General features: G+C 38.4%; 1 protein-coding gene across 3 annotated transcripts; it reads left to right on the top strand.

Annotated features, from left to right (window-relative positions):
- The first annotated feature begins 127,218 nt into the window (after positions 1-127,218).
- Lcch3 (Ligand-gated chloride channel homolog 3) lies at positions 127,219-286,324 on the top strand. Of its 3 annotated transcripts, XR_011702829.1 has the most exons (9): positions 127,219-128,114; positions 159,908-160,011; positions 206,429-206,496; positions 262,176-262,321; positions 268,480-268,637; positions 276,101-276,216; positions 280,193-280,361; positions 284,019-285,034; positions 285,944-286,324. XR_011702829.1 is itself a non-coding variant. In XM_071596730.1 (8 exons), exons 1-8 carry the CDS (start codon positions 128,026-128,028, stop codon positions 284,807-284,809), a joined length of 1,638 nt encoding a protein of 545 aa, XP_071452831.1. In that variant the 5' UTR covers positions 127,219-128,025; the 3' UTR covers positions 284,810-286,324. The 3 variants fall into 3 exon arrangements, 2 of the variants coding, with proteins under 2 accessions (XP_071452831.1, XP_071452830.1); XM_071596730.1 differs by having other exon boundaries at positions 159,911-160,011; positions 284,019-286,324; XM_071596729.1 differs by having other exon boundaries at positions 284,019-286,324.
- The last annotated feature ends 2,034 nt before the right edge of the window (positions 286,325-288,358 follow it).

The raw sequence follows: 288,358 nt of genomic DNA, 5'->3' as shown, positions 1-288,358 counted from the left end.
ATTTGGCAAATGATCGTTTGGTAAGCTAAAGTAAAATGAATCAATATTTAAACATTACTGTTTGAACAAAAATCAAACTTGAAATAACAAAATATGCAGTCAATTCAAACAATAATTAGAAGCAACTCAGGTAATTGCTAGATCGGAACATAGGACGAAAAACGCAATTCAGTCTAGGCCATCCCCTTTCTTGAAGCGCCTGTCATTTACTGGAAAAGGTTCATAAACATCCTCAGGTAATCTGTTTCAATCACTTAGGCCCTTATTTAGGGAGGAATACTTACTTACTGTATCCACTGTAAAAGTAAAGCGCATTTTCAGGGAAAAATATGTTAATTGATCGCACTTGTAAAAATGTTTTTATAATTCTTCTAAATACTCTCCCCCTGCATCAATACACTTGCGAAGGTGTCTGCCACGTCTGGAAGAAACCCTGAAACTCTTCGACGGGAATGTCTCTCACGTTGTAACATGCTATTGAATATTGTTCACGGTCTCCTAATGCTTTCCTTTAAACTCTCTCTTCAGTCGGGGAAACCAAAAAAGTCGCGCGGAGCCATTTGGGACTGGGGAACCACCGGGGTGGTGCTCCGGGCCAGGATGTTGATTACGATGAAGGACGTGTGACTGGGGGCATTGTCATGGTGAAACTTGACCGTGTCTTTGATGTCGGTCCTCACGTGCGCGACCAGGCGTTTCAATCTCTTGAGCACCTCCGGCACAAACTCAAAATGGACGTTTCCTCGGACGTCAAAGAAGACAATGAGAATCATTTTGATACCAGAATTGCCCATTCGCTCTTTTTTTGGGTGGGGAGATGAATTTGAGTGCCACTCACGCTTCTGCATTTTCGATTCAGAGCCGTACTCGAACAACCAGGATTCGTCTCCAGTTGCGACAGAGTTAAAAAAAGTCCGGCCCATTTTGCATCAAATCCAACAATTCTTGACAGCGCGAAATTTAGAGTTCCAACTGGTCAGCCTTCCGTGATTCCGCAGCCACCCTACTCTCAAGGCATGGCTCCATCAGACTTTTTTTTATTTCCAAAGTTAAAATCAACCTTCAAAAGGCGCCGATTCGACTCTATTGCGGACATTAAAATTGATTGTACGGCGGACCTGAAGACATTCCCTATGGCGGCTTACCAGGCAGGGTTCGAGAGCTGGAAGAAACGTTGGCAAAGATGTGTCGTCAGCCAAGGCACGCACTTTGAGAGCGATAATTTCATTTGAGCTGTATCCATCGAAATATACAAGCTACAAAATCAGTCCGGTCTTATTTTGATCACACTTTATACATATATTATAAGGTAATGTACCGGTTGAGGTAGGTTTTTGGATGGACACAGCTACGAAATAAAACATTTTGTGAATCCTAAAAAAACACAAAATCCAGCATCCTATTCTATATAAGGTCCCTCTTCATCTCTGAGTACTTTCTTCATCCCGTCCAACATCCCTATCCTGTTACTTCCCTTTCCTCGTTTGCCTAACCTTATGGTTAAGGTAGGTTTTTGGATGGATACAACTACCAAACAAATATTTTATTACTCCTAGCAAAAAACAAAATCCATCATCCTACTCTATATCAGGTCCCTCTTCATCTCTGAGTACTTTCTTCCTCCCTTAATCCCGTCCAGCATTCCTGGACGGGATTAAGGGAGGAAGAAAGTACTGAGACTGAAAGGGAAGAACCTGCTCCTTCCCTTTCCTCGTTTGCCTAACATTCTCCCCTCTATTACAGTCTTCAACATCCCACTCCCGGTCAATACACCCTTCATCCACTTTTCCTGCCTCCATTGGATTTCTCCCAACAAACCCCTCTCTTCGCCCACCATACCAAGTACTTCCTCGTTTGTTTTCTTCTCTGTCCATTTCACCTTCTCCATTCTTCTCCACACCACATTTCAAAACCCTCCAGTCTACGTCTATCCTCCTGCTTCAATGACCACGTTTCCGCGCCGGACATAGCTACGCTCCATATCAAGGTTTTTACGAGTCCTTTCTTAACATCCTTACTCAACGTCCCCGTCATCCACTCCTTCCTCCTTGTGAAAGCCTTTTTGCCTAGCGCAATTCTTCTCCTTACGTCCCTAGTACTTTGACCCTGTTGGTCCAAAACACTTTCGAGATACGTAAACTGTTCTACCTGCTCTAGTTTTTGCCCTCATATTTTAATATTATATATATATATATATATATATATATATATATATTTATTTATTTATTTATTTATATTTATATATCAGAGTGTGTGTGCGTGCGCGCGCGTGTGCGTGTGTACGTGTGTGTGTACATATACATAAATATATTTCTATACATAAATTAATGGTTTATGTATATATGTGGGTACATACGTATGACCTATACCTTGGTATACAATAAAATCGACTAAAAGCAATAAAACATATGACCTAAAAAGTAGATTAAACTCCACAATAATCCTGCTGTGCTTCTGGTAATTTTTTTGCCCTCATCCATTGCTATTACATCAGCCCAGTCATATACCGGGTTGGCCAAAGAGTACTCATGCGTGTTGGCCGGCTCTGGATGTGCTCCCATCAACTTTGCTCCTGGGAAAAATTCTGGGAACGGGAGTGTCGGGGATCGAGTTGGTGCGGGGGTTAACGTACTTGCTTTCCACCCAGAGGGCATGGGTTCAAATCCCAGCGGTGTTGAATATTTTTCAGAGGTATCTCGATCCCTACTTGAGGTGCTTTGTGGAGGGCACTTCGAGTGAGTAGGCTGTCTGTCGGATGGGACGTTGAACTGAGGACCCCTTGGCGGCTTTCGTAAAGAGTAGGCTAATGCCGACGCCGGGTTTCTCTCCACCCTTCATCCTTGCCTGCCCATCCCCTATGGCGCAAATGACCTCAGTTGTCGGTCGCCTCCCCTCAAAACTACTACTACGGGAGTGTCAGGTAGATAATGGGGTCATTGGTTCAAAGAGTGGTTCAGCAATGTTTTAGAGGAGAGGGTCGCTTGGGACAGTTTTTATTTCAGAAGACCAAAAATAAATTGAGGGGAATGGGAGAGGAGGAAAAGGAAGGGGAGAAGAGTTTTGAGGGGAGTTTTCGTAATATTTTTTTAATTTCCTTAAGGAAGGGATTTGGAAAGGAAATTTGGATCCCTCCGGACGCCATCCCAACGGTTGTGTTCTATATTCGGTAGAATTCGGCACGGTGACTAATTCCCTATAGCTGAAAAACCTCGCGGAGCGGAAGTAGCGTGTGTGGGGCTTCTATTGCGGGAACACCCTCTCCCCTGTTGGTAGGGATTCAGGGAGGAAGGCGGAAAAAAATTAGGGTGGCGCCCAAGGTAGTTGATTGCATAGCTGGAAATTCTTCAAACCTTACTACTAAGACGGTGAGAGGGAACGTTCGTAGATTATGAGTATGAGCAGAACATTATGGAATTTGATGTAACCGTATGAATAGACTATTCAAGAGGGGAACTGGAGAGACCACGACTTTTGAAATGATACAGGACAACCGAATTTTCCTACGGCACCGAGGGAATTATTATAGCACCAAATTTCATCGGCAAATTCTGGCACCAAGGCAAAATAAGAGAGAAGGAACCACTGTAACCGACAAATTCAAATAATCCTACTTTCCTTGCACTATACACCGTCGTTACAAACATTGAAACCAAACACGCGACTTTATTCACGTCAAGACAAGTACTCAAATATTTTAGCAGTTATTTAATAATCCATCTATAAGTTCACGTGAGTATATGAACAATAGCTGATGCATTTTCAAATTCATGCAAAAACAAATAGTTAGGTACTTGGGGCTAGTGCCCAAACCCTCCCTATCACACGACCTTGCGACATATTTGGGGGTACTGTGCAACTAGTTTAATCAGTTGAATTAAGTGGTTTCTTTTTTATAAACGCATATTCTTACTTTTAAATAAAATCTGTACATTTTGCAACTGTCGAGCAATATTCTGGTCATCAGTCATGTATGATATACCAGATCATTGAAGTCAATATCAACTCATTACAATAGCAAACAACTTAATGCTATTCCTTGTCGTTATCAGTTTTCTAAATTTCCAATCATTGATTACCAAGTATGGCTTTCGAATCAACAAAATTTGAAGTTTTTGATGAAGTTCCTCAATTCGCTGGATGGTATCAGAAATCAATACGAGCAAATTTATTTTCGAATGAAAGAAGAATACTAGGTATTTTCGAAAAAACGTTTTATCTGGCACAACTAGTTTGAACGCATAGGTACCCTCAGATTCTATACCTTTTAAACCTGAGAATGCTTCCTATGCGTTGAAACTAGATTCAAAAAGGGTAATGACTATTTTTATAGATAGTGGACGCTCCAAGTCCTGCTTCATTACGATCCCTTTGATAAACCCTCGATGGCACACGCATCATGAGAATAATACTCTAACTAATCATAGTAATCTTATTTTTCATAAATATACACACGAATGCAAATTCAACAATGGAATAATTAGCAAAAACAGGGAATACATATATTTGAAGAACCCTGAGATAACTAGGGTTACCAAAATCTATTTAGCAGTATCATGAACTTCACGAATAGTAAGCATTTTAAAATGTACTCTTAAAATTAGCGATTTGAAAGGGAATGTCTTTGAATGGTTTACATATGGATAACGTCAATTAGGATTGATTTTGCCTTAAAAATGCTTGGAAGATTATTCCATTTCTACTAATTTTCCTGCACTTGCCTGATCGGAGAGCGAGTGATCGAATATACTTTTTAATTTCTCTAAACTCGGTGTCCCGAGCCCTTGAAGCGCATAAAGAACGCAAAGGAAATTTTTCCATACTATAAATGCGCTTGCTGGTCTCATCTAAGCGTTACCAAAATACAAAAATGATTACCTCATAACGTGCGACAGAATGGATTAGCATTAAAACGAGTTGATGTTTGGAAGTACAATAGATAGCATTTCGTCTCCTTATTCAGCGAGAATTATTTCCTTTTTTTTTTCAAATTTTATAATATAATCAACGCGTTTCTTTGAGGCTCTCTCTCATGTGACCTTAACCCTTTGGGGAGGAAAACACGCCCAAGAACATGCGTGTGATTTACGGCGCTGAGCGTTGTTTTTTTCTAATAAGTGCCATTTCCTGACAAAGATAATTCTGTGAAAATTATGTGTTGTAATAACGCAAAAAATAACTGACCTATCATTTCCGCAACTATAATTTTGACACAGCAGAATTGCACTGAGTGATATTATTAAGACGCACGAATTTTACACGTGTGGGTTAACCAGCAAAAACCTTTCGTTTAGCATTAAGCTCGGTAATATGTGGCGTCGATGATTATTATTAGCGGTCCAGTAATACCGCAGATCTTTTATGTTTTTTTATGTAAACTGTAAGCACTGAAAATTAAGTAGCGGTTATGACATTTCAGCAAATTTAATTTATTCATCAATTTTTATACGCATTCAAAACTCCTAACTCGTCGTTAACTTAAATTTATGTATTTCATCAACCACATTATTTCGGTGACATGGATTTTTGATTAAAAATTGATTAAAAAGTGCTCAAATGAAAATTTATCATGCATTTTGGAATGAAAACCTAATATCTCGAGTCTTCGCATATCTTAAGGTTACTCCTCCCGACCTTGTAATAAATGTTTGATGCTTTGTTTTCAGTCTTCCGAATTTATCTTCTCTGTACCTTGTTTAATTCTTCAATCAATGTTTTATGAGATGATGTATGTTATACTGTAATACCCCGCATCACCGCATGGTTTTTGCGGGATATACTTAAGATAAATAGTTTCTTCTTAACTTATTCAGGTTTTTTTTCTTAATTACGGGTGGTGCCCGAACAACCCCCGCCACACGCCCTTGCGGCGGCTTGGAGGGTATTAAGTAGATGTAGATTCATCGCTACATTTTCCTGCCCTGAATGTGATGAATGCAGCCGTTTTTAGGGCTTACCCGCAAATAATGCATATGTGTTTTACCCATGGAAGAACGCATAAAATGGTGACGTCCAAGTACTTTTTCAGCTCATCCAAGTTCTTTACAGATTGCGGGTTACTATAGAGACTTACGCAAAAGGGTTTGGTGCAAGGAATGGGGTTTAGTTCTTAAGATAAGCAAATGGGCAGTTTTGAAATGCTAGTGCAACCGAAGTAATAAGCAGGGCATACATTATTAAAATAGGGTTCAGTGATAACTACGGCAGATAAAATTAAATATTTGGGGGTAGTTCAAACACAACACCTTTCATGGGCAATACATAACAAGAGAATATACCGGCGCGCGTTAAAGAACCTCGGCCTCAATTGACGGTTCGTGGGAAAATATAATTCTATATTTATAGAGAATTGTTATTTTGCTTCAGTTAGGCCACATTTGGAATACGCTACAAGCATTTGGGATCTTTGGGAGAAATTGTTGCTAAAATAATCAGATAAAGTTTATAGAATATCCACCAAATTCGTCAAAAATTGTTATGATCTGAAGATGAATGTGCTAGGCCTGTTAGAGTAAATAGGCTGGGAGCCTCTTGAAATACGAACAGAACAAGCGGGGCTTAGACTTTTGGCAAGGTTGAGAACACACGTGTTTAATTATGACACCAAGGGAATTATTGTGGCCATATGGCTATTTGGATAGGTCGTACCACAAATATGAGATAAGGGAGATATACTCCAGTACAGATTAATACAAATATTTGTTCTTTCCTCGGACGATTAAGAATAACAACAGTAAGAAATCAAAGTCATAGGAGTTTATGTTTATGTTATGAGTTATGTTTATGTTATCCGCTAGTGTATATAATTGCATGTTTGTAAGTTTTGGATAAACATACATGAATACGACTCTGTGGGTGTGAATTAGCATAATTTCCTTCTTTTACGTGTGGTATTTATGCCGTTTTACGGTTGATGATCAAACACCCCCCGCCACACACCCTTGCGGTGCATTTTGTAAGATGTAGATGTACTTTGCGTGATCCTCAAAGTTCATCCGAACACCTCAAAATGTGTGAGTGTATTTTTAGGATTTAAATCCAAAACCCACTCTATACACCATTTTTCAATCATTTTGAAGTCATTGCTCAGTATTACACGATTTTTATCAGTAGCTATTTCTCTGCAGATTACAGTTTTGCTGGTCTAGCCTTATGTCGCTTATTTTGATGGCTGATATCATGAAGGAAAATAAGAAAGAATAATGTTATATGTAAATTAACAATGGTCTCCGAGAAATTTGTTTATTAAATATTTAGACGCAAATATATGTAATCCAACTTACATGAAAAACAACAACAAATCTTTAGTTTTAGTGATGGATGTGACTTAAGATCTCGAAGGATTGACTTGGCGGTGAATTTGCACGTAACAAAACAGGAGCTACCGAGTATAAGAATTGGAAATGGTTAGTAGTCCCATTCACTAAGAACACTTAATCTCACAATAGACTTACCCGTACGGGCCAATAAAAGGGTTAAAATCTTAGGTAAGAACAATTCAACTATCAGCCTTCATCAAAATTGGGTAACAAAAGTGAGTCCCTTTGTATATAGGAAGAGAATGTAGCCGCAGGCCGCAGATGAAGGTGGTGTGTGACGATGAACTTCCTGCTGCGGTCAAACACCCCTTATCAGCGACGAGAAATCCCCACTCTTTTGCTGTCAACAGCGACGTATCGTGCGCGTGCTTATGACTGTGCCACCTGATCAAGCCTTATTGTTCATCATCCTTTGAGTGGTCATAGTTGCTGAATCACGGCAACTAAGTCGGAAACCAGTAGCTAGTATCCGGCCATGATCTATGAAAACCAGTCCTTAAAGTAGACAGCCTTCCAATACTAATTCAATTAAATGGTTGAATACTGATTCGGTTTCTTCTAATGAAATAATTAGACAAATTTCAGAGAACATCCACCAGATTCGTCAAAAATCGTCATGATAAATAGACGAGTGTGACGGGGTGTTTTAGAGGAATTGGGCCGGGAACCGCTTGGGATGCGAAGAGAACAAGCGAGACTTTAGGCTTTTAGCAAGTTTATATAGAACATACGGGTTTAATTATGGCACAAAGGGGATTCATCATGCCCTCAAACCATATGATCAGAGAAGGCCACAAAGAGAGATTAATAAAAGAAAGATAAATTCTAGTTGAGATTTTTTCCTCAAACGATCAGGAATGAGAACAGTAACACAGTCGAAGTCAATGTTGTTCCAAGTGGGAACCAGGTTAAACGCTGCATAGACATCTAGTGTATTCCTTGGTTCATGTTCTTGCGCATATTACTTGCTTGTACGTATATTTGCATGTGTTTAAGTTTAATAATATGCTAAATGACTATATAAGGAGGCATGTGTGTGAATTGGCATATTTGTTTCTGTTGGTATCGCATATAAGTTAGTTGCTTCATATTTTTACAGGTGGTAACATTGCACCCCCTGCCAAACGCTCTTGCGATGACTAACGTTGTATTGTATCCATTTTGATTATTATGCAGCGTCGAGATGCTTTTTTATTTGTTTTATTACCCTGCAAGCCACCGCCAGGGTGTGTGGCAGGGGGTGAATGCACACCCGAATAATTTTGACCCGCATACAAGGTCACTTGTATGACCCTACCGCGGTCGGACAATTGTATTACGACCCCTTATCGTAGGCATAAAAGGCATGAATATGTGAAAGTGTACGCATTTTTGTGTGCGTGCGATATGTATTAGCAAATATATTTACATTAATGAATAGGCTAATATTTTAGTTTGAATGGCTGGTACCATACCACTCCCTGCCGTACAGCCCTATGTTATGTATATTAGGGTAACATTTAGATGTGCGCATGTGCATATCTATCGCTAAACGGAAGAGCCTAAACGAATTTATTTTACTGCTATCCGAAAGAATGCTATAATTCGTGAAGGTGGAATAATAAAGTTCACGGTCTACGGTCTTACCTGGCCAAATTTGTACGTTCTAGCTGAGAAATCACGAGTTGAACAAATTAATTAAGTATTACAGAAGTATTACAGAGGGTTCGCCCTTTACGGAATCACCAGGTACGTGTCAATTGCTTTTTTGAGGACCGAGAAGGATTTTAATCGAGGGTCTTCGAGTGAAATTTGCGTCACCGCGCTTTGTTCTGAAAAATATGGCGTAATCTTAGGACAAATGGAGATGCTCCCCCACGGTAAGTATTTTCACCTTGCTAAAGAATGCCTTCTTATTCCCCTCTCTCCCATTTTAAATATCGTCGCACGTCCCTTCCCTCCCATTTTCCGTTGCTTACTTTCTTCCACCTCTCTCCTCTGCCCCCTCCCGAAAATCAAGGAACAACAGGCACATGGCTTCACATAATCAAGCATCCCCTTCCTATACAGTCTTTCTACAACCCCATAGGTCCCCCCTCTTTGGTGTAGCATCGTTAAAATCATCAGTTTTCAATCCTAAGATTCGTTTACTCAAGCCCTCAATTCTTTTCTATGTAATGTTACGTAAATGTCCCTCACCCCACGATAGTTTCTTTGTTTTCTGATCTTCTTAATTTGTCCTTCGTACGTATTTCTTAGTCTTCCATTGAGGGATATTCCCTTTAATGTTCCCTTATATTTTGTAACGAGCTGAACCATTATGGCTCAAGGTGTGTTCATTCTACTTGGTTCTTCTTTGACGTAGAGTTGTGCTCTTATACTCTTCTGCTCTCTCCTTCTTCATTCCTCACTTTCTCTATCAATATAATCTTCTGCATTCTCCTCCAACAACATAATTCGTAGGCTTCCATTTTTCGCAGGTCCACTTTTCCAATGTTTCATGACTCTGATCCGTAGTGCCAAGGACTTTTTGACGCACTTCTTCCGGGTTTGCAACCTTAGGATCTTTGAACATTGTAGCTGCCTCTCCTTCGTGAATACCTTCTTAGTTTGAGCTATTCTTCGGTTAATTTCGCTATCGAACATCTTCCATCGCAAGTTATATTGCTGCTCAGGTATATGTAGGATTCCACTTATCCTAGTATTACCGTTCGAATTTCGAAATACGCCTTAACTTATCTCTTCCACGCAAAAGTATGTCAACTTTTCTTCCTGTTGATAATAATAATATTTTATTTTTTACGTTTCCCTCAATCTAGCTATGTTATATAAAGACCTTGTTGGCAATTGTTAAAAAATCAATGTGCCTGATGATGGCGTGGGGGAAAACCGGTTGTAAAAGATATTAAGTACCGTGTAAATCGCAAAGTATTTTCTTTCTTAAGAGGTAGAATGAACTCACGTTGGCACTAGGACCAGGCATTCGCAACGCAGGCCTAGTAAATATAGTCATTTATCCTGAGTTCTGAAATAATAGTTTAAGTTCTAGAGTGTGCCAAAACAAACGGCGAAGATGGTGGAAATAAACCACACTCAGCATGTGTAGCAATCGTGTTGAATGCGGTTTTTCCTCGGCATTCTTATAATCATCGCGCTAAATTACGGCCAACTGGAATTATTCGCACCGCGTGAATAATTCAAAATCAATTCACAATTAGAATTTTTTGAAATGTAAAATTAGGGTCTCCCAAGCTTTTTTAAAATCTCTTCGTGGTCAAACAACGGATAAAAATACGGTTTCTCTGCACTTATTTTTAAGCAAATACAATTATTTTGGAAGGAGCTTTCAGACTTCAAGCAATAAGTTCTCGTGTAATTAATAATTATAAGTTTTGTATTAAAATAGTCATAATTTTGCTTTTGTCCTTAAAATTTAGAAAATTAATTCATGATTTGGAAAAAAGTATCGAAAGCATTTTTTTCCTGACGTGACTGTGCGTCGCAGCGCCTGACCTTCAACACGCGCCAAGCGCCAATCGTCTGCTAGAGTTCGTTCAGGCTAGATCGTATTTTTAGTGGACCCCTGTCGAGTGACTGGGGGCAAGTTCAAAATACAACGAACGATTGAACAGCGGTACGCCATCGAATTTTTGTGTCGGACTGGGAAAATCGGGTACGAGATTGGATATGACTTGCCAAGTGTACAAGGATGAAAGTAAGTCACAAAATCCAGTATTTAAGTGGAATAAGCTTTGTAAAAATGTCCGAGAGGGTGTGGAGGACGAATCCCGCGGTGGACGGCCGTCGACGTCATTCTTTACGTCGACCACAACATGCAACGTGTGCATGAAGTTCTAAATTCAGACCGTCGTTAAGCGTGTGCATGATCTCAGATGGCATTAGCATGGATAAGATGGCAGTGTACACCATTATCACTGAAAAATTGGCGATGCGAATGATCTGCATTACACTCGTCCCGAGGGTCTTGACGGACGAGCAACATCAGAGTGCTTGCTTGGGAAGACCTGCAACGCGACGATTCCCCAACCCTCTTACGGTTCCGCCTTGGTACCAGCAGACAATTTCCTGTTCCCAAAAGTGAAAGGTCACCACCATGGGACCCAATGCACCCTCAAAGAAGCTTGCTCGCGTGCCTTTAAGGACCATCCGCAATCAGCCTACCAGGAAGCCTTCGAGTCATGGAAATGCCGCTGGAAAAAGACGCCTAAGGGATGTAATATGAAGAATTTTCAGGCATTGTAGCAATATCTGAAATAAATCTATTTTTCCGAAACTTTTAATACAATCCTTCAATCGCCTCACATTTCAGTGCCTCTTGAGGACTGAACCGTTCCATCTGGTCAGTATGATATTGAGAAATGGAAATTCTGCGGAAGGGAGGAGACTAGGGGTTCAAGGGGCTCCTAGATGGCTTTCCAGACAATATGTTTCTTTGATATATTTTTGTCTCCAATAAATTGTTTTAAGTTACCAATACCAAAACACCGAATGAATTCGATTATTGCAAAACTCTATAATTTCAATTATTACTGAGTTATCTTTTCCCTACACCATGCTTGATTATGAGATCAGAAAAATTAAAGTACTTAAATTATTGGTAATGAACATTTAGTAAGTTTTGCGTTTATAAAATTAATTCGACTTTTTGCTGTGGCAATTTTATTAAAATATTTTGGAAACATATAAAAGAAACATTATGAAATAATAGCCATTTTGGATCTTGGTGGGGGATGCATGGACCCCTTGTCGATTCTCCCTTCTTCTAGATCCACCCTTGGCATGTGGGTCTACGTCACAGGTCTGTGGGATATACTATGCACACCAGGGTCCCCGTCACGCTGATGAGAATGCATAGACGTTACTGTTTCAATTCAGCCGAGTAATCCTGAGAACTAACTTTGAGTGACTAAACAAGTGTAATACGTGTACCATTAAGTGAGTGTATGAATAGTTAAAGCTGTGGAAATTAAGCAACATAATCTTCATTGGTGCATGCTTGTTTTTTGCAAGGGTTCTTATTCTTATATTCTCAGACTTAGAGATAATTGTTTGATATTTTGTGCAAGAGAATAAAAGACAGCACGCCTATTTCCTGGTTAAAATGCTGTACATTTTTTGACTACTATCCCACGCTGAGGAATTTTTGTTCCCCGGATAGTGATATGCTGTAATCACTACAGATCATTAGTTTAGTAAACAAATTACTGAACCCTTTTTTGGCAGAAATCACCAATTGTCAGAATTATAGTTTCGAATAATCGCACGACTCGTACTTACGGCCAATATAAAGTCAATTGTGTTCGGAAAAAATTTATAGAAGCTGTATCATATTGAATGAAAATTACCCCTTAGTTTCTTTGTGTACAATTAATTATGCCTACATTTTGTTGCTGAGCAACATTATTCGAGTGCAGGCTCGATAAAGTCTATGTGGAAAAAATTACTTGCTCATTTTGTTAAAGTAACCTTATGCGTATTTATGTGAATATATAGGTAAATAAAGGTTAATACTTTTTTGGGGGAATTTTGAAAATAATGCTGCCAGTAATTATTTCCAAAACATACTTTACATTATTAATTAACACATAATCGTATGGATAATTCTATTGGACAAGATATCACTTAAAAATCTCTAAAGATTAAATCAGGAACATTCCTTTAACGTCTTCATAATAGTAATATGAATTAGAATATTGATTTGTCCCATTAAAATACCGACAAACATCTGCATATTCCAAAATTTCTTTCCATTCTCATGTCAGAAAATTTGTTTTTATTTGTACCGGAAAGTCTGCGGATTACATAAGATGGTTGTGTGCTTATAGTCTGTAATGGCAAAGAGTCAGTCTCAGGAAATAATATCGGACATGGCCTTACTCTGAATCTTTTTAAAGATACTTCCGCTGCCCTCATTGCAGATGCCCCAGTAAACGCATTTCCGAAGAGTTAAGCAATTTGAAGTATACTCCCCACGACGTTTAACCACAACCGACTAGTGGTCTCACAATAACTCCTTAAAAGCTTCATGAAGGCCATGACCAGAGGTTGGTCTGAAGCAGAGACAATTAAGAAAATAATCCTAATTCGTAATCCATTTACTTCCATAAAAATTTGAATTTCTCTACCAAATCTTCACTAAAAAATTAAAGAACCCAGTGTAGTTTCAGAAAAATCCGATTTTTTAAGTTAAAAAATGAAACTAGTGTTTGCAATGTGAAATTAGATCCACGGAATATTACGTCTTCCAAAAAATTGGGGAAAACTTTACTTTCGGAATAAATTTGGAACAATTTTTAGCCAAGAGTTTACAAATGTTCACAAGCCCTTGGCTGCTGACAAGCTAAAGTTTGGACATCAGCGTACCTAACTGATTTTATGAATTCTCCAAAGATTTTCATTCCTACCTCCAGTTATTCCTATGCCTCTTTAACCATTTCCTCCACACATAAGCTGAACAGCACAGGTGATAATGACACGCCTCTGCATTACTCCTCTTCTTTACACTGCCCACCTGAATTCTTTTTTCCCATTCGCACCTGAGAAGTCTGGTACATGTAAAAGTTATGGATTAACCTCCTATCCTCCCAATTTATTCCTATTTTCTCCAATATACTCAAGAGTTTTTCTCAATCCGCTCCATCGAACGCCTATTCGAAATCTACGAAATAGGCAAATACGTCCTGACTGTATTTTATATTCCTCTCGGTAGGTGATCTCATTACTGCAATAGCATCGCACGTAGCCTCTCCCCCAACTGCTCAAAACTTCACTCATTAATTCTTCCCAATTAAATCAAATGCTTTCTTGAAATCTACGAAATAGACAAACATTTTGGTTGTACGATATTCATTATTCTCTCTGTTATTGACCTCACTTCTCCAACGGAATCACGCGTACCTCTCCCCTTCCTAAACCCAAACTGATCATTCCCTAAGTAAATATTTGCCGTACCCTCTATCCTCTGGTTGATGATCCTGAGAACCACTTTAGCTACGTGCGGAATCAAAATTACTGTTCTATAGTCCTCACATGATGTAGCCTTTACCTTTTGCGGAATAGGAACTAACACATCCCATGAAGTCTTCGGGCCAGAGTCCTTCCTAAGAATTAGTTCATATAGACTCTTCTCCCATATCTTCTTCAGCCTTTAAGTGGTTCCGGCAGAATGTTGTTTATCCCCACGGCTTTATTTGAACTCATCTCTCTTAATGCAATTTTCATCTAATCGTCGAGTATGACTGGACCTAAGCTATCTTCATCTACGTCATATTCTCTACCTATATCTAAACTTCCTGACCTAAGTTCTTTACCATACATTCTTTCCATATATTCCTTCCATCTGCCTTGGATCTTTTCTGCTTCAACTATTATTTTTTTCTGACATATTGCTCTTATGTGTTATTATATTTCTATTTTTATTAGCCCACCAATATCACCCTTCCTCTGCAAACTTGTCATATCCTCGCACTTCGTCTTCCACCACGCTTCGTTTTCTCTATATGTTTCCCGCCTCAGTGTTTTACTATTTATACATATATCTACCAATTTTTGTGTTTACAGTCTTTTATTTCCTTCTTTCGTCCATCTTTTTAAGAATATTGTCTCTAACTCATGGTTTCCTTGTCCTTTTTCTATAATTTAGTTTGTTACTTTCGAAATCCATCTTCTGATTTTTTATATTTTTTTCCTTCGTTCGATACACAGTGCCCTGTCCTCACTTATGATTTTATCTACATCCTGTTGATACTGCACCCTTGTCTTTCCGTGTTTTGCTTGCGAATACAATTTTCTCAGCCGTCTTCACTTTTTTATGCTTTTGGACCTGGCGCTAGACATCATTATTACTACATTATGATCTGATGAAACGGCAATCAGGAGTTTGTGTGAATCAATCGCGCTGCTCCTAAAAACTGTGCCTAAGGTATCTTCCTGAATCTTTTGGCATTTTCTGTACCTGCCGACTCCTGTTGTAGTGTCAAAGCCAAGTGTTTATAATAATTTAGCCGTCTCCTGCACAACTCCATTGCTTTTTCCCTGCATTTAAATAATATTATGAATGAAAATAAATTGTTTGAACTTACCGCAAATAATAAGTTTTACTCGCGTAAGCGATCCGTATTTTGACTCACAAAGTCATCTTTAGTCACAATGGGTCAAGTTTAAATTCTCTTTAAATTTTTAAATAAAATATTTCTTTTAAATATTAATTCACTTTCCCAAATCAAGCTGGAAAATGCGAATATTACGACCGTAATACTCTAACTATATCAGGTTCTATTTATATCACTGGCGACTGCTATGTGCCTCATATGTATACAGTAGGAACGAGTTCACGAATATACTGATTGCGCATACAACCGATTAATATTATTTACGAATTGGATTAGAGAATAATCATTGCTCTTCTTTAAATTTTCAAATGCTAAACCAAACTCAAATTCATTCCTAGTGCCAATTGAATCCTTGAATTCGATAGTGAAGATTAAAAATTGCTCTAGAATTAAATCGGGGTGTGGATTTAATGGAGAAAACACATTCGAAAAAAGTATTTCCATAAATGCATTATTTAATGTAAAGATTACAGAAATAATACGTTAGACGAACGGGTTATACATATATAACGGTCATCGTGAGGTTATTGTAAATAGAGATTGCACTGAAAATATTCAACAATCGTTTCTTCTTAAGGATTCCATTGAACTAACCGAAATTATGAAAATATTATGAACGAGATCATTCTAAGTAGATGAAATTATCTACTTTGAATACAAGTCAACAACAAAAATAAGCGAAGAAAAGAAATTAAAAAATATATATATATAATTACCTCCAGAATAAATATAACTCTAAGCTTAAAGTACGAAAAACCAAGTGTAAAATCTAAACCAAAATAAGACCACAAGTCAACACCTGAGGAGAAGATGATAGAAGGAGAAGATTTTGCATTTTATCGGTGCAGTTTATGGATATCTGTACTATACGAACGATCAGTCATCATACAAATTCTATTCCCTTTGGCTAGAATTTTGTGAAAGTAATCTCCTTTAACTGTAGTTAGCTTAATACTGGAATTTAAAGCCATGTTGGCCTTGTGCGCGTGAGTACTCAAATGTTACGCCACTTTCCGAGTCCTTCGTGGTATTCCCTCCATGAATGCCGCGCGCGTAATCTGCAAAATGACGCTGACTGACATTCAGGCTTCCCAGATTCGCCAGTGGAGAGATAGTGCGTGCTTTTCGGTGACTCAAATGCCTTCGTAACTTGTTCCCGCGCAACGAGAGCCGACCGACAAGAGAGATGACCTTCGTCGGGCTCTCTCGGTCGGGATGGCCTGGGGATGCCGGAGAGAGAGTATGTGTTGGGAAGGTGCGGGGAGGAGTGGGAGAGGAAGGAAGTGGCGTGCCCCATCCTTGGGGATAGACGTCATCGACGGGCTCCCCCCATCCTCCCCCCCGGGGCGGGCGATGTTTACTTCTCCCGGTGGGAGAGGGAGACGCAGCCCGGCCTCAAGCCAGTCACCCGCGACCGATAGGGATATAACGGGCGGCTTGCCCTCCTCCGACAGTGATTCTAACTCTCGCTTCCGAACAGGACAGTCGCATCTCCTCACTAGCTAATCGTAGTGACCACACAATGGACCTCCTCATCGTCTTCCTCTTCTCCTTCTTCGCGGCCGACTCGCTCCGCGGTGTGGCGTCGAAGTCCCTCATCCACCAGGCCGCGGTCATCCACCTCGACTTCGGACACCATGAAACCGCTGCCCGCGCCCCAGCCAGCTCCTGGGTCTACCCCCGCTCCCTCCTCGAGCCCCCTAAAGAGAGGGCCGTCTTCTGCACCAACACCCACTTCCCTGAGGACACCTTCTGCGAGGTGGGCGTGGTGATCGAGAGAGATTTCCCCGACCAGTTCATCACCGAAATGAACATGACCTTCCCGCATCCAACCGTCCCAGAGACGTCTTGCTCCGTGAGACTGGTGCTAGACGAGGAGAACCATTCGAAGGCCAGGCTCAAGTACGAGGCCTTCAACTGCGAACCGAAGGTCGAAGGGGTCAACGACGTGCCGCCCTTCAAAGTATCCGACGTGGAACATATGACGATCAGATCCCGCAAGTACGATAATGTCAACTACGTTTGCTGGCACGAGTTCAAGAATGTGCGTCCCGGCGGCGGTGAAGACAGCGAAGGGATTGGCGAAACGTACGAGGAACCGAACGTGAAGTTTATCCATGATGGGATTAGCTGCATATCCGCCATATCTTTCACGCCGAACATGTGAGCGTAAGCGGGCATAGAGACGGAATTCCGGTGGTCGGGGAAGACTTTTTAGGAGCGAGGCTCTTGTCTGTGACGCACTCCTGTTGCGTAGCAATCCGCCCAGCATAACAACGGATAGGAAACAATATCTCGTGACGTTTTATAAATGTGCTAAATATGTTTGACACTCTCATCCGAAAGTACAATATTATTTCATATGATCTTTCGCACAATCATTAGGTCACAAAGGTCTTCGTATTTCGTCATTGGTCTTTTTAAAAATTAAATGAAAAATAATAGATATTTTGTTTAAGAAAGTCTGACCTAGCAAACTGTCATATCCATGTCATGTCATGTCCATATGCCATTACGATCAGTTTTTGTGCGTAAGATGAAAAACATTGGATTCAACCAGATGAAGTGAAATCCATATAGTAAATAGAACATTATTCATATTTGTGGAAAATTGGTGAACTATAATTCTGTCAAAACCAGTATTTCATTTGAAATGCTTATGTTACCTTCCCAGAGGGATTAACGTGAACGACAACATGATTCATATTAATACACCGGAGAGTAATCGCAACAAGTTTGTCGGTGAAGAACTTTATATTTCAGGAGGTATTCATATTTTTATATACGAATAAGCGAATATTGGACGCAAGGATAATATGTACAATCCAACTATCATCCATCAACATCACCGAATAAGTGAATTAAAATGTCGCCCACATATACTGTACGTTAAAATACTGTAGCCCCAATTCAGAGGCGTATTACCCCTTTCAGCGGATCACGGATGATCCATCTCTCCTAAATGAGCCACAGTTAACATAGTGCTCAGCTTTCACCAGTTCAACGCCTGGTACATCAATAACTTGTATAAGTTAAAATCGCCTTTGAATACGTTGGTTCCTCGAAAATAAACAAGCTACCTTTTCAAAAGAGAGGTAAAAGCTTTTTCAAAAGGTCTGATTTCATACACTGGTTGTACTAGTCAAGCCAAAATGCAATGGACAAATACTAGTGTATGGATCAATATTCTCTAGGCCGTTATGAAAAGTGTGTAAAATTTTAACCGATTCCAATTTTAATAAAAACAAAAATTGTGACTCTGACCTACTTAAGTTTTTTTGTGCATTTAATCACTCCAAACTAATCACTCCCAACTCCAAAGGTCTGAAGAAGTGCCATTCACACATCAGGGTATGTAGGGGGGCAATATCCTTTTCCTGAGCCGCCTATGGCTTCTCGTGGAGTCCAGGTATCCAAAAAATCTTACAGCTCGGGTGAAGTTGAGGGATAGGCGTGCCCGAATCGAACTCGCACCCTCCGATCAGCAGTCCAACACTCTACCCCTGGATTGTCACGCCGTATATATATATATATATATATATATATATATATATATATATATATCATTATTTTATTAGGTAATCTACCGGTTAAGGTAGGTTTTTGGATGGACATAATTAATAATTAAATAGTTTGTGACTCCTAGCAAAACACAACGTTGTGTTCTTCAGCTCTGAGTACTTTCTACATCTACATCTACATAATACCCCGCAAGCCGCCGCAAGGGCGTGTGGCAGGGGGTGTTAGGTCACCAACCATAAAAAGGAAAAATACCACATGCAAAAAAACAACACGGAAAATTACACCCATAGCAGCGCACACACTCATGCAAAAATCCCTTCATCCAAAACTCATGCAAACACATACTATATACCGCAAAACAACTAAAAACTGCACCCCATGATGCAGCACTTTCTTCCTCCCTTCAACCCGTCCAACCTCCCTATCCTGTTCCTTCCCTTTCCTCGTTTGCCTAACATTCTCCCCTCAATTACAGATATATATATATATATATATATATATATATATATATATATATATATATAAACATATATATATACATATATATATATACATATATACATATATATATATATAGATGATTTCGTCGAAGTAAGATGGAAGTGTTCAATAACAAACAATACAAGAACACATAAAAAGATCACTCACATGCTATTTCTTGATCATATATAAAAATATATACATATATATATATATATATATATATATATATATATATATATATATATGTATATAAATATATACGCATATATATACATATATATACATCTATATATACATCTATATTTACATACATATATATATGCATAAATACATACATATGTATATGCGTTTATAGTTACAGAATGCACAAGAATGACCTTTCACAGTCCAAGCGTATTGCGAAAGCTTCCAAATAAAATCCGCTTGGAATACCAAGGTGATTAGGCAGACTGACTATTCTCCAAAAATTAAACTGTAATCGTTATAAATACATTCATGACGGAATGATGGCCTCTTACAGCTCCCACCTACGAAATAAGTTGTTTAGGCTCATTCTCGAACTTGTCACCTGGTTGTTTACTACAAGCTGCGTGAGAGCACCGAAATTACACATCCTATCACCTCTCGAGGTGTCCAGTAATGACGTGGGCACGGATTAGAAAGGACGTCATTCGTCACGCACGAAGGTCATTGAGCCGTGACCGCACTCGACAGGGACGTCAGTCCTAGGATGAGATCACGTATATTTATATTCACGCAATCACTATTTTTAGCACCGGGATTTTACCGGTGAAAGTAGATTTTGTATGGATAGAGACCGAAAATGATATAATAGGACACATTACCGTTAAAAAAGTATTAGAAGACGTTACATTTCTATCATAACCAAAGACACTCTACATATCCGACATTACATAAAATAATCCTCTATCAAATTACGCATATTTTTTTACTCTTTTCATTTCATTCAACATGCCTATCCTATTCCTCCTCCTATCTTGCCCTCCTAACATTTTCCCTTCTATATCGCTGCCCTCAATATTACCATGTCAATCAATAATGCACTGCATTCACCTTTCCTGCCACCTTTGGATTTCTCCCAACTTTCCCCTCCACTCCACGCCCAGCACTTCCTCGTTTCTTCTCCTTTCTGTCAATTTTTCCTTTTCCCTCTTTCTCCACAGCCCCTTTTTAAAAGACCACAATCTACGCCTATTATCTTGCTTTAATGGCCATGCAACTTTTGTATTTTCCAACTCCCAATCGGCTTATAACAAAATGTAATTCATTATAATATTTTAATTTATAACAGTAGGTGTTATGATATCACTAATAACGGATTTATCGATAATTAGTGTGGGCATTTGTAGAAGTCACACATTTTATTTTTAAAACGTTGACAGTATTACAAATAATAATAATATTAAAACTAATATGTAGCTTCCTAAATATTTTCTGAACCAAATGGTGAAAAATGATTCACAGTACCGAAGAAGTTTCCAAGTTACAAAATATGTAACTTTAAATTATAAAAAAAACGCAGAAATCAACCCGAAGATCTATTTGGTTGGTGATGGTAGAGTTAATTCAGTACCAAGCCTACATCGTGTGACATTCACACATCATGGTAGGGAGACTAGTTTCTTTCCCTGTGCCGGTTATGGTTTCCTAGGAAGGTCTACTACCCGAAAAATGACACAGCTTGGGTGGAGCTCAGGGTGCCCAGAGATGTTAGAATGCAAGCAACAAAATATTTTCCACATTTTCACTGTACTTTACGCTTGCGACGTTTACCGTACGCTTACGCTTATGACGTACCACTATAGAAAAAATATGCTGAGCCAAATTGCGATAGAATGGCAATTCTGTAAATAATATATAATATCGAAAACGATTCTCAAGCTGGTGAGCTAGGAAGATTCTGCTTGACACGAGTAAGAACACTCCATTCCCAAAAAGAGAACCGGGTAGCCAGTATTTTCTGGAAAATATACGGAATTTAATTTTCCTTTCTTCAAGGATTTCCACAACAGTCACCCGTCATAAGTCTGCCTAAGAGTCAACTTCGATTTCGACCAACACCACCCGATGAAGTTTACGGTAAACATGATTTAGGCAGTCTATGGGCCCTCCCATTATAACTCTCCATGTAATAATCATTTTTACTTTCTAGTCATCCATCCTTCCTAATTTCGCTTCTTGCCACAAAGGTATTATTACCTAAGGTGTCGTCTTATCGTGTCTGAATTATGGTAGAACGAAATTTCCACACGACCTGATCTCAATTCAACAATCCATTGATGCTCGCAAAAACTCGACACTGGGATTGGGGACGATACGTTACATGGCCATGGATTAATGAAATATTCCCCTTATTACTTACAAGTTCTGTTGACCTGTTTTGATTTGGTATAGGTAAATCGTATAAGTTTTTGTTAATTTTTATTTCCTTATTTTTCGCACAAAAAAGAATTTTTACAGCGGGTAAAATTAACGCTTGTTTGAAAATTAAGTTTTCCCCAGCATTCAAATAGATTTGCACGACTTTTTTAATGAATGCTTTTTCCCTTTACTGAACCCTTTAACCAGCCTTCTTCTCTCTAATACCTTGCCCATCAAAAACTTCATGATTGTGCCCCCTGCCACACTCCTTTTTGGTGGATAGCGGGGTATTAATGTAGATGCCAAAAAAAAATCGTTCGATAAAAAATCAACAGCCAATCGCATTTTATTTTCCAAGTCGTATATCTTTATTGCCCAAAGATCATTTCCCTGAAGCAAACAAAAGAGACTCTCTCCCTCTTCCTCTCTCCAGATATTTCTGAGAGCAAATTGAAAAAATGTAGAAGATGGTATCTCTTGTGAAAAAATATATCGTGGCCTCGTTAGAGTTGTTGGTTGAGATTCCAGAGGGAGGAGGGGGCGGAGAGAGAAGGGGTGGAGTGAAGAAGTGGGAAGGGTTGGAAAGGAAAGGGTACGCAATTATTCTCACAATTCATTCCGTTTCCCTCCAATTCCACCCCTTTCACTCGTCACTTTCCTCCTCCCCCAATCACTACAAGATCACTCCCGTTTTCGCGACTTCAAATTTCCTGTCTCGCCGCCCGCTACTTCTTGAACCGTTCTCGACTAGAAACACGGAGTAAATCTTTGTTTGAAGCCTCCCAACCCTCCTCCGTGTGTCTCTCCTACGTCCCTTCCTAACTCGAAAGAACCTCCTCTACGCAAGCGGATTCCAATGAAATCCCTCTTTCCCACCGCATTTCTCAACCCCCTCCCCAATCACATGCTGCTAAACTCAAATCGCGAATCTTTCGTCTCCCCCACGATATCGAACCGCACGGCACGCTATGATCATGAGGACGCGCGGTTTGTTATATTTTCTTCTCCGCAGATCTCTTTCGATCGAATTATTTGTCTTTTCAAAGGTCCGCGTATCTTCCTGATGAAAAACTTCGACTAACTTTCATCCTTTGATACCTTTTTCTTAGTAAAGAAAGGAACGGAAACAAAACATTTCGGAAACCAAAAAAATTAATATCTTTACAGTAGTTATTTCTACCCACCTTGGTTTTTCCTACTTTTTATAAACAGCTGGTTCCATCTGCGTAAGACTGTATATCAAACTCTTTTACCGTCGTTCGTGTGCCTGCATATATTCCCGGCCCACAGTATTTGAATTATTTAGCATGCTCACTATGACTAAAAATTAAGAAAAGATTGATTTTCTGTGTTGTCTGTCTGGTGTTAAATCATCCCCTGCCTCACACCCTAGCGGTAGCTTGCAGCTTACTATATACAAGCAGCAGTAGACGAAGTATTTGAATTATTTTAAATGCTCATTGTAATTAAAAATTAAGAAAAACAATTTTTCGTGGTTGTACGCCTTGTCTTGAACTTGCCACACATCCTAGTGGAACCTTCTAGGGTACAATGTTAAATATTTCCTTGCAAATACATGTCAGAGACGAGCTGTTGGTAACAAGTACGGCAATAAACTAATGTTAGGTGAAATTATTCTACATATTGGGCTACTTACAGTGAAAACAGAAAAACATTCCATCTCACTGGCGCGGTTAGTAACTAGCTAGTGCTGTTATTCTGAAACCTTATCGTTCTTGTGAAAAATAAGATCTTAAATCAATCTGTTCTATACTTCATCGGTATAATATTACTGTCATGGTATCTCCCACATTTTCAGATTGCGCTAGTAATAAATTTCCATTGCTATTTCAATTCTTTATTTAAATGCTACGCTGTATCGATTACGCTCCATATTCATTGTAAACATTGTACATCTAGAAAACAGTGTACCTTATTTCCATCGAATGTCATAAATTTGTCTCGCAAAATCGAACGGGAGATAGGTATTTTTATAACATCAATCTTCGATCGCTTAATTCAAAATTCAACCGTCGTTTAGTTGCCTCATTAATGGTACCCTAATTGAATATGGCCCCTGCAAACTTTCGTCACGCCAAACCAAACAATTACCACCGCGGTCCGCAGCCTCATCGGGTCGTGAAAGTTTCATAATGAATTTTAATACGCTGGTTAGCTGTTTAATGGAATAATATAGCTCCTCATCGCCACCTACCTGGGCCTAGTTTGGTCCAAACATTTGTCCGTGGGGGGTGGAAAAGTGACTAATATCGCCCCTAGAGCACTATCGCTAAAATAAACAATATTTCGTACTCAAACATTTTCAACTGTGGATGAAAGTTTTGAGAACATGTATCAGTTTCTCATTTGTGATGACTATTTTTTTTAGAATAAAAATATCTCACTCGTAACACTTAATTGATGAATTAAACTAAATTTAACATTAATGTAAATTAGCAAATGTGAAGGTTTTTTTCCTTGATTTATCGTAAAAACATAAGTCATCGCAAATTTTCAGCCCAGACAGGTTACAAGTGTTCCTCTAAATTTCCGGACTGTAAGCCCATGGCAATATTTCTCAACCTCACCACGGCAAGCAATGCAATCTTACAAGAGTGTTAACTCTTGTTAGGTTACATTGCGAGTTGATAAACACTAGCTTTCTTCGCATATGATCATCACACGCACGTAAGTTCTAACGCTGCAAACTTTATGAACGTGCGTGAATTCCATTTCGAAGAGGCAACTGTTTTCTCCGTGTTGCAGGCCTGGGAGTTGTGGTCGGTCTACTACCGACCCACACGAACCACCAATCCGTGACCATTTAGCTCTCATGCACGACTACTAAGAAGAGCAAAACCCCCGCGGAAACGTGAACATACCACTGCTCCCTCCCCTCCCCTGAAAAAAAATTCTTCGCCCCCTCAGACAACACACTGCAGGGCAGCAACATTTTTTGGCACTTCATTAGGAGGTTGTGGTGAAGGGGGTTTTGATGTAGAAGGAAGAAGTAGTTTTCCCCCTTCGCTCCTTCAATCTCTATCTCTCTCCCCCCCTCACCTCCCACTTCCTCCTTTCCGACGAGCAAAACTGGGTTCTGCCATTAGCGAGAAGTCAGTGCTGCCCTCTGGTGAGCTAATGTGCGAAACATTGCGAAAGCTGTTTTTAACTTTCACAGTAGAATGGGAAGTAAGTGATGGAATGACAATTGGATCGGACCGACGGCATTCTACACGGCTCACGACGTACGATCATTACTAAACGTACCATAATTGTCACACGTGAGGACGTGAATTCTTTATCTAATCAATAATCTCGATTTAAAGAAAACTCATTGCTTCAAATTGTATAATATATAATTAGATTTTGCCATTTGATTAGAATGTGCAATGAAAAAATCTATTTTTTTGTGAAACTAATTTGCGAAAAAAAACGCTTTTGCCTTGATATTTTGGTAGTGCCAGTCATCTTCGTTAGAAAATGATTTTCATTGAATACGTACTTCTGTATGAGCTTGCATACATATGATATTGTAAACTTAACAAAGGGAACACGAATATTAATGTATAATATGCAAATATTTTCTCTTCCAAAAATCTTCACTCCGTCCGAATAATTTTGAATGAAATAGTTTCGCCGAAGAAAAAAACAACGAGTTGAGGGAAAATGGAGGCGAGCGCTCAAGTGGTGGGAGGAGGAGGAGGAGGTAGGATGGGAGTTGGGGGGTGGTAACGGGAAGAAAAGAGAGAGAGAGGGCTTGACATCTTAATTGTACGAGACAAGGCGAGGGGAGGGCGTGCGGAGATTTCAGTGACCCAGATGCATACGTTCTCGGCGTGAACGTGCGCTTGTTTTCTTAAAAGGCAGACACTAAAGGCTATGAGTGCGGTGGTAAGTAAATGTATCCCATGGAGAAGTGTTTCGTGGCGAGCAATTAACAGCCCGGCGAAATGGGGTAGCAAATAGGTACGCCGCAAACTTAAAACCAAGTGGGAGGAAACTGAATGCGAGAAACGTCTTGCACCGAAATGTTTCTCCAAGTCAGCCTCCATTCTGAAATTCAATGAACCGAATGCGACACACATTTAACCGTATGGATTTAAAACTAAAAAAAATGAACGGTAATGTTCTCCGTAAAGGCTAGAGATGAACAAACTTTAGGCTTACAAACCAAAAATATTTCAACTGCACGAAGCGGATATATAGTAAATCGTAAAATATCCATGTCGTCACCATCACATTGAGTTTAACTTGGGTAAAACACCAACGGACTTAGCAAACACAGTGTCGCACTAGATTTATGAAATAATGGAGAACAGTGCGGTGAAATGGTGAAAGTCCTAATAAGAATCTATTTGAGATATTTTACCTAGTCCATTCTTTTTGTAGGAGCATTTGAACACCTTCTTTCCTCATGTTACGTAATTATCGGCGCTATAATGTATTCACAAAATAGGCACATTTACCTAAAAAATAAAAAAGCTCTTTTTAGCTTTGATAAAAACATTTTTGCTACGCTTACCTGCTGACCATTTCAATTACTTCTTTGTACTAAAACATTTAATAATGACACTACGTCCGCAATTAATTTTGAAATCACAGCCGAATCATAGAAAAAAAATTGAAATGGAATTAATTATGCATACGCATTAAATTCATTAACTATTATAATAGCCTAATACTAGCTTCAATCTGTAACGACAGTTTCGTCTAAGAAAAACTGCAGAACGTGTTCCTTGTTGACCAAGGATTATTAAACTTTCTTAGTGAACAACTGCTAAAATAATTGAATAGTGAGACTCATGCAAAATTCCTCCAAAACCTTCCCTACATATCGTAAGGAAATGGAATGAAATTTAAAAATACACTTACTTCCAAAAGACGCGCAAAGTTTAAAGACAGCCTGTGACTTTTAAATCGATAGGGTGGACTACGAGCATTTGTCATATCCCAGAATGTATTTGCTCAAGAATGCAGAAAAGTTAAAGAAGCGGTACAGCTCCTTAGGAAAAATAATGCCGCGTAATAAGGAAGATGTCCATCTAAATATTGAGGAATATTCCTGATTACTGCATACTTTCTAGCAACCGCTACTGGCAGATAGTTCATACTTCATACCTCATGTTTGCAGAAGACCAGATACCATATCTAATTATGAACGACATACTGAATTTGAAATAACTCTTGGACATTTCGTTATGATTACAAATGATAATTAGAATTTGCAAGCGTTAGCTTTAGCGGTAATGGATGATTAAAAAAATACTCATGTGTTCTCACAAGGAAGAGTAGGTCAAACCATAAGCCTGCGTACACGTAAGAGCACTTTTGTATTCGAGGTAATGACATGAACAAATGGTTACCAAACAGACGTCAAAATTATGTTTGTCCCCCTTCTTATCATATCTCGTGTACAGTGCCTTTATTTTAACCTAAATTCAAATTGAAGGACAAAAATCAACCTTGACCTCAGGTATGGAGTGTGCATATAGCCATATTTACTTCGAGTAATCTACAGGGTTGGAGTAGGTTTTTGGCGGACCCTTGAACTACCCATTACTTATCTCTCAAGCACTAACTAAAATGACACAAAATACTCTTAAACCCCATGCTAAATATAACAATAGCACATCCTTTATTTCTGCACTTTCTACCATAATTCCATCTAAAATGTCTGTTCCCTTCCTTCCGCTGCCTCACATTCGCAATATTTCAACCTCTATTTTTGTGTTCAGAATTCCATTACCTCTCAATACCTCCTATATCCGCATATCCTACCATGTCCTGAATTCAACCCAACAGCCGTCTCTCTTTCCCTGCTGTGTCTATAGCTTCATCGATGGTTTTCCTTCACATACATTTTATTATTTATCATCTAAGAAAAGATTCTCAACGCGATGAATGAAATATAACAGTAAGGAACAATGTTTTCAAAATTAGACGGATATAGTTTCATTACGTTTTGCGTTGAGCCAACTTTGAAATGAATGGTAGATATATCTCCGCAATGATTTCGGAGAGATCGCGAAGGATTAAAGAGGAGCCATCATTTAAGGTTTGACTTGTGACCAACCCTGATTTGAATGTAAAATATTGAGCATGTTTTAAGTTAACAAATACTGTAATAATATTGTAGGGCAACCGACGTTTTGTGTAGAAAGAATATATATATATATATATATATATATATATATATATATTTCTTTCTACATATACTCATTTATATAGAAACGGATTTAAGGAAAAGGGATTGGAACACACATAAAGGACGAACACAGGAGAGGTGGGGAAAGTGGAATCCAACAGATCACGAATGTAAAAATATTTCCTACACCGGGATTCGAACTCCGGATCTTTCCTCTTGCCGGGCGAAAGCTCTTAACCACTTGAGCTATCCAGCAAACATAACTTAAACTGAGATCTGCGATGCTTTATACAACAAAGTACCCCGATTCTTTGGCCAAGAGATGGCGTTAGGGACCTGTTTCACCCACCAAAGGAGAAATAGACAAGACACACACAGAAATGGATAGTAGTAAAGGAATCATACATCATCATAAAAGATAAGAACGGTGCGTTTCGTGGCACGCATAGCCTGAAGAAGAGACGAGCCACATTGGCCTAATACACATTCAAACACGAAATCCCGCCAAACGGCGAACAAATACTCATTTATATAGAAACAGATATAAGGAAAAGGGATAGGAACACACATAAAGGACGAACACAGGAGAGGTGGGGAAGGCGGAATCAAGCAGATCACGAATGCAAAAATATTTCCTAGCTATATATATAAGCTCGCCAAATAAACCAGCCGAACCGAGTTACTCACCTCATGCCTGTCCTTAGGAATAGTTCTCAACGGTCTCGACATTTTTCTACCTTTATCTGCTCCTTTTCCAGATATCCACCTCAACCTTAATGCATTTTATTACCCAAAATCTTAAGAATATACCCATCATATCCTTACCCAATAAAAATGCATTCGTGAACAACCAAAATTATTTTCCGTCTTCAAAATAATCTCCTTTACTGCAGCTCACCTAATTTCACAACTCAACGCCGCAGTTTCATCCATCATACGTTCACTCCAAAAAAATGGCAACGCTGGTGCGACACTTGGCAATTAGAATTAAACTTAAAAAAATAAGCAGTGACAAACTTTTGGAAAAAGAGCAATTCCCTCCCGAACACCGAATTGGGAACACCGAAATGGAATATGTAGAATCAATTAAATACCTATGCGTTACCCTCACTCACGATCTCACCTGGGTGAAACACATACCGGGGATATGTGGACTCTACACGTCAGACTGGAAGGTAATGCAGGCGGTGAACATGGGAGTCTGGGGTAGGGGGAGGCGCAGATCGTGCTGGGAAGGGAATTAAAGATGGCGGTTAAGGTGTGGGGATTTTAAAATATCGGAAATTCAATATAAATGCGGATTAACGAGTTCTCACCTCTATACTGGTGGCTTAAACGGTAGGGATTCTAGGATGGTTAGGGAGAAACACTGGTCAAAGGAAAGGTTGCAGGAATTTGCGTGTGGAGGAATAGGAAGAGAAGAGAGTGAGGCAGAATTACAGGAGTAGCGTTGATTGGGGCAGTAAGGATGAGGTGGCATTATTGTCGCGTAAAATAGGAAACAGTTCTTTTAGAAAGGTTTTCAGTTTGTGTGGTCCGGAAAAATAGGTGGCAAAAAGTTGAGTCCTACGTCAGATGAGGGGGTTATTTTTCTGTGGTGTTTGAGGCCGGGTTGGAGGTGGTTTTTATTTTGTAAGAGCTTTTCTGGGTAACCGCGTTTTTGGAGTGCGTGGTATATATTGTAGAGGCATTTGTTAAGGGTGGCTACGGTGCAGCAAATTCGGTGTCTGCGGGTAGAGAGAGAGTTGGAAATTGAGTGTGAGAAAGGTGACAGCCGGTAAAGTCGCAAAGCAATAGGGCCGTACATAACTACGCTCAATATGAAAATTTTAACGAGCATTTTCTTAACATCCTAACTCAACGTTCCTGTCATCAAGCGTCTCCTTATGAAAAAATTTCGCCTAAAGAAATTATTTTTCTTATGTCCCAACTAATTTGATTATATTGGTCCAAAATACTTCCGAGATACGTGAACTGTTCCACAAGATCTAGTTTTTGCGTTCCTATTTTAACGTTTAACTTAGCCTTTCTCATTCTGGAACACCACATAACTTTTGCTCTATTCACCTTTATTTTAATTCAATATCTATCGTACTAAATTTTCAATGCACTCTCATCAATAGTATAATTATAATTATGGAAGTTGAATATCTTTTCGATGTGATTTAAACAGTAAAATATGTTTATCGGCACTTAATATTTAACATATTTCTCATTTCAACGACAGTTTTATTGGAATCGATATAGTTGCTACTTGGTGAAAAGTATCAAAACTTCTATTTAAGATACATTTTCATGAGCTACGTGCACTAACTAGTACAGCACTTGCAATGCATTAATTCATTTGAAAATGTAATAAAAATTTCAAATACACTGCCATCTAAATTATTATAGTTATGAATTCAGTACTTATGGAAGCCGGTTCTTCTTCCCCAAGGCGCCACTGATTCCGCGGATGCATTTGAATTTATGTCATCCAAGACCCATCCAAATTAGAAGTCCACGCCCTAAAATGTAATTGAGATTTAATCTTTACAGGTGCCTCGGATCCGTCCATATGCCTACCCATCGAGGAAATGAACCTGCCTCTCGACGAGGACGAAACGGACGGAACTCGCATAATATAGCAAGCGCTCTGATACTCTTCCAAATCTCCACGTTTCATTTCCGTCCTTTCCTCCTGCAGCGCACGTTGATGCCAAATAGGAAAACGGAATGGTTATAAAAAAATCAAGATCTGTAATTACTTCGACGGGTTGCCATAGAGACTCTCATTTACATAAAATCACAAAGAAACACGTTCAAGCAAAATATACCGGTCAGGAAAACAGAGCATGGTGAATACGAACAAATTTACCAAGTGAACTATCCTATAGAAACGAAATACCTACAAGTATGTAGAAGGTAACCGAGGAACATATCCTGAATTTAATTAAAATTGAATCTGTACTTGATCTCGATTTCTCTGTTAAAATGTCATTAAAATTCTTGAAGAAGTAAGATATGTATCCATGTAAGTTTTTGGTACCTTGGTTTGGTATGAACACGCATGTATAAAGTATTTATTTACACATACGTATGGCTATCTAAACTATATGTGGATGCTAGCTTTAAACCTATAGGTTGGCAATTATTTTAATCGATTTTTATTATCTGAAAAAAAATTAATCAGTGACAACCCTGTTGAAGTAATTCTCAGAATTAATCGTGGATTCGTTAATACTCTTATAAAATAAAAATAAAATAGTCATCAACCGATCGTGACTGTTACCTTTCCAAAAATATCGAATTTAATCATAACCAAGGAATTCATGCACACGTTGGTTGGCAGCTAGGGTGTGTGGCGGGGGTTGTGGTTGGACGTCAGTCCGGTGGGGAGGAAGAGAGGATTGTTGGGACAAATCCAAAGAAGGCAAGAAGTATGAATGGAGAGTCTTTTGATAGGGATACTGAAGACTGTAATATAGGGAAACACGTTAGGCAAGTGAGGAAGGGATAGAGGAATAGGATAGGGTAGCTGAATGGAATGAAGGGACGGAGGAGGTATGTGGAATTAAAGAAGAACCTACTGCAGTTTCCGATGTCAAGTTGTGTTTTTTGTTCGAAAAAGTGAGTAAATGCATTGTTGTACAATAGTATAGGAACTGTCCATTCAAAACCTTCCAGAAAAGCTATCAGGGTTAGCGGAATTTGCACAATAGTGAAGAATCCAAAACGGAATAAAACCAGTGGTAAAACTAAGTGGTTGTGAGTAGACTTCGGAGGAAAGGGATGATGTACAAAAACACTCATACATACATACATACCCATATATGCCTACGTCACGCAGAAAGTGACTAAATAATTAACTTCCCTGTTCAAGTACATATATTCCGGGGCTCACTTTCGATTTTTTTCTGTTTTCGTATCGTGTGCGGGGAAAGAGCGTTCGTCTGACAGGCAGGCATTCCAACAGATATCTGTCAATAACGGTGTCCATCCCTCTTATTTCACCTCGTTGGTTGAATGTGCCAATAAACATTGGATTAATATTCATTTTTTCAATTTTCGTGGTTAGTATAGTGTTTTTAGGTAGTCTGGAGAGTATTCTTTTGGCAAAACCATTTATACTCCTCTTAATTTAAATGTAACTTATTACTTTGAAACACAAAATACATTTTCTCCACTGAACTTAGCGCCATCTGTATTCTATTATTAAATGACAACCAGCCCTTTATAACCATTTTAAGACATAGGTTTAAAGAATATGCTAAAATGCCTAGCTCACGTTTTGAGAGGCAAGCAAAATGAAAGTGGAAAATGCTCTTTGAATTCTAAAACAATTAAGGAAAACTTGAATAATTTAAAATCTTAAATGCCAGAGTCACATTCCAAATTTGTCACTGTCATAAAACGGTCCAGGTGAAACTAATTTGGCAATTTAATTGATGTGGATGACATCTGTTAATCGTGGATTTAATGACAATTAATAGACCGTATATTTTCCGCGGATGAACTATATTATACGAGCATCAGTCATAGAGTATTTAGCATTAAATGTTTTTTTTAATCTTCACTATTTCAAAATCAAAAGGTTGGTTTGAAAGTTTCTCAAGTGTCTATTTTGATGACATTGGTCAAAAAGATACAAGTTTTCATTCAAAATTCTGCCAAGAGAAACATTTGCCAAAATTTGTGTGTCAAAATATTGAAAAATGTTGAATTGGTATTAAATGTCATTGACCTCGAACATTTTGGCAGTTAGTTACCCGGAGGGAGTAAATAACCAAATTTGCAACGAACGGTGTAGAAATTAAAAAAAGAAAAGACAACGATAACTTTTGCAAATTATGCATTTCCTTGAGTGATTTAGACGTCACGGACTCGAATAAGGTCAAAGCGGAGGGAAAACAGCTGCTCAGGGAGGGAATTCCCGCGTTATTCAAGTGCCTTAAAAAAAATAAGCATAGGGTTTTTTTTTCGGAGGGGAGGGTCCTTTCATAAAAAGAACAGACGACGAAAGCGATAGTGTCCTCGGTGAAGTATGGCACCCTCGTGAAGGAAGTACTCCGGAAGCATTCTCGTGATGCGTACCATTGCTCTTTAAAGGGTAATTATTATTCTTTTATTTTTATTTCGCTATACTTCCGCCTCATTAAGTACTGAAATGGTCGACTGGTGACGCCTCGCAAACCTTACCGGAAGCATGTCTTTACCAGTCGAAAAACCCACCACCCTCCCTCCCTCCCTCCCATTCATCCCACTCGATGGGATGGTTACGACACCAAAACCCTCTCCTACTCACCCCCGTAAACGGCACCCAAACACACTCCTTCGGCCCGCCAACTGGTATCCCCCCCTAATGAATATAAATCTTCTCACAACTCCGGAAGTGTCGGTACCTCATCACCCTTAGGGTGCCTAAAAATACCTCTCATTGTTTGCACGGTATCCACGGCTCGGAAATTAGCCTGGATGGGACGACCAATTAAAATATTCTCGGACTGTCGCTGAGGGCGTTTGCTCGATAAATCCCATGTGACTGCTAAAAAAAGAATAATCCTCGCATTCTCCTCTGCCCACTTACTAAAGGTTAAAGGCGAACGGATTGCGTCTCAATTGTATATTTCCGTGAACTCGAATGAACAACCAATTATAGTTACGTAAAATACGAATTCGAGACTGTGGAATAAGCATGGCACGAATTTTGAAGGTACTAACTGAAGTGATCCAAAATAATGCAATACAGTTTGATAGAAACGAATTGTTAAGTACATTAAAATTCATACATCAAAAGATGAATTCAGAAAAAAATGGAAGTTGAAGTTTAGTTCGCCCCGGTTTAAAGTTTATTCACGGAATGAGCATTTATTCATAGCATTGATTTTTATAGTATTGATCAGTTTAGTCTTCACGATGGAAGGATTAATAAAACGTGCAATCTATATCAAAACGTAGTTCTGCGGAATCTACCAGATGAAATCACAACTGGCTTCAGAAGTAAGTTGTGAAATATAGACAGAGAATCCGAACAGTATACGGCGTCGTAAGAGCGTTTCCATGTGAGGTAACCACTGATTGATACATTTACGAGTTAAAAATATTATCTCATAACATTTCATCTCCTATAAAATCTTCCTCCATTGATGCACTCAGTATCAAGTCGCTTAGTTGATCATTTCGGCCATTTCTTCAGCATCTCATTTCGCTTGGTCTTGCATTCAGTTGAGCATATTCATTCATATTTCACGCACACACACACACACACCCAGGTCCCTTTTATTTCATAGATACGTTCTCCGTCAATTATGCAGACTGAGAACTCGAGATGTTAATTCAATCGAGTTTTGTTGAGAGATGCGAAATGAAACAGTAACAGTGCCAGGTGACAGTTAATAAATCGTCGGGATGAATTTATTCCATTCAAGACAGTCTCGGCCAAAGCCCGTAAACAAATCTTCCCTTAGGTTTTAAAAATAGTATGCTAAGTATAATCTCCCGTGGAAGGGCCCATATTCCGGAGTGAGCTTGTTTACAATATATTTGGCCAGACACCGGAGGACCCTCGAAAATGTCCCGCTCCGTCCCACACCACACCGTCCCCTCTACCCCCCTCCCTTCTCTATCTCCATCTCTCTCACTCTCACACACACACACCATCGTTTCTTCACGACCCCTTTTTCCCAAACCAAACCTCTAACATCCCCCTTCCCAGGGGGTCCTTACACACGCACCGTCCGAAAAAAATCCCTTTTTTGTCTCTCTCCGAGGCAACTCATTCGTGTGTAACTCGGGGATTTCATCCAGGAAAATTAATTGAGGAGATGTAAAAAAATAAGATGTAAATGGTAGAATAGAGAGGAAATTCCTATTAACCAGGGGTATTAGAGAAAGGAAAGGGATGGACGGGTTTTTATGGTGAAGAGAATGGTAGGAGAGCAATATCGACCGGATGGCAGTTCTTCTGCAAATGGTGCGATTCCGACGCGAACGAATAAGGGAGTGTGGCAGTAGGTGGGGGGGCTAAGAGCGCGAAACAAGGCGTAGAACACATCTACATCAACATAGTACTACGCAAGCCGCCACAAGGGCGTTTTGCGGGGGGTGTTAGGTCACCAGTCGTAATTAAGTATAAAACTACATGCGAAAGCCGGGGAAAGGATGGAAAAGGTCAGCGCGAGGGGATATGAAGCTGGCTAAGAATGTGGAACGAAACCTTGAAGAGATTCGACAAACCGATCGGCAGATTGATAACCCATGACAATGAATTAATACAAGAGAGTGCTTTCCATGATACCAGCGTACTACTAGGTCAAGCTGAAAAACTACTACTTACACTTTTGATAAAATATGTTTGCGAATAATACAAGACCTCCCCGAACAGGATAGTAGTCTTTAAGGAAAAATTTATTTGTCATGCTCATTTTAAGGAAATAAATTGGTGCGTTACGTTTTGAATCTCCTTTTTGAACTGAATCCTATTATCTTACCGTAACATAACCCTGAATTCCACAAACATAGACTCCTAAGTTGTGCCCTCATGCTTTCAAACCCGGGAGTAAACGTTACCAATTAAAATTAACATTTCTAATGGAACCGTTTACAATGACCTTTTTCAATCAATTTTTGACACACACACACCCGTATATATATATATATATATATATATATATATATATATATATATATATATATATATATATTTATATATGTAATATATTATATATATGTATATATATATTTATATGCATATATATATATATGTATATATATATTTATATGCATATATATATATGTCAAAGACATATGGATCATGCATTGGGTACATTAATTACGCATACGCATAAATGTAGAGTAGTTTTTTGAAGAAACCTTGAAAAAGCTTTAAAAAGGGAAGGAACAACTTGTGGCATGATAGATGAAGATGTGCATTAGGTTGTAGAGTGGATAATATTCATTCATTGTTCCTTTGACGTATCGAACGACATCCTAAAGCTAATTATGAGAATTTTATAGGCCTATATTTAAGAGAAGAGCAATAATAAAACCCAGGCTACATTATGCAAAATATAGCTTATTCATCAATTGAAAATTATTAATTTTCTATCACGTAAACACTTTTTTTATGATGAAAAATATACTTCTAATCTCAACTTTCAGGTTCATTTTGATACATAATTAGTGTAATCCTTTTTAATTCTTCCATTCTTTGACTTTGCATAATCCAATCTCTCATTGATTGAATCTTAGGTATATTGACCATCGATTTCGTTCAATTTATATAACCACGAGAAGAATAACCTACGTAAGAGAGAAGTATAATTATTCGTATTTGTAAAAAAATACGCTTTCCCTGCTCCCGAGGGACGCTCTTATGGCGACAATTGTCGTCATAAGAATAATAAGAGCGGTAATTATTGTACCAAAAGAAGAAATGACTATGTTATCTCAAAAGGAGTCGATCGGTTCCAATGTAATGAGAGATGGCTAAGTCTAACTCGCCTTAGTGCTTAATGCACGAGATTTGTGACGTAGGACCGCTTTCGTGATCGTGGTAGGAAAAAGTACGGGGGTAAGTGAACCCTCCGACACTTTCGCTCGAGGCCGGCCCGCGACCCTTGTTCCACCAGGATCAATTCTGTGGCTCCCTTAAAACCTCCCCCGAGAACCCTAATCCAAATATTCACCACACTCTTCCCACCCCCCCCCCCCTTTCAATGCCCCACTCGCCATAATTGCCCGCAAACCCCAAATGGCGCAAGTGACCTCAGCGGTCGCAGGCGTGGTGCGCGCCCCCTTCCCCTCCCCCCACAATAGCCACCCTCCCCCCCACTCCCTTGCTTCCTTTCTACCTCCTCTCCTTTTCTTCCCACCCTCCTTCCGACCCACCCAGAAATCCACGCTCGCTCCCATACTCCTGCCCCGCCCACGTCTTCGCCCCACCTGTTCGTTCCAATTTTAAATACTTCCCTCCCGATTCGTCCACACTACGCCCTCTCTCTCCCGAAAGCATCCCGCTCCTACTCTAAAACCCCTTCCACTCTCCTCACCTCCAGCCTCACATCACCACACCTTCTTCTGCATGTGGGGACATAAGCAAGTTATACAGTCCCGTAGTCATACATCGAGATATAAAGTACATGCAAGGTTGATAAAATTTTCTGAAGTTGTAGTCATAAGTGCACTATATTAATTGGCGCTGAAAAAACAGGGTTTATATTCTCAAGTTAGTTTTCATGGAAATTGTCATCGTAAATTTAAGATTTTACGAATACTCTTTTGGCCATGTAATATTGATAATAATAGAATATGAATTGATGGTCCAGAAATAGAACAGAAATATCGTTCCATAAAAATCTCATGTCATCTACACAATTGTGTACATTTTATTAAATGATGTTAACATAGAAGCATCTACAGGCGTTTGCTAAAATGATATCAACTAATTTTGTGTGGTGAAAGCAGTTGAAATCGCACATTTAAAAAAAATTGGCGCATCAGAAGTGTTAATTTCAAAATAAGTCTTATAGACCACGTTTCAAAACTTAATCAGAAACTAAAAATCATTAAATGAAGAATACAATGTATCTTTCCTATTGTATTCTTCATTTATATAGTATGAATTCCCACAAGGTTGAGCTGGGAACCATTGAATACTAGAAATCATTTCTATTTGTGAGCTATGTGTCGTATTGCTTTCCATCACAATCCGACTTTCTTACGTCATAGTGACTTATCGTGCATAACAATTGGCATGAATGTATTTGGAGATATGATGGATACGTACATGAAACAGAAGAAAGAACCAGCACATTAAATTAAGCTATGCTCAAAATAATGCACTCATATCATGAGAAATTCTTCCCTATGTCGCATTCGCTACTATGTTCTGCAGGTCAAAATGAGCTGTTTTGATGAGGGTTTACATGAACTGAAGTACCAAACACTGCTCTATCTCTGAGCACCGCCCAGAACAACGTTAGCTACCATAAAATAAGTTACAATGATCTATTTTTCAACTACATATATTTTCTTCTTCCCCCCACCCACTCCGTTCGACGTACCTACATTTTTCCTTCCTTTATCTTGTTTATCCAACATTATCATCTATTAAAAGGTCCTCAATATACTACCCCTGCGACTCCTTCTCCTGCTCCCTTTAAATTCCTCTAAACAATCTCCTCCTTACCCCTGTCTTCACTATTTTTCTTTATTTATCTTTCGTTTAGTTCATTTCTTATTTTTTATTATTCACCTCCACACCTCAAAAACCATCTGCCGTAAAAACACAGTTTTTGATCAATCAATTATCGCCATCATGTCGGTTGAAAAACATGGTATAGGAGTGTCACAGCAAGCTTTTTAAGGTCAAAAGGGCGCCTGATGGTCCTATTTTATTTGATTACTACGCCCATGTGCAGAGCAGCACGCTTTCAACGCACCCCCCACCCTCCGCCGGAGTCATCCCTATGCGAAACACCAGGCCCGTCTTGGTGTGAGCGTTCGTCTCCTGCGCGGGCGCGTGTATTAAAATATAAACCGCGCGCCCGTCGGAACTCGCCTCACCTGACCCCAATTCTCACGGAAAGAGAAAGTGAGATAAAGAGAGGAAGAAAGCCCCTTTCATCCCCACTCTATAACCTCCCACCCTAAGAACAACCCCCCCTGCTAAGTAAGACGGTTAACTTCTCGTTATATCCTCTTTTCCTCCCATCTGCGTTGACAGAAATATTCTCCGCCGCATGGGTTCATTCCAGCATTGTGGTTTTCGTGCCCTGCCGTCATGAAAATGTTTCCGCTACCCATTTAATAGCTTGCGAGCAGACTAAAAATTATGACAATGATTGCGTAATGCGGAAAAATTATGATGTCTTGAAAACCGGGAAAAACTACAGATAGAAATATGGTCTTCGTGCCGAAAATATTTAGGTGGGTTGATTACTCTGCTTTCATTCTGTACCAGAAGCTTATAAAGCTGAGAAGATACATTAAATATTCATAAAATCGTGGTTTGAAAATGACAGTGAGTTTTAGATGGGTAGATAACTGTTGTAGCTACAATGTTTTTGAGCTAGGCTGGGAATCATTCACAGATCGAAGATTAAATTACAGATTAAATATCTTGCATTAATTGTAAGGATGCCCCTTTAGCAAACATTTTGAAAATGTATTATCAGTCTCATCGCACTAAGGTAGGTGAGATTATGTTAATTTAAGTATATACATTATAAGTGTTGAACACAAAGACTGAAAATCTGATTTTTCCCAAGTTATAAGAGATCTGAATAACGCTCTCTGACCGCGCTGTGGGGAAAAAGTATTCATTTAAAAATTATTCTGGTGAGTTTTCACGCCCTAGCAGTGGCTTTCGGGGTATTAAAATACTAAAAAATGTACTAATTTTTATTTAAAAAAGGGGCACAGAGAGGAATAGAGCTACATTGATACATTTGACGGTAATAAGACGGAACCACATTATGGTCAAATAATTTCACCCTTTCAAATTTTTAAATTTGACAGCAACCAAGTTGCCCACAAAATCATTGTGAAATGCGAATGAAACGTCTTCCTAAAATACAACTTCAACGCACAAGATTCCAACAACTATAGCTAGTAAACAGCATGCCAATAACAGCAACTTGGAAGAAAATACTTTTGACCAAAAAAAGTCGAATCTAACGGTAGCCAAGAAGCGGACCCGATGGTAATGAAGTGTCTTACACCCGTAATAGAGTAAGAAGGACATTAAAGAAAGACTTTTGCGTGTGATCAATGCATTAACATGGATGTACAGCAACGCCACTCACCAAAGTCTATACCGCCATGAAAGCCCAGTCAATAGCTCGATTTGGGTATGCATACCGATAAGTATTAACGGTACAAAGTCAATAGCAATTTCGCCCAATGGAGATAAACACTTTTAACATAATGGCATGAGAAATATGTCATTCCAATTACATACTTCTTTACGGCATTTTCTCCTCGTGATTTATTTAAGATTGGGCCTTTCGGGAAAAAAGACAGTTTCAACGAACATTCTGGTTTCACAGTCAACACGTTAGAAAACACGTCAAACATTTTTCACATCACGGCAGGCAATAATTTACTTTAACTTCCTATCCGAAGAAATAATTTATGTGACAAAAATTTGATTCAATCCAGAGCTTTACAATAAAATCAAGTCATTTGGAAAGGTACCCGTATAAGTCTTGTCTTTTATTTTTAATCTCGGAGAATAACCTTTAGCACAAGTGTACGTTATGCTTGAGAGATAATACAGATGAATATTGACAAACAAAAAATTTATCTGAAAAGAAATCTGTTGGTTCAGAATAAATGGTGATATGAGAAAAAAAGGAAATAATGGCAAGCGGCTGAAAGTTAAAAGGCTACATACATAAAAAAAGAGGGAAAACAATTTATTCAAGGGAGGAGCTTGGTGCTGGGGAAAACATAATTATTATCATTATAAAGGCATATCGATCTGAGAATTTGTTTGTAGGAACTCTGCAAAATAATCTCCTCCCTGCTATTCCACACCAATGATAAAAAATATTCGGCTTGCATAGTAGAAACAACGAAAAACGAGATGCTTTAAGGTTATAAAATTACTCAATTATTTTTCCCGAAAATGGGTTAGAGAGTTTTATTTAAGAATTAAACCATCTAGGTTAATTGGTGACAGCACTCGGCCGGAAATCAAGTGAACAAGGTTCGAATTCAGGTCAAGGTTAATGAGATTTACGCTGTGGATTTCCTGAGTTTTCACTCACTACTAGCGGATGACTCCTTTGACGTAACTGTCGTGACATCCCCCGCAGGTGTATGAATACATAGATGACAGGTCCGTACAGTGCATAAGTTTCGTATAACTGATCCTAGAATGAGTAGCGTTCTCATTACGTAAAATGGCGTCGCATTATGCTCAAGAATAAGGTATAATCATCCGTTTTACTCCACTTTCGTGATTTGGTATATCGATCGAAATTCAACACCGTCATTTGACTGAGAGACCTGTGGTGGCGGTGATTTGGTTACGGGCGTGAATTATAAATTTTGCGTTCGTACATTGCGACCGTTCGATGCAGGCCAAGCGTTGTAACGTGGAAACAAACCCCAGAATCCTAAGCCACGGACAGGCTGGTTTTAACAGTGGGAAAGAATAGACAAATTTTACAGTACCCAATTCTTGTCGGCCTAGAAAGCATGGCGTGGAAGATGAGAAAAATGTTTGCCCCTGCAGGGAAATCATTTTGATAAGTAGTAGGCTTTTCAAATTTCTGGTTAAAACTAGTAGTGTCAGAAAAAATAAGAAGATCTTAATGCTCGAACCAACCTAGAACAATCAAACCTTTCTTAATGACCACAAATCATTAACTCTTCACAAAATATAAGTCTCAAGATTAGAGAGAAATCTGAAACATTGCGTTATTATATGCGTATTGAATGCTTCCTGCAACTTCGGAAAATATGCGGCGGCAGTAATCAGGAGAAATGAGATGAGTTGAAGCTTTATAGAAGAGTGATCAAAGGGAAATGGACAGACTCAAGGGCTAATAGAGAGATTCTACAGGGATGGAAAAGATGGATGCCACAGGGAAATATTAAAAGGAGTTGTTATAAGCCTATCGGAAATATCGCACTCGTTCAGTTAGGCGTTTGTGGAAGACAAAGTTATAGAGATGAGTTACCTAGAAAGCATCTTCTTGAGACGCACGAAGCAAATTAGGACGAACATGAAAAGAAATAACGATGATTATGAAGATGGAGAATTTTTAACCACTTAAATACACGCCTTTCATCCTTCAATGTTTATTTTAAATTCCTTTGCTCAATTCGCTCCGAAAAATGAATGATCCATGGCCAGCAATAGAGTCTCTACAAATTTGAATATGGAGCAGGGGAAGAGAATTGTTGGTATCCTTTTGCCTTCTTAAGTGCATTAGATATGGAGCAGTCACAAAGAAATGTATGCTTCATTTTGACTTCTTCATGTCTCTCGTCGCGGAAACTTACCGCTGTTAATTAAGAAAAAAATTAATTATACGATGCCATTAAGTGATAAATATCATATCTCTTCTTTTGTAAGACATACTTTTCACTTAATACCGAATCCTTTGAAAGAAGGCATCTAAATTCTTCCGTTACAGAACTAAACAAATTTCTGCCCATAGTCAACACTGAAAATAAAAAAATAATCACCATAGGTAAGATTCATGCATTCATCTTTCTCTGCATCTTGAGAATAATGATCTGCAGAACAGGGAAAGTCCTTTACAATTCTTTCCTTACCGTGAAATCGAGCTTTTGCAATTGTTTAATATCGTTCCAACTCAGCGTTCTGGATCCACTAGATGATTAAACGAAATGAGGATAAGAATGAAAGATTTCCAAACGAAAAACATACAAAATAAAACCCGAAAGTCTCCATATATTTCATTCGACCATGTTACAGAAGTTAAAACCAAAGAAGCTATAACTTTAAATGTATTATTTCATTACTTGTTTCATCAGGGGTACTTAAATTCCAAGAAAATATCTCGATATTGGAGTCAGGATAAAGATTTTTAGTTCTTTCTTCTTAGTTTCTTCTCATTCTTCTTAGTTTCCCCAGTTTAGGCATTTCCCTCGAGCAGTATAATAATATAGAATTTACTTGTGGCAATGGTCCATTTTCCTTCCATTCACGTTCTTGCACATGACAAAACGTAAATATTCTAAACAATCAATTTAATACTATCACATGATATTTTGATGAGGGTTGCAAATAATGCAAGACTAAATGAATGTGAAAAATATACTATAAACTGAAAGAGTATCATATCATTTAAGTACTTTTTTAATATCACTTTTTCTGAGATAACTTTGATAGCTTTTATTTTTTCACCACGAGTGAAAATCCCGAAATTCGTAACCTAAAAATGCAACAAGCGATCGGATGAAGTCACGGTTAGCCTCAAGTTCAATTGAGCAAAAACTACCCCTTAACGTACATAAATATTTGTCAATGTTTTATGCCTTTACAATGAAACAGTTTCTGGCGTCACTTGGTGGAAATTCTTCATATTGAAATTAAATTTAAAATACTTCGCCTTTCCACATAAACCACTTTTATTACGACCTAGGTTTCGTTATGGTATGACATCATCAGGTCATGACCTGATGATGTTATACCATAACGAAACCTAGGTCGTAATAAAAGTGGTTTATGTGGAAAGGCGAAGTATTTTAAATTTAATTTCAATTTTATGCCTTTGACTACTAATTTCTACTTATAAATCCACAAAATCGACAAAATCTACAAGGATAAAATATTTTTGCGGAAATACTGAGTGACAAAATGTATCATATGCAATTAGGCTAAAACAGTACTTTATTTGGTTGAACTCCACTGTGTCACATCACCTAAAGTTGATCCTACCCATTAAAACCCCTTACTTAATATTATTGAGTAAAAATTACTATAGCATGAAAATAAATCATTCGCGCGACCTCAAAACTCAAAAGGAAGTTATCTGTTGTGCAACCCAATACAACACGTTTAAAATAAGCCACAGATCTACACAAAATTAGAGTTCATTGAGGAACGAAATTACATCCTATAAATCCTATTAAAACTCTAAGATGGAAATCGAGAGTTCGGAAGCATTTTTTAGACAAATATTTAACTGACAAACTTTTGCATACGCGTGCTTTGGCATCAAAATAAATATTTTGCAGGTTGCAATTGACATTTTAGATTCTGGCCTCAAAATTTAGGCTAAACCTGCAATGTACGACAATTCTATCAATGATTACAGCTCCACGTACTTAATCAAACTTTGAATCGCATTGTTAATCGATTAAAATTACATAAGGAAATGTAGCAAACAAATCATTAGGCCAGGTTAGTTAAATCAGTGACTAAACTAAAGACAAGCTTCAGCAAAAATAAAACAGACACATTTTCTTACAGACCAGGAACATTTCCTTTCCTTTACATAAATACGTATTCAAAGGATGACAAGAGTATCTAAGTGGGTGCAATGAATTAGGAATCTTCACAAGTAATCACAAAGACCTCTTTAAAATCAGACTGTTTCTAAAACGCTTCAAAAAGCTCTCCTTAACTAATCGGACGGCCTCATGAAACGAATAGTAATGACCCAAATGCATCAGCAAAAAAATTCGAAAATTACTAATTTAATACACTAATATAGCAATATACTATCTAATCTAAAATACTAATATATATATATATATATATATATATATATATATATATATATATATATATATATATATATATGTATCTTCGAAATGGAACGCTCTTCGGCGACGCACAAATATATAAAAACACAGATATGTAGATTTTTAGGATATAGAGACACAAAGAAAGGACACTCACTATTTGTTATTTGACGTTTCGATAGCTCGGCTGTCGTCTTCAGAATTAACAAATTGTGAGTGTACTTTCTTTGTGTCTCTATATTCTAAAAATCTACATCTGTGTTTATATATATATATATATATATATATATATATATATATATATATATATATATATATATATATATATATGTGGGTCGCGGTAGTCCTGGGGGTAGAGCGTTGGACTGTTGACCGGAGGGTCCCGGGCAAGGCACACTGGGCACCTCCAGCTCCACCCAAGCTATGTGATTTTTCGGGGACCAGATCTTCCTGGGAAACCATAACCGGCACAGGGAAAGGAACTGGCCCCCCTACCCTGATGTGTGAATTTCACGCGCCGTCGGGCTTCCTACTGGGTGAAGTTTACCATCACCTACCAAACCGACCTTCGGGTCGATTACTGTGTTTATGGTTTCGGCGACGACACAAATGTATAAAAATATTGATTATTTAAATACTTCTATTCCGAAATTCAATAAAAAAGTAATATCAGCGATTTGACTTACCACATTAGCCTGCATAGAAACCAACAAAGTAAAATGATATAGGGAGAGGGATATGTTTCATGATGTATTGTTAACAAATTATAATTTAATTCAATTTCAAATGGGTTTTGAAATCTTTGGAAAACCAAAACATTCTGATTTGATATCCCTACCAAATGTTGATGTTTTCACTTACCCTGGTTGACAGATATAGTTTTAATTTTTTTTTAAATATTCATGTTTCTGCAATAGAAACTACTCATGACGATTTTAGTCAACAGCGGTTAAGTAATGGTTGAAAATAGTTGGCTAATAATTTGATTTTCAAAAGAACTGTACGAAGTCTGTCCAGAGAGGAACCAGCCATGCAGTGTTTTGGAAAAAAATAGCCTCTCTGGAGCAATGAGGCATTAGTCCCTTCTAAGAACTCCCCTTGGAATCTTAAACGCTTAACCCAGTGTCTTTTACAGCTCAAAACAATCGGCATAGTAGTTTTTCGAGATTGTCATCAGCTGCCTCGCCACATTCTCTTTTATCTCATCAACCTCAAGAATTTCGTATTGCAGTTGCAGGGGTAGCCGCATACGTTCACCCGGGTTTTCTATAAAGGTTGTGACTGGAGGTGAGTCATGGGTCTACGGCTATGACCGTGACTGAAAAGCCCAGGAAAAATGACTTTTCTGAATGTTTTTAAAAGTGGAAGAGACGCCGTTATAAGTGTGTGAGGTCCCAAGGGGAGTACTTCGAATGGGGCTAAGGTGTTATTCTTCTAGGTAGACCATTTTTTTTAAATTTTGCATGGCTAGATCCTTTTAGGACAGGCCTCGTTTATGAATACCGTTTGTGATATTTCTCTGCCAATTGATGACTTTCTCGATGAATAAATTTCCATTAAAGTTTCCATTTTATTTATAACCCTTAGTTTTTCCAAAGCTTTCAAATCCCCACAATCTTTAGTTTATTGTATTCCATCGTTAACCCAGTAATACTGGTTAAATAAATTACCTATTGGAGCAATAATATTGGTTATTACTTTGCCAAATATTTGTTGACGGAAAAAACGTTTATACCATAATGAATCAAGTGTATTAGCAGGGACTTCTTTGACCCACTGTCCATTTCTCATTTATTTTCTACCATATAGTACTCACCTCGATTAAGTCGGAAAGTAAAAACATCGCATTCAAAACATCATTCAAATTCCAAGGAACCGCGGTAGAAGCCGCATCAGCAATGTCCATTGAATCAGTAACTTTTAACGGAGTCATTCGCAAATTGTGCACTATATTGCAACAATTTCAGAGTGTAAAACTCATTCGTCTTGATATTTCGGATACTAAGAGGACGCCTCGGTATTTTAACTGGCCAAAGCACTCGGACCGGATCGGGGGATCCGGATTTGAATCCCAGTCAAGACAAATTATTTTTGCACGCTGATATTGTTTCATTATCATCCAAAGCCATAACATTGGATTAATTACTATTTTGTTTCAGCGCCCTGGGTTAAGATTTCGCTTCGCCATACCCCTACACTATGTCCGGGCTATGAACTATATTGAAGTATATTGAGCCTAGAAGAATCGCTTTCAACAAAAAGTCGAACGCGACAATTTTAGCGCCAGTAAACTGATTAAACGGTGTTGGTAGCAATATTGTGATTCTATTTTTATTCTTCGGTAAAGTTTGGTAAATTTTTGTTCTTCGATTATTAGGTGCCCAATGCGAGTGTTTAATACAAACTGGCCACTTCAAAAGGTCACGCCAATTCTCGTGCCACGCCACTTCATGCCAATTAGGCGAGCACAGTCGCTCATTTTACGGACAATCTGCGAAGACCCCTAAGTCAAGTTTCTAGAAACGTACTTCCTTCGTATTTATAGTATCATTGCATTGCAAGGCGATTCCGTTTTCTTTGCTTAAAAGAATGCCGCGATCTCGTCCTAAACGCAGAACAGTTATCTTCTAGCATGTGGACAATATGTAAGATACCCGATACATTATGTCAGAGCCCAGGCAACTCCTGACTATAATAATATTTTCGAGTGTAGGGAAGGGGAGATTTGAAACCCTTCTGGAAATGCATGTAGCCGTATACGGGATGATGAAGTGCGTCGGTGATGTTTTCGTGTTAATTGACGTTGACCATAAATTAGTTTATCGTTCGAGACTATTTTGCCAAATATATTCGCCAAAATCATGATAAGGTAAAATGGAAAACTGCTCCAAGATAGCATGAATTCAGTTTTTATCTACATTATCTACCCATTCTGTATGTTATCGTTATGAAACCGCATTCTCTTTGCCAAGAAAATAAAGCATTAAAATTTGAATCGAAAGAAGAGATCAGAGAAGAAATGAGTAAAAATAATTATGAGTTATATCACGTTTAATTCCTATGTTTAGTTTCATGTAATACTACGTCGTCATTTAGAAATATATCTTACTCTTATTCGTCAACATATTCTTTTAAATATATAAAGAAATTTACCTTGAACTATTAAGTTTCCCTTGGGAATACTCAACTTAAAAAAGAGAAAACTACGAATATAATTCCCTTTATTCGGATTTATTCATCAATTGTAAAGTTTATTCGTAAAATGGTGATGACATTTTCTTTTCTTAAATTAAATAGAATAAAAGTACACATTTTTATTGCTACATATTACGTACCGTATAAATGTCAACTTTTTAAGCAAAAGTAAAATTTGTTAACGTTAAGGTCAAAACAAAAAGTATATTTAATTTTATAACAATTAAGGCAATACAATGAAAACGAAGCGCTAAAGAATAAGATACGGACAAAAGAGTTATATTGTATCACATTCATTACGTTTCTAAAAAGAGGATTTTTGTGTTCTCTTAAAAGAGTTATTTACATGGGAATTTTCTCCTGGATGATTGATACTTTCATGCAATTAATTTTTTCTAAAATGATAATTAACCCAATTAATAGATTTTAAAAATGAAACATTTCACATAGTTCCAATTACTGACAAAGAACCACATTGCCCATCCTTTTTCGAACAGGAAATAAATTAGCTAACTTCGCTTCATCTGTATGTACATTCTCATGCAGGTATTAATAGCTATCCATTACAAGTGTTATCCATAAAAATCCAAGTATTTTAAGAATATGTTCTCAATACAAAAATAAATTAATCGAGAGAATCAAGTCGAAAATATCATTTGGACCATCAACGAGGACCATTTGGAGTGTCAAATGCAAATTTTGAAGCGCATTTACAAAACGTTGCATGATTGCGACGGAAACGAAATGAATGTGTGCGAATGAATTGAGGCGATATGGAATAAATTTTGAAAAGGTGGTAGGATTCCCGAAATTTACTTAAATCAGGCCTATTTTTTTACTTTGTCTTCACTGTAAGGCGTAAAATATGGTAATTTATTATAACTTACTACAATATATAACATTTCTAGCAGGTACGCATGGCAAAATAAGTTACATGGACAAGCAGTTTTTTCCGATTTTTTTGTATTTTCTAGGTTCAATAAAAAAATTTACTAAAAGAACAATGAACTTCACAGAAAGTATGACAGTGTTCAAACGCAAGGTGTTTCCCAAATTACATAAAACCTCATAGGCATTATCTTGACGATCAATACGGTGTCGGATTCATATGTATTTACACCTATGCGTAAAACTATAGGGTAAATTCCAAACACTTAGCCACAAGGATTGTATTTCAGGATCCTAATTATGGAAACTTTTATTTGCCCCCTTTAAATTTCCTCACGGGAGACACAGTCATCACACCCACCACGAAAAAATATCCCGCCGATATCGAGTGAACGGAGAATATTATATTGAAGAGGAAAAGGAGTTTATTTTTTTATTTTTACGCTTTAAAAAATTCTTTCCCAACAAAAAATCGGATGCAGGCGGCTGGTGCCCCAGTCCTGATCCTCGACTCCCTCGGGAGGAGAGACAGCTGCTCACTAAAATTGAGACATCGATAAGGTTTTATTTTAAAATGACAAGCGTGCTTTTGGTCCCCCGACTGCAATTAAAAGAGCTGATCATTTGGCATCGAGGAAGAAGAGCATGGGAAACACATGGGGACGTAGGCGAGGCGACGCGTCCCTCGCGATGTAGGGAGTCGGTTGTCTCCAGACGTTGAGAGAGAAGGAGAGAGCGAGAAGGAAAGGGGGAAGGAGGAAGAGGGCGGGAATGAAAAAAGAATGAAAAAAATAAGCAAACGTTTTCGCGGCGGGAAAATGGGAAGAGCGCGGCTATAAATGCGCGCGGCGCCAGCTTGAAGTAGGTCACGGATGGTGTGTGTATGTGTGCGTGTGTGCGTGTATACATATATATATATATATATATGTATACACACATATATATATATATATATATATGTATACACATATATATATATATATATACATATATTTTTTTTTTTTAAGGTAATCTACCGGTTAAGGTAGGTATTTGGATGGACACAACTACCAAACAAACATTTTATTACTCCTATCAAAACACAAAATCGATCATCCTACTCTATATCAGGTCCCTCTTCATCTCTGATATATATATATATATATATATATATATATACATATATATATATACATATATATATATATACGCACACACACATACACACATCCGTATGTATATACATATATATATATATATATATATATATATATATATATATATATATATATATATTCGAGCTGCTTGTCCATGGAATAGCAGAATTTCCCCTTCTTACCCTTCAGTTCTGCGATACCTCTCTTGTTTTGGTGGAGATATGTCGTATGGTTGTGGTTCATTTTCATTCCTTTTTTAGCATAATAAAATAACTATTTCATTTGGTGAATTAACATTTGTTTTAAATTAAGTGTTCCTCCAGAATGCATACAAATCAGCACATTATTTTATCAATTTTACCGAATATTTTTTTCCCTTTTCACTTCCTCTCCCATATCCTCCCTTACCACTTACCCTTCCGATCTGGTGCTTGCACTCTCTGCCACACACCTTTTTGGTGGATCTATCTATGTAGAAGTGTACAATAATACACTTACTCACACACAGTTACCGACCCGAAGGTTTAATTAATAAATTCTTCTGAGATTCAAGATGAAAAATACTGAATTGCTAGAAACAATACTGATACCATTAACGATAAAGGTAAACGTCCACGCGGTTACATTCAGGACCACTATGAGGGGAATATTCTTCTCTCCTCGACTCGGTAGGAGAAAGAAAAAAATCACGAAGTCAGAAGCGGGTACCATTTTCATCCAACATTGGCGCGACAATGCGCGTATATTCACTCCTGAGCGACAGACAATGGGGTATCCTTGCGTTGGCAACACAGTCGGATCCTTTTCTCGGTCGCTCGAGGGAAAGGAAAGGTATATGCAGTAGTCAGTGCAAGCTGCAACCGACGCTTTGAATCCTCGACTCGTCTCCTCCACATTACGAGAAAGATAGCCCCGCTCCGAGGAGTTCTCCTGCTCCCCTGTATCCGTGGGTCTTTTTCAACCCATTCATTTTTTTATATCCACCGCAAATGAGGGGAGCGGCAAATACTATATATAAATGGGATAGCGGGAAGGAGTCGCTGGAGGTATACAGGGGAGTTGCGAAGAAAGGGACGGGGATCTTATTTATAGCGGGCGGGAAGAGTATTTGAGTGTGTTGGAAGATTATGGCAATAAGAGTGGGGGGTTAAGGGGGGATGGTTTGAGTCGAGTGGAGGGGGAGGAAGTCGCTGCTGGCTCCGAGGTGGGAGCAGCAGCGGACCTACAGAAGGTTTCGCGCACGCAGTAGGCATGGGCAGTGAGTGTGGCCAGCGGTAACTTTTGCAGGCATGGATAACATTTATATTTTCAGGAATCAATCTCCAGTACAGTTAGAACATTGGGAATTGGAATGGAAAAATATACGTTTTGATACTTTTCCATTTTGGTGTTGCATAAAATATTTTTGCTATTTATTCGTCGCTTATGCCAATGTGTCAAATATTAAATTAGGAATTTTTACTTATGTATTTCATACATACATGCGTAATAATCTACCTGACAGTTCATACTTGGATAAGGGTAGGCAGAGTGGTGGGGGAATCAAAAGAAGAATAGCGTTAGTTAAAGAAGCGTTTACGAATCGGTGGAAGTTGACGACAGGAAACTTAATGAAAGATGTAAACAAAAGACTATTGAAAACTTAAATTTGGAGAAGAATTTTGTATGGCTCATAGATTTGGTTGTTGAGATAAGAGGGTGAGAAAAGATTGTGGAGTCTTTCAATGGATGTGGAGTATTTTTGGATGTGGAGAATAAAGGTAAAAAGAAAATAGACGGTAAGGGGAACCAACGATCGAGTTCTAGGCATGGTGAGGGAACTGCGAAGGTTTCTACAAGAATTTCTAAGAAGGTAGGGCAAGTGGATGCAGACGATAGACACTATAGTTGAGCCGGGAACAATTAAATATGAGCACTTATGGTAATGGGATGTTGAAGACTGATATAGAGGGAAGAATACTGGGAAAGCAAAGCAGTTGAAGGTTAAGGATAGGCATTTTAGATTAAATTAATGGAAGTAGAACGTATGTAGTACTACAGAATGAGTCATTTTAGTATTTTTTATAGAGCCTGGGGTATATCTATCATGTTAGCAATAGGAGTAGAGGGCCTAGGAGTGTAGTAGCGTGGTATTCCCAGGGCCTATCAAAATTTACCCGAAATCGCTGCTAAGAGATCTTGACTACATTTTTTTAGTTGTGCGCTACCAGATTAAGATTTTTAAGCCCCGTAGTACTAACAATTAATGTGCTTCTTAGCCCTAACTGACAAGGTACAAAATATTCTTAAAATTATATTTAAAAAACTAATTCTGTAGCCCTGTATACTTCCGAATTCCCTTGATTTCATTCAAATAAAATTTAATCGTACATAAAATCACCCCATTACGTTTTCTTAGTCTTAGGATTAAAACGCACACTCTTCTAAATTCATTTAGATTCAAAACTAACACAGGGTTACGCTATATTCCTCTGCGCATACGCAATCAATTTAGTTGACACGAAGACTATTAGTCTCAGTAAGCTCCTAAAACCCATTGCTCCGTTGGTCTTCCCGCAAAATTTCTGAAACATGGATAATATGAATCTTTAAAGAAATAACGGTAACTCTAAAGATTTGGTTTGAAGGTCACGAAGAGGTAGACGCTTCACAAGATACGGCTATGACGAGTGCAGGTATCCTTGAAGAATATGGCTATGCCGTCATATATCCCTTAATGATACGACTATGTCATAAAGGGATGGGTTTACGGTATACACTATTCAATATGATACTAAATTGAATAATAATTGCAATTCTCCAAGGATTATTGCAATACTTTGGTTACACAACACAAGAGGCTAAATTTGATGAAAATATCATGTTCAAAAGCACATTGAGGAGTTTTTGTAAAATTTATCAGTAAAGTATGGCAGAGAAAATATGTCAAGAGAAAGAGAAATCAATAACCTTGAATTAAAAGGGGAAATATGTTAATAAGTTCATACTAATGGTGGTCTAACGGTTATTATAGGCTTTAAATGGACATACAGGATATTCGTTGCCGAGTATAGCATTGCCAAGACTAATCTATCATTGCACGTTTTACAGTGCAGTGCGCTATTTTCCTCGAGAGGCTTGCGGGATTCTGTCCCGTCCCGTTCATCCCGTCCTGCATGAAAACTCATTTCATCCCTCACCATCGCAGACCTTCATTGAATATCATCCCCTCAATACCAGATTCGTCAATATTCCATCGCTAACCAAAATACGCTGCATCTGCCTTTCTATCTGACGTCGAATTCTTTCCAACACTCCTCTCTCTTCAACGGCCATCCAGAATACTTCCTCCTTTGTTTTTCTCGTCCGTGTACTACATGTTTTCCATTTCTCACATAGAAAATATAGTCACGAATCGATGAATTACTTATTCCAGGAAATTATTTGAAGCATCACGATCCGGAGAATATATTTAAGATAAAAAATACAAATTCCATATTTTAATTTCACGAAAAAAAATTAGCTCACAGGATTATATTTGGAGCAAACTTTACTGTTTTATTCTATTCATTGTAAAAATAAAAGCATCATAGTTCATTGTTTTAATAGAAGTTGTAAGGAGATCCAATTATTTTCTATAAAGATCAGCTTTTTTAAGAATCATTCATTGAACAACTTTCAAACTTCACACACCACGAAAGTCCGCCTCTCTGCCGATAAAAGATGAATTATTATACACTAAAAGTTTTAAATTTGACTTCAAATTATTCACATCAAGTTCTATTAAGAAATTCATATATGGTATTCATATAGTTCGCTGAAATCGCTTATTTAAAACAAATCGAACTCCAAACTCTAGAGAAGTTTCATCAGAAAGTATATAAAAGAAAAAATCTCATTTTTATCATTTCATTTTCTTTTCACTTCAAAATTAAAAGAACTTTCATAAAGAATTCCAATATTTTCTTAAATAAGATGTCATTCAAAGAGCGTTCCATATACAACACATCCTATAGCCATCCGAAGGTGAGAATTGACGAACGATTTAATATCGGATTGGGTGCTCTATGCGGAAACAAGAGAGGAACTGCAAACGGGATGTTACGACTCAAACACGAGAAGGAGATAATTGGCATTGGTAGTGTACAAATTTACTCGATATCCTGCGTGCTTATTTTTGAAATATTCAACTTTTTAACATTCCTCCCGCAAGATTTAAACACACGCATCCCATTATTGAATATTTCTGCATGTGAGTGCCTCCTTCCTTGTGATTAACTTCGTTGCATTGCATGTACGAACTAATATTTGTGTCGAGGTGCCATGATTGGGATTTTGCATGCATGACTGGTGGCCTAACACCCCCGCCATACACCCTTGCGGTGGCTTACGGGGAATTGAATAGATGTAGATAAAACACGAGAATTTTGGGGATGGCCTTTGACAATACTGCCATAAGATTAGCGTCAAATTGGGATAAGTGCAGGATTCGGGACACTGTACTGGCTACTCGCTGCAAGTTTCGGGTCGTTCCAATTTTGGCTGTGGTATAATTTAATTACGTCAGCACTTGAATCCCAAATATCAGCGTAGTGAAGTGTAAATATGCCTAGAGTAAAGATTTGTTGGGTGAAAAGTTTATGTATACACCTTTGATGCCTTTAAAAACAGAATGGCATAGTTTTCTTGTTCCTCTTAACCTGTTCATTTATTTAGTAATACGTAAACCACCAAATTTCGACCTTTCACTTCAAATTTAGACATGAAATAACAATAAGTATTGCAGTTTAGTTCTCATTTGTATGCCTTCATTCCCGTGATTGGATTTAAACTCTTTCGATGAAGACTGGAAAAACGTGATATATCTTGGTAAAATGTAGTACCATTTTTAAAATCATAAATATTACTTGGCAAAAAAAATTGCTCAAGAACTGAAAATCTTAGGAAACTTCATATTAGCTCATCACTCACTAAAATTCTTCGCAAAAGAATTAAGAAAAATGCAGGTGTGGTATATCTATCTGCCATCCAACGCCAAATGTAAGCTAGCATTATGTATACGTATAATCTAGAGAAAATTTTAACTTATTTTTCTGTTGTATAAGAAAGGAAGATAATCAACATATAAGGAAGGATAAACATAAAAGGAAGATAACAAGAGGCTATTGTCAATTATTAAAGTCGCATGAGATAATCTACAAGTACTATAATTTAAACGTAAAACGAACGTACTTACGGCCATGAAGCAATGGAAAAATGAGATATTACGAATAATCCTTGTAAACCCCAAAAAGTACGAGTAAGTGTGATTCACAAAGGTCACTGTTACCGAACACATAGGAGTGATCGAGTGACCGTGATCCTGAACTTACGTCCTTTCTTTTTGAATTTTTCATTCATGTGTGAGATTGACGGGTTCATGGAATAGGAGAAATCCTTGCAAACCCTGAGAGTTAGTGTGAATCCCATTCACGAGAGTCCCTGTCAATCTTTAACGCACCGTAATGATCGAGTGGTTCTGAGTCAGCTTCCTTTCACTTATTTTTGCATTTTTTGTGCGTGATTGAGTTACACGAGGGTCACTGTTTCCCAATCACACCCAAGTAGGTGATTTTCAATTTTCCTGTAACTTGTCACCTGGTTTTTACCTCCCTTCTAAAAAAAACCAAGCACCAATCAAGTTTACGGCCTTGGCTATTCCGTTTTTCCAAGTACCACAATTGTTTTCGCAGATATGTTTTGAAAATTCAGGATGGTGAATTGCGAGGCTAGAACACGGTTTTTATTTCTTACATGTTTACATAATATAGGTCGCATAAGAGAATTATAAAAAAATAATCAACTTGAAATAAAATGTACCCATTGAACATTTAATTACTCACAGATATTACGCATAAAATGAAGCATATGCCGCTGCCAGAATTTTGAAGAACGATTGCAGCATTAAATTTGAATGAAACTTGGCTGTGAATGCAATTTTTTATGATGAATTCGTGTCCATTCTTTAGATAGAAATAAGGCGAACGAAACAAATTTTGAGAAACTGATATCTTGAAAAACTCAACGAAGAGAAATGCATCACATGGTCTAGAAACAGAATTTTTTTTGGGAATATAGCCATTTCGTGTAGGGTATTAATCTGTAATTATATCCGAGAGAATATCAGGCTCTGCCTCGATAACACATGAGGTAAAAATAACAATCCCGCAGAAATCAGCTCATAGATTGAATATAAAAATTAAAAGCGCCTGACATCCGCATTTGATTTGGCGAGCCAAGTGACGGGTGAAATTAAATTTATAAAAATTTCCACCTCAGATATTAATGACTTCCAGAGTGAATGCAACGCGGGCACATAACCTTCTCCAGTTTATAACTCTGAAAATTCACATCGTTTTCGCCAAAGGTTGGTGAAGTTTTTTTGTCATATTTCCCCAAAGCAGTTTACCTGCTGGGAAGCGGGAAAAAAAAGCAGGTCGCTGTATCTACTCTTAGTCTACATTCCCTTTGATGACTTTAGACAGACCTTCGCCATATACACGCCCTCGAAATTAGTGCAGTCACTAACTGCTTACTCACGAAATCACTAATAATGAGTTTGACCTTTGCCAGGTAGCAACCAAAAAGATTCCCTACCATGTGCATGTATTTTGCTAGAAATAATTACATTGATAAAAACCCTAGAAAAAAAGTAATTCGGAGCAAATACCTCTCACAAAATTCAGGAAAATATTTCCATGCTTTTCTTCATGGATATGTTCTAATTACCTAGTACATGAAATAAATATTGAGCTAAATATGAGCAACGAACGAAAAAAAAAGTACAGGTCATGATTTCGAATGAAACTAAGGTGCATGGGATGCATTTAATTAATAAATGTATTTGTGATAAATTTTCTCCATTTAAATTAAATCATTTTGCATAATTTTATTTCTACTTTCTTCCTATAAACAAGTGAAGTATGAGGCAAAATAAAGGAAGAGAGAAAGTTTTTGGGAGAAAATGAAAAGCGAACATAAAATTGGTAGCAGGACATTTCATTTGGCATGTTGTGTTGAAGAATGTGATAAGGTGCAGAATACTAGGCTTCCGCAATACCGAAATACTCATTGATTACCGGAACGGGCAAGTATGAACCGTCCCGATGAGTGAAGTCTTCACCGGTCATTGTATATAAGAAACGCATGGCATTGAAAGAAAGAATCATGGTTGAAGTGAAAGTAGAAGTGATGTGGATGGTTTGCGAGAGGAGGAAACTTTAAACTAGGAATAAAATATGAAATCTTAACCTAACACGAGAGAAAATCTGACAGGGAACGGCTTTTTACAGTACAAATAAGAACGTCAGCAACAGCACGAACTGCCCACCGGCGCCCTCTGAGCATGGAGCAATACAAAAAGGAAACGGATTCAAGGAGCGCCCATTTCCCATAGCGATTAATTACACTTGAGCAAGGGGAAGAGGGTGGTAGCAAGAACGTGAAGCGGATAAAACGATACCAAAATAATATAGAGGTCGGAGGAAGAGACCCAATCGGGCTGTGAATCGGCATATTGCTATGAGGAATTAAAATTAAAAGACATAAGAAAGACTCATAGGCGAGTAATATCTTTAGGCAGTGTATACGTATGTGTCACTCCGGGATCGTAATCCCAGATGGTTTATAACTGAGGATTTCCAGACGGGGCAAGGCGAGATTGAATTAACGCGACTAGCGAGCGAATAAACTCCGCGAAGGACAGGAGTTAATGCACCGCTAGTGCGTCAGCCATTCGAGTGAATCGACTCACCTGGAGTAGCGCACGAACTGACTTACTATGGATGGTCTCGAGGTGATTCCAGAGCGCTTTCAGTATCGCAAACCCGGGACAAGCGAACAGAAACTGTAGGCGAATGATCTACCTGTGAAGTCGCATCCAGTCGGCGTGACACAAAGATGAAATCACGGAGGAAAGGCAGCCAAGGCGGCTCCACGCTACCATTACCATCTGACGGCAAAAGTCAAGGTGCGGCTGGAAATTGAGCCGGTTGCCTAGAATGACACCAAAAAATCGGGTACTGCGATGAGGAAGACAACGGAAAAATACCAAATTATTCTGTCTAGAATATGCAGCCTTGCGTTCGGATATGACATCGAACAGAACAGAATGAAGGGCTGCAGAATTCCAATCCTAGAATTGACGATTACTGATGACGCGTTCAGATGAAAAGATATAAACTGGTAAATATTTGTGAGAGGCTATTTTGGACAAATATAAATCTTGAAAGAAATTTGAAAATTATAAATCGCTTATAATGTAAGGAAATCGACTATAAATAAAAAATGACAAATAAATAAAACGTCCCCCCTCGTCTTGCGATAGATTCTGCGGGGTTATCATTTAAATACTCAATAGTCTCCTACCACCATTTTAAACCATACTCCAACCAGTTACCGATTAATTAATTTAAAATATCATGCCAATGCCAGTTACTCAGCTACCATTAAATAACCTAAAGAATGAAAAGAGTATTGAAAAACGTATTTCACTTCAAGTTGCCATTTAAGAATTGTGATGCTTCGAAGGATTTTATCGAGTCCCTTCTAATGCATGACGACAGTGTTCCCGGAAAATATGTTTCACTTATCTCAAGATAACTTAGGGTACCAACTAGGGTACCATTCTCTGAAACTCTACAGCATTTTCATTTAATTCACACAATATAGGCAAATTCGTGAGTATAAGAGACGTTATAAGGGTGTAAGTTCGATTTACAGAGTCTGTGAGAGTTGTGTGATGAGACCTACTTGTCGGGTTGAAAGCATTCCGAATGAATGGTAAGTAAGTCTACTTTCAACCCCATAATTTGTCCATCTGTTGGAACTGAGTATTCCTCGTTGGGAAGAGCCAATTTTCGACGTAGAATTTATGAGAATTCTAGCTCCGACCATCATAAGTTCATCACAATAACGGCCACCATCAACGAAACATTCCTTTACACCCTCATCCCCTATACCCTCTCCTTCCTCTGAATTGCGGTTGGCAAATACGCCCCTCCCCAAACGTCCCCTGTACTGACTTCCTTTTAGAACTGTTTAATTTCATCACCAACCCATAACCTATTCCTTTCAACGACAGCAATTATATTCAGCTGAATGATTGCGCCATTGGGGAGAAAATTCATTCCCTCGTAAGTCAAAATTTATGTCGGCCCCCTCTTCGAAAATTACCTTATTTCCCAGTCTTTAAAACCCCATATACAGCTTAGGTTTATTGACAATATTTACCTCCTCTTGCGGCAGGATATAAGCATGACAATTTTAGGACTTCATTTCCTCCATAACTACCTCTACCTCTAATGCTTCTTTCTCTTTCCACGATGTCTAACACACAAATCACCATCCTAGGTGCAAATACCGCTCTAGTCATTCTAATGACTTGCCTTGGCAGCCACGGAAAATTCAAATTGATTGCATTGCTTTTTATTTTGTATTTCCAGGTTTAATGCCTACGTCCACCAACTAAGCTACTTTTTATCTTCTTACTTCAGTTTTGCCCATTCAAAAAGAGCTTTTAAATTTGCATGTTGACCCTGGTGTTTTCACCATCTTATCCTCCATAAAATTTCACATAAAATCATCTTTTATAGGAAATCGAGCATCTTCTACCTTCGTGTCATATGCATACTGTTTTTCATAAGTTGACTTATCGATTTTTCTCGTTATGGAATAGGCAAGAAAATAATTATTACGTAACTTTGTTAAAGTGACGAGTTAAAAACGTTTCAGACTATGTTAGATCAGGTTAAACCATACAAAAAAAACGTTCTAGCCATAGCAAATACATTCAGTCAAAAAAAATTAATAGGTAGGTTATTTAACATCAATTCTACTCCTATCCTAATTTATTATTTAGTTTTTTTCTTTTATTATGTCTTAAAAATTGGCTTAATACTTTGATGATTTTGCATAAATCAGCCGTTTCCTTTCAAAACAGACTGATTTAACCAATTCTAGGCTTAAGAAAAACATATATAAGTGACATGTTGGAAATTACTATGGGTAGTTACTTTTTAGTTGTGCTAATTAAATAAACTGAAAAAAGTTCAATGTTTTTTACTGTTCTGAGCATTATTTTGAAAATTAGAAAAACAATAGTAATGAGTGATTCAGTTACGATTTTTTCTAATCTATAAATATTTCGACGACAAATTTAATAAAAAAAATTTTATTTAAGATAGTCTCAATTCTTATTTTTCAGTGATGATTCTCAATTGTTGTCCAAATCGTCTTACGTTCTTGTTTTAAAAGAATTTAATGTATATTAAGCTCTTTCAATACAACATAAAAAACTTTTTTTAACACAGAAAATATTGCAAACTGACCAAGTTTAACGAAAATAGCTGGGACTTTCGGGCACTATTTCTTGAATTTTAATTTACTGAATGAATGCAAGGGAAATTCAAGCCTCGGTGAGTCAAGAAATTATTTTGCCAAATACGAGTTGACATCAAGGAGATTCCTACAGGTATTGAATTTTTGAATACATCGTACCTATGATTCAAATATACCTATAATTCGTTCGACAGCAAAAATTGTCGACGGAATTGACTTCGCTCTATTTTAATTGATTGTCTTAGAATATTTCCAAAATAGTCGTGGTTAAGTATATTGCCTACGCTACTGACTTCATATTCCCATCAGGGTGACGCTTACTATCAACCATTAATTAATACAGCAAAAGACAAATAATCCCCAGAGATTTTTTAACTTACCGAGTAAAATCATGAGGATAGTATAGATGTTTCAAAAATAAATTGAGGTGTGCAAGTACATTAAAAGTGAAAATACCGGAATATTTGGAGGTCATAATGTGGTCAAACAAGCGGAAAGAGTACAGCATAACATTTTCATGAATTTGATCCCAAAAAGTACATCTGCAAAGAAAATATCAAGGTGAACCAGCATTCTGTACTGCGGAGAGACTCCTTGGACTTGCGAGCAATCACGTGACCTGATTCGTTTAAGCATTTCGTGAAAAAATTAGGGAGAGAGAGAAAGAGAGAGAGAGACAAACTGGTTCAAATACCACATTCTAGGGAATTGAATGCTTTTTTTCGATCGTCGATACCCGCACGTTGACGACTCGTTCACTTATCCATAACACAAACCCATCTCTCGAAATTCGTCGTGCCTTTACAGAGACTCGACGTCGCGGCGAACGGGATTGAATGGAATGGGCATAAAAATGAGGCAATAGCGTCGAGAATGGGAAAGGAGGATGTGTGAAGGAAAAATGCTAACGGTGAAAATGGAAGGAAATTGAACGCGGATGGAAGAGAAAGGGAGTGGGACGGGAATTGGAATGAAAAGGGAGCAGATGGGGAGGAGGAAGAAGGAGGATAAGAGGCGGGAAACGGGAACGCGGAGGAGAAGGGTTGGGGGGGAGGGAAGGGGATGGGGGGTTTGGAGAGGAGGGGGAGGGCGAGTCTCGAAAGGAAGGAGTGACGCATATGCCAAGGAAGATTCAGAAGATAAAGAGGGCTTTTATTCATGGCGAGAGCGGGACGGAAGGCGGGCCAGGAATTAAATTTGAAAAAAAATTAGCCTCGCTTCACACAAAATCTCTTTAAGGGTTCCTCAAGGCTTTGGGAGTCCTCTTGCGGTCTCGTTATGGTCCACCACTAGAATGGAACGAAAGGTGAGTTTCCATTTGTTTCGTTCCCTGTGGCTTTTTTTTACTCGCGTCGTTCATATATGTACATACACACGCGCGCGCACACACGCACACACAGATATTGTATTATATATATATATATATATATATATATATATATATATATATATATATATATATAATATGTCCAAGTTATATATATATGTATTATACATATATATATATAACTTGGACAGCAACAAACAATATAAGAACACAAAAAAAGAACACTCACAGGTTATTTCTTGATAATTTCGATGGGATTATTTAGCTCCATCTTCATCGGAAGAAACAGAAATTCTAGTACTCCAGAGTACCTCTGTTTCTTCCGAGAAAGTCGGAGCTAAATTCCGTCGAAATTATCAAGAAATAACGTGTGAGTGTTCTTTTTATGTGTTCTTATATTGTTTGTTTCTGTCCAAGCTTTTTATTCAACACTTCCGTGTTACTTTGACGAAATCATCTATATATATATATATATATATATATATATATATATATATATATATATATATATATATATATATATATATATATATATATATATATATATATATGTGTGTGTGTGTATGGATGTATATATTTGTGACTCGTAGCCCATTTTTGGTACGAGTGAAGGAGATTGCATGGGAGAACAGGGAAATTCAACTTTCCTCTCCCCCTTTAAGGAGGTCGTTTCCGAGGTGTCAGGTATATGTCATTTCGATGAAATTTACCCAATTTTGCAGTCATCAGTGCACATTGCCAAATGATGATGGCAAAACAGAGCCCTACCAAGCTAGTTTTAATCAAAGTTGACATTGAAAAGTTTTTTATAAATGCTCTTAAGTCTGTGGAGATAAATACCACCAGACTTTTTATGGACTGTTTCTTGCTGCAGAAATAAATTTCGTTCTCGCCGAAAGCTGATATCATGTACGCCATTTTATTATAATATTAATAGAGTTGTTAACATAACAGCACCTACCCTCATCATTTTAAAATATATTAACTAATATGTGGTGAAAACAGTGGAAATCGCGTAGATTAAAAAATTCGGGCATGAGAACTATTCCAAAATAGGTTTTAGAGCACTTTTTTAACTTTAATACAAACCTCTTATGAGTGCTGGAAAAACTGTATTATTTATATATATATATATATATATATAATGGGATAGCACAGTATAACACAAATAGAAAAGAATAACAACATTTAAAAGCACTCACACGGTAAATTGTTCGAGCTTTTGGCCCTCTCAGAGGCCTTCTTCCTATATATATATATATAAATATATATATATATATATATATATATATATATATATATATATATATATATATATATACTATATATATATATATGTATATAGTGGGGATCGAGATGGTGCGGGGGCTAGCGTACTGGCTTCCCACCCAGAGGGCCCGGGTTCAAATCCCGGCGGTGTTGAATATTTTTCAGAGGTATCTCGATCCCTGCTTGAGGTGCTTTGTGGAGGGCACTTTGAGTGAGTACGCCGTCCGTCGGATGGGACGTTAAGCTGCGGACCCCTTGGCGCCTTTCGTTAAGAGTAGGCTAATGCCGACGCCGGGTTTCTCTCCACCCTTTATCCTTTCCTATCCATCCCCTATGGCGCAAATGACCTCAGCTGTCGGTCGCCTCCCCTCAAAACTACTACTACTACTATGTATATAGTATGTATAAATCTGATTCCCAAGTTCGCATGAATGGGTGTTGTATCACTCGTCATTAACTACTTGTCAGGTGAGAGATTTTGACTAGTTCAGTGTAGAACGAACCTCTTTAACGGTCTTGAGATTTTCTTTCGTCGGGAAGGAGGAAAGGGAGACGACAGAAAGGACGTCGGGCCCCATTTTCCGCTGCCAAGGCGGCCACATGATCCTTCAATGGATGAAACATTTTTTCCACAGCCCTCCATTCCTCTCCCTTCTTCTATGATTATTTACGTTCATTAATACATCGTCTCTTGATGGATATTAAATCGCATGAAAGAAAGGCAAGTGAAGATGATAAAATATCAGGTCAAGAGTGTAGAGGAATTATTGAGGTCACGATAAATGCGTAAGACAGAAATGAAGGCGTTGGCTGAGACTCACGAGGAAAGAGTCAATGAAAAGAGAGCGATAGACATCCAGTGGAATTCATCACAGCTATAAAGTGAGAGGAGTTTTCTCCTCCCTATAGATGAGCTATGAGAGAATATAAAAATATTGCAAGTAAGCCAAACAACAAAACCATTTTAAAATTAAATAAAACCGTCAAGAAATCGTCATAAAATAAAATTGAATAAAAGTTTTGCTAAGATACACTACTCAAGGAGATGTTTATGAGGAGTCGATGACTGTAATCTCTAATTTAATATTCTATTAAGATATTCATATTCCAGTCTTTTGAAATTTTGCGACTCACTTGTTTCCATGTTTTAGTTTACCAAGGCTTTGTTGAACCGTTTAATAACGATGCATGATCAAATGAAAATCTTTCACTACCAAGATTACTCATGGTGTATCAGTATGTCCTACAAAATAGTTTGACATCCCAGACATTAAAATTTTTTGGAAAATAAACAAAGATACGCCAGGCATGGTGGGGGAGGAGAGAGGGCTACTGTGATAAATCCAATGGAAGAAATAAAGATAGATGCAGGATCTTTTGGTGGTAAAATGTAATGTTAAAGTCTTTGATGGAGAGGAGAACGTTAGGTAGTCGACGTAGGGAGAGGAAAGAATCGAAATGTTGGAGGAAGTGAAATGAGTAAAAAATATGAGTATTTGAAGAAGGGTTTACTGTTGTGTAAGGTTACCACGCGGTGTCGCGTCAGATCAAGGCCAAAATTTAACTCCATGCCCATCCTAAACCTACATTAAACGCTAGAATATCATAAATTGAAAAAATATTTTAGTTTCTCTTGAGATCATTAGATGAACATAGAATTTTATGTTACAATCTTTCTGATCGATGATATAAGCCATAAGACACTCTTTCAATAAAATTTATTTAAAAAATAATTGATCAAATTCATCCCCATATTTTTCTTTATATGGTAGCTTATCGTGTTAGCTAGGTGTTAGATGGACACAGACTGAACAATAATACATTTCTTTGCCTCTACTAGCAAAATGCAAACTCACACTAAATGAATTAGGAGATAATATGAAAAAATACCAAATTATTCAAATAGCAAAAGGATTTAAAACAAAAGATAATTATCACCTATTTGTGATTAACTAAAATTTCTGTAAATTATTAAACAGTTTCTTCTATAACGATATATTTCCTAGCTTCCCAGTCCCAGTCGTATGAACCCTTCTTTAGTTTCGCACGATGTATACCTCCCTTCATTCACGTCCAAAGTCCCAATTCTTTTCTTCCCCTACCTCGCCGGTTTAGCGTTCTTTTTTTTATATCACAGTTTTAAACATTCCATAGCCACTCAAAATTCTCAGCATCCACTTTTTCTGATCCGTGATCTTGCGCACTATTTTTTTAAATGATACCCCGTAAGCCGTCGCAAGGCCTTGAGGCCGTGAGATTTTAGGTCGCCAGACACGTCGACAAAATCCCAATCATGACATCACCAAAATTAGTTAAATAATGCACTGCAACAATTTTAATCACACGAAAGACAGTACTTACATACAACAATATTCAATAACAAGTTACGTATATTCAAATCATGCAGGACTGTTAAAAATATGGATCTATTAAAAAATCACACGCATGATATCGACAAAATATATGTACTGCCTATGATAATTGTCTCCCACGAGATTGCTTTATATATCTATTTTGATCTCTCATGGTACGAGGAAAAAATGTTTTAAATCTATTCGTTCTCCATCTATCTCCATAATTTTACTTTGGTGATATGATCTATCACAATAAGTCGGGGCCCACAATATGTCTTTAACATCCTTGGATAAGTAACTTGCCTCAAATTACTGCAGTAAATTTAATCCTTATTCAAACATTTGGTCAAATAATCGCTTCCATTCTAATTCTTCGATTAGTGTCGTGACTACGTTGTTCACAAAACTAGATGCTCTACTCTGCACTCGATTTAGTTCCAAAATTAAGTCTACCTCGTGAGGATCCCATACACCCGAAGCATTTCCTAGGTAGGGCCTAACGAATCCAAGATGGCAAAGCTGCGTAGCCCTCTCATTACATTTCCCAAGTATTATTTTTATGTATCTTAACTTTTTATTTGCCATTTCGCAAATTTATCCTCAAATTTATATTTAATATTATCCCGTGGTATAGAGGTTTCCGGGCTACTATGACAATTTTTCAAATTTTTTATGTCTAAGAACCGCGGAAGAGTGCTCGTATCTATCCGAGTAAAATTGATTTAACTTACTCCTTCGATTTATTTTATAGATATATTACAGCACGGTTTAATTCAGATATTTGCCAGATGTCCGGAGGTCAGAAAGATTATATATGCCGGATGTCTAACGTTTGGGTGAAATTGTAGAGTTTATTTGTGTACAGGAAGAGAGAGGTGAGAATTATTCGTTATCCACTCAAAGCGAGTCTCCATAATTTATTTTACCAAGTTGTGAAGGGAATTTAGAATATGCCCATCGCCGAATATTAAACTGGAGAGTACATTACTTCGGAGAGATGAGAATTTTTTTATTCAGGTTCTGTCTGTCCATTGCAAAACAATTGGTTTCCAGCTAGATTCGGAATTTGAAATGAGTATTTTTAAATATGATTAATTGACACAGTTATGTTCAGCATCAATAAATATCATTAAAAGCAGACCCCTCTATTTAAAGATTCAGGTATCGTTTGACTGGACGAAATTGGAAATGTGTATCTTTTCTCATGTCCGTTTCAGTGTGACGTTTTCCTACATTTATGTCACGGGACTTCTCACAGAATAAATAATGGATTTTTTATGCAATTATTATAAAAATACACATAATAGACATTTTGGTCAATTCCACTTCGGCGGTCCTTGGTTATAATTCAGATTCCACAGTTCAGTACGTGTACTAGTATTCTTAGATAAAAAAAGAAGGAATTTTTTAATATTAAAATAAATTCCCGATGACGGTTTATGGATATGTAGACCTTCACAGACCGAATACTCGACCAACATTTCAAAGAGATCCCTTAAATAGTAAATCTAGCTGATATAAATCCTTATTTCTCATAAAATTAGAAAACTGACACAATACCTGGACTTTCTTGCGTGTTTCGCAAGATTTTTGATGTAGTTTGCAGAGCAATTGTCTGAAATAAATGTGGTTGACATATACCGCAGAATGTCTTGCATACGTAAAAACGAGTTTCACCTTGATGATATATTTTTGTGAGGGATTTCGGTTTAACAGACGCTCCTATTCCGTTGTGTGGCCTCAGGTGTCAAACCAAACTTTTTGTAACATACGTGGGTTTAGTTGTATAGAGGTGTAGTTACAAGGATTAAAGAGTAAGTTGTATGTACTTCTTAGGTATTTATGAAGCTGGATTGACAGCCGAATAAGACCCCATTAAGTATAGAAGAGATAAATTTGTAAAATACAGTTTAACATATACCTTAGTATCATATCTAGATCATTAGAGGAATTAGGTTGGGAATCACATATTGGAGTGAAGGTTATTTTACAAATTAAACCTCTTGCATGTATTGGAAGGATGTTAATTTAGCAATGACTCTGAAAATGTATTAATAGCCCCATCGTAGTACGGCAGGCGAGATCATGTCAATAAAATAAGATAGATCAAGTTAGAACAATTGTTTTAATATGTCATCTTTCCCACCAACCACATAAGGGATCAGAATACTAATAAACGACCGAGTTAAGCGGAAAAAGTATTTTTTTCTATTTTCAATCTAAGTACCCAAATGAGTTTTCACGAGTATTTCTGTAGATTATCTGACATTCGTACATGAACTAATATTTCTGCACATAAGGATGATATCCTAACACCATTCGTTATGCAGCGCTCTTCGTGGTATTGTATGGGTGTACATATATGCACATCTATGCATATAAATATTCCGTAATCCACCAAAAAAGGTGTGTGGCATGGGATACATGCACCAGGTGGGATGGGTAAAGGGATACGGGAAAGGAAGGGTGCTTAAAGGATTAGGACAATCGAAAAAACATACACTAAAAATACCCAAATATACGTGCAAATCCATATAAATAGTAGCGTAAAAGTTCATCCTAAAAAAACTTCACCCACAGTAGAATTTCTTGGGAATACGAAAATGAGGAATATAAATGAACTTATGACACATATATGATAGAGTATCACCATTCCAAGACCGATCATCCGGGAGTGTTAAGCAATAAGGGGAAAATTCCAATAATACATTTTCCTGCAACTTATGGTCCGTACCCCTAACGTCAAAGGTAGAAAATGCGGCACCCCACTGTTGACAATGGACCGCCTGGGGATCACCTTAACGGAAAGAGGCAAGGGTATGGATGCCTAAGAGTAAAAAAACAACTATACAGTGTAAGAAGTGCTGTAACATGAGCTACGTTAGCTGTATGCCAGTTCCACTCGGTCATGAGGAAAGGGAATCGCCGAAAAAACACACGAGATTAGTGTAACATACATGCGTTTAAGTAAAATTGATCATTCTCTGGACGCTGGGGATAGAAATTGGCATTATTATCGGCTCCAACAGTTACCACTCCGTATTTTCCGTGGAAATAACAATTAGGACTAGCTGGGGGAGGGTGCAATCCTTGGTGACAATTAATTGGTAAAACTCATTATTCCCTAGAAGCTGGGAATAGCAAGTAGCATTTTTGTTAGCTCCTACAATTACCACTCCATATTGTCCGTGTAAATAACAATTAGGACTAGCTGGGGGAGGGTGCAATTCTTGGTGACAATTAATTGACGGAACATCGAAGGGGGATCGAGATGGTGCAGGGGCTAACGTACTGGCTTCCCACCCTGAGGGCGCGGGTTCAAATCCCGGCGGTGTTGAATATTTTTCAGAGGTATCTCGATCCCTACTTGAGGTGCTGTGTGGAGGGCACTTTGAGTGAGTACGCCGTCCGTCGGATGGGACGTTAAACTGCGAACCCCTTGGCACCTTTCGTAAAGAGTAGGCTAATGCCGACGCCGGGTTTCTCTCCACTCTTCATCCTTTCCTGTCCATCCCCTATGGTGCAAACGACCTCAATTATCGGTCGCCTCCCCTAAATACTACTACTACCAACATATGAAATCAGCAAACCAAAGTGCGTCGCTTTAACAAGAAGGCGGGTTAAGAGGAGTGAGAAAATTGAATACCTCACCGATGGCCAATTAGCTGGGACGAGCAGGGCATCCAGCGAGACGATTCCTTCGAGCGGCGAGAACATAGTGGAGAGATACGTAAAATTGCACCTCCTATGAACCTCGTGGTCTCTTCTTATACGCCCCTATGTCCTCCTCCCATTTGATCATGATCCGCTGACTCCTTTAAACGCTCCACTCTCCGTGTACGTTGCATGAGATATATTGGCCGCTGCCCCTCCACCGATAAGGCCGACGACTCACCACCATCCACGCCTCCTCACACATTGCACAAGAAGCTGGACTCATGAGGAAGAAAATGTACCGTTTCTTTTTGCCATTCCCAGACGAACTTCGTCCGTCAAATGAGGGTATTTTACAGATAATTACGCAAACTGAAAGCCCCGTCAAATCTTAGACAAGAGAGTCAACGCATATACCGAAATTTTGAGGATATTTTTACATATACTCGTTTTTTCCTATTCGCAATTCGATTCCGTTGGGCACCTAAGAGACTACGGTATTAAACGGATCCAGGAAGAGCGTTATAGATATGCATATGTATCTGGATTGGTAGACATCCTCTAACGTAATGCCATAAATACCGAATTTAAATGCGGAAGTATATCGGAATTGAAAAAAGCAAACGGCATACGAGGTATGTATCACTTAATTTAGGTATTCTTTTCGTTTTTTAACCATTTGCAATTGAAAATGGTCAATTTTGTATTAGCTCTTTTGGAGAATCCAATTAAATATAATTTCAATATCTTCATTAATTGTCATATCCTCCATAGAGAACAGAATATCATGAATTAGGATTGAAAATATGCCGGACTACAAAAAGGTAATCGATCTAATTTTTTAACTTGACGCAAATATTACCAGAATATTTTTTAATTTAGGATTAGTTCAAACTAAATGGCGCTGTGCTCACTATATGAACTTTAAAACTTGCTAATACCCGCTTACCGTGTAAAGAAAGCGAATATTTTTAACTGATATAATTCCTTGATGGAATTTCTATTGTATTTACTTTCTCGTGTTAAGTGCTAACTTTGTGTCAATGCAATTCAGCAAATCGATGAAGAATTTGGTGCTAAGGAAATATGTTTTCCTTGCAGCGGAATGTAGGAATATTTTGAAAACTGCATCTCCATGAATGAAATATGATCACATAATGACGAAAAAACTTCCTGGAGTGTTATTTCGAGTTGGTTAGACCTTAATTTGAATACACATCGAGAGTTTGGTACCCTTTTTAACACGATTTCGGGATTAAACAGAGTACAAAAAAACACTTCACTTCATGAACGAACAGAAATCGTCACACTATTAGTGGCAGGCCTTGGTCGTGGGCATTGGGAACATCAATAGTACAATCGTATCTTAGGCTCAGGAAGTTACTAAGCAATCGTGTTTAACGCTGACACGGAAGGAGTAATCCTATCGCTGCAATACATTTATAGGCGAGACTACAGTTATGAGTAATAAGGCAAATTGATTGCAGGAGTGATAGACACATACAAAATCATTTTATCTCGCATAATCCGAGACCACAGTGGAAGGAAATATAATTAAGTCAAATCATTCAATTATTTTTCTAATTGCTGGGAATTTAACGAGCCCTGCCTCACGCCCTCGTGGTTGTTCGCAGATAAGGATGAAATATACTATAATAGAATAATAAATACTTGCTTTGAAATAAGTGATCTCACAGCATGTACTAGTATCAATTTGCATGTTATATGAAGATTTTAGCGAAGATTTTTCCCTTTTCCATTACTCTGCCTCTGACTCCTAGATGGCATTAAAAACCCCACCATCCACAAAAAACTTTCAGAGAGTACTTCACAAGTTAAATTTTTTCAGACGAAAATTAAACACAGGTCATTTTTTCTACCTTTCCCAGCTTTTTATTTGCCATCCCATGCTGTATGTTTTCGCATCATTATTTTTAGTTAATTCTATGATTCTCATTACTTTTCATGCGTGATAAATATAATTAATTTCTTCATTTCTAATTATGTGTCATGATATTTTTAATTCGTATATTAAATGAAAAAAAATCATTACAATGCACATGTATGTATCTTTCTACTGCTTCGTAGGGTTTTCGCAGGTTTTTCACGGCCCCCTCATGGGTATTTTTCTGCGCGGATTTTTGTTTGGTGAGCAACGCCACGCTCTCCGTAGCTTTTTCCACCAACCTCATTCTTTGCTGAGACTATTCCTATTTTATTGTTTTGTTTTCGCAAAGTAATTAATTTTGCGTATTTGTAGCTTATATTGATTAATACAAGTATAAAAATAACATAAATACAGTAATCAACCCGAAAGCCGGTTTGGTAGGTGATGGTAGAGATCACCCAGTACTAAGTCCTATACGGCGTGTGAAAATTCACACATCAGGGTAGGGGGGCCAGTTCCTTTCTCTGTGCCGGTTATAGTTTCCCAGAAAGACCTGGTACCCGAAAAATCACTTTAACTTGGTTGGAGCTGCAGGTGCCCAGAGTGCCTTGACCGGGAATCGAACCCAGGACCCTTTGGTCAGCTTGTCAACGCTCTACCCACTGGACTACCGCGACCCATTACAAGTATATGTATGTTTATATATGTATGTACATATGTATGTAAAGTTCCTTATGGAGAATAAAGTACCCCAGTTTTGTCACCCTTTTCTTGAAGAAACCTGGGAATGATCTTGTGAGACGTTCGACACTAATTTCACCGAAGGATATACAGATTGGGTCCCTCGTTATGAACATAACCTATTAAGGAATTGAAATTATTTAAAAATCATCCCTGCTTTAAAATTTCTCAAGTCTTTCCGTGGAAATTCATGAAAAATACATATTTGTTATGCCTACCATACATAATTTGCCAATAATTCTGAATTTGGATGTTTCGTAACAAATACTTTTATATCAATAAAACCACGAATTTGAAAATTTTAAATTCCTCCCGAGCATTTGTTTTAATATGTGTAATAATAGATTTCGTAGGTTTCAATTCTACTATTTACTTTTTGATGTCTATCAATAGTAAGAAATGCCTCAAGAAGTGGCGAATTCTATTTTCTCATTTCGAAACGTCTTTTTGGGATAGTTTCTCGGGGCTCAATAGGTGAAAATTTATTTTGCCATTGTCATTAAAAAAATAAACATAAGGAAATGTTTGCACTTATTTTAATTACCGACCATAGGTTCAGGACAGTGCTTCCTTGCCTTGATAATGTTGATACTAAATAACTATACTTGATAATATCGAAGTGTCTACGCCATGGTCGGTGAATCATTTTAAGTACAAAAATTGACTGGATTTATTATCGTATTACAATTTCAAATTCTTTTTAATGATTCATTCGTGGTAGAAATTAGTCAAGAATACCTGTTCTGATGTCCATAATTTGAAATAGACCTACGGTTTTCCAATCGAGCTTGATCTCAGGGTTCTATTAAAAAAGAAACCCGACTCAAGTCGTCTTATTATGCAATAAAGACTCGTTTCAGCGTCATGAGATGAAATAAAGAATTCCGGGTCGCCTAAAATTGCCCCGGACAGTTTACAACATGCTTGCAAAATGGGAATAAATGATATTTTCAGGGAACTAGTGCCGAGCTCTAAAGATTACAACCGAATGACTGGGACAGAGTTAACTATTTGGAATGAACCCAACTTCGGTCAAATGAGATAGAACTAACGACTAGAAGAGAAATTTTCCTCTTCGGATCTATCCATTCGATCCTCCTCCGTATTATGCAATTTTCATAATAGGCATGACGCAAAACTGGAAACGGAAGGAGTGGTGATTTTTGGATTCCTTTTTCTCCGGGAAAGCCGGAAGACTTTAAGGAGGGACACGACTTGGAAGAGAGGAGTGAAGGGGGGTGAGGGGGGTGGTGAAGAATCTTGAGATGGCTCCGGAAATTTTAATTGGTATTTTGGAATGGCACACTCCGGAGGATACCGCAGACGCAAGGGTCTGTTGAGATGAGGATGGGGAAAGACACGCGTAATGAGAAACTGAATGGGAGCGAAGGCAGAATGTGGGGGGGGGAAGAGCAGGGAGAGGAGTGAGGGTTGGAAGGGGTGAGGGATCCCGTTGAGAGATCCACGGTTGGGTGGGTGGGGGAACCGAAAATAATCCCTTTTCTTGCGGAATGTAAACAAGGATGGGATCCCCACGGCTTGCTTGTGCCCTCGTCCTAACCTAAGCGAAAGCCCACCCTTCCTCACTCTACAAAACCTCCCTTTTCCTCCCACCCACCCACCCCATGACGGGAGGTCACAAGGGCAGCGTTTTTTTGGGGTCGGTCCCACGCGACTTGGGGAGATGAGAACTTTTTTCCCTTTGAGGTCGAGGGGGCGGGAGGGGAGGAAGAGAGGGGACACGCCCACATGGGGTGCAGGTATTTAGTAAATAGGGTGACGCCGAAACTTTTCATAACGAGAAGGAGGAAACGGGGAGGGAGAGAGAGAGACAAACAGCCCCAATGCATCTACATTAATATGGTACTCTGCAAAGCCATCGCTTGGGTGTGCGGCAGGGAGTGACTGAACATCATGGCATGGTAAATTTAAGTTTCTCGTGATTATTTTTTGTAATATATAGTATACTTGTAAAATGATTCAAATAATGTATGTCATGATAGCTACATGTGCACACACTACTTTTTCACTATTAAGGTTACTATTTTCACTATTAAGATTATTACTTTTTTGTGAATACAATAGCTATGAGCGACAAGAACAGCTAAGATGACTAAGCAGCTTAAAATGAAAAAATAAAAATACTTTTCCCGCGCTAGTACGATCGGTTATTATTTTCTGATCTCTTATCTTTCGTGGGAAAAAAAACATCTTCAAGTCAATTTGTTTTACACTTCATCTATCTAATCTCATTGTCATTTTCACACCTATCGTAGTGCAATTGGATTAATAATACGTTTTAAACATCATCGCTAAAGAGACATTCTTCCAATTTAATCAAATGAATTAATCTATAATTAAAACTTCGCTCCGTGAGTGCTTCCCAACCTAGCTCCTATAATAATTTTGATACGTTACTCATTTTATCATAATAGCGTTCTACAAATCTAGCTGGGGATCGAGATGGTGCGGGGGCTAACGTACTGGCTTACCACCCTGAGGGCGCGGGTTCAAATCCCGGCGGTATCTCGATCCCCACTTGAGGTGCTTTGTGGAGGGCACTTCGAGTAAGTACGCTGTCCGTCAGATGGGACGTTAAACTGCGGGCCCCTTCGCGCCTTTCGTAAAGAGTAGGCTAATGCCGACACCGGGTTTCTCTCCACCCTTCATCCTTTCCTGTCAATCCCCTATGGCGCAAATGACCTTAGCTGTCGGTCGCCTCCCCTAAAAACTACTACTACTACAAATCTAGCTGCTCTACGCCGCTTTCGATCCAATTCGGCAATCAATCCAACTTCATGACGATGCCACATATATCATATTCTATGTACTGCGTGTGGGATGTGTGGGATGTAATAACTGCATATTCTGAATGGGGCATTATCAGGGAACTATAATATTTCTCTCTAACTTTATCACCACAAATACCCAGGAGTTTTCTAATAAATCCTAATGGAATAAAGGAGATAGAGTAACCTAGAATAAAAATATATTATTTCCATGAGAGTTGTCAGTGACAAATATTCTGATGCTTTTAAAATTACGGTAAAAATTGATATTTGAAATTTGTCAGCTCTACAGTTAAATCTCTAATTTGTTTTTACGATCTCTTCTACTGTTGCACGATAGGGTTGTAAATTCTTCGGCAATCGATCCAACTCCATTAGGATCCCATGCTCTAGCAGTATAATCAAAATGAGATATAATAAGCGAAATATAACATTTTCTTTTACCTTCTCATCACATCATTCACCCAATATTCTTAAAATAAATCCTAACTATTACTTAGCTTGTACATACTCGCGTATATATTTCATCCAGTAGATGTCATGAATAGGGCAATTTAACCTGTTTAATTGAGCCTACACTCTATTTTGGCACTTTATTGAATTAGGCTTCCGGATGGGAACTATTTTTCTGTCAAATTATCATCAATACACACTTTTTTAGTTTAGTTCTAATTAAAATTAATTGTAATTATTATTATTGCTATTGCGTTATGGTCATCTGCTAATGTTTTACCCTCAAGGCTACAGATATCTCTGTAAATTATTGTGTCTTCGATGATGAGGATGTATTTTCTATCTCAGTAATAATTTCGAAAGTTAAAAGTAGAAATTTTAGTTGGTTCTTTCTTGAAATTGTTTTATTTGCATTTTTTTGGAAAACTTGTGCATACGATTGTTGCGAAATCACCAGTAAAATTCCTATACTTCATACCATTGACTAACCATGACTTTGGCGCTTTGTGCCGTTAAAAAGGTGCCGAAATAGAGCCAAGTAAATTGTAAAACCATGATCGGTTTGATAAAAATATTGTTGTCACCAAAAAATGATTTAAAATTAATCATTAAAGCAGGCAATTGTCGAACAGACTTAGGAGTTGTTTTCAGATGGATCCATGCACTACACTTGACTACCCTTCTAAGTTCTGGCAAATATGATTCAAAGAATTCTTAAACTCAATACTGCCTATCTCAATAACTAATTCTTTATTTCTGCATAATTTACTGCTACCTTAATGCAATTTAAAATGCATATTGCTTTCCTCCCTCTGCGTCACTTTTCCATGGCGTAAATGTTGATTTTTCAAGTCAAAACTGAGAAAATCCTCATGATCTTTTCTTATGCCAACATTCGGTTTTCCTCGACATTGTCACAATATATCTCCCCGTTTGGATTTCAAATATCGTTGCCAAAAGTCAATAACCCAGGATTTGAACTCTTGGCAGAACCAGGATAATGGTCCCCGTTATTTACGGTGACCAATATCCCCGTTATTTAACTTATGTATACGCTGAGAAAATATTAAGGGTGGCATAGTAAAAAAGTCCTCAGTTGAGAACGAAATCGGTCAGGAAGGGGTTTCAGACATAATGTATGCAATGACGAGTCAGCCAGCAAAGACAAATGTTGAAAAATTGGATCAAAGAATAAAAAACTAACACTGCATGAAATGGAAATGTTTGAGGGTTAAAGATAATTATTCCTTTCACCCATGTTCTCCAAGACGATAAAGACGATCTTCTCGCCTTTTAGGGAATAACTTCTACTTACATAATTGAAAACATTTGAGGAAGCGTTTCTATCCAATCAACTATTACATGACCATGGTCACGTCTTTCTCAACAATACTTATTACACATGTGCAGTCAAAATTATACGACCATTATTACCTTTGCATCTAAAATGTATTACCTATAAGACGGGAAAACATGGGATGGTTCGGTGGCTAACATACTGGATTCCCACCCAGAGGTTCCGGATTCGAATCTCGGATGCGGAAGATATTTTTCAGTAATATCCCGATCCCTACTTGAGATGCGTTATGGAGGGTGTACTTTGAGTGAGTACGCCGTCCGTCGGATGGGACGTTAAGCTGCGGATCCCTTGGCGCCTTTCGTTAAGAGTAGGCTAAAGCCGACGCCGGGTTTCTCAACTTCTTCCTTTCCCATCCATCCCTAATGGCGCCAATGACCTCAGCTGTCGGTCGCCTTCCTAAAAAAACTACTATGTATTTGAACGTTACTTTATTATTGCTGGCAAATAGGATTTTACCATGTTTTAAATCCACATTGCATCGCTTGGCCCATTTAAATTCTCCGGGCATTCTTTCCGGGATGAATTCTTCCAAATGCGTAAGAATCCCGCTATCTCCAACCCAATAGCTATTCTTCGAGGTTACCAGGAAATGGCGAAAAACTTCCAGTTGACTGCAGTGCTTTTAGTTGAAGATATTATCGACAGTTATTTAGTTGACCACACCATGATGATATAATGACGTCTACCCGAGGGGAGAAGACGTGCTCGGCTGGTCCGAGCGAGCAGACCGCATCGACGACTGCCCGATACATCGGAGCAGAACGGGTAGGCGACGAAGTCGGCAAGTCCCACTCGATAGGACTCCCTCTGCCGCGGAGAGACGAGGCGTGGGACGGCGATGAAAATGGGACGAGTGACGGAAGAGAGAGTTGGGTCGGCGGCTCACACCCCCACGATCCCCGACGACGGGGGGGAGGGAAGAGTGGTGATGGCGGGCGAGTTTGCGAAATCTTCGAACGCGAGAATGGGAACGGAGGCATAGGAAGGGAGGCCAGGAAGACCTCGTGATAGAGAGGGAAAGAGAGAAAGAGATGGAGGAGGAATAAAAAATGAACAAGGACGCTTCCCTATGCCCTACTCTCCAATGTTATTTTTTTCCAAGTAACCTCCTCTCCCGTTATCCTCGCCCATGCCGCAGGTCGAGATCAAAGGGGAAACTAACGGCTGGTCTCTTCACGAGGGATGGAGTGACAAGGGGTGGAGTGAGAGTCCGCGGGATCTTGTGGAGGGTGCTGGAGGGGGGGGAGCGGTAGCTTTTGTGAGGAGGAGGGCGGCAGGATGGGGCAGAGAACACCGCGGAGAGGTCTACTTTCATTTGGGGTGGATACGTTCTGGTTAAGGGAAGATGGAAGGGGGATGTGTAGCGGATAAATCACTACGCAGGGGACCAGCGGGAGGGCTCTGTGGTCAAAATGCCCCAACGGAATCGTCCGAAATACATTAATTCCCAAAAGCTAAGGAACCCGCGGCAGAAGAAAAAGATGATGCCGATGATAAAAGAGTCCAAAAGGCATTATAATTTAAGTGAAAATCTCCTAAAATATGTCGAGAGATGATTTTCAGAATGCACTCAGGAGCCAGGAGCACATTACGATTCGGATTAGAGTTGCCCGTCTGTCAACATAATTCAAATAGTCCTCGGATGGATACCGTGTGGGGTTATACCCATTTATGTCACCACCACATGTGCTTCCCCGAATATGCTGAGTTCTTTAAATAACAATGAGTCAAAAAATGGTTGGAATTGTATTTTTCAATTTTTTGTGGAATCGTCTCCGCAGTTACCCATTATGGTTGGGACGACCGTCCAAACAACGAAAGGTAAATTGATAAATCCCGGGTAAAGAGGTTCTCTCTCTCTCTCTCTCTCTCTCTCTCCAGGGTAAAGGTGATCTCTCCCCCCCCCCTGGCGAAACAATTCTGTTTTTAATATAATCCAAAAGAGACTGGAGGAGAGCAGGTGCACCAACGCGCCTGGCTAAGAACAAAGCTCAAAGCTGTGGAATTAGACTGTCTAGACTTTGCAGATGATATGGCACTAATTGCCAAAGCAATCTCAGATGCTCAAAAACGACTATAAATAATACAAGAACAAGCAGCGAAAATAGGGGTTTAAATTTCATTCGTAAAAAACATAATTCGTTTCAGACATCATCATAACAGTACCGAATGCAATCAATGATGGCAAATAAATCAAAATTTACGCGTGAAATTATTTAAAAGCTGAGGTAATAACTGCAGGGAAATTTCTACGAAAAGAGTTCCATACAATCGAGTCTTCAAAACATGAAAACCGGCAGTCAGAGACAATAACTTTCCAAACACCTCCAATCTTTCCCAACACCAGGAGAGCAATTAGAATTTATATAAAACGTAAAGCAATTGCATAAATCTTAGGGTTTACTTACCCACGTAGGCACCTTCCTCAAAGCTCAGTGAATAAATCCTACAACAAATCTCTAAAATTACATATGCAATTAATTCAATTTTACATCTACATATACGGCCATGCACTACTCCGCAAGCTGTCGTAAGGATGTGTGGCATGGGGTGTTAGATCATCAGTCATTCCACTTGTACTGCACTGCTTCCTCAAAGGCAAAGAACCCAGCGATCGACCGAAAGAGTACGTAGAAGCAGGCGACCGTGCATAATACATGCAACATCCGTTACACTCATTAAATTTACTGCACTGCTAGTAACTACTCCACTGACTACACTATGAAGACAAATAAGGTAACCCTTTAAAAATGCCCAGCTCACGCGATGCAACACGATCTCTAATTACCAGTTCTATTCACGCGAGGCGGATAGGTCTCAATCGTACATAAGCTATGCATCTTTATCTCGACAAAACCTCGTCACTTGGCCAAAAGACTTTTGACTGGGGGCCTAAGAACAATAGCCATGAAGAAAATTGAGAGGGGTGTACCCTATATGTTCCAAAATATTTCAGCTAGTGTCATTTCCGTTTAAGTATTTTCTGTTGAGTTGTTAGTACTAAGATAAATGAAATTGGTACAAGTAAATAGGAAACTGCCTCAAAGGATCAATATACCCAATTCTATACACCCGAGAAGCCATTCGAAAAATTAAGAAACGCGCGGTTTAAAGGATAAAAAGAGTAGGACAAAACAACATCCACGACCCAAACAATGGATACGAACTCCCTCGATGGTTATGAAAGAATATTTAGCCAACAGAAGAGTTAAACAGTGATTCCACGTGGTTACATGTGTAAGCTATCCATTCGCGATGAGTGAGAATATTCAAAATTAATGCATATATTATGGCGGACATTGCTTTTAAATATTTGTTGATCGCAGATAGTAATATTTTCTACCGTATGGTTAATCTTAAATTAGTGTGACTATTTTTTTATATTTAGTATTTTTTAAGCTTTGAGTGTAAAAAAAGGGTAATGAAATTATATTTTTCCATATATGATACTGGCTTCCTTTTTTAGAGTTTTTCTAAATCCATTACAGGCCAGGTGATTACCAATAAAAATTCAGAGTGTCGGAAACTCCTGGAAAACCAAATGTGACGCGTAATATGGAATTGCCATCTCTCTCTGCAGTTGATGTAATTTTTCACGCCATAGGGCTTGGTTTGAGATGGACCTGATCACAATCCGGGTTCGTCAATTAGGTATAGAGTACAATTTATTGAACATTCTTGTTAATGATGTTCAAAATTCATGATATGAAAATATTTCAACAAATTATTCGAACCTTTTTCAATTCGGACAATTATTTTGAAACTTAATTTTCCTCTGCGCACGTATTACACCTTCGGACATTCTGACTCCGAAACGCGCCAACAGAGAGAGAGATCAGGTGTGTCTAAAAAAAATGGAGGTAAGCGGCGATGGAACAATTTCTCCATCTTTGACAAAGAACAAATGTACTCTCGCAGGGAGTCCTCTATCGTGGTAATGGCAATAATTGTAAAAACTCCGCTGTTTGAGATTAGAGGGATGGCAGGATTTACATTGGTGAAGAACCTTCATATAATGGTGGTCCAAATACTATGTAGGGAAGGTCTCTTGTGGCCGCGAACATTAAATGCAAAGAGCGGGCATCACAATTATTAAATTGGAAGATTTAATGATAAAAAGGAAACATTTGATGTCTTTTTCCATGGCTAATGAATCAATCAAGTTATGCTACCTATTTTTAAGGCAGTTTTTGACATGAAAATAAGCACTTTTATATTTCTTAGAATCATGGAAACTTCCAAATTCGTTCTTTATTTCTTAGTAGATCTCCGTGCGTCTCAACGCTGTCTTAAGAACTCCCTATCTTCATTCCTCTATGCCTCGATTTTTCCCATCGGCTCCCAAATCAGCGAAATTAAAATATATCCTTACCCTTCCTTTCCTGGTAGCGTTAGTTAGTATAGCACAGTATCATTAGGGGGATAAAAGACAGCTGAGTTTACTCGCGCAATTAGGGATAAGTGGATATTTTGGCAGACGGAGGATTTTTCAGGAGAAGGGGTAAAAATATGTGCAGAACGATTCATGGTGTCATTAGCCTGCTGTTAAAGAAAGACTTGATGTAATATTTTAGCATTTGCATTTATTTTTCGTCATAATGTGGTAAGATTGGAATGAGAAGGATAGATTGAAGACTGTGATAGAGGGGAGGACGCAGGAGAGGTAGGAGGGGGGAGATCCAAATAGCCATATTGAACATAGTGAAGGGAGGTGGAATATATGCGGAATTGAAAAAGGTTTCATTTCAGTATAATAAGTTGGAACCGTGGTCAGCTGATGTGCCTTCCCCTGGGTTTTTCCTCTGAAAAGGAAGAGGGTACCGTTTAGGGAGGCGCTTAAATTCCTTGAGAAACCACCGTAACAAAAAGAATAAAGCAATACCATCTTGACACGGAAAGGAGGCAATCGTTCTCATTCACAAAATCTTCTGCCTTGACCGGCGCTGCAGCACTGTGGAGTGTCAAACCACGTCTAAATATACATCTACATAATACCCCGAAAGCTGTTACAAGGGCATGTGGCGGGGGGTGTTTATCTACATCTACATAGTACCCCGCAAGCCGCCGCAAAGGCGTGTGGGAGGGGGTGTTACGTCACCACCCGTAAAAATGAACAATATCAAATGCAAAAACAACACATACATGCAAAACTATACTCACAGTGGCTAACATTCTCATGCAAAATCCCTTCATCCCACACGCATGCAAACACATACACCATTAACTAACAAACAATTGCACCCCAGGATGCAGCATCAAATCCATCCAACAACGCGCAGGCCAGAAAATGAAAAGTAAGAAGACGAAATTCCACTACCACATGAACATGCAACATAAAACGCTCCCCTCCCCAACGACACAGGTAGGGAATGTGAACCAACGCTGCAGTCTGCGGGAGCCCCCGCCCCCCCACGGAGAGGGACGCCTCGATCACCCTGTTCGGTCACCACCCGTAAAAGAGAATGAAACCACATGCAAAACCAAACGAATTCATGCAAATCTACATCCACACAGGCGTGTATATTCATGTAAAAAACCCTTTTAACATTCATGCATGTAAAAACATATTCTATCAACTAACATACACATGCACCTACGAATATAGCTTATGTTTACGCATCGTTTGATCTTGTCCTGACTGGTTAATCGAATTCCTTTACTGTTTCTCTAATGACTTTGATTTCTTGCTGCTATGATTCTTGTTTGCCCAATGAAAGATCGAATATTTGTATTTATCTGTACTGAAGTCTACAGTCTTCCTCATCTCATCTTTGTGGTCTGACCTACCTAAATAATGTGGGGTCATAATAATTCCTTTAGTGTCATTGCAAAACTCGTTTCTCCTGAGCATTGCTAAAAGTTCCCGTCTGGCTTGTTCTCTTCGAATCTCGGCTCCCAGCCGGATTCCTTTAAAAGGCCTGTCACACTCGTCTTCTTATCGTGACAATTTTTGGCGAATCTGGCGGATTTCCTCAGAACTTTATTTAATTCCTTTAGCCACACTTTCTCTCAAAGGATCTCAAATACTTGCAATGTATTCCAAATTTGTCCTAACTTGAGCAAACCAACACCTCTCTCTAACCTTCTCATAACATTTCCCCATCATCCGTTTAATGAAGCCGAGTTTATTCCAACGGATCAGCATATTGTCCTAATATGTATTCTCCATGATAAACATGAATATTATTTCGAGTGATTAACTTTGTTCGAGTGCATGATCAAACCAAAATTTGTGCAGTGGTGTCATGATTGGGATTATGCATGCATGTCTGGTGACCTGAAACCCCTGCCACACGCCCTTGCGGCGGATTACGGCTCGTCAGGCAAGGCAAAGAAATGTATGAGAGTTACGTTTGTGTCCATCCAAAACCTACCTTAAACGGTAGATATCCAAATGTTAATAATGGAAGACGCCAAAGGGTCACACATTTTAACGTCCCATCCGACGGGCAATGTACTCCACTTGAGGCTCTCCGCATATGGAATACCAAGTAGAGATAGGGATATCTCTGAAAAATTCAGTCACGGTCGGGATTCAAACCTGAGCCCTTGGGATGAGAAGCCAGATGACGAGCTATCCAATCACCTCCTTCATCTGCATATTAATAATATCTTGCAAGTCACCATAAGGGCGTGTGGCGGGGGGTGTTAGGTCACCAGCCATGCATGCACAATCCAATAGTGTGAAGTAGCGTGAACAACTTGTAAAGCACACAAGCTGTTGTGAATGGAATGTTGAGTAAGAAGTATGACACCGAAAAGATCATAGACTGCCCAAACGGTTCTTTACTAATGTATAAATTCAAATAGTACTTAGCTTTGGGTAGACTAAGGTAAGTAATTTTTAGAGCAATCGTATTTATTGTCATAAAAGGTGATGGCAACCTAATGGGCAGAGTTACTGACAAAAGATACGGGCTTGAATCATGAGCAGAGGACACGCGCGCTTAATTCCAGGCATAGGTATTATATGAATAGCAGAAATTATGCTGAAAACCGCATCAGAATACGGACAGAACCTGAACCCCTTTTCCTGCCATTTCCCAAAAATCACATGCATTTTCTAAATTTTATATACAAATTGCATCCGCGCAGGTCTTGGAAATTTCTTTCTCCTATTTCAATCAAGCTTCTTGTTGACTGCTAATCCTTAGGAAAGAGATTAATCGACAGAGTTATCGTTTAAACTAGTAGTAAACTTTGAAATTCTTAACTAATTCTGGGAATTAGCCTAAATATAGTTCATTCCGCCTTTTGGTTTGAGAATTCAATATTTTATCCAATAGAATCCCAGCCGTCTCAGCATCTTCATCGTGATTGGCAGTCGAGTGCTTCAGTAGCGATTCAAATGCCTTGATGACTTCTCGTGGCTACGCACGGAAAAAAATCGCTGAATATCAACATGGTCTGTGTATAGTCACAATCGAAAGTGACCTTAGCATCTTGGTCTTCATTTCCCTCCCTAGTTATTCGCAATTCTACCTGACTAATTTTCAAGGAGTGGAACCTAACGAACCGGGAATGGTCTAAAGCTTTCATCTTGGGCTAAAGCAGCTTTCATCAAAGACTGACCACTGACGATAAATCTCGAGTGCCCAAAATAAATTCTTCGAGTGGAATATTTACCAGAAACGCCTCATTTGGATGGCGGTGTTCTCGCGTTCCATAAATTTTGAGACTTCGAAAGGTAGAATGGATGGGAAATGATTTATTTTTCACCTCTCCTTTGCCTATTCTCTCATTAATTCCAGGAATAATCTCGTGAGAGGGGTCTCCGTCTCTCCCGCTTACCCCAGAGAGAGAGCTAATTAAAGAAGTGTTAAACTCATGATGCGTACAGGAGGACGTCTGCCGGCGGGGCCGAGGGAGGGACGGATGAAATCCTCCTCCTCAGAGGAGAAGGAGATGGTGGGGGGACGAAGGTGATCCGCAAGTCGTGCCCCTACACAAAAACAAGTAATTTTGAAATTCTCATTGCCCCTGCCACAATCCTTCCCGGTAGCTTGCAGGCTATTATTTAGATGTATATCTAAATACATACATGTGCTATGCGTATGTGTTCAACTAGCTTATTTAGGTGAAATATGGTGGAGAGGTGGTATCTTTATGAAGACTAACATATGTTAGCATACTGCCCACAAACACATAACCGTTAAGCATAAAGGTTTTGAGAAAAATTACTTGGAAAGTACACGTCTCAACGTTATCGCCTCCTTATATAGGGATCACAAGTGACTGAAATGAAAGCATGCCCCTTATAGGTACACATCACAGAGGAGATGGAGGAGGCTAAGTAACCCGTCATTGTTGAGAAATGGAAGTAGACAAAATTTCTATTTCGAATGCAGAGAGGGGATGGTCGGACATTAATCGGTATACTTGAAGCAGTCACAACAGCTTTTGGATTGGACAGCTAATAAGTTAAAAATTAACTCTTCTGGGTGGGTTAGGGAAGCCCATACCACGGCCAAAAGTCTAAACTAATTTGAAAACCGAAATCAGATGGGACAGTGATCAGTAGAAGGTGTGTGATACGCACTAAGGAACAAAATCAGCAAATGGAAAAACAGATTAACTGCAAACTTTGTCCGAGACAACTAAGCAGCGGTGAGCGAAACTGAAGGAACATTAGGAGATGAGAACAAAGAAGGACAGGCAAGTGATAACCACTTTAAGGAAATGAAGACGGATGTGAAAAAGAGAAAAATCGTGGAAGTGTAAAAGGGTTGGCTAATAGTCCCAATCCAATGACATTACATCCTAGAAGTTATGGAAAGGTCCGTTTTTGTTCGAATATATTTGAGCTTAACGTATTTTTTTAAATTCCATGTGTCTAACAGGACTTATTTCTTTATTCTACATATTGGCTAGCCTATATTCGAAAGTAATTATTTAGTGAAACAATAATTTCCTGCGGAATTCCCCTTGAACATACTTATTAATATTAAAGATAAATAATAACAGGTGTCCGTAAATTAAAATTTTTTGGTCCATATAAATGAAATTTAGGCTCTTCCATAAATTAGGGACTTAACTTTAGAAACTTTTATGGAGTTAACTTCTAAATAGGTCTGAAAAAACGGTTTATGATTACATCTCAGCAAGAGCAGCAATGAATATTATGCCCCATGATCAGAATTGCCATTAAATTATAAAATTGCAGAGAATCCTGAATTAAATCTTTAAAATTAATGCGCATCAAAATTTTATAACTATTTTTTTAATTGAGTGACCCAATAATTATACAACAAATCAAGGAAGTGTAACACACTAACATTGTCACGTCCGAACGTGCTGAACCGAAGGTTAACGCACAAGTAATAAAGTTTTATTATAAATTATTTATTCGAAATTACAGATCATCGGAACTTCTTTTCCTAATCCAATGCCTTCGAATAAGACATGTTTGAATGAAAAGTTTCATTGTTTAACCCCTCGCATTTCAATCGCTAAACGTCCATTCATCTTCAGAATATCCATCACACGTTAGAGGAAGATGCGGGTGAGCCTTAAAGACACTAGGTTTCATCAGACGGATGGTAGGAGAATGTAATAAAAAAGGAATGGAGATGTGTTCGTTTTTTACTTTTTATGACCACATTGCAAATACGCGGCAATTATTTCTTACACATGGGAACAAACGTTAATTCAGGAATTGAAAAAACTCCAGTGAAAATTACCTAAGTTAATTAGAAATTATTCCGAGAATAGAGCAAGGCTTACGGATATCTCCTTTTTAGTAAACGTATTCCCAACAACTCCTAACCTAGGTGAAATGGACACTAATTTAAAATTGAATTTTTCGCTAGCATGTACGAGGGTCATCCGGAAAGTAGTACCCGTTCGTGAAATAAAGACACAAAAGTAAATATTAACAAACATAAAAAATTTTATTTGAAAGAGGATACTTTAAACTACTTCTCAACATAATCTCCAAGCAAATTAAGGCATTTGTCATAACGTGTGACAAGTTTCTGTATTCCTGCTGCATAGTCCTTCGCCGCCAGCTCATTGAGATACGCGAGGGACCCATCTTGCACAAATTTTTGCATAATGCAGATGGTGTTTAACAATTTCATGAACAATTGTTCGAGAAACATTGGGAAAATGCTCACAGATGTCATCAATTGTGACGCGCCGATCGTTCCTCACGAATTCGTCAACTGAGCTCACCAGTTGGTCTGTAATGACAGACGGTCTCCCCGAACGCTCATCGTCGTGTGTGTTCCCCCTCCCCATGTTGAAGTTGCGACACCACCGCCGAACAGACGACTCGTCCATTACATTGTCTCCATACACCTCCTTTAATTGGCGATGAATATCACATGGGCGAACGTTTCTTGCATTGAGGAATTTAATCACTGCCCTCACTTCACAACTGGCGGCGTTCTCAATTTTTTTAAACATTGTAAACAATCACAGAAACAACACAGGCAATGCTAGCGTCACGCAACTTGGCTCAGAGAAGGCAGACAAGCCACTGAAGCTATCTGACCTCGTCCAGCGGCTACTCGCGTCGTCAGCACTTCATGCGGCACGAACGGGTACTACTTTCCGGATGACCCTCGTATGTCTCAACATCTACTCAGGGGTTTTCGGCAATTTGTTTCCCTTTTCCTAGCCCTATAAACACCCTTCATATCCCTTATCAATCTCACTGGTGCTTGCACACCCTGTCAGGCACTTTTTTGGTGAATCGAGGGGTGCTGATCCCGAATATATATTTAATTTAGACAAACATTTAATTATTTCTGTGAAACAACAATTATTATATGATATGTAAAGTAAGATATGTGTGTGCGGGAGTTTTGTATTTGTGGCAATATCTATTTAAATTTTAACCAACTTTTACTGAATAATAGCCGTTCATGCATGCCTGGTGTCCCACGTTCTTTTTGCGACTTGCAGGGTACTTTGCAGATTTAGATGAGTATCGAAAGCATCCCTCGACTTAAGTTCTTTTCACACGCCCGACATCTTCCACACTTTTCCCTCCAAACTTTGTTCTTGTCTACTTCTCCAAACCTTGAACTCTTGCTTTAAAATTTCCTGACTCTTATATATATCAATTAGAATGCACTGTTTGGTGCGTAATTTGCCATGTTAGTTTGAATATTTTTGTTATATGTCTAATACAATTTGCATGTCCCTTTTTTGAATTAAATAAGTAAACTAATTGACTATTAAATTGATGAGACATGTGGCATCAGTAAAACAATTCTAACATTGGTTCGTCTTAACCCTTTATTCTTCTCTACTTAGTATTGATATCCTCACACTCTCTGAAGACTTCTCTGTTGTACGGCCTTCTTAATATTTTTCATGTAATTTTCTCCTGGTCTTCCATTAAAAGATCTTCCCGTTAATGTTCCCTTCTCTTTCTGACCAATCCGTCGTGGCTCAAGGTATGTCTAATCCATTTAGTTCTTCATATGGTCCTTTCCTCTTCCGTGCTATTGTTCGCTCCTCACTTTGCCTCCACATTTATTCTTCAAAGGCATTTGCATAAAAATGTCAAATCTTACCTGCTTGTCAAAGAATGGAAATCCATCAAGAATGGGTTGGTGTCCCCATCGTCTCAAAACCCTGCCGTCAACTCTCTTGCTCCAAGCCGCCCTCTGGTGACCCTTTAATCTGAACCGGCGGGCAGAATTTCTCAACATCCCTCCTCCCTCCCCCACCTCCGACCCGTCTCCCTTCCCTAAACTCGCTACCCACGTTTCCCTTCCCTCTCGCGCCCGTACCATTCTTTCGGAGCCCAGCCAAGAATGGGCCGAGGGGGGAGGGGAGAGGGAGGAGGCGGGAGAGACAGGTGAGGGGCGAAGAAGGGGAGTGTGCGTGTGTTTCGTGGCGGGGGAGGGGGCGGGGCGGTCCAAACACCACCGCCTACTCTTTCAGCACAAGGCCCGGAAGTTAAGTCTGGAGCCGTCGGGGCGACTCCGTACTCTCACGCTCTCTCCACCCACTCACTCACTCACTCACTCACCCCTTTCATCGCCCCTTTCTCCCACCTCTACCCTTTTCCTCCCTCTCTCTCTCTGTTTCCCCTTCAAACCTTAACCTTCCCCGCCCTCTCGCTGAGGTAACATCCACGCTCGTAAATGAATTAGACACAACCATAAATTTACGTTAAATGCAAGACCAGGTTGTAAAAACGAGAAAGAATATTTGACAGTAATCATCTCTGTCATAGATCGATGCTCAAAAGGCTAGTATCGAGGTCTCATGTCATTTTTTATATATGATTGCAGGCAAACCATGAAAAAATCACCATACTTTTAATCAACATTTGGCTTTCACTTGTATGACAAATTAGATGATGGAGCAATTGGCGATTCAGGCAGTCAACGGGTCGAAGTTATTATTTAGTGCATTAAAGGAATAACAATACAAGAGGTACAAAATGAAAATATACCATAATGAATAAGAAATATTTAGTTTTTCCACACAAACTTTATTTTTCGAATCGTTTCCACAAAGTGACGGCGGATACTATACAATATACAAAATATACCATGTTAAAATAATATTACTGAGATTCCCAACAAGTAGGAAAACTAAGATAAGCATGAGGGAATAAACTAGAACTGGTGGAGCAGTTTGCGTAATAAGGACGAGGAAAGTTGGTATAGTAGTGAGAACATCAAGGGAATAATTATTGTATTGACATAAGATATACTTACATGAAGACAATTGAAGACAAGTTCGCTAAGAAAAGACGTTTAATATGAAATACTGAGATGTGTGTATCTGAAACCTGGTCTTTGAGGCAAGAGGATAGAGAGTACATATTTGAAAGTTTTGGGATATGGTTGTGGAGATGATAGGAGAATATAAATTGTGTAGAGAGAAAGGAAAAGGCTGAAGTTTTAAATCTGGTGGGTGAAGAGATGGTGTTGTTGGGTTAAATCTGAAGGCAGAAAAAGTTGGGTGGAGGGAATATTGGAAGCCATTGATAAGAGGGGAAAGCCTGTGGTAAGCGGGATGAAGGAAGTGAGCTGGTAGGTTTTTTAAGTAGTATGGAGGCAGGTGGAAGTTATCATTGAATGATGAAGAAAACCGAATTGAAGGAAAGGAAATTGAATGAGGAAAAATGAAGGAAACATACAAGGAATTTATCGGAATATACATCTCATATTAGTCATTAGGATCCTTCCAACACCTAGTCGTAATAGGTATGTTACCTTACATTCCTACAAAGTCTCAGAGAGAGATTGGGGCGGAGATTGTTGGAAGAAACAAAATAATAGTGATGCGTACACGTACGGAGTACGTGTAGTGTACTAAATGGTCACTGTAGTGATCATAGTGTTGCGATATCTCAATTTGTGAGGGAAAACAACTCGAACCTATCTATTTCTATGTGCAGTTCTCTCATGGTTTCATTGCTGTCCGGTTTGGAGTAATAGTTAAGGACTTGAACTAATTCTTCAATATTGAAAGTAAAATCGCAACACATTTTCCAATATCTAGTTATTTTGAGATCATGAGTTCCTTCATGGAAGCTTTTCATCGAACAATCTGCTTCTCCCTGTATTTTAATCCAAAAACCAGCATTATTTTGCGATTGCACGAAATTGAACGCATTATATTCCACACTACGTGGAAAAAAACCAGAAATATTATGATTACTTCACTTTTTGAACGTGGTATTTATAATTTATATTTTTCTCAAATGCTTTCCCAAGTGTCTCTCCTCTCAACTATCTACCTCAAGACTCCCTCGCCTATATTGCGAACATCTCTTTCACAAGACAGGTACTTTATGATAATGTCTTTTCTTAGTATTTCTTGAACTGTTTTGCTTCTGCAACACTAATTTGCAAAAATTCTTATACATCCAATATACTATTTTGAACATCCCTGATAATTGAAGTGCCCGTTGGTTTGTCTCCTTTTGTTCTAATTTTTTATACATTATATTTTTAGCATTTAAATCCAAATTACACTCGTTGCGCAGTTTGCAAATTCTGGGTCAGTCACCTGTAATATTTTTTGTAGTCAGATGGGATAGCTGCCAAACTATCACAATCGTTAATTTCTTCTTCCCTTCAAATTCCTTCGCCTTTACATCGGTCATTGTCTTGCCAGAGTGACTATCTCTTCCCAGGTCTTCATCTTCCACTTTCCTCGTAAAAATTACCAATGAATGTTATGTGAGTGAAATAAATTAAAATTTTCAATCGATTAGAAAGTACCACATTGCAAAAAATCTAAATTGAAAAAATAAATAAACGGACTCTATTACGATATTCTGTAATACCCAGCTAGTATACTGCAATTCCTTCTAGAGAGCTGATGGCAGTTTTTGAGCTTAGATTATTCTGAATCACACATTCTAAGCCGCAGGAGAACGAATAGTTCGGTCTTCCAAAAAACCGTTTCTTTTCTTCACCTCGATAAGAAAAAGGAGTTGAAGATGACACGGCGCAGACAGGGAAGCAGGACGGAACAGAATTACGACCCACGATCACGGGAGGAAAAACATCATCCACAATCGATCTAATGTAAGTCAATGATAAAAAAACTTCACCACGCAAGAGGGAGGAGTAGAAGCTAGAAAAATGGGAGATGAGTGAAGAATGCCTACACGGGAAGAAAGTATGGCATGAAATGGAAATATCGCTTCAAAAATGAGAGAACTGATACGCTCGATGCGGAAACCCAAAATGAAAATTAATGTATCAGTATAATGTAATCAACAAACCCTCTTGTACGACGTTACCCACAATGCTAAGTTGTACAAAAATGACCCTCGATAAAGAATGTTAATAACTTGTACACTAATGCAACTTAAAAAAGATCAAAAGACCTCATTAATTTCTCCTCAGCCGCGCTGGGAACGGAAGCAATTAATGAAATAGCTACTAAATAGATACTGTAACGTCTAAAGCTCAAGATAAACAAGATTAAAATTAAGCTAATGATCTATAATCGAAGGAAGGGAGATAATCTCCAAGTAGAAGTAGGTAATGACGCCGAAAAAAGTGAAAGAGTTTTGTTATTTTGGCATCAGGAACACTAGCGATCAAAGAAGGAAGAGGAGTAATAGTAAGTAGAATAGGAATGGAAAAATGGGCGCTCTCTCAGAAGAAACCAATATGGGGAAATAAAACTAGCATTGACATGAGGAAGCGATTCAGTAAGATTAATAAACGAAGTCTACTTTTCTACGGATGTGACACTTAAGCCATAAAGGCAGCGGGGAAAAGAAGATTAAAGGCGATGGAAATGTGGGGCGAATGAAGAGTTATGGTGAATGAAATGGAGAGACAAAGTGTCAAATGATGAAGCACTTCGAAGAGTGGGTAGAGAAAATTAAATTACAGGGGATATTTTTATGAGAGGTGGGAAACTATTTGAATGTAACATCCTGAGGCATGCTAGTCAAACGAAGATCATAATTGAAGGAAACATGGAGGGTTAGAGTTGCAAAGAAAGACAAAGCATGGAGTATTTCAAGATGGAAGATGTCAGAGTACGGACCTTTGAGCGTAAGAAAAGTTTGAAAGAGGATAGTTTATAGAGGTACTATAAACCAACCCTTGTATTGATAAACCCTAGTACAACGAACAGCAAGTGAGTACGGAATTCAATTTTCTTCCTTCAATTGCTCTTTCTAACCTATCATTACTAAGAATTTCTTTGCAGCATATTTTCGGGAAATTTTTGTGTAGGGAATTATCGGGGGGAAAACGCACCAAAACTCTTAGTTTTCTCATCAATATGTATTACTCAGTTAAAAAGGCAATTTAATCATCAAATCAAATCATCAAATCTCAGTGTCCAGGCTTTGATTTTTCAATTTTGGCGTGATTTCCTTTGTTATTAACGGGAAAACAAGTATAACCATATATACATATATAATTTACATGCAGACACTTATGTTTTAACTCAAAACTCTTTGGTTTGCAGTGGGAAATATGATTTTTGTGAAAAAAAACTAGGTTGTCACGACATATTTTTATCGAATAGCTCCGGGTTTAGAATTGCTACGTCGTCTCTAGGTGAGAAATAAAAAAAACTTAATCTTTTGCTGTGTTTACCTAAAGCATTGGGTATACTATAAGTAGAGTGAAACTGACATCTTTCTGGCTTTTCCGCCATTACTAAACTCTTCCTAGACCCAACTTTTTCATTCCGAACCCAAAAAGAAATTTATCCCTATAACGCGAATTCCAGATCTGTACTCTAATTTGATGTTTTATAATATGTTTACCATTATTCTTCTGTAACTTTTACGATCGCACAACAAAATCCTTTTGAACCACAAAACTGACGTAGCCTTAATCCGTTGAGCACTGAAAACCGAAATCTTCTAATTAAACAGAAAAACTTATTAATCTTTGCGGCAAATAAAAATGCACGGCAAACAGTTACAATATCCAATCCAGGACTATATGATACAATTAATGTTTCACGAGTACACTTACCCATACTCTAGTCAGTATAGCTCAAACTTTGGGACGTTTAACATAAGCCCTCCCCTTTCCTTCCGGTCCATGAGACCTGCCCACGGAAAGAAGGAAAGACAGGCTGACAAACCGAAGCCAGGGACAGGTTTGTATAAGGTATAAAAATTTCTCCAAGGGGAGGGGAGGGAAGGGATGGGTCGACGCGAGAGGAGGGATGGTGGTGGAAGCAGGGGGTGTTTGAAGGGAGAGATGAGGGGAGGGAAGGTCCATGAGACGCCCACGCATCCCTTCAGCTCCGATAAAGAGATTCCAGGAGTCTCAGAGTCTCCCCACCCCCTCCTCTCTTACTCCTTCCCGTCCGGATCCACGAAATCTTTCCCCGACCCCTCCCCCTCCCTCCCCCGGGTCGGCTAGCCCACACTGTCGTCTCCAACTCCCCCTTCCAGTCTTCCTCACCTCCGCAGTGGCCCGCGCGCCTCGAGTAGACGTGGGTTTGGGAGACCTCAGGCTTCCCAATTTATGATCCCAGCATTAATTCCGGAGATATTTTTGGTGCTCACAAAATGTTTTCACGCTCTGCGAAATTGGCAAGCTTTTGTACACTTAGTGGGACCGCGCGCGAGGGAAAAAAAGAAATAATTTCCTTCCTTCTCCTCCGTCTCTCCCTCTCTCTCTCTCTCTCTCTTTATGTCTCATATCCTTCTTCCTCTCTCCCTTCAACCTTCCTCCGTCATCCCACCACCAACCCAAATCGCTCCTTCTCTCCCTCACTATCTCCCTCGCAGACACACTATCTCCCATCTCCTACACGCCCTCGTATTTAACCCCGCTTAACCCTCCCTCTATGCCTCCTCTACGTCGACCCCCATCCCTCCTCCTGCTGCCCCCTCATTCCCTCCCGTCCTTTATTTAGAGGAGGAAATTCTCGCGATACACAGCACGCAGAAAGCCACGCAGGCAAAGGAGGGACGTGTGCGGACGGCAGGTGTCTTCTTTTTTGTCTCTTCCCTCCCTCTTCTATTTCCCAACTCTCATCCCTCGACCCGACCGCCGCGGAGCGAGCATTCCTCTCTCTCTCTCCCCCCCCCTTCTCCCCTCCCCCCAACTCCTCCCTCTCCACAACTGTTCACCTCCCTCGCCGTTCGAAGATCATTAACCGTCTGATGCACCGGACTCCTTAAATCCCGCTTTAAAACACTAGAGTTGTTCGATAACAACAGAGGCGTCGTGGAACTTCGTTGTTTTAGGCATTCTTTTTAATTATTTCCGCCGAGTAAATTTGACCGAATGATTTAAATATAAACGTTGGAATATATTTTTTCCGGAACGAGTAGCGAAAAGGAATTTGGAAGTAAAAATTTTACTAAAGAGAAAAATTAAATTATGAATATTTAAGTAGACAGGCCAGGAAATAGGTTGTTTGTTCCAAGAAAAAGGTAAGCAAAATAAATCGTAATCATTACCATGTGAACATAATCATAAAAAAAGCAGTAGATTGAAGGATCAAGATGAGGCAAGTTTTAGAAACGGGGGAGAAGAGGGCAAGATATCATCATCTGAGTTTTTAAGCATACTACCTTGATCAAAAATTTCCCGGAATTTATTCAGAAAATTATAAATACAAGTTTATTCATCTAAATCTATTTTGTCCCCTTCAAAGTAATCTCCATCGACTGCAACACACTTATGCCAGCGCTTGATCCAATCCTCGAAACATTTTTTATATTCGGTTTTCGGTATGTCCATCAGTGCTTCCTGCGATTTTTCCATTACTTCCTCTCGGCTGCTAAAACGCGTTCCCTGTAATGGTTTTTTAACTCGATTGAACAGAAAGAAGTCACAGGGAGCCAAATCAGGTGAATTCGGTGGCTGTTGGATGGTATTTGTTGCATTTTTCGTCAAAAAATTACGAATAATGATAGCACTGTGCGACGGTGCGTTATCATGGTGCAAAATCCACGAGTTTTCTGCCCACATTTCTGGTCTCTTTCGGCGAATTGCTTCACGCAAACGTCTCATAACGCCCAAATAATACTCTTTGTTTACTGTCTGGCCTTCTGGCAAAAATTCATGATGCACTACACCGTTGTAATCCATGAAAACCGCCTTCTTTTTTGACTGAAAACGACGTGGTTTTTTGGTCTCGGCTCATTTGGTGAACGCCATTCACTTGCCTGATGTCTGGATTGCGTGTCGTACTCATAAACCCACGTCTCGTCTCCAGTAATGATCCTTTTGATGAATGTGGGATCGGATTCAGCCTCGCAAATCATGTCTTTTGCGACGTCAACACGGTCTCTTTTTTGCATGAAATTGAGGTCTTTTGGCACCAACTTTGCTGCTACACGACGGAAACCCAAATCATTAACCACAATGTCTTGGGCGGATCCATAGGCAATGTTCAAGTCCTCCGCTATTTCTCTGATGGTTAATTTGCGGTTATTGACCAACATTTCTTTTACTTTATCAATTTTTTCACCGACTTTCGATGTCGATGGTCTGCCACTGCGTTCATCATCTTCGATTGACTCACGACCACTTCTGAACCGCTCGTGCCACTGGTAAACGACCGTTTTTTTTAGAGAATCGTTGCCGAAACACTTTTCCAACATTTCCAACGTCCGTGCGCCACTAAATCCGTTTTTTACGCAAAATTTAATACAAGTTCGTTGTTGCAAATTTAAATCCATTTCTGCAATTGTAAAAAATCGCCAACACACACAGAGATAGATGTACTCTTGGCTACGTAACTTTTGCAAATGTCAAGTTATGACACTAAGATTTAAAGGGAATATCAACAACAGATGTACCAATTTAACAAAAAAAACAGAACTCAAATCGGAACGATGGGAGCGCCACACGGTGGTTATTCCGGGAACTTTTTGATCAAGGTAGTATAAGGAGAAAATGGTAAGTGGATGATAAGAGGGCCAGGAGAATAGAATGAATTTTTTGGGGAAAATGACCCAGTCAGATATGCGGATGGCTATGTAGAAGATATCCAGTCAGATAAGGGCTCCTAACTATTGCTGTGAGTTTACAGGGTCGTTGAGAAAGCAATGGAATTAGAATCAATGAGTAAATAACGAAGAGATTCGCTAAAAACAGGAAGGCTGAATATATCGTAAGTATTCAAGAGCTAGGTAAAGAAGTCTCCGAAAGAGTGAAGGGAGTTCAACATAGAGACCATAAGTAAGGAGGTAAAGAAAAGATTTTTGTAAACTTTAATAGTCTTGTGCAGCCAGGAAAATTGGTGGTTGAGACAAGGATATAAGCATAGACTAAATTCTTTTGAGATGTTGGTGTGGGGGGATTGGGAAAGCAATGTTTATAGGTCCCTCATATAACGGGAATAGGGAGGATTGCTGGAAGAAATTTATATTCTAGTGAAAATACGAATGCAGAGTATTCTAATTGGTAATTTTATAGGGAGTTGATGAGAGGGACGTTGAGTAAGGATATTAAGAAAAGACTCGTAAAAACTTTGATATGGAGCTTAGCTATGTACGGCGCGGAAACGTGGTCATTGAAGCAGGAAGGTAGACGTAGGCTGGAGGCTTTTGAAATGTGGGTGTGGAGAAGAATGGAGAAGGTGAAATGGACTGAGAAGAAAACAAACGAGGAAGTACTTGGTATGGTGGGCGAAGAGAGGGGTTTGTTGGGAGCAATCCTATGGAGGCAGGAAAAGTGGTTGAAAGGGGTGTTGACCGGCAGTGGGATGTTGAAGACTTTGATAGAGGGTAGAATGTTGGGCAAAAGAGGAAAGGGAAGGAACAGGATAGGGATGTTGGACGGGATGAAGGGAGGAAGAAAGTACTCAGAGCTGAAGAGGGACCTGATATAGAGTAGAATGCTGGAGTTTGTGTTTTGATAGGAGTCACAAAACGCTTTATTTAGTAGCTGTGTCCATCCAAAAAAACCTACCTTTACCGGTAGATTACCTATAATAATAATAAGTAAATATATATATATATATATATATATATATATATATATATATATATATATATATATATATATATAAAAACACAGATGTAGATTTTTAGAATATAGAGACACAAAGAAAGGACACTCACAATTTGTTATTTTACGTTTCGACAGCACGGCTGTCGTCTTCAGAAGCCGACAGACTGATTCTGAAGACGACAGCCGTGCTGTCGAAACGTAAAATAACAAATTGTGAGTGTCCTTTCTTTGTGTCTCTATATTCTAAAAATCTACATCTGTGTTTTTATATATTTGTGTGTCGCCGATGAGCGTTCCATTTCGAAGATATTATATATATATATATATATATATATATATATATATATATATATATATATATATATATACACGAGGGTCATCCGGAAAGTAGTACCCGTTCGTGAAATAAAGACACAAAAGTAAATATTAACAAACATAAAAAATTTTATTTGAATGAGGATACTTTAAACTACTTCTCAACATAATCTCCAAGCAAATTAAGGCATTTGTCATAACGTGTGACAAGTTTCTGTATTCCTGCTCCATAGTCCTTCACCGCCAGCTCATTGAGATACGCGAGGGACCCATCTTGCACAAATTTTTGCATAATGCAGATGGTGTTTAACAATTTCATGAACAATTGTTCGAGAAACATTGGGAAAATGCTCACAGATGTCATCAATTGTGACGCGCCGATCGTTCCTCACGAATTCGTCAACTGAGCTCACCAGTTGGTCTGTAATGACAGACGGTCTCCCCGAACGCTCATCGTCGTGTGTGTTCCCCCTCCCCATGTTGAAGTTGCGACACCACCGCCGAACAGACGACTCGTCCATTACATTGTCTCCATACACCTCCTTTAATTGGCGATGAATATCACATGGGCGAACGTTTCTTGCATTGAGGAATTTAATCACTGCCCTCACTTCACAACTGGCGGCGTTCTCAATTTTTTTAAACATTGTAAACAATCACAGAAACAACACAGGCAATGCTAGCGTCACGCAACTTGGCTCAGAGAAGGCAGACAAGCCACTGAAGCTATCTGACCTCGTCCAGCGGCTACTCGCGTCGTCAGCACTTCATGCGGCACGAACGGGTACTACTTTCCGGATGACCCTCGTACATACATATATATGTGTGTGTGTGAAGATAAGATATATAAAATGTAGCAGTTCTTAGGTAGTGGATCCATCAAAAACATGCCTAGATCGGAAGTGTACTTTTAATAATAATAATTGATGAGTGATATAAATGAGACTTGTGACATTGTTTTTTCTGAATAAATACTTCTTTACTAATATCTCTTCAATGAATACTTACGTAACTAAAATTCTAACAACCCAAATATGAATAGTTTAAAAACAAAATGAAGTTCTTAGCTTTGAAGAAAATTTAATATAACTGCTATTATATACAGATATTTCATTTGTATTTTCGTCGCAATGAACACTTTTGCATCAAGCCATCCCGATTTTATTCAACTGCACTTTTTCGAACGATCACAAACGACATTCCTCAAACTGTATCTTAGTATCTTACAGATGCCGAACAAATATGTACATGATGGTTTCATTAATAAGTGTAACTTGAAGTTCCTACACTTGAAATGAAGCTTTGGATTCACATCCCTTAAAAATGGCTGATTGTTTCGTAATAATAATAAAATGACTTTATTGCAGCAAGATTGACACTAGATAACCCCTTCTTATTTTAGGTACAACTCTGCCCCAAACTTCGCAAAATTAAAAATATCCCCGTTATGTCATGGTCAGTTTTATGACATAATGAGACCTTCATAGCTGGGTTCATACCAATGGTTTGTGGCACGTTTGATCATTTCAATAAAAGTGAGCTTTAAAATGAAATAACATTAGTATTTGATGATAGGTGAGTAACATATAATGCTCCAGGTGCCATAACATTTCGTTGAAACGAGAAAATCGCAACTTGATTTCAGAACCAATCCAGAAAAAAAGTATTTTTTGAATCACTTACTAAGAGAGGTGCTCTGAATAACCTATGAAGTTATATTTTATTACTCTGCATGCATTTTTCAATGTGTCTAAAACGTTTCACCCAGTTATGCATTAATAATCGCAAGTGGTAATCTATCTTCATGGAGAGAACAGACTTGGCCTTAGGGGTTTGAAATATCCATCGTTAATAGGCGGGAGATGCGATATTGATTACCAAACCGTATCGATTTTATTGCTCCGAATACATGAGTGAATGAGGAAAAAGTGCACTGTTGCTCCTACTGGTAAATTATACAGAGTCCGTACAATAAGTATCGGGATTGGTTCCAAAAATCAAAATTTATTACAGTTATCAGTACAATTACTTAATAATCTTTAAAATACATTCCTCCCGAATCGATACACTTAGTTCGGCGCGTCTGCCACTCGCCAAAAGCCCGCTGGAAGTTGGTTTCCGGAATACTGTCAAGACTTTCGGCACCAGCTTCGCGCAAACTTTCCTCATCGCAAGATCCTCTGTTACAATGGTGTGGACAGTTCCGCCTGAAAGGCCGGTCTCCTCACTGTTAAGGACGATGGTTAAACGCCTCTCAGAGTCCAAAACGTTTTTCACTTTGGCCACCTGTGCATCGGTTCGAGCGGCCGTCGGACGTTCGACGCGGTGCTCGTCTTAGACGAGCTCCCGGCCTTTCTTTAACATTTTGCGTCACTTAAAAACTCTTGTGCGTCTTAAGGCGTCATCCCCATAAGCCTATTTAATGAGTTCAAGGGTCTCCGAAGCGGATTTCCCGAGTTTAACGCAAAACTTCACAGCGTAGCGTTGCTCGACGGTGAGCTCCATGCTGGCGCGAGGACACCACAAACAATCACACGTCACAAAAATCCACCTCCTGTCTCAACGCATGCCCGGAGGCGGCTGAACTAAGGTGCGCCTGAGTGGTGGGGGACCCCTCTACAAAGCCGACCGGTCGGACCCTCATCCACCACTCCTTTAAGGCTACAGCGAACCAGTCACGATAGTTATTTTACGGACCCTGTATTCTGATCCCTTATCGTTCGTGGAAAAAATGGCATATTAAATCTATCTATTCTTTACTTGATCTCTCTAACTTCATGCATTTATCTTTTTCTCTGAATAAATCATTCGATCTTGGAGTATTTTACTGCAACATTTTTTTCTTTTGAAATTATACAGAATTTGCAGATACTAATAGACTAATCTCTTTTAAATGCACAATATCATAAAATTCGAGAAATAAAATTTAGGGTTATTTTGCCGCATTGAACTTGCGTAATCCTTTTTTTTTAGTTAACTATAAAATGTTTTATTACGGTCTGTGGCAAAAATCACTTAAGATCATCTCACAGATAGAGAATTTGTAATTAGTGATTCTAGCAAGCAATGATTAGTGATATAGATATGAGATGTGTCTGTCATTCAAAAATCTTACAAACGATTTAAAGGATAATATAAACATTTGTACGCCCGTGGCGTGCCTAAATAAATGTGATTAATAAATTTTGAAATGAAAGGGAAGAGCTAAGATGTCTTATCATCTAAACACTGGACATAATATGTCCCATAGTCGCCGATAGACGAGTTAAATGCAGAAACAATACCAGGTCGTTAAAAATATTATTTACGTATCAACAAGGATACTATTAAATAAATGTACGTTTATAAATAAATCCGGAAGAAAAAACTCATTGTTACAGAATGTATACTTGTATACCACTTTCACAAAGAGAAGACTGAAACCATTAAGTGTATAAATAACATACGAGGGTCATCCGGAAAGTAGTACCCGTTCGTGCCGCATGAAGTGCTGCCGACGCGAGTAGCCGCTGGACGAGGTCAGATAGCTTCAGTGGCTTGTCTGCCTTCTCTGAGCCAAGTTGCGTGACGCTAGCATTGCCTGTGTTGTTTCTGTGATTGTTTACAATGTTTAAAAAAATTGAGAACGCCGCCAGTTGTGAAGTGAGGGCAGTGATTAAATTCCTCAATGCAAGAAACGTTCGCCCATGTGATATTCATCGCCAATTAAAGGAGGTGTATGGAGACAATGTAATGGACGAGTCGTCTGTTCGGCGGTGGTGTCGCAACTTCAACATGGGGAGGGGGAACACACACGACGATGAGCGTTCGGAGAGACCGTCTGTCATTACAGACCAACTGGTGAGCTCAGTTGACGAATTCGTGAGGAACGATCGGCGCGTCACAATTGATGACATCTGTGAGCATTTTCCCAATGTTTCTCGAACAATTGTTCATGAAATTGTTAAACACCATCTGCATTATGCAAAAATTTGTGCAAGATGGGTCCCTCGCGTATCTCAATGAGCTGGCGGCGAAGGACTATGCAGCAGGAATACAGAAACTTGTCACACGTTATGACAAATGCCTTAATTTGCTTGGAGATTATGTTGAGAAGTAGTTTAAAGTATCCTCTTTCAAATAAAATTTTTTATGTTTGTTAATATTTACTTTTGTGTCTTTATTTCACGAACGGGTACTACTTTCCGGATGACCCTCGTACTATATACCTAGTTACAGTAAGGCGTGTTTTATCTTGATGCGTAAAATATTTTTTTTTAATTTAAATGATATTCATATAAAAATTTTCATTTTAGTTTATCTTATGAAGATACAGAGAGTTTTAAGTCGCATTACTCTTTTCTACAAATTTCTCTTTGCTCCGAGGACACGAATTTATAGTTGCAAATATGTTCTCGCATATTACGTAAAAACTCATTAAAACGAGTGTGTCGGAGGAACGTATTCTTTCGGAGCCTCTTTGCCTTTGAACTTCCCACGCCAACTTTCTCTGAGGCGTGGCCAGTGCCTAGTGCCAAATGATGGCATCGAGTGATGCGACCCACATGAAAAACAAATCGTGATTGCAGCGACTCATTGTGGGATCACGGACACTGATGATTGCTTTCGGGCCACCCAACAGGACTTGTTAGGTCACCCGGACAGTTTGCACTTTGGAGTGACGTGACCAGGAGGATTTATTTCATGTATTCCGCGAAGGCTCATTTAAGAATTCTCTTTGACCAACTAATCGTCCATTGGCACGCTCTGTAGGTTCATAACGAGCACAAAGAAAACTAGCACAGGCATTTCAAGATTTAAATTTTTCATCACTACTGATTTAAAGATAGTAGAGTACCCGCACGCTGACCGAAGCATGTGCTGGACACTTCAAGCAAAGGGTTTGGAATTTTAAACTACATTATTCCCGAACATTTAAAATTTTTTACGCCATGCATCGAATGAAAATTAACCAAGAGAACCTCTTGACTAAATCAAAAAAGTACATTTGGGGATAGAGATGGTACGGTGGTTAATGCTATGATTTCCCACCCTAATAGCTCTGATTCGGAAGTGGCATTTTTTTCGGTGACATCCTGATCCCTACTTGCGATGCTCTGTGCGGCACCACAATTGGAGTACACTATCCTTCGGATAGGTTGTTAACATGTCAACCCCTCAGCGCATTTCGTTGAGAGTAGACGAATGCCGACGCTGGTTTTCTCTCTACACTTCCTCCAATATCTACTCACTACCTAATTACACACCTATCCATAAATGCGCCAATGGCATCAGCCGTCGATCGCCTCCCCTAATACACGTAACTACTTCCACGAATTAGTACTTCGAACATAGACTAGTTATCCCTTTGAATAAAGATTTCGCTGACCACCGCACGAATCAACATAGTAAATGGTTATCAAAATATTTTAATACATGGGCCAATCAATGGAGAGTGTATACTTTTAAGAATAGATGTAAGGCATATATGTAATAATTTGATTGATGTGTGGTGTAATGTATTATATGTAATAGCTTAATTTTATTTTTAATTTATCTTTTTTTTTCTTGCCGATTAATGGCTGTAAATGGGATGGGGATTCACTTGTTTTGTTAAAGAGATTTGTGTTTTGAAGTCTGGTTTTATGTACTATCTTTTGCAATTATTTGGGACTTGTGTGCCACCTGACAATGTCTATTAGCACATAGGTATTTTTAATAATAATAATAATAATTAGGTCATAAATATAACTCTTACCCAATGGTTAGATCGAAAAAATTAGTCTCAGTGTGAGTAATCAAACGATAGCACAAATACCTACATGCAGTACGATTAGCGGTGTCCTGAAAACTCGAACATCATTGAAATTCCGAAAAAGTAAGTAAGATGACGTATACATTTTGTTTTAATTATCTGCACCAAAAAATATTCTCTGCAATAAAAAATCCCGCTTTTATTAAAATGCACAAAAGGTTTCGCAACAAAAAAACAAGGACTTAATATATGTACCCGGAAAAAAATAAAGAATGCGACAAAGAAAAACTGAATAAAAACGCAGAGTAGCTTAGCGCTTGCATTAAACCGCGCCATATTGATTCGTATGCACAAAGGACTCATGCAAAAACAAGGACCCACTTACCGCATCCAGAAAAGAAGAAGGCAGTTGACGTCTCACGATAAAGAAACCCCATCGCAGGCAGTTAAACCGCTCTGTTATGGATTGCTGGTATGCCAGGAAGACGCCCACAGAGTACCTGGGGTATGAGTTTTCACATTCCATGAAATCTGGAAAGAAGGAAGAGAAAATAGCGGATAAATGGTAGAGTGCTCCCTGAGCTCGAACCAAGTGTGTAGTTTTTGGCGGGATAAAGAAATATGAGAAAAACTACAATGCCATTGATTACAACATCCATATTCAACGAACGAGGTCATATTTTGAAATTTTAATACTGGGACCCTCATCATATGAAATGTGGAAGAAAATAAATGCTGAATTTTGCATCTAACATTGCTCCCATTACGAAACGCTATTAGTTTTAGCTGATGGAAATTTCTTTATTAGAAGGGTCGACTATTTCTGATGGCGAATAAATTTTAAAAGTTCCAAATTTAACATTTGGAACTTTTAAAATTTAATAAAAGTTTAGTATGAGAGGTTCGATATTTTAAACCCAATTCGACTGTTTTCACGGCATCATTAATTTATTAGGGTTCTAAGACCTTTTAATAGGTTGACTAAAGAAATGCAACACGTTAATCAGTTCAGCATATTACAGATATACCGTAAATAAATACCTTAAGCACGATGGGAAAATATGTGAATCAGATATATATATATTTTGTTCAAATTTTGTTAACTTTCTCTGAAATATATACGCCTCATTTCCCAAGTTTATTTGGCCCTGTTTTGTATGTAGCTGTATGTTATATGTACTTATTTTCCTGCAATTCATTTATTTATATAAATTACGGTTGCACCAAAAACCTATGAGGTAACCAAAAGATTTCATTTCTCAATTCAATTACGTAGTGCATGGCATATAAATGTTGAAAGCAAAGAGTAATTGCTTTATAATTAAAAATTAATTCAATTCAAGGAAACTGATCAAATTGAAGTTCGCTAAGTTAGATATTTACGGATATTTCTCAAATATATTACGAAGCAAGCCTACATTTGAAAATCAATGATAAATTGATTCGGTTTAGCCCACGCAAGGTTTCACTGTAACTAATGTATTTTTCATAAGCTTAATTCATGTCAAAATAAAATTTGCTTTTAAAAACTAAACCCAGTTTCATCGTGATATTGCTGCATTGCCTCATTATGTAAGAGAATAACCCTGAATATATTTTATGAAATACGATTTTACCTCGGCGTTTTGTGCTTCTAGTCCTTGGAAAGAAAGAATCATTCTTTACGAGCAATACTACTATTCAAAATTACATTTCATTCGCACATGTCGTTAGTTAATTTTACAAAATGTAATTTTTCGTTACCTGCTTAGTTGTTAACAATTATAAATTACCATTTGAATCTAATAATTAACTGACCGCTTCACTTTCAACCGACGAACGTATGTATTTGAGCAAAAATTGTTCCCATTTTCCCCAGCTCGGCAAGTCGATGATCCATGGTTACATTTCCTGTCTGGAAAATGTTTTTGTCTTGGAATTCGCACCCTTCCACATCCACCGCTAGCCCTGTTTTACTCCTTTAAAGATTTTTCATATATATATATATATATATATATATATATATATATATATATATGCTTTCGTAGACGTAACACGGAAGTGCCGAATAGTACAATACACAGTAACACACAATATAGAAACAAAAAAAGAACACTCACATGTATTTTCTTGATATTTCGACGGAAACAATCCGTCTTCCTCTGAAGATATAGAAGTAATCATTGATGAAGATGATTAATTCTATATCTTCAGAGGAAGACGGATTGTTTCCGTCGAAATATCAAGAAAATACGTGTGTTCTTTTTTTGTGTTTCTATATTGTGTGTTACTGTATATATATATATATATATATATATATATATATATATATATATATAGCTATTCCTATATATATATATATATATATAAACTATAACACAGTAATCAACCCGAAGGTCGGTTTAGTAGGTGATGGTAGAGATCACCCAGTGCTAAGCCCTATACGGCGTGTGAAAATTCACACATCAGGGTAGGGGGGCCGGTTCCTTTCCCTGTGCCGGATATGGTTCCCCAGGAAGACCTGGTACCCGAAAAATCACTTCATCTTGGGTGGGGCTGCAGGTGCCCAGAGTTCCTTGCCCGGGAATCGAACCCGGTACCCTCCAACTAAGTAAGCTGGTAAGCAGACCAACGCTCTACCCACTGGACTACCGCGACCCACATATATATATATATATATATATATATATATATATATATATATATATATATATATATATATAATGTGTACAATAAAATATATACATGTACACATTATTATTTTTGTCATGATAGTTAATGCATCGGTTAAGGTAGGTAATGGACACACTACTACATATATATATTATATATATATATATATATATATATATATATATATATATATATATATATATATATATATATATATATATATGTATTAATGTATATAATTAAACATGGCTTGTATGAAATATATGGGGGGAGATGTATCGTAAAAGAAGATTCATTTTAGACATTGCAATTATGCCTCAAAATGCTTCAAAGTATACCCATTTTCGAGGTCGAGACATTTTTACCAGCGGCTTTAGCAAGACTCGAAGGCTCCCTGGTAGGTGGGTGGATTCCGGAAGGTCCTTAAGGGTACGCGTACAAGGTTATTTGCCGGCACTTCAGGTGCCATGGAGGTGTTTGCGGAAGCACTTCACTTTTCGGTATAGCAAATAATCTGCTGGTGCCAAGTCGGGACAGTAAAGGTATCGGGGAACGGTCGTGATGTCGTAGCAGAAGGTATCGACTCTGCTCTTGGTCGTCCGTCAAGACCTTCGGGACGAGTTTAGCGCAGATCTTTAGCATCACCAAATTTTCAGGGATAATAGTTTTCACTCTCATATGATCATTACCAATACGATCTACGATCATTAACATGCTTAACCGACGGTCTGAGTCCAGCACTTCCCGCACACATCAGTAAGAAATTGCTACCGATACTTGTTATACGAAGAAACCTTGAACATATAAATGCGCAACTTACTTTTTCCAAGCTGAATTATTCCGTTTAACGATTAGTTTCTCCGTTGACATATTCTAGGTATGTACGAGTACCTAAGGAAGTATTGTTACCTATTAATATTTTCCTCCACTAAACATTCAGTAATACCTTATGCAATATATATGAAGTAATTTTTGCGAACTATCCAACTAGAGGGTTGACTCTCTCTTAAGACTCCTTTCACTCCACGCGCCTTCTGGTTGTTCTTAAGCTATTTTTCTGAGATTCGCAACGGCAGTGGCAAAAACGGCAGGAATTTTATAGAGAAATTGTGCGAAAATCCTCAAAAAAACGTATCTGGATTGCCGACGCCACGCACGAGACAGATGAAAATGTACCCCCCCCCCCCGCCACATACACACACATCATTTATTGAGAACCCTTTTTCTTCCTTAATTTTCTTCTCTCTTCTTCTCCGCTATCTCTCTATTTCTCTTAACAGGACACGTTGATGTCTCCGGCGCACTTTATGCAGATCCTTCGGGTAGCACTTGAAGGAGACCGAGGCGGGAGAGGCGATGGAGGTGGTCTTCCACCCGTCGGAAGACGCCCCAGTGGGGTGTCGCTCTTCCTGCCCCCCCATTCCCCCAGTTGGCCTCCTCCACCCAACCCCTCGTTTGTGCAAATGTCATAATTTGGAAGGGGGTGAGCAGGAGGTGCAGAAGAAAGCCATGAGTGAGTCCAACGAAGCCAGACCGTCCCTCCAAAGTCAGTCATTCCCTCAAAGAGAGAGAGAGAGGAAAATGAATTGAGGAGAGGGGAATAGTGAGGTAGAGGGGGATGGAGAGAAAACAAAACAAGTGAGGAAAAATATCTCGTTGACAGAGAAAAACTAACACACGGCCACACAAAGATTACCCACTCGAAGGTTTTTTTTGCTGTTTTTCGTTTCAAAAATATTTTTCTCCCGGCATATTGCTTCGCCATCCACCCATCCTCCCGCCCTTATCCTGTGCCACCGTTCGCCAAATAGGATACTTTGGAAAACAATAGCATTCGCTTTTGCATAACACACCGAATGCAACTCCTCTGAATATGGATTCTGCTCTGAGATTGCGATTCTTCCCCGGGTGCGGGGAGGGAGAGGGGAGGGAGGGGAGGGATGAGATGAAAAGGCCAAAATTAACATTTCATGGCAAATGCACCATTAGCGGAATTTCATTTGCGAGAGAATCGGGTCAAAGGACGACGTTCGAGCAGGGCATTCGAATTGGAAGTGGGTTACTGTGACCTCTTTTTTTTCATTCCTCTATTTACTGTCCCTTTAATTTTGGGATTAAAAAGGGTTATTTTTTGATTAATTCATGACGCTATAAGATATCGTACGTCTTCGTGTGAAGCGACTCTAAAGTAGATGGGCATGGACGACGTCGTGGTAAGCCAAGGGATTTCACAACTTACAACGTAGGAGGGAGTCTTCCCGTCTAACTTCACATTATTGGGCTACGATAAAAAATCAAAACATGAGAGTGAAGTTCAGTGAAAAAAGTTCTCTTTAGACGAAACATTCCTTCATATGACAGAAAATATAAAAATACTGCTAAAAATGAAATGGAAATCACTTGAAAAAATAGAAAATGTCGTTCCTGAAAAACAGTAATCTTGGATTTTACGTATATCTGGAATGCTACAAACGTCGTCATTGTTGCCATGGATACGGGCAGGAAAATTCGTAACTGAATCAATAAAGGTTTTATAGATGGAGAAACAGCTCTCCCATTCAATCACCGTCACCACGTTGCGTTCCAAATTTTTATGCTAATGACTACAAAATATTCATCTAAGAAGAACGTTTCAAATGGGCCGATCGGGTATTAATAATAACAGGCTACACTGATTACTACGCGAATTTATATTAGCTTTGACTGAATAGTTCAATTTTAACCATCATATTGTCGTAATTTCAATGTAGCTTACCTTCGCGTGACAGTGAGTCATAATGAATGCGTTACTAATGAATGACACCAGTTATGAAATGCAAACAGTGATTCGATTTTTAAATTCAGGAGCAGTTAATGTTTCTGAAATTCACCATCGATTGAATTAAACGTTTGGACTCACCACAATATGTGGCAGAGGATATTGAAGCAGTGATATCGCGAGTTAAAGGAAAGGTTGTTCAAAAGTTGGCGATGAAGCAAGGAATGGCAGACTTCATTGTGTCTTGAGCGCGTGAATGCGTAAGGGAAGAAAAATTGTCCCTTTTCGATAATTGATCTTTCTAAAGAAGTTCCCGGAAGAAAGTACGGAAAGGGACAAAATTGTTCAAAACCGTGATTGAAATTAGATCTGTTACTGTGTGCAAAATACGTAACTAAAATCTTGGAAAGTGCTCACAAGGGACAGAGAACGAAATCTGCGCGTGCTTTTTCACCCTTTTTACCGCAATGGAGACCAATATTTGTCCTCCGCCATCACGAAACGTATATTAAGCATGTCCATAGACATCAAGAACAGGTTTACGTCGTCACCCGTGTCAGCGAGACACAACTTTGTCCCGAAGACGACTGGAGGTTACCTGGCTAGAACATCTACCGTTCGGACAGGGACCTTCAATGTCAGCGTGGCAATCCATATGGGGGTGCGGCCATCCTCGTCCACAGGTCCATCGAACACCGAGCGTATCGGGTAATAACACATTCACACGCAAAGGCTGTATCGGTGGGCATACGGACGCGGGGTGGATGGCTCCGGGTCTCGTCATTGTACTTCCCTCCAGGGACTCCTTGGGACCCGAACCTCATCATGAGCCTTATCGGAGAGAGCGGCCCCGCCATCATCCTAGGAGACTTCGACGATGGAATCCGGAGGTCAGATTCCATCGCCGTCGACGGGAGAGAGGTGGCGCGCTCCCAAAGGGAAATGGCGGGAATGCTCGCGAAATACCTCGCCCGCAGCTTCTCGCCAAATCCTGGGAATGCTGATTCTTTCGAAACAGAGAGGGAGATCGCGGCGTCCGAAAATGCAGGGAACGCTGAAGCTGGAGACATCACGGACGTCCCAGAGTTATGGCAGAAGGATGTCATAGGGGTAATACGTCGCCTCCATTTGAGGAAGGCTCCCGGTGGTGACAGCATTCCAAATGTGATCATCCGAGAGCTTCCAAATACGGCGGCGGCATACCTGACAACCATTTTTAATGATTGCATCAGGACATCACACTTCCCGACAACTTGAAAGAGAGCGATAATCGTGTGTCTCCCGGAGTCGCAGAAATTGGAAGTGGGTCACGGAGACTTTCGACCCATTTCCCTGCTTGACGACTTCGGCAAGGTATTCGAGTGACTACTTAAGTAGCCGTTAGCTTACTTCGTCCGGGATAATGGCATCCTTCTGGAGGAGGAGTTTGACTTCCACGCGCAGCATTCAACAGTGTATCAGCTGGTGAGAACAGTGGCTTTATCACGGACGCCTTCAACAGGAAGATGGTTGCTGCCGGGTCATTTTTCGACGTCAGCATGGTATTCGACCATGTCTGGCATCAGGCTCTCCTGCTGAAGATGAGATGACTCCACTTCCCGTCTTGGGCAACCAAGCTGGTTCACTCCTACTTAAAGAACAGAGCTTTCACTGTGCCAGGGGTGTACCGGATCTCTGGCAGTGTACCCCAGGGATCTGTACTTGGGCCATTTCTTTAGAACATCTATTCTCACGACATCCTAAAATGTCGTGGGAATGTTGAAATCCTGTCCTTGTACACCAACGACGCGGCACTCCTGTGCCGATCTTGACACAAGAAGACCGCGGTGTGGAGACTTCAGGGCGCCGTCGGCGAGTTACCACAATGGTACCGCCGATGGCGCTTTGCGGTCAACGCCCAGAAGTGGAAGGCGATCGTCCTTTAAACAGGCAAAGGAGAACCGCCAGGAGTGAACCTATCGGTGGAAGGAGTCACCCTACTGCGGGAATCCGATGTTCTCTACCTCGGAGTGCTGATGGAGCGGAAATTCCTTTGGAATTCCCAAATGCTTCGTGTTTGTATGAAGGCATAAGCGGCGCTGGATTGGCTCCGGCCGATTATTCACCCTTTTGTCCTGAGTATGTACACGAAGCGTCGACAGTAGCGTGCGTGCATGCTGCCTGTCATCACGTACGCAGCACCGGTATGGTCAGGAGTGTCGCGAAAGAGTCTCGCTGGTATTCAAGTGGTGCAAAAACTCTGCTCTTCGGTGAATCCTGGGCTACGACTTTTCTGTCCACAGTATCGACATGCAAGAAAACGGGAATTATGAACCCCTAGACGTCATTCTGTGGAGAATTTCCAGGAAATTCTTTGGCAGATCAGCAGAATCGGAGGCTTCTCTTGTCCCAAGGGTCGCGGAAATACAGGTTTAGCCATGGGACCGCTAAAAGCGACCAATTGCAAGCCTGGACACAGAAGTAGCTCTTCCAGCTGAAAAAGGGCCTAGGCTACTCTAAGTGGGGAGGAATTGTAATGCCTGACAACGTGGGAGATTTCTCTCCACCTCTCCATCTGGCCGGAAGACTTTGTGAGATCAGTTTTAGTTCCTATTCGGAAAATGGTAAAGGCCACGTCATGTGAGGACTATAGGACAATTAGTTTGATATCCCACGCAGCTAAAGTTGTTCTCAGGATCATAAACAAAAGGATAGAGAGTAGGGCAAATGATTACTTAGGGGACGATCAGTTTGGGTTTAGGAAGGGGAGAGGTACGCGTGATGCCATTGCAGTAATGAGATTATTAATCGAGAGGAATATAGAACACAACCAGGAGGTATTTGCCTGTTTCGTAGATTTCGAAAAAGCGTTTGATAGAGTGAATTGGGAAAAACTAATGAGTATTCTGCAGAAAATAGGAATAGATTGGAGGGAAAGGAGGCTAATCCGCAACCTGTACATGTCTCAGACTGCTCAGGTGCGGGTGGGAAACAGGGAGTCAGGATGGGCAGTGTTAGGAAGGGGTGTAAGGCAGGGTTGCACATTATCACCGTTGCTGTTCAACCTGTATGCAGAGGAAATGATAAAAGAGGCATGGGAAGAACTGGAGGTAGGAATGAAAGTGGGCGGGGAATTCGTAAAATCAGTTACGTTTGCTGATGACCAAGCTTTAGTTTGTCAGTCAGCCAAGGGGCTGCAAGCATTGCTGAGTGAATTGGAAATTCAGTGCGACAGGTATGGGATGAGAATCAATATTAATAAAACAAAGGTTATGCGATTTTCTAGAAAGAAAAAGGGCAAGCTTAACATTAAAATAGGAGGGCAAAAAATAGAGCAGGTAGAACAGTTTACGTATCTCGGTAGTGTTTTGGACCAACACGGTCAAAGTAGTAGGGACATAAGGAGAAGAATTGCGCTTGGCAAAGAGGCTTTCACAATGAGGAGGGAGTTGATGACAGGGACTTTGAGTAAGGATGTTAAGAAAAGACTCGTAAAAACTTTTATATGGAGCGTAGCTATGTACGGTGCGGAAACGTGGTCATTAAAGCAGGAGGATAGACGTAGATTGGAGGCTTTTGAAATGTGGGTATGGAGAAGAATGGAGAAGGTGAAATGGACAGAGAAGAAAACAAACGAGGAAGTACTTGGTATGGTGGGCGAAGAGAGGGGTTTGCTGGGAGAAATCTTATGGAGGCAGGAAAAGTGGATGAAGGGGGTGTTGACCGGCAGTGAAGACTGTGATAGAGGGTAGAATGTTGGGCAAAAGAGGAAAGGGAAGGAACAGGATAGGGATGTTGGACGGAATGAAGGGAGGAAGAAAGTACTCAGAGATGAAGAGGGACCTGATATAGAGTAGGATGATGGATTTTGTGTTTTGTTAGGAGTAATAAAATATTTGTTTGGTAGTTGTGTCCATCCAAAAACCTACCTTAACCGGTAGATTACCTTAAAAAAAAATATATATATATATATATATATTAATATATATATATATATATATATATATATATATATATATATATATATATATATACATACATATATATAAAGAAATATTGAAGTTTTCCTTCCTGCTCTGAAGAAGGCCTCGGAGAAGGCCAAAAGCTTTTAAATTTACAATGTGAGTGTCCTTTTAAGTGTTACTATTTTATTTCTATATTCTATTGTGCCGTCCATATATGAATTGAATGTGTATATGCATATGTACATACACATTCAAACACGAAAATCCGCCAAATGCCGCGCAAATATTCATTCACATTGCTATAGATAAAAGGAAAAGGGATAGGAACCACAGGAACGGTGGGGAAGGCCGAATCGAACCGATCAAAAGCGCAAAAATATTTCCTTGACCGGGACTTGAGCCACTGACCCTCCTACTTGTCGGACCCGATGCTCTTGTGCTTGTCTTTTATATATGTTCCAATCTCTTTACCTTATATATATGCATGCATGCACTAATATTTGTGCATGTATGGCTGGTACCCAAACACACCCTTCATACGCCTTTTCAGGTGCCTTCGGGGCATTGTGTAGTAGTTGAATACAAACGTTCGCAAGTGACTGCTGCTGCTGGAATTGAACCGAATTAAGTCTAGTCGAGCCGCCGAGCGTGACCACCTTAATCCGATTACGTGAGTCAAAGGAAAGCGGAGAGGGAAGAGAACAAGAGTGTGAGAGAAGGAGGGAAGAGAGTGGGAGGAAATTGGAGGAGAATGAGGGTTGGGGGTGAGGGGTGGAGCTGATGAAAGAGAAAGTGGAGAACCATGTCCTGTCCGTCTTCATTCAACATTCCTCGTGGCCGATTCACGCCCCTCGTGCCGTCACATTTAACTATCCACGAGATATTTCGTCCTCTCTTAACCATCCTCACCCCTCTTGTTCATATCTCTCTTCCATTCTAAAACCTTCCCCCGACTCGTGATCCAAAAGCATCCCTTTGGTCCACAGCTGGTGACCACGCGGGCTATAAAAGGGGTGAGGGATGACAAGAATCGTCACAAGGGACGGAAATCTAGGACTACATTTACGCAATTCCTCGCAATTCGCCGTAGGGGGAAGAGAAGGTTCTCTCACGGACCCAAAGGACTCATTCACAAACATGGATCCCTACATGTGCGTCATTTTTCATACGCAAATACACCAATACATACCTATACGAATCAAACAGGAGTTTTTGACGTCAGGGATCGAGATGGTGAGGTGGCTATCGTACCGGCTTCCCACCCTGAGGTCACAGGTTCAACTCCCAGCGGTGTTGAATATTTTTCAGAGGTATCTCGATCCATACTTAAGGTGCTTTGTGGAGGGCACTTTGAATGAGTACGCCGTCCGTCAGATGGGACGTTAAGCTGCGGACCTCTTGGCACCTTTCGTTAAGACTAGGCTAATGCCGACGCCGGGTTTATCTCCACCCTTCATCCTTTCTTATCCATCCCCTATGGCGCAAATGAGCTCAGCTGTCGGTCGCCTCCCCTAAATACTGCTACTACTGTGTTTGACGTCATGTTTACGTAAAATCGTTCAGTTTTTTTAAATATTCCGGTGCTTGAATAAAACTTCGTTAGTATTAATACATATCGCGTGAGGAAAGAGCAGAGTGTTAGCACCTGTCTGTGACGCTGTCTATCTCTCTTACTTTTACTTTATCATTGTTGACAAATCTATCAAATATATTTCGGTGCCATAATAAGGGTATCGGAGTGGAGTAAACTCGAGTGTTCAGTAGTAGCGGCTCGCAGGGTGACTAAGCTCCTTCGTTAGAAAGGCTACACTTCCCGTCAAATCGACGATAAAATGATGGCTGTTTATAGAAATGATAGCCCGTCATATGAAACGGTTGTTTGGTGGAAAATAAACCATCAAAATGATCATAAATGAGACTGATCTTAGTGATGGCAGTGTGTGGAAAATTATTCACGAAGAACTACACATGTCAAAAGTGCCAGCTCACTGGGTTCCACGTCTACTGAATATTTTTCAGAAGCAAAAACGGCGCACAGCAAACCTGTCAAGGGAGTGGTTAAATCTTTTGAATCACGGCAAAGAGGACTTTCAGGTCACTTGGTAAAAATGGATGAATCTTAGATCTATCAATATGATTCTGAGGCCAAATCGATGGATTAGGAGTGGAAAGACAGTGACACACCCCCCCCCAATAAGGCTAAGGCGCAGAGGTTTGCAGGTAAGATCATGCTGCCTTTTTTTTGGGACTGTCGTGGAGTCATCTTAACATATTACCTGGAGATGGGTCAGACCATCAATGGTTCCTGTTACAGCACAGTTCTGAACAATTTGCGTGATCCTCTGAAAAAAGAACCGTGCTTTATGATGACCAAAGAAATCCGTCTTCTTGCTGACAATGCACTCGCTCACTCATTTCGAGGCGAGGTTGAGGAATCAAAGCGATATGACATTGAAATGTTACACGTTTGCCTGATACTCCTGATCTCGCCCCAAGCGACTTTTTCTTATTCATATAACTCAAAAAAACCACTGCGACGTTGGAGACTTGGCAATGTAAATGGCGTCATTCAAGAGGTGGAAAATGGTTTCCGACGCAATTTGCTGAGTTGTCCAATGATGGCCTTCGAAAGGTCGAGAAACTTTGGAGCAAATGGATAACTTTGGATGGAATATGTAAAAGTCTTAAGAATAAAAAATAAAATGGGGTTTCTCTCTTTGTTATTTTTAATAATAATTAAAATTTTACGATGTCTCCTCGTATATAATTCGGTTTATGTATCATATCTATAAAATGTACCAATTCGGAAGGTTAAAAATAATTCGCCTAGACAGGGATCTCTGTCAAGGCGAATGATATTTATCCTTTGAAATTGGTCCGTTTTGAAACATATAAACGAATAACTCCATTGATTTACTGTCGCACATCTCCCGCAGTTATTTGAATATTATACCCGGCTTAAAATACATAAATTATGACTAAGGTATATGCCTGTGGTATCCTAAATGTAATTATTAAAATACGTTTGAGTTTTTATTGGAAGTCAGTATTTTTTTTTGCTGCGAGAGTCTTAGCTAAGCTAGGTTCCCTTTTTCATAAATAAGTAGGATAAAACGTATTTTATTACTGAGTTTCTCCATTTTCTTTCCTCTTCCTAATAGCTCACACTTACATTTTTATCTTCAGTCATACTCCTCAAAAATTCATTCTACTCCATGACGTACGTCCACGAACAATTTCTTCACTCAACTTCTGCTTTCAACATGTCTCCTCCGACAAGTCGTTCTCCTCTTCTACTTATTCTTATGAATTTTGTTTCTCAAAGTTTTATCTTAATTTTGAACTGTCAACTAAAGAAAAATGCTAAAAATCCCTCTTTTCCTCGGTATGCGTCTAAATTTATGCACGTGTCTGAACCTTAGGGTAATACTTAGAGTGCAATAAAAAACGCTATACGCTGCATTCACTAGCGATACTTTACGAACATTCATTTAATTCGCCATTTGTCAAATTTATCTATTTTTTTAGCCTTTTGGTTCACAGCAAAATGATGGTTTAATAATTAATTTTTAATAACTGACAACAGTGTAAATTAAAATAGAAAGTTTATCTCTGGATAATGGAACATCAGGATCAACTAGAAGGAACGATGACACCGTGAGTTTCAGGAAACAAAAAGATACTACTTCTCCACCGTGACATGTACAAATAAAAAAGTGTAATAAGAGTATATTGTATTATAAATTACAGATTCAGGTGTGATGTGGTGGAACTGTTTCATAATAATAGAGACGAAGACTGTTACAATTTTCCACTTAATAAAGATTTACTCACGACTAGTTGCGATGCACTACATCATTTACAAGTGAAGCTCTCACTGCACGGAGTCCAATATAGAAATTAAATATAGGAGGTGGGGAAACCAGGATGTCTCTACGTGCTGGGAGGGGTTGCGGCAGAGACGAATGAGAAAAAGAGAAGCTCTTTGAGATGGCAGAAAACAACAGGTAAAAGTTGGTGTGTAGAGGAAGAGACAAAGGAATACGGAGAACTCAGTTGGTTGCGATGAGACGGTCCTCTACTTTCATCTGGATTTCTTCTGGTGTTCATTGTCCAGTCAACCCACAATGTGTGGAGAAGGGTGGTGGTGTCCCGGGATGTTGGCTTGGGTGCGTTGTCCGATCGGTCTCTTTCGTTGGGGATCATCCGGGTGCCGAGAGGTGATTCACTCCGCGGTTGTGGTTATTGGGAGTTTAGTGTCCTCCTACGTCGGCTTGAGATTAAGCGTCTGTGAGAATGGCTGGTTTCAAGGAAGGGTCTGTCCGTGGTGGAGGAGTGGGAAGAAAAATCCGTCCTCCGGCGGGGTAAACCCCAGTTTTTGTAAGTCTTCGAGATAACGCTGTTTTGAGGGATGGGATGAAACAGGAATAAAGAGGGGGTGGATATACGTTTCTTGTAGCGACAGGTGAGAGAAGATTCAATTGAATGTTATTCAAAGTAATGGGGATTGAGGCTTAAACAAATTGTCATTAAACAACTGGTCACTTTGGATCATTTGTTGAATTAATTCTTATTGTTGTAGGGCGTCTAGTTTATTCCCTTTCCCTTCGACGTGTAGCATTTTGGAGTGGAAGTTGTATTTATGATCGTTTTCATGTAGTGCATCAAAACTAGTCGGAAGTAAATCTTTAATAAGAGTAAAAGTAAAATTTTAATAGTCTTCGTGTCTGTCATCAAGTGTTTTGCCTAAAAACTCTCATTAAAAAATTTAATTTGATGATCATGGATTGAGAAGCACTGAAAATGTTGGAATTTACTGAATAATGGGGGATTGAAATATTTTTAGACGCACGTTATGGGTAAACCCAGATCGATTACCTAAAGTTGGCTATTGAAGCTATTTATCAATGAATTCCCACAATTTAAGCCTTTTAGTTGTAAGAAAAAGCTGTCATTGCAAAAAAATCAACATTATTAACATCTCAGAATTTCAATTCATCAATTTCCAATGGATTTGGTAAACCTTGGTTGTTTCATATTCTTTTACCAGTGGAATGAGTTTGAACATAATAAAACTACTAAGTTTTCTTCTATTATAACTAACCTGCTAAAGGCAAACCTCGCGAGTCAAACGATAGAGAATTATTTTTTCTTTTAAAACAGGGAAGGAGAAATTTGGCTTACAATTTTATTTTTGAAACGAGCAGAACGGCACCATTCCACCTGTCAAACAAATATTCTCCTTCCAAAGCTAACCTATTAGCAGCTGTAATAATTCCCTTTGAATATATGTCGTAGACTCCATATAATAGATTCCATTCACAAAAACTACTCTTAGTTAGGGGTGAAATTCCACCGAAAAACATTTCGAAACGAGAGACACCGCTTTTCGACCTTCATTTTTTCCACACCCTGATCTAAGCAGAGGAATCTCTTTCAGGAAGGCTCACACCCCCATTTTCTCCCTCCCCTTTGGGCCTCACCCTTCCCCTCCCCCGGCCGTTCCGCATTCCCACGGTTTAAAGGCAAGCAACGAAAATAGTTGGGCCGAGCCTATTCTTCTCTGACCTAGAATAAATCTCTTTTCAAGCGTGTATCTGGTGCCTATAAATAGGTGACAATTCTTTCGCTCTCCCTCGACAAAAGGTGGAGTTTGGTTCGAGGGACATGGCATCTCCTACGCCCACCTCTCTCTTCTCCCATCCCCGTCCTACCTCGGCGTCTACCCCTCCCCCGTATATCCCACCCGAGAGACAACGTCCTGTTCTCACACCTTCAAATATCTTCCTTTGCCGTCCGCGGTATTTAAGTCGAGCGAAAAAAATTAGTGAAGAAACGAATTAGACCATAAAGGTCGGACGATATTCGTAATTTCTTGATCATCTTCTTAAATCTATTGCTAACTTAAATGGCTAAAACTTGAAGATAGGCGGAGTATGCATATACCCTCACATCTCTTTCATAACAAAAAATATTATCTGCATAAGTACTTATCTGATAAACTTGTCCTCATTAACACTATGCACAGTGCCAGCACCAGGGGAAATAATATCTATTTAATACCTCGACACGACACAGTGACGCACAGCAAATCTTTTCATGTAATAGGCTGTAGACTCTGGAACACTTTGCCTAAGGACATTGGGAATTGCCAGTCACTCAATTAAATGATTCTAAATTACGAAAACACTTCTCGATAAATCTACTACCATGCAGACATATATCATCTCAATTCCTCTTTACGAGGAATTTACTTGTACCTTCCCTTACCATCAACTAAACCTTCTTTAAAACATGATATCTTATTCTATTTTATTATGTATGCCTGTATATGCATACGTATTCATTGTACTTTACTCCATTGTATATCGTATTGTACATGCATTACCATGTTGTGTTGTACTGTATCTCACACTATTGTATCTTTTTATTATACTTTAATTATATTTTATTTTATTATTATTTTTACTAACTTTCAAGGTTTTCGCAGGTTTTTCACACCCCCCTTCTCTGTGGGTGTTTTCCTGCGTGGATTTTTACTAGGGTCTTCATGTTTTAACTCCCTAGGTTTTTCCCACAAAATTACTTCTAGTACTTATTTCTTTTATTATAGGTATTATTTCACCTTTTTCTCTTTTATTTAACGCTTTATATTTTTCTATCATTATTGTTCTTGCATACTTGACGAAGGGTTAAATAGAAGAAGGGACCTAATGGTTTCAATTTCGTCCGAATAAATACGTGTATTTATCTAAATTTAGGCGTCATTATCCTAGGTAATTTTCGGACGACGGTGGCCAACTTTTGGGCCATTATCCAGACGGTCACTTTTGCCTAATTTTTTTCCACTCTTTATAATATATACTCATCGGTAAGATTATATTCTATTCATGAGTTTTTGACAGGAACTCTTCGCACGTAAAATGAACAGTAGGGTGAATTGTGAGCAACCTTGCAACTTGATATATCGATCGAATATATGAAAATATTAATAACAAATATATATATGACTAAAAATTATATAACTGTAGAATGATGTGCGAGTATAAATTACTGAAATCGACGATGAAAGGACAAAAGGATAAGAATGTGAAATAGTCCTTTTCTAATTAATTAATCAAGTTCATCAAAATAAGCCATTAATATTACCTCAATGGAGGACAAACCTGAAAATGAAAGGAAAGAAAAGTAAGATAATGAAAAGGACTTGAAATGCGTGGTAATTGTTTTAGATCTATGGGATATTTTACGTAAATTTAAAAATTGGAAAAGGTTCAGAGAAAATTCCATTGATTTGCTATGATAAAAGAGTAAGCGTAATCAGTATAGTGGACCACTTAGACCGTGCGTCCCTTGATTCGCGGAGGAAGCACACAAGATAGTGTGCTTTTAGAAAGATTCAGAACACCTAATTCCCTTGCAACACAGAGGGAAGTATTAATCTATAACCACACAACACTCTTCAAGCCGACGCAAGGGCGTTTGGCGGGGGGTGTTAGGTCACCAGCCATATATGCTCAATCGCAATTATGCCACCTCTAAATACACGTTGGTCCAATCATGCACTCGAAAAATTTTAATCAAACGAAAGAAAATACTTAGACGCAACACTATTGAATAACAAAGGATACGTAGATTCAAATTGTACTGTAGAACTGTTAAAAATATGAGTTTATTAATTAAAAATAATAACGTGCTGGATATTGACATATATATATATATATATATATATATACCCTACCAATTCTAATTATCTCCTATGCGATTGCTGCCATATATATTATGATCTGTAATGGTTCGAGTAAAAAACGACATTTTAAATTTATCCGTTCTGCAATAAATCTCCTTGATTTTACGTCGATGATTTACCGTAATCAGTGGGTGTCTATAATATGTCTTTAACATCCTCAGAAAACTAACCTGCCTCAAATTTACGCATCAAATTTAACCTTTATTCAAGCCTACTGTCAACTAGTGACTCCCATCTCAATTATTCTAATAGTGCCATGACACTGCTACCTTGCTCGCAACAACTTACGTATTACGGCCACCGATATAAAATAAGAGAAAAATAGACACAGTCACAGACAGATTAAGGCACTTGTTCTACCCTAGCACAAAGCTCAATTGTAACAAAACTGAAGCCAAATATTAAACAAGTAATATTTTTTTTATTTAAAATTTAAATTATTTCAGTCAATTATTAAATGATGTACAAGGAATTTAAATAGTATTTTATGCATATTTGCGTATGTTGGAGTGTTTGTGGATGTGAAAAATCACATAATCTAACGAATTTATGAATTAACATTTGTTCATGAACGATTGATGCCCTTTTACCCTCACCAAACGCCTCTGTGGAGGCTTGTGGGTTATTTTGTAGCTGTACGTGAGCTGTAGGTAAGATATTTCATTCAAACAACGCTCAAAAGGCTCAAAAGATACCTCAAGACAGAGTGGACAGTTTCATCCTGTTCATTCGACCCACAAAGCCAAGCAAAGACCTTTGGTCAAGCTAAAAACATAAAAAAATTCATTCCATCCCTTTCTCGTGCTATTCATAACATCTAAAAACCGGCATAACTTAGGTGACTCGCGAGGAAAAAGTCCGAAAAAGAATGGGACATAACCATTTCTCCCCCCCTTTTTTTAAGGAATTAAATCTATCTGTTCCGCATATAATTTCGCGGTATCACAAAAGCTCTTTGTTTCCATATTTATATATTTTTTTAAAAACTTTTCATAATTTCAATTCGGCCCGCAGAGGGAACAATAGACCACCCCTGGCACGTCAGCAGGGTTGCCGTGAGTCGGATGTCACACGCGGCAGGGGGCGTAGGGAGGGAGGGATGAAGAGGGGGGTTGAGCAGGGTGGAGGGGGTAAAAATGGGGGGAAAGAGATGAGGTGGGGGAGATTGGCGGGAGGGACAGCGCACGTTTGGTAGGCCCTCGATGTCACTCACTCTCCTCTCAACTGGTGCACTCGGCGTTGCGATATATAACATGGGCGAGATCGGGGAGTTGGGAGAGGCGAGAAGGGTGGGTTTAGACGAGAGAGGGATGGAGAGGGGAGGAATGAAAGGTCGAGGGGCGTCGGAGAAAAGGAGAAAGTGGACGAGGGAAGGAGAGGAGAAACGTGAACAAGGGACAACACCGTTGAATTATATCCCCCGCTTATTTCCTAAAAGGCGCTCCCATGGAAACTCTCCTTAATGTCGAGAATTTTGTATCGAAATTCGTTCCAATGGGGGCCTAGGAGAGCAGAAAATTTGGAAACACAGCAAATCTGTATGCAGATGTATCGTCTTTGGGACATTTTAGTGTTATTTCCTATGTTAACACCAAAGTGGATGCACTAGTGTGCTACTCGTAAGTGATAGATTTTCATCGAATGGCCTTTCATCTTGGCTCATGTTGGAAGGCGAATCAATTTTACACATTTAAAACTACCAACCATGTTGCTGTGGTGAGGGAAAAGACGAATCGATGGCGACGAATATAATTTTACAATATAATAAATAATAATACAAATTTTAGAAGGTTTATGAGCGACAAAGGCGTCAATAATTTATTCATTTAATAACTGGAGTTGATATCTTGTTCAAGGTCACTAGTTATCCGTTCCTTGGTACGTAACTAGAGAATGAAACCAGACAATCGCTAAACCGGTGAAAGTAAAAGTTTTAAATTCTCTTAATAATTTTCTGTAAAAGTTATATGCACCATAAAGTTGAAATTTCAATAACTTTTCACAGTTTCGGCACCATGGCCACCGAGAACGCTTGTAATTTTAATAAAATTACGGAGATCCAGCGTAGATCAGATAGATTTAAAATGTCATTTTTTCCACAAACGATAAGGGAAGAGAATAACACTGTCGGACCCCAGTAGGGTAATATTCGGGTAAAAATTAGTCTAGTGTGTACTCACCCCCTGCCACAAACCTTAGTAGTGGGTGGCTTGGAGGGTGCTTGGATAAAAAATAAAGCCTTTGTAGTGGATCTTGATTTCCCCAATGGAAAAACCGGCTGATCTGTGGTCGAAGGCTTCTTAGGTTTTGTCGCGTTGCGACGCGCAGCCTTCTTCGATAACGGCGGCACGCAGGAACGCAAATCCTATACGCACCAACAATCCCATAACCACCGCATGTCTTACTAAATTGGCAATGCAGTTCGGTATTTTGGGCGATATATCATGCAAATGTAGAAAACGGACGGTTACGCACTGTCCGCGTACACCAAATAACGCCTAGTACCAAAGTTTACAAATGAATTCGGGATTTGGTACCTGGTACAATAGAACAAGATCGGAGAATCTTGGAAGCAGTAACTAGGGCAACAATATCCTTGGTAGGAAAACCAAGGTGCCAGTATCTAAAACAGGAATCCTGTGTATTTTTCAGCACCTAGTTACGTGCCCCAGTAACAAAACCTGAAATAAAAATTACTAAGAATCACGAGAGGAAAAAAAATTATTTACCATTCAGAATGTAAAATTTCCTGATTTTATCTAGGAGACGTAACGTAAATGAGGAATTGGGGGATTTTAAGAAATCATAAAGGATCGAGCATTACTTGTTGGAAATAGATGTATTGTACGTGAATTATGATAGTTGAAAATCACTCGGTAAATTTCCACCCTTCTTTTTTTTCACCGGTTTCGGCACTGTATACCATCCTATAGATAATGGCCAAAGAGGCTGAAAACTATGGTCGGTTAAATAAAGGAAGTTTGAACATATATCAAGTAGTTTCAATTTATCATAATGGATTGAATAAATCACACAGTGACAAGGGTTAAACTGAAGGCGTTGGACAGTGGTCAGATAATAAGGTCAGTAATTTGATCAATAGTAGACTAGAGGGAATCACATATAAAATATCTCATCTGGCCTTCGGAACCTGCCGTCTATTTTGTGACGAAAAGAATAAGAAATTATTTTGAACTTCGCATAATTATCTTTTTCTTACAACCTTCGCTAGTGAGCCCTAATTACTTAAATATTATCTACCTTTCCTCATTCAAATTTTTATAATACTTATCACTTGTATTGTCAAATGCGGCCGATGATTTCGTCATCCTCATAGATCAATTGTTGTATTATTAATATTAATAACTGATGACTTTAACTTATTAAGAGACGAGGAGCCCACTGATCTAGGAGAAGTGTGGGAAATAGTGATGGGTGAATCGAATACTTGGAACTCATTCATATTCGTAATGAAATCTGCGCACATCTACACAATAACCAGCAAGTTGCCGTATAGACCTGTGGTGAAGGATTTAATTGTAATTAGTTTTTTGCATTAATATATACATTCCATTGGTTTCAATTTCGCTATGATTGCATATAGCGCGAGGGAAGAACGAGTGCTTGGATCTGCCACGTGGTCATGCCTATTCATCTTATTTTATCTCCGCGGTCGAATCTACACAAATACAATACTTTGACTCAAAATTTCCCTCAAAATATGTGCTAAAAGGTAAAAAACGATGCAAGCGAGGTAGGGATGGGGGGATAATATGAGCACATTTGATGGAATGAAGGCAGGAAGAAAGCAGGAGGACTTGGAGAAGAGTTTACTATTCTATGGTGCCCTCTTTTATTGAAGGCTAAGAAAATTAAAGAGGGCAAGGGCAAGGAAAGAAAGAGGGCAAGAGGGAATAAGTTTACGGGAAAGAAGAGTCAATACGAGGGTTGTGACTTTTTTTTAAAACTTGGTCCGTTTTTTGAGGAGCACACTTAATGTTGTGCGATATCTTATGATTCATAAATACCCAATTTCGGGCTTTTTCTCTCAAGGTAAAGATAATTCAAATAAAGTTTACAAAAATGTGACGTCTCCATAAGGTTGCTAGGCCATGAGGCAAGAAACGTGGGTTTTCCAGTGCTCCTCACATTCCTTGATTATTGTGCTAAATTTCCTGAAAAATATAACAACGTGTTCAAGTAATACGACTACATTTTATAAACAACTAAATGATACGGGTTTTTTATGATATCTTCACTTTTATACGAAATTTTGCACGAGAATACAAGTTAAAAAAAAATCAATTCCTATATTTGTCCTCGATAAATTTGTAATCTAATCTACTGTAAAACCGTTGTACAAATTATAATTTTCACCAATGGCTTTGAGAGCTTTTTGACGAGAGCAAAATGCAGGATTTACAAATGGAAAATTTAATTAAAATTTTTGTTGTGGCAAGTGCTGAAAACTGTTTTCTATCCTGAACTTTTTCCATCACATCAAAACGAACAATGGGAACTAATAATATATATCTATCTCCATAGACACACATACGGAAAATTAATAAAACAATTGGAAAAAATACCAGCGTATTGAACTTGTCTCTAAGCCGTGGGTTTAAGCTATCAGTTTTCATGACCGATTTAACGTTCATAATTATATGCACCGAATCAATCATGTCCGCCTACGACAACATCACGCCTGATTCAATGCAATTGAGTGCCTACATCCGATTTTTTATTGATCAAATATCTTAAACAGTATTCTAAGCTATGGAGAGGGTTAAAAATATACGCAACCATTTTATTAGTTCGGTAAAAATGCAACATCTTGCCAGCAGTACCAAACGTATATCAAAAGAGGAGGCAATAGAAAAAGCATAAGAATAGGGCATTCAAGGAGCCAAGATGATTGGCGATGAAATCAACTTCTTCCGGTTCGCAGATGACATTACAGTAATAGTAGAAACGCGAGAGGAACTACCTACAAGTAACTCTAAATGCTATAAAATAAGCAATTTAGGAATATAATATGGGCATCTACTAGAATTAAAATGAAATCTTTTTAAATGTAAGAGAGGAGCTGAGGGCAGATATAAAAATTCGAGGAGTGAAACTGGAGCGGGTGCATTCCTTCACCTATTTCAGCCGCGGTAAAACTTTAGATGTAAGAATTTCCCCTAACATAAAGCAAAGAATAGTTCAAGCTTTGAAGAAGCCGTTAGTAAACAGGTGGAAACTACCATTTTCATAAAACACTTTAGGTTTCAATCACGAAAGCAGTTAGTCAAAACGCTCGGGTGTTTCGAGCTTGGAACTCTACGGATAAGAAAAAATGGAGCATTGTAAAAGTGGACCAGTGAAGAAAAGTAGAATAGCCTTTGGAACATGGCGTTGAAGAGGAGAATACTGAGGATTAAATGGACAGACAGAATGAGGAATGAGTAAATATACTGGAGACCCGAAGACGACAGATCATATGGGGAGAACTCTATGGCAAAGAAGAAGTAGATCAATTGGACACATCATGAGGCAAAAATTGATTGGTCAGAAACATAATATGAAGAAGGGAAAATTGAAGGGTAGATCCCGTAATAAAAGACCAACAAACAAGCACATGGGGTAAATTAAGTAGGCATACAGTAAAACGGAGAATCTATCAGGAGGTGAGGAAATTAACCCTGAATAGAGGTGACTGGAAGGTTGCAATAAACACACTTAAGATTGAAATACTGATGAATTCTTTTTTAGCATTAGAAAAGTTTCCAAGCAATTCATAGTATTAATAAAACTTCTCAAACGGAATTAATTCTTTATGGCTAATAGAAATGCTTTCAATGAATGTGTTCTTTTTTTCCAGATTTGTGACCTGCCACCGTAAAGTGAACCCGTGAAGGAGGAGGTGGGACGTTTTATTTAAAATAAAGGGAATAAAACGTGGTAGGGGTGTCGGTGGATGACCTTTTTTCCTCTCTGGGAAGAAGAGACAGAGGATGGGCAGGTCGCCCGCCCATCTTCCCGAAACACACGAGGGGGAGACTGTCAACTCTTTCGGCCGAATACACAGGACTCCTCGTCCACCTCCTCCATATTCTCCCTCCTCTCCCTCCAGACCCCTACATCCCCACCGATTACCCACCCCCAACTTTTCTCTCACCCTCCACCCCACTTCTCATCCGCTCTTCTCTAAGACGCCCGGAGTTCTTTTCTCTATCTCGGACGGAACCGATGGGTCCCTAAACCCAGCTCCCCCGGCCTATCTCCATTACCTGTCGGGCGTCTACCAATCCGTGCCCATTTCTCACCCCCACTTGAGCGTCCAACGGAAGTACTCCAAAATGGTAAGCCTTTGATTAGGACAGCCTCTTCAGCATCTGGATAGAGTGGGAGGGTTTTTTTAAGGGGATATGGAGGAAGAGAATGATGGCAAGCGCATGTGTGCGAGAAAAGGATAGAAAGAACGAATATACTTGTGTAATGCCCAGTAATTTTTCCCCTCGAGAATATTACTTTTGAAGAAACTAAATAAAATTTATTTTGCAATGGATTGAAATAAATAAACATTGAGGAGCTAAAAAAACAATTTGACACTGGAGGCGACCTACTTCCAACGATCCTCCGCTAGATGTCTCCCTTCTCGCCGCGACGGGGCGCGAGCGTCAGTCCCCTTCACGGTGGCGTAGTTAGGCATACCCGCGTAACTCCGGTGAAATGCGCATGCGTGGATATTCAGGCGGGGGGAGTATTTAAGGGAAGTGGAGTGGGATGAGAGGTGATGAGGTTGAGGGGAAGGGGAGAACGAAGTATTAGGGGGGGATGGGGGGCTCTCTCTCTCTCTCTCTCCCTCGCTATCTATCTCTCTCGCGGCTTCGAGTCAACCTCCCCCTTCCGCCCCCACTCCATCCCCACCCACCTTGCCCTCCCCCCCTCCTCCGCAGACCGTTGAAGGGCCTCGTCCCTCTGTCGGTCGACCGGGGAAAGTGAGAGAAGTGAGGGCGAAGAAGAGCGGATAACTTTTTCGGCGGCAACGGAGGAGAACGCGGCGACGATTTGGGCAAAGGGCAAAGGGAGATGGAAGGGAAGAGACGGAGGGAGAAGAGAGGTGAGAGGTCGTGTGGGGAGGACGCGGGTGTGCGATTACGTACTTGACGAGTGAGAAGAGCGGCCGTCCGTTCGAGCGCATTACGTCCCTAACTCCGCGCAAGACAAGGCGGACGGAATAGGAAAACCCGGTATTAGCGGGTGAAAGAGCGCGTAACCGCGAGGAAGAGAAGAGGGACACCCGGTGAAGACTGAGGAAGAGAGGAGGGAGAGAGAGAGATTAAGAGAGAGCAAAGGAAAAGGAGCGAGAGAGGAGGGAGCGAGAAGGAGAAGGAATGGGGGAAGGAGTATTAAAGGGGGGAGGGAAGAACCTCCCTCCCCCTCGTGCATTTTAGCCAATGGGAGATCGGGAAGGAGGGGTTGAGATGAGGAAGTAGGGGAGGGGTAAAGTGAGAGAGAGAGAGAAAGAGGGGAAAGGGGAGTTCGCCGCTCCAGAAGGAAGCGGGGCCATCTACCGCACGGGAGGAGAGGCTCACGAAATTTCGGGGGGACTCCGAAATAGAGGAAGGAAAATTACGCGGGCGAGCGACGGAGCGAGGTAGGAAAAGGGAGAGAGAGAGAAAGAAGTAGACGGGGAGGGAGAGAGGGGGTGGGAAAAGTGAGAAAAGTGGGGAGAGGTCGAAAAAGGAGAAGGGACGTGGAGGGAGGAAGACGTGTGTGTGTGTGGGAGTGGAGAGGGGAGGATTGGTGGACAGAGAAGGAGAGGGGAGGAGAAGCAGGGAAGGATAGCAGAGGAAGGAGAGAGAGAGAGAGAGAGAGAAAGCGAGAGAAAGGAAGACAAGGAGCCGTGCGCGTGGAGGCAATCGGGAAGGAAGAAGAAGGGAACGTTGATTATAACAACATCAACAATAATATTAATGCAACTACACAGAATGGGAGGAGGGGCGAGTAGGGAGTAAATCGGACGGGGGGGAGGGAGGTAGTAAGAAGGGGGGAGAGGGGGTGAAGGTAAGCAGGGGTGGTAGGTGGGAGGGTGCATAGGCATCCCTTGTGCCGGTGGTGGTAGCGGTGGTGGTGGTGGTTTGGTGCGCCGTGTGTGTGTTTTTTTTGCGTGTTGGTTTGTACCCCCCCATAAGTCACCCCTCCCCCCCCCCAAGGGTGTGGAGGAGGCAGTGTCAGAGGTGACTCTCTCCGTCGACGACGGACGGACACCCCCCTCCGCCCCCCTGGGACGCGCCGCCGCGACGCCGTCCCCGCGGAGTCGCGGCGAGACTCGACCCCTGAGCCGCACGAGGCGAGCAGGAGGCGCGCGGAGAGCAAGCGGAGGACGCCCGCTCTCTCACAAGCGGGAGTGAGGTTAGCCGCTCGTCGGCGAAGGGACGACCGTCTTCCCCAGGGCCGTCTCCAAGCCAGACCGCGGTGGGAATAGGGCAGCTGATCCGGCAATCGGTGGAGAGAGTGTGCGAGGGTGAAGAGCCCGATTTCGCCGCACGCTTCCTTCTCTCCCTCCCCCTCTTCGCCCCGTATGCCTCGGCCGCCGTGTGGTGCGACCCGACGGCATGGTGTCACCCCCCGGTTGACGGCCACAGCCGTCTCCTCCACCCCCGTATTCTCCATTCTCCCCTCCCGCGCCCCCCCGGAGCCCACCAAATGAAGTCCGGTGTGATGATGTTGCTGGGACACGAGGCCCGTCGTGCGACGGGGAGACTTAGGTCACCTTGGTCATCATCATCGTCGTCGTTATTGTTGTGGTTGTGAAGGCGGCCGGATCCCCGCTTGGCCGGCGGCAAGAGGACAAGGTCCCGGGGGGAGGAGGGACAGACTGTGTGGAGGGGTGGAGACGGAGGAGGAGGGATGTGATATAAGGACGAGATGGCGGTGGAAGTGTCGTGGTGGTGGTCACCTTGCAGACTTCTGCTCTCCCTTTTACTCTCCCTCTCGGCCACCAATTTGGCATCCAGGTAAGTGATAAAGCGTTCTTGTCTCTCTTTCCCCTTCGCTTACCCCCAACCCCTCTACCCAACTTCCGTGCACCTTTCCGCCACTCCCACAATATCTCCCTATCGCATGAGGGCTCAAAGGTTTCATATTTCCCATTCCAAACATTTTTCGTACGTGAGGTAGTCGATTTATGTCACACTCATCCTACCCCGAGCTGTGCCGACGAAAATTTGTCGGGAGCAGAGGCCGGAGCTGCCGAGAATCCCGTTTGCACATCTCCCCTCGAATATTTCCTTGTGCTCCCGCTAACGAGCTGTGTAGAAATATTCAAATTCTTGACCCCGAGTGGGTAGTTTTTCCTAGCACTAGTCAGATGGAAATTATTGATATATTTTCCTTGAAAACTCCTGAATAATTGGAAACAAAACATTGCGGGTTTACCCTTTAAATATTATTCCCGAGATCATTGGGTACGTACGGTTTTATGAGAAAAGCGATCGTCTTGTTCTCACGCTGGAAGAGTGGGAGAAGAATAATTCTCACCCTTTGTCGTACAAGTTTGATTTGAAACATCAAGGGTTTGTATGTAGTTTTAATTTAAACTACTCCTTACGCACGTTTATGTGATTTTAGCAACATCGGTTTCCGTGTATACTGGTATAAGTTTTTTAAATAGTATGGGGGTGTGTTACAGTTAAAATTGATATAATAAACTATCCCTAACGTTATCAATTTTGCACCAAACGTTCATTGAAGCCAAATCACATTATTATTATGAAAATGTGACTATTATGAGCACCAAGAAACTGAAGATTTTCATTAATAATTTCCAAAACTCAATTGCTAACCAACAGCATGTGATCTTTGATCCCCTGAGTGTGATGTGAATGAATCTTAAAAGAGTAACTAAAATGCAAGGTTTCTTCCACAGTATTTCATTATATGTTAACGTAAAATTCAATGTGTTATTTCTATAGATTCAGGAGCTAATTTATGTTTGCACATCACAATGAAATTCTAATTCATTTATTACATTAGTTAATGGCAATATTATTAATCCTAGGAAAGATCATGTGATACATTGCCACCTAAAAAAATGAAAGATAAGCTTCCTTTTATTTATCTTTAATGCTACAGAAAACGCTTCAAATTCTCTATTAATATTTAGCTATCCAACTCCAATTGCACACTAATTCTAAAAATTTTAGCTTAAGCACGTTCTTCAATAATAAGGGGGAAGATATGTATCATAATACTCATATGTGAAAATAATTAACTGATGAGAATCTCGAGTGTCATTACTTTTCACGTTATAATACAAGTTCTCGTTTTTTATGCTCATTTATCACAAAGAGAGGTCATGTTCCTCCTTCATACAAACTCCCAGGAAAAACTCAAGCCAACTATGCATTGAATAGTGACAGCTGGCGACGCTCGTGAGATAAATCAATATCGGGCTAAGCTATCCTGATTGAGCAATTTAAGGCTTATTTCTCTGGCATTAGTCAACCTACGTTCTTCTCTCCTCCATGAACTAATTAGCAGGTACACATATTAGGATCCCTCTTCATTCATTCCTCAGCAATACATCTGGGAACTGATGTACTCGAGATCATGACCATGAATTGGAAGTTGGCACAAATCCGTTTTCCATCATGTACCTCGGGACAACCCTAAGCGTCCAGAGTGCCATTTTCTAAGTTTTTTTTAAAAAAAAAGAGACCAACGCTTTCCCGGTTAAATTTGGATTCACGTGAACGTCGACTGGGAAATTCTTCCCTGAACAACCAACAAAAGGACGTGTCCTCGCGACCGAAAAAAAACACGAAGCGATGGAGAAGGGGGTGGAGGTCGAACAACGATAATCATCTGCACACCCTTCTCCAACCCTCTTTCCCCGGCGAATCTCACCTCCAGGCACCGGTAAACACAACCCTGTCAACCCGCGTTCATAATGACAGGGCGTTTCAATCGGTTGTTACGTTCGGAGGAGAAGGAGAGTATGCAAAGGGGCTCATGAACCGGCAGGGTGGGAGGGGGAAGAGGAGAGGGTAGGTGGGCGGGAGGTCAGCGGGGAGCGATTCATTCGATGCTGCGAGGGATGAAAGAGAAGGTTACGTGGGGGTGGAAAAGGGGTGATGGGGGAGGGGATGGCAACTGGGGGGGCGTGCAGAGAGATGGGGGGGTGGATCAGGAGGGGGAGGGAGTAGGAGAGCGGGATGGCCGACTGCGGCTGGCGAGGCGATATATGGGTGAAGGATAAGAGGCTGCGAGGAGGGTGTTTGCGGGGCAAAGGAAGGGAGGGGGTGCTGTGCTAAGTGGAACGGCGAGCACGGGGTGGGGTATAGAGGGATGAGGGAGGGTGGTAGGGAGAGGTGTGGTGGATAGAGAGGAGTCCAGGGTGTGGGAGGAGGGGTTGGGTGGTCTCAGAGGGGTGGAGAAAAGCGCAACGGTGGTATGTGAGACCAAGGACGTTGACGAGGAGGGCGACACCCACGATAAGGAGAGAGAGAGAGCGAGGAAAAAAATAGAAAACCGAACACACACACACAAACCAACAAAACGTCGTTTTTGCAAGAAAACTTTATTACTACAAGTCTTTTACGTGCGAAGCTAATTGGGCTAATGCTTTCTCTCCTCCGGGTGATCCCTTCCTCTGAGTACTGGATTAAGAGGGAGTGTTTATTCGTCAAAGGGATATAAGTATAGGGGGTGTTATAAATGCGAGAGCATCAACCCTTCCGTCCGCACGGTGTTCCACCTCGACCGGCCGAGACACCGTCCACTTTCACGGGGACGGAGAAGGGATGAACTCCGCGAGGGGACATGGGAAATGATCCTGAGAAGAGATGAGGACACCCTATTTTTTCACCTTCCCTCGACTGAACGGTGAAAGAAGAAACTGATGCAGAAATATCACCGCCGGGGATAGTTCAGGGCCGTGCATAAGAGGAGTGCAAGGGACATTTAAAACACATTGGACACGGACCTTGAAGGCTAGGTAGGGGAGAAGTCTAGCCAGGGGGAGGCGGAGAGAGGGGATTTGGGGGGGGGGAAATAGGAGGAGGAGATTTGTGAGATTAATTAACCAGGCGGTATTACAGCCGGCCCTCTTTGAACCTCGCGCACGTCAGTAAGGTATGGGACAGTTTCCGTGGTGACAGGTAGGATTCATTAACAATTTAATTACCCATTACAAACGAAAATGTCCGAAAGGTTGACGCCGAGATTAAATGAACATGGGCATTTAAGAATTAAAATCCATCTTGGTTAAGCGCTAACAGTTTTAAAGTTTTGCCGGCTTGTTGGAAGTTGTGTACTTGTTAATGTTTATATATTTTGAAGAGAAATATACGTGTGTGTGAGTATATATATATATATATATATATATATATATATATATATATATATATATATTTATATACATTCAAACACGAAAAACCAGCCATATGGCGAATAAATACTCCTTCACATTGATACAGATGTAAGGAAAAGGGATTGGAACAGCACAAAAGGGAAGACAAACACAGAAGAGGTGGAGAAGGCGGAATTGAGTAGAGCGCAAGTGCAACAATATTTACTTTACCGGGACTTTCGACTTGCCGAGCATCGGCCCGGCAAGTTGGAGGATCCGCTGTATAAGTCCCGGTCAAGGAAAGGAAGGCCATTTTTGCACATGTGATCTGCTTGATTCCGTCTTCCCCGCCTCTCCTGTGTTTATCTTTTACATGTATTCCTATCCCTTTTCCTGGTATCTAAATCTAAATCTACATCCATGTGATTATAGTTATATATCATGGGACGGCACAATAGAACACAAATAGAATAGCAACATTTAAAAGGAGACTCACACGGTAAATTGTTCGAGCTTTCGGCCCTCTCAGAGGCCTTCTTCAAGTCACTTACGTCATTTAGTCACAGTTACGATTAATAAAATAAATTTAGTCATCGCTAACGGGTTAAATACTTTTTAATACTATAATCTCAGTTGATCTTTTGGATTTTCTTCCCAAAGAAATATTTCTTTCCTGCTTAATCCCCTGGGCTATACTCCATAATACTACTCCATATACTCCATACTGCTACTCTGGGATATGCATACTATACTTCCTCGTCCTAAATTTCAATGCAAGTGCGAATGAACACGACGGAATGATAAGATCACACAGGTCACGACTTCCACCTATCTTCGGTGAATACATCTCTCCGCAGATATATACAACGTGAATCTTAAGTCCGGACGTTAAAAAAAATGCCGAATGGAATGATGAAGGTTTTCACATAGCGAGGGTTAACGGTTACGAGAATCGGGACGACATCTTAGAGCGTCTATTGCTTTCGCATAAAAAGAAAATCTTACATCGAAGGAATGAAACAAAGGGAGGTTGAAAAAAATGTAAGTTAAGCGAAGGAAGACTCCGTCACCATTATTGCTATTTCCTTTTCTCTTTTCCTCACCTCTACTCATCATCACTGTTTCCCACCACCGCTACTTCCCTTCCCACTCTCTGAACACATACTCCACCCTCACAATCATTCCCTCCCCACAATTATTTCCCGCGCCCTATTCCTCATTCCCGGAAAAACTATTGCCATCTTACTACCTCCGTCATGCAGTCCTCGCGATAGAAGTGTTCACTTCATGTCCATAACTGTAATCATTGCCACCCCCCCTAATTGTTCTCCTACTTTTGTCAAAAACATCAGTTTTCCTAGCAGAAAATAAATTACTAAATAATGCAGTGTCTGTACTCTGAAGAACCGATTTATATTCGAACGCACCGAAGAGAAATACTCATTATCTAGCTTACTGTTTGTCAAGAAGGTGGTAATTTTGAAGCACTTCGACTTAGCAGTTATAAGCACCACGAAAACAATAGGGTATATATTCATTCATATCATACAGAATTTATTTAAAAACGATAATGGTTTTAATGAATGTTTCCCTCCAACAAATTCAATCCTTGCAATGATAAAACAGGGTTTAAAAGCAGAAGTGGATCAAAGGAAACTTAAGCAACATGATAAAGAGTTTAAACTGAAAATTCTGCTGAAAATATCTCTTGATGTAAAGTAATGTTGATTAAAAGATCGTTCTAAGATGCATGGGGTATCGCATATTGAAGGATATTTTCACTGATATTTTAAAATCAACATTAACAAAACAAAGTGCATGGGAATATGATAAAAGGCCAGTAAATAGTAAATAGCTATGAATAAATCCCAACTAAAATAGCTTATCAGAGAAAATATTTGTAACCCGAACATCAGCTGGGAAGAGAAAAAAAACTACGGGTAGGCAAAACAGATGGAGATACTGATAATTCTGCAAACCGATTAAGTCTGGATACGGTAGTTCTATTAACTCATTTGGACCAAAGTAAACCTTAAACTGGGTCATCAAATGCAATCAATAGTTATCAATAATGACTTGGTCTCTATAAGATTACCATTCTTCTCTACCTATATTTAAATTCCATCATAGCTCCTAACGCCCATTATAGGCTTCAAGTAGCATATCTTTGGCCTTTCTCTGTACTTTTTCTCCTCTCTACTTTTGTTTCCTTGGATTTTGTTCGTCAGTAATCTATCCTGCCCAATCTATTTCCCTCATCTCCTCGTGTATTCTTACTCCATATTATTAAGTCTTTTAAGCAATTATTCTTATGTTACTCGGTCTTTCTACCTTATTGTCATCCTTCTTTCGTAGCAATACATTTCCATTGGCTCCAATATTATTTTCTCTCCTCCTTCCCTCTTATTTCTTATATTGCTTGTCCATGCTCCCATCGACCAAAGACTCACATCCATATAAAAGAGTAATCCATGCATTACCTTTAACAATCCATGCATTGCTTATTTATATGTATAACAGTACCATTTACTATTATCAATCATGCAGAAAGCCTTCTTCGTCCCTCCTATTCCGTTCAAAACGCCAAGAAAATTTTAAAACCAGAAACTGAGCAATTAAAACATGGAAACAAGTTGTTGGTCATGAACACAAAGTTCTCTCATCAAATTAATGCAGGAAAATTGAGTTTTTGGAAGAAAAATAAAATGTACCGGGTCGACGTTTAAAGTCCGCAAACGATAAAATTCGAGAGTTAATGGATGTCAAGATGTAACAGTCAGACACTACAGAAGCTAAACAACTTAAATGGTACGGACACATGAGACGCATGGCAGAGGAAAGACCTAAAAATATATATGAATGGACTCCGACTGAGAGGCGTAGGAGAGGACGGACGACCAAGAAATAGTTGGAAAGCAAAACAAGCACTGGAGAGTAAAAAGGTTAAAGGAAGAAGACCACCTAGGTGGAAAAAATGGCAAATGGAATGCGGGATACAGTTTTGTAGACTGAAAACCGTACACCTAATGAAATAAAATCTTTCTAAAATTTCATTTTTGGTACATTAGATATTTACAATTTCGGCCGCATACTATGGTGGAATAAATAGTATCTTACATCAATCTCGATTCTACAAGTCAGCTTAAAAGTTCCCCAATAACAGACTTTTCACTGATACATAAATATTTTCTATTATAACGTCCTTTGTAATGTAACCAAGTAACAGTTTCAACATCATTTATTACAGCTGGTAAACTCCGTGTGTGCAAATTAAAATGTTTTTTATACTGATAATAATAACTTTGAGAAACGGAACCCAGATATTTGGTATTTCTTTCATATTTGACACCATGGTTTTCGTTATTTTATTGACTCCAGAGCAATGCTTCTCCAACTGTGTCTACTGTCAGATTATATCTAATAATTAGTCTCCGCAAGCGTCACATACATATGCACTATGTCGAATATTTTTCTGTCCCCATTTTCATTTTTATTTACCGACACACGGTTGCCACAGCCCTTCATCGATAATATTCTTGTATATCAAATTTTTTCATTTACTATTGCGTGTGGTTTTAATCATAAATTTAGGTGTTTATAAGTAATTCGTGCAGTCATTTGTGATCGGAGATTTTCCGATACGATTCCCTATAATAGGGCATTAATGATAAACTTTGAGCCAAATCCAAGGCAACATAAAAATATCCAATCAATTAGTATTTAGCTCTAAGTACTCAATTAGAAGCCCATTTCGCACATTTTACGCCACCCCACGGCCTTTTGTCAACTGTCCTTTAGGTCAACTATAAGAGAACTAAATTTATTTGGAGACATAAATCAGCGGATTCCTTGAATTAGTTGATCTCAAAAAAATATCTGTCACCATGGTTAGATTCAATTGTTTTTTTCTTAATTTAAGTAATAGGTTTTGATAATAAGTATTAACTGTGAATCTGAGTTAAAGTTTTTAAATAGTAGATCTTCCGCACAAGCAGAGTTTTCATGAATTTACGTATATTGATTTGCATAAATGTGTATACATTAGTGCACATAAAAATACATATTTGTGTATACCAAGCCGTTGGCAGCAGCCACGGACTTGGATTGTTATTTAAAATAATTTAGCCATCAAAATTAAGGGATAGCAGAGATTGGAAACACGAAAGGTCACGTAAAAGATATGTACCATACGCAGCTTCATTCCACCTTCAGCATAGAATAACACTGTACACGACTATATGTAAATGGAAAATCGTGATGGAAGTTTTTTATAGCCGCTAAAAAGCTTTTTTCAATTTCTTCGCATAAAACCCTAATTTTAAATATACATTTAATCTAGACTGTATCAAGCCAAAAAACACGGTTAGTAGTTCTGTTTGAACTGAAGTTCATATCCGTGCTACTTAAAAGCCACCAGTGAAGCATCAAAACACTTCAAACGATTGTACTCGTATATGATAACGTGCCCATTCACATTCCTGAGCAATTGCTAAAGGTCTAATATTTTCAATGTCAAATGCAAACTAACGCGATAAAAAATATCAATCCGAACATTAATATCGACCGAATCAGGGCTCCTTTAGACTAATTCAAAGAACTGTCGAGGATGTCACGATTGTTACTTTAATTGAGTCAATCTCTAATGTTCACCAATGTGCAAAACTTTCAAAGTGGATAAAAATTATTAACCTCCACCGAGACTCGAATCCGGATACCCTCAATCCGTGGCAGAATACTTAAGTTAAAATTTACTTTCAAATAGGACGCCTCCGTATCTTAATTGTTAAAAGCACCCGACCGGAAACCGATTGGATGATGGGTTCGGTCCAATCGAATGATTTTTTTTTGACACTGTTGAAATTTCCGCATTTCTCCACAACACCTATTTTACACGCTTACCCTTTATTCATCCGTCACTATGTGGAGCCTTTTAAATTGGCGACTTAACCCCATCGTGTCCCCTCTAACAAGAACTAGCCTCTCTTTCTCTCTCCCCCCCCCCCCTAATTCCACCCCAACTCAAACCGACATCCCAGGAGTACCGGCGTACCACGCTACCTCCCCCGCTTGGCAGATTGCCACACGTTGCGAGAGAGAGGGAGAGAGAGACTTAGGAGGAGGACCTCATCCTGCTTCATCACACACACTCACACACATATGCGGGAGAGAGAGAGAGCATGAGGGTGGGTGGATGGAAAAGGGGTGGGGTGGATAAAAAATAAGGGGAGCAACGGGGAGAACCATAATAGTAATCCGTTGCCATAGAGACGGGGAGCAGAGCGAAAGATGGTTGTTTGTTTGTGTCGCGGTCCAGGGAATATGCGGCGCTATTGAGTGTGTGTGCGAGAGGAGCTCGGAGGACGTGGAGGCGGCGGAGGAGGTGTGAATAAGGGATGGGCGGGAGAGGGATTGGAAGTATCAGGGCGGAAACGGAGAGGAGTGCGGGGGATGAGGGAAAGGGAGGCGACGTGCCCCTCTTCGAGAGGGAAGGAGGGAGGCGTGTGAGATGGAGGAACTCGCCCCACCAGCGAGAGAAGAATGAGAATGCGGATAAACAGAACGGCAGTTCATTAGTTAAATGTGTGCCTTGGATTGAGTAGGTTGGGAGGCAAAGAAATCCTCTAAGAAAAAGAGGAGGAGGCATAAATTAGAAAACTTCTCTCTCTATCACACATACACACACACACACAAACACACAATCCAACTGCGATATATAATATTTTCCTGATCTTGATTCATAGGCCATTAAGCACGCTGGATTTTATCTTTAATTGGCAATAATAACTTTTCGCTTCTCAATTTAGAATTTTTGTCCAAATTTGTTTTTATTTCAATATCTTTTCAACCCCATAAATGTTTTTTCTTCAATATCTCTTGATTGAAGCGCATTGATTAGTGTATTTATTATAGATTCATTTAAATTTTTGCGAAATGCAAAACTAAGAAATGATTGCTGAAAATATTCGTGTTGAACGCAGTGCTCTTTAGGTAAGAGGCATGAGTCGAAGGAAAAGCAAGCCCGGGGAAAAATGAGGACTTTCAATACCTGAACATGAAGGCTAGTACTGAAGATCAAATGCACAGTTAAATCGAGATATGAGGAATAAGAAAGTAGAGAGCATAGAGCGAAAAAAGTAGCACACTAAGGATAAACGATTCAGAAGGATTACTTACTTACTTCCAATTCAGATTCACCCTCATGAAAAGGTTTATGTGACGCTGTCAATTAGATTTAATGCTATACAGCTGTATAGATTTGGACTTCGGTGGCTACATATAAGAGTGTAAACAATGAAATTGGTGTTAGAGTTAATTGAAATTGGTGTTGTTATTAATATCAAATCATCATAAATCAACTTCTCAAGACTTTGCCTTGTCTATGCAATCATTGATCTTTCCGTTCTTTGCCGTTTGTTTTTCATCTCTTCATAAGAGCCGTTAAGTCTCATGGACCAGCCTTCAGGGAGATATAACGAGGAAGATTTAGGTCACCATATGTCAAAATGCAATATCAATACAGATAGCCAAGGGATGATGATTTATATTTATAGTTTTAATTCCGAGGTTTACAGGGACAACAATTCTAGACGCATGGGAGGTAGATCAACTTAAATTTGGACCAAAAATTAACCCAAAGTTAATGTCTTATAAAAATATAATTACGATAGGTGAATTAAATCAATCAAATTCATATAAATGCAATAAGTATGGAACAGTGAAACGATTAAATATATTTCAGCCAAGATGAACTGCCTTTCTGGCTGCTACCACAGGCATTTCCGAGTTAACATAGTCGTCTTCAGTATATAGTTTATTTTCTTTCGGTTACATTTCCTTTTATAGGCAGTTTCCAACCAATCGGTAAAATATAGGACGCGATATTTTAGCACTGTTTCAAGAACATGGTATTATATAGACTGATGTCAGTGGACCTTTTTGTTGAATTTATTTTGTGCCAAACTACGAAAATTACCCATCAGGTTTTACTTTAAAGTGAACACCTCTTAATTTTTTAACTTTGGTGTTTACGTTAAGAACAGTGGCTTAATACGTGTGACTTAGGATATTCATGAAGTTTGTTTGCCCAGCAGCTAATTCTTCCACCATGAAATGCTAATTGAAAGAGTTAGGTACGGTAGCTTCACTAAGTAATGTACTAAACCAGTCGAGTTATTTGTGTTAGAATCTTCGGGTAAGAGAATGATTTTTTCACTGTGAAGTTTAGGAACTATCATACTTTTTTCAATTATTAGACTAAGTATTTCATGTTTAAAGTTGACTTTATCTTTTCCCCTTAATGTCTGCATTGCACCAACAATGCAGTTCTGTGAGGGTTTAGCCGATAATGTAATGCTTCAATTATGAAGAAATTATTCTTCCCTGTGAAATTATTGTCATACAATATTAATATTTTTTAGTTTTTAAGTAGGTTCTGGGTGCTTACAGGTCTTTATTTGTAAAAGTTTAATTCATTCTTTTCACGAATAGACTCCATAAAACTAGGTTAGCAAAAATTCGTTTCTAGCCATTAGGCACTCGATAATAGCTAAATAGTTCTAAATGTGTGATATTTTAATTAAATTTTCATTATGGACAGTATATATCTATTGAGGGAGGTGGTAGCCCATTTGGTAAATCACTGGCTAACTGACTGGAGGGCCCGCGTACGATTCCGGTAGATGCCTCAAGCCACCCTTAGCTTCACTCAAGTTTTGTGATTGTCGTGGTATCAGAACATCCTGGGAAACCACATGCGGAATAAAGAAAACTACTTCTAACCCTACCCTGATGTGTCAATTTCACGCGGCATTAGGCTTAGCACTAGATTATTTCTACCCTCATCTATCAAACTGGGCACGATGGAGGTGGGGTAGCGTACTCTTCTGTCAATCCAGAGGCCGTGGGTTTGATTCCCGTCTAGGTGACTTTCCCTCCACTTAGAGTATGGGTGTTTGTAGTTGTACTTGGTATAATGTCTAGGGGTAATGTGAATGAAGGGACAGCGAGTATACAGTCTCAATATTGCGCCAATTAAAAATATAATGAAATTATTGAAATTCAATTTAAAATACTTCGCCTTTCCACATAAACCACTTTTATTACTACCTAGGTTTCGTTATGGTCTAACATCATGATGATGTTATACCATAACGAAACCTAGGTAGTAATAAAAGTGGTTTATTTGGAAAGGAGAAGTATTTTAAATTTAATTTCAATATGAAGAATTTCCACCAAGTGACGCCAGAAACTGTTTCATTTAAAAAAATAATAAAAACCGACCTCCAGGGTGATGACCTTTTTTTAGATTAAAAATTTACGTCGACATGAAAGTATGAGGTATCTGGTTGGTGAAGTGATTGAAGTACTGTCTTTCCATTTGGGTTCAAATCCAGGCCGTGTCAGAAATTTTCAGTAGTATCCATGCGTGTCATGCCCAGAGAACATCTGAAGTACGCCGTCCGTCGAATGGGTCGTTAAATGTTATGACCCCTTGGCACGTATTCTTTACGGGACAGGCTAATATTCTATGCTGGATTCTCTCTATAAGTTTACCTCACACTTTTGGTGAAAATCTTATCCCTACCATATAGCCCACATATCCGTAATGGCGCAAATAACCTCAGCTTTCGGTCTAATTCCAAGACGATTAATCTACTGAAATTTGTTTTACAGGCTGAAATCAGTATCAGTAGTAGACATGGTCTGTTGAGAATTTCAGAAGATTTACACGTATTTCGTGTCTCGTGAAAAATATTCTCGAATTCGAGAATTTTTTTCTTGGAGGAAGACATTGCGTTCAGGGTGCTTATGCGTTGCGACGGAGTGTTTGGGAGACGAGAAGGCGTCGGCGGATGTCTGTCTCTTCCCTGCGTGGAAAACACGCTCTCCTCTCCCCCCTCCCAACTCTCCGTCTTCGTCCCTTTTTCTCAATTATCCCCTCCCCTCATTCTATCTCCCCATTCTTCTCCCTTCTCTATTCTCTTTTCTCCTAATCCCTTCCAACACCATCCTCCTCCTCCCTGTCCACCTTCCCACCCCCCAACCGTTGTTTCTCGTCCAAAATGCGGTGTTGCCATTCTTTTCGCGAACACGAGTGTCAAGCGTTCAAACGAGTGTGGGGGTCGCGTGCTATGCGGAAGGCTTAGTCGGGAGCCTGAAGTGATTAGCCTCGTCCCGCCTCCCGAAATTCCTCGAGTTGGAAGGCGGTCCTGTCTTTTGCTAAGGGAAGAAAGAAGTAGAGGGTTTTCGGTCGAAATATTGGAACCCCCTCCACATACAAAAATACCCAATACTTTATTATTTTGATCTCAACCGATGACGTATTACTTTCGTATTCATCGAATGATGCATAATCCAATATCCAGTAAAATAAATTATTTTTTTTCATCCAGAATAGCCCGGAGCTTAATGCTACCAGTCGGGTACTTATTTTTGGTGGACAACAGCTTTTCATTATCCATTTCGATACTTCAAAAGTCAGAGGCATTATTTATTCCTGCGCTTTCGACTACGACAACACACCTTCATCTACGTAATACCCTGAAATCCAACGAGAAGGTGTATGGCAGGGAGTGTATCCACGCCAGGCAAGCACAGCACACAAACAGACTAAGTCACGCACCATGCACGAGCCTCAATACAGAAAAATTAACATAAAATGAACTAGTAAACACTTATCAAAAACAAGAAAAATGCATATTGTACCACTGCCATTTCCACATAGTAAAGTAATGCAACAAAAGCGATATATTTCTTATCAAATACAGCCTAGCACTAATTGCTCTTGCATGTTGATAATTATGACAACGAAGACGCATAATCAGCTCTAATGCGCAATCTTCATCATCAGTATTAGGTGTCAGGCTCAAGGTGTGGCCAATACGTCTAATCCTTCCTTTTTGAGTAGTTCTTCATGCTGCTCTTGCTTCTTTTGCTTTTCTATATACTTGCTCGTTCCTCTTTTTTCTGTTCATTTTATCTTAACCATTCTCCTCTTCAGCACTGTTTACATGGATTCTCTTCCTTGCTGGTCCACTTTTTCAATGTTCCACGTCTCTGATCCGTTGAGTTCAGTGCTTCAGACGAACGTTTTGACGAAATGCTTCCTGTTGTTCAATCTCAGTTGTTTTTTGGGCATAGCATCTTCTCCATGAGCATCTTCTTAGCTTGAACTATTCTCCGCTTGATATCGTTGGAACTTCTTTCTTCCCAAATTATAGTGCTGCCTAGGTTTATGAAGGATTCAACTTGCTCTTGCTTCACTTCATAATTTGTGATATCTGTCTTCAGCGTCTCTCTTCCACACACAAGGTATTTATCTATCTTCTTTTTGATGCTCATATTACATTCCGGAAGTACTTGGTCCATTACTTTCAAGGTTGCTTGAAGGTCCTCTCGCGTTTCTGCTACTACTGCGATGTCATCTACGCCCCGGAGAATGTTCATTTATATTCGTCATTCACCTTGACTCCTCTGATGCCCAACCCTTTTTCTTCTTTTATTGTCTTTTCTTCATGCACTTTGAATAGTAATGGCGAGATTTTGCATCCTCGTATAATTCATGTGTTTATTTTTGCTTCTAATTTTCCTCCCAATGCACAATGACTATTTTCGTTTCTCCACAAGTCTCATTTTCTGCCACTATTTGATATAAAACAATAATTTATCAATATTTAACTATAATTTTATTGATATTCTTCAAAAAATACATTAATAAAAATATATTAGTACTATTTATATCACAGACATAAGAAGAACGATACTGCCACCTAAGATGAACAAACACATTTTAGGTACATCAATCATTTTCCATCTCGTTAACCCAAAGTTAGATAAATTACGTTCTCTGTGATTCGTCAATTTCGGATAGTGCAATGTATAGTAGCCATATTGATATCTTCGCTTAGAATTATGGTTTGAAACAGTGGTATACCTAGGAAACATTAAACATTAGGGAGCGATGGACTGTGGTCGATAATGTGTAAAATATAAATAAATTATTCATTAAGATGCTTATTATAGGAGCAATCAAGAAAGCATAATTTTTTCTTGGTGTTTAATGTAATGTGGTATGTGTGATACGTACTTGACAATTTACAAAAATATACCATTTATTATTCAACGAGCGAGAATATCGGTTCCAGGTTGTACAGCATATTTTCTACTTACGCCTTGAAGGACTTTTATAACACTCTGTCATATTGAAACTGAATCTTCAAAAGAAAACTGCCAAGGTGCAAAAATGTAACGCCAATGAATATTCACTTCGTTGCCGTTAAATTTTCTAACGCCGAGCATACTCGAATTTGTCGCACCATGCAATGTTCCTAAAATTTTTTAATAAAACATCTCATCTTTCAGTCTGCTCTTGCATTTGGGTAATTTGTGAGCATTGGTCATGACCCTCCATCTCATTTTCTATTTAAATTTTCGCATTTTGTATTCGCTGTTTGAGATTGTGTGCATATCGTTTGCTTATACTCGTACTTGGTTTGAAAAGCATGACGATTAGGTGAAATCATTTCAACCTCTAAAAGTTGGCGTTTCTCTTCCGCGTGAAATAAAATAATAGCAATTAGATTTTTATTCTTTGCCAGTGGCATAACCATACATTATGGAGAGAAATATTTAATTCAACAAAAATTACATTTTAAAATTTAGCCTAAAATACTACAACGTTGTTACAATTTATTTGCGTGCTCGGTAATAGAAGAAATTTTTTAAATAGCTTTTCAAGATTACGATTAGGGATGCCACATTTAAAAATTCTCATTGAATATGAAATTTAAAAAATAAAACATTTCTGTATTAATCTTCCTGAGCAAAATTCCATTGCAGTTTTAAATTAGGGAATGTATTCAATATTTTTATGCAGTGAGAAAAGATTTCGTTATCTATATAGTATGCCGTGAAAACGTTAAATATACAGGTAATGATCTCATCGTAGTTAACGGTATACATACTGTGCTTCAGGAGAGACATGGTGAAACTTATAGCGATGAACAATTGTAATGTTTTGAATGTTCCCACTCACTATTTTGAATATGGAGGATTTGAATGTTTTCAATTCTCTATTACTTTACAACGTGAAAAAATGGCATTCCCTTGGACGTTTTTCTAGTTATCTAACCATATTTTAATTCCCAATCTCTAAGGGTGGTCCTATTTCAAGTTTCTGTATCTCTACATCTCCCCCATAACCCTCCTCCAGACTTTGAGATACACCTGACTTAACTAAATCCTTGACTAACTTTTTACCTCTATTTTTTCACTTGTGTTTGTTATTTTATTTACAATTCCCACTTCGTATCTTGAAGGTGTTTGCTTAAAATAATAAACCGGGGTTATTTCCGTGACGAAAATACAAGCCAATCTTAATCGCTGATTCTGTAGACTGAACAAACATATCCCTGTTATCATAATAAATGGTCAATTATGGTGATTACTCGAGGTAACGATGATAAACGTTTGAAATAAGAAGTGTTTGAACTAGAACTTTTTAAATTATTTATGTCAACTAAGTTCTAAGCTAAATACTACATCTTTTAGGCGGTTGAGAGACATATAGTAATCGTCCAGTACCATACACGCTAGTGACATACCAGATACAATATAATTGTGTTTTAAAATATTTACATTTGATAAAGTAATAAGTTCGGCATGTTAACAAGCATCTACCTACCTACCTTGTAATTACTGATACGTCTTATTTTGATAGCAGGCATACGATAATTGATATGAAATTTTTATGGTTGTAATATACTTATGACCTCGAGGGATATAATAAAACTTAACAAGAATTAATATTTATTACTAATACAGGAAGAAGAGTGCTACCGTATAGGGCTTACTTTGAAGTTCAAACAGGAATATAGTCTCCATTCAATAGCTAAAATTATAAGAGATCGAATTTCATCCTGATATCGTGGACCTTGGCCATTGTACCATTAACATTCGAGTGCATATGCAGTTACATCTCCAACACTATTCTTATTTCTACCTTCAGTATTAATCACTTCTCTCCTTCCCTTTTGCAATCCTTTCAAGATCAAAGCAGAGCAAAAAAAAAGGTCTCCTTTCATCTACGAGATGTACCTAAAATACATTGTTGTAATCCATCCCAGACACTAAATGAATGGGGTATTTTTTATCTCGTACCCATTCAGTTTTTTTTATTTCACCGTTCCGCAAAATTTTGATTGTCAGGAGAAACGTATCTCAATCTACTTTTCAATCGTGAATACTGGTCCGCCTTGTGTTACAGTAACCCTTTTTGAGTGGGGAGGGATCTCTAGAGATACGCTGAGACGCCGCGACCGACAAAACGTTCCCGAAAGAGACACGAATGAGTACTAAACGTTACCAGTGACTGCTTGGATGAACTTTAAAAAGTTTTCTTTTCCGTAATTGTGACATAACGAAACGGTCACCCTCTTTATGACCAAATGGTTTTAACTAGCTTTCAGACAAGGTTATCGTTAAAGAGCACACTCCAGTGGAGTGGATTATTTTCGTGGTCTCTATTATGAGCGTCATCCTAAAACTAATTTTCCCGCAACCGTGCCATGTTTCTCATTTCTTAAAACATCTGCACAGCATTTTATTTTGTTGTGGCTCTCATTATCTATCAGTTTTTGTCATATTCGGTGAAAAGGTACCTTGCTGTTCTTTTTTAATATTGATGTTGGACGAAATTGGAATTTCTACTGTATGAAAAGTCGTACGCAGGTGAAAATTATTAAAACATGAGAAATGCAAGGTTATATTGATATAATTAATTCTGCTGTGGTGCGATACTAGAGAAATAGGGTGTAAAAGAAAGATTTGAATAGCCCGCGTAAAAATGGGAACTGATTAATATTTAGGATTAGCAATTTTTATTTTACAGCGTATTTTCGCTTTTAGGTTTATGCATTTATTCTAATACTGCTCCAGTTTGCTGATAGTGTTAGTTGAAGTTCTATGTGATCTCATTCTTGGAGATCGACTTGACTCTCTCCGTTCAAAAGAACGCTCAACACAAGGTAATTGACACCGATTTGGCTGAAACTTAGTTAGTGTTCTTTCAAGAGATACTATTTATTGCATATTTTTTTCATAGGCACCAGTGACCTATATCTTAGATTTAAGACGGATTTTTCACACTACGCTTCTACGCGTAAATACAGGAGGGCGAGTGATAAAAAGATCGAGAGGAATTTGCCATCAAAGAACCTCGAATCTAAGTATTGATAAAAACAATAAATCTTCGGAATGCTTGTTTCTTTTGCACCGGGAATTAGTGGTAATTAAACCCGTCAGGGTTCATAGAAAACCATAACGTAACAGTGCAATATCAGAGCTCGAAACGGAACTCTAATTACCGACGCTCACTGGAGCCAGCGTATGCGGTGCCGTGAGATAGATTCTACGGGTTAATCTAAATTATAAACTGAAAGGTTGTAGTTCGTAAGGCTTCGTAAAAAGTAAATTTGACCACATGAATGATTTTCATGAAATGATTAAAAGTGGTAGGGGCTGCGCATGCTCGCACGCATGCGCACACGCTCGAAGCCCAGTTTTTATTTCAAGATTAAATTAAGTTTGAAATGAGTGATATTCTGGTCTACGGATGAAAAAAAAGGGTTACCTTTGAACTCCAGAGGAAGCGTCCAAACTTTGGAGATTCAAAGAAAGCGAGATTTGTTAATCAGAATTTTTCATACCCATCCATTGTCCTCATATTACACATAATATCAGACTCATACGTTTTATTTTATTATTTCAGTTTAATTTATACTCACAGATGAGAAAAAATACTTTCAGGTTGCCGTTGTATGTAGTTTGGATAATTGGGTCTATAAAAATGAAAAATGGTTGCAATTAAGTATTACACAATTAGTGGAAATAGTAGAGAAAATGATTCGGTACTAAAAATTGACTCAGTTCATTTTATTCTTTACTGCATTTTTAAGCGTCATACTGTTGGCATGTAATGAAAATTTTATTAAGCAATCTGTATTCATTGTATGGATAATTGATGAATCACCTTTGACTGCATTTAAATATTTTGCAGTAAAGTATTCCGGCATGAAATAATATTTTTTCCCTATCTATATTCTTTGTTTTGATAAATGATTAACTGACTGCATATAATATGTATTTTGTTCTAAAATATTCCGGCTAAATCACTCGTCATATTTTTGGGGTTTACTTCGGACGGTGGATAATTTAAAAATTCAAAGGGATAGAAAAAAATATGTAATTCAGCCGTGTGGTAGATGAGAATAGTATCAAAAAGATTAGCACATATTGTCCTGTTGAATGGTTTCTCGTAATACAAACCACAACAGCAATTTCCGCAAAGATTTGTTTCGTAAGTGGTGTTATTCCCACTTCGTACTAAACCGTGCATGGCGTGTAAAACTCACACGACATGGTAATGAGGAGCACCAGTTTGTTTTCCCCAACTTCGTGCCGAATTCCAATGAAGATTTGGTACTCGAAAAATCACTCCGCTTCGGTGAAACCGACCGTGCCCAAAAGGTGTCACCGGGAATCAAACCTTGGCCCTCCGGCCAGTAACCCAGCGCCCTACCCACAAGGCCATCACGCTCCAGACGATTTTTTTTGTCGCCATCCATTACTTCTCCGATAGTCCGATGTACATAAAATCACACAAAGACCACATGAAATGAATTAGTATTGATAGAGATAGAGAATATTGTCCTTTAGACTAGTGTCCAAGTTCCGCGTTTTAAAAACCCACTACCATGGAGGGTGTTTTCCATGCGTGGACAAAAATAATATTACGATTATTTTTATGTGAAGAAAACAAAAAAAACTAACTCTGAAACAACTGGGTTCTGGATAAACTCTGCCATCAACTATCAAACCGATCTTCGGATTGACAGCTGTGGTTTTTGGTATAACCAATGTTCGTTTTACATTTTACTAAACCCAAAAATACAAGAGGAGAGTGGTGCAATCCCCACTTCACTAAGATCCGCTAATGTCCTCTGAATTAATTAGACCCGGAAATTTATTCCGATGTGATAAGGTTCAGGTACGTAGTGTCTAACCACCCATACTTTTTTCCATCCGTGTTTAGAGTTTAATTTGGCGAAGTTTATGAGAAAAAAAGACGGAAGCAGTTTAGATTTTACGAAAATCGATCAAATTTTAACAAAAGCGCATGCACGAAAAAAATATGAAATTTTCGAGTAACTAAACCGTTCGGATTCCGCAGCTATAATGTATACTCTACGATAAACGTTGAACGGTGAACCTTGAGGGAAAGGGCGTGGTGGTTTAACCCTTATAATGAACGCGTATATTCCCCTCCTGTCCCGGGTTCTTCCCGTCGGCTTTAAAAAAAATAAAAATCCAAATTCTTCATTCCCCGCGTCTCATTTCTCCGGAGAAAGTCTTGAGCACCTCATGAAACCGTCGAAACTCCCCCAAATCATCCAGCTAATCTGTAATGGAGAGGACACATTTCATCCATCAGGAGATTCTCATCCCAAAACCGAGGCTCTCGATTAATAATTCCGAGAATCGAATCTTTATTTCCCTCCTTTCGAAAGTTCACGATTAAAATTCGATGGAGGGATTCGACTATTCCCTAAGTTACTCTGAGGGAGTTTAATAATAGTTTCAAGGCCATCGCGCTAGAGTTGCCTCATTTTCCTCACGATTTTTCTTACTAAGATGGAAGGGAGGGGAATTGAAAGGGAGAGTTATGTCATGACTCGCACGCCTCATTAATGCCTTTCCTTTATGAGCCTCAGAAATGCCTTTCCTCTCTCTCTCTCTCTCTCCACGGAGATGTCTATTCTCCCGTCCGTAAACACGCATTATTAATAAGCGCTCGTTGTCATAAAGTCATCTGGGCTAATGCTTCCATTCAGTTTCGATTTTCAATCTGCAGTATGGTGTTTGCGTCTAGGTTTCCACGGATGCCACAAAGATGATGCGAGATAGCTTCATGTGACGCGCGCAAGTTTCTTTACCATTTGTCTTTATTATAGTTCAGGACGGCCTGGTGACAATCTCCAAAGTATCTTAATTACTTCCGTAAGGCTCTAACTCAATTAGGTCGGCACTTAAAGAAATCTATTGTGGACTAGTTGCAACCTGACAGTTTTTTCTTTAAGTACACTGGACACGATAGGACTTTTAAATAAAGGACGGTTAGTTGGAAAACTACAATGAAATCAAAATTGACCACCACGTTACCCACATTTACCTAGAGCTAATCTAGGATAGCTTTTTTTATCTTAGCGAATGCCAACAACGGGATTGACAATCATGATTTGCTCAGACGTGATCATTACAAAAAATTAACAAATGCAAACACTGTTTATATTAATTTATTCCCTGAACTTGGTATACATTTCTATTGATGAACAAATTCATGATTAGACAATTTCGCGCATGGTTCTTAAATTTTCTCACCAAAATAATTTAGAAACATCATTTAAAAGCCAAATTCAATAAGTTCTTATTCCAAAAAAGAATATCCAAACCCACATCTCAAAAAGCAAGCAGTCTATGCCTATCATCTAACCTCTAAGACCATGTCACCGCGCAATGAATAATCATTGTTTTATATCAAGGTATTTCGTATTATAAGAGAAGAAAGGAATGATGCATAATTTTTTCGATGTAACAAGAGAAGGACTAACGTCATTTAATCAGTACTCCTGTGTTTTTGCGAAAAATAACGAAGCAACATTAACCCACCCTAAATGAAGCGAGCCAGAATTGAGGTCGGTTCGATCTCCGAATGAAAAACTGGCGACAGATCGACGGCTGGTCGATCCGCAATGGGGCATCAACTGTTAGTTACTTTGACGTTGGCAGAGGCGCTTTCTGAATGTCACACACACACATACACACCCACAGACGGGAGACAAATGAGCACCAATCGATTGGCGATGATCCCCAACGTAGGTGAAGGAGTATTAGGTTTGATTTTACGCCTCGCCGAGTCTTTTAGATTCCGAAAATTAATATCGTAGACAGGATTTTTTCAGGGCAATTCACTTCTCTTTCCGCCACGCCTTTAACTGTTTGCACCAATTTAAGGATATCGTTCCAAATGGTAACATTTAACTCGTGGTGCAAAGGTAAAATTTAAAAAAAATACCTCCTACTTTTCTTTTGGCAGCATTAAAAAATTAATTCCACTCTTCTCTTTTCAAAGTTTAGAAGAAACGTAATTTTTTTAAATTCATATATTAGTCAATAATCATTTATTTTTTGAAACAAGGTAATGCGGAATTGAATTATTAATTGCCGGGCACTGAGGAGTCAATGTAAGGAAAACTATTTTGCCAAATTGGGTCAAATTTGAAGGAGTTACTTTTCGACATAAGTTCGCTGGTAACCACGGGCAAAGGATTAGGATTACTGCCTAAACGAATGTATATCTTTAAGGAAGGCGGCGTATGTTTAATACTCATAATGGAAACAAATTGAATCAGAACTTATACACACACATATGTATATAACATCCTTCTATTATTTTTTGGGAAAACTCTGAAATAAACATTTATTTATTCTTACGTTTAATTTTGTAATAATGGCTGATATACTGTTTATATATAATAAAGGGTGTTTGTCTCGTCACCGTTGCTTGTTTTCGGTGGGTGTGAGTAATATTTATTTTATGTATTTTATGACTACCATTATGGGTCTTAGGTCTTAAAACTTCGGTGGAACCTTCTCAAGAGGTGTGAAAAAATCGTCTTGTAATGGCATGCACTGATTTACATCGTAACTCCTTTGGTATTTCACATTAACAGGATCCATTTGAGGATTCAAAAACCCAAAGACGCCTTCCGTGATATATTTCTCTTATGTATTCGGTTCCAGCAAATAATTTTAAAATATTAAAATCGAATATTTATATTCCGAAAAAAATTGTTCTATTTACTTTTCCACCCATTCTCCCGCTCAGAAATATCGTCAACTGTAACCCCATGCAGGAGTGTCTCCAAGTAGCTCGTAATTGTAAAAAAGCGTTATCCGTTAATTCACAGGTCACATGTTATGTCCCTATGTAATCTTTGCGAGTGAATCAGTTATATCTATCAATAACAGCCTTTTTAAGGCGGTTGTCACACAAATGTTGCCCAACCATATTTTTTATTTACACATTACTGCTAAAAGGGAATGATTGAGGCCAGCAGTTTCTAATCTTCCTCAAGGAATATTAATCTAAATACTGAAAATCTTGCAAGCAAATGCTTCACTGAAGGTTTTAAAGGAATATGTTCTTAATCAAAGCAATATGGAACCTATTCCACCTAAATCACTACCAAAAGATCAACACTAAATTCTTGATAAAGTTATTGCAATAGCCCGTCTAAAGTTTACTTTCACGCTTAGATTCTTGCACGTAACATTCGACCCACTAAGTGGCAGCAGGGAAAATAGAAACGTAATTAGAAGAAGTTAAATTTCAAAATATTGTATCTAGATTTAAATTTCCAAGAGAAATAACCCGATAGGTAGGTAGTGGTAGGTTTCTACAATCTTTTAATGTTTATAGAAAATATAATGCAGTTGATCTTTTTACGGATTTCGCTACTTGTCGTCCTTGCTAGTCAAAGAAATTTACGCCGCCATTCAAGCCACCGGCATAAGGTTTAGTAGAATCAAGGAGTTTGGCAGTGTTTCTTTACGTAAAGAACTTAGGATAGGAATACTGGTTGAATCTTCGCTATTTCATGTTCGCGAAACGCAGATCTTTAAAGCTGATTACAACCCGTTTAAGTAACACAGGTGTGGAAAAGTAATATATATCTAAAGAAAGAGTAGAAAAATAAAATGGACGGAAAGGAACCCAAAAGAAATGTTCCATGCATGATAGGGGGAGAGAGAGACGGCTGTTGGGAGAAGTTCTAAGAAGGCAGGACAATTGGATGCTAGAGAGGCAGCGGGATGTTGAAGACTGTGATGCAGAGGGAACACTACTGGCCAAGAGAGAAAGAGGGAGGAAAGGAATATGAATTTTGGATAGAGTTAAGGAAGGCAGGAAGTATTCAGGGTTACAGAGCGAGTCGGAGCTAATTTGGCTTTAACCCTACCCTAACCTCGTAGACAACTACTAATAAATTAATATAAATACACATTAATTTTGGCACCAACCAGGGATCCTACGCAATGGAATAAAAAGTTATTATCAAAATTTTCAATTCTGTAGCGCCGCAAAAACTAATTCACAGTACTATGGCAATAAATAAGAAGTCCTGTTTATACGAGGGTCATCCGGAAAGTAGTACCCGTTCGTGAAATAAAGACACAAAAGTAAATATTAACAAACATAAAAAAATTTATTTGAAAGAGGATACTTTAAACTACTTCTCAACATAATCTCCAAGCAAATTAAGGCATTTGTCATAACGTGTGACAAGTTTCTGTATTCCTGCTGCATAGTCCTTCGCCGCCAGCTCATTGAGATACGCGAGGGACCCATCTTGCACAAATTTTTGCATAATGCAGATGATGTTTAACAATTTCATGAATAATTGTTCGAGAAACATTGGGAAAATGCTCACAGATGTCATCAATTGTGACGCGCCGATCGTTCCTCACGAATTCGTCAACTGAGCTCACCAGTTGGTCTGTAATGACAGACGGTCTCTCCGAACGCTCATCGTCGTGTGTGTTCCCCCTCCCCATGTTGAAGTTGCGACACCACCGCCGAACAGACGACTCGTCCATTACATTGTCTCCATACACCTCCTTTAATTGGCGATGAATATCACATGGGCGAACGTTTCTTGCATTGAGGAATTTAATCACTGCCCTCACTTCACAACTGGCGGCGTTCTCAATTTTTTTAAACATTGTAAACAATCACAGAAACAACACAGGCAATGCTAGCGTCACGCAACTTGGCTCAGAGAAGGCAGACAAGCCACTGAAGCTATCTGACCTCGTCCAGCGGCTACTCGCGTCGTCAGCACTTCATGCGGCACGAACGGGTACTACTTTCCGGATGACCCTCGTAGTTGAGAGCTAAAATGTTTGCATAGAAGGGTGAGAAATAAGTGTTTTGTTCAGACCTTAATCATATTACTATTTATCTCTCCATAGATATCAAATAACGCAACACTTAAAGGGTTCAAATGTGTCCGTGTATCATCGCATTAATTACTAATATTCTATAAAACGAAAGGGCTTCATTTAGTCGAATTTTATTTTGGTACATCGAAAGAATTAAAAAAAAAATGTGAAGAGAGAAAAGAAGAAACGTTTTGAGTTTTGTTATTAAACCAGAGTTATCTCCCTTTTTGAATCCTAAGAATCATTTTGATTGTGAGGGGATACGAAAAAAAAGCGAAGCAGTGGTAGCCAAGAAGAGACCCAGGATAACTATTGGTCCATGGCGTCTGGCTTCTGCTGAGCTGTTGGCGCCTTGGGATTGATTATCATACACATTTGAATACGCTGATGTATTAGAGTTGTTTGAATCATGATACTAAATAACTGCTGAAAAGATATTATCCATCTTATGTAATACTAACACGGGGATTAGTTTGTAAAAAGGGATAGTTAAGTTTCATTATCGTCACATTGAGGATTCTCGCTATTTTATTTTTTAATTATTTCTCTAAAAGTGAATCATGACGATGTATCTCGGAAAATTCCTGCTACACGCCTCTTCAATTTGTTTTGACTTTGGAAACATATTCTCGTGCGAAAAAATAAATCAATTTACAGATACACTGAGATTAAATCTTAAAAGATTCCTCTCGGAACATGGGATTCGGCTGAAGACAACCAGTTTGCTCATCGCCTCCGACTCCCTACTCAATTATTAAGGTCAGAAATTCCCGAAGATTTTTCCCTGCTCTCTATCTCTCCGTGTTTCTCTTTTCGAGCAAGCTGCCGATGATTTTTTTTCGTGTAAAACCTCCCACCCGCCCTTTTCGTCCCAGAAAACCACTCGAGTCAACCCCTACATCCCTACCACCACCCACACAACCCCCCCCCTTCCCGCAATCTTACTCTTTAACCCTCTCTTACCCCCTTCCACTCTACCGCACCCGAGCCTAACCCCATACTACAGCTCCCAGCCTCTTTCTTTTTATTCTCGGCGGGGATAACGTTGCCGACAGAAAAACGTCCTTCACACTATTTACCCAATGCTTTTTTCATCAAGCAGTTAGACGGAAACGCAAAGAGCCAAATGCAAGCGGGGGAGAGGGAATAGAGAGCGGCCTTTGCGAAGTTTCTGTTTGCAAGTGGGTGGGGTGGAGGGGAGAGGATGGGCAAGGGGAAGGGTGTGGCGGTGGAATTACTCCCGCGAACACGCACACGGAACGTTTCTGACTTCTCGTCGGAGCCTTAATTACTAGTGTGGGGGCGGAGAGAGAGAAAGCGAGAGGGAGGAGTTATAACAGGAGAGGGGGCTATAAAGCAGGGATGTTTCTATAAGCAAGGGCGGAAGGGGGGGAGGAGCTTGAATAAGGAAAGAATCGCTCACTTTTCGGGGCATAGGAAGAAATTGGTAACCCTCATGTTTTCTTTTCCGAATCGACCGCACTAAAGTTCAAACATCTATAACCTACGAACGGAGAGTTCTAAAGGATGATGAAAACACTTCAAAGCCAACCCCCGGTCTCCTCATAATCACAGAAAAAATCGGAACCACACAAAAAATAAAGAAAATTGTACTAATTATTGTCCCTTAAACAGAAATTCATGTATTTTTATGCACATTAAAAACCATTATCACAGTAATCAAACCGAAGGTCAGTTTGGTAGGTTATGTTAGAGTTCACCCAGTACTAAGCCCTATACGGCGTGTGAAAATTCACACATCAGGGTAGGGGGGCCAGTTCCTTTCCCTGTGCCGTTATGGTTTCCCAGGAAGATCTGGCACCCAAAAAATCACATAGCTTGGGTGGAGCTGCAGGTGCCCAGAGTGCCTTGCCCGGAAATCGAACCCGGGTCCTCCGGTCAGTATTCCAACGCTCTACCCCTGGACTACCGCGACCCACTTTATGAAATTTGCGATTTTTTTCATTTTAATTCATCAAAAATAGTCATAGTTATATTCGAGGGTGGTCCCAGAAGTCCCCGGCGTGACCTATAGATGGCGGTAGCTGTTTAAAAAAGAACACTGTTTTAGAAAGTACGCAATCTATAAAGCATATTTTTCAAGTTTGAAGTCGCCACGTTGTGTAGTATTTGTTTGGCAGCCATCAATAGTGAACGTTTTCAGTGAATTTGTGAAAATGGAGAAAATTGGTCATCGTTATGTGATCCAATACTTTTATTTTAAAAGCCTCAGCCCAACCAATATAAAAGCTGAATTGGATGCTACTCTGGGTGAGTCTGCTGCTTCGTTTAAACAGTTAATATTGGGTAGTAGAGTTTAAACGAGGCCATGCGAGCTGTCAAGACGAGCATCGCATTGGTTGACCAAATGAGGCGACGAGTCCAGAAACATTAAAGAAAATCCATCAAGTGATGCTGGAGGATCGTTGACTGAAAGTGCTTGAGCTAGCAGACATAGTAGGCATTGCAAGAGGAGCGGTTCATCGCATATTTACTGAAAATTTGGACATGAGAAAGCTGTGTACAAGATGGGTCCCACGTTTGTTCACACTCGAGCAAAACCAGTATCGTGAAGATGTTTCAATTGAGTGTTTAGCAAAGTTTCACAGCAACAAAGCAGAATTTTTGCGCCGTTTCATAACCATGGTTGAAACATGGGTCCATTACTTCACACCCGAGACAAAAGAACAATCAAAACAATGGATTCAAAAGGGAGAACCGGCTCCAAAGAAGGTGAAGACCGTTTCATCTGCAGGCGAGGTCATGGGTTCGGTTTTTGGGATGCGTGTGGGATAATTCGCATTGTCTACTTTGAAAAAGGGAAAACTATCAACGTCGAGTATCATGGAAGCTTATTGAAACATATGAGCGAAGAAATCAAGCAAAAGCGGCCCCATTTGCCTGAGAAGAAAATGTTGTTTCATCAAGACAATGCACCAGGTCACAAATCCGTTATTGCCAAAGCAAAAATTCATGAATTAAAGTTTAAATTGATACCTCATGCACCCTATTTGCAAGATTTAGCCCCTTCGGATTATTTTCTGTTCGCAAACTTGAAAAAATGGCTCGGTGGTCAAAGGTTTGCCAACCGTGAAGAAGAGATGTCGGCAGTTAATGGCTATTTTGAGAAGCAAGACAGTTCTTATTTTAAAAAGGTATTGAACTTATTGAACATCGCTGGTAAAAGTGTATAGAGCTGAAAGGAGATTATGTTGAAAAATATTTTTTTTTCCAAAATGTTTGTGTTTTCTTTGTTGGGTCGGGTAATTCTGGAACCCCCCTCGAATTACCCCTAATTCAAAGCAACCATGTTCATTTGAATGTGGATAAAGATAGCAGTTGATACAGGTAGTAATAGATAGGATTGAATGGTAGGATTGATTGTTGGCATTTGCGGATGTGGTAGTCCTGTAGGTAAAGTGCTGGGATACTATCCCAGTTAACACATCTGGACACCCTTATCTTTGCCTGAGCTGCATGCTTGTTTCGGTCACCAGATCTTCCTGAGAAACCATAGGCGGCACAGAGAAAGGAACTGGACCCTCTTACTACGATACTGGGAGAAATTCTCACGTCATCGGGTTAAGTACTCTCACCTCGCCTTATCTATCAAACCAACCTTCCACATTTCGTTAACACCAGTAATTTAGTCATTGACACTTTAGGACATGAAATACGGATACGTATTACGACTTGCCAGGCCGATGCTCTAATCACTTCGATTAAACGTAATTTGGGCACTTGGTTGCATAAATCCTCCGCAGATTACAGTGTAAATTACGTTTCCTATATAAGTCCTGCATATGGGTCACGGTAGCCCAGGGTAGAGCGATGGACTGCTGACTTGAGGGCTCGGGTTCGATTCCCGGGCAAGTCTCTAAGGGCACTTGCAGTTCTACCCAAGCTATGTGAGTTTTCGGGCTCCAGAACTTTCTGGGAAACCATAACCGGCACAGGGAAAGGCACTGGCCCCCCTACCCCGATGTGCGATTTTCACACGCCGTCGGCCTTAGTACTGAGGGACCTCTACCATCACCTACCAAACCGACCTTCGGGTTGATTACTGTGTTTATGGTCATATATGTGTTGTATATATATATATATATATATATATATATATATATATATATATATACACACATTCAAACACGAAATCCCGCCATATATATATATATATATATATATATATATATATATATATATATATATGTATATATACACATATAGAATAGAAAAATAGAAAATCACGCATTTGCATAAATTCGAATTTTTACCCATAGAATCACAAATTTTGAGGAAACTGCCTGTCATATTATTTACGAGTTACCTGCATATTTAACAGTTTCTTAGACTCGCTCTCGAATATAGTTCCCAGTGGAGGGTAAAATCATGGGTCATTTCAAAATTATTTTTGTATTTGGAATCCTTAAAAAAATGGATAGGTCTACGTTAATAGTATAATTAATGCTATGCCGGGGCAATTCAATAAATAACTCGTTAACCTGGACACAGGCAGAGGCAATGATAATCAAAGTAACTTCCTGAAATTGATTCACTTTTCTACATATCCACCCTGTACATTCAAACACTTATCCTTACAAGTCCTCAATGGCCGGCAGATATAGAAATCTTTTATTTGCTGTCACAGACAACGAGTAACATCTTGGACTACGGCCACCCAAATGATTTTTTAGGGAACTGAGCAGATGGAAGTCACTGGGGGTTAAGTCGGGACTGTGCAGTGGATGTTCCAAGCGTTATCAATGAAATGTCCGTAACCGCTGTACTTCTCATGTACTATATACTCACGCAAAACACCCACCATTTTGTACTGGCTACCGCTGACAGACTGACTACCCGCGAGATGCCACGCAGCCTCTACGGCAAGCATACATGCAGCAAACATTTTTTCATAGTGACGGCTACATATAGTTTCCACTTATATATTCAACTGTCAAACATATATCCTAATCTCTTCTTTAAATAATATTCGCCACGCTTACCTAAATTTGACACTCTGATCCTCATTGGTAATTACTCAGAAACCATTGTTTTGGTAAAGCCTAAGTTCTCTTCCTTTCACTTAATGTAAATCTACCATATTTATACTGCTATCCTCTTTTTCTTGACTCAAGTTTTCGTCCAATTGTGCTCAGGTTCCTGTCATCCACCTATGAGACTTGTGGCAGGAGATGATAGGCAAGCATTTAGTAACTGAATGGATAAGTTTTTGAGCTCATCACCTCGCTTCGAAGTTCATCGACAGTAATTATTTCGCTCGTTAACTTTGCTCTGGTTGCGATCGCGAATCGTACGAGGAAAGATATAGTCCATGAATCTAGACTTGGAGCTTCGGTTTATCTACCTTATCATTTCCAAATTTTCCATGATGCCGTCATAATTAGGGGCATCAATGATTCCTCCGTTATCACAAGACAAATAGAGTGGCCTCTACCTATTCAATAGTCTCTCATTTTCCCTACCGTTCAGAGGGATTCTCATCCAAGTTCCTCAATTAGCCTCGTTACACTCTTTTTCTTACCGTAATACGTATATCTTCACAACACTATTGGCCCTTCTTTGCACCTTTTTCTCCCATCTCCTCCAGAAACGTTTTCGCCGAAGGGGTGCAAAATTTAAGGGTATATCCAGTGTAGCCTCGCCAGTTTGAAGTAACACCTCCCCTTACATTTTATTAAATTTCCCGTCAACTCATCGAATGAATCCAAATTTCAAATGACCGTTCCCTCATCGGTATTGCACTAAAACTCTCAATTCTAACAGTTTTCTGTTTTTCCTTCTATCAACTTTGGCCTATATGTGCAAGGATTTCGTGTAATGACAGCCGCTTTTCCCCTTCTTCTTCCCCTCCCCACTACCGCCAGGAATGCCTGAGTCTAGTGATGGAGGAGTAATCGCAGCTGCGAGGATTCATTGTTCCCTAAATTGTAATCAACTTACCTTCATGGGGTAAACGATTTCAAATGAACTGTAATGGTTCCTAAATATAATTTGCTCACAATAACCAGCCGTCATAACTTTTCTTCCACCATGACGATTGCCCACTTCTCGATCGATGAAATCAACTCATATTCGGCCGCGGATCAATTATGTTCTATGATTTAAGTCTCAAGTGAATGTATCACTAAAAGAATAAGATTCCAAAGAAACTGCGGGAGATACCGCAACAGTAACTTTTAACCGAGTCATCCGCTAATGTGTATTTCAATGCAAAAATTTCAGAGTTTGAAAATCATTCGCCAAAAATCATCCCAGTCAAGGCGAATGATTTTTACACTCTGGAATTGTTGCATTAAAAAGAATGAAAACTCCATTACGTCTTAAATGTGAAAGACAAAAAAAAGCTTCAATGTTGAAAGAATGCATAATTATAAATTTAGCAACAGGCCTCTCTGATCGGAGAGTAATTTTAAACATATGGAACGGCATTTAATCAAAATGACATTGAGCTTGTTACGAAGGAATAGATGGATCAGTCGTAAATAAAGGAACCACATGACCTGGTGCTACTGGATCACAGGAACTGGTAAGCCATGGATGCCATCAATCACAGATTTTGCTGGAAGGTCAGAAATGACAATGAATCACAATTCTCTTTAGGCGTTCGGATTCCCAGAACTCAACATCAGCTCGTCTTCGGGTACTCGCCATTCATGTGAATGGGCTATCAATCGTGATCGATATCAGTCACTTGCATCGGAATTGATGTCATTCAAGCAATCAAACTCACGACCCACCACAACAATCATGAGCTGCTATTCTCGATCAAGGGCAGATGACCCAATATTGATCACGAAAAGTTAGGCGTGGATTTAATTGAGGCAAACATTAAGGTCATGCTTTTCTTTGGGGATTATTTTTAGTTTAAATAAACGAATCCAAATGAATATCACTTTTATGACCGACACTAGTATTGCATTATTGCTGTCCTCGAGGTTATAATTATCCACTTCAGGGTGCATTATGGTTTCTATAATTAGTGCAATTAAGTTAAATTTTTACAGACATTTAAACTTTATTTCTATGGAAAGAGATCACAATATTATTCTTGTTAATAGATGAAAATGTTCTCCCACTTCAGAAGTTTTCAAGATTCACTACAGCAACGGAATTGAAAGAACTGCGGTTGAACTGATCAGAGTGGTCCGTCAGACCTGTCGCTGAATTCAATCACGTCAACAGTCAATCACGATTGGCACATTCAAGTGAACAGTAATCGTGGTTGAGGTCACTGAAATGACCGGCTTTGTACATCACTTAACCATGTACTGCTTACAATTGAACGTCTACATGTGGATACAAGTTCATGTTTTCCAGTACGTTTCACTTCCAGTTAATCACTAATTCTAACACTAATTTCTCTTTCTCTCTCTTTTTCAGCAGTTCCATGCAAGGGACCACATCCGACCGTCTTGAAAACGTAACACAGACCATATCGCGCCTCCTCGAGGGATACGACATCCGACTGCGGCCAAACTTCGGCGGTGAGTATCTCTGTTCCTTGCGTTCCCTCCTCTCTCCCAATTACATCTCAATTCGACCGTCCTCGTAATGCTTGAGCATCCATGAAGTCCTCTGATGTCGGATGCCAGAATGTTTCTCGGTACCGAAATACACGTCCGCCTCGATTCAATTAACATACTGTTATACACTTCCCCGAAAGCCGTCCCAAACACGTGTGACAAGGGTGTTAGCCATTATGCTTCCACACAAATACTTTTTTTATGTATGTACTTCCCTGTGATTCACCGCTAGGGTGTAGCAGGGGGTGATTACATACCATAATATTTTTACTCCAAAATAAATTATCCTCCTAGCGCGGTCGGGCAACGTTATTCAAATCCGTTATCATTCCTGGGGAAAAATGATATTTAAACCACATACATTGGGCAAGCCGCGAATCACTGAAAGGTACATATGGAAGGGGATGACCGGACATCATTGATACAACATCCGTTATGCACATTACGAATATTATAGTGTTAACAGGCACTCCACTGCCTGCACTAAGAATGCAAATGTGGAAACCCATCAAAAAAGGCGAGATCACATGCAACGCCGTCACTTCTACTTTCTTCTACTTCTACTATGCAAGTCCCAGATAGGTTGGATGGCAAGGGATGCAACACTATGCATTACGCATCAAAATATTCAGCTTTCCTTAATTTCTTAGTGACCATGTTACTGTTACATGCTTAACCTACTACTTGGGTGTGATCATTATCTATAAAAAAAAAACAATACTCTAGTCCTAAATTGGGTAACCGGACATTTTTCGCCATGAAATTGAACATAATAATTCCTCTCGCGCAAGTAGTAATTTCGAAAAATTATAACTTTGACCCCGCTATAGCAAATGTAATTGTTATTGTGACCTCAGCGTGATACTCTTTAACGAAGGTTGGATATGTAATTAATCGATGTTAACGTGGATACGTAGTTTTTTTAATTTATTAGGACCCACTGCAATGCCCTCAACTGAGAATCGGTCTTTGGGATACATCATGGTTGACACTATAAATATGAAAATTTTAAAATGTGAGCTATTGGCATGAAGTTGTCACAATCAAAATACTACTAATACACCCGTTACGAAGCACGAAACTTGATCACGGTTCGTTCACGGTGACGGGTGCGTGTTCTCTGTGAGTTTTCTTCCTTCCAAAACAGCTCTCCTACTCGTATATGTTTGTGGTGTGGACCGAAATACCGGTATTGGAGTTATTATCTTCACAACCATCATATTCACTAAGAATTTTGTTTCTAACAGTATTAAGCCTTTTTAAATTTCAGCGCTGATATGCCAGTAAAAATATTTTATAAATTGGCTATTGCCACATAATGTGAGAAGTCACTGTTCCGGATTGAAGAATGCTTTCCGAATTACTGTTCGATGCTAATATGTTGACGAACCTTCAAAAAATCGCGACATATTTCTCTCAAGGTTTTCCTGCCTCCTTTGGATTTCACCCTACAACCCTCTCTCCTTCCCGTTCACTATGCCTAGTACATCTGGTACTATTGTCATAAAAAAAGAAAAATACAAATGTAATACCGAATTTTCATACTTTCGTCAGGTTTCATACATACATGTTACAACAAATGTGTTGCAAAAGGCGCTGGATAGGGGAGTATGACACATTGTAAGTAAAACCCCATCCATTTCCTAGGCAATCACTATATTTTCTGAAAGCTTGACTAGTTAAATTTTACGGGACATTAAAGACATTAAGTCAACCATGCACGATTCAGATTAATATTTTAACGCGTTATGCATTTAAAATAAATTAATTTTTATCCCAAAACAACATTCGAGCTCCCGTTCGAAACACCTGAAGACCGACTATGAAGGCGTTACGAAATATTTATTCACAAATCATTACCGGCGCATAAATTGGCTATCTAAAGAAAAAATAAATAATGTCGGCCGAAAAAAATAACACTGAGGAAAGAGAAATCGTTTTTTCATCGCAAAACCCTAAATACAAGAGTGAGAAAAATTCTCTGAGCGATTCCAGTTACCTTCCCCATTTATACTTTCCACGAGGCGTAAAATGAGGGATGGGGAAAAGCCGCCTCTCGCTTGGGGGAGAACGAAAGAGACCGTTCGGCATTTTTTTTATTTACCCAATCCCTCAGCAACGTGTCTCCGCAAGGCCCGCACCTCATAATATATCAACCGCGAGAGGAGAGCAGCGATAAGAAGATGTAGGAAGGCGATTCCAAGTCCGAAGAATAGAACACGTTCCGTCAAGTCAGCCCAAGGCTGATGAATAAACTCTTAAGGACGGCTGCGTTCAAGAACATCTCTCTCGGCTAACGGGAGGCATAATTACTATCGACACAAACTTATGTCACCTACATATTTTAGGAAAATAATCCATATTTCCGCAAATGGCACATCCTGTTCTGATGCCTAGAGTACTGTTCAAGAATTTTTCAGCCGTTTTGATACATCTAGGATCAAAATAAGATTACGTCGATGCATTACCATTATCTATTAGACACGTGGATCGCTCAAATAGCTTAATCCGCCATGGTAGAAAAAATGAAAATGGATTAATCATTGAAAAATAGTTAAAATATTAAATAGAGTGATATTAAATACCCTTCCAAATACAATTGCAATCAGCCCCAACCAAATGCGTACTGCTTATTTTTGACCAAAGTCATTCACAAAAGCAAATATGGTGTTAGTAGATTGATGATCGTTTTATTATATACGCGTGTGAATAATATACGTTTTGAATGGGTATTGGTTTCAATGGTTATCATTAATTACAAAGGTTTTATATTAGAAAATAACTCACTAAACATATAATTTGTTAATAACTCTCATGGAAAGGAAATCTAAATTTTCTTACACCACAGAGGTAATTATTTTAGCCCCAAATTATAGACGTAGAATCGCGAACCGGATAATAATAAGAGACACCGTCGCAGACAGGTTGAAGCACTCGTCCTTCCCCCGCACAATAGGTAAACAGCAAAATAGAAACTCAAATACATTAACAAAAAGACTGAAATTCAACGATTTAGTCGAACAAATCAATTATTATATGATTTGTACAGGCAGTTATGCGCACGACTGTTTCTTGGTGCGCTAAATACTTATTCAAATTTATTTATGAATTAATAATTCTGCATACAGCACACGCATACAGCAGCACGGTGCATTCTGCATACAGCAGCACGGTGCACTAACACCTTCGGGCACGCACCATTTCGGCGGCTTGCGGGGTATTTTGTAAATGTAAATGAATCTTGATACGAATTTTACAATACGAGGTGATGATGACTGTTTTATTTAATAGTCATGAAATTGGGTTAATCGATTATCTTTAAAAATGTGAAAAAATAATGGGAGAGTATTACGCAACAATACTTGACAAACTGAAGGCAGAAATTGCAAAAATTACGACCGCATTTGAAGAAAGTGCTGTTTATTAGGACAATTAATATGCCCAAATTTGGCAGTATATATTGTTAAAACTCACGAATTGCACTTGGAATTGGTTGATCGCTCATCATATGCACCAGATAGATCAAGGAATGAAAAGGATGGAAAAGTTGGACATTTTAAGTTGTAAAAGAAAAAAGTTGGAAACAAGGCATTAATTACGCGCTGATAGCTCAAAATACTTGAAAGAAAACTTTGTTGTTGTGACATATCTAGCAGGTAATCGTAACAACAAACACAATTTAAATAAATAATCTCATTATAATGTCAATATTCTCATATCAACAGTCATCTTGGAAAATGTATACAATGAACTAAAATAATGAAGCAATACGTGTTTTCTCTGATTATGTTTGTTTAGAAGCAATAAAATGGCTGTTTCCAGCACAGCAGTCCATGATCGTTCACATGAAAATATCACTGTAATCATTTCGTAGCAAAATGCATCACTTGGTATTACAAAGTACGTTAATATCCGATTTATAAACATATATTTATGGATAAATATTTTGCTTCTATTGTCAAATAAAAATATTAGCAATGTTCATCTCTTCACGATAACAATTTGCGCCACCGAACACAAGTATGGTGGAATGGCAAAGCGTACATTTCTATGGCCTTGTTAGGATTGGCTTTTCAACGCGCAGAAGAGCCTATCAGCCGAGTCGGCTTCTCAAGAATTGACGAAGATCGTTAAATAACAGAACTTAAAACGGAATATAGACAGGTGCATGTACACTCCGAAACAGTGAGATACCATAACACTAATGTTTATCATAAATTATTCCTGAATAGATACATAACGGAATAAATCGTGGGACATCGTATTAAAATGTGAACATTAGCCTTTGGATAATATTATTTACAAAATATTATAATATTATTTATTGAAGAAAGCAATAAATCATTTTTTTAAGTTTTAATAACCCAAAATTATATCTCAAAAAAGGGTTAAAAATGTTCATTCATTTTACCTCGAGTTTGTCATAACCCTACATCCCAGGGATGAGAAACGAGTTTCAGAACCAATCTACATCTACATAATACCCCGCAAGCCGCCGCAAGGGCGTGTGGCGGGGGGTGTTAGGTCACCAACCGTAAAAAGGAAAAATACCACATGCAAAAAAAACAACACGGAAAATTACACCCACAGCAGCGCACATACTCATGCAAAAATCCCTTCATCCAATACTCATGCAAACACATATACCGCAAAACAACTAAAAAACTGCACCCCATGATGCAGCACGAAAGCCATCCTACACCACGGAAGCCAGGACACAACAAGCAAGAAATTGAAACACCACATGAAAATGCACCACGAAACACTCTACCCCCACAGAGTCTCTAAAATGCAGGGAATGCGACCCAACGTTACAGGTAGCAGGAATTTGCCCCCGTGGAGAGGGACGAGGGATTGAAAGGGAAACTTAAAAACAGATGAACAGAACACGAATGAGGTCATTCGGAAAGAATGGGTTATTATAGCAAAACACATAAGGTTAGTGGAAGAGCATGCATTTAAATACAACTAATTATTTTTTAGACGCTGAGGGTGGCAAGTGGAATTTTTGCTATCTATAACCCTGCAGTTGCTATCCCGTATTGTCCGTGGGAAGAAGGAGTCCTTGAGTCGGCTAGCTAGCTAGAATTTTATATGAATGATCCAAGCGACCAATGTATGTAGGAGTACGAATAATTTGCGAGACCTCGGTGCTGAAACATGCGGATCTAAATTTATTTAATAATTTCAATCTTGCATTGAATCGTCTTTCAGCCAATGATTCCCACCCCAAATCCATGAGCATTTCGGTGACGCTTTGCGTTTTATCGTAGGAATTTTTTACAAAACGGGCTGCCCGGCGTTGAACCTTCTCAATTTCCCGAATGAGACCTTTTTCACTCGGATCCCACACGCTGCATGCGTATTCTAAATGAGGCCTTACAAGAGCGTGGTAACAACGTTCCTTGACCTTCGAGTCACTTTTGCCGACAATGCGTCTAATGAATCCCAATTTTTTATATGCTTGACCACAGACTTTACGTATGTGAGTCCCCCAAGTTGTCTTTTGTGAATGTGACACCTAGGTATTTTACCGTATCAACTACTGCTAGGTCACCTCCAGCTAATTTGTAAGCAAATCCCGTTGATCTTTTAAAGAAATTTACCACTGAACATTTATTATAATTTAGAGTCAATCCCCAATTAGAACACCATTCAGTAATGCAATCTAAATCCTGCTCTAGAATAAAACGATCCTCATCCCCAGATATCTCCCGATAGATCACCGTGTCATCCGCGAACATCCTAATTTTACTTTTCACTTCGCGGTTCAAATCGTTAACAAAAATCAAGAAAAGCAACGGCCCGATCACACTTCCCTGAGGTACCCCCGACGTGACTCGAACGCTGTCGGAACTAGCGCCATCAAGGACTACCCTCTGTTCCCGCTCTGAAAGAAAATCTTTAACCCAGCTTATGGCGCCCTTGTTTATACCCGCGACCTTTAATTTATGAATGAGTTTACCATGTGGGACCTTATCAAATGCCTTTTGAAAATCTAAGAAGATAGCATCCACTTGCCTACCTCTCTCACCAGATAAAAGTAAATCATGTGTAAATAATCCTAATTGGGTTTCGCAGGAGCGGGTTTTCCTGAATCCGTGTTGATTGTCACTTAAAAAGTTAATATTGTCAAGGTGTCTCATTATTGAACTGACAATTATGTGCTCTAAGATTTTGCAACAGATAGAAGTGAGAGATATAGGTCTGTAATTACTGGGATCCTCCCTGTCACCACTTTTAAAAATAGGCGTTATTTGCGCGGTTTTCCAAATCTTAGGTACTTTGCACTCTGTGAGGGATTTGTTAAATATAAATTCAAGGTACGGGGCAATGTTTGGAGCTAAATGTTTTATCACCCTAGCTGGTATATTTTCGGGACCCGGGGATTTGTTGGGTTTAATCTCATTAAGCAATTTTAGAATTCCTTGTTGGTCCACTGTTATTTTTTTCATGGGTGGAGTATGTACTGTTTCTTGGAGATATGCGGTGGCAACATCGTTCGTGAAAACGCTTTGGAAGAATGAATTTAGGATGTTAGCTTTACCCTCACTGTCTGTATGAATTATATTGCTACAATCCCTTAAGCAAGCCACGGTTTGTTTACTCCCATTTACTTCCCTAACATATGACCGGAAAGCTTTAGGGTCAGTGTCCAAGTGCTCGCAAAGTACTTTGCGTTTAAAGTCCAGTAAAGCGCTACGTAATTGTGTTTTGGTTTCAATTTTAGAGCATCTATATGTGTCCCATAATTGTTTATTCTCAGGGGATGATGTGTTCACGCCTGCCCTCTTTACCCTAGAGTGTAGCATTCTCTGCTTTCGAAGGGCTTTTCTAACGTCTTTATTGTACCACCTGGGGTCGCGATTTGCTTTAACGTATTTTATAGGTATGAAATCTACGATTCCTTTTTGCATGATATTGACAAATTCTGTCCAAGTTTCTTCCACGTTGACATGACTTAAGCGGGTTTCGAGCTCGGGTAGTGAAGAGTTTAATTGATTGGCAAAAGATTCAAAGTCTGCTTTATGGTAATTATAAATTTTTCTTTTTGGTTTAACAATCATTTTTATTTCTATGTCCAAGTGGACATTAATTGCTTTATGGTCACTCAAGCCCTCATCAGTTGATACACTAATAATACGTTCAGGCGTGTTTGTAAGAAATAGATCCAATATGTTCTTTCCACGGGTGGGCATGCGTACTGCTTGATGGAGGGAGTTTCTTTGAACCAATTTTATCATGGAATTGCAAGATTCGCGATCGCGGGTCCCAGATTTAACGATATTGTTGTCCCAATCTATACCAGGGAGGTTAAAGTCGCCACCAATTATGTTTATGCTGTTGTTATATTTACGTGTAAAATTGTAAATTTGATCGTTGAGGGTGTGAAGTGTTTTCAAATCTGAGTCAGGAGGTCTGTAGAAAGAGCATAAATTTATGTTGGGTTGATTGGTCCGTATTAAGGTGCACCAAACACTTTCTATGTTATTATTTTCAAATGAAACTTGCCTGCTTTCAAAATGACTTTTAACTGCCACAAAAACCCCTCCTCCGGGTCTTGTATCTCTATCGTGTCGGTAAACTTTGAAATCTATTGGGAACATTTCTTGGTCATTAATGTCATTGCACAGCCAACTCTCTGTGCCTAATACTATATCAGCGGAATGAGTTTGGATTATGTGTTCTAGATCCGCTGATTTGTTCTTGAGGCTTCTGCAATTTATAACAAGTATAGTTGAATTATTTTGATGTTGAATAACGTCCTTATTTGTGCCTGTCTGTAATTTAGGACGCCTTTGTGGGGAAGTGCGTGTCACATGTCTTTCTAAATCAATGCCAGTGTTGTCGGTGACTTTTATATTTTTATTAATAATATTATACGCGCTATCCCCAGATGTTATTGACCCACTAAGTGACCTGCCCTCTATCCTAAAAAAGGCCTACAGTGGTCGAGTATCCTATCCGCTACCTTACTCGCCGCTTCCGCCGTGTAATGGACCCCAGATCGGTTAAGGGGAGACCTGCAAGATCGGAGGGTTGGTCTGAGGTCGACGAAGGAGGCTCCTATGTCCGAGCAGAATCTCGATAGTCTCTGGTTTATGCCTGATGCCTGAACCAATAGGAGCGGGGGGCCAATATATTTGGATAAAATTATATTTCCTGACATTTTATTGAGTTATAATAATTCACTTGTTGATTTAGATGAGCTGCTGAACTGTGGCTCTTCATAACCATCATGGTTTTTCCCGTCATTTCCCTAGTTAGAGAGTCCCCATCCTCGTTTCTTTAATAACCCTAAAGTATTACGGTCCAAAAAACCTGCCGCTTATTCTAAACCTGGCCTAACTAATGAGAAATAATGTCCCTGTTGTACTGTGAAATTACAGCTTGATCATGGTTGAGTGGGAAGAAAATTCGTTTTATTCACTCTCGTAGTCTCTGAGTACTTAAACTTGGGGGTGCCTTGACGGCCAAGGAAAAACACAACTGCAGGCAAAAAACGATCTCATCAATCACAAAAGGTATATCATTAACTCCAGGTAGCATTATTTAATACGTCGTTTGTTCGCATTTTCATCTCCTAGAAGCACTTCATTTCTAAAGAATTCTATGATGAACAATGAGGGATTTTGACTCAAAATAGCACGTAAAATCATTACCACCGCCAAAGAATTATTCTGAACTCTCTCTTTATCCTCCGTAAGTATAAAAATTATAAGAGAAATTAATTACGAGGAAGACTCGTGTAAAAAGACGCAGTGCGATGATATGGAGGGTTTATAAAGAAGGGAGAATGTCATCTATACGTTATATGTGTGCAGAAGTCTAGTGGTAGTTAGTAGCTTTTTAGGGGAGGTGACCGATAGTTGAGGTCATTTGAGGCAATGGACTGTGCGCAGCATGTACTCGCATGGTGTGAACCTGGCCCGTGGGATGGTAAAGGGGCAGTTGGTAATCTTTAAGTGCGATTGAATATTAGAGTTTTTTGACTCTTGTCTGTTCTTCTTGTGTTCATATGTATGTCCATTGTAATAGCGACAGTTGACCAGACTTGACCGTTGCCACCAGGACAATTGTCTAATTGCAGCGATAAATTCTTAATAATAAAAATAATAAATACATTTGCGCATAGGGGATAGAGAGGAAAGGCTGGAGGGTGAAGAGAAACCCGGCGTCGACATTAGCCTACTCTTAACGAAAGACGCCAAGGGGTCCGCAGCTTAACGTCCCATCCGACGGACGAAGTACTCACTCAAAGTACCTTTCACAAAGCACTTCAAGTAGGGTTTTGGATACTACTGAAAAATATCTTTCGCCGGGATTCGTACCCGGGCCCTCTGTGTTAGAAGCTAGTACGTTAGCCACCGCACCATTCCGATTCCCGCAAGTTCATAAATTTGATACTAATGTCTAGAATCCCGCATAATAACGAAATAAACGGAGTATACCGTAGACTTGGATTGATGCGAATATAGATAGCTCAAGGGAGAGCAAATGGGGTTCAAATTTCCATGGAAGCAAACCCGCTTCGTAATATCCATGGATTCTCTTCTCGAATTTACCGGGAGAGAAAACGCGAGCGCAGATGGCTCTCTCTCAGCCGGAGAAAAAATATTCCGACACGAGGGACGTCCGCTCTGCTGTGTTCCCCGCCTTTGTCGCCTTCCTCTCGGTCGCCTGAACCGCGAAGAGCCGCGACTCCTCCTGAGCACTTTCAAGTCACAAGCAGCGGTGGATCGAGGGAGGAGCGGAGAGCGCCCCTGCACCACCGAAACTAGGCCGGACTCGCCAACGCGAGTTTCGCGAGGACGTCGGAACAGGGCTATGTGTTACCCATGTGGATTTTCTCGCAGAGGTTCAACAGGAAGAGAACGAATGCGCGGATCCACGCCCGTCTGTTCAAGATGGTCGCGCAAGGGCGGTTTTAAGCTTCGCACAAACGCTCGGGCTGGGGTGTGGTGTAGTGGGGCCAAAGATAGCGGCGAGGAAGGGGTGTTCATTTGGGGAAAATCCTTAACCCTCCCCTCATCTCCCAACAACCACACCCATCCCCCCTCCCGTCGCAAGACCTTCGGAAATTAATCGATTTTGTCATGATTCCAATGCAGCACACAAGCACAGATTCCAATAACAAACTACTTTCCCGAAGGGGTTTTCATTACCGAGCGACGACATGGCAAGCGAGAGATCCCGCGACAGAAATCTCGGATCACTTAAGTACATTTTTAAAGAAGGATACTAATAAGTAAGATTTTCATCGAGGGGTTAAGAAATTATTTTGTTCGGCATTCAATCATCAACGCACTTTCACTAAAATCACAGGTAAATTATCAACCACAGTATGTCCAAGGGTGTTTCTATCAGGGGAAATGAAAAGAACTAAGTAACATTTTTTATTTATTTTGTGTTACTAGCAATAGCTCAATTACAAAGTGACTATTTAAAATCTTTAAATTGTTTTTTTTTTAAAGGTCATTGGACGGAATGGCATGTTGAATAAAATCTTATGCCAACAACAGGGTGTTTAAATAAAAATAAGGTAGCAAAGTCGCAAACGATTAATTGTTCGTCTACTGTCGTATTTAAATGTTACTTGAAGCACCTTAAAATTTCATCTAATTTTTCTTCGGTATGCATATTTCTTCGGGAGCCATATACTTAATTTATCCTTGAAGTTAATTCAAAACTGTATGAAAAAAATATCAAATGTATGGATTTTATGACACATGATGCTTGTAGGGTTAATTTGTTAGACAACAATTTGATTTACCTAGGTAAATTTCTTAGGATTCCTCGTGTCTAGATATAACATTTTAAAATTCAGTTCTTTTACATGAATAAATTGGATAAAATAATTCAAGCAGTTGGACAAATTAGCACCGTCACTTTTATTAGCCACATAATTTGGCAATATTCTTATGAAAAGAGACAAATTCTACGATTCATTTCCGAAAACATTTTTTCAATAGCAAATTCATTCAATACTCACTTAATTCTAGTGCGACATGATGACACCTGAGTGTGTATTTTAGATATTTTACTGATTTTTTCGGGTGTTACACGATTTGTGACCCCGGTGCGGTCTGCATCGGAGAATTATACGCCGATTTTAATAAAGATCCGAACTATTCTACAGAAAATTTCAAAAATCCATTTCAAATGGAGATTCTGAGGCGAAACTACTCTACGCTCAAAGAGAGAATAGCGTCTGTCGATGAAATAGATCAGAGATCTTTAAATATTCTTCGTAAAGTAAAGAGTCCTAACGAAATGAGCTTGCAGCTTCAATTTTATATAAACGTCTTACTTCGAAGAAATGCGCTGCATGTGGATTTAAGAATTTTGGCACCTTATTTAAACCCAAAGAGGCCAAGTAATCAAGACACGAGAGCGGAGTTAGTTTTTTTTCACAACTCTCGCAAGGTAGGTGATATATTCCGGCATCTTGAAGCGAGAGATCCTTTTAGCATCTAAAGAGACCTCGCTGAATGTCCTCGTTAACTCCCTGGATGGAGGAAAGTACAGCGGCCTATTTTACACCAGTCATTTTACACTGCCAAATGGTGGTAAACGGCGGCAGTTATCACAGTGCTATGACGGTGGTCATTAGCACATACTGGATGGGTAATTGCCCAATTAAAATATCTCTTTGAAATGAATGCATCAAAGTTGGGAAAAAAAACTAATTTAAAGACGAAAAACCTGACAAGCAGAGATGAATAATTTCTCCAACCTGACAAGCAAAGATAGAACTCTTTGAAAATAGAGCAATACTCGTATTTATATTGCATTGGCCTACTGCCAATTTCCTAGCCAGTAGCCCATTAAGTATATTTTTACTCAATGATAAACGTAGTAATGATCAAAGATTATGCAAGTTTAGTTTATTTTAACTTCCGGTTCTGGAAGAAGTAAAAGATATTTCGTATGGATTAGCACAATAATGAGTATTATTGGTTTATAGCGATACCTTCACTGGATGTAGGAGGTTACTGAATTTTCCGTAATTTAATTCTTCTATTATAGGTAATTTGCCCTAACTTAAAGGCATATGTGGACGTAAAATTTTATTTTGAATGATCATAAACTAGATGTTAATTTATAGTCTCGCCGAGTTATGATTCAATAAACTAGAGTGAAAATAAGTAATTGGGGAAAAATAATCCGGCCTTAACGGTTACCTAAATGTGTCTTTTTAGTTTATTGCAGCGATTTTAGACCGTTACCGGATCCTTCTCTGCGTTATTCTCCAAAAGAGAAAACCTTTGGCGAGGTCCTCTTTGACGCATACCAGGGAGAGTTTTACCACCGCGGTTCAGGACAAAGTCCAGAGTTATTCAAAACTAGCACATCTTTGTTGCCAGGCTTCAAATTAAAATGATCCAGCTGTGTGTGAATTTATTCGAGAAATTTGACTCAAGTTGCCTTAACTTTTCAATTTTGATCAGGCAAGTACGTTAAATGTTGATATCCATTTTTAGATATTGTAAAAGTAATAAGCATCGTTTCTAATGCAACTATGATTATCATTTTTGCAGTAATAAAGTAAGTGTGAACTGTTGAGGCATTATTACAGCCCACGGTTACCCGATGTCTACAAACATATTACAATTTAGTAGTAGTAACCCACTTCCTTGGAGTAGGTTCATAATGGACTCAGGGAATACATCCTATTGTACTCCGAATGCCCAAACTAACATGACATAAAATTTCCTTAAGCTACGTACCACATTTTGCAAATGTTTCATTCTTTGGCATAATTTTTGTACCTCAATTTATTCCAACCAAAATACTTCTTTTTTTCCTCCTTCTATATCCCTCTCACAGCCTCCTATCCCCTATTTATGTCTTACGCATCTTAATATCTTTAAGTATCTCTTCTATCCACTGGTTCAGCCTTCTTTTAACTTCTCCAGACAGCCGCCACTCTTCCCCAACCATACCTAGAACTTCATCGCTTTTTTCCTTTCCGTTACTTTTTTTTCCATTTATCTTCACGCTCACATCTTAAAGACCTCTAATTCTACTTTTATATTCTTGCTTCAACGATGAAGTAAGAAAATAAAGTTTCTGAATCATATAAAAACTTAAGTTCCTTGCGAAAAAATAACAAGCCCAGGCAAACAGCCACCAATAGCCTGGCTAATGTTTGAGCTTGCAGTAAGAGAGTTGGATTAAATGGAAAATTTTTCAGAAATATTCGTATTTTTTTGGATTATGTACTCAACTGCTTAGTATTTTCTTGTACATTTCCGCGTAATTTCCGGTTTTTCACGTCTTTGAAGATTGATGCATCATGATTTTGACGAGTGCAAGTCGTAGAGAAAATATGCTCACGTTCCAATTTGTTTATTTCATCTCGCCATTATGATAAATTCTGGAAAACGAAGAGTTATCTTCTATACTTGTTATTTTACGACTAAAATACAGTAGCCGAAAAATTTCAAGAAACGAGCTATTTAAAAGCAGATTAAAGAACTATTGCAACAAACAAAGGGGTTCAAAAAGACTTTTGACTACATAGGTCTCTGAACGTAGGAGAGACCTCCAACCGTAGTAGTGACTTAACTTTAGCTAGTCTGGTCTACGCGCTCTTCAACTATCGATAGTTACCCGGGTTCCAGTCCCGCCTCAGCTTTGTGCTATCGTTCGTCATTCGGTTTCTGAGGACACCAATAATAAGCTACGACTTTCTTTATAGAAGAATATATATTTGAGAGCGGTGCAGTAGCCCAGGAGTAGAGGCAACCCTCTACTCCTGGGCTACTGCACTGCACCGTAATCCAACGATTACTGACCGGAGGGCCCGGATTCGAATGCCGGGCTACCCTCTCTGGGTACCCTCAGTTCCACTCAAACTGTGTAGTTTTTCGGGTACAAGATCTTTCTGAGAAACCATAACCGGCACAGGGAAAGGTACTGGCCTCCCTACTCTGATGTGTGAATTTCACACGCCGTCGGGCTTAGTACTGGGTGAACTCTACCATCACCTACCAAATTGACCTTCGGGTTATTTATTGTGTTTATGGTTTTTTGTATACTTGTATACTATCCCAGTGTGTGCAAATGCCATTCGTAGCTCTAGACAAAAGAATTAAAAACATTCCACATATTAGGAGTTGAGGTCATTAATTGGAAGATATTTATGTACAATTATTATTAAATGCCTACGACATGATCGGGAGATAAGAGCAATGAAGTTTTTGGCTCGGTAAAAGCTAACCCCATCAGGAAAAATTACCCAAAATAAAATGCAAGGTCACGAAGCGAAAATATGCTTAGTGAAGAACGTATTCCTTTATTACTATGGGCTTAGTGGAAAAGTGCTTATTCACTCATTCACATCCACGTTCAGTGGAGTTCTCGAAACTTAATTTAATACGTCATTCTGTCCAAATTTACATATCAATCAAACTTTACAAGGTCACATCTTCGTCAGAAATATGCAGCCAACCGTCAGCATTATGGCGGAAATACGAATTGGTGTATTGAAATCTCGTAATTTTCACTTCCACAATACTTTTTGCGTCATTTATCATCCAACCTATTAACTCTATTCGTCTTGCTATTATTCATGTTAAAACACCTCTAAATGTTTCTTGTAAAACTCTTGCCAGAATTGAAAGTGACCGATTAATCTCCTAATTCTTTTAACCCTGGAAAACTCTTTGTCAAAGTCTGCGTCCTGATATCCGTATTCCAAGAAACCTATAATTTCTACAACTACATCGAATAAATAACGCAAGCCGCCGCAAGGGCGTAAGGCGGGCGGCATTAGATAATTACCGTATAAGAGACCAAAACCACATGCAAAATGAACATATTTTTGCAAACCTACAACAACAGGGGCGTGTTTATTTGTAAAATAAAAATAATCAATCTATCTAAATTTTAGAACCCTCAAAAATGAAAGAGGAGACCTCGAGCATATAATCAAAAGTTATTCCGTTGATACAGTAATAGGCACATAGAGTTGGCTGTATGATGATACAAACGACCGAGAAATTTTCCCAATAGATTTCACAGTTTACCGATGCAATAGAGACACAAGACCCGAAGGAGGAGTTTCCGTGGCAGTGAAAAGTATTTTTGAAATCATACAATGTGTATTTGAAAATAATAACATAGAAAGTAATTAAATTAAGAATACAATGTATCTTTCCACTGTCCTTTATTTGCGTTCAACCGGTTGAAACCGGTTGTGCGCAAATAAAGGACGGTGGAAAGATACTTTGTATTCTTAATTTAATTAAAATGAATTTCCACAAGGTTGAGCCGGGAACAATTGAACATAGCAAGTATTTGGAGCACCTTACAGCGATCTAATCAACCCAACATCAACTTATACTCTTTCTATAGACTTCTGGACCCAGATGTTAAAACACTTCGTGCACTCGATGAACAAATATACCAGTTTACACGTAAAAATAATAATAGCTTCAACATAACTGGTGGTGACTTTAAACCTCCCAGGTATCGATTGAAAACAGCAATAGCATTAAAACTCGGACCCGCGACCGCGAATCTTGTATTTTCATTCAAAACCTATTGTTTATTCTTCTTTTTTTCCCGTTTTATTGCCAAATTTTCATCGTGCAGCTGAAGAGGTTTTATTCATTCATCTTCATTGATGATTCACCGCGTCGATTTAATCTCCGCCATCCTTCGGTAGCAAACGCAAATCCATCGCTCCTGATCCTACCTACCCCGAATCCGCTGTCGTCCTCCCGCGCGATGAATACATTGGTGCAACAAACCTAATTCGCGCACGAGGAGTTCGCAGAACTGCGAGGAGCCTTGCTCTCCCGCGTTGAGAGCGAAGGGATGGTTTGGAGGAGGGGTTGAGGCAGGAGCTGCGAGCGGTTAGGGTTATAAGGGGGAGCAAGGGAAGAGGGGCAAGGGATGAGAAGGCGGGGGGAGGAGGAGCCGTGTGAGGAATGGGGAAATGAGGGTTTGGCGTGGAGGGGGTGGGAAAAGGAAGAGGGATGAGGGAGAGGAGGGGTGGTTGAGGCAACGGAACGGTGACGGGAGACAGGAGGAGGTGTGAGGGAGGGACGGGCTCATGTCGCACGAAGACAGGCTAAATGAGGCGTTTACGTAACGTACCGTATGGAAGAGAATCGAATGGCAGGGAAGGAAGAGGAGGGCGGTGGGTATTCACACGACCACCGCTTACACCACGGTTTGGCCCAGGCCGTACGCTGGTGTGTACGTACAAACGTACGCGTCGGGTGGAGTAGATGGGCATTTGTGAACGTGTACACGCTAGATCCAGCACCTACAACTACACAATACCCTGCAAGCGTCCTATGGCTGGTAATCAGTCACGTCAATCATATTTAAGTATATTCGAATATACATGGTTTGTATAAAAAGTATCGGGAAAAGTTTCGTAAAAATAGATTTATTTCAGATCTTGTTACAATGCCTCAAAATTCTTCTAATAGCATCCCTTGAGCATCAACACACTTTTTCCAGCGGCTTTTTTAAGGCTCCCTGGTAGGCGGATTCCAGAAGGTCCTTAAGGGTACGCGTACAGGTTTCTTTGACGAGACTTAGGGTCCCATGGTGGTGTTTTTTGAGGGGTAATTTAACTTTCGGGTATGGGAAATAGTCTGCTGGTGCCAAGTCGGGACTGTAAAGGGATTGGGGAATCCAAGCCGCCGCAAGGGCGTGTGGTGGGGGGTGTTAGGACACCACCCCTAATTTAGAAAAGAAAAAAAAATCGACTGCAAAAACCACAAATTCATACATCCACAAAAGATATGGCATAAATTCATGCAAGAACACTTACACCCCACACACATGCAAACACTCAAACTACCAACTAACATACACATGCACCTGAAAGTATACCTAACATCTTTGCAAGGAGACACCCGACCATGCTCTTGGTCGTCCGTCCAAAGACCTTCGGGACGAGTTGAGCGCAGATCTATCGTATTTCCAAATATTCCGTGAGAATGGTGTGCACTGTCATCTTATCAATGAAATTCTCTCTCCCTTAAATCTCCTCCCCCAATATCTTTTAAGGGTGGTTTACAGCGAACGTAACGTACTCAACTTAGCCGCACGCAATTTTACCTCAACGTAAGACACAGTAATCAACCCGAAGTTCGATTGTAACGTACACTGAAATCAGTGCGTCGTTCACATATTCGCAAATGTAAGAACTTAAGCAATTTAGAGCATATTTTTGTATTTACCAAGTTCACCAATATGAGCCATAATTAAAGCGGCTTATAGAGGTCAGCTGTGGAAACAACTGAAGTCACAATAGCGATAATCACACGAAAATTTATTTGCCAACATGGATGTTGGCAAGGATTAAGATTTCTACATTTTCTAAATTAATGATGTAATTTATTAAACAATCATAAAAGAAACGCACTTTTCCCCAAGAGCTAAATTAACTTGGCCTCCCATGTTGAATAACTCTTGCTTTGATATCTGTATTGTATGTTTCAGTCACTCGTAGCAATGGAGTGTCAACAATGGTCGAAAATGTTTTTAAACTTAAGTAGGTGGCATGGGGATGTCAAATATATGTCATTTTGACGAAAAGTCCACTATTTGAAGCCCCAAGTGCGCTCTATCAAATGACGACTATAAGACAGTGTCTTGCAGTTGGTTTTAGCCGTAGTTGACATCGAAAATGAAAATATAAACAAGGTCTTACAATAAAGGACTACCCCCATAAGAATAGGTCAGCGTTACCCGAACCGTCCTGCAGCCCCGATCATGCATCGCCAGATTTCTTTTCGTTCGCCAGAATAAAAAGGAGCTTGAAGGGCTAAACCATTTTGTAAGGCTGGATAACGTCGAAGAGGACGTGGCGAGGTGCCTGAGCACGAGGTTCCCGTCGAAGCCTTCCAGGAAACGTACCGCGAATGGCAGAGCGGCTGTACATCCGTGTGTTGATGCACAGCGGTGCTATTATGAAGAATTTACGTAATCAATATTTTGTTCTTAAGTACTTTTTTCCCATTTTTATCCAATTATCTTTTTTACAGACTTTGTAAATGGTGAGAACTTGGTGACAGAGGAGCTTTCATAGATTTACTACAATGTTTTTTACATTGATATGTATTTAATTTTTATCTGGATGAATTCTACAATTCTTTGTGACAGACCACGTCGTTCCAAAAATTCGCTTCTCTGATCTAGTCCGAAATAAGTTTAGAGCAAATTTCAAATAAAACCCACACTGCTTAAAGACTATTTATTTACTCCATATCTGTTTACGAATGACGAATATATGGGTGTTGCAATCCATTATTCACTTGTCGCTAAAATTTAATTACTAAGATGACAAATTGGCACGTACAGCCAGTATTCAACCCCTTTTAAAGATGATTATGGGACATTTTTGTCATTACGTTTAAGTTCTTTATACGTGATATAAACGGTTAAGTTTTTATCCATATCTAAAGCTCCATATTCTAAGTTAACTTTTTTTATATTCAATGTGAATCCCCATTAAAGCAAAGGGAGGAAAATAATTATTTTCCGGCAACCCCACGTTTGGAAATTATTTCCCACACCCCTACCCACCCTCCATTAATCCTGCATTACCGTCCGGTTTAGCACTCTCACAGTTTCACCCGGAATAAAACTCGTTATAAATTCGACTAAAATGCGTCTTTCGAGGATATTCGACGAGTGATAAATGAGATGAAATTTCATGACGGCTTTGAAGGATTTGAGATGAGAGAGTTTTCCCTCGAAAGTTCTTACGTCAAAAGCTCCTCGCGGCATAACTCCTCCATACTTCTCAAAAAGTTTTTACTTCAAAAATGTTCATTTCAAAAGTTCGTTCCTGTCTGAAAAAAAAATCCCGCTTCAAAATTTCTCAATTTAAATGCTCTTATTTCAAGCGTTATGCCTCGAATGAGCGTTTGAAAATTTTTTTTCAAAGATTTAATTTGAAACCATGGATACAATTTCCGAATCAACTTTCCATATGAATACGGGCTAACAACGGGAGCTTGTTCTGTGCAGAGAAAATCAAAAGGATTCTCACACCATAAAGACATGGTGCAAGTCTATAGTATAAGCAGTTGTGATTCATTTTTATATCCTCTTTTTTTGCATACAAAAGAACTTTCACAAAGGGTGAAATTAACTCTTGTTCAGAAATAAGATTACCCGCTAGCATTCCTATCGATTTTTTATTTTTATTTTTTCTATCTTTTTCCGATATTTAATGATGTTTTTTTTCCTCTTCTTTATCCTTTAACTACCCTTCCTTTCCCTTACACCTTTACTATCCCACTTGGTGCTTGCACTCCCTGCCACACATCTTCTTAGTCAATCGTGGGGTATTTATGTTGATGCAGCACAAAATTCAGAACATAATCCTGAGACTTGGATTTTTCAGCGAAGAAATGTCAGCAGAGTAGGTAAATAGTTACCCTTAAAACCTTTACAAAAAACACAGTAAGGAATTCTTTAAAATTTCTCCAGAAAACGATGTATACTTCAGAGAGCAAGGCATCTGACATCACTTAATAGATATATTTCACTTATCGATTTCACTAGCCTTTCAAAGTAAACCCTGCCCTAACCCAGTAACTTAGGCCTTCGCGCTGGCCTCTATTATGCGCGGTGTTCATTGGTTATTGATTTTCACTAAAAGATTTTTTTATTTCATTTTTGGGTGAGATATTCGGGTGACTGCAACTATATAGTTAAATCTTGAATTTCGTATGGTAAACTACATATTCGCGTTGACCGTTATTTGAACCTGAATCCCTCGATGTCCCGCCGAGTTTCTTACCAAGTTAAGCTACTCACGGGTGCGGAGTTGAATCTCGGTAGGGACTAATGATTTTTACGCTGTGTAATTGCATTATTTTAATCCAAAATTGCGGATAACTTATAGCGGATAACGGATAGCGGATAAGCGGGAACCGTTGAATCAACCATCGTAGCATCTCCCGCAGTTATTGAGTTCTTATAACGAGTTATATATTCTCAAGACCTCATATCTTCTGCATCTTTCTCAACGAGGAGATCCTCCGGAAAATAGCAAATCTAGAAAACGTATAAAAAGACGTTGGGGTTCATTTTAATGTATGAAAAATACTAAGCTGTTCCCACAAACGCATAATAATACCTTATTCCATAGAGAATGTAGAGCACCATGTTGAAATGGAAAATAGCAGAGGTACTTTTTAGAACGCAACGCACTTTTCAATGAATATATTTTGGTCTCGGGGGACATTGGGCATCAAAAAATAGTGCCGGGCATGTAATTAATATTTAGTTCGCATTTTAGTAAAATCAGGTTTATAAATTTAGTCGAAAAATTGGAGTTTCACGTATAACTTCAAATTATTCAATTCTGAATACTAATACCTTCAGAATAGCTTGAATACTTGCCACGTCGATCGGTATTGGTGTAGATCTCCAAAAAGTTTAAAATGAATGTTGAACCAGCGAAGTAACCATTCGTTTCCGTCGTACCCGTGATAGTGTTTAAGCTCTTTGCTCATTGATAAAAACTATGCTGATTTTTCTTAAAATCTCTACCGGTGGCATCCATCCAATATAGCAATCCAGATAAATAAGATGCCGTGTTTCAGGAACGAAATTTCCTGTGCTCAACCCTCCCCTTGTTCGACGGAAGCGGCAATTAATATTTTAAATAATAAGTTGGTGATGAAAAAATTGTCGGCCCGATGGGTGCCGCGATTGCTTACTGTGGGCAATAAGCTGATCCGGCTGTCAACTTCAAAGCAGTGTTTGCAGCAATTTAAGCGAGATCCGAAGGTGTTTTTGCGTCGAGTTATTACTGCTAATGAAACCTGGATTCATCATTACACACCAGAAACTAAGCAGCAATCAAAACAATGGATTTCTCCTGGTGAATCTGCTTCAAAGAAGGCGAAGATGGTCCGATCTGCCAGAAAGGCCATGGCGACGGTTTCTTGGGATGTAAATGGCGAAATCCTCATGGATTATTTTATGAAAAGGAAAAACAATCACTGGGAAATATTACAGTGAGTTATTGGACCACTTTGGCAAAAAATTGAAGGAGACACGGCCGCATTTGGCGAAAAAGAAGGTGCTAATTCACCACGATAACGCACCAGCAAATTCATCCGGAGCTGTCGCCGCCAAACTGTATGAACTACGTGATGAATTGCTGTCGCACCCCCCATATTCACCCAATCTGCCTGCGACTTTTGTTATTCCCTAGCATGAAGAAATGGCTCGCGGGATAAATATTTAGCTCAAACGAGGAAGTTATCGCCGAGACAGAGGCGTATTTTGGAGAGTTCGACAAATCCTATTTTTGGACGGGTTAAAAAAATGGCCGGAACGTTGGGAGAAGTGTATCTTTCTAAGAGGGGACTATGTTTAAAAATAAAAATAATGTTTTTGAAAAATGGTTTCTTCATTTTTAACACGGGTACTTATTGAACCACCTTCGTATTAGCTCCTAGTATCAGGAGCAGAGGAAAACGTAAGAAATAATGTAAGAGTTTGACAGAGGCAAAATAAGTACAAAAGCCATGGAAGAATGGAATGAATAACTTAAAGAGAGGAGAAACTTTCTGAGCCCTTGTACAAAAACATGAAATGAGGATATGATTTTTTTATTAAAACGTAAAAGAAACGGAGAAAAATTAGAGTATATGCCTGTTTTAAAATAAATGAGAATACTTTTACCTGGCTGGTACCCGGGTGAACGCAAACAATTTACAAAACATCGACCGATATTTCGTTTTAATATTTTTCTAGAAAAATAAAATCCATCGGGCTTCGCATTATCGCAGATTAATGAAGTCCTGAAACCGCGTCCATGGGGAATTTAATATCCATCGCTAAGGTGCTTGCCTTTTAATCCGCTTATAAAAATCGCTTTTCTGCCTCGACGGAAATGCAGAAGCCTTCTTAATATGGAGAAATTAATAGAGCTTTCACAAACGCCCAAGCGTTTTTCAATCCTTAAACCGACTTTTTAAGCCGATAAATAAGTGGCTAATCCTTGTATTGCAAAATTAGAGAAGGGTTTTGAACTTTTTCAAGAAAAACAACATTATTCGATGGGAACAGGTGAGTTATCACCTTCGAGTGGTGTATAAGCTCAAAATATACACTCGAACTCCACCCACTTCGCTCGAATGGAAAGACTCGTTTAATACATTTTGGATGAATTAGACATCTAACGGAGGCTGCTATTTTATGTCCTCCCCTAAATTCTTAAGGTAGGGTTTATGTGAAGGGCGATGAATGTTTGCTATTAATCAAATTCGTCCCACACGGTCAAGAATATAAAAATCCGATGAATCTAAATGTCGCAAACAAACCTTAAAGAGTAAAAAAGGTACATTCCCTCCCCTTTATAATTATACTTCGCAATCCCTGGGTGTTTGTTGTAATACATTTTGTGAATATATGAATTCCTGTAAATTCAGACACACATTGTACTCGTAAAGATGAAATCGATATTCGATTGAATTTTCTTTGGGAACACGATTTACGATGCTAAATCATGAAGATCAACTCACTCATTTGCTAAGGAGAGTTGGGGACCTTTGATAAGAAAAGTTTACGAACGAAAAAATAAAGATAAATAAGACAACAGCGTTTGATTTAGCATACTAATGACTCCTCTCTTACCTTACAATTCTTTTTATTAATGGGTTTTGCTTTGATAATCTGAAAAACTATACGCATCGAATTTGAGCCTTCTCAGTCTCAAAATAAATTAATGCTTTTCTTGAGAGGAAAGCTTCCGTTGGAACATGGGTATAATTTCACACAATATCCGGGTATTCATTTCAATACAGTACCGACATACGAATCCAATATATCAAACGCTCATTGGGTGAGAATTGTTGGTACTGCGCCCACAATGATAGCCAGCGATCAATTGTTCGACTCCCGCCAGAGACTCAAGTGTTTTCTGCCAACTCTGATGATTATACATTTTGAAAATTTTATATAATAAAAAAGTGGATTATTGGCAGCCCGGGTCAAGGTTCCTTTTATGGATTTTTATATTTACCCATTGACTTTTGTCGTTTTATCATTCAGCTTACTTCACTCATAACATTATATTCGCGTTCCGGTTAAACTCATTAACACTGGCAGTCTGCCATTTACAAGGTTAGTCTGAAATGTTTCCGAACTAACACCTGTATGAGACAGTTTTTCTTCAAAGCACTTATCATTTTTCAACAGTCTCCTTTTTAGTCTATACACTTTTGCAAGCGATTGTCTTAACTTTTTTAACCCTTCCAAATAGTAGTTGACGTATTTCTCCGCAGAATAGGCGTTTTCGTATGTGATAACCTCCTCGTTCGATGGACATCTCTGTCCTCCAAGGGAAAATTTAAGGTTAAAAAAACCGAAAAAAGTCGCTGGGGGCCATATTTGGTGAATGCGATGAGTAGTCAACCAATTCGAAGTGCAATTCTTGAACTTTAGCCATTAAAGCGACCGCCAAATTGTGAGCAAGTGAGTTTTACTGATGGAAAAACACTTTTTCTCTCTTCAAAAGCGGTGGTTTTTTTTAATATCTGCTTTAATTGCCAAGCTTGTCAATTAATTATGCGTAATAATCCCATGAAGTTTAGTTTTGGATGTTTTCTATTATTATTCATTAAATTTCATGCGGGAATTCTTAATATTATTCGCTTCTTGGTCCTTAATAATTTTTTTATCAGCTTATTTTTCGTCCAAAAGGACACCTCTAAAATCTCTTCCTTGCCCTGTCCTGTTTACTTAACATTCTGTCTACCATTTAAGCCATGAACATTCATCTCTCCATATAACGCAAAACCATTTTTCCTCCGTTTTTCCGTAATTTACCCAAAAACTTTCACTCTTCACCCATTATATTTGAAACATCTTCACCATTCATTCTCCGTCGAACTTATTTTCTCAATCTATCTACATTGCAACCTCAAATCTACCACTAGGATGAGTGTTCGGGGGTGATTTCACGTCAGGCATGCCAATTCAATACAAAGAGTACTTAAATCTTATTTCCCAATAAAAATGCACAACATTTCAATCAATGGAGTTATTGGTAACTAGAGCCATATGAACTGTGGTATTTAAGTTATGAGGACTCACTAATTTAAAGCCTTCGAAAACTAAGCTCCTTCTCTAGCCACAAAGATCAGGTTTCGGATCCATACATGCCTTTACAAATCTTTTTGCGAATAAATTTTACGCCACTGTAATTCTCCTATTTTTCCAATTGCTCCGCCCATTAAACACATAACCCAACCAAAACCCAACCCAAACACCCAAATATGTGAAATTCCCGAGCAACTTTAGTTCATTCAAGGTACTTAAACGTTCTACTTCATGTGAATATTTTTAAACAGAATTATATTTTTTAAACTCATCCCATACTTTTCAAATTGGCACTGCATTGTACTAAAAAATAACTAAATTTCCATGCCTAGCAGTCAAACTATTGCTTGATCATCCCAAATAAGTCTACAACTCTCGAGAATATTTATCTACAATATTTCGATCTTGTTATTCTAAATGCCAAAATCTAAGTGTTGACTTTAGAGTGGAGAAGCCATTGGCATTATTTTTTTATACATAAAAACATTATTTTTCACAAAAAAACGGAGAGATCTCTATTTCCAGATAGAACATATCCCATCCTCTAAAAAAACGAAGTAAAATCGAAATCTTCAATTAACGAATTACTTGCCTACTCCCTTACATACATACTGTAATGAGGATCTCTTTGAGCTCTTAAGGAATGGCTTAATTTGGTTTTTTGTCAAATTGGATCACGCAGCATCGGTATTAATATTCGAAGGAGACAATGGTCTGCTGTTCGCTCCGACGATCAAAGAAATAAGACGACCACCGCGTGGGTGGCCCCCGCTGTCGGTCGACGACCGAAACCTCCCGGTCGCGTATACTATTTCTGTATTTTGAATGTAAGAGTGCGTATCAAGTGGGAGGAGTTCTTCAGGGGACGGAAATTGTACCAGCAGAAATAGCCACTGGGCCTAGAAGTGAACGATATTGAAGCCAACTCCCCACATAGTACGTGGCAAAGGACACCCTTCATGACAAACTAACAACGAACCTATCCGTTCCGTACGTATTAATAATAAAAATTATCGTAAAACCTTACAACAAAATTGGAAATTTTGAGTTTTGAGCCGTTGGAATCATGAATATTGCCAGCACGGCTGAAACGTTGTTTCAATAGAGCTTATTTTGCAATGCTTATGACTCCAATATGCGCAAAATAAAAAAAATATTATGAGTTAAAAACTTACAATTTTATCTTTGATAGGCTACCGTTAGAGGTAGGTTTGGGATTGATGATCATCGCTACGTTTACCAGCTCCGACTAACAAGACAAAACCTGGCACCCTATAATACATTAAACTTTTCTTAAATTTGGCACACATATTCATCAACGTCTACATATACACAATTCCCCAGGAGCCGCCGCTAGGGCGTGTGGCGTGGGAGGGGGGGGGGTTAGGTCACCAGCCATTGATGTAAAATCCCAATTATGTCACCTCTACACAAGTTTAAGTTTGATCATTCACTCGAAAAATGTGAATCACACGAAAGGAAGTATTTACATGCTACAATATTCAATAACAGGTTACGTATATTCAAATCATACTCTAGAAATGTCAAAAAGATGGGTTTATTGATAAAAAGAAATTTACAAGAAAAAACATGCAGGATATCGACAAAATACATACACTGACAATTCTAAATGTCTCTTTCATGTCTGCGATCGTACATATCTCTCTATTTAATCTCCATTCTATTTAACATGCCTATTTTATTGCTATCACTATATCGTTTTCTTAAAGTTTTCTCTTCTGTATTATAGTCTTAATTCAATTAATAAAAATTCCACCACCATTCATAATGCTCTGTATCCACATGTCCTCTCTCCTTTGTATTTCTCTCGACAAACACATCTTCACCATCGTACCTCTTCGTTTGATTTCCTATCCATCCATTTTACCTTTTCTAACCCTCCCCCAGATAAGTCGCACAAGGCAGCCGAATCACCTGGGATCTTTCTCTCTCTCTGTTTTTCCTCTCGAAAAATGCAAGACTACTAACCCCTCACGTCCTTGGATATAATGGAGGAAGAAAGACATTATTTAAGCTAATAAGTCTGGTAAGAGAAATGAATTCAATCAATTATACTTCAGTCAATACCAATTGAAATCAACCACAGTTAGCACCCAATAAGAGAATGCTTTCATGAGGGACTGGGAGTAAATTATTACAAGGATTAAATTCCAGGAAAGGATGAAAAATGTGGGGAGTTCAATGAATTTACATCTACATCTACAACAGTAGCCTGCGAACCACCGGAAGTGTGTGTCGAAGATTCAAATATAGGCCATGAATGCAGAAATATTACTCCATGCATACACTTGAATATGTATCAGACAACACATAAAAGCACTAGCCATAGAGAAAAACCAGCACTCACAAACGCATTATGGCAAAACTTGAATGTGACTTAATTAGATCGTTCACATTGATATATATCAACAAGACCACATTTTTAGTTCTCAATTCATAGGCTACGTATTGGGTATGGTGCTTATTTTGCACAGCATACAAATGCCGGACTATCACCGAAGAATCTTGCAATTTACTGAATTAAAAGCACAAAGGATGACAATTTGGTTTACCAAATTGAACCGCGAAACAGAGCAAAAAGTGAGCCAAACCTCCAGTTACTGGACTAAACCAACATGTTATCCATTATTTTGTTACACTAATAATGCAAATAAGAACAGATTTACTTAAAAATGAAGACAATATAAAAGAAAGCTAATTTTTCGAAGGAAACATTCATACGTAAGTCTTTCATATTGCAGTAGTAAGAAAGGAATCCTGATTTAAAGTAGTAATTAGACGTCGGAAACTAAGATAAAAAGACAAGAATTGTTCCGGACGCCCAATTTACAATGAATCTAGATCTGCAGGCTTGAAGCATTAATCTTTGTCCCGAAAAACCTACCTTAAAGCGGAAGACTACTAAATAATAATAATAATCATAGGTAGGTACTGTTTTTTTAACGTATTTATCCAGCGTAATCTGGAAAATCTTTCAGACGCTCTGGGAAGCTTAGAATCGCCGAATTGGTAGTAAATACTACTCTTTATAATATAAATCTACTATAAATGGATTTATATCATTTAAATTATACGATATAATAAATTATTAATAGATTTATATAATTTAGATAAGATTTTATAGATGATAAAGAAAAATTTCAATTGGATCTCATGATTTCTGAAGGGATACTTTTGAAAGACCAATCCATAGGTCCCTCTTTATCGTCCTCTTTTACTCTTCTTTCCTCGCTGTCTCCTTTAAAGCCACTCTCCGTCCCACTCGTCAACCCCCGACAACCCCCTTCCGTCGCCGCCGTAAGGGAGCAAAATCCAACCTGAATGGAGAGATGCTCGAAAAATGGCAAGGGAGCGAAAGGGGTTGAAGGGGCGGGAGGGAAAAAGAGGAGAGGGGAGGGTTTCGATCTCGATTGGGAATGGGAGCTGTTCGGAAGGGTGAGACGGGGTAGGAAACAGGGTGAGGAGGCGGAGGTGAAGGAGCAGAAGGTTTTCCTGAGGTCGATATTACGTGCACCTCACGAAGGCAAACCAAAGGGGTGGGTAGGTCGGTCTTTTGATAGACCCTCGGTATGGTTGATCATCTTCACGTAAAGCGCATATTGGAGGACAGTCCAGTTTTTTACCCTGGCGTCTGGTGGTGTGTTTCAACAAAACTTAGAAATAATATAGAAAAACTGAGGTATTTTCATTCTCAAAATCCAAAAATCAGAAGAGGAGAAAACTCACGTAAAATATATTCTTATCTTTCAAGAAAACCATTAAGAAGATCTCGCACAACTCACTGATTGATACCCTGATACGTCAGTTTAATTTGAATTGTCAAATTAAAATATTATTGTTTTCAATCCACAATATCTCACAGCAAATTACTTTCTTCTATTCCGCGATTGCAATCGATGAGTTTCTCTTTTAATGCAACCTTTGTTGATTTGGCCACATATCCACCCAGAAGTATTTATGGTAACCATACTAACTGATATGGGCAAATCGAGGATCAGAAAAAAAAAGCATGACGCCCAACATCACACGGAGTTTTTAAAAATTACCATTAAAATTTACCACTAATTCAGTCATCGATTAAACGCTACAATAACGTAAAAGAAATGTTCGTATTAATATCAAAATAATAACATCAGTGACTTATGATGCTAACTAAATACTTATTTGCACAGAGAGTTTATTTCATGAAGCACGCTACTGGGTTTCTATTGAATGCTAAAAAGTTTTCATTGTTGTCTAGAAAACGTCCGGGACCAGCTGCGACCAAATTAATAAAGATTTCATTGATAGAAAAATCGCTTTATTAACATCAAAAATACGCCTTTTAACTCCTAAGATATCAAAGATACTTAGGTATGGTTTATTATTCGAGTGATTCAACAATTAGATTCCAAAAGAGTTTTAATGCTGCTCTTGATATTTTAAAACTTTCAAAATTCAGGATTTGCTAGGGTGATAAATGGCATTCTTTTCGATTTTATTTCTTAAAGACAATTTACCTGTTCAAGGTAGATTTTGAATGATTTCTAACAGCTATGTATGTCGTTTATTTAAACGTGTTGAGGTACTCCTATTTTATTTTTTATTGTTTTCTATGATTTGTGTACCCTCAGACAATTTTATTTACATTTGTGTTTCCAAATGATTTGGTCAAACGGGGAGACAAACGCTGAAGTTAAAAATATGGTGGGATATGAGAGAAAGTTAGGGAAGGAAATCTGAAGATGCTAGAGAAAATTGATGGAGGAAATATTGAAAGTTAGTGTTATGTTGAGGGCCGTGATACATAGAGGAGAAAATTGAGTAGGGTGGGTAGAGGAAGGAAGATAGTGAGCTTTTTATAGACGCCATAAGGGGAGGCAGAAATTACGAAGTAATAATGAAGAAAGAAATTATGCATGGCAAGCAAAATGACGTCCAAGAAACAAAAATCTATTATCCAAATTTTAGTTGCGTTTAAACTAGTGGACTGGGCAATAGGCTAATGTCCATAGAGCAAGGATTTAAATCCAAATGACGCTTCTGAAGACTTTCCGCTACCCCTAATTAATCTATGTGATTTTTTCTTGTACAGATTTTTCTGACGAAAAGTGCAGGTTGCACAAGAAAATGGTACCCATTCCCTGATAGAACCTAGATATTAGTGCAAGGTAAACCATCGTCACCTAAACATACCAACTTTAAGAGTTTTGTGAATTTAAAAACATGAAAATTTGAGAAGTTACGATTTGCTGTGAAAGATACATTATAATTATCAAGTAAAGTAATGTAGAAACTGGATCAGGATCCAAAGATTCAAGTGTTGTAGTGGCAAAGCTAAGCTCATTTTTCCCGCAAACGATTAGAAATCAGAATAACTACGAAGAACTGTACGGGGAGGGAATGCTATTTTTTTATATTAAGCAGCAGAGAATTTTGACCAAACCCTTATGTTATCGTTATTCCTGTTGCTAGTGCCTACTCTCTCATTTAAGAAGTAGTTTATAAAAGTATTGAAAAAGTGTTTCATGCTCAAATAGGGTCATTTTTAGGGAAACCTGCGGTTAAAATTACCTCCATCATTTAAATAATTTTCATATTTATTGGTAACTTATGTTTAAGCAATATTCTTAATTAATATTTCATGCCCGATGTGGAGTCACCCTCTCCCACACACCCTAGCACTATCTCGCAGGGTTCAATGTAGAGATGACGGTTCTGTCAAACCTAATGAACATTCCGATTCAAGATTGGTATAGAATCATTACATGAAATAATTGAACCTACAGAGGAAAAATACCATGTTTCCGCACCGATCAAACTGCGCTTCATATTAATGTTTTGACGAGCTTTTTCTTAACACCCTTGCTTAACTTCCCTACTATTAATACTTTCCTACTTATGAACGCTTCTTTGCCTAACTACATTCTTATCCTTAGGTCCATAATACTTAAACCATTTTGGTCAAAACACTACCGAGGTACGTAAACTGGACCACCTTCTCTTGTTTTTGCCCTGACTCGCTTTCCAATGTACTCAGCAGTGCTTGCATCCCCTTGGATGACTGATGGACTAAAACATAGACATGATAATTGATATATAGTTGAATTTGGGTTCTATTCAAAATTCTTAATTAATAAAAAGGCGGTAGTTCTATTATATATTTTTTTTAAACTGGGATCCGGTCACAAAATTCCAGATTAGTCGTTCAATGAAAAATGTATTTTTGGATTCAATCGAATCTTGGGTTCCATCCAGCCCTAATTTAAATGCACACGAACGATAGGGGTATTAATATTATAGATATTGTGGTGGATGTACATTTTTCTATGGTTTTCGCATATGTCTTCGCGCGAGTTTCTTTTAATGATTTTCATGAAATACCTTTAACGTTGGGTATTGCGAATATTTTGGGGGTCGTAATAATTCAATTTATATACTTATTAATTTCCTCACTCTCTAATACAAGCCGACCATTGTTTAGCACTAATTGTCATTTCCATCTTTTATGACTAAAAGAGTAGCATTTTAGTAAATGGGGGAGATGAGTGTCTGGTGAGGTCTTTTGGACCTTTAGGAATAGTTGGGGAATATATTTAAAGGAAATATTGCTAGAGCGATAAATCCTATCTCAATGAATTTATGGTATAAAAAAAACGACTGACGTTCCCATTTGCCCCCTTTCCCGACTTCAGAGTCCAACAATACCCCCCTTATCCAGCGGGGGTCTGGATAATTTCTTGAGCAAACTAAGGTAGTGAAATGACATGACATGTTTCATTTCTGTCGACCAAAAAACAATGGTAGCAGAATTTCTCCACTTCACAAAGTTAATTTATCAATCCAAATCAAAACTTATTGAATGACGTATTACCTCATGAAATTGAAAAATAAATTCCAAAAAATGCCAAAAAGTAGTAATTTATTTGAATGCCGGAAGCTGTAGATAGCAGCACAATATACTTTGTTACGAAACAAAATACACGGATAAACAAAACAATGTTATACATAAAGTTAGCTGAGCATTACAGAGCAAAAAGTGTGGTTCAATGAACTTAATAAAACCGTACCTCGCAACAAAATAATTAGTATTAGTAGTATTTTCAGTACCCCATAAGCCACCGCTAGGTGTGTGGAAAGAAGTGAATGTACGCCAGACTTACGAGGAACATTTAATATTTAATGAAATGATGAATTAAATTCGAATTGGGAAACAATATGTTTGATTAAATTAAATGCTTGTATTCAATTAATTCGATCCAGTCACGGTCAAGTTAAATGGTTTTAACGCTTTCAAATAGCTTAAATATTCATTTGGCCTCATGTTGTGTGAACAATTTGCCATCCTCTTTGAATTTTGCCATCCTGTTTGAATTTGGAGCACCAGGCCATCGGGAAAGCGGGGAAGACATGCCAACCCATTTGGCGTTTTTTTGCTAGGACCGAAAGCTTAATATAAATCAGTGCATATAGTGTAAAGAGAAAATTTCAGATTATCTCAGATTACTCTGAGCTAAAGGGATGTTACGGAGAAAAGATCGTGAGCCCTTGACATTCCTTCGTCCTTGAAATCCATCCCCATATCCCCTCCTAAGTAAAGTTCTGTTCCGGAAGGTTAATGGATGTATCCATTATATCCCCCTTTTTCCATCCCATTCCACCACCGCATAAATAAAAAAAAATATCCCCTTCGACCAAACCCAACCCGTTATAGAGTCTCAAATATACGACCAAGAGAGCGAATCATATAACGAATCAGGAGCGCCGATGCCTTCGACTACGAACGTTGCCTCCATCCCTCCTCATTCCCTCTCTCCCTCCCTTCTCTTATTCCCCTTCCCATCCGTACTTGTTGACGGCGTGAGAGTAGCTTTTGAGTAAAGTCCGTGGGAATGACGTCCTTCCACCACCAACCTCCCGACGACCCACCCATTTCTTCGCCGAAATCAACACCGCGAGCCCGAGAACGCTCACGAGGTTGCGACAGGAACCTCGTGAGCGTTCTCGGGAACGCTCACGAGGTCCTGTAGGGGCACCCGGGAGTCAGGTTCCCTTAGGAACCTGACTCCCGGGTGGCCGTAAGAGCTGCTGCACGCGGTCGTAATCCCTGGGGCGCAGGAAACTTTATCATTCCCACCCATCCCCCGCATCGCGGGAGCTCGAAATTCGTCGACTTCCTAATGGCCTGTCTGCTAGGAGGCGAGAGAGAAACGGGGGGTGTAGTGGAGTGGGTAGGGAGTGACGTGCATCTCTCGCTTCACGAGCTTGCCGTCGAGTTCCCTTGCAGGAGATTCGCCGTAAACTTAGATTGTTTATGAACCTTTATGTATGAATATTTTTGTGTGTGTATATATATACATATTATATATATAAATATATACATATATATATATATATATATATATATATATATAATGGGCTGACACAACATAACACAAATAGAAAAGAATAGACACATATAATTACCGTGTAAGTGTTCTTTTATATGTGTCTATTCTTTTCTATTTGTGTTATGTTGTGTCAGCCCATTATTGTGCCGCTCGTATGAGTTTTTCCGTACAATCGTTATATATATATATATATTTGTTTATTTATATTTATATCTATATATATATACATATATATATATATATATATATATATATATATATATATATATATATATATATATATATACTGATGATGCAGAGGAATTCACGAGAGCAATTCGGGTATTTGTGCCAACCAAAAGTTATGTATGCTATAATATGGCAGAGGGGGATGAAAATATCTAGAGAATGGGGTGATCAGTGTCTGATGTGAATACCTAACTCATTCCAGGAATCAAGAAGCCAAATACATGCCCATTCTATTGTTTTGAGTGGAGGGTCAGAGGGTGGTAGGGATGCTAGAATGGATAATCTATAGCATCTATCAAAGGGAATATTTTGTTCGGAGGCGTGTTTTGGGATTAGGAGCATCCCAATTAGGGAATAATTCAAGAATGAGGAACGGTGGTTATTAATGCTAATATTTAGGGATATGGTACACTGTCCAATATAGAAGTTAGGGCGTAGTTGGTACTTCAGAGGGTAAACTATATAACTGGAGGTGCACGAGGAGTAGAGGATTGATGGGAGAGAGGGTAAAACGTGGGTGGAAGTGGGATGGGGTTCGGGTTTCGAAAATGGGACATTTTTTACATGCTGGTTTATTTCAGAAGTGGCTTTGGGATGGGGTGGGGATTTAATGAGTGAATTGGTTGATTTGAGGAGATCTGATAAGTTAGCGGGTCGTTTGAAAGCAACGGAAGGACATTTGGGAAAACGTTGGTGGAGGACTTGTGGTTCTTGAGGATTGGGTAGAGGTTTTTTGCCTGCTATTTTAATCCCACACTTCCAAACCTAATGAAGTAGTGCGATACTGATGGCCGTGACATAAGAGAGAAAACATTAATTAAACTGAGTAACGATGAAAATTGGTTTTCCAGACGGCTGGGAGGAAGATAGGAACGCGGTGCGTAGAACCGGAGAAAGAAATGATAAAAAAATAAATAGAAGTAGAAAGGTTTGTCATAGGTGGTCCAGAAATACCATCAATACCGAGATTACTTTTTTTAGTTAGTTATCAAAATGTATGAAGCCATATTGATCGCTTGTAAAAATTTTACACGCCACCCTACGCTCGTATTAAGCTTACATTAAGTTGAACTCGAAATATTAAAATAAAAGCATACGTTTCCTTCTGTTCGGTCCTGAAATATTTCTTTTTTTAACTCTCGCAAGAAAATACGAGAGATAAAAAAACGTACTTTTCGGACGGCCACTGAAATTGAAATATTTTCCGATGAACTTTTTAACTACTTCGGTAAAAAATGAAATCTGCTTTCCCCCACACTTCTACCATTCAATTACTCACTCTCTGTCCTCAGATGATTCCTATAAATTTACCACGAATGAGCGATAGGTATAACTCCTTAGCTGGAAATTTTTCCACGAACTTATCACAAAAGAGGCGAAGTGCCCATTGCCGATTTTAAATGAACATGCTAGATAACTTTAATGGGCAGTCGTAAAATTTAAAGAGACACTTCTTTGCTGTGCGTAGCCAGTTAAATTATTAAAAATCAAGATTCAACATATATTTCCGCTCAGTACCTATTTCCTATGATTTCTCTTGTCTAGTGAATAATTAATATACACGAGTACATTTTCTGTTAGTTCCAGTTTTTTTTAACTCTTTCATTCATGTTTGTGAATTAAGGAATGCCAATCACTACTGGAAGAGAAATACCATCCAAAGTCAATAACTGATCTTTTAGAAAGAAATGGAGATTTTTATGCATCGGTGATTCCTATTTCCTCCACGCTAAGGCAGGCGCAATTCAAAACAAGGGCTCGAAGGATTGTTTATTGGATTGAAAAGAACTCGAAAAATATTGGAGAAATGTTGGGGAAAGGGCAAGCAGACACCATTATTTTCAAGAATTAAAAATATCAAGTAACCAACGTGAGTTTATAAAATCATTTTTCATTCGTTTTAATCACAGAAAAGATGGAGGGTGGAGCAGCCGTTCGTTCCCAAGCCATCTTCCTTCTCTATTTACTGCTATGCATAGCGAATATCTTCTTTTGAGAATTTATCGATGTGTTTTATAAAGGTGTTTCGCTCAGCAAACCCTGACGCAGCGATCTGGTTTATCTTCAGTATGTGATGGTGTCCACGTGAATGAATCGGAGACATTCCAAATATTACTACTCAAAGAGGACTTAAAAACCGTTCACCTTTCGTCCTAGTTCCGTCCATCGCTTCCACGGAGGATGGATGTGAATTTTATATGCAATCGTTCGCCAGGAAATGCTATCGCCCACAAGGCTTCACCATTGAACCAATACAATGAGCAGGATCAGCATGTGAAAATTAAAAAAAAATACTTCGACAAGGCGAAAGGATATGCCTTTTAGCTCCGAACGATAGGAAGCTCTATTTCAGTCGAGTGCTCTTTCACTCCTGATGTCCCTCATAAGCAAAATGAGATACCTTTTATTCGTTGCCGCAGGGAAACGCAATCCATATACGTTTTCTCCCCGCAGTAGTTAATTTTCGTATCGTTTAGGGGAGAATTCATCACATTATTTACCCGGCTACAATTAATAAAAGTAAGCAACTTCAGTCAAAATGCGAAAAAGAGAACAAAAACCTTATAATTCAAATATTAACTTAGCCCCTTTCCTTTATTTTTTTATTTATTACTAATTTACGAAGTAGGGAAATGCGTTGTCCTCTGTGTGCAATTATGTGTAAACCCCATTTATTTTACTTTTATTACACACCATTTCCACAAATTCACGCCAGACTCTATTAGGTTTACTGTTCATTCAAGCCACAGTGAATTGCACCAATTTAAACAACCATTTTTACCGTAAACAAGGTGTGAACAGCAGGTAAAACAACGGGAAAACCACTGGATAAATCCAAAATTATCACAAGAATTAAAATCAAAAGTCTTATTTTATTTATCAACAAATAGTGATGAAGGTTAAGAAATATTTAATTCATTATTCCAAAAATAATGCGGATTTCTAAGTAGAAAGGGTAGAGTCCTGCAGTATTAATTATCGCGCTTCAGATCTGAATAGGGCAAAACACCCTTTTTTCCTCGTTATGAGAACCCGGTAGGGTTCGGCCAGGAGTACGAGTATGACGCCGTGTTTTATTAAGTGTAATACACTACGCTCACACCTACGAGAATAAATTCGACACCCGGATTCTCTCGTGGAGGGGGAAGCACATATAACAGCGAATAAGTGGCGACAGCGACGGATCTTTTACGTCATCGAACATTTCCGTTTCGTATCGATAGGAATTCTTCACGTGGAACGGTGAACCTCGTAAACTTCCAAGTTACGAGGCCCGTCAGAAAGGCCCCATAAAATATCCACACGTATTCCCTTTGACTAAGCGATGTGTGAACTAAAGATGAAAAAAACCACGCTCGTGTCATTGTAAATTCTCACAGCTAATTTTTTTTCTAACGGAAGTTTTTCGCGAAAGGCTGCCTTCTGGCATCTCTCAACTATTTCTGCGAATTTAAACTCGTCGTTTAAACGCTGTTTCATGTATAATTATAAAAATATGCATATATATGTATAAATTGAAATATATATATATATATATATATATATATATATATATATATATATATATATATATGTTAGGTGATGGTAGTGTTCACCCAATACTAGGGCCGACGCGTAGGATATTCACACATTAGGGTAGGGAAGCCAATGTGTGTGAGTGTATATATATATATATATATATATATATATATATAGAGTGTGAGAGTATATATATATATATATATATATATTTCGACAACTATCACATCACATATTACAATAAATGAGATGAGTTAGAAAAAATATTTTCCTATAATTTAAGGTAGAAAATTCAGACTAAAAGTAATGCACTCAATTTTATTAGGTCCACAACCTAAGGATACGTATCGTTCAGTCTTTAACTCACTGGCTCATAAGTTATTACAAACTACGATTTTAACAGGAACAATTTTCACAGCATAACTTTTGAAGAAAAAATCAGCCAAAATACGCATGTATGGATGGTTTGGCGAAGTTCAATACCTGCTTATTCCTTATCATTAACTCTCATCGCATTAATCAATTCTGAAAATCATCTATGACCGTTCATCCAATATTAATTTCTTTTAATGCCAAGAGGAATTCTTGATTATCCATTGCATGACTTTTAACACATTTACAGAATATTCTTCTTCGCCTACAGCTGACAATCCACTAAGTGGAGCACAGCTATATAAATTGCCTCTCTGATATAAAAAAATGGATGCCCCAGAAAATTCATAAGCTCAACTTAATAAATGTCCATTAATATATGAACAGTTTTGAGGTCTTCATAATAAAATTTATTGTCGGGAAAAAATCAATATCAATCAGTCTGTAATCTGGTCCTAAAATGTGTACCAATCAAAATATACACCAACTTTCCCAATCAAACGTTATCTAACCCAGCACGAGTTGTTTAAAGAAAATTTAGTATTCCGAATACTAAAGCATCACTCCAAGCCTCCCGGGAAATGTGAATGGAATCTATATCCAAGATCTTAAAAGAGGTACCGGATGAAAAAGGCATCAAAAATTAGAATAAATAAAACAACCAATATACCGATTAATTTTAGTGAACATAAATTCTTTACCACGAACTCAACAAACATGACGATGATTTTGCTACTGAAATTTTGAATTGACAAAAGTTTTTAAAATGTGTGATGAACTAGAACACAGTTACTACAATATAGTGGGCATTTGTTATAATTTTTTAATGTTTCTATGTTTTTAACCTTGTCTAGGCATGTTAAACGACCATCGAGTTTTATGGCATTTTTTTACGATTGAAGGCATTGAAAATGATCCAGAAATTTTGGTACATATCGTAGCATACATTCCTTGGAGATATTCTAAATATCCGAAGTTCAAATGGCCTTCTCTATATGCTTCATGATAAATAATTTAATAAATATTTTTAAATATACGAGTATTATATGTAAATGTGTGTGTGTATTTGAATATATATATATATATATATATATATATATATATATATATATATATATATATATATATATATATATATATATATATTAGTTTGTGTGTGTACATTTATTTTTGAATGTATAATTATGTATAAATTTACACGTATATGTCTGGATACATACACACACAAATAAAGACACAAAAGTAAATATTAACAAACATAAAAAATTTTATTTGAAAGAGGATACTTTAAACTACTTCTCAACATAATCTCCAAGCAAATTAAGGCATTTGTCATAACGTGTGACAAGTTTCTGTATTCCTGCTGCATAGTCCTTCGCCGCCAGCTCATTGAGATACGCGAGGGACCCATCTTGCACAAATTTTTGCATAATGCAGATGGTGTTTAACAATTTCATGAACAATTGTTCGAGAAACATTGGGAAAATGCTCACAGATGTCATCAATTGTGACGCGCCGATCGTTCCTCACGAATTCGTCAACTGAGCTCACCAGTTGGTCTGTAATGACAGACGGTCTCCCCGAACGCTCATCGTCGTGTGTGTTCCCCCTCCCCATGTTGAAGTTGCGACACCACCGCCGAACAGACGACTCGTCCATTACATTGTCTCCATACACCTCCTTTAATTGGCGATGAATATCACATGGGCGAACGTTTCTTGCATTGAGGAATTTAATCACTGCCCTCACTTCACAACTGGCGGCGTTCTCAATTTTTTTAAACATTGTAAACAATCACAGAAACAACACAGGCAATGCTAGCGTCACGCAACTTGGCTCAGAGAAGGCAGACAAGCCACTGAAGCTATCTGACCTCGTCCAGCGGCTACTCGCGTCGTCAGCACTTCATGCGGCACGAACGGGTACTACTTTCCGGATGACCCTCGTATATATCTAGGTATATTGTATTTTGTGTATATAACTATGTACATATATATATATATATATATATATATATATATATATATATATATATATATATATATATATATATATATATATATATATATATATATATATATATATATATATATATATATATATAGATATATATATATACAGAAAACTATAACTTTTGGACGGCACAATACAGCGCAAAGATAAAATAGAGACCACGTAAAAGAGCACATTTTGGAAAAATCTTAGTCCTTTTACGTATATCTATTTTATTTTTGTGTTTTATTGTGCCGTCCAAATGTTATATTGCATATAAATGTTTAAAAATGTATATATATATATATATTTATATATATATATATTATATATGTGTGTATATATATATACACACACACACACATTCAAACACTAAATCCCGCCAAACGGCGAACAATTACTCATTTATATAGAAACAGATATAAGGAAAAGGGATAGGAACACACACAAAGGACGAACACAGGAGAGGTGGGGAAGGCGGAATCCAGCAGATCACGAATGTAAAAATATTTCCTAGACTGGGATTTGAACTCCGGATCTTTCCACTTGCCGGTCGGAGGCTCTTAACTACTTGAGCTATCCAGGAAACGTAATCTACACTGAGATCTTCGATGCTTTCTGCAACCAAGTGCCCCGAAATATATATACTTACAAATATATATATTTATTTATTTATTTATATATGTTTGTGTGCATATATATATATATGTATATATATACATACATACACATATATAATAATAGTCGTCCATCTCAATTTTGATTCCATTGCACCCCTTCCTTGCCTCCTGGCCAAATTCTTCCCCGCACTCTCTGTCATAATGCAGCGTCATAATCCTCAAATGCTCGCTCAGCAAACTACCACCTTGTCCTCGTCGCCCCCACCCCTATACTCCCTGTCCACCCATTCCTCCGCTCCCTTTTCCTCTGCCTCCAGTCCACCTTCCCGACATCAATCTCGAAGATACACCCCCACCCCACACTGCGCAAACCTTCCCTGTACATTGCTTTCCACGCCACCGGATTCCACATACTTCCTTGATGCGCTGACTATATTGAGGCCTAGCACCACCATTACTGTAAAAACGCCCCACAAAAACGCTCCTCAAAATATCTTCTCCTCAAACATTGACCTCGCCCTGTTTTCCTCACCCTTCCCCTTAAGCATTATATTTTTTCCCCTCTTTATTCCGCGTTGCCATCTTGTCTCGCCCATGGAAACCGCGGATCCGGGAAGGCTCATGTCCTTCCACCAACGCCTCTGACCGTTTTATCGCTCGCAAGTGAAGATAGTAACGACCCCACTGACGCCATGGACATTTTCACAGTCGAAGATTTTAACAGCAGCGACGCAATGGAATGAATTCTATCGTGCAGAAACGACTGCAGTTATTAAAACGGAGAGATATTTATGCAATCCAACGCCTGTATTCTGGGATATAATTTGAATTCGGGGCCCAAAATAATTTACATCAAGGTGACGATTTAGGGGTGGTGGGTGGTATATTCTTTTGGCTTTGCCCAATGAGTGTGGCACATATTGAATACTACTGAATACGCATCACAGGTGATTTCCCCAGTAAAAAACGTGTTACATAGAAGTTGAAAACCTGAAGAGAAAGAATTACTCGGTAAAAGCAAAAAAAAAACTAGTTTCTATCTCTTTTCTTAAACGAATAATTCTTTTAAAGCCACATCGCACACATTCAAGATTTTTATGTTACTCTGGTGTTAAAGGAATTAAACACATATCCCGCTTCTCATTGACGGAGGTCAACAAATATTTCCAGTAATTTGCCTCGTATTTGTTTAGTCATAGGGTGGAATTTTAATGTGCCCCATGAGTTCTCCTTCGAATATCACAATAATCCGTGTCAAAAGGTTTGAGGATTAGGGCAACGAGGATGTACTCTGCACAAGAAGCTGACTCCAATGGCAACGTATTAAAATACTACTTTCGTAACCCATACCATTTCGCTTAAATCTTACCCATTTATTTTAAACATACTTTTCTGCAACAATTTCAAAGTGTTAACCAAAGTGTGCTTTAACAGGATTTGAAACCTGATCCCTTAATATCCGGCTGACTACTTTAGCCAGTTAAATTAACAAGGAACGTCTTCTTACACTTAAAATTATCGAAGGATCCGGGTTCTAATCTGGTTCAAGGCGCATGATATTTACACTTTGAAGTAATTGCATTGTAATGCACATTAGCGGATGACTCGGTTAAAGTTACTGTTGCAGCATCTCCCGCAGTTATTTGTATCCATGAGCGTTCTATTTTTACCGCACATTCACATTGGTAGGATATAATTATTAATATTAATGACATTTTATTTTTTGTAGCATTCATTATATATTTTACGGTATAACTCTAAGACATTTTAAAAATCAGCTAAAAAATAAAAAAGAGGATAATTAACTTATAATTAAAATAAAAACAGACCTGTTTTCACTAACTTTAATGGCTAATATACTAAAAAGCAGCGAAATTTTTTGTACCTTGCTCGTAACCATTTAAATTTGTTTAAAAACAATCATTTTTATTTTATCTGTGAATATCTGCAATTCACAGGAAGTCACGTCTGCCTCCGTTTACTTTATTCAAACTGAAGTGAATTATATTCATTAAAACAGCCATTTAACATAAATAGGGTGCAAAATGGGTAAAACAGCGGCTTAACCACTGGTTTAATCCATAGCCTGGACCGTTAATTGAAACTCACAGTCTTTCTTTCTTTCTTTATAAACAAAAAGCGATGAAGGTTACGAAATAATTAATTCCATGATTTTAAATTACTACATAAAGGTTACACACTTCCACGGACATCAATCACCGTAAAATCAATAATATCATTGCTTATTTAATTTTTAGTTTCGGCCGATTATCGACCATGTCAATTCGAATAAGTATTTTCCTAAATTTAATCATTACTCGAAACTATTTCATTCCCTCACATTGTGCTTGGGTCTTGGGTTGTGTTCCATTTTCTTCGAAGTTTGCAGTTCTTGATTGGCTGCCCTTCTCTATGAGTCAACTTTTGACGCGTAAGGTGCCTTGGTCTTTATCTAAATTTTTTACTCCGCTAATTCCCACAGCGTTCCGAATTCTGCCATATCTAACGAGAGGCATATGGCTACATTCAGATATTTTAGGTGGACGATTAGAAGTATTTCCCTTGATAATAATTTATTTCTCTTGCACCACCTTGGAAACTTGCTTCTGCATAACTACATTCAGTTGAGCCATTAAATATTGAGCTCAAATAAGGGTAGTCAGTTTTAATTAATGAAATTAAAATTAGTTGGAAATACAATTAAACATTGCATACAGAAGGCCTAAGAGAAAGGCCAATAGCATAGGTGTGTTTGCAATTATAGCCCTAGTAAATTTAATTTATATTCATATATATGCATGCATGTATGTGTACATATACTTCACAGCTCGCGGGATTTTTTTGTAGCGCACATTTTAACAGTTCGCAGTGAGCAAAACAGAAGAACCTCGTGTATGTATACATTTATGTATGTAGGGGGGGGGGGGGGGGTCGCGGTAGTCCAGGAGTAGAGCGTTGGACTACTGACCGAATGGCCCAGGTTTGATCCCAGGGCAAGCCTCTCAGGGCACCCGCAGCTCCACCCTAGCTATGTGATTTTTCGGGTACCAGATCTTTCTGGAAAATCATAACTGGCATAGATAAAGGAACTGGCCCCACTACCTTAATTTGTGAATTTCACACGCCGTCGGGCTTAATACTGGGTGAATTCTACCATCACCGACCAAACCGACTTTAGGGTTGATTACTGTGTTTATGGTTACATATACATGCATTCATGTATGTATGTATATATATATACATATATATATATATACATATATATATATATATATATATATATATATATATATATATATATATAGGAAAAGGGATAGGAACACATATAAAGGATGAACACAGTAGAGGTGGGGAAAGCGGAATTAAGCAGAGCACAAGTGCAAAAATATTTCCGAGACCGGGACTTGAACTCTGGAACTGCCCGGTTTAGGAAATATTTTTGCACTTGTGATCAGCTTAATTCCGCCTTTTCCACCTCTACTGTGTACCTCCTTTACATGTGTTCCTATCCCTTTTCGTTATATCTATTTCCATATGAATGAGTATTTGTCATATGTATATAATATATATGTGTATATATATATATATATATATATATATGTATACATATATATATATATATATATATATATATATATATGTATATATATATATATTCTCATACAAGGACTTTCCAGAAAGTATTATACCTTAGAAAATGAGGAACTAAGCTTTTTCCCTCACATTCATTTCGTACAAGGTCATGGTCACATATAATTGCTACTTCGATCGTGGGACACCTAGATAATCAGGAGCTATTAATGAAAAAACAGCACGGTTTCCGAAAAGGGAGATTCTGCGAGACACAACTTGCGCTTTTTGTTCACGATATTCTTATTCCGGGAGAGATTAATTTTCCAGTGGACGTGATTTTTCTAGATTTAAAGAAATCCTTCGACAAAGTACCTCATAGTAAATTACTCGCAAAGCTAGAAGCATATGACAAAGGTAAAAATATCCGGGGTTGCATTGAAGACTTTTTGGATGGTCGGGTTCAAAGAGCAGTTATACATGGAGTTAGCTCAAATGCAATAGTAGTTACCTCAGGTGTTCCACAGGGAAGTTTTATCGGATCTTTTACATTCCTACTTTACGTGAACGACACTGACTCCGTGGTCACCAGTAAGATACGTTTATTTGCCGGTGATGCAGTGGTTTACATTCATAACCGTCATTCTTAGGGTACAGCAGCTTTATTAGGTGACCTAAATATTATAAAACTCTGGTGCGACACTTGGTAATTAGAATTGCACTTTAAGAAGTGCATAGTCATAATTTTTTGGAAAAAGAGCGATTTCCACCCGAACGCCTTCTACAATGGGAATACGGAAATGGATTGGGTAGACTCAATTAAATACCTAGGAGTTACCCTCACTCACGATCTCTCCAGGGTGAAACACATACTTGGAATATATGGACAAGCTAACAAAAAATTAGGATTTATTAGAAGAATACTGGGTAAAAATACTGAAAAGAAGGAAGCGTTACCCTGGTGACTTCAGGAGGTGTACCCGTCCGCCGGTAAGCATGCGAGTGCACCACGTGGCAAATAGGTTACCCTCACTTACGACCTCTCCTGGATGAAACACACGGGGAATATGTGGACAAGCTAACAAAAATTTAGGATTTATCAGAAGAGTACTGGGTAAATGTCAAGAAACGGTCAAAGAGAAATCTTTCGCCCTTTAGGCCTCATTTAGAATATGCTGCAAGTATATGGGATCCTCACGAAGCTGGATTGATTGCTGGATTGGATTGCGTGCAGCATAGAGGAGCTAGGTTTGTAAAACGTTATCACGATAAACGCAGTAAAGTATCCAAAATATTAGAGGAGCTCGGCTGGAAATCACTCACGGAGCTTCAGTGGAATCGCAAAGTTACTATTTTCATTTCCACTATTCACTAAACTTAAAAAAGGTACTAGGTAAAGGTAAACCTTTAGCAGGACTACGTAATATTTGTAGTTACGACAGTAGCAGGAATATATCATGAATAGGTAAAAGAGAAAGTTGTCACTAGATTTCAGGTAGCACGAACTAATATTTCTCCATGCATGTACAGTGCCCTAACAATCCCCGCTGCACCCCTTGTGGCGGCTTGCAGTGTACCGTGAAGATTTAGCAGTTGCTTGCAAAGAAACAATAACAGTAAAATCAGATTTTAAGAAAATAAACATATTTGATTGAAATCATCTCATTCCGTGTATAAACAAACACATATTCTCGTCACTTTTTCAAAACTTCTTAACACGAACTCGACTGAAGATTCCTTACTTCTCCTTTTCATCTTATGAATATTTTCAAGAATAATTAAGGGCGTAGCCAATTTTTGAAAGATATAACATAATGACACACAATATGGTAAGCTGGTGCAATGGAGAGACTGGACAATAGAGGCAGAAACCGCAATCTAGGGAAATAGAAGTTACGAAATATTTTTGAGACTTTGTACAGATGCTATGGAGAATGCGCATATGCTTCCATAAAGGATCATCAAAAATATATATCCTGACAAATAGACTCATAACTATAATCCACTCCCCCAGGATAGGACACGTATATTCAGTTGCTAGTCCATTAATGCGTGCTTTTCCCTAACGAAGAAACCTGTATTGTCGGGCACGTCATTAAAGAAGGAATTCGGCGGATGGAAACATTCAATTACAACGAAGGCTCGATTTTAATGAGACACTGTCTTTAACGATTCCGTATCGCTCACCTCCCTGCACTGTTTTCGTCCCCCCCCCACTTAAAAGTTAATTTTGCTGTGTCTCTGTAGTGGAAGGAGAATGAGATCACGGGAGGATTTTGCGAAAAGCTTAATGATCATATAAGAATTTGGGAAAAGCACTTGCACGTCCCTCTCTGCAGCCAAAATATTTACAGCGAGGAGACTGCTACTTTATTTCAGTAAGATAAGGTTTTATTGCAAGATGAGCTTTCGTGTGACGTCTTTCAAAATGTATTCAGATTGACGTATAATTTTATTGCCGCTCATAAATTTGCAATTCTCTCCAATTTGAACTATCATTCATGAATACAAATTTTGAGCAAATATTTCTCATTCCCAATCCAAGAATAACATCTTATTATGAGCAATAACGCAGAAAAAAAGATAGATAAAAATATATCGATGAATAGAATGAATGAATTATCATATTCGACGGCATCTAAGATGCATCATTTTCTCCAAAATTTTAATTCAAAAAATCATCTTACGCGTCTTCTACATGAAGTTGCGAACTCCATGGGTCAACGACCAATACTGAATAACATTATTGCCCCAGATGGTCAGTACTACCTATTTTGACTCCATTTTATTTAGAACATTATATTGTTTCTATTATTCAATTGGAGAATGCTGTAGCTGGAATTGATAGCATTAAGCTCGTCGCTATTTTGTGTCGTGAGTATCGCGTTTCTCGCATCTGCGATATCAAAAGAGGAGCAAGCGAGATCTCGAACGAACCTTAACGTATTTTATCACAACGGATCATTAGAAAACAGCTTAGAACTAAAAGGTAACTACAAAATAAATTGATGGGGTGCTATACGCGGGCTGTTAACCTTTTTTCCTTGCAGTTTTACAAATAAAATGAGGGTGCGGCTTACATATCGGTGCCTCCTATTTGCCGTTGGGTCTCATATGCTACCAAATACGGTAAATGGCAATAGGCTCAAATTAATGAAACTTCATGTTAAACAGAGATAAAACAAAGCTTTGTTAATCCCACAATTTTTTATCGAAATGATCAGTTCCGTCAAACAGTCGATATTGTCACTTGATTCCACCTGAACACATCAACTGTTGGTTAAAACGGGTCTCTTGAATAAAAAATTGTGGAACTCACAAAGTTTTTTTTTCTCTGTTCAGAATGAATGAATTCCATCGTATAGGTATTCAACGTTTAATTCTCTCAACACGCACCACTAAAACCTCTCAGTTTCACGAAGACCTATCGATCAATGATGCACAAGTGACCTTTAATGGCATTGAAATTTCCTATGCACCTAATATTAGCTATTCTTAGGTTTTATTGGTGAACTAACTTTTGTGTTTTGCTGGAGATGATCAAATGTTCAAGGTTCTCATAGCTATTTTCTTTAATTATTACAGGAGCTCCCCTTTACGTGGGAATGGACCTCACAATAGCCAGTTTCGATTCCATCTCAGAAGTTAATATGGTAAGTCTTATTCTACCGAAATATCCACTCTTTAAACCTACTTCTATATCTTTGAATGTTTTTCTCTTGTAGGAGTAATAAAGCACAACCAATTAAAGGTACTGAACGCACACTGAATGAGAAAGGTTAAAAGAAGGATTGCAAAAAACAACGAGACTTGGAAATGATGCTGTATCAATAAAAAAAATCCTCATATTCCAGAAGAATAGTGGATAGTCTGATGCCGGAGTCTATTTCCGAGATCATATTTAAACCTATTTAATTATATAGCAAGATCATGTGTATGTATTTTAATTGAGAAAATTGAAATTAGCTTTTTTTGATATAATTTGATATTTGATATAATTTTATTTGAAAATATTGTTGCGCCTACTCTGGTTAAAATTGTTTTTCTTCAAAAGTGGAATGCATCCTTTCATAGAGAAACTCAAGGGCGACAAATAGTCCTAAATATAACTGCAGTAGACGCATTAAAAACCCATTTTCACTGGAAGTGAAGGTGACTTCTAATAAAAAAAGAGTCAACATTGTCTTTGGCTAAAGTTCGTCATTTATCTATTAAATGTAAAAGATACCGAAAGATACCATTTACTTCCAAAGCCAAATTTCGACGATTGAAAAAAGTTAAAGTTAAAAGATATGAATGAAGAAGAGTCATTTTTCACAACTAAATCCATTAGTAGTAGGCATGTTACTCACTGGGTAGATAGCTGGGCCACTAGCCTGAGGACCCAGGCTTAATTCCGACCTAAGTATCAACATGTGATGTTTCAGGAACAATATTTCCTTGAAAACCACAGGAGGCACAGGGAAAGTCCCTCTCTCCTACAATTGCCTTGCTAATAAGTCTATTTTACATAATATATATCCGGTTAGTATTTAATGGAAACTTTATTTTAGGTTAAATGGAAGAAGGTCTCAATTTGGTCTCAATTTTGCCCAAATAAAGACCTCTATCTATCTATAAATGAACTCTTCACTTGCCTAATAAACCAACCTTCTGGTTGATTTCTGTGTTTTGGTAAATCGATTAACAACAAAAAATATTGCTTAAGTTAGAGATACTTTATACGACCTACACAAGTTCTTATATGCATTTTACTTATCACTCGATGTGGTTAATATAATGGTGCTTTTCATTAATTCCTGACTCAATTTACATGCCACTACAAGACACCGTAGATTTCACGGCCCCAGACCCAAGCATTAGAAACTGTTGATTTGCGTGCAGTGAATATGTGTGCAGCATTTTTTCACCTCGATCACATTAACGTCGGAACAAATCATGCTTAGATTAATGGAAACTATACACGCATGGCAACTCTCGAAAGCAAAAAATCATATGGTTCATATGAAGTGGGCCTGAAGCCGGTAAAAAATTAAATATAATTCCATCCACAAAAATATCCAAATGGAAGGTCTATCAATGCCTTCAATTACTTCTAAACAGTTTTTATTCATTAAATGACTCTATCGCCACAAAAATGACCCTAATATCATAAGGGAAACAGCATTTGGAAAATATTACAAAAACAATATTGTAATTCTTGCCTTCTAATGAATTATATTAGTCAGAAAGATTTCACAAATTTAGTGCTCTTTGAAGTAATGTCAGCCTTATATTTTTCTATTCATAATTTATAGGATCATTTTGCAATTTTCGTAAGCTTTTTATATTACAATAAATTATTTAATTAATTTTATTTTAACACTTTTGAATTGGAATAAAAACACCCTTGTAAATGCATGAGTTAAATAAAATATTTTAATGAGGTTCATTAGACAGACAAAGTCCAAAAAACCGTCAGTTCAATCAAATAGCACCGAAATACCAAATGTGGAATAAAAATATTATTTGATGAATATGTGTAAAGAAAGTTTTTTAAGGAAAATTCTTTTTCTAGTTACTTGAACTCATTGCAAAATATTTATTTAGCGAAAACTATCTATGTCCCTTTCTCAATTTAAAATCCTTAGAAAAAAAGCCTCTTTGAATAAGGCAGCCGTTTGTTAATTCAAGGCTTACTTGCTTCGTCGGGGATCAGAACGAGTAAACTCATAAATACTCATATTTTTTCAACGAAATGTCTGATAGTCACTGCAAAGTTACAGAATGAAAACATCCTAATCAACTATTGTAGTTTCAGAAGAAAACTCACGGAATGATGAATCATAGAGCTTTATTTGTCCCTGAGTGAGCAACTAACGATTCTATACATCAATTAGATGAGGAGGTTACTTATAACCGACTAAATTTTATCGACAGCCATAGTGAGAGGTGGCAACACATTACGTCCGTGTCCAGAGAAATTTGAGTGTCCTGTCCTATTCTGAAAATCTCATTTTATAATTATCCATTACCCGTTACCAATTATCCATTATGTGAATCCCAACATTACGCGTCCGTTTTCCTGGCGCATGTACTTCAACACTCTAAAAATGTCGGGAAAAATCTGGTGGATCTATTTTTAAATGTATCCAATTTTTTTTAAACTTAATTAATTGCGAATCCCTTTTCAATGATTCGCAAATGGTTTGGCAAATATCCTATAGGCCGTTCAACAAATTTCAAATAAAATTTGCTTACTTTCCAACTAAGATTCATTTTACGAGACAACCATTTCCTAAAATCACCTCCGCAACGGGAAGAGTGTAATAATTCAAAGTTGTTGATTGAAAAAGGGTCGAGCAAAAGCTTACGACCACAATAGATGACGAATTAATTTGAATACAAGCTTATTTTAAAAAATAATGTGACTCAATTAAATCATCTTTTCATAGCTGAATCCCAACCATTTTAATTAAAAATGAGAAGTATCTTAATGTTACCCGTTAAAACATATTGAGTGCCCGGAAACGATAAGCACATTATGGATAAGGGTTAAACTTAGATCTCAAAGAGAAACTCTTGTGTCTATGACTCGAATCATCCCCCTTGAAAAACGGATAACGTCTGTATATCTCTAATTTGATCAATTAATAAAAATACACAAGATATTACAGTGCGTTAATTCATTTATAACTTGCGGTTGGTTACGTACTAACATTCATTACAAAGGAATTATTTCTCATTTTATGGCAACATCCACCAGCAGACTTTCACAAGAATGGCTGGCGTTGTTGCATCGTTGTTTTTACATAAACTAATTGTAGATTGAAAATATTCAAACATAACTGAACTTCTTTTAGCATAAACTTTTGAATAAATGAGCACTCGTTCATGTGCTAGATACAAGAAGGAGAAAGTGTGCGGGCATCCAACAAATATTTAAAGGATGAGTTTCACTAAAGATTGCATCAGCCAGCTATCTATGTGCTGATAAACCTACACTATACTAACATGAGGGCGCTAATAATGTCAGTGATAAACATTCTTTCAAAATTCTTTGAACTTCAAAATTAAAATTTCTCCATGAATCCTCGATGGCTGGAAATCATTTGTATGCGTACATTAAAAGTATCATTATAAATCTAAATGAATTGTTTAAAAATAAACAGAACTCTGCGAAAATTTTTTAAAATAACAGCTGGTTTTTACGAAGATAATTAATCTTTAAGTAGTTAAAATATTCTTCACACACGCGATGATAAAATAGATATTTACCTTAATATGGAGCAAAATTAGGAACATACATGCATTACGATTTAAAAAACCCTTTTATCAATCCATACGAAAAAATAATTATCAATAAAAATGACTAAATATTATTCAACAATACCTTTAAAATTCGTTTTATACAGATTGAACAAATATTTTCATCCTTAGAATGATACTTATAACGCATGGGCATCAACTTAATATCAAGATATAAAAGCTGAATTATTACTACTAAATAAAATACAAAGAAAATGAAATTCAGCAATTTGAAGAAATACCATAAAAAATTAACAATCCGAAAACGAAACAGCCGGGCCCTCAAGGTTAATTTATTTTCGTTTATCCACGTATAAGTATTACTTTCAATCGGTAGCAGAAGGTAATCAGGGCAGGCGACCGACAGCTGAAGTCGTTGGCATTTTCAAAAGGTCAGGGCCCATGACATCAGTCAAAAACGTTACGCCATGTCGGCGGCTGGGTTTAAATTTCATTAACACTTCGCGTGTCCACAAGAGTACTGTGCTCTTTTTTTAATACACTTAACATAAAAATTAATAATTCGAAAACCAAATAATCAGAAGCACGCATGTATTCTCTTAGTTTCCACAGACTCCCATACGCACAGTAAGATTACGAGTATACGAGTAATTATACGGTCTCCGAATTTGCAATTTTACAAACAATATGCAAACTTATGAGTTTTTTAAGACGAAAAAAGTAGCTTTCCTTCGATTCCATCGTGACTGCTAGGACGTTTCAAAACTCTCTAGTAAGATTTTAAGAATTCTCAAAGAGTTACATTGCCTTGAAATGTTATCAATCCAATGATTGGTGCGTAACAACTCTCCAAATCATTCTGATCCTTCCCAATCTCTTTATTTCCCCTAAGAGCTTCCTGCACCGACATTTTCACTAAATCAGTCCATCCTAGCTGATCCTTCCCTCTGCCTTCCTCCGTAATTCATGCCTTCTCTGTGCCTTAAGTTTTGGTTTTCATTAAGCTTTCGTTCCTCAGGACATGTCCAATCAATTTGCCTCTTCTTCTCTTGAGTGTCCTCCATATGTTAATCCCTCAATCGGCTCTCTAAGCACGTCTTCATTTGCTATCCCATCTACAGGTATTCTGTATTCATTTAATTTTCAACATTCTTCGCTAGCACCACATTTCCATCGTCTCCAATCTTCATTTCTTTCTTCTTCTTCCGCTTGTCTTATCATCCAAACCTCACAACTGTACAAAAGGAGAGACCACAAATATTTTTTCATTTATCGCTTCCTTATGCCTTACCCAGTAGTATTATTTACTTTTAACAGTTGCTCCTTCTGATAAAAGGTCTTCTTCACCAATCGTACTCTGCTTCTCATATCCCTCTTGATTCTTTCATCACCAGTGATCTTGCCATAGAAATAGTAAACTACTTTTCTCATTCCAGAGTACCTTTCCCTAGTCTTACGTCAGAGGTTTTCTCACCAACTTTCACTCATACATAACTTCTTCATGAAATTTCAAAACTTGAGTGCAATGCCAAGCGCATTATCAAAAATTTTAATTAATTCCTTTTATTGGAAAAAAATGATCAAAATGTAGAACTTTATTTTAACACGAAAACATACCTCTAGATTACTTCCCCATCACTAGTTGTATGCATGCCCTGATAGAAAGTATTCTAATAAATCCATATTCTGCTAGTTAAAACCCCTCTTGCCTATTCCATCACGAGTAATCCTGCTGTCTAAATAGAAAAAAATATCCCACTCATTGCTTCCAACATGTCATAATCTTTTTGAAACTGTTTCCATTCTACTTGGACTGCAGAGCATTTCCTTAGTTTTGATCTTCCGTATCTTAAGACTGCAATATCGCTAGCAAAAAAGTATGCTACAACACAATTTTCCTTCACTCTGATATATTCATCTCTATTTTCCACCGCTCGTCTTCCCCGGCCTTCCTTGAGGTTATCCTGCCACAAGGTGGACAGATCGATATACCGAAACAAAATTATAACTCTTGCTATATATCAAAAAGTCACACGAGTCACCCTCAGGTGCACGCTGTAAATCCCACCGGATGACCCAGCGCTTGTCAATCTCTGCCACTGACCCCCATCCCCTCCAGGAACTCGATTTATTCATTTTACCAATGCACACCCGGTAACACCCTCACGCCACCATCCACAGGTGGTCGGGCGTGCGTGGAGCGGTAAATTCCCGCTTCCCATCGTCTGGAGTGAATGAGGCGTAGGGAGGAGGGGAAGGGGGAGGGAGGGAGGAATGGGTCGTAGGAAGGGGGCCAATCGGATATCGGTTTTGGTGACAGCCCTCGCGAGTATCGGTTTCGGAATCTCGGACCCCATAATGCCCCCTCGAGATCCCCAACCAATCATCTTCCACGACCATCCTCCTCCCCCCCGGCCCCGCCCCTGGACCGCGCACGATCGTCCAATTCCCATTCCTCCGATGGGATTGAAGCCGACCACCGGCCGTAGTTCTCCCGGGCGTGTCATCGCTTCCGGGACTGGGTGAATTGCCCCGTGCATGACCACGAATGCACGAGAGCCCGTCCCCCAGGGTGGTATTCGAGATGATCGTGGAGCTGGCTTTCATTCCCATTCCCCGAGGTGGGAGAAGCACTTAACTTTGCGGGGTTCAGGAGTGGGGAGATATAATGGACAATGGCAAGTGAATGCTATCCGATCGTTTTTCTATGATACTCGTCCGCCGGCCTGAAATGTCTCCAATGATCAACCACTATGTGTGTGTGTGTGTGTGCATATATATATATATATATATATATATATATATATATATATATATATATATATATATATATATATATATATATACATATATATATATATATATGTATATAAATATATAATATATATATATACATAAATATATATACTATATATGTTCAAAGACGAAAATCCACCATGGCGAACAAATATCCATTCACATGGAAATAGATATAATGAAAAGGGATAGGAACACATATAATAGGCGAACACACACGGTGGGGAAGGCGGCATCGAGCAGATCACGAGTGTAAAAATATTTCCTTGACCGGGACCAATACCACGGATCTTTCGACTTACCTCTCTTGGTGTAATATTAAAATATTTTGAATAATATACCTTGCCTGATGAAGCTTCAAAATACATATTACATTTTATTAACAGTATTTTGTCCTTGACTAGGCGAGACTCTTCTTATCTCGTTGCAATTTTTTTATGCTTATACCTATCAAATGATTATTGTTTATTTTAAACTAAATTTTTAAGTGGGTTAATCATGATTATATCGTTTATTATAAACTGATAGCCCTATCTTTGAACTCCAAAAGTCTAAAACAATTACTAAACATATTAGACTAAGGGCGTCTTTTTCTATATCAAGACGCGATTCGATTATATTGTGACTTCAAAGTCTCATCACTACCGAGGAGGTTTTCTATATTTTTGCAAAAGTTTAATCATTAAATTAATCTTTCAAAACTAATATTTTGAATTCATTATTTTTAAAAAATCTTCTCCGCCGAAAATAGCAACATCGTTCAAGGAACCTCATGTGAAACATTTTTTTCTTCTTTCTTCACAGCCCAGGATGGGATTTCAAATCCTGTATTCGTCTCTTCCTTATCCTACCCTTTCACTTCTTTGCCCACCATATGCCCATGCCGCATACTTATTTAGGGATCATATCCTTACTCAACCAAATGGCCAAACCATTCCAGGTGTCAAGACTTCACAAATTTTATAATATCTTCACCTTATAAATTCTTTCTTTTTCCCTTGATAGAAAAAAATGCATTGCATGTGGATTAGCAAATCATTAGAATTCTTCAACGAACGAACATTACTGTGTTTATGGTTTATATATATATATATTATAAACACAGCAATCAACCCGACGGTCGGTTTGGTAGGTGATGGTAGAGTTCACCCAGTACTAAGTCCGACAGCGTGTGAAATTCACACATCAGGGTAGGGGGGCCAGTTCCTTTCCCTGAGCCGGTTATGGTTTCCCAGGAAAATCTGGTACCCGAAAAACCACTTAACTTATAGTGTAACTTAACGGTGTAGCTGCAGGGACCCAGAGGCTTGCCCGGGAATCTAACCCGGGACCCTCCGATCAGAAATCCAACGCTCTACCCCCTGGAATACCACGATGTGTAAACATAAATAATAACGGTTATATTTTTTAATACATGTTTATTTATATATATATATATATATATATATATAATATATATATAACGTTCAAAACTATCACAAGACAAGATTTGGTGAGATTTTCCGGAATACCCATCTATTCGACTCTCCGACATAATCATCTTTACGGGACGGCAATAATAAAATTTTAAAAAATTAAAATAAGAAATGAGATCCCGAAGAGAGATCCGTACTCTCTCGTAGAGAGTCGTAGAAAATCCCACCATCACAAAAAATGTAAGAAACGAAACGGCGAGAAAGTATTCCAGCGAAATTCCATTTCGACACGGAGTGGCAGCCCTAGTCACTTCTTTTTTTCCTCTCCACCCCCTTCCCTCACATCCAAGAGGAACCCGTGGCTTCCCTCCAGGGGGATGAGAGACGGGATTGACGAAAAGAAGGGTGACTGCCGGGAGGAGGAGGAGGAGTGGGTGGTAATGGGAGTTTCTCGATCGAACAGGAATACGGAGAGATAAGCGGTCGAATGGGGCGTGAAAATGAGCCGAACGGGTGGTGTGGGTGAGACGAGAGGGAGGGGGTTGAGGGGAGGGGGCTTGAGACGAGTGGGGGAAGGAGGTTTGGGGAGGAGAGTGGAAGGGAAGGGTGGCGAAGAGGGAGAGTCGGGGAAATGGAGCAGGAAAGATCCTTATCTGGATCAATGACTGGAAGGATTAGGGAAAAGGGAAAGTGAGCAGGATGGACAGCGTGCGGATTAAACTAGGGGGCATTTTGATGGGTCGAAGTGCAGGGGATAATAAGGAGAGTCACGGGAAAAGGAAAGTTGGAGATCCACAACGAATCCACTTGATTTTTTTCATGGTTTGAGGATTCACGTGATATATTTCAAACTTATCCTGTCTTTTTTTAAGAAAATGAAAAATTTCATAAAAAAATAAAAAGGAGATGAAGTCTCGTTCATGATAGGAAAATAAATTTGAATTAAAATTTCAGTTCAACAAGATAAAAAAAGAACTCCTGGAATTTTTATATTTAAGGGATTCATTCTTGAAGAAACTTGAAGTAGGTGGAGTAAATAATATAAAGATCAAGGATGAAAAATACTCAAATAAAAAGAAGTACTTGCCTATTTTCATCGAGTTACTTTAAATTTTTTTCAAGATTTAGAGATTTTTAAGCCCGGAGGAATTGCGTGTATTTTCTGTTGGTTCCTTGAATATTTTTTGGCCTAGGGTAAACTAAGTTATCTCTATCGTGAATTGGAGTGGAACTTAACATTTAGGGAAACGAACAAGTTACTTCAATTTATTTCTCATCTATTTATGAATACACAAGGGAGAGCTTGAAATGGAACGCCAGTGATTGAGACACTTTACGAGCAGTAATAGGCAAACCTTACACTTGAAATTGAGCCGGAGAAGATGTTGTGGAGCTAGCAGATGTTACCCCCGCCTTCCCCCAAAGCCAACAGAAGACTTAAAAATTCAAACCAGTAGTATGGCCCTTCACCTATTACTAGTCATCATTTGCCTGCCTCTCTTCATCAAGAAGCATGAGCGCCAAAATGGGAAGCATTGGACCTGGCTCCACTCCCCATCCTCCCAAGAAACGATTCTTTCTTTAACAGATAATTCTGCTACGATCTATTTCGTTAACCTATGCCCTTAACTCTCCTAAAGAAAGGAACATACTTGAAAAAAGATTAGGATAGGAAATTAAAAGGTAATGATTAATGGGAAAGCTTCGTTAATCTTGTGCAAGAAAACATTTAATCAAGGCATCGTAATATCTACCTGGATCGTTAAATAGTTCTTGCATTTAGACTTGACTCTTAAGGAAATAATTGTATGGCTTTTCGCCGAAATTTTCTCGCTTACATGTGTAACTAGTGATCAAAACAAGATGGACTCAACTAAAGACGAAAGTCAACACTTGTAACAAAAGTGCGTAACAGCAGCAGCCCAAGTGTCTGAGGTTAAGAGTCATGCATACTTGTAAGCACAAGAATTTAGGAAGATTTATACTCATTTAGGCTTTTTTTAATCATGGTTTAGAGCAGAATGTGAGAAAAAATTGGCTGGACAAGAATCTTCAAAAGTTTATTCGCACCGTTGTCTAAGTTGAAAGACCATCACATCACTGTTGAATACTAAAATGAGGAAAAAAAGATAATTTCCAATTTAGGCATCAGCTTGTCTCCAAAATATTAAGTAAGTAGACTTGAGACTGGCGAGTACAACCTGGCAAATCATTAGATCACCTGCCAAGAAACCCTTAGCATTTTTATTACGTGGAGTGTTCATTGAGAGAGATTCATAATCATTCATTCACAAAATATATGGTGCAAATATTAAATGTTACATTTTATAGTTATCTCAACGTGTAATGTTTATTTGGTGCGTTGACACATTGAAAATTTTACTTTCGCCTAATTAAATAGGCATCTGAAATCTACGGAAGGCTTATGATGAGTCTGCTGCTCTTGCGGAAGTAATATTTATCACCACTGTTGTCACCGTGAGAAGAGATAATCGAATAAGGTTAAAAGAGCTATGATAAATATTAATATTTTCATTGGGTGTCAAACAAATGTTGGACACAGAAAATTGGTAAACTTAGGCTCAATAACTGTATTCACTGCACGAATTCCTCTAAGTATCTCCAGCATTAATTTTCCGTCTTCTCTGAATAACCTCCCAACTTCTCTCTTCCCTTTGCCATGCGAAGATATTCATCGTTTGTTTTCCACTCGGTCCATTTTCAATCTATGCTTAATCTCCTGCCTCAAAGATCAAGTTTCTGAACCATTCAAGGCTATGTATTGAAGTGTTCCCTATATTTTGTCCGCATGTTCATTCTAGGGACCAACCATCAAGACAAAGTAGTAGCCAAAAGTAGTTATACAAATATAATAATTATTTTAATGAAACGCGGCAAAAAAAAAGAGTTCGAACGCAGTCATGAGATCCTGAAATATAAGTTTTTTTTAAAATCTTTAATTCCAGTAAACGACCTTCGTAAGGTAAACATAATACCACCGCTGCGTAATAACCCCAAATAAGCTTGTAAAAATTATGTTAGTACGAAGATATTTTCAAATTCATAGCATTTAATGTTTTGCTAATTACAAGACAATTTTTTTTAGAAAATTTGACCCGATCTTTAATCTCACATTTTAGGGATATTTTTATAAAAGATAAATGATATTTTTATGCAGTTTTCGGCTAATCATTCATTGCAAGGAGTGATGGGGATTTCCAAATTTTTAAATATATTCTGTGTATCGGTGAACTCGGGCTACAAATGCCTGTGAAATAATCTTTCTATCCTACCATGAGGCAAGAGCCCCTTCGGGCAGAGCATGGTCCCTTACACGGTCGAGCCAATCTCACGGTGGAGTGCATGATATAGGAACATGGTACGGATGGGTGGCCAAGGTCCAGGAATTTGCGGCCGATTGAAGCCAACGGATCCACTAATCGGGACAGCTTGCTTATTAATTCCCTGCCATCAACCAACCCCCACCCTTACCCTCTGCACCCTCCCACAAGTCCCCTGGAGAGTGTAGGGTGGGGGAGTCGATGGTGGATTGGGTGCCACTCCATCCTTCTTCGGCCGACAGCGTGCTGACGGAGCCGAGGCCGGAGGGCCGCCACGTAATCTTAATCGCCCCGCGGCCCACCTTTCCCAATGTGTACCCCTCCCTCCCACGAGCTTAGCACACCAGCTCAAAATTTCAAACAGGCAGAGATGAACTTTCTCCAAGTAGATCCTAAATTTATAATCGCCAAATAGCCGTAAGAATATCCACGTATTATCAGATTTGATTGATAATTCTAAAGGTAAAATCTTAATGATGCAGAAAACTTCATTTTTCCGAGCTTTCTTGTATCTTTCACTAGGTAAGTGTCCTCCCCCAACGAATTATTCATCATGTTAATGGACTGATAAGCATAATGCTCAAGTTATCGCTAACACAGTATGTCCTAAAACATCCCCCTTGCCCTAAATATTTGGTTTCATAATGAGGATTCGGGAAAAATTGTACGATGTGCTTTTCAAGACAAACTAAGCCAAATTGTATAATTTGTTTTTTTGAAAGGCGTTGTACACGGTAAATGGCAACATTGATGCGAGTAATAGCTTATCAAGACGCTCGAAGATGTGAAACGTACGTGTACGTATAACATCTACTTAGACTCTTTTCTGAATGGCATTAAAAATTTGTAAACCAGGAAAATATTTATTAAATAATATCTTCACGGTTATATTAACGATCAAGAGCAATAAATTATTAAAAAGTGGTATTCTAATTGCTTCCAGTGTTATAAAAATAATATTTCTCCGGTACACAAACGTATCATTGGATATTTTTTGTTTCGCATTTCTAAATTTGGTATATTTCCCTTGAAAATTGGATTCTCCTTTGATGGAGCTATTTACTGTCTAATTCAATAATTATAGTGAAGAATTTCTTCAACATAAAGAGATATCGCTTTTTGTTGTGTACTTCCCAATTGTTTTTACAACTCGACGTTCTTAGGACAAGGAAGAGGCAAGAGGATCCGTATACGAAACTCAAGGTTCCTCGCCATAACTCTCCCTTAAATCCAGAGAATGTTCTGGAGAGGAAAAATTATGAAGCACTTTCCTTCCGTCTAAGAACGCCCTCTTTCACTCACGGATCTCAACGGTCATGTAATAACCCACGGTCTTCCTCCTCATCACACTCCACCTTCCTCCCTGCGGACGAGAAAAATCGGCGAGATTGAAGGGTCTTCGAAAGGCTTAATCCCACACGTGAGTCAGGACTCAATTTTACGGTCTGATCGAATGGCTAGATATCTTTCCCGTGACTGAACTGCCGAAAAAATAACTTCCCCCAGACCTCGTCCATTCAACGCTCAATACTAGAGTGCCACACGCATCACCGAAGCCACCCTCACTATCGCACTAATAACAACTCAATCTATTATCCCCCTCCGTTCCGTCTCCAAAAATCCCAGAGACTGGCATCAATGGCTCTAAAAATAAAATACTTGAAAGGGTTAATTTGGCGAGTGTGACGGTGTCGTGCGAGTCTCGAATAAAAATACCTGCCATGACCGCATAGACCGTAATGAGATCGCAGGAGAGTCTTACGTTTTAGAGCCATCATCCACTGCATCGCCGCAATCGGCAAGATATGTAAGTGAAACACAATGCCGTTCAGAAAAAAAATTAATGGAAAATCAATCTTTTTTTTAGTAATTTATTGGGAACGTGTTCATAGTTTTTCATGGAAATAAAGGTGTTCATAAAAATAAATGCTATTCATTTTAAATCCGTTCAATTCCATGACAATACTGCTATCTATATTTGACCAGCTTCATTGTACCATCGACTGCCGGGTTGTTTTTCGTCAGGGGAGGCAAGCAAAATAAATCCTTGTCCACATCTTTAACGGAAGACGTTAAAGCGTAAACTTCAAATGTATAAGATTCATGAAACTCTTCATTGTGCCTGTAAATCAAAGGATTGGGTGTCTCTGGGTCATCTGAACGAAGCGCCAACGATTCCCTTCTCCTTGGAAAATCAGATTGTGTTGATTTTCACTGATTGGATTTATTTTCCTCCCTCTTCCTTCATTTCTCTTCCTCAATCATTTCCTTCTATTTTTCTTCATTCCCACTCTACCATTTCCGCCAAGTTGAACAGAGCAGATGATAATGAACAACCCTGTCCTACACCTCTTCTTAATACTGCCCATCCGAACTCTCCAACCCCCAATCGCACTTGACCACTCTGAGGCAGGCAGGCTCCTTATCCCTCCAATCTACTCCGATTTCCCCAATATATTCATTAGTTTCTCCAAATTCATTCTATTAAACACATTTTCTAAATCTAAGAAATGGGCAAATCAATCCTGGTAGAAATCTATGTTCCTCTCCATTATATGTGTGTGTCTATTATATGGCCATAAACACAATAATCAACGTGCAGGTCGATTTGGTAGGATATGACAAAGTTCACCCAGTACTAAGCCGGACGGAATGAGAACTTCACAAATCAGGGTAGAGGGACCACTTATTTTCACTGTGCCGGTTATGGTTTCCTTGGAAGATCTGGTACCCGAAAAATCACATAGTTTGGGTGGAGCTGCAGGTGCCCAGAGAGGCTTACCTGGGAATCGAACCCCAGCCCTCGGGTCAATAGTCCAACGTTCTATCCCTGGACTACCGTGCATATATATATATACACACACATATATATATATATATATATATATATATATATATATATATATATATATATATATATATATATATATATATATATAACACTTTTTGAAAGACTCACGGACGTGAATAATAATGTATAACACTTAGCACTAGTGGACACAGACAAAAACACAGAAACACACAAAAAAAGAGACTCACTATTTTTCGAATTTTCGGTGGTCGTTGCCACCTTTATCAAGGAGGAGAGGGACAGAACTGAAGGGAATACGAGGGCTGGAGCGATGGATGGAAGGGGAAGGTGGGGAGGGAATTCCGAAGGGACGGGTTTGGAGGGGCAGCGTTAGAAGGGTGGGGAAAATGTAGAAGGTGATGGGGGTGGAAGGGGGATGAAAATATAATTAGAACAGGGTAATTAGTGCCTAATATTGATTCCTGGCCAGTTCCAGGACTCCAAAAGCCAGATGAAGGATTGCTCTAGTGTTTTCAGTTTCAGAGGAGGATCAGAGGGTGGGAGGGATGCTATGATTGATACACTATAGCATTTATCAAAGGGAGTGTTGTGTTCGGAGGCGTGTTTGGGGATAGGGAGCATGTCAATGAAGGAAGAGTTTTTGCATGAGGCTCGGTGGTTGTTGATTCTGATATTGAGGGGTGTGGTGGTTTGCCCAATATAATAGGCCGGTATAATTTGCCCAATATAATATATATATATATATATATATATATATATATAAATATATATATATATATATATATATATATATATATGTATGTATGTATGTATGTACATACACTTGGATGACGGAATTTCACGCCAACTGGGTCGCTGAACCAGCTGGATTGAGAAATATTTTTGGGACATGCTTAACACCTCGTCGATTTGCTTCCCTTAACCCACCGCTTCGAAATTTTCTCTCCCCTCACCCACCGCCTCTGGCCAGACCGGATCCCCCCTTCCCCCTCCCACATCCCCAACGAACCCCTCTCTCGATTCATGACGTCAACCCTCCCTCTTTCCCTTCGTTCTTCTCCTCCCTCCCCCGTTTTCCTTTCCTCGTACCCCCTCTACACAGCCGGTGTCGAGTACCTTCCTCTTTCAACTCATCCGCACCCCCGAAAATCCCCCTCATCCACCTCCACTCCTCGCTCCTCGTATCTTTATCCTTCATTAGCATCGCTCTCTTTTCATCCATTCTTTCTCTCCCGTCCATCCGTTTCTCATTCCAGTTCCGCAACCAACCCTTTCTTCGCCCAACATTTCTGACTATCAAATTTATTTGATGGAAAAGAAACATTTTGTCTTGAATTCTAACTATAATATACCATATAGTTGGGTACTTTAAAAAAATTCCGCATTATGGTTCAGTAGTGTATACCAACTTTGTACCCTGACCCTATTCACCTTAACTTTTTGGAAACACATGTTTTTATTTCCTTGGTCCCTCGGCCATTGGAAATGGCTCCTATTTCAACAAAACCGTTTATATTTTTTCTCGACAACTCTAATTTTCAATAAGAGCAGAAAATGTTCTTTTTAAAAATAGATTTCCTAATTTTTCACAGTATCTTTTGTTGTACAATAGGGGACTATAATTATCCCAACATGATACGACACATGGTGCAAAATGACCTTAGCTGTCGACGCAACCTAAAACGCTCACGATTGATCTTATTTAATTCCTGATTGTAGGCGTATTTCTTGCGTAATGTATGGTGCCTAGCTTAATAATCTAGTAAAGCCATGGCAGATAATCAGATAGTAATATAATAATTAATTGGTGTGGATTAGGTTGTGATCACTGATAATAGTATCCTCCTACAACTATTGCCCAGAAAATGGGTCAGTGGAGCAGTGACGCACTTTATCAGACTTGCAGGGCACTCCCTCGCACCTAATATTCCTCCTGGTATAATTTCAATATGAATATAAATATACATATATACATACACATATACATATAATTAAATATACATATACATATAATTACATATACATATATATATGTATATATATATATATACAGTATATATATATATATATATATATATATATATATATATATATATATATATATATATATATATATTGTATAACACTTAGCACTAGTGGACAGAGACAAAAGCACAGAAACACAAAAAAGAGACTCACTATTTTTCGAATTTTCGGTGGTCGTGACCACCTTTATCAAGGAAGAGAGGGACAGAACTGTCTCTCTTCCTTGATTAAGGTGGTCACGACCACCGAAAATTCGAAAAATAGTGAGTCTCTTTTTTGTGTGTTTCTGTGTTTTTGTCTCTGTCCACTAGTGCTAAGTGTTATACATTATTATTCACGTCCGTGAGACTTTCAAAAAGTGTTATACATATATATATATATATATATATATATATATATATATATATATATATATATATATATAACATATATATACATATATATATAACATATATATACATATATATATATATATAACATATATATACATATATATATATATACATATAACCATAAACACAGCAATCAACCCGTCTGACGGCGTCTGAAATTCACACATCAGGGTAAGGGGGCCAGTTCCTTTCCCTGTACCAGTTATGGTTTCCCAGGAAGATCTGGTACCCGAAAAATCACATAGCTTGGGTGGAGCTGCAGGTGACCAGAGTGCCTTGCCCGGGAATCTAACAAGGGCCCCTTGGGTCAGCACCCCCTGGACTATTGCGTTTGAAAACATTCCTCATTATGCTAAAGCATTAATATCAAATTCATTCTTTTTCCTTTCTGTCTCTCTCTCTCTACACCGAAACTGGGTCTTAATGCTAACGAAAATTTGCGCAAGTGACTTCGGAAATCTTGAAGCCAGGCCAGAAGACTAATTTTCGGTAAGATGTATCTTAGCTTAGATTAGGATAAGGATCCCGTTAAGTGCCGCCATTTCCTGCTGTCGTATGATCCTGGCACAGAGAACAGTTAAAGAAAAATGGTAGCGTAGATAACGTATGATGAGACTCGACATTTTTTTACTAAGTTGATTTTTTCATATTGTACTTGAACCTAATTTTTCGAGTGCTATTGATGTGTAACAGCAAACATTGTCTAAAATGTATGTTTCAGCCACAGCAAAGTTTCCACAACCCATCTTCGAGCTTTCACAATCATATGCTATCCCCATTCCGCTGGATAATGACTCATTTAGTTGAATTACAATTGAAACGGCCCATTACGCATTTAAATAGGCGTGCAAACAAGCTTATTTCTTACTTCTTGATTAATGTACCGTAATCTAAAATGTAAATTCAATTTTTTTTTTTCAAATTCACTTTTTGATTCATATACGCTCCATTTTTTATGCATCCCTCAAATTCATCACGCCGAACTCTACGTTTGAGAAAAATTGATTCTAAATTGATTCTTATGTGGAACATGGATAATGCAAAACTTCGATTAGTCGAGTGGGTGACGATACTAACTTTGATGCCGACCTGTCGACACTGAATTTAAGTATCTTCGATAAATGGTAGGAGATATTAATTTTGATTTTGACAATGATCGAAGGAAAACATGGTTATGTTAGCATTCACTGTCTGACAGACTTTTGGGCTGGGATAGTATGATGTCACTCTGATAGCCGGAAGTGCTCGACATCCAGGGCATTCCAACACGATGAATTGATTAACCTTTCCCTGATTCACTGCGTGCATGAGGCCAACTAAATACTTAAATGTAATAGACGACTTAAATTAAAAAACTAACTGAAAAAGCGAGTCAGGATACACTCTTCATCGAATAACGGCTATAAAAATAACCAATTAAAACATACAAACACGATTAAAACCGAAGGCATTCAGTCAAATAAAAAAGGAATAACCACGTTTACAGAATTCAAAGAACAACTACATCAATCAAAAATAACAGTGTCATGGGATAATTATAAAGTAGGCATATGACATTTTCATCAAGTAGAAAGATTCGACAAAAAATAACAAATGTACTCCCACGGTAAAATTTGGCATTCATTCTCTGCATAATTTCAAACAATATACCCGATAATTTTCATCATTATTCTATCTCATTAGCCGTCGCAATTGCTTATTGAATCGCCAATTCTCTCATTAACTAGTCACGTCTCATATCAGAAAATAGGACGCAGGAATCTGAGTCAGGATTTTCCAATGATCAGGAACTGGTTTTGAGCCCATGATATACAATCGATCTCTTTACCCATTGGACTACCTCGCCACTTCTTCTCAGCCAACGGTGAGGAGTAAAAAATATCTAGTCGTCTTTAAGAACGTCCTAAAAATCACGTAAGGCCTTTTTCGGATTTTGTCCACCCCTCTTCTTTTGTAAGAATTAGTATGACATGACACTTATCCGCTAAGTTAAGTAAATATCGTTGCTATAATTAATAAATCATTAAAGCACCTTATTCCTAAAAAAAGCGAATTTAGTTCTGACAAAAACGCTTATAAAAACGATTATCTACTAACCAGTTCAATTACGTAATTGTACTGTAATACGAGTAAGGTGCAGCAGCTTTAATGACGACTTGTATTTTTTTTTACTTTTTCTTGGTATTAGAATACATACAGGGAAATAAAATACAATGTGTAACTCTTTTTTATAGGTTTTATGATTCTAAAAGAATTCTCAATACTTTCATTAGTTAGCAGTTTCACAATGTATTCTTTGGCGAATGAGAATGCTTAAAATGTTTCTTTATTAAAAATGACTGATTTAATGAATAATAAGCATTAATTAAGATTATTCCTAAAATTCTCCCTTGCCTCTCCGTAGGGAAACGTAACGAAATGCACTACTGCCTTCCTACCACCTTACGTAAATAATTCAAGGAGAGGGAATCCCTTGAACACGCAAGCATAAAGAAATCGTTCACACAGGAATAATCTCTTTTGGGATGAGGGATTTCGATGGGCATCTAAAAGACACCTAAGGCGCTATAAATATCTTCAAAATCCACCGGTGCGAAACGGGGCAATAGAAGGAGCGTCACAAAACGTCCTATGCCCTCCCAATCCGGGCACATTCAACTTGAACGCTCCAGGGATACCGTAGATAGCTTCCGCGCCATTCGACTACAATGAAGGCTTCGGGAACCAATCGAACGAGTCAGTCGGTTAACAGAGGAGAATGGCGGAGGCCAATGCCGAGAGTGCTATTGGACAGAGAGGGGAATAAATACGACTTCATTTCAGAGATAGAGAAAGAGACAGATAGTTTTCTGACACTTTACCCTGCAATCATCAGACATTCTCCTGGAGGCGGGTCACTGATCTTCACAAGAGATATGAAGTTGTCTCCGATAGGATACAGAGAGATAATTAACAATATAAAGAGTCTCTTGCCTTCATTTACTCATGAAAGTGTCTATGCGGATCCAATATGGGTACGTTAGCTCTCAAGAGATGACAAAGACTTTTTTTTTAATATTATTCACAAAAAACTGTCGTTTTCTAACTAAATTAATTAATTTAGTATGATGAAATACCAGTTTTAAATTTTTTTAAATTAATACCCATTTTCCCACTTTATAGTATGACATTGGTAGCAAAGGAACTCTCCACTCTTTGCTCATGGGATCATAATGATCCCGCCTTATCATTTTCAGTAACTATGTATCAGTTGATTGGCGTGGTATATTATTTCAATGACCGTCACTATATGGAAACGGAGAATGATTTTCCAACGTTAAGACAATCTAATTGGGCATGGAAACGAGAATTGTCTTCTCTGATCTTGGATTCCACGTAAAACAGCAAACAAATTTGTTTCCTGAGTCATGTGAATATTTTAATATTGATCTCCTCATTTCCGGAACTCAGATAAAAAATAAAACGTCATGGTATTTCTATCTTCCAAAATATTGTATTGAAGTTGGTTTTTTATGTGCTGACACGAAACGCGAAGCAATATCGATATTTCCTCTTGCATTACCACGCAAAGGTCAGGGAATGAAAAGCTTCCCCCTTAAAAAAGTCTTATTGAAGGTATAAATTAGATTGAATTTGCCATTTCGCATTCGTTGATAGCGAGGAGATAAAAGTAGACAATTTATATTTTTAGCACATGGAAATCAACTCATTTGTTAGTGGCTTACAGCTCGTGATTAACTCCTGTAATCCCCGCTATCTAAGGAAAAATGCTATATAAGTCAGGTCACAATACTGCCCTGTAGCAATTGTTTTATATCCGTCCAATCCAGCGCGAAAGATACTTGATGAGAATGCAGAGCTATTAGTCTTGTGACCATCGCGAGGGGTCAAAAAGGGACAGAGGACGCTGTGAAAAGTAACCCAATCACAAAGTATGCTGCAAACACATCACTCTACATTTTCCGCTGAGAGTAACCGACAACTGCTTGATAAACAGATTAAAAGATCTAGTCATTCGTCATCATTCATAACTCGGCTCGGATCATTTCGGCTATCAGGGACTTGTAGGAAGACGCGGGTTCTACTTTTAAAGAAGTGGAGGATAAAAATGACTTTACTCAATTTTATTTTCTTCATAAATTCTTGATGGATACGAATGCAATTGAAAATTTACCTTAAATTATTGCTCCCTGAAATATCCGCGAAAAAATTCATGGTTGATGTACCGAAAATTCTTTTGAAAAATTCATTTCTTTGAATTTAGGTATTATAACTTTTGGCGAGACGCGAGAAAAACAATACCTAAGCGATGTAAGACAAAAATATATGTTATAGACACAGCGGATATAGCATTTTTTTTAAATTGAGAAGAAGAGATGCCTTATAAAATCTTCTGCTTAGAAAAATTCGAGCGAGTTTGGAGTTAAAAAAAAACAGAAATCTATGTAAAGTACACCTCAAGAGAATTACATATTACTCTCCATTGAAAAGTACTCGTAAAAAAATTATATTATTCATAATTTATTTATATAATTAAAAAAAACAATATGAATGTAATCGAATATTCACTTCCTACAGCACATTGCAGAGGTGTGCTTCTGCATAAGCAGACGGCGACAGATGGTTTCGAGCAATGCTGGGTTACCAGGCCATAACTTTCCAATCGATTCGCATCAAGTGATTTGTCACCACTTCTGCAGGTCAATGGCCGTTGTTCACCAGATGACTTTGGTGTGAGGATGCGAAAAACGTGAAAATATTACCGTGTTTTTACAAGAAATGAATCGGTCGAAAATTTATGGAATCTAAGCATTCGTTCAAGAGATGAATAATCGCAAACGGTGATACCGTAAGTGATTTTTTTTTCCTGATTTAAGGACTGCCATATCGAGAAAATTAAATCGATACTTTTGGGCTCCTCGTGAAGCAATTAAGAGGAAGACAATTCTTGAGAAATTTTTACTTACGTGTTGAATATTTCAGTCACTTAAATCTGGATCCTTAACATTCGAGGCAAACTCAGCGCAAAGTCTAGAATGTATCCTTTCAAACGATTTAAGTCTCCCTTCGACTTCCCCGCATGCGCAAACGTTTTGCTTTGATGGCGTCGTCGGCAGTGTGTTTATTCTTGAATTAAAATTAGCGTTTCGTAGCATTTATTTAAAATTCCATTCATAGTTCCGAAGAGTAAACTGCTGTCGCAGAAGGTGCAATATTCATTCCCAAACGATTAAAATCCCGAAGAGAAATTTGGAAAAAATGGATTTTTCTGCCGAAATAAAGAAAGTACAGAAGCGTACCAGAATAATGTTGATTCCAACACAAAAATCGGTAGTATCTAGAAACGGCCTTGTTCATTTGTGATTGGCGGTTGGATGGAACAATGGAGTGGAAAATTAGTGTGACGTACTTCAGAACTGAACACTGAAATACTGTGTTCGGTTTTGAAAATCGAATTCAACTCATTTATAGAATGGGATTTGTTCTTCTAACAATACGATTTTACGTAAGTGTCCCGATTTCAGTTTTAAAATATGCATCTTGCAAAACATTTGATTACTATTAAACGGATTTTGAAAACTATTAAAATATATATTTCTTCTTCTTTAAGGTAATCTACCGGTTAAGGTAGGTTTTTGGATGGACACAACTACCAAACAAACATTTAACTACTCCTAACAAGACACAAAATCCATCATCCTACTCTACACCAGGTCCCTCTTCATCTCTGAGTACTTTCTTCCTCCCTTCATCACGTCCAACATCCCTATCCTGTTCCTTCTCTTTCCTCTTTTGCCCAACATTCTACCCTCTATCACAGTCTTCAACATCCCACTGCCGGTCAACACCCCCTTCATCCACTTTTCCTGCCTCCATAGGATTTCTCCCAACAAACCCCTCTCTTCGCCCACTCTGGGCACTCTGGGCACCTGCATCTCCACCCAAGCTTTGTGATTTTTCGGGTACCAGGTCTTCCTGGGAAACCATAACCGGCACAGGGAAAGGAACTGGCCACGTACCATGAGTAAGACGAGACGTACGAATAAACACGCCATGAACCAAGGAGCCGTGTGGAGGGGGTTAAACGGGAAGAGAAGAATCAGATATCTCTACGGTATACGTATCAGATCAATCTCGGCTCAACTATTCCAGAAATAGAAAATTAAGGCCATAGGAACATAGGGTGTGTAGGAAAAAAAATAGCTGTCATAGTTCTAAAGGTGGAATGAAACCGACGGATGATGTTGAGATTGAGGAGCTGAAAAAAATCGTCGTTTTAAATACCTATCAAAAAGACTTTTACTGCGTGTAGTATTCGCTTCGTCGTTATTAGAGGAACACGATTTCGTGTCCGTGCCGTGCATCTATCACACGACTGTCGTGCAAAGCGATGTCTCCCATGTGTTTGCATAAGCTATATGTTAAACCGGGATATTTTGCCTTTGCTTAGGCCCTCGTCCTAATTTAGACGGACTGGAACTAGGGTTTTGTAGGGAGCCGTACTTAAAGGAAAAGGCAATTAAAAAGCATCTACGTAGACTTTATCAGTTCGAGGATCGGAGCAGGTGTACAGATCACGGGATTAAGAAACACACGTCTTTGAAGAAGGCTGGTGAGGGAATCGCTTGGAAGGTAAATCAAAAGGAAAAAGTGTCCGAGTTGGCAGGCGATGAGAGGAAGTTGTTGAATGAAACGGAGAAGGCAGAATTAGGTTTGAGAAATTGATGTTTGTTTACAAACCCCCGGCACAATAATTTAAGTGGTTAAAAAGCTTTGAAAATCAAAATCCTGTCCACCACACATGGTTTTCATTTTTTTTATCGTTCTGTAGTTGTAAGTGTACCATGAACGTAGTTATCGCTTTTCGTTTCATGTTACTTGCCCCAAATAAATTGATGAGTTGGCTCGTAGACTTAACTGTAAGGAGTTGAAGCTAAATGTTACCTATTATAGCATCTCATAAATCACTCTTGAGATGTTATTGAATTTTTTAAAACGAATATTCATTTTTTTTAGGGTAATACTCTGCTAAAGGATGCTCCGAAAAGAATTAATCGACGGTCCATAACGGTTGAACGCGCGAAGAGGAACTCCAGGGTTTAACTACATCTACATAATATCCCACAAGCCGTCGAAAGTGCGTGTGGCGGGGGGTGTTCGGTCACCACCCGTAAAAGAGAACAAAACCACATGCAAAATCAACGCATCCATGCAAACCTTTGACCACATAAGCGTATGCATTCATGGAAAAACCATTTCAACTTACACGCATGCAAATACATACATACTGTCAAATAACAAACAAATGCACCTTAGAATGTAGTAAAAATGTATCAATTAGCGTGCAAGTTAAAATTTGAAAAGTATGAAGGCGTGATTCCACAACCACATTGACATGTAATACACAATGGTCTCCTCCACCGAAGACACAGGTCGGGAACGAGACCCAACGCCGCAGGCAGCGGGAGGATCCCCCCCCCCCACAGAGATAGACGAGGGATGGAAGGAGACACTTAAAAGCAAACAAACCAGACCAAGCAATACTGTAACGAGCACTACATTATTTAATTGTATTCCAATGCGGTCATGCGGGAAGGGTTTTCACAACAAAACACACGAAGTTAGTGAAACTGCATACAATTGAGTAGAACTAATTATTGAAATTCTATTATTTAATCTGGTTTGGGAGAGATTGGTGAGCTACCGGCTGGATGCGTTTTATTTTAAGTGTAGTCAAAAGGTGAAATGTGCCAAAAAAATTGAAATGATTACCGCAATGGTGTGTGGCGGGGGTTGCTACGGCACCAGTCATAAATGCGGAAATATTAGATCATGCATGCATTTGGATAAATAGACTTATATTAATTCAAATACGGAAAGGAACACACAAATTCACTCGTACACCTTGCACTTTTTAACTGTATCAATAAGGTTTTTATCTAAAATTTTACATATTCTGTTACTTCAGTACGATTTTTTTACGACTGCGTGCCTCTGCGAGGGATCTTTGTTCTTGAATCTGTCTTTGACGGTGTCCATGTTTCTTTCATATTATCCCGACGGTCGAATTTTCAAAAATTCTCAATTTGGCTCCATGTAAGATCCTCTGTACCGCAAGAACACTCAGGTGTCCTGTACCTTTCTGAAAGTCAAAATGTCTTACTTACTCTCTCCGTGAATCAACTTATTCCTAACCTAATTTTTCCACCAAACTCGTCACGCTCACTCTCTTCCCGTGGCAATATTTCTTTTACAAATCTGGCAGATTTTTTTCTGGAGCTTTTCCAATTTCTAAATTAACATTTTCACTCGTGGAACCAAAATACGAGGGTCATCCGTAAAGTAGTACCCGTTCGTGAAATAAAGACACAAAAGTAAATATTAACAAACATAAAAAATTTTATTTGAAAGAGGATACTTTAAACTACTTCTCAACATAATCTCCAAGCAAATTAAGGCATTTGTCATAACGTGTGACAAGTTTCTGTATTCCTGCTGCATAGTCCTTCGCCGCCAGCTCATTGAGATACGCGAGGGACCCATCTTGCACAAATTTTTGCATAATGCAGATGGTGTTTAACAATTTCATGAACAATTGTTCGAGAAACATTGGGAAAATGCTCACAGATGTCATCAATTGTGACGCGCCGATCGTTCCTCACGAATTCGTCAACTGAGCTCACCAGTTGGTCTGTAATGACAGACGGTCTCCCCGAACGCTCATCGTCGTGTGTGTTCCCCCTCCCCATGTTGAAGTTGCGACACCACCGCCGAACAGACGACTCGTCCATTACATTGTCTCCATACACCTCCTTTAATTGGCGATGAATATCACATGGGCGAACGTTTCTTGCATTGAGGAATTTAATCACTGCCCTCACTTCACAACTGGCGGCGTTCTCAATTTTTTTAAACATTGTAAACAATCACAGAAACAACACAGGCAATGCTAGCGTCACGCAACTTGGCTCAGAGAAGGCAGACAAGCCACTGAAGCTATCTGACCTCGTCCAGCGGCTACTCGCGTCGTCAGCACTTCATGCGGCACGAACGGGTACTACTTTCCGGATGACCCTCGTACTAACCTAGTATTCCAAATTTTGCCTATTTAAAGACCATTGGCACCACTTTCTTACCATTTCATTTTCCTGCGATCTTAGCACATTTTGGTACAATCAATATTTCCATCGATAGACCTCAAATCTCCAATTTTTTAAAATGAAGAATTATTTTAAAAAGCGAAATTTCAGTGTTTCATTCTATTTAATATCGAACGATAACACAGAATTCACAATAAATAAGTCGGAAAAAAAGATTTCATTGCATCTTACCCACCCATATACCATTGCGCATCTGATAAACCGTTTTTAGCTATCAGTTTTTCGTTTATGTTAAATCTAACGGTTATGCGCTCTTTAATAAACACTAAAAAATTGTAAAATGCAAAAATTTTGCAATAATAAAACCTTTAATTATCATGAGATATAAAATGACATCACACGCAACTAAAAGAAAGTAAATTATTTCAATAAGCAGTGAGATGGCTCATTATTAAAATAAAAAGCCGGGAAATGATTTGTGCGCATGTTATCACAGTTACTGAAAATATCATGAGTATTTAAAATACAAAGTGTAACATGAACAGGTTGATAAGAACGCATTTGATTAAAAGGGATACGCAGGCACAATGTTGAGTCAATATGCGATAGGTATTGCTACTAGCTAATGCAAATTTCTATGCACACAGAAACCGTTTTATGTTACTTTTTTCAGCAAAAATATTCCCGTTTTGTGACTTAAAATTAACTCAATCTTAAATCTGCCTGTCAATACAACTCTGGAAGCTGCATTGTACAACTGGCTTGAGGTAATAAAAATAAGGTCTAACATTTAGACATTGGCTTTATCAAATATTGTGACATTGCTGTATTGTTTTCGTGACTTGGTCATCTAATAGGCTAAACAAACGGGAAACAATCTATGTCGTAATTTAAAGGTAGTGTCAGCTTCACGTGCACAAAATATTAGTTTTGGGAGAGTAGAGACATTATCACGTTTAAAGAATTCAGTCAGTATTTCACTATCCATACTTTTCTGTAATGCCTGCTTCATAATGAGCCTTGTGCCATTACAAAGCCCTTACTATGGATCAATGTTTCATAAGAGTATAATGTAGAGCAAATGCTTATCTTTAAGTGATGTATAAAGGTTTAATATCGTAATATTTTAATGAAGTTTCGATCAGTAACACAGTATGCGCCGAATAAACAGTATGTAAGTGACAGTCAATAATTGGTAACATTAGAGGATTAAAGACAGGCCCAAGATGAAATCTCTGGTTGGAACACGGATATCTAACTGTTGTTTGTTGAAGTAGTTGTGACTACCGTTGTTTATAATATGAACGGGGAGACGGGATCGGAATCTTCAAAATATATAAATCTGAAAATTATTTATTTTTGTCTTTTTGAGAACACATCACGTCAAGGCCAAGGGTTTTTTTTTTAATTTTTCATGTAAACAAGGTTAATATACACAAAGTGACATAGGCTTGGGTACGATTTAGATATACTTCTATGGAAATTTTTGAGACCGAAATATCTTTTTCATTATTTTTTCAATTTTTTTAAAAGGAAAAATTTTCTATTAACAGATGGCAGCACATGTTTTACTCATAATTATCACTTCAATGCATTCACTTCAATGATGAGCAAAAATAAAACTGTCCCTTTCTTTCTTTAGCTATTATATAATTTAAAAACGTATCAGTATTATCATTTGTGCCGAAAGCTAAGCAGACACTTCGTACCTTGTAAACAGCTTCGACAAAATTCGATATCCTCGGATTTTTTTTTAAATATTAACTTTAAAAGCGCATAATTTGTTTGGGTTAGCGACATAAGGGTCTGGCCATGGGACCGCTACAAGCGCCCCATAGCATCCCAAGACGAGCAAGACACCCTTCCGGCAAAGAAGAAGCCAAGGCTGCTCTGAGCGGGAATAAATCAAACGACTGACAACGCAAAAGAATTCTTCCCGCCTTAGTAGCCTTGGAGGCTGGAAAGGCGCAGTGTAAGGACTACGCAAGAGCCCTTGCAAGAAACTGCTCTAGTTAATAATGATAAATTAGTTCCTTCCGAATACTTGCCATTAGAGTTAGATATTAAAGAACATCAGTTCATTTTTATTGAATTCAATTTTCATTTTGTTAAGAAAAATCTAATCGCACTTACTAATATTTACAATATTGACCTCAATTTGCGGTGCATATTGTATGAAAGTTACGATCAAATTGGGCACATTATTGTTTGTTACCAAAGCATTATATAAAAAATACGTTGTAAATTAATAAAAGCAATTATTTTGTTAAGGGTTATTTATATGGTGGCGAAGGGGTAACTTCCTCGCCTACCAACCCAGAGGTAGCGGGTTCAACTCCCGCCTAGGTTGATTTCCCTCCATGATGCTCTAGTATCTGTTATTGTTTCTATTGTGATATAATTGTTAACAGGAGTAGTAGTGTTTAGGGTAGGCGACCGACAGCTAAGGTCGTTTGCGGCATAAGATATGGATGGGAAAGGAAGATGGGTGGAGAGAAACCCGGTGTCGGCATTAACTTTGTCTTAACGAAAGTCGCCAAGGGGTCAGTAGTTTAGCATCTCATCCGACGGACGGCGTGCTCACTCATAGTGCCCTCCACAAATCACCTCAAATTGGGATGGGGATACCACTGAAAAATATCTGCCGTCTCTGGAATTCGAACCCAAACCCTCTGGGTGGAAAACCAGCACGTTAGCTACCGTACTATCCCGATCCCCTTCATTGTTCAAAGTCCGATGAAAAAGGCCGAAGTGCTGTTTTCAGATTTATATGAAAAAATAAATAAATATATTTTTTCGTTCCTAATTGGGTTAACTTAAACTTTTGGATGAAAATCTTTACACACACACACACATATATTTAATAGATATAATATAGCCACAAAAAATTTACTTATTTTGTTTTGCAGTAAACCTGAATTTAAGTATTTAAAAACGTAAGGGGTAAAAGCAAACTTTTAGTCGGTGGAAGCCTTATATTTTTTCCAATAAAAATCGTGGTCAAAGATAAAAAAATATCGATGACTTTCCAGCATGGGTAATTTTTACAAACAATGAAACCAAATCATATAACGGTAACAATGCCCTCTTTGCTTCCCCGCCTTCGTCGTCTTTCCGATCCCAATATGCTGGCGGGAAATTAAGGAAGGAGATAGGTCTCCTCCTCCCCGGTCGGCCCGAGCAAGGGCCCTATTCTGGAGAACGTCCCAGGTATAGTTCGCGGTATTTCCGATGGTAGTCAATTTGTGGATGAGAAGTTCAAGAAGGGGAATGAACGGAGACGGGACGATGAAGTGGCGGATGGTTGAGGGGGGGAGGGGTAGGACAGAAAGAGAGAGGGAGAAAAGTGAGATTGCAGAAAGGAAAAAAGGTCCCTTTCTCCTCGGAGGATTCGAGGATATCATAGCTATTCCTAGAGTTTCCCCGATGAGAAACCCGTCCGTCGCCTCCCAAGAGTCCCTTCTCTCTCTCTGTCGATAGAAATGTGCTCTCCCGTGAGGAAATGCGCCATTGACTGTCCTCCGATCCAATGGGGGACAGGGAGACGAAGAAATGAACCAAATGGGAAACATCCTATTCGGATAAAAACGTCGAGGAAAGACGGGTGGGCTCGATCGGTGCGACGCGGGAGGAGGCTATGAACCCATCGGTGATCACACACATTGCTGTTACAGCCCCCAATCGTTTCGTCTGCGCAAAAAAGAATTAGCTTCTAAAAACTATTCCCATTTTTTTCCATCACCCTACATCAATTACCCAACCCACTACTACTTTTTTTGTCCTGAAAGAGGATTTCTCATCAATCCATTGACTTACCCGAGCCTTTCATTTTAGCTGTATCATACTGCAGACCACAGTCCTTTTCCCGTTATGCACCATCAGATGAAAATTCCTCTTGTTTTGCCTTGTTACTGAAAAGTAAGGAATGGTGTTGATTTTTATCAGAAAAAAATGAGAGATTAAAATAAAAAAGGTGTATTTAGTTACAACCCATTGTTTAAGTAACTCAGAATGCTGAGCATTTAAAATATTTATCAGACAACCAAGATTTTGTTAACTTTTTGACTCTTTGTTTACCCCAGATGACCAATGCAATCTTCTTGCCAATACCATTTAGTCCTTCATCTATGCAGATATGAAACCCAGATGAATTAATCTCTTGAATACTTTAAATGTAAAAGTGAGAAATAAAAGACAAGGAATGAGTTATTTTCAGTTGCAGATGAGGAAACACAACAGGTACCTAACTCCGTCAACACGCGTTGGGACGCCCACAGGTGAAGTGGAAAGGTCTTCGTGGCTTCTAAGACGGAGTAAGCCACTAATTAGCCGACTGCTACCACTTCTAGCGTTACTAATGACTCTCGTAGACACAAGATAGCTGCACTTAAAGGGAGAGATATACACTTAGTACCAGCCATGTTTTTTTCTCTCGTTCCTAACCTAGTTTTCTTCATCACTAAACAACCGTATAGCGAAAACAATGCATCTGGTAAGTAATAGAGCATATTTATTTTACTTATACGGAGGAATTCGAAAATGTGGGCATGGGGAAGACAGGATGGAAAACGAGTCGGATATGGAAGAGGATATACGTTTTATCTGGAATACGTGAAACGACAGCTATGATGAGTAAAGATGTGAAGAAAATATCAATAAAAATGTTGATATGGAATTCAGTGCTTCTTGGATGAGATATCTCGCTTTTGAGGAATGAAAATGAGCGTAGATAAGAGGTTTTTCAGATGAGGTTTTGGCAAAGATGGAGAAAATAAGTTTGCCAAAGAATAAAGGCAAACTTTGAGGTCTTAAATATGAGAAGAAATTGTTGGAGGGAATCAGAAAAAGGCAGATTTGAGTGGATGAAATACTGAGACGTTTAGGGAACTTGGCTACCTATAAGGAAGACAGAATGATTGGTAAGTATCGCAAAGGAAGGAAGAGAAAACACATATTAGTTAGTAAAGAGGCAGGCAGAAGGTCTGAAGAAATTAAGAAAGGAATACTGTAGTGCAAGCAAAAGGAACTTCTCGTAATAAGTAGCAGAAAATATTTATGGTGAAAATCCATTCATCAAGATGGCTCCAGGAGGAATTGTGGACATTGGGAAAAGTTAAATAAGAATAGTACTGAAATGTAATGAAATAATTGACTTTGTAATTCCACACACTTTATTTAAAAACACACGACCCAGGTTTCGACGTTGAACGTCATCATCAGGTGGTCCTCATAGAAGCACGCTGGCTATATATACCTTCTGATCATAGGAGGGGGGGGTTGGTCAGAGAGGGAGGTCGGAGGGGTAAAAAGGTTACGTCGAAACCTGGGTCGTGTGTTTTTAAATAAAGTGTGTGGAATTACAAAGTCAATTATTTCATTACATTTCAATATGTTATGCAAATTCCACAAAGTTACGCCTGAGACAACAAAAAAAAGAATAGTACTACTAATAGGAAGTGTCTATACATCGATTACGATTACGATTTGACAGCAACTTAAAGAGTAGATGCTCTATTGTTCCTATGGCAGCTAAACCATTTACAAATTAAAAACTAAAAACTTTGAAATTTTAAGTAGGGTGAATATATTGCAACATGAACAATGGCAAAATTTAGGGACACCTTCAAGAATATTCAAGGGCACGGAGAAAGGGTGCAGAGAAACCCTGTGTCGGCATTTGTTTGACCCCGGTGATAAGTGTAGAGTTACCCACACAGTTTAACGTCCCATCCGACGGACGATATACTCCACTTGAAGTCTCCCCACGTAGCACCTCAAGTAGGAATCGGGATACTACTGAAAATTCCTACCAGAATTCGAGTCCGGACCATCAGGTTGTGAAACCAGTGCACTAACCCTACCCGAGCCCCCGATCGAAGCCCGGTGACTTCAAATATGTTTCGAATTTGGAAAAATAATCAGTTTCTGATTCTCCGGGAGGAGGCAACATCTTATTCCCAGGTATACATCCACACACGCTGCACCAACAGTGAGAGGCTGCGGTTCCATCAAAAACACAGGGAGCAGATCCATAGGACCAATCCGGTATAAACTGCCACACCAGCTGGTAAGAGCGGAGCCCACGAAATACCCGCTGCGATGTGGAAGCAATGGGAAACCATAAGATTAGATTACCTAGATTATTCAGCTTTACCTGCAATGCATCGTGATCACTAGTATGGGATATGGAATAACGGAGGGATGCTTTCGATCAATTCCAGGATTGAAGAATTGATTACCATTATCATTTTTTTTATAAGTTATGCAGGATATTATTTTACGTTAGTTAAACATCTGCAATATATGCCGTGCATTTGGCATTGTGCGCAGTAGGACAGTACAGTAGTACGCGGTTAAAAAAGTTGGATAAAAGATGTATACTTCGTGAATAGTTATTATAAACGAACATAAACCGCCCCCCTTTAATAGTAAATGTTGGCTTTGGAACCGTTGAAAGCATGAAGATTGCAAGCACGGCTTAAATTACCTATTTAATACAAATCATCGGAGTTTAATTCTTCTATTTTTATTATTGGTAGTGTACCGGTTAATGTATTGTAGGTTTTTGGGTGGACATAGACTGTACACAGCTATATTTCTCAGCCTCGACTAGCAAGAAATAACCGGACATCACACCATACAATAAGTCTACCTTCAATTCCGAACACTTCCTTCCTCCCTTCATTCCATCCAACATGCCTTATCCTGTTCCTACCTCTTCCTCGTATGCCTTACATTCTCCCCTCTATTACAGTCTTCAACATCCCGTTGCCAATCAAAATAATCTTCATCTATCTTTACAGCTACCTTAGAATTTTTCCCAACAAACCCCTCTCCTCCCCTTTAACCAAGCACAACACTTAACACTTCCTCCTTTTAATTCATTTCACATTTTCTATCCTTCACCACACCCACATTTTAGTAATCTCCAATCCACGACTATCGTCTTGCTTCAACGACTGTTTCCAAACCTTACAAAACCACGATCCTATTTAGAGTTTTCAGTAATCTTTTCTTAGCAGCCTCACTCAACATCATATCAATCAGTATATTTCCTCACTGTGAAAGTACCATTGCCTTACGCAGTTATTTTTCGTATGCCCCTTTTACTTTGACCATCTTGGTCCAAAACATTTCCAACCCTGATAAACTGCTCCACATGCTCTAGTTTTCGCCCTCCTGTCACTGCTCTTCTCTCTCTCCAAAACCTCTTCAAGTTTTCTTTGGCTCACACTGATATTCATCCTACATCCATCACAATTTCCTAATACCCTCAGTAATGATGGTGAAATTATTTCTCTGTGGGAAATAATTCTAGCCTAGCTTTATATTGGTAGGCGAGAACACAGCGACTGTTACAATGTTCCCTTTCCCTTCATATCAGAAATTAACAAAAGAGGAAACTTCATCAATGGAAACAGTTTAATATTACCCGATGAAAATGATTCATAGTATATTTAATATTATTAGGCAGATAATTTGTAGCTTTCATTGCCTGGTATCAAATGTCTTTCATGCTATGCCATACATGCATTGGTGACTGGGTTACTTTAAATAATATGAGCATCGATGTCATTAAGAGTAAGCATATAAATGTTTCTAATGAAAAGAATGCACAAAAGGATATTTACATCCTCTTTGAAGAAATAATCCTATGTAGCAGGCATTGCAAATATTTAGGCGTTTACTTAACTAGGGATCTTGGGTTGGGAGTCCAATTACATAATGTGACACGGAATGCATTTAAAGTACTTCATTATTAAATGAGAAATTTAAAAGGAAGTAGCGTAGCCACAAAAGAAAAAGCATATGAAGTACTGGTTAGCCCTGTCCTAGAATACTCGTCCATAGTATGGGAACCATATGAGGTGGGATACATTGAAAAGATAATAGAAAAAGTTCAAAGAAAGGCAGCAAGATATGCACTCGGAAGGTAAAAAAGAACAGATAGTGTCACGGAAATGTTGGATATACTGAAATATGAGAGTTTGAAACATAGAAGAAGGGGGAATATGTTAGGCGCGATGCATAGAATTGTGTAAAAATGACGAAGCGTGGGCATATTTATGGAAAGAGATAGAAATACCAATATTTAAGGGGAAAAAAACCAAAGTTAAAAAAAAAATTAAGCATGCAAAAAGCAAATGAGAAAAAATACTCTTTCATAAACAGAACTATTGTTGAATGCAACCAGCTGACTGGAGGTTTGTTTGAGCCCTTTCTATCCAATTTTAGGAGTTTGAATAATAAATGTAAAGCAGCCACTGTGTGATAAACTTCAAAAATCACTGATTATTAAACTAATGTACTTATTAAAATATAGTTTGTATGTGATGCGGACGGCGTGAGAAGTTGCATTGCAAAAGTGAATGATGTGTTCACGGTGAGTGATTTTGAACGGTATATGAAATTTGAGTGCGTGATTATGAACGGAGTGCGGTTTTAGGTATGGTTTGAACCCAGCCCTTGTGTGATGGTAAAGGTTTGTTGGGTAATCTTTTGTAATTGTATACAAGAGCATTTTGTCTCGTAATTATTCTTATTGTGCATGTATGTATGTGCATTGTAAGAATGACCGTTGAACAGACTTGACCGCTGCCATCAGGACAATTGCCTAATTGCAACGAGTTAATAAAATAATAATAATATCTTGCTAAGAGTAAAGTGTCAACATGTGCGTTATTGGAAGTTCTTGTACCAAGGGCATGTTGGTATGTGAGAAGTTAGAGTAACTTAAGTATATTTGCGTCTTAGGCTATGTTTTAATTTAAATTTATGTATACTGAATACAGTTGAACAATAGATTGTAACAGTAAGGCGATAGTTATCCAATGGACTTCCACAGTTAAGGTTACGGTATCTTAAGTAAACAAAAATTCAGGAATTCTTCTTTGCACCATTGCTAAGACGTTAAATATATCCCTTCTATACTTAACCTAATCGCTTTTCAGAAATCGGAATTGACTATTGATCATCAAATTTCAATAATCACCAAGTCACAATAATTGCTAAATGGCAGTAATCACCAAAGCCAGCAATTACCAGAACCTAATAATCACCAAGTACCTTGCTGCACGCCCTCGTGGCAAACTACGGAGTTTTAGATTACTTCCCGCTTAAGTACTGTCGTGTTATCACGCTTACAGAAGTTTCCGACTGAAATAGCTCCCGCCGAACGCGCAACGTTCGTTTGTTTGAACGGAACCCGCTACGTACATTTCGCTCGAGAGATGTCGCAGTAATTGAATGCGCTTCTTTTGTGCCCTTTTTTTTGAACGGTCGGAATTGAATGGGTAGACCGTTTACCCCGAAAATCACGCGTTGCACAATCGATAGCACGTCTCGAACGAGCGTGAATCCGGAACTGCGGGTCGAGTTCGCTGTTTTTTTTATTTTAAAACACGCTGCAGCAGTGAGGATTGGACCGAAGTCGGGTAGTGATTTTCGAGGGTCGAGTGGAACAAAGGATCTCCCTCTCTTTCTGTCGCATCTTCCGGTGCGGGCCAGTTGCGGTTGGGAGAAGGGAGGGACTGGGAGAAATGAGAGGGGGTGGAGATTGCAAAGGGGATGTAAGCAGGGGAGGATTGGACTGAGAGGAAATGAATGAATGAAGGATGGACACGAAAGGGCATGACAATCCTCCGTTTGCCATCCTTAAAACTGGTTCCTAATATGTAATATCATCATAATAATCAGTATTTCAATCCTAAGATTGGTTTACTGCAGCCCTCCATTCTCCTCTATTTAGTGTTAATTCCCTTACCCTCTGATAGGTTCCCTGTTTTACGTCCTTCTTAATTTTCCCTATATATTTGTCTATTGGCCTTACTCGTGGGATCTTTCCGTCAATTTTTTCTTCTATTATATTTCTAACTAATTCATTGTGCCTCAAAGTATGTCCAATGAGCCATGTTTCTAAGGCTTCTATTCTTCGCTGGTCCACCTTTCCAATGTTCATCTACATCTACATCAATACCCTGTAAGCCACCAAAAAGGTGTGTGGCAGGGGGAGTCCAAGTCTCGGAACCATAAAGCGCAATGCTCCACACGAAAGTCTTGACGAATTTCTTCCTTGTTTCCAGCCATAGCTTCTTTGAACATATTTATTGCCTTCTCTTCATTAATGTGTCTTTAGTTTGGGCTATTCTTCGCTTGATGTCGGTTCAACTTCTTCCATCCCATGTTACGTTGCTGCTCAGGTAGATGCTTGCTCTAGTTTCACCCCTCGAATCGTGATATCTGCATTCAGCAATGCTCTTCCACACGCAAGTATTTTAGTTTTATTAATTAAAGTATTGATTAATTTAAGTATTAATTAATTGAGTATTTATGTACGATATTATATTATCATTAGTGCAGAAAAAAAATGTGTAAATCAATGCACCTGTCGTATAGATCTGAACATTTTCTAAAATATAAATTATCGTGAAATACATACAACCTTCTTTCAAATTGCATACAATATTTCTATTGCACACAACATTTCTATTTCCCTCATAAATATTATCAAATTACTTTTACTTCAAAACACTTTCCCATTTCACACGTTTGTTACAGTTGCTAGTTTGGATGGCTGTCCACGCGAGGATGAGCGCGAAGCTGACCGAAAGGTCATAGGTTAAATAACGTTTCAAGTCATGCACACCTCCTCTTCCATAAGTGAATGCCGTCATCATCATTTGATTATTGAACTCGGTGCTTGATTACCAAGAGAAGGGTAATGGATATGGAGCAGCACTTAGACCGGAGGCGTGAGGAGGATATCCACAATTAAATATTCCGACCTTCGCCTAGGAATCATTGAAGCACTATCTAACCACCAACATGAAGGATTTCCTCAGCTTCAACTCGCTCCAAAAAGCATTACTGCATCAGAAGATAAAAATTTACTTGAGCCTAAAATCCGGAATTTTGGTTAATCCCCAAAATATTTCGCTTTGGCGATGTAAAGCGTGCACATTGACGGAAGATGATCAATGAAAACTTTTTCGCAGATTTCAATTAAGGGACGTATTTAAGCCATTGGCAGTTCGGTGTTGAAGGACGAAAGGTTAATTTTATCGACGAAATATATCTTCTCATTGAAACAGCACGTATTCCACTAAAACAAAACAGCGTAGGGTTTTCACAAATCAATTACATGTATGTGCTTCGAGCATAATTATGTAAGATTTTAAGTATTAAACGGAGACATAAACATTTCAAAAAAAATTTTTTTAGAAAAATACATTTTTAAAGACAATTAAAAAAAGGATGAAAGAACTATCGTTTGGAAAAATGTGAACGTTTTGAACTATCACAAGAATATTTTACAGCATTTTTAATTATATAGGAATCTCCGCTTCAATGTCCTTCGAAATCAAACCGCAGGGATGAAGTTGACTATTCGAATAATAGAAGGGTAGAAGTAAAGAAAAAGTAACTAAATTTTATTTATAGACCAACGAATACAGATGCTATTTTTTATAGTTTTAAATTACACAATTCATTGAATGCTTGCTTGAACAAGCTTTTTAAATACGATCAGTATTTATAAAATGCACCGAGGATATTAGCCCACATTTTTCCAAGCAAAATGTGGGCTGAGTTTACGACAGCATCTGGCACGTAATGGGTAAAAATAGATCACCAGTTCAGTCATAGAAGTCGCTGAAATGACGAGTTCAAAGGAATTAAACTGGAAAAATGGTCTATGCAACAATTTCAGAGTGTAAAAATCATCCACCTTGACCGGGATTCGAACCCGGATCCCTCAATGTCCGGTCGAGTGCCTAAGAGGGCACCTCGATAGCTTAAATGGCTAAAGCACTCGAGTGAACATTGGCGGATCCGGTTCGAATACCGGTCAAGCCGTATCATTTTTACACTCTGAAATTGTTGTATTGAAATGCATATTAGCGGATGACTCCGTTAAAAGTTACTGATGGGGCATCTCCTGCAGTTTCTTTGGTAGAAAAATGGTATACACAGTATGTTCCGATAATAACTAGGCATTGTTTTTCAAACAGATTCTAACGCAGATAAATTTAAGTGAATTCCAGAAAATTATTCTCTAGGCACAAAATAATTATAAATTAAATAGACCATAAGACTACTCAAGTATTAAATAAACAAGTTTAATAACAATTTAAATACGAAGTAGCTTTTCTAGCTATATGACGTCAAATATTTTTCATCAAATGCACACCATCATACAAATTAAATATAATGGTGCCAAACTAAAGCTTTTAAGAGTTATATTCCTCTTGTAAGACCTCATTAAATGAAATATGATCCCAAAGCCCTCATACGCGGTCAAATATTTCTTCTAGTTCCGTTTAGGAAATCTTTTCCAGGAAACTGAATTATAACTGAAGTCATGACGCAATATTCAACTTGACACAATCTGGATAGTTCATTTTCCATCAAACTTCTCGATTAAAATCCCTCACTAAAATTTCTTGGATACATAACGCCATTGTATAGAATTCCCCAATCGTAAATCACGTTCGAACAACACCCGCAGCGGTACGCGTGAGTTTGAATAGAGATATGATGGTTCTCTTGAGTTTTTTTAATCCTTATGTTGTTTGATCGTGTTATGATAAGTTTAAAATAAACAAATCGTCTATCGATCGTTGCCAGTAATGTATTATCTTGCGCAGTTTTACGTTAAACGGCGATTTTACATAAATGCATTTAATCAAATACTATCACGAAGTATGTTCATACGGTTCACACTACAGGAAGTTACATGCATCGCTTATTGCAAACAGTTTTAATACGTACATGAAACGTCAACATAATTTCCAATAGTGTTAATTTTACACGTTTCGCTCCATTGCTTAGGGTGGCATAAGTATGTAGTAATTATTTGCACCAAATATTCTTTGACCGAACCAGAAAACTTGCAACATACGTATTTCAATGTTTCGAGTTGGATCGCTGGAGACATACTTACATTCAAGGCGTCCTCTTTAATTTTCCTTGTCAGTTTTTCATTACATGGAGCTTTTATCGTTTACTATGAGATGGTAGTTAATAGATGTACCGGAATGCTGTGGATTATGCTCCTGCGAGCATTCTATCCGATACAACACACACGTGACCTAGAATACGAGTAGTTCAGAAGGCGAACGCTATTTGATTCTTTGATGGTGTTTCGGTAAACATTTATCGTTATCTTGTTTACTTTCGTATCTCAATTGTTGTTTGCTTTCGTATCGTTTCCTTGACAGCTCTCTTGTAAACATTTGTTGTTTACTTTGATTGTTTACCTTAGTATAGCAATTTCTGACAGGATGTACATCGCGTGTCATGATGCTTGATTCAATTATTCAGAAAACCTCACAGATAAACATCATGCTGCTCGTTTCATGCAGAGTAAAGGCATTCTAAAGAGTTCATGACTTCGTAATCGAGAGCACGAAATGAGTTTGATAATGAGATTATAAGGAAGAGATAAGGAAACGTGAGCAATTGTATCCATCGAGTGACTTAAAAAATATCTGACTTTTGTGAAAGTTACAACGGCATTCGTCATCATCAAAGGTGCAAGTACATGCATTTGACAGGAAATCGCATGGAGAATTCTCGGGATCCAACTATTGGAGTGAACCCAGACACCAACGAAGGACTGTGGAAGCCTGGTCGAAGAAGCAATATTATCATCCAATGTGAATTTATGTGGCACCAACGATCTAACAGAAAGGACCCATTCGATCAAATAATTATGGACATAAGGTACATAGTTTTGTTTTGTACTTCACAATTTGTGCCTTGGTACTAAAATATAGAGTATTTCAACAAAAAACCAACTGTCTCTGCCTTCTGGGGATTTGGCAGCACACACTAATACTTCGAGGTAGGGAGATACGGGGTAGTTACGCTTACGTTAATTCCGTCCACTTTTGGCCATAATCGTCATCGGTATTTCAATCCATAGATTGGTTAACTTCAATCCTCTATTGTTTTCTCCTCATAGTTAATTTACTCACTCCCTGATGGATTCTCTATTTTACGTCCATCTTAATTCGTGTAATATACTTGTCGCTGGATCTTCCTCTCGGGATCTTTCTATTATGGTTCTAATCAATCCATTCAGCATTTTAGGCGTGTGCAACCCATTTAATAGTTTTTTTTCGTCGTAGAAATACATATGTTTCTTTCCTCTCCTACTCATCTAAATACTTCCACGTTGCTCACTTTTCCTATCCATTTAATCTTCAGCATCCTCCTCTGTTTTCAAAGGCTTCACTACGCCGCTAGTCCACTTTTTCAATGTTCTGTGTCTCTGATACATGCAATTAAATGTTCCATACGAGCGTATTTGACGAGCTACTTCCAACCTCAGGTTCATTGAACACAGCAGTATTTGCCTCTTTTTCATGAGTGCTTTCTTCAGATTGAGCTATTCTTCACTTGCGGTCGAACTCTCTCCATCCCGAGTTATACTGCTGCCCAATTAGATGAAGTATTCTATTAGTTTCTGGTTTCCCTAGCTCTAGTTTTTCACTTCTCAAATTTTGAGTCCTACCTTCAGCTTCTCTCTTCCACACACAAGGTTTTTAATTTTCTTCTTGTTGATTCTCAAAGCGTATTTTCCGCGAAAATTACATCCAATAGGTTCGTTATTTTTTTCGAGAGCGGTCAATAGGATAAGCCATTCGAACCGTTCACGCGGGGACAACCGAGGCGTGATCCCTTTGATTTTCGCAGTCTTTTACCCATTTAAAATGCAATCGCGAAGAACTGTGCTTTTTGGGATATACCTCTGCTCATTTTCGACCCGTGCCAGACTCGCCGCTCGTCCCCCATCCGGTTGGTGAGCGTCGGGAGGTGGACGCGGGGGCGGAAAGAAGGAAGGGCGGACGTACATGAAAGCTAGGCCACCGATCCGAGAGCATCGGGCGGGGAGAAAGTCAGGCGCCTCGAATGGCACTGCCCGCTGACATGGAAACGAGAATGTGCTCCGTGTTGTTGAGGAGCCAAGGCTTGGCGTCGCGGGGTAAGGTGAAACGAGAGAAAAGGGAGAAAAGAAGAATGGAGATAGGAGGATGAGAGAGTAGAGGGATGGGGAGGGAGGGTACGACGAACAATAAGTAAGCGGGGAGGGCAGAGGTGTGGGGGGGGAGAGAGGGGTGTGGGAGGTGGAAGAGGAAGTAAAGAGGGTGGGGGATCGTAGTTTAAGTCGCCGCCTTGGCTCCGAAGCTCGCCCACATCCTTCCCGTCCCTATTCTCCCCCCCTATCTCATTCTGTACCCCCATTTCGCGAAGGGTCATGGGGTACTGGGGGAGTTGGAGAAGGGCTGGAGGAGAAGGGGAAATATTCCCGGGAGAGGCGACTGGCAAGCAGCGGAGGGAATATGAACATCGCTCGTTGAACACGATCAGCTGAGTTGTAAAGGCCCATCCAAATGGGGGTGAGGGGGGAAATGGAAGGTGGTGTGGAAGAGCTCCGGAGGGTGTATATGTGGAGGGGGAGGTTGGGGGGTGAGTAGTGGGGTGACTGCGAGGAGAATGAACATGGAGGGTGGCACAGGGGGAGGAAGGAAGTGGTGGGAGACGTCGGAACAAACGAAAGCAATACATTCCTTAAGGAGGGAGAGGGGAGAGGACAAGCGCAAAAGGGATGAACATCGGTCTTAAGAGAGTAAAAAAAATGGATAGAGGAAAAAATTCCTTTCGGGAGGAAAAGGAGAGGGGGGAGGGGAGTATTCATCAGCCGCCGTTGGGAAGAAGTTCATCCCGACGTTCTGCCCTACAAGCGCGGTGAGAAATTCAGTCACTAACTTTTTTTCCACGGCATATCAGAATTTTGCGTAGCACGACAGACAGGAATCCCTCCTCCAAGCCGTCCGTATTTTACGTCCGTACTTTACGTTTGGGGCTAAGAGGTAAGGTTTCTCATTTCATTTTTCCAAAATAGGTGTTTTACGGTTAATATTTTTCTCCACCGCCGGAAATGTTTCCGCTCATTTGAGGGAAGATAGATTTTTTCGAAATATTCGTTCAAAATTCGGAGGTTAGTGCAAACAATAGGCGTCCTGATATTTCAAATAGATTAGTTCAGTGATAGCAGATAGATTTGATAATTCAGGAGCCTCTTAAATATGATTCCAACGAAAAATTTAATGCATTCATGATATGAGCCCCCGCCACACGCCCTTGTAGCGGCTTGCGGGGTATTATGTAGATGTAGGGAGTTGGAGAAGAAAAAGTTTATAGAGTTATTCCAATATATACCTCCGTCCTTACTCAAGTAAACACACCTGAGTAGTAGATGTATTTAACAGGGCAGGGGATTAATAGTTGAGGCCATTTTCACAATTAGGGTTAGGATGGTGATTGAGCAGATGTAGAATTTTCTGGGTTTGAAGGGTGGACAGAAACTAGTCCGATATGATATGCACCAAGGGATCCATATTTTAACGTTTCTTCTGGCGAACGTCGTACTGACTTTCAATCATCTCCGCATAGCACCTCAAGCAGGGATCTGGATACCACTGAAAAAATCCTGCCACCTCCGAGATTCGTACCCGGGTCCTCGGGGTGGGAAGCCAGTTTATTATCCACTGCGCCATCCGTTTCCCACCCTAAACACAACTTGTGCGAGACTGCCAAATTCTTTCTTTTCAAGGCTTGCCGGAAAATAACAATATGTTACGCCCTATTCAGTTTTTGCCCGCCTGAAACAAAAGCTGCGAAGTTTGACTCTTTTCTCGTTCCAATCCTCGTCTCGTTACCAAGAAGACAAAGGTCTATGAGGTTTTTGACAAAAGAGGAAAACTAAATTAAATTTAAAAATAGTTGGGCAAAAACTCAAAAACTAGAGAAGGTGTATCATTTAACCTTAAAATTGGCCATTGAAACAAAATGATCGGCTTAGATTAAAGTGCTAGGCATGGTGGGGGAGGAGAGGGGATTGTTAGGAAACATCCGAAGTAGGCAGAAAACATGTATGCGGGGCATTTAAAGACAAAGGAATGATGAAAACTGTGATATATGGTCTGATATCGGTAACTCGCATTCATCAATTCCATTCATTTCTCTTTACGGCGAGCTTCTTTGATATTTAGTTCGAAAAAATAAACCCCCCAAAGAAATAAATCACTAACAGTTGCGACTTTTATGTAATTTCTCTTTTTATCATCACGTTGATTGGACATGGTGTCCGATGAGCAATTCCAAATGCTATTTAAAAATCTGACCTTCAGCCAATGAAGCGATGGTTATCTAACCCAGCCTGAAAAATTCACAACTCTTAATAAATGTCATTAATACGTCTCAATTTCAATCACTTATTTTCTTCTTAGTGAAAAGTTAACATCCTTTCATGAAGGAAAAGACGTAATTAAAGTTAATATAAATAATAAACACTTTAAGTCTAAATGACTGTCGTTGTATTGTAAGCCTTGCTGCAAACCGCGCATTCGGAAATCTTACTGGAAATATTTTCAAATGCAAGTGGGGATGAAGATATGTGAATGGATGTGGACTCATTGCAGTACTATGACCTTATTGAAAGAGAAAAATTTATTCAAATTTAACGACATGAAACTAACTCCGATCACTTTTCTCATAACAGTCTAGTTTAACTGTATCCACTGGCAACAAAAGTTCCTCAATTTTTGTTGGTAGGGGCAAACTGAAAGCTTTAATAAGGAGCGCTATGCATTATAAATGTGAGAACTGGTCTTTGAGGCAAGAGAATGAGAATAAATTGAAGGTTTTTAACGGAAATTGGAGAAAATAAGTTGTACAGGGACAGGAAGACAAACGCTGAGTTCGAAATAAGGTCCATGGGCGTAAGTTACTGGGCTAAATCCGAAAGAGGCAGAGACAGTGGGTGGAGGAAACAAAGTTATTGGGATGCTGAAGGCCGTCATATATGGGATAACATTGGGTCAGCAGGATAGAGAATGGAAGTGAGTAGACTTAATGGCTAGGATGAAGGCGGACAGAAGTCAAGGAAGAGATGAAGAAAGAAACAGGAATATTCATGACAATTAGAAACTAAAAGTCTATGGGTTCTCTCTCCTGTATTATTAATCAGTAATTTCATTTTTTAATTTTCCTCCAAATTTATATGAGAAAATCAGTTTTTCCTTCTACGTCTTCTGTATTTTTCTTGCCCTGATTTTTATTTATTTATTTTATTAAATTATAACATTATCTTTATCTAAATGTAGGTTTTCGCAAGTTTTTTACACTCCCCTTCATGTATTGATAACTTCCTGTAGTTAGTTGTTTTGTCAAGTATAAAAGCCTTATACCTTGAGTTTTTCTCACAATGTTGTGTATCTTTCTAGACTCTTTGTACTCATGAATATTTATTGTAAATCGATCGTCATTAACTAGTTATTATTTTATAAAATTTAGCACTCAAACGTAATTAAATTTTCATTGAATGCATTTGGCGATAGATTATATGGAAGAAGAGACTGCCACAGCCTCAATCTCGCACGAAAGAAGCCGAATTATTATTTCTATTATAAAAATCTACCTTTTAAGTAGGTAGATATTATTGATTGAGAGGCACAAAAGCCTTTCAATCAATGAAGTTTGAGTTGATTCTCCGGTTTCACATATTCAATCAAAAGTATTTGAATATTTTTAAACAGTAAAAATCCATTTTCAGCGATTTTATATTATTTTAATTGACTTTATCAGGCCAGAAGTTTGTTTACCTGCTCACAGAGAAACTCAAACTGTATTATAGGCACGATTTAATGAGGAAATTCGATTAATTCACATTTCGCTGTTCTCCAGGCGGAATCATAGGCCCAACTTGTTCGCTCGCTTGTAATTACATTTCGGCGGGAGAACATTAGAGCACTGCTTGCTAAGTTGCACCAAGGAAACTGCCGATTGAGGATATGAATCAATTCTAGCTTCATTTAGGTATATCTGGATGTTACATCTTGTCTAACCTCTACCAAACTCACCGTCCAGTGGACTTATTATGAAAACGTATCAAGTTTGACTTAGTCCCCTCTTTAATCTAACAGATATTTCTTTTATTTTCCCCGCATTCAAGGACTGCCATGACTACGATCAGTTTCATTTGACCCTATAAATTCCTGCTTTTTAATCAATGCGCCAACTAAAAATGGATACAGGAGATATTTGCTGATACATTTCAGCACAAATCAATTGCCTTATTTCAACCGACCATCTGTTCGTCATACATTGGCCAAATAAATCCTTTGGAAAAATCTTCTCTTTCTCCAACTGATTGATTAATGCCTATTAATCGGCGAATTCCACGTCTCTCAATACTGAATTAAAAGTATTTGAATATTTACAGGCAGTAGGGCACCTTTGATCATTTCATTTCAAATATAAAACAAGCAAAATGGTGATTTAGCATCCGAACTTGAGACGGCATTCGAAATCATGGTTTTTGATCGCACATCACCCGCGTCAGAGAGACTCGTTCAATTCTATTAAATGTATTGTTCCTGGCTCTGGAGAGAAGAGATTTGAACAGAACAAATTCATATTGAAGATGGACTCGAAACGTTTACCCGCATGGGATGTTTGACCGGCAAAGGGAAATCCCACAAAGGCCAAAATAAACGAGTAACTCGAAATACGGAAAGACTTTTTTTAACGTCTCGTTCTTTTTCTCTTACTGTCAAAACAATATACGTAATGCACGTTCTGAAATTCATAATCTCATCAAAGAGGTTGTATTATGACGTTAGATATATGCCATTTGCATATAAGATTGGAGATTTTTGAAATTAGGGCGTGGAGAAGGATAGAAAAAGTGATATGGGCAGAGAGGAAAACAAATGAGGAAGTGCAAGGTATGGTAGGTGAAGAAAGTGGATTGCTGGGAGAAATCTTAAGGAGATAGGCAAGATGGGTTCAAGGTATATTGATCGGCAGTGGGATATTGAAGACTGTGATAGAAGGGAGAATGTTAGGTAAGCTAGGAAGAGGCAGGAATAGGATAGGGATGTTGGACGGGATGTAGGGAGGATGGAAGTATACAGAGATGAAGAGGGGCCAGTGTTAGAGTAGGATGTTGGGCTGTGTTCTGTTAGGAGAGATAAGATAGTAATTTATTTGATAGTTGAGTCCATCTAAAGCCTAACTTAACCGGTATATTACCTGTGATAATTAGAGTACTTACAAACTACATTTGGATAAGAGTTATATTACTCTTCATCATCCATGTAGTCACGATGAAAACTTCCTTGGTTGCATGGTAATTAAAGGAGTATTAGGCAGCTTTCCGCGGCTTTCTTTTAATTTCGCTACGCTCTTCCATGATTATTCACTTTTATCATGAGCAAAACATGATTTTTTTAATGTATTACGAATTATCATTGAGATACATTGTACGAATTAAATATCCGGAGAAAATTATATTATTATAATTCTATCAAATTTCGCAATGGTAAATTTCCATAAAGAAATATGCTACCATTATATGCATGTGTTTGTATATTATATGTATATATATATATATATATATATATATATATATATATATATATATATATATATAAGAACTGTATAGTAAAGAACTCAGACCAACAAAGTTAGACATTGAAAAAGAAAATGACGTAGAGGAAGACAGCTTAGGTCCAGGCATATTAGACAATGAGATAGAAAGGGCATTAAGGGAGATGAAACTAAATAAGGCCGTGGGGGTAGATAACATTCCCGTGGAACTTTTAAAATGCTTAGGAAAATGTGGGAGGAAGAGGCTATATGGATCCGTAGTATTTATGAGGAGAGAATCTGGCCGGAAGACTTTGTGAGATAAGTTTTAGTTCCTATTCCGAAAAAGGTAAAGGCCACGTCATGTGAGGACTATAGGACAATTAGTTTGATATCCCACGCAGCTAAAGTTGTTCTCAGGATCATAAACAAAAGAATAGAGAGTAGGGCAAATGATTACTTAGGGGATGAGCAGTTTGGGTTTAGGAAGGGGAGAGGTACGCGTGATGCCATTGAAGTAATGAGATTATTAATCGAGAGGAATATAGAACACAACCAGGAGGTATTTGCCTGTTTCGTAGATTTCGAAAAAGCGTTTGATAGGGTGAATTGGGAAAAACTAATGAGTATATTGCAGAAAATAGGAATAGATTGGAGTTAAAGGAGGCTAATCCGCAACCTGTACATGTCTCAGACTGCTCAGGTGCGGGTGGGAAACGGGGAGTCAGGATGGGCAGTGCTAGGAAGGGGTGTAAGGCAGGGTTGCCCATTATCACCGTTGCTGTTCAACCTGTATGCAGAGGGAATGATCAAAGAGGCATGGGAAGAACTGGAGGTAGGAATGAAAGTGGGCGGGGAATTCGTAAAATCAGTTAGGTTTGCTGATGACCAAGCTTTAGTTTGTCAGTCAGCCAAGGGGCTGCAAGCATTGCTGAGTGAATTGGAAATTCAGTGCGACAGGTATGGGATGAGAATCAACATTAGTAAAACAAAGGTTATGCGATTTTCTAGAAAGAAAAAGGCCAAGCTTAACATTAAAATAGGTGGGCAAAAAATAGAGCAGGTAGAACAGTTTACGTATCTCGGTAGTGTTTTGGACCAACACGGTCAAAGTAGTAGGGACGTAAGGAGAAGAATTGCGCTAGGCAAAGAGGCTTTCACAAGGAGGAGGGAGTTGATGACAGGGACGCTGAGTAAGGATGTTAAGAATAGACTCGTAAAAACCTTGATATGGAGCGTAGCTATGTACGGTGCGGAAACGTGGTCATTGAAGCAGGAGGATAGACGCAGATTGGAGGCTTTTAAAATGTGGGTGTGGAGAAGAATGGAGAAGGTGAAATGGGCAGAGAAGAAAACAAATGAGGAAGTACTTGGCATGGTGGGCGAAGAGAGGGGTTTGTTGGGAGCAATCCTATGGAGGCTGGAAAAGTGGTTGAGGGGGTATTGACCGGCAGTGGGATGTTGAAGACTGTGATAGAGGGTAGAATGTTGGGCAAAAGAGGAAAGGGAAGGAACAGGATAGGAATGATGGACGGGATGAAGGGAGGAAGAAAGTACTCAGAGATGAAGAGGGACCTGATATCGAGTAGAATGATGGATTTTGTTTTTTGCTAGGAGTAATAAAATATTTGTTTGGTAGTTGCATCCATCCAAAAACCTACCTTAACCGGTAGATTACCTTAAAAAAAAAAATATATATATATATATATATATATATATACACACACACACACACAGATAGCACCCTTATACTTACTTGCTGTGAACGAGGAAAAGTCACAGCCACTTTCATCAGGGTATAAGGAGTTTTATGTATTTTGTATTTTCAATCATTCACTTTAGGTATTTCACCTATTAGATGATGAGGATTCAGAATGGTCCCTTCGAATATATCGTATGCTCCAAGATAGATCCCCTTGTTTGACATACTTCATTGCCTTCATTTCTTCATATCTTCAGCCTGTCTATAAAGTCAACTCGCTTCCTTCCTCTACCAAACTTTCCAACGTGGCTTCTCTCTTCACGACCTTTAGCAAACAGCTTTTCAATTTTCCTCCATCCAGCTTTTCTGCATTTTTTTCGTATTTCCCTCAGAGACGTTCTTTCATCAGCCTCCATATTTTGTTGGTCTTCTTCTCTTCCAAACTTATTTACTCCATTCACCGCCGCACTCAAATGTCAAAAGCCTTCAATCTACGCTCATTCTCATGTCTCATAGACAAGGTCTCACATACAGCATGCTCTTGCTCCTTATTAAGGTCTTTACCCGAAATTCCTTTATATCCTAACTATGTTTATCTGTCGCTTTTTGCTTTTAAAATGTAATCTCTTAATCTTCCTCCGTAATGTAACTCTAAATGGGGCGTCGAATGAGGCAAGGGGAACGAAGACGTAATTAGCATGCTCCGGTTATTGGACAGGCATTGTAAATGGATTGAATGTACCTTGTGGCACAAAATATGAGTAAAAATATTAAAAGGGAAAACAGATGGGTAGTTTCTGTACATGTAGACCAAAAGACAAGTACGAAGAACAAACTTAGGACGTAAAACAAAATCTATCAGTGGGTGAGTGAATATAGATCTGAATAGAGGATATTTGAGGACTGAAGTAAACCGAATCATATGATTGAACTATTATTGCTAGTGCTTAATTTTTCCAGTTCAGGTAGGGCTCTTAAGCTTCTGGTTCGGCCAATGCATATAACATTGCGTCTTTAATACTAATAGCAATTGGCTGCTCATTTCAGCACATGACAAACTGGATCTTGTCCCGTGAACAAATGATCAACCATCCTCATAAGCAAAAGCCGCCTTCCGCCCCCACCTACTGACCGCTTTCACTTCTCGGCCCCCGGCCCTCCTCCCTTCCGCTCCATCGCCCTCCTCCAAAGTCGGCCGCCTTTGCCAGTCGCCTCCCAGCCCACATTTCCGGCCTTTTGAGCGACAAGAAGCAGTAAGTAGCTGGGACTTATCAATAAATCAATCAATGAACACGGCCTTATTTGATGCTCTGCCTCACTTGCCACATTCTCCTCTTCTTTCGCCCTCTCCATCCCGAGGAAGATTCAAATTCACGTCTAGTCTCGTCTGAACGTCTGCCATGACTCGGGAGTATATATACGTATATGCTGATGCTGTAGAAGCACCACGAGAGCAATATAACATTAGGGCGGCAAAATAGAGCACAAAAGAGAATAGATAACACGTAAAAGGACACTTAAATGTTAGATTATTTGAGCTTTCGGCCTTCTTTGATACCTTTTTTAGGTGTTATTGTGGCACCCAAATGTTATATATATATATATATATATATATATATATATATATATATATATATATATATATATAATTGGGTGGGGTATATACTATATAGGTATGGGTTGGTAAAGAGGGATATATACGTATCCCTCAGCTCCACCCAAGCTATATGATGTTTCGGGGACCAGATCTTCCATCAAAGGTATGGGGGCAAAATAAGGCGCGTTGGGATGGGACAGGAGCCTCAATTTTACGTTACGTAGTGGATAAGTTACTCAAAATCTAGCTATAAATTACCAATTTTATTCAGGAGATTTTGTTGATAGCAAGTTCTATTATTCAGTAAAATAGTTCATATTTGGCGAAACACGGCAACTAAGTATTTAGTAGTATATTAAAATGTCTACGCAATTAGCACCATACAGAAGTTAAAAAAATAAGAGAAAGAATAAAAATTACAGAGGATGAGAGACAAGTTTTTCACCGGAAACATGCAAGTATATTAATGAAGAAGAAAATATCACTGGATAAGATTCTTAGGGCAAAATTAGTGATTTTCAGGGAAAACCCAATATTGATCAGAATTCTGATAACAGACGTTACAAGTAATCTGAGATTTATTCACCAATCAAACGCGTATATAGACAATATAGAGAATATGGTACGGATACTTTGAATTAACGCTATTTCAAGGAGAATCTCATTGCAAATTGCGTAAATAAATAAAATGTAGCGTATGCTAATGGGCAACCATGCGGTAGGGATAAACAGAAACAGTTATAAGTATTAAAAAATATATACTTATGGTTTTTTAATGTTTAAGTAAACTCAAATCGAGCATCGATTACTAAAAGGCTTATTTAGAATGAAAATAACGCCAATCGAATCACAATTGTGACGGAAAATATATATTTCGTTTTCCTCCCCATGGCGATTGAGATGAAACATGCGTACCAAATTTAAAAATGATAATCACCGTAAACAGTGCGCCAAAGTTACAACGCTAGATTATAGCATGCCATTTTAAAGAGAAATCTAAAATACAAGGTTTGAACTAGCAGGCAGGTGTTTGGTGTAAAATAACCGCGACATTTCATCACCTGAAAATGCTGGTATTCGCCATTTTCCATTCATTTTAAAGGGGAAATATTGTTCCAAATCTGAGCCAGAGATTTTGAAAATTGCGCAATCTGAAAATTAGCGCATGCTTCGAGGTTTTGTTCTCACAAAGCACCTTCACGTTTTAAGATTTTTTTATTAAAATCCCTATGATTCCCTTTCCTCCACGAGAAAGTTAAGAACAAATATTTTTCAATTAATAGCTACCTTTGTTTTTCCTCTCCAACCGCAAGGCTTGAAAGAGGGACAGCCTCTGGAAAATTGAAGGAATAAGTATTTGCGTCGAGTTTTTTCATGACAATGCGTTTTCATATCTAAAGATTTTCGCTAAATTCCCATTTTCTCCATTTTTCCCCGGGAAAAATTACTGGAAACGTTTCCCAATTAGTTATTCACTGTTGTTTTGACTTTCTGGCAGGATTAGAGGCATGAGGGAGAGGGTAATAATTCCAAGTCTGCCTATATCCAAGATGTGACCCCACCCCCCCCCCCCACTTCTCTCCCCTCCCCCACCTCTTCCCCCCATCCCCTTCAATTCATTTACTCACCCCCACCCACGACCCTCTCTCCCTCCCCCTGCAAAATTCCCTTGTTTCATATTCCCACGCCGGATTAATTAAAGATGTCAATCAATCATTCATTGCCATACCCCCCTAACTCCCCCGTTCACTATCACTCTCTAGCCTTTGCCAACCCTGCACCCTAAAACCCTTTCCCCGACTGGCAAAGCGCCCTCCTCCTTTCCCGATCCCAATAACCCCATCGTCTGCCTCATTAAAATAAAATTAAATTCGACATCATCGCAATTGCATGCATTCCGGCGCCAGAAAAGCTTCCGGAATCCAACAATTTTCAGTCGTAATCTCGAGAAACTTACCCTCACATATTTAGGATATTGATTCGTCCGACACTAATTACAAGACATTTTAATTTTATAACATATATAACTCAAGTGGAATAATGACGAATATTTCCGTAACTTAACAAGAACTTCTTTAATTAAAACATTCTGATCTGAACTATTGAGACGCTGAATTATAGCTTTCTTCAAACCGATGTTTATGTGTTTTCTACACTTATAACCTCAAGCATATTTACGTTCCCGGGAAGAATTTTCGATTTGACCATTTTTGTTGGCCAATGCATTATATTTTCCTCTATTCGATCTCTATAAAAGGCAAGATGTTTCATCGAAATTTTTTGTTTTTGGGTATATTTGAGAAGAACTTAAATTGCACCTGTTTTTACTGGACACAATCAACTTTTGTTATTAATTAGTTGAACTAGTCAGACATATATCACTAAGCAGACTTCGTGTATCGTAATATAACGTCACATCTTAACTCCTCTTCGACTTCTATGCTGCCTTTACTCCTTAATTATCAAAAGAAAAACATCTCTATTCTCTCACTGTTACGTTCATGCATATTTAACTAACCAACAACAATCTCCAGTGCCAATTTAAAAAAAAAATTTTTTTAACCTTCTTAAATTCATTTTTCTTTGAATTCGATCAGCCTGAAATGCAAGACATTCATTATCTCTTCTAACATTATTATTGAGTTGTCAATAACACATTCTACTGACATACACAGTTGAAAATTTTCAATCACGCTCCCTGCTTTAGTTTGGATAGTTTTGCAAGTAGGATTACAAAAAAATGCAACCAACATTTATTGATTTTCACCCGAATCATTGTATAAGTCCTGTTTAACATCAGACTCTATGAATCACTCCCATTAATTATGAAGTGCACTTCTCTTTGTGAAATTATAGCAAGAAGTATGATTTCCTAGTTATAAGATAGCAAATATTTCCAAGTAAAGTTTCTTATACCACGCCTAGGATTTCAAATAACATTCATTAGCACTTTTAAAGGAAATACAATGAAACTAAGTACAGTTTGCCTAAACCGAATGCTAATGGATCACGTTTTTAAATATTTAAAAGTTTGTGAATTGGTATGCATGTGCTCCATCCAATTGAATAAGCAAAAAAAGATCCAGAAAATCATATGTATACGAGTACTCTTACGTTACGTTTCTCGTAGAAACATTGAATACAGATTTTCAATTTTAAACTGTCCAAAAAATTAACATGCTACCCTTATTTTTCCCTCAGAAAAGCCTCGCTGCAGTGGTCAAAACAAAACTCACTCACGCACAAAATTCTTTAAATTTCAAAAGTTATACTCTTCCCCAAATTGTTGGTTGAAGTTTGAGAAATGAATGTGATCAAGACCTGATCTCTTTCAACATACTTCTGAAGATTTAAGAACTAATAATGAATGCATTTTGTATCTTATATATAGTATCTGAATTTTTTATAATCCAACCCTTTTCCAGTTAAAACTTCAGAAATATTGAAACAAATGCCTTCAAAGTGTCAACACTTCGAAGCGAAAAATTAAAATGTAAGAAAGATACGTAGTAAGATGTCTCTTTTTTTATTATTACTGAAACCACTTTCTTCGCAAATTGATTAACAGACTGATTTCTTAAAAAATAAACAAAGGGTAAATATAACAGAATATTTGAATTCTACCAGGAGATTTTTCATTACAATTCGGAAGAGGTCACTCCTGCACAATGATTCCCCTCTGAGCCAGGCGTTGCGCTAATTACGATCATAATCAATCAATCTCTCACTCCTCTCCGCGAGACCGCCGCTATTTCAAACAGCCCACCTAAACTAACCCTTTCTTGCGAGGCCTGTCATCTGGCTCGATACACACACGCGCGCACATAAATACACATACACACACACCCACTTGATTGCCACGGAACAACGAGCAGAGGGAGGAAATTTTCCCGTGTACCGACTCAATTTCTCCGAGAATGGTGTGGTTTCATCACAATCCCTGTCTCCCACAGCTGGTAATCGCGGGAAATTTCAGGAACAAAGTCGTCATTCTGTTTAGGGCCTTTTCAAGTAGCCTCGTGCTCTGACGTACTGCCGGAATAATCCCCTCTCCCCCCACCCAACCGACTACAACTGCAGTCGGGTTTCGGCCTTGTTCGATCTTCCATCCGCTTTCAGTTTTAAGGCCAGGGTCAAGCATTCATTGTATTGGACTCACACCGTCGCGCCGGTAAGAGGTTTCCTTTCTTTTCTTCGAGGTCGAATTTTGAATTCATCGCAGTTATTCGCGCGAGTTTCACTAATGTGGTGATAATTGTATCGTGATTTTTTTTATCTTTTCCTGGATTTTTACTCATCTGTTTTCATCCTACAATCATGCATCTTATCATTTTATTTGATGGTGTAATAAAGTGTTGAAGTTGTCGTCAAATTTTGATTCCTTTCGATATATATACGTATTACAAATCTAATTAATTATGAAATCTATGTCATGTTTTATTTTACTTGCACTTGGTCAATCAATATCGGCTGCTGGTATGCCTCCGTTTCTGGCTAAATAAATACTCACATTGATTCCACATTGTTTCTGTCAACACCATTCGATCTCGCTTTTCGCTCTAGAAGCATTAATGCTTTAATGGAGATCAAGTTATTCATACTCCGCTATCGGTACAGACTTAAGACATTAATTGAGGAACTAAGGTCAAAATATCACAGTTAAAGAGTAATGAATAAAATTTTCAATGCTGGATGAGACACATCCATATTTAATTTTTTGGATTTCGATAAAACAATTAATTATTTTGGTATTCCTAGAATACAGATTTCGAATATTACAATATGGTATCAATTATATTCGTATTTCAAAATAATTTTTCTTCTCTTATTTTTTTATCCTTGGCCTTTAATTAAATGCAAACGTCTCATCGTGGTTACAAGAGGTTAACTACAATACTTTCTGGGCCAATGGTGTGTGAAATTTTATATGCATTGTCTTTAGTTGCTACACGAATAACTGATTCCCTTTCGCTCCGATCACTAAAAAATTACCTCAGTTAAAATTTTTGCCCTGTGTTTCTATTCATAACCATGGGCTAGGCGTCACAATAAACAGTTTAACTAAACACTATTTCATAAATAGTGTTTCAAAATAAATTGCACTGATATTTTTTTAGAAAAAGGTAAAAATATAACAAAATCAATTAATGCTACACTATGTTACATAATTAGTGCCAAAAATAAATGTACACAGGAGGAGAAGATTAGGAAACTGTGGAATATTCGCTAAACAGATATTAACGTTAAGGTCCCTGAACTGGCTAGCGAGAGAAATTCCAGATTTAAAAACTTAAATAAGTCAAAAAGCGATCGATTAAATGACAAGACTTTAAATGCATAGTGTCAATCATGGAATTTTAATCAATGAAAACAGGGAGAAAATTTTATAAAAAACCAATATTCAAGGATACCTAAATATAAGAAGGTTCAGCCTTTGGAGGAGAAAGTACTTACTCAGCCAACTCAGTCAAGGTTATACTATTGACACAAAGAAGATACTTATTGGCATCGGTCACCGCATTATACATTTTTTTAAATGCTCATAAAAGACATATCTAAGTGTAAATTTAATACCATTTACAAATATAATTGTCAATCGAACTAAATCCTTAAACTTTGTCCAAAATACTTTCATTTCGATCAAGATGTAATTTTTTCACATTCAGTTTGAAACAAAAAATGGTCCGCAAGTATATGAGGGTAACAATGCCATCAGAAAAGAACAATATTCCACATAAACTGGGTTTTGTAAAAGATATATTTATTTAATTTAAATAAATACCGCATTACTCGACTAGTTCATAATATGCGCAATACAAACTATATTATTAATGCAAAATTAAGTCATTAATAAGACTCTAAATTAAAACCGTTTTATTTAAAATCCTGTGCGCATTTTTGTGTTTCCCTTTGTCTATTTCGAGTCCAAAAAAGGTCTAATATAGGTTGGAAAAGAACCACTTACAATCTCCACCGATATTTCATTTTCAAGATTTGGATTTCAATCATTTGTGTGATCTACAGGTAAATATAATTCAATGAGGTCGGAAGGCGAAGCGTGAAAATAAGTTATCAGTGAAAATTACAAAGGTTTCTCTACGTTTCCAGAATCACAAACAAAGTTACCACAAAACGTCCACAAATTTATGTTACGACTCTAAGACAAAGAAAACTGGTTTCCCATTCGACTAATAAATTACAAAATTTCAATTATTTGGCTCTTTTTCTTTTCCATCTAGAATTATCAAAAAAGGTGCATGTATCAGATTACTAAATTAGAAATCATTTTGCATAAAAAATTAAAGTTTTTATTGCTCCAGGATGAGCACAGTGAGTATAGACTCAGGTATTTCTGACTAGACATAGACACACGGACAACTTCACCTTAATAGCGTTTAGTTAAACGCTGGGTATCGAAGTCAATCTCCTAGATATTCTAACGTGTTTCTTTCTTCTTTTCCGATTAGGACTACACAATTACCATGTACCTGAATCAGTACTGGAAGGACGAGCGGTTAGCTTTCAGTAATGAGGAAGAAATCCTGACCCTCTCCGGAGATTTCGCCGAGAAAATTTGGGTTCCCGACACATTTTTCGCCAACGACAAAAACAGGTGAGTGGTTATCCAGTAATCTACTAGTGTACTAGTGATTTTCATATGTGATATGCCCTCCCCATTCTGTATCATGCCATCAGAAATGGAGGATCACGTTTTAATACATGTGCGGCAAATGAAAGTGAACCCTCCAGGCCCTTCGTTCACTTAATGAAATAAGGACTGATCCAATGACCGAGGTCAACAAGAACTGGGAAAGCACAAGGCATGGTGACAACCCGCAGAAGCTTGAAACAGCTTGTTATGGAAGCGTGCCTTGATTTTAGGCAACCCGCGTTTCGTATATGTATTGACACTACCCTGTATTTTAGGATAATGTTTTCTTCTATTCTAATTCTTCTACTTAATTCTAATTCAACATCGCCGGTAGTGTTTGGTTAATCGAGGATTTGATCTTAGCGGTGCATCGGAAAATAATGATATGATGAAACTATAGCCTGTCTAAGTAGGATTTAAAAGTAAAAATCAGGAAATCCAGCTTATTCAGAATATATTTTTACAACGCCACGAAATGAAATTCTGCTAACAATTGTGTAAATAATTCTCCATCCCGAAAAACTTTCCATTATTATGTTACGACATTCATTAAATTAGAAGCTTACAGCATTCGAGTTGAACCCTACTGACCACCTAGCTTTAACTTCCCCCTATATAGCACACGGAATCGAATTCTATCAAGGATAGATGAATTATACTGAGATAATTGACTATCGTTCAATCAAACGATCCAAGAGTGCATATAAATTAAACATATCAATAACCAAAGTTTTCTAATGAATTTCTAATATTCTCGTTCTTGTATCTTCGGAGATAATGGTATAGTGTTATATATTCACTTGAAAGGTGACAAAATCATTCGAAATAAGTTTTAAAAAAATCCAAATATCATTTGAATCAAAAATTATGTTCGAAAACTCAGAATCAAATATTTTTTTAAAATTAAAAGTAATCTGTTATCCGTTAATTTAAAGAAGATTAGTAACATTCTATACGGAATAACAATAATGGAAGATAAAATACTATACTAGTATGTACTGAATAACGGCAGAAATTCCTTAAACGACTGAGAATGATGTAGGAATACCATACTTTTGACTATAAACCATGGCTGAAAAAAATTTGAGATATCATCATACCATAATACCTTTACTCTTTAATCCTTTACTCTTTTCCTAATTACAGTTTCGTTTTCTAATGTTACTATCCTTTTTTGATGTTCCCATTGTTCCTCTATATTACCCATCTCCCAGCCCTCACTAATAGTTTCTATAAAGCCTGCTGATACTCCTTTCTTATCCTTGTTAATGCTTTCAAATACCATTTCTGAAAACATCTTTCCTGTTTTATCTTTTTGACTCGGAGGCTTCTCAACATCATTAAGAAATTACGATCTGAATCCGCATCTGCTCCCGGGAAAACTGTGAAAATGTATCATGCCATTTATAAATATGCGCCTAATAATTATATAGTCTAGTTGATATCTTCCTGAATTATCGGGTATTTTGTACGTAAACCTTCACCTTCTGCGGTATTTAAACCAAGTTTTTGTTATGATTAAGCCGCAGAACTCAACTGCTTTTTATCCACGGTCATGTCTTGTTCCCCAACCCATTAACACCCGCAATTTTCCCTCTTAATTGATAATATACCCTTTTGACTTCTTTTCTATAATTTCTTGGTTGCATGTTAACATGAACGATGACAAAGTTCGTTCGTTCAGCTTTCACTTTTACTGGTAATGTTTTATCACTCGCTTGCTCTAACTTCATTAACCTATGCTTTTGTTCAATACTATTGCAACCCGTCGCTGGCTCTCTAATATCTACGCTGTATGTTACCACTATTGCGTTAGCAATTCTTGGTACATGGCTTTGTCTTGCTCCATCTAATCTCCCGCAGCCCTAAAATATCTATACTTCCTATTTGCATCTCTCACCTTATATTTTCTAATTTCCCTGTTTTCAACATCATGCTTACATTACAAGTCCCTTTTATAACCTAGACAGTCCTTTTCTGCTGCATTTTTATATGCTCCTCCCACCGCTTTCCCTTATAAAGATTTCGCGTGATGACGGTGTGATGCCTTGCCTCTCCCGCTGTTGGCCACGAAACACGGCCCAGCAGACCGATTCTTGTAGTTGCAAGGACTCATAGTTAAATCCATCCATCACTGCCAATATTCCCTGTCCTTCAGTGATTTTGAGATAATTAATTGAGGCGGTTTCCCTTTGCCTTCCTCAATACTGTTTTTAACGTGACACCATCACTCAAATGGCCACCCCACTGTGGTCAGACGCCTTTGCAAGCCGCCCTGAGAAAGCTGCAAGGACTACCTTTCCCTTGGCTCTTACCCTTCGACCTATTTGGGTGACCCTACCAGAACTAAATATCGTTGCCCCCTCCAGCACAGCTCTAGGGGTCATCATAACGCAGAAGCCCATCCACCACGTCAAGGTTGTAGTCTAGGAGGAAGGCTAAGGTAATTATTTATTTTATTATATATTGAATGCCCTTTTGGTTGATTTTTTCCAATGAGAATAAATACTGATCCAATTGGGTAAAAATTTTAAATAAAAATTTTAGATTTTTTGTAATTACCTTCATACAGAACTTGGGCCTGAAAAGAATCATAATATAGCAAATATCAGTTTTGCGAGAAACCATTGCGGCGAATTTTATTCCTCATGCGTTATTTAACAGTCACATCACAGTCACAGTTGCACAGGGCGTCCTTCAACCTTGATACAATATCAGAATACTAATAGTAATCATCTCAATTACATAAATGCACTTCTCATACATATCATAAATATCTCAGGGAAATCATAAATACATATCTAATTCGTTAAACGATTTTCCTTGTATCAGAACTCTTATTAATAAGTGTTCGTATATATGGCGATTATAGAGAGTACGTATTTTATAAGATAGCAAGCCAATAAAATCTACACCACTAAAATGCACAGGCGAAAAATTAATTCTGAACCATATTAATGTAATTTCAATTTTTGAGACTGAAAATAGCAAAATATTTAGATTTTTTCGTTTAATTCCTGTTTTAATAAAGACAATACAAAATCATTCTTCCAACAAAACCTGCTGACTTTTCATTTAGTTATAACCCTAAAAATTTGAAAATTGGGCGAAAATTTCATCATTTTCAAGAAAAACAGGAAGTATTTTTGGAAACCCTAATACTAAAATCGCTGTAATCTTAAAACATAAAATGTATTGTGAGGAAGCTTATTTTACATTGTAAATTGATTTAAATACTCTTCCAGTTTACTCGTCAGTGATCTTATGAACCAGCCAAATCCAAGGTTTTTTCTAGAACAAATGAAAGAGCTAACAAATAAATATAATACTATTGAACGGGAAGAAAAAATGCGATAGATCCGAAACAAACTACAAAGAGCGGTCTTATTGAAGGAAATCTGGTGCAACGGCTACTTAAACTTCTGCAAAACATTTCCCTTTCACAGATTTCCATATAGCTCTAAAACTTACAGATATGTTTATGGTATTTCCGTGAAAAAAAATTTGATTTTCTGAAGCGTGATAATAATGGCAATGAAAATTCTATCATCGAATTTGTCTCAAATAAGATTTCCTTATATGAATTGTGCCAACCCTCTTCTAAACTTTGTATGAAATTTTCTTTTTAAATTTTATTTGAATTCTCAGCGGTGTCCTTCAGTTAATTGAGATAGGACAAGACAAGAGCGAAAGGGCTTGTGTTTACAAAATGATACATGTAGTCTTCATTGTAACTTTTGGAATGGAAGGGAATCATGCAAAGAAAATATTTTACGCGACGTAATTGCCAAGTGACAAAATAATGCAGCTCGACCAACATATTTTCTCAAATAATCTCATTCTGAAATGCATTCATGAAGAATAAGGTCACACAAAATCAATATCTCAAGCGCACGTTCTTGAAATATGAATTGAATTCTCTCAGTGGCTTAGAGCCATTCACGAAATACTTTATATGTGATGAATGCTTAGGTTACCTCTCGCCAGCAAGAATATTTCTCACAACTTAGGGAGGTATTACGTAACCCGTCTCAAAAAGGAAGTGTGATAAAAAAACAGAGGAACTGTGACAAGGGTATACGAAATAAAAAATTGTATTCAATATGATTTAAATATAATTTGTGCATTTTAGATCTATAATCCAAAAAGTAAGTAATTACTCCTTTTTTTGTATAAGACAGCCGAGTGGATGATGAATATTTTATTTTTATTTTACTGCATGTAAGCAAAGTTTTCTATTTACTTTACGTTTCAAAAATCAATTGAATTTCAATTTCAAAGTTCCATTTAATTGTATTTTCCACATATAAACTGTTATTTTTTCAGTCGTCTACAATACTCCAAAAAAATTAAAACAATGTATTTTATTGAAATCGAGACCCTTTTTATGGCAAGCAAATTTAATGAATTCATTGGGGGTTTGCATTTAACAAAAATTGACTATCTAATACAACGAGTGCCACCAAACTGCACAAATTTAAATAGAGTTCTTTAGTCAAATTACACACAAGAGGGTGCATAATGAGGACTTCATAACCTAATTAAACTTTACCCTAATGACACCTTAGTACGCAGTAGACTTGAAAATGCTACATTCATTTGGAGCCCCCACACTTTACAAGAACGCTCTTTTAAATTCAAGAGAACATTTTTAAGATTTCTTCACTTTTATAAAAATGGTTTTTATCCCTACTTTGATAATCGAGTTAAAATTAATACTCTTTAACATCACCGTTTAACGCAGAGTATGTACGCTTTATAAGAGACAATTTATCCTTCGTAATTAAATTTTCTTCCAATCCACTTCCTCTAATCAGGAATCGTCTTACATCAGTCTTACTCTTCATTGACCTCTCCCCTTTCACAGTCATAAAATCCGGCCATGCACCTTTCACCTCTCTCACTTTTAATCTGAGTCTCTCCCCATCCAGTGCTCCTCTTTCCATAAAAAGTATATAGAGCCCTCCCATGAACATCCCGTCACACTGCAAAATATACGGTAAATTATGATTTTGTGACACAAACTGACCATTTAACTTTAATGCTGATTCAGTCATTTCGAGGTGTCTGTAGTGTAAAATTATACAATAACAGCAAAGAGTAATAAACAACACTATCCCATGCACTCAGGTATTAATGTACTGTTAAAGTTGAGATCTTTATAAATCTGAAACTTAGGCCTTAGTCTAATAGATATCCCTAAACATGTTTTTTTATTTATAAACAATTAATTTTGCATACTTATATGTACAGGAATATGACGAGGTTTTATGACATATCGCTAAATTGAAGGAAAACGCCCGTAAAACTCAGTTTGATAACCGCTAATTAAGTTCAAAACCGACCGATAAATGCTAAATAACTGATAGATGTTGTCGCTGCGGGTATTATTCTCCAATTCAATAATAATCAATCTTATTTGTTTATAAAATCGGAGTTGTCGGTAATTTCAACCTCAAGTTAAAGTTCACATCAACAAATGATAGGATTTAATGGGACAATATAAAACCGGGTCCAACTGTTAAAAATTTAAGTCTTATTCGAGTAACTTGAGCAAGTATTTTATTTTGCTAAAATTCTCTGTAGTTCTTTCGGCGCAAATGATCAATATTTTTCCGTTTCGTGGGTTGCATAAAATAAGTTTGATCCCTTCTTTCACCCCTCCAAACAATGCCACCTTAGGTGCGCCACTGATTTAATGACTTCAACCCCTGGTTGCGGCTCGCCTATGACATTTCAGTTTCGCAGTAGTTGTGAAAATCCTACACCGTTACCAAGCCTCGGAAATGTATCCTTGCAACTAATTGGAGGGGAGACGGGTTGGTGCAGTGGTACCGAGATCCTTACTTGTGTGACAAATGTGGAGAGCACTTAAAGTGGTGTACGCCACCCGTCGGATAAGATGCTTAATTTTGTGACCCCTAGGCACCTTTCGGTAATGAAGTTGGCTGATGCCGATGCCTCCCCATCATTCCTTCCTCAATTCCCTGAACCTCTCCTACCCCTACCGAATTACCAACCTATTCCTTAATGGCGTAAATGCTCTCAGTTGTACCTCACCTCTTTATAATGACAAACGAAAACAATTTCGATTTCCATTCTTTTCTCTTCCATCGCAGTTTCCTCCACGACGTGACGGAGAGAAACAAATTGGTGAGGCTCAACGGAGATGGCAGCATAACGTACGGAATGCGTTTCACGACGACTCTGGCCTGCATGATGGACCTCCACTACTACCCGCTTGATTCGCAGAACTGCACCGTCGAGATCGAGAGCTGTGAGTGCAAAATCTACAAGAATCCCTCCATCCTTCAAATCCCTCCATCCACAAATTATTCCAATTTCACTGACACTCCCCGTGTATTTTTTTACATTTAAAACATTCATTATAGTAACCAAAATTATTGGTGGATATTTCTTTTTTTAAGTGAGTCTACCGTTTCTTTTAAGTTAGGTTTTGGATGGACCTGCGAACTAACCACCGCTACATTCTCTAACCTTGCCTAACGTGACATAATCTGATGTCATACGTTACAATAAACATTTTTTTCAATTCCACATACCCTCTACCTCCCATCATTCTGTTCAAACGTTCCTATCCTTTTACACATCTACATGGTACCATGAAAACCATCGCAAGGGTGTGTAGCAGGGTTCAATTCAAATGCCGCATCAATAAATCCGAGTTTTTTTATATTTTTTATTGCAATTTACAAAATATTAACCATTTAATTTCAATAAAAGGAATGACGTTTATGCAAAATTATTCAAATAACGTAATCGTGATAACTGTATGTACATGCAGTATTGCATCTAAGCGAGTTGAATTACCCAATGCAGCGCACCCTAGCGCTAGTTTGCAAGGTGTCATGTAGACGTAGAAATGTCGTGGTGCTATGGTTTGGAACTAGTGTATCCTCTAAGGATAGTACTTGAAACATGAAAACTTTAGAAAACTTTTAAAAAATTATAAAGTTATATTTTTCAAAATTGTAAACGATAGACAATATTTTCAACTACCTAAATACCAATTTTGGTGAAACTAAAAAATACCTATGATAACGGATGGACTTCTTTTAGAGCACTAAAAGCGCGCGAAAAAAAGTTGATACTTGTAACAGGACAAAAATTTAGCTGAAATCATGTTGAATTCTTTTAAATTCATATTTTTTCAATGAGTACTACTGCTGTTCACATCAGTTTGTGTGCTCTTGGGATAATTTACCAGTCAGACGGTTGAATAAAAGACACTTCAAAATCTCGCGGCGCGTGAAGATCAAAACGGAACACTTCCAGAGGGACAAACAAGGCTTCAACACGCAAAGGATTGAAATCCCTGTTTATTTTCACTTAACGGTGGAAAGCACAAATAGCGCTTGACAAAGGCTGAGGACTTCCTTGCCAGGTTCAGATCAGAAGTAACTTTTGGACCAGTTAAAGAGTCACTTAAACTCCTTTTCCCCGGTCGTAGGTGACCGATGACACTTTCTTTTCTAATTTCATTGATACCATTATCAATGGTATCTAATTCTGAATGCCGTTCATTGAAATCAAAAGAAAAATAGAAAACCTAGACATATGTGACGCATATAAGCACAAAAAAGTAATTTGTTAGAAACGTCGGCGCTTAAACATATTCCAAACTATTCGAAGGAAACTGAGCCATTATAGGAAATAGGTACCCTTCATCCTAACAGAGGATAATACACCACTAAGCATATTTAAACGAAACCTTCGAATATGCCTGACACGAGTACCTGAAACTCAAGCCACCTCTATGCGCTTCCTATCTATTGATTTATACAATATATTCAAACACGAAAATCCACCAAACGGGGAACACATGCAAGGAAAATGGATTGGAACACATAAAAGACAAATGTGTGTGTGAGCGCATATATGTATAAATAAATAAATATATATATATATATATATATATATATATATATATATATATTCTATACACATAAATTCAGCGTGTTCTTTGAAACGAAGAGTTTGCTGTAATAGTATAAAATATCACAATGAATTAAAAAGGATTAAATCTCCTCTCAGATTTTGAGGGCTTGCCAATGAAAACCTACCATTGTTTTCGAAAAATATAATGCACTTCTTTGAATAATTTAAGACAGACAGTGGAAGGATATTAATAAATATACATTTATTTCTATTGGGGAGTCTAGCATTAAAAAGAAATATCGGGTGGATGCAAACTGAAAACCGGTATATTTCTTACTCCCTCCTAACGAAACAAGACCCCACATACGTACAATAACCCCACTTTCGTATACTCCCTACTTTCCTTCATTCCGTCCAACACTCCTAACCTATTCCAACTCCTTTCTCGTTTTTCCATCATTCTCCTCTCTACCATTATTTTTTTTAACATTCCATCGCCAGTCAAAACGCTACATATCCACTTTCCTTGCCTCATTTGAATTTCCCCAAAAAATCTATATCCTACCCCACCATGCCCATCACTTCCTTGTTTCTTTTCCTTTCTGTCCATTTCACTTTTTCCATCCTTCTCCACACTCACATCTGAGCAGCCTCTGATTTATGTCTATAATAATGCTTCAAAAGCCATGTTTTCACGCGGTAAAAAACTATACCATATATCAACGATTTAACGATAAATGTCTAAACTCCTAAATCAACCAACGTCCCTGTCATCAATTTACTCCTTGTGAAAGCTCTTTTGCCCAAGGCAATCTTTCTCCTTGTGGCCATATAATTTTTACCATTTTTGTCCAAAATACTGCCGAGATAGGTAAATTTTTCCACCAGCTCTAGTTTTCCCCAGCATATTTAAGCGTTCAACTTTTCCTTCCCCTTTCTAAAAAACGGGAGGGTTGAATTTAAAATGATAATACAATACCACTTTTAATGAATACGTTTAGCCAAAGAACCGTAACAAAAAGTCCCACGAAGAAATTAAATTTTGTTTATATTATAAGTCTTTCCGAGACAAAGTGCAAACTGATTTTGACAGGTCCAAAACATAATTTCTCATTATTTTTTCAGTATATTATCAATTAATTTGACGGAAATTTTTCCTACTTTTCAAATTAAGGTTCGGTGGCGCGAATTCTTTCCGGCTGAATGGACATGGTAAGCAAGGATTTGGAGAAAATTAAAAACGAAAAAAACCCCGAGGGCGAATCCAATGGTGTGGGATGCAACTTCTTGAGGATTTGAGCAGTAAGAAAAAAAAGCTAGTACAAGGAAACGTGATATTATGACATACGACGCGGGCGCCATGTCGTGTCGGATGACCAAGTACCACGTTCCCTTGGCTCCCTTTCATTCTCCTAGGAGCTGTATACCGCGCCACAGAGCATGCCGCAAACCGAATGCGATTGAAGACGTGCTAATAATAAATATCCGTTTAATGGACACTCCTTGGCAATCTCGGGGCCCGTTCCCGAGAAGAACAACGAAGGCGTGATCAAAGGAAATCTATAACGTTGTGGGGGCTCTTAAAGGGGGAGGGTGAACCTTAATTTAGGCTAGGCACCCGCCCTCAGTAAGGGGGAAAAAACGTTTAAAAGGTGGAGATCCATTCGGGAAGGTGATTTCATGCTATAAATGAGGACGCGGCCATTTGATACTGTCGATGTCTAGAATAACGTATAGCGCGGAAGAGGACATGGGTTCAAAAACCGGTAGCATGTGAAGGGACCGGTCTACCGTCCACTCGGTCATGGTTCGTGTCCGGCCTACTCATCCCGGGTCCACGAATCGTTGATTATTTCACTGCCGGCAGTCATGGTAACGAAGACTGCGGATCCGACACGAGACTGGACCGTACTTATCCGACCTATGTACTAATTTAATTCTAGTCCGGAGTGAATTGAACGATTTTTTTTCTTTTCCTACAGACTTGATTGCTGTCGATCGTTAGTCGAAAATAAGTTCCTGAAAATTCGATTGTTTTTGCGCCATTCGTAAGAACTTCAACTTCCCAAACTATCCATGAACTTGGCGCAACTCCAAGTGAATTTGAGCAACCTATGATCCTTCCACAGATAAAAAAATTGAATCACAGCACGCACCTCGCAAATTGTAGGAGCAACGATTTTGGCGGACATTTTTATCTGCATTCGCCGACAGGTAAACGACTACTGAATCAAAACAATAACTTCAACGGCTTCGTAAACAATCAATAATGGCGCTGCATGCTTGCAACTTTGCTCTGACCCGCCAGAATATATAATAAATAGTGTATATATAAATATATATATATATATACACACACACACACACACATATATATATATATATATATATATATATATATATATATATATATATATATATATATATATATATATATATATATTCAATTTAATCTTCAATGTCATGTTTCAAAGACTTCTATTCTCCAATGGTTCACTTTTCTAATGTATCATGAGTGCGATATCTCCACTTTAACGTGTAAAAATAAGTAGCATTTCCAAGAACAAGGAATTCAGCTCGCGTTCCAGATACCGTTTCGTATCAGCGGCTAACCCTGGCAGGGTAAGGGTAACACACTCGGTTTCGAGCACGTCGGTCATCTGGAAGAACCGTGACCCCTCAGTTGAGTCGTCTTTCACACTAATGCAAGAATTTCACCCTGTGAAAAATCATTTGCCTTCACCAGGATCCGAATCCTCATTTCCAATGTTTGCTAGTTACATTCCAATCCTCTCAAACTGTGGATTTATAAAAACATTGAGGGATCCGGGCTCGGATCTCGTTCAAGACGAATGGTTTACCGCAGTGAAATGTTCGCATGGGTACGCACATCGCGTTGTGACATCGCTAAAATAACTATTACGCCATTCTGCAGTCATTTGAAGGAATCACCTTTTACCCGAAGAACAACAACACCAATGCCAGGTTTCTTTCACCAGCCCTGGACCAAAAGGGAGTCATGACCCCCCCCCCCCCCCCCAAGAATTGGTTCAGTTAAACTAAACGGTTCACGTTTAAAGTGCATCCTTAAGAGAGATATTCCGGATTTTTGCAAGTTAAAACCACAAAATAATTTATGCGTATCACTTTCCCTTTAGTAGAAGGGTCGGCATTCTAAAAGAAAATGCCAAGAGTTCCAAAATAAACACTATGCCTATTCTTCTATATTCTTAACACTTAACGGGTAAAAAATTGACAGCCACGTACACGAGAGCTGTGACATTAAATGTCCAAGTATTAAAGACTTATGTATTCATTATCTGTAATATTAGATAAACGTAAAAGTCCTTCACTTTCACGAAGAAATTTTTAAGTGTAACTGTACCTAAAATATTATGGAAATCATTATAATGTTTGGAAATATTTAATGCAACATGTAATATTTTTTAGTATTGATAGGACATGACAATATTGATTATATATCAGTATATCAGTATGTAAAGCATATTAATCTCTCAAAATTCATCCAGAAGAATTCAGAGTCCGACCCAAAAATAAGTAGAATGATTTGTTTCTAGCAGAAGCTGACAGCTGGAGTGAAATGGTTTATGGTGGAAAAGGTGGTGGGAGGTCTCGGATAAAAGCGAGACCCTTGTCAATTGTCTGTGGGCCGTTAGATTAAGCGGAACACTACCTGACTGGTCCCCAATTCGAGGGTCACGTCACAATTTCATGATGCCAAGGCCTATGAAGCAACGATACGCGATAAAACTTGGTGTCTAGCTCGAAGACCATGACCAAGGTAAAGGATGCTTACTTTGATGAAGCAATGTCCCAAGGCATGGGATTTCGTTGGCGCAAGATGTTCCGGGAGGGTAAAGAGGAGGTTCACGACGAGGAACGCACGGGACGTCCGTCAACGAACACAGTGTGATGAAAATGTGGAAAGAGGTGAGAGACATGCACAATTCTGATCGAGGTCTGAGTGTCAGAATGTTAGCAGAAGAACGCAATATGCCGAAAACCACAGTGCATAGCATTCTTGCAGAAGATTTAGCGATGAGAAAAGTGTGTGTCAAGATGCTATCGGAAGATCAGAAGGATGTTCGCGTGACAATTCGCGTAATCTCTTTGACCGCTGTGAAAGTGACCTACAGTCCTATGGTGGAATCGCCATGCTTATTTTTGTTCCCAAGAATAAAAAGGAGCTGGAAAGGCAACCAGTTTGGAAAGCTTGATAACGTGGTGCCGACGAGGTGCCTAAACGAGGTTCCCATCGACGCCATCCAGGAAGCTTATCGCGACTGCCAGAGACGCTGGTATCAATTTATCAATGTACAAGGGTGCTATTTTGAAGAATTTTAGTAAACTGTACTTTGATCTGCAATTAATTTTTTCCCACATTTATTCAATTCATTTTCGGGGCAGACTCTTTCTGTGCATCATTACCATACATGGTAATGTATCATTAGAGTATGGAAAAATTGGTTTCGTCGGGGAAAATGTTATAAATTATTCTCCATATAATTATATAAAATTTAAAAATCACCACAAACATTCTCCTTAACATTTCAAGTCCAATTCTCTAATGTTACAAAGATAAGCTGTTCATAAGTTTAGAAAGACTTATGCCTACACCCAAATTTTAGAACATTGAAAATGTGTGCCAGAATTAAAATTATTGCCTTCCCAGAATGCACAGTAATTAGTTATCAGAGTTTTCGTCACTTGTAATAATACCAAGAAAATCTATAGCCTCATCATGGTTATCACCTATAGTAAAAGTTAGGCAGTCAATTACTTATTTAATATATTTATGAACAATTCAATCAAAGTAGCTGTCTGTTTAAAAATAATAAAAGTTAAAATGCACATTGATTATGCTAATGCATCATTCCATTCAACATAAATTATGAAAATGTTAAAATAATCTCATCCAATCATTTATTCCTTGCCAAGTGATTTGCAATCAACTCTAGATTTTTCCATCAATTTATTTTTACAATTAAACCACCAACAAATAGTACCTACTTGATTCAGAAGACTTCATTTGCGATTCCCATGTAGTATGTTGAAACATCTCCAAAACAGTGCCACCAAATAATAATATGTTGACATGTGTTGATGCAATCATGACTTGAAATCTGGAAGAACAAATTAGACCAATACAAGGGGTTTTTATTCATAATCTCATTGATTGCATTTCTTGTGCTAAATCATATAAATATATATGTATTTATTTACATATATGTATATAAAAATACCCTCACATGTGTCATGACAAATGTTTTATAGTCAAATAAGTTTTAAAAATATAACCGAGCTATTTTTTATAAATTATGTAGGTATCTTTCGATTAACTCTGAAAAGAATATGGTATGGTAAAAGCTAGAGAAACTTCAGAGTAAAAATTCCTGAACATCCAAAAGTTAATAAGGATAAAAATTAAGGCATAAGCAAAAATTTATTTACTACCTACGTAATATTCATTTGAATCAGTATCAGTGGATCTACAAAACCTATATTTGGAAGAGGGGATAACTTCCATACGTGGACAAAAATAGTTTTATCACCCATATTTTTGGAAAGAAAGTTGAAAATCATGTTAGATTTGAAACATCCAACAAATTTAGGATCTACAGAGCACCACACAGTTAGTAATCATGTGCTTGTAGGACATAAGAAATTCAAAAGCACTGTTTAGGGTGAAATAATATTATTAATTTTAAAATTTATTAGAACAAAAAATAGTCCCCATAAGAGTACCCCATAGCATGTATCTTGCCCTCATATGGATAAATAATATTATTTAAATGAAACAATTCTAAATTTCCTTTTCAGATGGTTACACTGTCCTAGACGTCGTGATGTACTGGCAGGATACCCCAGTAATGGGTGTGGAAGAAGCCGAGCTGCCACAATTCACAATAATTGGTTACGAGACCAATGACAGGAAGGTAAACTTTAATGCAACAGATTGAAACAAATTAATCAAAACTTGTAATTAATTCCAGAGTAATATCTTCAAAAAAAGGCACTTCTATCTCTTAAAATACTTGCATTTTTTAAATAAATGCACTTGGTCTAAGACAAAATGATTTTTTACAAATATATACCAGTTTGTTTTCATCAGTACACATTAAACTGAATTTGACACTAAGAAATGATTGCAGTATTGAAGTAATGAAATAAAAGTGCTTTCTCCTATTATTTTCAATTCAAAGGTTCTATCTACACAATTGAAATTTACCTTTTTTGCATTCATTTTGCTTTCATCCTCAATGTATCATAATTATTATAAAATGCATCATGTAAAAGTTTAATTGCAATATTTTATTGCAATTAAACTTTGCATTATTTTTTATAATGCATTCTCCAATATTTTATCCTCATAGTTTCATGTGTGTGTCAAGCATCTTTCTGTCTATTTTAAGAGACCAATAAGTTAATAAGATGTTAGAAAAAACAAGTCAATAATATTTTTCTTAACACGAAAGATTTCAAAGGGCTAATATAAACTTCAAAGTTTGTTAAAAGATGTGTAAAATAATAACATCATTTCACAAGGGTCAAGATTTCTTGTCAATGAACAATTACATGTAGTACTTAGGTGCAGAGATATGCAACTGGCAAATCAATGGATGATCATAGATATGTCAAGCTGATTTGTTTGTACATTGTTTGTCTAAATTTTCCAAAACAAAAGAAAATATGATTCAAATAATGAAGACTAATAAAAGTTATTTTTTTTATCTTGCAATTCCATCAGGTTAAAGTGCAATCAATGCATTTAAAAAAGGTATGATATTTACATCCAGTGATTTCTAAGACTATGTAGCCTTTACAGATCAGCCAGCCTTTTATGAAGTACCTAGAAGCCTGATTTTGCTTCATGCCCTATAGAGTACCTCTTCATTGACACAAAAACAGTATCTCTGCAGTTTTCATTAGATGAAATAGGTTCCCACTGATAGATAATGAGTAGGTATATTCCAATAGTTTGATAACTGTTATCTAACTCACAGTAGACAACGGAGAATGTAACATTTTTTACAAAGGGATTTTGCACTTAGGGAAAACAGTAATCTGAACATGTTGGCCTGGTGGGTACTGTTTTGATGTGTACCCACAGACACTTCTAAAGGTCACACGTTCAACTTCCATTAATATTGTGCAATTCTTTATTTAAGAGACAATATGATCTGCAATTGAAGCATCTAATGTCTAAATTTGTGTCAAAAAATATTCACCACAATGATTGAACAGAAATTCACAGATTTTGAACATTCCATACTGATTGTGGGAGAGAACTTACATGCTCCATAGCTATGAAAAATCACAACTGTCTAGATGTAGAAATTTTAATATAAGTGTTCAATTCAGCCATAGAAATCTGTACATAAATGTCGCACACTTAGAAAAACTCATGCATTCTTTGACTATTTAAGTTCTTACACTATCTTTATAAGTATTATCTTATCCTAAATCATATCCTTAATTTAAAATATGTATGATAAAACATATTTGAAGTCTAGCAATTATTTTCATGAAATCTATCAGCATGCAGATTTTTTTAAGTGTTGGGGAACATGTTTGGTAATATTTAAAGACTTCACCATTGGAAAAGTTAGTCCTGATTATCTGGGGAAGTGCCATGGAGCCCTTGTCTTCAAAATGTCATTAACAACATCCCAACCTCAATATATAGCCTGCAATTAACTAACATGGTTTCATAGAGTGCCCATTAATTAACTAGATTGGCATCACTGAGTTTTCAATGTTGAAAGGGTAATCCTCATATGGTTTTTCATACTTTAAGAATACAACTGTTTCTAAGGATGATAAAAATTGTTTTGACCACAACAGAGAGGAAAATTTTCGATAAATGAGAGCTGCATCAGTCATCAAAATGACATTTCACACACATAAGAACCACTCATGTCCTACCACTGCTTAGATGAGCAGGCTTAAAGATGAGTATCCGAATGGGCATGTCAGGGCAAACATTTTCTAGATGAGCAAAAAATAATGTGTTAAGGTAATCCAACAGGTTTTGGAAACTACTCACAATTCAAACCGAGATTTTTTTTCCTTATCAAAACTCAACAAAAATTCCAGTTTACCATATCCCTCCCCTTTCCCACAATAAAAAATTAGCAGAGCTAATTATTCAAAGACAAAGAATAAATTTAGATTCAGATAGAGCATTTGAAACTCAACAGATGAGGGGCAATCAAATGAAAACAATTCTCACTAGCATTAACCTCATGACCTTCACTAACATTACCCAGCAACTGCATGCACCTTTGAGTTGTCATTATGCAGTTCTCGTACAACAGTGATGGCAGTATCGAAACTTTACAACAGTGTTGCCACCTTTTGCACAGACTGTGTGTTGTGGTATGTGTTCAGTTTTCATTTGAATGCCCCTAATAAAGTAAAGACGCATAGGTTTCTGTATAATGATATTCAATGGTGCCCAACAGCTTTCACCACAGCTTCAACACAAATAAAATTAATGCTTACAAACAACCTTTACTCTACCTGCAGCAAATTGCTCTCTGCATAAAAAAAAGATAATAGTAAGATAAAGAATTCAGCAGATTTAGTTGACCTTTTATGGCCACCAAAACTAAAGCCAACGCTGGCAACATTATGGCTACGTAGTAAAAAAAGGGCATTTACAAACCATGACCTCGCCATTGTTTCTAGTTAATCAGAAAGAATTTTTCTAAGTACTTCTATTATTTTTTAAACAAGGTCAAAATAGAAGTTTATCAAGGTTATTTCATTTGAAAAATATTTACTACTGATTCTGCTATTTGAATCTGGTTTTCCATGAACTTAATTCAGCCTGGAAACTTAATGGCACCTTGTGTTTTTTTAAGCAATCAATCCCTCCAGAATCCAAATAATGAGACATTCACCAGTGCACAAACAGAATGCATTGACATATCTCATCGATTTTACTGTTACGTAGGTGTTTAATATCTAGCATCATTTGAATTAACAAAAAATTCAATCAATGTTATGATTTCATTTATAATAACTAGAATTTTAAGAAATCTTTTCCCAATATGTACATAATAAATGTATAGAATTGCAATATGTATGTGTATGCATGCTTTCCACTCTGTAATGTATGCTGTTTCATTGTAACATATCTTAAATACTCCTAAAAAAAAACACTTTAGTGCATATGAAGAGGTTAGATTCTGGCCAGGATAATTTTCCTGTATTTTCTTGGTCTTGTAGATGTTACAAATATTAAAACAATAGAAATGTTTTAGTGAAATAAGAAAGATTCACAAAATATTGCCTATTAAGTACAAAATTAATAGTTCCATTCACTGAATGAAATTCCTTCATGGAATATGAAAAAAGTTTATTATATGAGTATGGGTTTGCTAATGACTACAATGCACGCTTAGTAATTAGCATTTTTAGTCAAAAGTGAATTCATACGGAAAAAATATTCCAGTCAAAAAACTTAAAATAGCCAAAATATAATGGGAACAGGACCTTTTAAATTATCCTAACATGGAAATATGATTCTCTTAAATAAATAATCAGTAAAACAATATCTCTCGAGATACCTTACTGAGAACAGAATTAAATTATTCACTGACATCAAAAGTTCGATAAAATATTCCAACATTTATGTAAATTCAAGAATTAAATATTGAAAAATGAAGAGGTTTTTTTTCATACCTAATTCTATCCCACAATAGAGCTATTTTAATTATTCTTGATATATTTTTGCTTGTATACATAGGAGTGGTCATTTTTCAAACAAGGAAAAAAATTTTATTTTCTCAAACTTAAAGATCATTATTTTCAGCTAACAGTTAGCACTTTTCCATTGTAAAAAATATATGTTATGAATGGTGCGATGTTAACAATACTAAGTGTGTTTTTTTTTACTTCTCACAGGAGCGACTAGCAACTGGAATCTATCAGCGGTTGTCCCTATCTTTCAAGCTTCAAAGAAATATTGGATACTTTGTCTTCCAAACCTATCTGCCATCCATCCTCATCGTAATGTTGTCATGGGTCTCTTTCTGGATTAACCATGAAGCCACCAGCGCCAGAGTGGCTTTAGGTAACTAGATTTTAAGAACAATTTCAAGATAATCCTATTGTTAATAATTATTGTTGAGAAAATCCTTCAAGTACATGTATGTATGATCCAAGTTTTTTTATTTTATCAATCGTTTGCACAATAATTTTCCTAAGAATCATGCAATGCTTAGTGATCAAGCAGACTGCAGATTAATTTCAAAATTTTTTCAGACCAGATGCCAAAAGATATATTATTCTTCATTGCTAAAATGTATCAAATTTCAAATCATTGGATACAATTTCATAATTTTAGATTGTACTTACAATAAATTTACCCTATTAAAATGTTTTTACTGCATCACTTTAATTCCTGGAATAAGGACATATCCTTATTGATTACATTTATATCAGATCCCATATAAATAATGTTTGAGTGCTACAGGAAATTTTATTTGCATCATTGAGCAGACGTTATTATGTTAAGCAAATGTTCACAATGAACATTAGCCTTCGGCTCACTATAATATCATACATTTAGGATAGGAGTACCAATAGTTTCCCCAGCTAATTGTGCCTCCTGAAAACTACATATATGTATGTACATAAAATCTTTGCCGGCACACCCCAGTTGTTAAGGGTTAATTAATCAATAATGTGAATCCAAAAAAAAATATATATATATATATATATATATGAAGATGTAGATTTTTAAACCATAGAAACACAAAGAAAGGACACTCACATATGTAGTTTTGACGTTTCGATGGCATGACCGTCGTCATCAGAACGGTGATCTCGGGGAAGAGAGGAGAGGACATGTGCGGAGGAGAGGTGAGGGAAGGAGAGGTAAGGGATCAATAGGAAATGAACAAGGGCCTGGGAGGGGATATGTAGGCAGTCATATGATGCATTCAGTGGGCTTGGTTCAGCCTGGGCGGCTTAAATGACTGGGGCACCCAGATATGCGCCATCTCATGGGTTCTCACCCTTATGATACTGGCAGATTTGGGAAGAGTTTCAATCACCGAAATGGAGAAGCAGTCCACAAAAGATTGGTTGTGAGAAGCAGTGTGAATAGGGATGGGTTAATTAAGGAAGGTGGGAGATTTGGTGGAATATCAGTGACTATTCAGGCGGAGGGAAAGTGTGGTCATGCATTTGCCCACGCAGAAGGCAGGGCAGAAGTTACAGGAGATGCGATATGTAATGTTTTTTGAGGTGCAGGTGGCGACCAGTTGGAAGTTGGTACTAAGTGAGGGGGAGGGTTTTAGAAGATGGCAGCATTTGCAGTGTGGGCGGTTGCATGGTGCGGATAGGGGCGGGGGAGAGACGGGGGTGCTCGCAGTTGGTTTTGTCAACTTGAAGATGTCTTGCAAGTTCGATGGGCGTGTAAACGCAACAGAGGAACAATGTGGGAATAAAAGTGATGTGAACTGACTGTTATTAATAATTGGGAAGAGGTCATGGATTAAATGTTTAATTTTGTGGGTTCCGGGGAAAAAGTGGTGATAAGACTAGGGCATTTTGAGCGGTTTGGTTTGGGTGGAGGAGTGTAATGGGTTAACTGTTTGAGAATTTTCCTGTTCAGTAGTTTTTCAGGGTAACCACATTTTCTGAGAGAGTCATGTAGCTGGTCCAAGTATTTCTGTGGGGAGGGGGTTTTGTTGCAGAGATGGAAGCCACGGACTGAGATTGAGAATGGGATGGAACGCTTTTTATGAGGTGGATGGCAGCTGTCAAAATGAAGATACTGTTGCTTATTGGTTGGTTTAATGTGAACTGAGGTGTAAAACGTATTTTTTGGAGTTGAATGTTGATACCTAGGAAATTGGTATTCAAGTCAGATATAGAAGAAGAGAAAAATACAGAGGAGGAGGAGCTGAGAGAGGAAATAAAAGAGGATAAAGTTTCGCATCCATGGGACCAAAGGAGGAAAATGTCATCGATATAGTGGGCCCAGAAGAGTGGTTTGAGGGTTTGTTGTTGCAGAAGGTCATGTTCTAGTTTACCCATAAAAAGATTGGCATATGCAGGAGCTATACAGGTGCCCATTGCAGTGTCTTTTATTTGCAAATATATTTTGTCGTTGAATTGAAAAGCATTTTTGGTGAGGAAGATTAGGCTCAGTTCGATGAGGAAATCTGTGGATGGGGTGTGTCATGTGGGTCATAGGGAGAGGTAATATTTCAGGGCTTCTAATCCTTCTTTGTGGGGAATGGAGGTGTAGAGAGATGTAACGTCTATTGTGGCCATGATAATGGTCATGTTGTATGGAATTGGGTGTAGATGTTCCAGAAAGTGGTGCAAATCTTTGACGTAAGAAGGGAGTGAAGTGGCTATTGGTTGAAGGTGGTGGTCTATCAATGCGGAGATTGGTTCAGTGGGTGAGTTGATGCTGGAGACATGATGCTGAATGGCAGCTATATGATGCTGAATGCAACATATAACTGCCTGCATATCCCCTACCAGCCCCTTGTTCATTTCCTATTGGTCCCTTACCTCTTCTTCCCTCACCTCTCCTCCGCACATGTCCTCTCCTCTCTTCCCCGAGATCACCATTCTGATGACGACGGTCATGCCATCGAAACGTCAAAACTACATCTGTGAGTGCCCTTTCTTTGTGTTTCTATGGTTTAAAAATCTACATCTGTGTTTTTATATATTTGTGCGTCGCCAAAGAGTGTTCCATTTCAAAGATTAAGCGACTATGAAGGTCGATATTTGAAGTAACAGTAAAGGAAATGAAAGAAATGACACCCATGTAAGCTTTCATATATTTCTTAAATCCAAGTGCTCCCTGTACAGTTTTATCTGCTCTTAACGAACTATGCCACTAGCGAATATGGGGCGAAGAAGTTTCGCCTTGACTTGAAACCTGCAACACAGGATATTTTGCATGAGGAGGAACACATGCGAGAGAAAAAAACTACTTCCCAAAGCACCACAGTTGACTTTTTTCCAAGATTGTTCATAGTATGAAACCCAACTAGCATTTAAACGTCCTTTTCACGTCTCTTTCAATAGAAATAGGGAAGAAAACAACAAGGTTCCCCAGTGAGAGAGATCAATGCGCCAAAAGCATGGGCATGGGTTCCATCCATCTCCATTCTGCACTCAAAAACGAAATCCATTTCACTAAAGTAAATACTGGAGTGGGGAATTTGATGAAAAAACTTATATTTAATGATTGATAGCTAAGTTGTGTGGATGTAACAATTGGTCGTATTCAAACTGTAATAAGACACCAAATTTCCACTAACTTGTACAACTGACGATAAATAAACACATCAGGTACATATATATATATATATATATATATATATATATATATATATATATATATATATATATATATATATATATATATATGTATATATATATATGTACCTGATGATATATATATATATACATATATATATATATGTATATATATATATATATATATACATATATATATATATATGTATATATATATATATATATATATGTACCTGATGATGCTATAACAGATGAAATACATTGTACCCAAAACCTGTGAACAACAGCTGTGTCTATGTTAATATGAATACTTATTCAAAACTTCCATGAAGTGCAGCCTAAAGTGCTTAAGTTTATCATCATTTATATTTTTTCTATAGTTATTATTAAGTGCAAACTTATATCATCCAATGAAAAAATCTCTCTCTCTCTCACTCAGGCATCACCACTGTGTTGACAATGACAACAATCAGCACAGGAGTTCGATCATCCCTTCCCAGGATCTCCTACGTCAAGGCCATTGATATATACCTCGTGATGTGTTTCGTGTTTGTATTTGCTGCTCTCCTCGAGTACGCTGCAGTTAACTACACCTACTGGGGTGCGCGTGCCAAAAAGAAAACCTCCTCCAAGAAAGCCAACACGTTGGAGCCCGGAAACTCTGGCCCAGGTGGTGGAAGGGCAAACACGGAAGCAAGGTTTCCACCCTCCGGCGTCACAGCTGAGAGCCATCCGGGCGGCATCCCTGCAATGGTCGGCAGCGTAGGCGTGGGTGGTGGAGCCGAGGGGGAAATCATCGAACTTCAGGAACTGAGAATGTCTCCAATCCCATGCATACGGAACCGGAGACGAAACAACAGTGGCAGCGCAAGATCCGTGGGCAGCTCTGAGGCTGGGGGGAGCATGGGAGGGGGTGACCAGCAACATCCTTCCCTCTCGCAACCCCCCGGGAAGTTTCCCCCAAGTTTCCGCATGAGCCGTGGCTATGCCTTCCCCACCCGAGGCGGTTTCGGTGGGTCCCGCCGGTCCGTGAGCATCAGCAGCGGAGTAGGGTGCAGGGGAAGACATCAGCCGAAGATGATGCAAACGCTTCGGAAAGGGGCATCTGCATTGCGCAACTCTATGCCCAAGATCAAGGATGTTAATGTGATAGACAAGTACTCGAGGATAGTTTTCCCTGTGTCGTTCATGCTGTTCAATGCTGTTTATTGGATTTTTTATTTCGTGTGAGGGGCACGACAGGCATGCCAAAGTATTTTTACATGTCACATCCACGCTCTCAAGAAAGCAACAAAAAAAATGCAACTGCCACACATTAAGTCTGACATCCAAAGGAAAACAAGCTGTCCCATTTTTTTTACGTGCGACAGCAAAAAGTACACAAAGTGAAAAAAAATGGTTGGATGGAGGATGTTTGATTGCTCATATGCAATCAACTGGCAGTGCTTTGAGTTTGTAAGTTTTGCAAAGAGAGATTATTATGTCATATGGAGTGCGTTAGAATCAAAGTTTGGGAAATTGGGTATTGCCCATTGATTCCACCATTTTGATTGCACGTTTGGTCACAGGAAGAATGAATGCATGCTGCCACAGTGGCAATGTGAATATTTTACAAAAAAAGAAAACATAAGGGCTAGCAAAAAACAAGAGTCAAGTTTCTACATGGAATTGACTCATTAAGAGAAGAATGATTTAAAAAATTGATTGAACAAGTACTAACCAAAAAAAAAAAGAGAACGCGATATTCATGTAGTGTAACATGCTGCTTGCCATTTCAAAAGCAAAAATCCATATATGTAGTTAATGTGCCAAAGAATGTAGCCAAAAGGTTCACTGTGCTTATATTAAGTTCCAGCTCCCTCAAGTTACTTAAAATGCAGACCTGATTTACTAATTAGCTTTGCAAAAGTTGAAAAATATGCCTCTTTTTTGTGTGGTATAGTCTATTCATGTTTAAATGAAAAAATGATGGATGTCCACTTTCTCCTTTCTAAAATGGCATCAAGAGTAATGTGAAACATATTTGTGGACGTGGACAACTTCACAAACTTTTTGTCTTCTCCAACCTATGAGCAAAGTGGTTTTTGTATGGTTGAAAATCTCTCATAAGAATAGTTTTGATTCTCTCATAATCATCTCAGCAAAGTCCAAAGAGCACAATTACAATGCTTAATTTCAAGATAGGTTAAACCACAGTCAATGTAGTCAACCATAGTGAATGGGAAAATCAAAAAAAAAAAATCAAATCATTCCTCTCTGAAAGGCTACATACAAAAACCACATCGGCTAAAAGTACCAAAATGTGAATAGGTCAATATGTTCTTCTGATATAGGAAATGTTACAATTCAAATTTTTCTCCCCAGGTGAACAGATTGAGAAGTTGTTTTCATTGTAGATGCACAATGATATACCAATGGACTTCATGAATATCCCAAGATTGAAGAACCAACTACATCCTCTTAAAAAATAAAAAAGTTCCTTTCAAGTTAATCAGGGAGAGAACAGGTTCACCAGCATTTGAAATAATAACTTATAACAACATTCCCAACTATGAGTGAAATAAAGACTTTTTGTGATTGATCATATGAAATGGTTCACCAGACCCCATCATGTGGTAAATCACGGCAAACAATTCAAATCAATCATGCCTGTCTGAATTTAATCATTTTAATTTACGTATCGAGTACTATAAGCGGAAATACAGTTTTCAGTTTTTCAGTAACAAATACATTGTTTAGATAACAGTTCCATATTATCAAATTCATTATGAGCACCACCGCATTCCGTATCAATTTTGAGTGATGCCAGTCAATGGAATCCCCTGGGATTTCATTGATGGCCTTCTCTCATCTACCTTTATATTGATGGAGTTGGGAGTCATCAGATATTAAGGTGAGTCTAACAAGGAGTAATCTTACAAAATTAGCATTTAATCAGAGCAGAGGACATGATGCACTGCCCATCATCTGGCTCTGTATAAAAAACATCCATGACATGGAGAGAGAGAGAGAGAAAAATCAAACCTATAAACTCCAAATCTGCATCAGACAAAGGTTGTGGTCAACACTAACTCCCAAAAATATAGAAAATATTAAAATTCCCACAAAATTACCTAATTGAAATTCAGTTCACCTTTTACATAGTCATAGTATGAAGTTGCAACCCAAATGGTTTAATGAATGCTAACTAATCAGGAAGTTGGTAGAACTGTACATTATATTCTGAAGCATATTCCTTTGTGATTAATAATATCTTTCATAGAAGGGTTTCATATAATTAATGAATGCTGTTAAATAGAGATAACATTTTCTTCTCATAATTTACTGTGCAAAAATTAAATTTTGTGTTATGTTGTTTGCTTAATGTGTAATGCATATGAGGTACAATTTTCATTGAACTACAATGGAAGCCATTGCAACTTGAAATGTGTTCATTTCACCTGCGACTATTTCTAATGATAAAAAATATCCTTCCACATGTTTTCCAAGATTATTATGGGAGACCCGAATAATCTTGGAAAACATTATTCGCCGGGAAAGTACCAGATCATTCTTCCACATGTTCCTTCAACCTCCCTATAATCCAGATCTTGTCCCAATTTGACTTTTTCCATTCCCTAATGTATTCCCTTCATGGAAACCATTTTCAATTATCAGAAGTAAGTGTAGGCAAAGGGAACATGCTTCAATTTGCAATGAATGCTAATGAGACAATACTGGAGTCCAATCAGTGAAATATGTAACATGTATCAATTATATATTTTGCAACCAATAAAACATAAAATTAGATTTTTGCACAGCACACTACACAAAAATGTTTGATCACTCTTTATTGATCACGCATCATACAAACATAGTAACTTCAAATTAAAGATGAGCTCAAAAAACGAAAAAAGACTGAGTCTACTTCTCTGTAGTTTCAACAAAAAGGATTCAATTTCAGGCCGCATAATCACAAAATTAGAAACAATTAAAATTTTCAGTAAATAATTCATATAATGAGTGAATGCTAAAGCAAGGACATCCAAGGAGATAGCCCTTTCTCAAAAACATATGTATTGCAAACGGGGAACAAATATTAAAATTTTGGGGCAGTCTTTCTAGACAAGAGGCATGGAATAATTAATTTATAAGTTTTAACCCCCAATGTGGCCCAGCTGGGACTAATTTATTTTTGGAAGATATTGCAAAACTCTCGGGAATAGCAATGAAATCAGTTAACACATATGCTGCCCAAAGGCAATCTTTATGGAACAAATTAACCTATAAATTGACATCTATTACTCCAGTCATTTATGCCTATCAATTTTACAATGAAGGAATGAAGCCATTTGGTAGAATGTTAAATACTATGACTATCCAGAAATTTACAGGATGTATTTAAGAACTATTCCCTAATTTTTGAGTAAGTTTATCATGCATTAAAAATAATTGATTTCATTGATAGATAATTCAAAAACATTGCAGGACATATAATGAAGATGTTTTTGCTCAGGAAAAAAATTGGTAATCACAGCTTTGTTATATTCAATTGGAAGTATGCCCCATGAAGATCAAACCTCAACTCACCAATCTTCATTGGTGACATGTTGACAATTGCCAAGTGGGTAACTATCTATTTTGAAGCTTAACAATCCATAATGATATACCAAATATTTAAAAATGAATTGATAAATAATGGCTCATTATTACAATTTAAGTAATGGTAGTGGTAGTATTTCATAAAAACAGGAAAAAATGGTTTAAACATCTTGCTATCAACCAAAGAACCAAGGACAG

The sequence above is a fragment of the Hetaerina americana genome, unplaced genomic scaffold (genome assembly GCF_022747635.1).
Source record: "Hetaerina americana unplaced genomic scaffold, ioHetAmer1.1.p SCAF_8, whole genome shotgun sequence".
In the NCBI taxonomy this organism is placed as follows: Eukaryota; Metazoa; Arthropoda; class Insecta; order Odonata; family Calopterygidae; genus Hetaerina; species Hetaerina americana.
Note: the sequence above shows the minus strand (reverse complement) of the source record. Positions and strands in the feature narration are given on the sequence as shown.

Excerpts from the sequence above, each read along its gene's own strand:
- Lcch3 (XM_071596729.1), top strand. The coding sequence starts at position 128,026 with ATGGCGGTGGAAGTGTCGTGGTGGTGGTCACCTTGCAGACTTCTGCTC. Across the intron at positions 128,115-159,907 it reads GCCACCAATTTGGCATCCAG|CAGTTCCATGCAAGGGACCA; the intron begins GTAAGTGATAAA and ends TCTCTTTTTCAG. Across the intron at positions 280,362-284,018 it reads CAGCGCCAGAGTGGCTTTAG|GCATCACCACTGTGTTGACA; the intron begins GTAACTAGATTT and ends TCTCTCACTCAG.